The 245,888-nt window shown below is 40.6% G+C and overlaps 13 protein-coding genes across 20 annotated transcripts; 7 read left to right on the forward strand and 6 right to left on the reverse strand.

Annotated features, from left to right (window-relative positions):
• Nucleotides 1–4,202: 4,202 nt before the first annotated feature.
• LOC110967769 (uncharacterized) lies at nt 4,203–11,492 on the reverse strand. The gene is made up of 10 exons (XM_051944121.1): nt 9,252–11,492; nt 8,431–8,558; nt 8,188–8,325; nt 8,035–8,109; nt 7,790–7,960; nt 7,621–7,717; nt 7,331–7,539; nt 4,897–5,256; nt 4,687–4,807; nt 4,203–4,607 (listed from the first exon to the last, which is right to left on the reverse strand). Exons 1-10 carry the CDS (start codon nt 9,328–9,330, stop codon nt 4,339–4,341), a joined length of 1,647 nt encoding a protein of 548 aa, XP_051800081.1. The 5' UTR covers nt 9,331–11,492; the 3' UTR covers nt 4,203–4,338.
• A 1,564-nt stretch (nt 11,493–13,056) lies between these two features.
• LOC127532449 (uncharacterized) lies at nt 13,057–14,889 on the reverse strand. The gene is made up of 7 exons (XM_051944127.1): nt 14,752–14,889; nt 14,603–14,674; nt 14,344–14,514; nt 14,099–14,195; nt 13,801–14,006; nt 13,522–13,672; nt 13,057–13,454 (listed from the first exon to the last, which is right to left on the reverse strand). The coding sequence occupies exons 1-7, from the start codon at nt 14,755–14,757 to the stop codon at nt 13,246–13,248; spliced, it is 912 nt and encodes a 303-aa protein (XP_051800087.1). The 5' UTR covers nt 14,758–14,889; the 3' UTR covers nt 13,057–13,245.
• Nucleotides 14,890–15,928: 1,039 nt separating this feature from the next.
• Nucleotides 15,929–26,086, reverse strand: LOC127532492 (uncharacterized). Its single transcript, XM_051944235.1, has 15 exons — nt 26,076–26,086; nt 25,236–25,288; nt 24,243–24,332; nt 24,009–24,130; nt 23,774–23,917; nt 22,715–22,765; nt 22,429–22,599; nt 21,073–21,163; nt 20,754–20,971; nt 20,402–20,555; nt 19,219–19,445; nt 18,912–19,142; nt 17,965–18,079; nt 16,915–17,084; nt 15,929–16,834 (listed from the first exon to the last, which is right to left on the reverse strand). The coding sequence occupies exons 1-15, from the start codon at nt 26,084–26,086 to the stop codon at nt 16,733–16,735; spliced, it is 1,950 nt and encodes a 649-aa protein (XP_051800195.1). The 3' UTR covers nt 15,929–16,732.
• Nucleotides 26,087–28,888: 2,802 nt separating this feature from the next.
• On the forward strand, nt 28,889–30,963 carry sst5 (somatostatin 5). Its single transcript, XM_051944129.1, has 2 exons — nt 28,889–29,411; nt 30,590–30,963. Exons 1-2 carry the CDS (start codon nt 29,295–29,297, stop codon nt 30,773–30,775), a joined length of 303 nt encoding a protein of 100 aa, XP_051800089.1. The 5' UTR covers nt 28,889–29,294; the 3' UTR covers nt 30,776–30,963.
• A 934-nt stretch (nt 30,964–31,897) lies between these two features.
• Nucleotides 31,898–41,881, reverse strand: trip6 (thyroid hormone receptor interactor 6). 3 transcript variants are annotated; one of them, XM_051944122.1, is made up of 11 exons: nt 41,752–41,881; nt 41,236–41,282; nt 38,780–38,990; nt 37,515–37,618; nt 37,260–37,373; nt 36,558–37,148; nt 35,690–35,783; nt 35,420–35,589; nt 34,358–34,536; nt 34,127–34,247; nt 31,898–33,694 (listed from the first exon to the last, which is right to left on the reverse strand). In XM_051944122.1, the coding sequence occupies exons 3-11, from the start codon at nt 38,979–38,981 to the stop codon at nt 33,563–33,565; spliced, it is 1,707 nt and encodes a 568-aa protein (XP_051800082.1). In that variant the 5' UTR covers nt 38,982–38,990; nt 41,236–41,282; nt 41,752–41,881; the 3' UTR covers nt 31,898–33,562. The 3 variants fall into 3 exon arrangements, with proteins under 3 accessions (XP_051800082.1, XP_022073164.1, XP_051800083.1); XM_022217472.2 differs by having other exon boundaries at nt 35,690–35,786; nt 41,752–41,880; XM_051944123.1 differs by lacking the exons at nt 41,236–41,282; nt 41,752–41,881 and having other exon boundaries at nt 35,690–35,786; nt 37,515–37,641; nt 38,780–38,902.
• Nucleotides 41,882–46,454: 4,573 nt separating this feature from the next.
• Nucleotides 46,455–52,065, forward strand: bcl6b (BCL6B transcription repressor). Of its 2 annotated transcripts, none has more exons than XM_022217473.2 (12): nt 46,455–46,592; nt 46,962–47,039; nt 47,527–47,741; nt 47,955–48,203; nt 48,324–48,458; nt 48,652–48,838; nt 48,930–49,141; nt 49,238–49,344; nt 49,444–49,542; nt 49,635–49,765; nt 50,783–50,920; nt 51,007–52,065. In XM_022217473.2, the coding sequence occupies exons 3-12, from the start codon at nt 47,533–47,535 to the stop codon at nt 51,145–51,147; spliced, it is 1,608 nt and encodes a 535-aa protein (XP_022073165.2). In that variant the 5' UTR covers nt 46,455–46,592; nt 46,962–47,039; nt 47,527–47,532; the 3' UTR covers nt 51,148–52,065. The 2 variants fall into 2 exon arrangements, with proteins under 2 accessions (XP_022073165.2, XP_022073166.2); XM_022217474.2 differs by having other exon boundaries at nt 49,447–49,542.
• Nucleotides 52,066–58,796: 6,731 nt separating this feature from the next.
• slc16a13 (solute carrier family 16 member 13) lies at nt 58,797–71,248 on the forward strand. 2 transcript variants are annotated; one of them, XM_022217470.2, is made up of 7 exons: nt 58,797–58,928; nt 60,876–60,931; nt 65,416–65,646; nt 66,344–66,487; nt 67,642–67,898; nt 68,190–68,721; nt 69,725–71,248. In XM_022217470.2, exons 3-7 carry the CDS (start codon nt 65,418–65,420, stop codon nt 69,949–69,951), a joined length of 1,389 nt encoding a protein of 462 aa, XP_022073162.2. In that variant the 5' UTR covers nt 58,797–58,928; nt 60,876–60,931; nt 65,416–65,417; the 3' UTR covers nt 69,952–71,248. The 2 variants fall into 2 exon arrangements, with proteins under 2 accessions (XP_022073162.2, XP_022073163.2); XM_022217471.2 differs by lacking the exons at nt 58,797–58,928; nt 60,876–60,931 and having other exon boundaries at nt 64,937–65,646.
• Nucleotides 71,249–71,813: 565 nt separating this feature from the next.
• acap1 (ArfGAP with coiled-coil, ankyrin repeat and PH domains 1) lies at nt 71,814–98,635 on the reverse strand. 2 transcript variants are annotated; one of them, XR_007939893.1, is made up of 23 exons: nt 98,114–98,635; nt 91,240–91,297; nt 88,548–88,667; nt 88,278–88,331; nt 88,130–88,188; nt 86,119–86,302; nt 85,770–85,814; nt 85,552–85,647; nt 83,042–83,116; nt 82,646–82,758; nt 82,372–82,423; nt 82,168–82,268; nt 81,680–81,791; nt 81,322–81,533; nt 81,174–81,243; nt 80,936–81,030; nt 79,099–79,292; nt 78,813–78,863; nt 77,197–77,372; nt 74,964–75,073; nt 74,744–74,854; nt 73,562–74,666; nt 71,814–72,534 (listed from the first exon to the last, which is right to left on the reverse strand). XR_007939893.1 is itself a non-coding variant. In XM_022217469.2 (23 exons), exons 1-23 carry the CDS (start codon nt 98,164–98,166, stop codon nt 72,437–72,439), a joined length of 2,301 nt encoding a protein of 766 aa, XP_022073161.1. In that variant the 5' UTR covers nt 98,167–98,635; the 3' UTR covers nt 71,814–72,436. The 2 variants fall into 2 exon arrangements, 1 of the variants encoding a protein (XP_022073161.1); XM_022217469.2 differs by having other exon boundaries at nt 74,605–74,666.
• A 5,836-nt stretch (nt 98,636–104,471) lies between these two features.
• agfg2 (ArfGAP with FG repeats 2) lies at nt 104,472–125,820 on the forward strand. 3 transcript variants are annotated; one of them, XM_051944126.1, is made up of 15 exons: nt 104,686–104,835; nt 105,189–105,215; nt 107,098–107,191; nt 109,180–109,295; nt 110,289–110,433; nt 110,811–110,931; nt 111,019–111,123; nt 114,708–114,740; nt 117,169–117,444; nt 118,711–118,783; nt 118,899–118,942; nt 119,157–119,243; nt 121,189–121,308; nt 124,513–124,583; nt 124,737–125,820. In XM_051944126.1, coding segments are annotated over exons 2-15 (1,335 nt in total). In that variant the 5' UTR covers nt 104,686–104,835; nt 105,189–105,213; the 3' UTR covers nt 124,785–125,820. The 3 variants fall into 3 exon arrangements, with proteins under 3 accessions (XP_051800084.1, XP_051800085.1, XP_051800086.1); XM_051944124.1 differs by lacking the exon at nt 105,189–105,215 and having other exon boundaries at nt 104,472–104,835; XM_051944125.1 differs by lacking the exons at nt 105,189–105,215; nt 114,708–114,740 and having other exon boundaries at nt 104,472–104,835.
• A 3,153-nt stretch (nt 125,821–128,973) lies between these two features.
• Nucleotides 128,974–191,955, forward strand: si:ch73-335l21.1 (insulin receptor substrate 1-B). Its single transcript, XM_051943957.1, has 4 exons — nt 128,974–129,882; nt 147,700–148,001; nt 149,164–152,353; nt 188,585–191,955. Exons 1-4 carry the CDS (start codon nt 129,534–129,536, stop codon nt 188,590–188,592), a joined length of 3,849 nt encoding a protein of 1,282 aa, XP_051799917.1. The 5' UTR covers nt 128,974–129,533; the 3' UTR covers nt 188,593–191,955.
• A 13,951-nt stretch (nt 191,956–205,906) lies between these two features.
• Nucleotides 205,907–208,475, reverse strand: si:ch73-335l21.4 (E3 ubiquitin-protein ligase-like). The gene is made up of 2 exons (XM_051944080.1): nt 207,927–208,475; nt 205,907–206,390 (listed from the first exon to the last, which is right to left on the reverse strand). The coding sequence occupies exons 1-2, from the start codon at nt 208,447–208,449 to the stop codon at nt 206,332–206,334; spliced, it is 582 nt and encodes a 193-aa protein (XP_051800040.1). The 5' UTR covers nt 208,450–208,475; the 3' UTR covers nt 205,907–206,331.
• Nucleotides 208,476–217,897: 9,422 nt separating this feature from the next.
• si:ch73-335l21.2 (RING finger domain-containing protein) lies at nt 217,898–219,032 on the forward strand. Its single transcript, XM_022213448.2, has one exon. It carries the CDS (start codon nt 217,972–217,974, stop codon nt 218,614–218,616), a length of 645 nt encoding a protein of 214 aa, XP_022069140.1. The 5' UTR covers nt 217,898–217,971; the 3' UTR covers nt 218,617–219,032.
• Nucleotides 219,033–223,912: 4,880 nt separating this feature from the next.
• dvl2 (dishevelled segment polarity protein 2) lies at nt 223,913–242,635 on the forward strand. The gene is made up of 15 exons (XM_022213443.2): nt 223,913–224,427; nt 228,775–228,844; nt 232,608–232,762; nt 235,897–236,006; nt 236,227–236,356; nt 237,371–237,461; nt 237,615–237,684; nt 237,815–237,954; nt 238,106–238,182; nt 238,295–238,362; nt 238,458–238,592; nt 238,927–239,058; nt 239,761–239,937; nt 240,408–240,632; nt 240,922–242,635. The coding sequence occupies exons 1-15, from the start codon at nt 224,267–224,269 to the stop codon at nt 241,482–241,484; spliced, it is 2,304 nt and encodes a 767-aa protein (XP_022069135.1). The 5' UTR covers nt 223,913–224,266; the 3' UTR covers nt 241,485–242,635.
• The last annotated feature ends 3,253 nt before the right edge of the window (nt 242,636–245,888 follow it).

Genomic DNA, 245,888 nt, shown 5'->3' on the forward strand with positions numbered 1-245,888 from the left:
TCACTTTGCAAAAGTGAACCAAATACACACCAAGCAATACTCAGTGAGTATCTGCACAATTTGAGAATGGGTTTTGAAGGCCTATTTAAAGGCCACCATTGTTAGTCCAGTGAACAGCATCATGCCGCGTCTATCACATGAACAACGTCTCCGGGCACTGGGTATGGTGGAGGCCGGTTTGAGCTACAGTGATGTAGCCAGGCGTATGGGCTGTTCCCAACCCACAATCAGAAGCCTGGTCCAAAGCATGCGCCGACGGATTGCTGCCTGCATCGAAGCAAATGGAGGCCATACTCGGTATTGACTGTTGTGACTTTGTGTTTGGCAGGTGCCGTTTTCTTTAGTGAAATTCTTTATTTCGAAATCATTCTTGAAACTTTAGATTTTTGTTTCTGTATGCCAATATGCTAAACAAATGATTCATATGAAGAAAATCCAGTTTCGGGCTTCAAAATAAAAATTATGTTGAAAAATATGGTCTCAAAGTTTTTAATGACTGTCAGTGTACAAACGGTGACAAAATAAGTTCATATTAACAAATGTACAGTAGTTAAACACTCAGATGGTGTTTTCCACTTCCACAAATTTATTCAAGATGTAAGCACACAAATAAGAGTAGATATTCAGAAGAAATATTTAGAGGGAATGCTAGAAAAATAAAGGAGAGCATTTAAGTTTAAACAAAAACATGTAAATGAACTAAAACAAGAGCAGATGGAAGTAAAATAAGATTAAAAACCATTAAAGGCCTTCTATGAAAATACAATCAAGTGTAAAGTGAAAGCTGCTGACGTAACTGGGTCAGACTCCTGATAAACGTTATCAAACTAGTACAGCAAAAGGATTGAACAAGCCCTCATCTTTGGTGGAACAGAAGCTGATGTGTGACCACAGATAGCTTTCCCAGCTGTCCTGTCTGATGAGGGTACTTGTGTAAAAACGTAAAATATTTTGTAAGAGTTACAGATCCATTATTGTTAGGATGTAAAACAGATTTTGCTTCACCACCCGTACTCAAACCTTCAAAGGTTTTCATGTTTTAGGTGTGATTCACTTCCTCAATCACTTCAGCCGGATCTGAAGTCAGCAGAAGTGAATGAGACATATAATTGCCTAATAAAAGTATACGCTGGCTGACCTTTGAAGTTCTTTTTGCTGTTGAATTACTGGGCAATATAATAGAAAATTGTTGACAATATATATGTTTTTTCATTTTAAAAATGCAAAGGACTTCTAACTGCATTTATTTTATCCTCTACCTTTACAAAACTTCCACTGACTGCTGCTATAAAGCATCTCCACATCATGATGCTGCCACCACCATGCTTCATAGTGGGGATGTGTGTTTGGTGCTCACCATGCATAGTGTCAAGTCTTATTGACAAACACTCCATTTTGGTCTCATCAGACCAACAAATTTTATCCTGACTGACTTCAGAGTCTTAACATACGGTCTGGTGAACTCGAGTGGAAAAATTTTTTTCTTGTCCCTCTCATGACGCTTTGAGTTTTTAAAAATAATCTCCAAGGTGTTGAATACCCTTTACGTTCAAACCTGCTAAGTCCCAGCTCGGCTACTGTACATTTGTGAAAAATTTTCTAAGCCTGGCCCAGCTTCCAGGCAGTGGAAAAAGTGCCTCAGTTTAATCAAATCAAAGGTTCAAAGAAAACAACCCAGATAACCGCCATAAAACAAGTTCAAATATACACCTGCCCAGACTAACAAGTTATTAGTTCTATGATTTAATTCACTACACATTTTATTGGAACAATGAACTGGACAGCAGTCCAACCAGAAAAACAGCAGGGAGAAGCTCAATGGTCAATCATCCAGGATGTGGAGAATGAGGAAATGTGAAGGATGTGGTAATGGCAGCTTTTCCACCATTGCAACAGTTCAGGGAGTGTTAGCTTTAGTTAGCACCCTTTGCATGTCAACACTGGATAGGTGTTGTGTAATTTTCTACAGTTTCATTCTGCATACTCTTTAATCCAAACATCTAAGAGTAGATAAAACTCAAGCAAGGATCTGGTCAGAAGAAAACAACCTGGAAAAGTCATCAAATAAGTTGAAGAACCACAAAGAAGAGTCCAGCTATCAACCGCTCCTGTTGTGGTTCTGTCAGGAGCCTTTTGTTGGCTGAGTAGTGAGCGGGAAGGAGTGTCGACCTGAATATGAGAGATGTCATTCTACTTTTGAATCCAAGTGTCAGAGTTTTGAATTTTATACTTTCAGCAACTGGAAGCCAGTGAAATGACCTGAACAGCAGGATGACATGCTGTTTTTGGCTGGTTGAACACCAGACGTGGCAGATGTGATCCTAAAAACTAATGCAACACAATCGGCTATATTCATTTGTTAGTTTCTTTAGACCATCATAGTTTGGCACACCTATTATTTCTAACTTCATTTGAGGCTGCCAGATGACATCCAGTAGACTGCGCTAATGACTGATCTTTCTTCTGAAAGATGATTGTTTTTTCAGATTGTGAATATTTCATCCCTATTAGCAGTTAGTTGCTCTTATAAACTTTCCTGAATACTGAACTGAAGAAATTGTTACAATTACTAAAATGTTTTTGCCAGAGAACTGCATCTGCCAGGAGAGATGAGTCAGTTGCAGCCAAGATGGAAATTGTTAACCAGAGCCCTGAAAATGTTTTGTTCAAGGGCTCTGTGCAGTCTCTGGGTGCCAATAAAGACGGTGGACAACAAATGCTACAAAAAAAAAAAAAAAGACATTATATAAATGGTCAAAAAAAAAAAATCTTGTTCAGAGCAGAAACAAAATTTCAGGTATCCTTACTTGTAGGGAATGTTCACTTTTAGCTGTACTCTTGACTATCATGATCAAGGCTTAAACTTCAACTGTCAAATGATAAAAGGTGGAGCCACTTTGAACATAGATTTGTTTGGTTTACTTTAAACAAACTCTTATCCCAATTAGTATTTAGCTGCCAGATAGTGGAAGAAAAATAGGTTACCTCTGTGCAGATTAAGTGTCTCCAATACCATTTGTTTGTGTAATAGTGTTGATAAGGTTATGCGACACAAATATAACAATTTTAAGAATCAGCTTTATTAAATTCCATTTTTTTACCTAATTCAAAAATGTTGCTTTTGGACCCTGTTCGTTTTAGCTTGTGAGAATCTTTCCGGGCCTGTGAAGAGATGTACATAAAAAAATAAATTAAAAAAAATTAAAAAAAAAAAAAAAAGAGAGAAAGTAAAAAGTGAGACCTTACATCTTGAATATGAACTTTAAATTCTTTAACCCTCACCTGGTCCAAAGCCCCTGGGAAAATTATGCATCCTGGAAATTTTGATGTAACGAGCAGGCGGGTGGACGGCAGGTTTGAATGAGACAGGGTCTCTGGACTGGCCTTCAGTAGCGGGTATGGTCTGAAGTGCTGCAGTAGGCTTGATAGTGGGACTTTGCAGACCTAGAGGAAGAATTTCCTGCTCAAAATTCATTATGACGAGGGATAATTGGTTGTATGTAGTAGGTGACGAACCAGCTGTACCTGTTGTGAACTGTGTGGTGTGGACGATGCTGCCAACACCGGCTGTGTCGGACTCAAATCTGAACAGTGAGAAGAGGCGATGGAGACTAGCCAAAGGATATGTACACCGCACTACCATGCTGCAAGACAACGACAGCTTCATTACTGTGGATCAACTGAATAAATACTTAACAGAACATATAGATTGGTAGCTGAGAGAAAAGAGGGTAGAGATACATACATCTCGGTAGCATCATCAGAATCTTGCTTGTTGTAGAGAATTGCATTTTGATAGGTCACGCTTTCCTTCCCAAGCTGAGTGGAAAGATGCAAATAGTGACAAGTTATTTGTCTTCAGTCATTAAATATGATTGTAGGTAGCACAAGAACAAGATGAGAATTAATATTTTAAACTTTTACCAGCCGTACCTTTATGATAGATCCACAGCTATTAAGGGGATAAGAGAAGAGAGCTCTGGTGTCATCTGTCTCTTTGGGCCCACACTTGTTGTCTTTAAGGCTGGTTCTTCCTGGGCTACCTCCACTTGGGATGGCCAGAGACAAGTCAACCACCACCGTCATCGTACCATCAGTGGAACACACTACAGAAAGATTATTTCTACCACGTGTCAACTAAACAAGGCTGCATCTAATCTTAGAGTTAAAATGGAAGTTCTTACTGATGAGTTCATTGGAGATGAATGGACATGTCTTCACAGCAGTCTGGACCTCTGATGTTTCATGATTCCTCACAAGGATTTCAAAAAGAGCAAAGAATCCCTTCAAAGTAACATTCTACAAATACATATTAGTCAATTACTATCCGAAGCATTGTTACGGAACATTAAACCTGCCAGAAGAGGAGTTAATGTCTGTAAAGGAATTTCCACATCTTACATTGTATTGATACCCATGAGTAAAGAGTGGCACATTGAGCAGCAGACTCTGGCTATCATTGCTCAAGATGTAGCCATACTGGGCTGCCAGCTCTGATGTCAGCAGGTCTGTCCCAACACTGATCTCCCACAGGTAGTCGAAAGGCCGGTGGTCCAGCTTGAAACTGATCCCAGACTCAGAACAGGCTGCATCGAAGGCTGGAGCAGCTGTCAAGTACAGCATTGTGAACAACTCTGCTCAAAGTTAACGCAAAGGCTGTGCACATATCAAAAATTAATGACTTACAGACATCTGTGGACAAAGCCACAATGGAAGCCAAGTGGTAATAAGGTTCATTTAAAAACTCAACAAGCAGTGTGTAATTGATGTCCAGCCTGTAATGAATTCCTGCATCTTCTTTGGAAACCTAGGAGACGGGAAATACAAATTCTGCTAAAGTAAAGCTGGATGAAGCCGCCATGTTGCCACTCAGACATATAATTCAAAGTCTTTTACCTGCTGTATGACAATGGGATCATCAAAGGGGACCTTCAGAGTGTAGCTGTGGGTGTTGTTAGGTTGAACAGCTTGTATAATAGTGTAGCTGCTTGTATTTAGAAATGGCAACTGGAAGTCTTGTCCATTCAGCTGGACAGAAGCCAACACAATGTCTTCAGGGACATTTCCAAGGTAGACGGTGAAAACTCGATCTCCAAGAACAGTTTTGTTGTCAGTGAAAAGCAGGCAGGGCAGCAGGGGAGTGACTAGAGTCCTGTGAATTCGGAGTACTGTCTCTACATGATCATCATCCACGAAGATTTGCTCAAAGTACAGGTGGAAGATGTAAAACTCGTAGAGGCCTCCCGTGACAAAACTCTGAAACAAATACAGGTTTTACTTACAAGCAGATATGCTGCTGGTCTGATTAAAGTATCGATGCGTTTTGCCTTTTATAAAAAGGTCAGGCTTAAAAATAATTCCTGCTTCATCAAATTGACAACCAATATCATTTCTATAGTATAGATTTGGGCAAAAATCAAAAATTTTGACCTTTGAGGTAGACATGATGTGGGAAACTTTTAGTTGACCAATATATGGGGCCTCAATGTTTTGGACAAGAGTTTGCTTTAGATTCAAAAAGCAAGATATACAGTGATGGAAAAAAGTTTTCAGACACACCCAAGCGCAATTTCTTTTAGTACAGTTTCAGTCAAAACACCAAACTCCTAAAAAAAGCCATTAAAAAATTATTGGTTCTATAAAAACATGAGAAATTTGGTGCATTGGGCCATTTTGGTACCAGTGATCCACTAATGAAGGTCATGCTTTTTATTGAGACAATTTTTGTTGCCATGCTTCCTGTCTATATAAAGCCAGCACATTTGAAAGTTCTTAAGAGCCAAAAACAGCTAAAACAAGGAACCTAAAGCAAGAAACACGCCTGAAGACGCAGTTTCTCAGCCAGGAAGGATACAGCTGCCACTAGATAGCTAGGAAGTTCAGATGCAGTCCTTCAGCAGTTGGATTCACTCTACAGAAATACAGATGAATCAAAAGCTTGGAAGACAAATGAATGATGGGTGTCCAAGGGTTTCTTCAGCAAGGAATGACTGCATCCAGATCTGCATGTGCAGGAAAACCACTGAATGACAACACGGGAGCTTCAGCAGCAGTGGTCAAACCAAACTGATGTCCAGTGTTCCACCTACACTGTACATGGCTGACTTAGATCATGGCTTAAGGTCCTACAAAGCTGTCAAGAAGCCCTGATCAATGAGAGAGAGAGGTTAGCCCAGCGTTAGCCCGGGCGGTACAAGAACTGGACAGACAGGCACTGGAGGAAGATTCTATGGTCAGAGGAGTCCAGTTTCCAGCTTTATCTTCCTCCTGCTAATGTGAGGTTACGCAGAAGGCCAGGAGGAGCATTATCTCCAGCATGCACAGTCCCTACCGTCAAGCATGGTGGAAGCAGTATCATGGTTTGGGGATGCAGGAGTGCTACTGCTGTTGGTGGTCATCTGTCTGTGATGCCACATTAAACTCTGTCAAGTATTGTTCCATTCTCCAAACCCACATGCTCCTTTCGCGACATGCACTGTTCAGTCAAGGTCAAAACTTGATGTAAATGGTTAAAATGGTAAATGGTTGTATTTATATAGCGCTTTTATCCAAAGCGCTTTACATGATACATCACATTCACCCATTCACACACACTGATGACGGAAGCTACCATGTAAGACGCTAACCATGACCCACCAGGAGCAATTAGGGGTTCGGTGTCTTGCTCAGGGAGACCTCGACGGGTCGAGGATCGAACCGGCAACCTTCCAGTTACAAGACTGGCCACTCCACCCACTGATCCATGCCGCCCCCAGGAAGTTTTAAGATAATGTCCCTTAAACACATCCAGGGCCAGTAGAACTCGGCTGCAGGAGCTCAGTATCCAGGTCGAGTGGCCAACTCAATCCCCAGACATGAACCCCATTGAAAATCGATGGTGGATCATCAAAAGGTCCGTCTCAAAGTGTAAACCAAAGAACTAGTAATTCAAGAAGAATGGGACAAGATTACCCCTCAACAGTGTGGAAGGTTTGTGGGGAATATGCCAGTCAAGACTCAAGCTCTACTGTGCTAATGGCAGGACTACTAAATATTAATTTGATGATGTGGTGGTTTAATTTTTTGTTCAGTTTTGAACACATTCTATTTGTTGACTTTGATACCAAGAATGTTGAGAACTCAGAAGAATTCAGTTTTGTTCATTTTTTTGTAAATAAACCAAAAATATAATCTGCATGTGTGTCTAATGCAGCCACATGTTTTGAAACACAAGAAAGGACTTTTTCATAAATACTACATGGTAATATTAGAGATTTTTTTTTAAGGGTGTCTGAAAACTTTTTTCGACCTCCGTATGTTGAAGATATGGACTTGTTATGCGTGTTCCCACCTTCCTGTATCCTCCTTCAGCATTATAAGGGATGCTGATGTGGACTGTGCCGTTGTCTCTTTCCACAATGTAGCCTTTCTCCTCTGAAACTGACCGCTCATCACGTTCACCACTGAGTCCAACAATGATCTGTGTGCTGTTGACGCTGGGGTACAGCAACTCTGGAGTCTTCCACATTACAAAACCGCTATCGTCATATGAGCCTTCATCTGCACAGAAGACAACCAAGATTATACATTGGTCTGTTTACAAGTGAAAAATGAGTTCTTATAAAAGTAACTAATGCTCACACATGGAACAAGCAGCCACCAGATCAACCATGATGACCGTCCAGTGTTGTCTGGAGAACACAGTAGCATGCACCATCTCTATTGGAACCCCATTCACCTGGAGAGAGTCTCTGCTTAAATCCTGACTTACTCATGCTTTACAAGCACACGTCCTATATCAGTGGTTTACCTCAGTTCTAAATGACTCTGGTTGCCCATACGGTGCACGAAACACAAGCCTTCCATTTGTCAAGTCGAAAGCATAGCCCTGTTTCCGAGCCCGAGACAGTTTCATAGGCGCCATTTGCTCCCCTGCTCTTTGAAACATCACCTGCCAGTCTGAGGTGGTGGAGCTGTGTGCCTGGTTCAAAAATGTAAAATCTTAGAAACATGTTTACTTTTAAGAATTAAAGGCATTTTAGATTTGCCACATACTAGCACAGGTTTGACAGCACTCCAGTCATCCTTCTTTGTTCCAGAGGTGCAGGTAATTTTACCCCTCACGGACACCTACAGAGAAATATCTCAGTGACGGTAACACATGACGCCATTGTGCGAGTAAAATTCAACAACAAAAACCAAGCTTACTTCCATGTAGTTAATCTCACATGTAACCTCTCTGGGAGACCAGGGGAGAGAGGGAGAACAGGTCTTGTTCAATGCGTGGGTGACCTTTTTTCCCTCGTGGTGTGCATTCAGATTGAAATGGAAAGTAAACACATCATCCTGAAAGACCCTCAAGAAAATGTCATTGGATTAAAAACAAGGAGGGCTGTCAAAGCTCTATTCTCATTTGGGTGCAGAAAGCCTCCAATTTGGATTTGTACATACTTTGTTGTCAGTGTGACAGCTGAAGTAAGATGCTCTGAGCTCCATCAGACCCAGGAGAGGATGAACACCAACACTGTAGCCACACTTTGCTGCATACTGCTCAGTGATGGTGTACACGCCTGTCTGGTCTGAGAAAGAATACATACAATCATTAGGTAGCTTAATAGGACTCCAAATCCATTTTCACAAAATTAGTGTAAACCTTTGTTAAAGCTCACCATTTCAAATGTAGCACCTCATTTTTACCATTTTAAGTGATTCAACTGACTATATCATTCATTGTATTAGAGCCAGTGTTATAATATGAGGAATGCTTTACCGAACAATCTCAATCATTAAGTCCATTGTGGTAGACAGTCGGTGGTAATTAACACTCTGGATGCCAAACACACTGGCATGTTTTGGAAAAAAAAGCATATCAGAGCCAAAAGAAGACAGGAAGAAATACAGATTTTCAACTTTCCATCATAAAAATTTACTCAACCTAAACTGAAAATTGTGATCTTTTACCGGAAATACTTCATACGTAAACCATTTCCAGTAATCAGCTTTCTATATGACACACACACAAACAAAAGTCTGCACTTCCCAGCACAACTGTGAAGCAGTGACAGTCATTTTGGCTGAGCTACAGGCTATGTTTGCATAGAGCAGAGAGGAAACAAATATGAAGACAATTTCAAAATGTTAGAAGCAAAAGATCTACAATGTGAAAAAGTTTTTCCCCCCCTCAGTATTGGGAAGATCTATCCAGATTTTCTTTTAAATTTAAGAGGGGAAAAAAATTCCCAGAAACAGTAAAATTTTTCTGGAGGACTCACCGATAGCGTCAAAGCTAGGCTCCATTCCAACGAAGGACAGATCAACAGCTATCATGAGGTAACGCTCATGACACTCCATATGAAGAACTCCTGCTGAAACAAACAAGTTCTAAACACAAATCACTTGTAAATTATCACAGGTGTATAAACTGACATTTGTTTACCTTCTGGAATTTGATCACTTCTTGCCATTGACCACACAGACAAGAGCAAGGCCATACTGGAATGTAAAGGATTATGGCAAAACATTGGATTTAAAATGAGTCTTTATATGTTGCAAGTTGCCGCTGAAAACACTCACCAAGCGCTAAAGTCAAAAGCCATAGCCAGCGATGTGTCGGCAGTGTCTAAAGCCAGCAGAGCTGCTAGCAAACTACCCCTGCTGACCAACACAAGCTAAAGTGAAGCACTTGTTTGGTGTATCCTCGCTGAACTTCAGTAACACATGGCCCCCAACACCAGTGGTTAGTCCATTTTTTGAATGAAGAAGCTAAAAGGAAGCTTAACTCTACCAACTCAGCTGCAAGTGGTTCAATGATCTGATTGCTAATAGGTAACACCTGTGAATGCAGTTCCTGAGAGCATCTGGTTGGTTGTTTCTCTGTCCTCCCTTCACCCCAACAGGTCGAGGCAAATTTATCGAAAGACTCCAAGTACATGTGGTTAAATAATTCTTTATATTTTTCTTATTTACCCAGATTCATCACAGTAGACTTTGTGAAGCATCTGAACACTGAGCTGCCATGTCAGTAAAGATATTAACATGATGTCACATCTTTCTCAGGTGGATATAAGCTAGTATACCAACTGGAACAGCTTTAATGTTTAAAAGTCAATAGCTGACCAGCAAAAAGCTCACTAGATATAGATTAGTAAGTGCCAAAGGTAGACTACAATCATTCAAAAAAGAAAGACAGATAGACAGATATTTGTAAAAGACAGATAAACAAGTGGTCATGGTTGAATGTCAGTGTTTTATCATCTGCAGTGGTGTAGATATTTGGGTAATCAGCTGACTTGCACCACTACACAAGCAGTTTGACTTTCAAAGTTGGCTGCAAATTTGAATATGTTTCCCTGCAGGCTGCTTCAATAGTTATTGCAGAACAGCTTTTACGATATGCCCATTTTGGCCCCGTTTGACCATTATATAGAGAGCATTGCATCAAGCAGTTCCAACAGCATTGCCACAGAACATCTTTACAAAATCTAAAGCAATTCCTACACTTGATTTGTACCCATTCCACTGGAGTATAGTTACTCTTGAAGAATAATGGTGGAAGAGAACATTTAAGTAAGTCTGAAAGTTCCTGTCTGTGATTACTGACAAATTGAAAATGAAGCAGCATAAACTACATGTGAGATTGTATTTGCATGTTTTTGTATTGTACTTGTTAAAGGGGTTTAAAAAAAAAAAAGTTCTGAAGCCTGAATCTAAGCTTGTAATTTTCAGCTCCACAGGACCTACACTGCGGAGAACTATCCCTATTACTTCTATTGATTACAGCCTAGACTAATTTGGTCTGAGCAGGAATCATCTTCAAACCCATATTATTGCGTGTACAGGTAAAACAGTTTTAATCACATAATTGGGGGTTCATTCATCCGTTTTGTCTCATCTGGCAGCAGCAGCAGGCTAAGCATTCAAAAGAGGCCAAAAGAGATAAGTAATCCCTACAGCGAGTTCTAGGTCCCTCCTGGCTCTTCTTCTAGTCAGATGTGATGGAAAACCTCGAGACAAAGGAGTCAACCACAACCTTTTCTTGGATGCCTGAGCCACCACAGCTAGCTTGTTTCAACATTAAGAAGCAACTTCATTCCTATACAGGAAACTCATTTTGGATAAATTTTGAGATTTTTCTGACAATGTAGGATCCATTCCTTTACATCCTAGACTGCCTCAAAGTTGAAGCTAATGGTGTAATATGTATTCAATTTTGTATAAATTGCAATTTGTCTTGGAAAACCTATTTGACGTGTTTAGTTGTACTGGTTGCTATACTGCGCTTCTTTCACATCCTTCAGTTTAAAGGGATCTTTTGAGATCTTTAACAAGTAATCAAATTGATCTCCTCAGTTACTGTTGAAAAGGAGACTGTTGCTAAATGGGCAATGTTCAACGACATTCACCCATTGAGCTTGGTTCAATAATTCTTTCGTATTTAGATGTAAAAATAAACTTAAAAAATGTGTTTAAGTACTGTAGTACAAATATGAACTTGCGCTGCAGAGTGGAGGAAAAAAAAAAAAAAAAAAAAAAAATCAATATTCAAAGTTGGTTGGAGTCGCCAATGACAAGTCAAGAGCTTTTAAGACAAATTTATTGAATTTAAAATACATGTAGTCACAATCTGTATTATGATGGCACTGGTCCTGTGAAGAGTTTAACAAAGTTGTCAAATACGATATCTTATGATTGTTTTTCCCAAATATGAAAATAAAAGCAACCAACCTTTCTTTGACAGGCTCTTCAGAAAACGGGATAATTTAAAATACTGGGCAGGAGGGTGGTAAGCAGGTCGTAGTGAGACAGGTCTTGTGGTGCGTCTAGTAGTGGGCATCGTAGTGAGTTCAGTTGTGGGACTCTGTTGATCTACAAGTACAGGATGAGATCTTCAGTAAGTGATATTGAGGGATGTGATTTAAGCTGTTGAATTACACACCTACCTTCAGAGAAGTGCTCAGGATGCACAATACGGCCAACGCCAATTGTGTCGGACTCAAATTTATACATCGAGAAGAGACGATGAAGCCCAGCCACGGAGTATGTACACTGCAATTTGATCCTGAAGGGCAAGAGGACCACGTCTGCTGTCATGGTAGTTACAGAAAGGGGTAAAAAAAAAAAAAAGCTGAAATGTTTCAAGTTGAAGATTTTTACCCTTCATCATGACTCAATACTGTATTTTTCTTAAAGGGCAGCTTCTGGCTGAAGAAAATCTCATTTTCATATGTCACATACGCCTCAGCCAGCTACAGAAACAAAGCATTTCAAAGTTAGGTGCTAGTACCGAACAGAGAATATAACACAACCACTCATTTGCACTACCTTGATGATAGATCCACAGTTATTAATAGGAAAAGAGAACAGAGCTCTGGTGTCATCGGTCTCTTTGGGGCCACACTTATTGTCTAGAAGGCTGGTTCTTCCTGGGCTACCTCCACTTGGGAGGGCCAGAGACAAGTCAACCACCACCGTCATTGTACCATCAGTGGAACACACTACAGAGAAACGTATTTAAGCACATGTCTGAACTATATTCACAACTCTACCTCCGCAAGTTAAACAGAAAGTTCTTACTAATGAGCTCAGTAGCAGGGAATGGACACGTCTTGACAGTGGAGCTCTGGACTGCTGAGGTTTCACGATCCCTCATAAGGATCTCAAAAGTGGCGAAGAATCCCTTCAAAGTAACATTCTACAAACACACACCCTAATCATGGTGTGTTCAAGATGATGTGACACATTAAACTTGAATAACAAGAGTCAATGTCCATTTAATAACTTCCACATCTTACATTGTATTGATATCCATGAGTAAAGAGTGGCACATTGAGCAGCAGACTCTGGCTGTCATTGCTCAAGATGTAGCCATGCTGGGCTGCCAGCTCTGATGTCAGCAGGTCTGTTCCAAAGCTTATCTCCCACAGGTAGTCGAAAGGCCGGTGGTCCAGTTTGAAGCTGATCCCAGACTCATAACACTGGCCATAAAAGGCTGGAGGAGCTGTCAAATGAAGCATTGTGAATAATTCTGCTCAAAATGTGAGAAGAACTGACCAAACATAGGTTTAAGACTTACAGATATCCATTAATGTCATAACTGATGCTACATGGTAAATAGAGTTACTTTCAGGCTCAACAGTCAGTGTATAATTGATATCCAGCCTGTACAGCAATGTTGCATTTTCTTTGCAGAACTAGAAGATAGAAAATTAATTAATTATACAAGGTGTATGACCAGTCAGACATCTGGATTTGCTGATGGAGACAGAATTAAAGTCTTTTTACCTGTTGTGTCACAACAGGATCATCAAAAGGCACCTTCAGAGTGTAGCCATGGGTGTTGTTGGGTTGAACAACTTTCACAATGGTGTGGACACTCGCGTTTGTCAGGTGTCCGTTCACATGAACGGCAGCCAACTTGACGTCTTCAGGGACATCTCCGAGGTACACTGTGAATGTACGATCCTCAAGAACTGTTCCTGAAACAAAAAGAAATTAAGTTTATGGATGCATTAACCTAATAAAAAAGGTCTTCAGTGGACTTACTATTTTCAGTAAAAACTGGGTGCAGAAGGAGGGGAGTGACAAGTGTCCCATGAAAACGAAGTCTAGTGTCGATATGGTCCTTTTTCTGTGAGGTTTGCTCCACATACAGATGCAAGATGTAGTACTCGTAGAGTTCTCCAGACACAAGGCTCTGTCAAAGATCAGCATGTTAGATGTGAGAACACTTGTCCAAGTGAAAACTGCAAATTTGCTTAATGTGCAAAGAATCACAGTCTGACTGCCTGCTCTACATCCTAGTTTTACAATGTGCTTTTTCACCTTCCTGTATCCTCCATCAGCATTATAAGGAATGCTGATGTGGACTGTGGTGTTGCGGTTGTCCACAATGTAGCCTCTCTTCTCAGCAACTGACTGCATCATCAGTTCCCCATTGAGTCCAACACTGATCTGTGCGCTGTCGAGCCTCGGATACAGCGCCTGTGGAGTCTCCCACGTTATGTAGCCACTGTCATACAGTCCTTCATCTGTGAGCAGAACATTAGTTTTTGCTTTAATATGAATAGTCAGATAATGAAAAAGAAGGCAAAACTACAGCAGACAAGACCGTAATACTAACGCATGGAGCAAGCAGCCACCAGGTCAACCATGAAGACCAACCAGCCCTGTCTGGAGAGCAGAGTCGCATGGACGAGCTCTACTGGAACACCATTCACCTATGGAGAGAGTCATGATAAAAAAATGAGCATTCTAATAAATGACAAGATCAGCACTGAGTAGTTAGTAATATCGCTATCTCTATTTGGAAATACCATTGGTAAGGCAATTCATTTTTACTGTACTTGCAAATTTAGATACGTTTACCTTGACGCTGAATGACTCAGGTTGTCCATATGCTGTACGCAATACAACCCTTCTATCTGTAAGCTTAATAACGTAGCCTTGCTTACGAGCTTCCGAGAGGTTCATGGGTGATAACAAGTCCCCATCTCTCTGGAACATCACCTGCCACTGTGAGGGGACTGGGGAATACGCCTGGAAGTAGTAGAGCTTTTGTTATTTCAGGCATATATAACACATGGCAAAAATCCAACTCCATCATAATACTTAAGTTGAAACATACACGTTTCAAAGTGACATTCCAGACATCCCCGTTTGTTTCAGGTACACAAGCAACTTCCCTCTGCACAGACACCTATGAAGAATCCGGGATTAGCAAACATCTCAAGCATGTTCCCTGAATGAACCAACACAAGATCAATCCGAGCTTACTTCCATGTAGTTCACCTCACAGATAACCTCTCTGGGAGACCAGCGAAGAGCAGGAGAGCAGGTCTTGTTTAAAGCATGGATGACCTGCTTTCCTTCAAGGTTTACCAACAAGTTGAAGTTGAATGTGAAGAGCTCATCACCCTGAAAGCCAGAAGATGTTGAATGGTGTCAGGGCTACAGAAAGCTGGAGCTGCTGCTGCTTTCTGAGTTTCTACATACTTTGTTGTCAGTGTGACAGCTGAAGTAAGAGGCTCTGAGCTCCACATGGCCCAGCAGAGGCAGAACCATGAGACTGTAGCCACACTCTGCTGCATACTGTTCAGTAATGGTGTACGCACCTGTTCTGTCTGAAGGACAATCACAGTATTTATGCATTTTAACCTGCCTCTACAACATGGCATCTAACAAGGAGTTCAGTTTGTGAATAAAGCTGTGCAGGACTCACCAACAGCCTCAAAGTGAGGTTCATTTCCAGCAAAGGAGTGATCAACGGCTATCATGAAGTAACGATCACGACATTCCATACGAACTCCTGCATACATACGTAAAAAGTTTGAAATTGTGAACTAATTTGTCAGTTGTTCTGCATAAAAGCAAACATTTAAAGCTTACCACTGGGAGCATGATCACATTTTGAAGTTGCCCACACAGACAGGAGTAATGTCACACTGAAAGATAAAGGGATATGTATGCATCAAATGCATTTATGCAAACAAACATTTCCTAAATTGCTGTGCAAAGGCCTCACCCGAGGTAAAAACCAAAACCCATGGCCACTGATGTGTTAGCAGTGTCTAAAGCTAGCCTGAGTGCTAGCAAACTACACCTGCTAACCAACACAAGCTAAGCTGAACCACTTGCTTTATTTATCCTGACCACACCGGCATCATGTGGAAATACCTCCTGCACCAGCTTTAATTCGTCCAGGTCCTCACCAATCAACCAGCTGCTACACCCACATGTGTAGCCTGTTAGGAATCAAGTATCTTTCAATCAGTGGATCTTTTGCAGAGCACACATTCTGACTTGTGACAGCACAAGTGTTGATAAAAACATCATTAATGGCGTGCCACTTAATCAGCATCTTCAATGCAAAAGCCTAAAATTTAGACACAAAAATGCAAAGTAAACATTCATAAGGCAATAAATCCACATATATTGTGCATTGATGCCTCAATGTGTCAGAAATCAACTCTGCTTTCTTTCCATATCAGTAGTAGTAATAACAATAACACTACTTATGAACCATGATTGTGTATGTAAAGCATAAGTAGACAAGGTTTACCAGCAGTCTTTAATACTTTAAACGCCTCTTTACAAAAAACAGCACGAACCTTTCACTGATTATCACACACATTATTGGACAAACAAAAAAGATAAATAAAGAATTTCACACAAATACAACAAACGATAAAAGAACGTTCACTTATTTACAGGTCCGGTAGCAGCATGAAAAAAAGAGTCCACGTCATCTACAGGAAATAATAGAAAAGAGGAGGGCATTAATATGTTGATAAACATGGATGTAATAATTATCTTTGACATATTTGACACTACAAATATGTTAAAAAATGCTTCAGTACAATTAACTGCACATTTAGCACAGAGTTGCTGATAATTTGAATACAGTTTAAATAAAGTTTTACAGCAGCACTACCTTAACACCGTAAACGTTAATGACCTAAATTCACCCTCCATTGTCCTTGACCTGAATGAGGTAAATTTTCATACATAAGTATTGCAAATCAAAAAGCAGATCAAAATTATTTTAAAAATGCAAGTCACACTTTCAACACACACCTGTGTTGGCAGTTTCCCTGTGTGTGGCGAATGACTGGTCCAGAGATGGATTCAAATGAGGATAGACAGCAAAAGTAGTCGTATCGTTCACTGGGTAGCGGCACTGGATCGTCAGCCTAAAACACACTTCTTTAATACTAGTTTGATTTTCTAAAACCAGAATTGGTCCAGTGTACATTTCTCACCTATATGGAGAATCTCTGCGTATGACCGGATCAAGGAAAGACAGAGCGCCTTTAGAGTAACTGATCTGGTTTTCATAAACAAGATAGTTTCCCTCAGTCTGAAGAGATATGAAGAAGAAAGATCAGGGGGTGGAAGGCACATTTTCTCTATGAAGTTTATATAAGTGAAGATCCTCACAGTCACAGTTGTCCCACAGGAGTTGAGGCTGAAGCTAAACAGAGCTCTAGCACTGTCCGTCTCCAATGGAACGCAGCTGGGATCTAACAGAGTGGTCCGGTTGGGAAGGGTGGGTGGGATGGTGTGGGTGGTGTCAACTATAGCCACCATCCTCCCTTCAGGCAAACACACTATCAGAGACACAGTGTGAGTGGCAAGCTGAAATACACTACTGTTCAAAAGTTTGGGCTCACCCAGGCAAATTCATGTTTTCCACGAAAACTCACACTTTTGCTCATGTGCTAACATAACTGCACAAGGGTTTTCTAATCATTAATCAGCCTTTCAGCACCATTAGCTAACACAATGTAGCATTAGAACACAGGAGTGATGGTTGCTGGAAATGTTTCTCTGTACTCCTACGTAAATATTCCATTAAAAAATCATAAATTTCTGGCTAGAATAATCATTTAGCACATTAACAATGTCTACACTGGATTTCTGATTCATTTAATATTATCTATATTGAAAAAATGCTTCTTTTTCAACAATAAGGACATTTCTAAGTGACCCTGAACTGTAGTGTATATAAACAGTGATAAATTTAGAGGTGTTACTCTACCTAGAAGTTCTCGGACAGGAAAGCTACATTTATGGACAAGGCTATCCTGTTCTTTCAGAGTTTCTGCTTCCACAACAAAAACTCTGACTCCAGCAACAAGACCCCGCAAGGTCAGCTTCTAGATGCAAAAAGAGAGAGAAGACATGTTCAAGATCGCTGCAAAAAATGGGATATAGTGGCAATGTAAATGTGGTTGAATCAGAGTGTAAATAGGCACAGACACGAGGTCTTTCATAGGCTTGATTTGAAGGATCCATTAGGTGTTAAAAAAACCACTCTCTGCACTGAGATGGCCTATGTAAAGGAATAATAAGACAAAACAAAACATCCATAAATAGGAGACATCAGATTAAAATAAATAGCTCTGATTACTTCATAGTTCATCACAGGGCTGTAGAAGGGGATCTTCACGGTCAAGTAGTCCTTTTCTGCCTCCACTACAAATCCACCCATCTCCATCAGGTCCCAATCCAGCCTGTGGGTTCCAACAAAGAGCTCCCACTGCAGTTCATCCAGAGCTCCATAGTGCAGCAGCACCAGCAGGCTGCTCTCTGTGCACTTCCCCTCCAGCCAGGGTGAACCTGGATCTACACCAGGATACAGTTGTAAAGACCATGTATATCATGGCAGTCTTTGTTTTTCAGTAACTCCTACAACTCTTCATTTTCTGTGATGGAACGATTGAAACATGTCCATCTTTGTCACAAATGTGTCACGACCGACAAGGAAGTAAAATCAACCATCCACTGAGGCAGAGGGTGGCCACTCTAACCATTGATCCTCTAATAAAGAAACCTGAGATCAGGGGTGTCAAACATGCGGCCCACGGGCCAAAACCAGGCCACCAAAGGGTCCAATCCAGCCCAGAGGATGACTTTGTAAAGTGTAAAAATTACAGAGAAGACATTAACTGCAATTTGTAAAACTATGAATTTTAAATATTTTCTAGACCATGACGGGTTGTGATCATAAAGTAAAATACTACATAATAGATATTGTGTCTCATTTTTGTAATATTTTGTCTTGTTTTTGTCTTTTTCTGTCTTTTATCATCTGTCTCCCATTTTTGTTTTGTGTTCCTTTTTGTTTTGTTTGTTCTTGTCTCATTTTTGCCATTTTGTTTTCCTTTCTTCATTGCTTTGGGTATCGTTTTTGTTGTTTTGTTTCTTGCTTTTGTCATTTTTTGTCTTGTTTGTGTCCATTTTTGTCACTTTGTAACATTTTTGTCAGATTTTTTGGTCTCCTTTTTATCGTTTCATGTCATTTGTCGCTTTTGTCATTATGCGTCTCATTTTTGTAATATTTTGTCTTGTTTTTTGTCCTTTTTTTAAAAAACTGAAATACCATATCGTTCAGTTCCGGATACCCGTCTCTAAATGTTTTGTGCCTTTGTAGACACTCTGTGATCTGGAAGTTGTAATGTATAAATGATAAACTGAGGCATAATGTTCAAATGAACCCAAAAACATAGACGGCATTTCAAAACGGCTGGCAGCAAACTACACTCACCTTCATATTCAACACTGTGCTCTACAGTGGCTTGATGGTAAAAGACCTCTTCAGTGGGTGAGATGGAAAGAGTAAAGATGAAAGTGAGGCCAAACACCTTATACCCGCCACCTATATGCTGGGATCAGACAGCAGCTGTTTCAGACACAGTGATATTATGTAAATGTTTCAACCAGTTAGTGAGTCAATCTCACCTCTGGGATAATCTTTGGATGTGACATCGGGAGGCGGAGCTGGTAGGAGGAGCTCCTGTTGGAGTGGGTAAGCCTGGACACCACAAAGTCTTTGTCGCTCTGTCGTTGAGGATTTTTGGACCAGGTTAAAAGGTTACCGCCACCGTCTACTGTCACTCTCTTGAGGTGCACGTGAGGTGAGAAGTGGCCTAAAGTGACTGAAAGGAATCCCCTGGGTGAGACTTTATCTGGAAAAGAAAAAAATCGTTTCATAATGTGGCATTCTGCTTGTTTTCCAAATCACAATTACCTAATGCGATGCTGTCAAACTCATTTTAGTTCAGGGCCCACATTCAGCCCAATTTGAGTGGGCCAGACCAGTAGCATCATAACATAATAACCTATAAATCCAAAATTTTCCCTCTGATTTAGTGCAAAAAAGTGCATTCTGGAAACATTCACATGAATGAATTATCTTTTCACAAAACATTATGAAGAAACTGAATCTTGTAAAGAAAAACAAAAGCAATTTCAACAATATTACGCCTCATTTTATCATTTACACATTACAACTTCCAGATCACAGAGTGTCTACAAAACAACAACACATTTCATCACAGGTATCTGGAACTGAACGATTTACTATTTTACTTTAAGAAACAAGAAAAAATACTACAACAATGAGACACATAATGGCAAAAGCGAGAAACAAAATGACAAAATTGAGACAAACGACACGAAACAATCAAAAAGACACAAAAAAATCTGACTAAAAAGTTACGAAGTGACAAAAAAATGGACATAAACGAGACAAAAAAAAAAATGACAAAAGCGAGAAACAACATGACAAAACAATACCTAAAACAATGCATAAAGCAAAACACAAAAAGGCAAAAATTAGACAAAAAAACACAAGCTGGACAAAAAGGAACACAAAACGACAAAAACGCGAGACAGAAAAAACCACAAAAACATACAAAATATTACAAATAAGAGACACAAAATGACAAAAGAGCAAAGTAGTATTTTACTTTACGATCAAAACAACTTGTCACGTACTAGAAGATATTTTAAATTTATAGTTTCACAAATTTACAGGGCATGTTTGACGCCCCTGACCTAATGAGATTCTATTACTGTGACACAACACCACTGAATATTTACATCAATTACACAAAAATAAAACGAACCAAGGAAGCCTTACCTTTGGTCAAGACCAGGGTTTGTGGGATGAGAGGAGTCTTAAGGAGCCTGAAAGAGCGATGCTGTGTGAGAGGCCAGCGCTGGTCCTCCCACTGACTCATGAACATCAGATCCACTGACATGGACTGACTGTACTGTCCTCTAACAGCACCGCTCTGGGAATATTGCAGCAGACGTAATGAAAGATCAAACCAATTCCAGTCTCATAATTATTTTGCAAACTGTAGAAATGATTTCCTATTCCTTTCTTTCTATATTTTAGTTGCATTATATATTCTCATATGGAAGATTAGCCCCAAAAATTGGATTTATCTTAGGACACCAGGTTAGCCACCACTATCCCATCTACATACCTGAATATGTACACCCTGGGCTCCTGCAGGAATCCTGACCTCCACTCGCCCCTCCTGCAGAGTAACCTTGTAACCCCTCTCTTCCATGTCAGATTCACTCAGAGAATGGCCATTCAAATCGATCCTTATGCCTCTGTCCCTGAACTGTCCATGAACGAGAGGAGAAACGACATAAGGGACGGTCCACAGCAGGTCAGAGCCGTCTGCCGTGGCCTCACCTGACGGCGAACAAGAGAGGGGGTTATATGTCAGAAGCTGCATTTTTCAGTCTGCTGAGCTGCACTGCATGAATAATGTGACGCTAATGAACTGTACGAACTCAGAACACAGGCAATAGAGATGTTGACAGCCAGGAAGGCAGCTCTGTACAAGATGACGGAGCTGACCACCTCTAAATCCAGCCCTTTTTCCTGGAGAACGTAAAAACAAAACACAAAAGCATCCATAAGATTCAGAAGCTGACACGAGGAGCAAAATTTTAGAGCAATTCATTTTAGTTCAGGGGTCACATTCAGCCCAGTTAATCTCAAGTGGGCCAGACCAGTAAAATCACAGCATAATAACCAATAAATAACAACAACTCCCAATTTTTCTCGTTTTCATGCAAAAAAGTACATTCTGAAAACGCTCACATTTAAGGAATTGTCTTTTCTACAAAACATTATGAAGAAACTGAAATTTGTTAAGAAGTCACAGGTATCTGGAACTGAACGATAGTGTTTTACTTTAAAAAAGACAAAACACAACAAGAACAAGACAAAATATTACAAAAATGAGACAAACGACGACAAAAGCGAGAAACAAAATGATTTAAAAAATGAGACAAACGACACAAAATAAAACAAAAAGGGACAAAAAATTAGAAAACAGTTATAAAGTGACAAAAAAAGGCAAACGACACAAATGAGACCAAAAAAATGACAAAAGCACGGAACGAAACAACAAAACAATGAATAAAGTAAAACAAAAAATGACTAATGAGACAAAAACACAAGCGAGACAAAAAGAACAAATGACAAAAACGTGACGACAAAAATGTGAGACAAATGATAAAAGTCAGACATAAAAAGACAAAAATCAACAAGAACAAGACAAAACAAAAATGAGACGCACAACGACAAAAGCGAGAAACAAAACGGCAAAAAAAAAACAGACAAACACGAAACAAAAAAGTGACAAAAAAGTTATACAAGTGACAAAAAATGGGCAAACAACACAAAAGAAAAAATAGAGAAAAAAACAAAAGCGTGAAACAAAACAACAAAACAGTGAATAAAAGAAAACAAAAATGACTAAAATGAGACAAAAAAAACAACCGAGACAAAAAGAAATGACAAAAACGTGAGATAAACGATAAAAGTCAGACAGAAAACAACAAAAAACAAGACAAAATATTACAAAAATGAGACACAAAATTACAAAAGAGCCATATAGTATTTCACTTTATGATCAAAACAACTTTTCATAGTCTAGGAATCCTTTAAAGTTTATAGTTTTACTAATTTAGAAACTGCAGTTAATGTCGTCTCTATAATTTTTACGCTTTACAAAGTCGTCCTACGGGCCGGACTGGACCCTCTAGTGGGCCGCTTTTGGCCCGCGGGCCGCATGTTTGACGCCCCTGGCTTAGAGTAAGTGAACCATGCAGATTAATCCCCAGTAAATCATACGGTACCTTGATGAAGTATGACAGCGGGGAGGAATAGGGACAGCGGAGGATTAGGCGTGAAGTGCTCAGAGAGATGTAGTAGCCGAGAGCAGAAGCCTCTCTTAGAGACAACATGGCTTCCTCTGACCCAGCTTCACCTCTGCTGAACATAACAGCCACATCTGCCTCACCAAGTTCCTGTTTAGTAAAAAGAGGCATCTAATCAGAGAACAGAAGCCGCTAGCCCTTCGTACGGGAGACAACTTTTGATAGTTTTCCTTATATTTGGAATCCTGTGTCGTAATTTACTTACATCCTTTTTATTTTTGGTCGTAGCAGGGAGTATAGGTTGCTGGATGGAGACCTAGAAGGAAAACCACAAGGTCCGACACGCCCTCACACGTTCCACAAAAGGACAGTATCAAATGAGACTTTCAAATTAAAATACATGATGTAAAGCTAAGCTGTTGGCAAAATCAGTATTACACACCAATTCGAAGCAAAATATCCCAGAGGAAATGGAGGAGCTGCTCAAACATGGAAGAAATTTAAAAGGTCTTGGACTCTTAGAAACAACAATAAGTATTAAATGCAGATGCACGAGTGACTGGACCCTACACTCTTCCATAAGTGGGCCAAAAATAATGAGAATCAATGTGTTTTCATAGCATTTTTTTCCATTTTGGTTAAGAATAATCATTTGTATTATTGTTTGCATTATATTTTAGCGCACACAAGAATGATTCCATGTTTGAAATGTGTTTATTTTTTACTTCATAACAGATTTTGAACGTTTTGATAATTAAAAAAATAAGAATACTACACAGAACAGTAATAGAAGAACATCAACATCCATTTTGCTGACATTTTTCCACGCCTTTTCTCCAGCTGTTGCTGTACTGCATCACCTCTTATATGATATTATCTGTGATAAAGAGCTTGGGATAGTCATACAAATATTACAACTTCTTTAAAAGTGTAAAAAGTGCCTTAAAATTTTAAATGGAATGATGTCAAATACATGTTTGTTGAGAAATGCCTGAAATATGAAATGGTTAAAACTTTTCATTGCAAAGATATTGCAAGAAAATGGCCTCAGGGCATCATTTTTTACCCAATTAGTGCATCAAAGGGTTAAATAGTACACTTCATCTTTTGAATAAATGTCCTACTGTTTTCATAATTACCAAAGGAAGTCAAATCAAGTTCCTGATTCAACAATCTGAGGTTTAAATTTTGATAAACTTGCATTAAAGTTCTCATTGCTCTGACCTTGCGCATAGAAACTAAAAGGAAACTATAACCAGTGCCAAGAGCCAGAGAATGTGCAAGTATGAATGTGATAGCATAATAATACAGGCTAGTAATTCACCTCCATGTAGTTTTCCTCACAGGTTATCTCTCTCGTGCTCCACTGGCCCTGCAGTGAGCAGTGAAGCTGAAAGGGGAACGCTGTCATTTTGCCATCAACCTGCCAATTTACAAACCAGAGACGTAGACGATACTCTGTTCCTGCCTGCGGAGGAGAGACACAAAAACAGCAGCTTCAAGTGAAGGCCATTAATAATCCTGCAGCACATCGAAGCATCAAACTGAACTGCATCTACCTGACTGACATGACAGGCCAGGAATGAGGCACGAAACACAACGTCTCCAACATCATTGATTAGGATGGTGTAGCCACACAGTGTGGCCTCCCGAGAAGACAGGAAGTGCGATCCAGACTGGTCTGGTGACAACAGACGTTTATAGTGAAATGATTAGCAACATTTATGTCTTGTATACCAGCAAAAACTGTTTTCCCGAGTGACTTCACGTGAGGATTGGGACACATACTGTACCTTCAAAGTAAAATCGAATCGTCGGGGTGAGGAAGCTGGACTTGACAGAAAGCCAGAAGTGACGCTCGAGACATCTGGTTCGAAATACTCCTGAAAATACAGAGTGGCACCAATACTCATCTGAGATATAAGATAATGTCATTGAAACTGAAAATGCATCAAATTGTAGATGTAATTCGGGTGTTTCGGCCTTTAGTGTCTGTCTGTCTTTCTATATCTATCATCTATCTGTCCTATATTCCATAAAGGTTTTCACACAAATGTCTTTTTCTTAGAGTTTCTACAGCTACAACGATATAGTAATATACTTCAAAAAAGACAAAAACAAGACAAAATATTACAAAGACACAATGACAAAAGCGAGAAACAAAAATCACGAAGAATTTGACAAACAACCCAATAAAAAACAGACAAAAATTAGACAAAAAAATGACAAAGCAACAAAATAATGTACACAAACGAAACAAAAAAAATGACAAAAGCGTGAAACAAAATGGCAAAAGCGATACCCAAAACAATGAATAAAGCAAAACACAAATGACTAAAATGAGACAAAAAGCACAAGTAAGGCAAAAAGGAACACAAAAACGTGAGACAAACAATAAAAGCCAAACAGAAAAAGACAAAAAAAAAAGACAAAATATTACAAAAATGAGACACAAAATGACAAAAGAGCAATATAGTATTTTACTATCTGATCGAAACAATCGGCCATGGTCTAGGAATTATTTTAAATTTATAGCTTTACAAATTTACAAACTGTAGTTTATGTCATTCTCTGTAATTTTTACACCTTTCAGGCATCCTGTGGACCGGATTGGACTTTCTGGTGGGCCGGTTTTTGCCCGCGGGCCGTATGTTTGACACTGATATGCCTTCAGTAACATCCACAGCGCAGCCTCCTAAAGGAACCCTGGAGTTCACTGGTACTTTCTCATTATTGTGTGACTTCGTGAAGCAGACATTTTGGTTCTGTTACTAGACTTTTCTTACCTTCTTCCACTGAACTGGGAACACTGGGAGGTAAAACCAGGAACAACACCACACTGAAACAGATACACGTCTTCAGTAAAAGGGCGACACTGAAATGACGCTAACTCCGACTCTCCACTTTGACACTTACCCGCAAAAAGCACTGAAAAATAAACATATTGCTGTCATTCTTAGAGCACATTTAAAAGTAGTCGGCTGTCAGTATTATTTACCTTTAGGTGACGACATTTGGCCACCTGCTAATTGAAAAGCTAATTAGCACGCTACCTTTGCTCTTCTTCTTCTTCTTCTTCTTCTTCTTCTTCTTCTTCTTCTGGAGTTTTACGGCAGCTGGCATCCTGTAGCTCCGAGTTCTTGACCGTCTTCTTCATAAACACAGGTGACCAATATCACAATTAATCTCTAAGTATTTTTTTAAATAACACATAAGCGTTTGTCTTCGGGTAGTTGTGTAAATCTTTGTGTTTGACATGAAAACTTAAATAACTGAGGCGCAGAATGACAATCCTACAGTGACACCTAGTGGTCAGAGTGTGACTTGCCCCTGAGTAAATAGAGCAGCCTTGGCTAAGTTTTCTAGTTTAATGTGATTTATAGCTCTCTGTAGCAAAACACTGAACATGACAGAAAAATATTTGGACTTTAGTAATCAGATCACACTTTTATAAACAGTAAATGAATATCCTATTGTTGGTGCAGCTTTACATCAGGGTTTTTTCCTCCTTTGAAGTCAACAATGAACATGAAAATGCCAACACTTCTAACATCAGCGGGGATTTTCTTTGTGCCTACACTAACAGATTAAAGCATACACTTGTTTGACATCGGTTATGATCTCACCATGCAGGCATCATACATAGTGTGTTTCTCCATGACTTTTTCAGCTCCGTTTTTAGTAAGTCAGCTGACTACTGTGCAACCTTAAGGGTGTCATCTGACTGTACAAAATGATCCTGCAGACCAGGTAAATATCGCTGCAGCATTACGCAGTCAGTAAGGCCTTCTTTTGTTCTAATAGAGTTTTAATGAGCAGCTTTCTTAACAGTTTACTAGCACTGACTCGGTCGTTTCAAGCCAAAGAAATGCAGTGTGTCTGTTGTTGTTTTACGCCGAAAATTCTTATATTCTTTTAAATTGTGCCTGACATTCTTAACTAGTATGATACTGTGAAATATTGCAATTAATTATGGGTTGCCAAATTTAGAATTAAATTATTAAGTGAGTAAATAAGTGAGATATCAATGTTTGACAAAATACAACTTTTAAACAAGAGAGTCCCTCGGCTATAGTGTTAATTATAAGTCTGACTATAATTCACATTATTGCCGCTTTTGTGACAACATTATTAGTAAATATGGCTTGGTAGAGAAATGTCCATCATGATTCTGTTTTATATGTAAATCAGCAGGAGAAACCACTGGCTGATTAACTGTAGATGAAAAAGCTCGTTAATCGTGACAAACGGCTGACACATGACACCATTTTCATAAAGTAGCAGCGGCTGTGGAGGCAGTGGAGCTGTGTTTTGTGTTTTCATCGCAGTGCCGAGTTCCTCTCCTTTGCCAGAGCGGCACAGCTGGAATCCTGTGTGTCACCACATCTCCAACTACTTGGAAAATGTTACTTTGAATCCAGTCGTGTTGTGATACGAGGCTGAGTAACAGGACTTATTAACGAGAGTCCTGTGGAGTGGACAGAGAAATGTCAGAGGAGAACGCAGTCATAGCAAAGGTCACTTTCTATTTAAAGCATGAAACGTGAAACTGATGATTTGTTCACTGTCTGACGCAGTGTTCCATCACTGTTGATGACATTGTTGCTTGGTTACTTCAGGGTGAGAAAAAGTCATGAACAGCGTAATGCTTTCTTTTTCATGTATAACATTTCAAATTTTCATATTTTGACATTTAATGTGCACTGTCCCTATCGAATAAATTAAAAAAAGTAAGAAGGACCTAGATGTCAAAGGTACCTCAGTGGTTCCTTTTTATGTTCTTTAGCAGAAGAATTTGTCATTTTGCAAGTGCCATTTTGGTCTTCGAAAACCAAACAATTAAAATGAATGAAACAATTGAACAATCTGACTGAGAACTTGGGGATATAAGGTATGGTAATACAGCAGTGGCCTGTTAATCACAAGGTAAAACATACCCTGCATTATCAGTTTTATTCTATAGGGAGGCAAAATTTACAAAACAAGCATCTCCATTCAGAAAGTCTTGAAAATAGCAACTGACATCATTAACACTTTAGAAAAATGTTCACTAAGATAACAGTGAAAAGGGAAGTCATCTTCTTATAGATGTTTATATGATCTGTCCCTTTTTTTGCAAGTGGAGGAGTCACCAAGTTATATCTGTGTTGGCCTCACTTTTCAGACTCTGGGGCTATGTCATTTTTTTAATGTAAGATCTACAGAAAAGCTCGGGAAGTAACTTTTTGGATTATTCAGCCACAATCCTGTAAAGAGCATTTGACGTGTAAAATCTCTGCTTGCTCAAAAGTAAACTTTGGATTTGTTGGGTTTAAAATGTGCAAGGCCTCACTGTGTGAAATGCTATGAGATGACACTGATGTAAATTGGTGCTGCACCATCCATCCATCCATCCTCTATACACCGCTTTATCCTCACTAGGGTCGCAGGGGGTGCTGGAGTCTATCCCAGCTGACTCGGGCGAAGGCAGGGGACACCCTGGACAGGTCACCAGTCTGTCTCAGGGCTACATATACAGACAAGCAATCACACTCACATTCACACCTACGGGCAATTTAGAGTCATCAATTAACCTCAGCATATTTTTGGACTGTGGGAGGAAGCCGGAGTACCTGGAGAAGACCCACGCATGCACAGGGAGAACATGCAAACTTCATGCAGAAAGATCCCAGGCCCAGGCTGGGATTTGACTATTCAGAAGTTTGGGTCACCTAGAAATGTCATTTTTTCCCAATGTAGAAAACATTAAATAATCAGAAATCCAGTCTAGACATTGTTAATGTGGTAAATGACTATTCTAGCTGGATTTTTAATGGAATATCTCCATAGGGGTACAGAGGAACATTTCTATCAACCATCACTCCTGTGTTCTAATGCTACATTGTGTTAGCTAATGGTGTTGAAAGGCTGATTGATGATTAGTAAACCTTTGTTGAATTGTTTGAACATGAATCAAAGTGTGAGTTATCATGGAAGACATGAAAATGTCTGGGTGATCCCCAACTTTTGAACGGTAGTGTATGTGTCTTAATAGCCCCTGATATCACTTTCCACTCTTTTTGAATCATATTTTGAGGCTTACAGCATAAATTTATGCTCAAAACCAAAGGTGATAATAGTTACAAGCGGAACAGGATTTTCTCCTCTTGAACAAAGCCGCTTTGTTGTCATTTATGCAAAGAGCAAAACACTTGCCTCAAGTGTTTTGTTTTCAGTGTGACATTTAGATGTTATTTCTCGTTGATTTTTCACTGACTCAAAGTGATGGCATGAAGGGTGGGCGGGCAGGTGTTGGACTAGTTAGCAATGTCCAGGCAGCCTCATTAACATTTGAGTCACATTAGTGTCATTAACAGCGCCGCACCACCAGCAGACCTCATGCTGTGCTTTGGACCCCTACAAGGCTGGTGTGGTTAATTATGACTGACAGTACGTCGTGTTACCTTTAAATATTAATGCATAGTTGTTGTTTTCATTGGAACATTAAGAATCAAAAAGTGAGTTCTTTGTCGCTTTTTCTGGGTGTGTTTTGGGATTTGCTCTGTCCACGCCGTCACGGCTAATTAGGACCTTCTCCTGTCCAGTGACACTTCTGCTCACAACATCCACCACGCACCTCCTCCACCAATCACATCCTTTTGTCAGCCTGAGGATGAGGAGGATCGGAAGATGAAGAGGCCTATTTATCAGCTCACTGCATCTTACCTTAACAGTGATATCACTCAGCTCTTCCACCACCTACATCCTTGGACGTTTTTGGATATTTGCAGTCGAACCACCAGTGCTATAAAAAAAACAAAAATCAGGACAGAGTGGGATCCGTCCGGTTGTGGTTTAAGGTGGAGATGCTTCGCCCTCAGGTGCAGGTTCTTCTGGTGGCTTTGTGTTCATCTGTGCTGCTGCTGCGGGTCAACAGTGCTCCACACTGGGACATACAGAGGGCCGAAGTCACAAATGACAAGGTGAGTTACTGATTCACTAAATAAGGCTTAAATAGCTTAGATGAACCCTGTAAAACCCACTGTTGCAAAAATATGTCAGCTCTCTCTCTCTCTCTTTATATATATATATATATATATATGTGTGTGTGTGTGTGTGTGTGTGTGTGTGTGTGTGTATAGGCAATTTTATTTTCTATATTTAAGTTTATAGGGTTATGTCGATAACACATAAATAGGTTGTTTCTACTAATATTTCTATGTGATTTAACAAGAAATGTGCAAATGTGACATATCTCATGCCTGAACACTTGATCTGAATGATTTGAGACAAAGAACACTGAAAAATAAAAACAAAAACAACTTTTTAAGCTGAATATACATTAAAAATAGATTGTTTCTACCAATATTACTTAATAATTTTTTAAAAATGGGCAAATGTGACATATCTCAGGCCCAAAAACAATGTAAAATTAAGTCCTTAAAGGAAAACAACAGCAAAAAAAAAAGTTTTTCAGTTGATTATACATAAAATATTGTTTCTACTAATATTTCTAGGTAATTTAAAGAGAAATGTGCAAATGTGACATATCTCATGCCTGAACACTGGATCTGAATCATTTGAGACAAAGAACACTGAAAAATAAAAACAGAAACAACTTTTTAAAGCTGAATATAGATTAAAAAATAGGTTGTTTCTAATAATATTATTCTGTAATTTTAAAAAAAAGGGCAAATGTGACACGTCAGGATCAACAACAGTGAAAAATTAAGTCTTTAAAAAGGAAAATAAATACAAAATAAAGGTTTTCAGTTGATTATACATAAAATATTGATTGCTTCTACTAATATTTCTACGTAATTTAAAAAGAAATGTGCAAATCTGACTCATCTCAGGCCCAAATAATGCTGAAAAATGAAGTCCGTAATGCATCACATTTGCACGTTTCTTTTTAAATTAAGTTGAAATATTCGTAGAAACAACCTATTTATGTATAATCGATGTTACCCTCTGAAACCCAAATACAGAAAAACTGAGCAAATATATATATATATATATAAAATAAAAATAAATAAGATTGATGTTGTATTTTTGCAACAGTGGGTTTCACAGGGTGAAGGAAGTGTCCATTAGGCGGTGAAAGAAAAAAATGTGTGCTTGACGTTCATCCTCTTGTTTTTCTTTTTCGGTCCTCCTTTAGGATCTGACTCGCATGCTCTTGCTGAAGTTCATGTCTGAACTGGTGGCGGCGAGAGGAGACGAGATGCTTCGTGAGCTGGAGGCGGGAGGCAGGGAGGAGGTGATGAGGCGACACGTTCCCCTCTCCCAAAGAGAGCGCAAGGCGGGCTGCCGCAACTTCTTCTGGAAGACGTTCACCTCGTGTTAATGGAAGAAGAGGGCCGCTCAAGCCAGAGTGTGTCAGTTTTGAAACCATACATTTGCTCACTTTGTAGCAACTGCATCATTTACTGCAAGATAACAAATATGCAGATCTCTTAAAATTTGCAACAAGTAGCAAGTTTTAAGGACGAGCTGGGATGTACGCGGTGTCAAAAATAAAATGTTCTGATGTAACATGTTATGGGTGTCAGACTGTATCATAATTTGTCTCTTCTGTGAAGCTTAATCCCAGCTTTTTAGAATTTATACATATGAACAAGAAATGCTAAAGGAGCAGAGATTCTCTTTTTGTTTAGAAAAAGCATCCAAGCTCTAGATCCTTTATTACCTACAATACCGTACACGAAACAATACGGGTTTGAAGCGGATTCCTGCTCAGGCAAAATGAGTCTTTAGGCTGTAATCAATGAAAGTAATAAGGATTCAGGACTTTGCTGCACTTTGAAAAATAAAAGTTTGACAAAGAGCAGCAGAACCTCAAGTATGTGGCTCGATTAGATGCGTTTTGTGGGATCTGGATGTAGGGATTGGGTGCGTTATCGCCATTAAGCAGTAAATGCACACTACTGTTCAAAAGTTACACGTAGAAATGCTCTTATTCTTGAAAGAAAAGCAGTTGTTTTCAATGAAGATGGCATTAAATGAATCAGAAATACAGTCTAGACATTGTTAATGTAGTAAATGACTATTCTAGGTGGAAACAGCTGATTTTTAATGGAATATCTCCATAGGGGGACAGAGGAGCATTTCCAGCAACCATCACTCCTGTGTTCTAATGCTACATTGTGTTAGCTAATGGTGTTAAAAGGCTGATTGATGATTAGAAAACCCTTGTGCTCTTATGTTAGCACGTGAATAAAAGTGTAAGTTTTCATGGAAAACTTGAAATTGCCTCGGTGGTAGTGTATATGTAACTCAAACATATGTTCGTCTTTTCACTGCACAGATAATGACGGGTTCTAGCTTTTATACTTAAGACTTAACCTTTAAGTTTTGAACATCAGAGTGTTGACGTTTTAATAATTGGTTACGTTTCTACAAAATCCATCTTTGGATCCAAAAGCTGAGCCACCGAACACATTTTTTTAGTACAAAATGGCCTCTGAAGTGAAGTTTGCTGCAGCATTGTGGACGACTTTAATCTTCAAGCTCCAATTCACAGCATTTTAAAAAGACACACAATAGGGATGATAACGGATGACTGCAACAGAAACAAAACTACGCGATTTAAGGAGTATGACACAAGCGTTGGCATGACTCAGGATATTAAATTGACATCTGAGTAATAATGAAATGCTTGGTGCTAAAAAGCAGTATATACATCACGAGATAAATTAACAAGAGATGTTTTAGCATGATCAATGTCCGTCACAAAATAAGCAGAATTCACAGACAAAACCCAGTTTCAAAGGGATCATTATGAAACCGAATGACATCCTTGAGGTAAGGCTTTCAAATTTCTAGCCCTTTAAACACGTACAAAATGCGGACGGAAAGACAGAGGTTAAACACAATCGCAACAAATACTGTAGCTCCAAATGTCTCGGAGTGTCACACACGAGTGCAAAGACGAACAAAATTAGCTTCACAAGTGAAGAGTTGTAATATATAACAAAGAACCATTTTAAGGGGAAAGTCTGTTATCGGGTTAAATTCAACATTCATCATCCCGAACATAAATTCATGAGTTCTTTACCCTTTTAAACTAGAAATAGATTTATAGAAGCAAGTGCTACTATTTCCCCGAATGGCAAACATACAAACTCTTCACATGAGGCTCAAGCTTTACACAACAGGATGCTCCATAAATGACCGACACCCTGTTTTCCATTAGGCAAAAAGATAACGTTTGACTTCATTGCACCATCTTCTTCAACGTAACAGTCAAGTATCGACCAAAGCAACGAATATTAAACAATACCGAAAGCAAGACTGTGTTTTGTAGACATTCAACGATGGCAAAAATCCTGTTATTACTAAAAAAAACAACAACAACAACAAAATGCGATGCCGTAGTGTTTGGATGATCCGAGCTAGCAAGTACAGTCCTAGCATTTAGCAAAAGCTAAAGAAAATAAACATCTTGCTTGTCGAGTTAACTACACATTCCTTTCGTCTACATTTCTTGTTCTACTAGGCTACTTCACTGCAAGTTTCACTGCACTAAAGGCTACATGCGTTCCAAAACTTCCATCCTGTTATCGACAGTTGTAGCTGTATTGTGTGCTTTAAATATGCTCGTTGTGAAACAGTTTAGCACGTTGATATCATCCTATTTATCATCCGCAAAAAGTCTCATCTTCAGTCTTTAATCTGTGGTATCCTTCACTCCCTCCATCGTCTGTGACAGTGACGGTCCAAGTGTTGATAATGTGCAAGCTAATATGTGAGCAGTACCGCTGTGGATTCATGGTAAGTGGAGCCCAAGCTGCCTGCAGGTCAGGCCACTGTCGTACTGAAACTGAGCTAAACGTGAGAAATAATGTACCAAAAAAAGTAGGGAAATTCCAATGAAAACACACTAGTGATGCAGTTACACCAACACAACTCTAATATCTGAATCAGTAACATTAATAAAGAAAATTGCATCTGCAGACCAACAGAGGGAACTACAGTAATGTCGGCTGGCTTGTGACCAGAGCAACCATGGGGGGAAAAAAGTAGCTCACGAGTCTGAACAAAGCAGGGGCGTTTCCTGTCTTAATGAGTCGACCGAGCGTGGGTTTGTGACGAAGAAAAGGCTGTAATGGTCGAGCAGATTCAGGAGATTTTGTTAGCAGTCAGTGGAGATTTTGGCCGACAGGTCCTGGATGCGCCGAGCGCTGCAGCTCTTACACAAGATGTGGCCGTCCAGCGGGTAGCAGCCTCGACCCTCGCCTTCAGACGACAGCAGGAGGCCGCATTCCTAATGAACACACACAGTCACTTCAACTTAACAGTCTCACATGGACTGAAACTGGTCATTTATTCCGAAATTTACAAGGAAATTTGGCATTTTTTGTGAGAAATCTTTAAGTCTAAAACTAAATCTGGTGAGGCTAACAGGAGTAAAATGAAGTTGAATGGTTGTTTGTAGTGATAAAGTGAAGAACTAGTAAAGTGCAAGGGATTACTATGTATTTAGCTAGACCACAAGTGAAACTATAATAGCCCACATGTCAATAAAGGGAGTCAGAAACTTAGATTCTGAGGTCACAGTGATTGATTAATGTCGACTGGTCTTGCTCTACCTAAAACTATAGAGGTAAGAAACTACATGATTATGTTCCTTCTCTCCTCTAAAAAGTTGAAATCAACACATTCTGTTCACTCACTTCAATTAAAAAAGTGAACTCACCTCACAAACGTAACAGTTGACATGAAAGCTGCGGTCCAGAGCTACAATCCTGACAGTCTCCTCCTGCCCTGGTTCAGGCATGATGGGCTCACCGCAGACTGAGCAGCGAGGGGCGTACTTCCTGTCAGGGACAAAGCATCAAAACTCCATTATAAGAAATCACCGACAATTCTGTCGAAGCTTTGGTCATTCACGTCAAAATGTTGGTATAGTGTGTGAATCGGTGCATACCTGTGAAAGTCCTCTATGCAGTGTATCTGAGACGTGGCATCCACTGTGAAGGGCACCCCGTCCAAGCAGCAGTTACACACCACGCAGGTGAAACAGCGAGGATGGTAGGCTTTTCCCATGGCCCGCAAGATGCGATCCAGAATGGGTTTGCAGCACTTTGAACAACGCTCTAGTGTGCTCTAAAAAAACAAAGACGGATACAACAGTCTGCATCAGAGCAGGAATGACACAGTACCAATGTAAGACAAAATGCAACATACAAGTATATCCCTGTTTATCGGGATTATACAATAGACAACAATTATTACAATATAAACTACACAGAGTGCACAGTGCTCGCCCGAGGCTGCTCATTCCCCCATATGGCACTGTCAGAAATGCAGCATTTGTTTATTAGTTATTAATGATCAGAAATCATGGCAACATAGAGTGTGGTCATTTAATATAGATGTATGCACAAACAAAATGACTTTGCACTGATCACAGGCGTGTGTTACGCATGTATATGTTACATACGGATACTGAATTGTGTGACCTACATATGTAGAGGGCGGTGGGAATTGATGGGACTCGGAAACACCCCCCAAAATTTAATCAATTGTTCCTTCTATCATTTCCGACAGATACGTCCCGATAAGCTCACAGCGGTTGACTTGTAGTAGGATCACAAACACGTGATTGTCAGCAGGTAACTGATGTTGTGTTCACTTGTTGTCATAGCTACAGTGACATCGTGACGCTATCTTGCAATGATACAGAAATCTTTAACAGATCTATAACTACACGCCGCATCACAGCCAAAATCTAATCAGGTGGTCCTTGTGTCGTTTCTGACCTTCCTTGAAAATTTCATCCAAATCCGTTAGTCTAATTCTGAGTAATGTTGCTAACAGACAGACAGACAGACAGACAGACAAACCAGCATCGGTCGTCACGCAAACATTATGCATTTACAAGACACTTAGTCATCACACTGTGCCACAATACCACCCAAAACAAAACGACAAAAACTGTTAATAAGACAAGCCTGGCTATTTCTTGCACCGTGGTTCACATACTTACAATGTAACAGCTCTCGCAGTAACTCTTTTTGTCAAGAGCGTAGAAGGGTTGCCCTCGGAGACGTGCGTGGCAAGTGATGCACGTGAAACACTCCACGTGGAACACTTGCTCCATGGCAATGCAGCCGCTGCCATCACCGACCACGTTGTCGCCACAGCGGGCACAGCGGCCTGGTTGGCACAGAAATTCACAGGAAAAGCGTTACACAGCTGCGTTTCTTGCGTCTTCTATAATGTCGCAGTGCTTGTTTAGAGGTGCCGTTAAAAGTACCAAAATAGTCCTCTGCAGGAGGGTGGTTCATGTCGTACACCAGCTTCTTGGTGAGTCGATCCAGCTCTTCCTCAGGCCTCGAAGCTGGCATCCCCTGCTAGAGAAAAGTAGATAAAAGAATCGCGCATGAAACCAAAAAAGTCAAAGCTATTAACTGTAAGGTTGTTTTCATTTTCATAACATATCAAGAGTGAAATGCGCCCACAGCAGATGTCAGAAATCGCCAAATAATAGAAGGTGATTTACAATATTCATTGTATTGAACCCTCGTGTTGTCCTGCGGGTCAAAACTGACCCGTTTTAAAATTTGAAAATGTGGGGGGAAAAAAAATAAAAAATTCACAGTGAAACTTCTGATGTCCACATTTTCAACATTTTTGGGAAATCTTTGAACATTTTTTGGCTGGAAACAAAACAAACGTTCAAATTTTTTTCTTAAGAACATTCACAAAAAAATCAAACAAAATCCAGCGAAAGTCGCTGGATTTTGGTTGATTTTTTTGTGAATGTTCATAAAGAAAATATTAGGTGTTTCACTGATATATACGCAATCACTTTGGATATTTTTAGGATTTTTTGTGGAAGATTTTTACTCATTTCTTAGAAATATTTACAAGAATTTTCTTGCCACATTTGGGGATTTTTTTTCCAAATAAAACTTTTAAGGGAAACTTTTATGGAATTATCGGAATTTTCTTCCTGAAGGTTTTGCAAATTTTCTGAAATTTGGTGAATTATTTTTTTTGCTGAAGTTTCGGATTTTTTCAGACAAGGAAACAATATTTTTTGTTGCCTGTAAATGAGCGCAACAGGAGGGTTAATTAACTATAAATCAAATTGACTATTTTTTCAGTGATTTGTGTCCTACCTTGCTGGACTGATAAGCAGGACTCTGTGCAGATCCAGACCCCGGCCGATTATTTTCCATCCCTCTCTTGGACACTGGAGCCTGGTTAACCCTTCCTCCAGACCCTGAGCTGCTCCCTTTGTACCCCCCATCAGAGTGCATCTCCTGAACTGGCGAGCTGGGATGCGGCGGGTACCAGCCTTGTGGAGCCGTCTGAGTCTGGGGTGGAGGCCGTGACACATGCTGGCGAGGAGGAGGCGGGGTGTAGGCCTGTTCAGCCTGCCTCCCTGTCTGAGAATAGGTGACAGGCTGTGCTGTCTTGACCTGGACGCTGAACCTGGGCCCGGTGGGAGTTGAGGCAGTGGTATAGGACGCTGGAACGGGCTGAGGGTAAGGTTTAGGGCTTGAAGAGGAGTAGTAGTCCTGCTGGTGGGAAGTGGAGTACTGAGGTGTCTGGTGCTCGCTGGGGTAGAGAGGAGCCGGGTGGTACTGGCTCTGTGGATGAAGGTTGTAGCCCATGGATGGCCGGCTCTGAGGAGGGGCTGCGCTCTGGTGTGCAGGCTTATAGTGATCCCCTGAGAGGTATTTGTTGTAAGGCACATTGTCGTAGAGCTGTGGGGAGGCAGAATATTAGCGAATTAAATACACAATTAACCCAGTGATGATGGAGCCAAACTTAACCCATCATTTATTTTTCAATCATTCTAAAGCGTATTTTCATACTTGCGTGCTGGAGTCCTGTGGGTGGCTGTCCAGGTCAGCCAGCATACTGGTGAGGGAGTCAATATCGGCATCGATTTTGGAGTGATAGCTTGCCGGCTTTTCAGGGCCACGATGCTAACATAAAAGAACAGCATCGGAAACGCGTCAGAACGCCGCAAACTCTTTTTCAGCATTTGCCCAATTTCACCCAGTAGCTTGGAATTCCGTGTTAAGTATTTAAAGGAGCGCAAAACTCAAAACAGAAAATGCACCCACCATCAGTTCGTAGCTGTCCATGTGAGGGCTCCAGTTGCGGTCTTCTTTGGGACCATGGGGAGGAGAGTAGTAGTGATCGCCAGGCGAGTGATGAATAGGGCCACCTATTGTTTTTGGAGAAGAGAAACTGGAAACATTTGTCCAAGACTCTTCAAGAATGTTATCCTTAGACAGACACATTTTTTAAGTAAAGAAAAACAGCAGAAAGCAGATGGCATATCCTCTGTTAAATGAGAGGTTCACAATCTGACATCATGACTGTGTTGTATTAATGGTCACTGATCATTCCTCCTATTTCTGCTATTTGTTAAGAGATTTATGCCTGACATGCTTCTCATGTGCACTATTATTCAAAAAAAATTGGGGTCACGTAGAATTAGCATTAGCATTTTTTCCAATGAAGATAGCATCAAACGAATCAGAAATACAGTGTAGACATTGTTAATGTGGTAAATGACTATTCTAGCTGGAAATGGGTGCTTTTTAATGGAATATCTCCATAGAGGTACATAGGAACATTTCCAGCAACCATCACTCCTGTGTTCTAATGCTACATTGTGCTAGCTAATGGTGTTGAAAGGCTAACTGATGATTAGAAAACTCTTGTGCAGTTATGCTAGCACATGAATAAAAGTGTGAGTTTTCATGGAAAACATGAAATAGCCTGGGTGAGCCCAAACTTTTGAACAGCAGTGTAAGTAATGAGGACAAAATCCATGGTCCTATTTCTTATAGTAGTAAAATTAAACACTGCAGATCAGCCTGATGTAGTGTCAAACTTCTAGCTAGCCAGACCACATGGGTGTTTTTTGACGTTAATATTTCTGTCTTTGTAACATTGTCCTTTCAACATAGCTCGACAAGAAACCTCTGTCTGTGAAAATGCAAAGTGGTCAATTCAGGCAAATGTAAGACTTTGAAAGACGCAAACATGAATTGTCCAGCTCAAACTGCTCAAGTCTCATTGTTTACAATGAAACTGATTGACAAGAATCTTGTCCTGTATGACTAGGAGGAATTATTATTAATCAAAAATATTTACAGAACATCATTATTTTACTGTTCCCTTAGAGTAACAATGTCTTCCTGTTTCAGCCTAACTGTGTGCCTTTGTGCATGGTTCCTCTCTGCTGTCGCTATCAAAAGATCAGTGGGCAGAGTTAGAGTTATTGATGTTGGTGCCAGGGGGGCATTCCTGCACAGAAATGTTTCTTAGAAATGGCCCCAAATCCCTCACTACAGTTTGTGATCAGTGCTCCTCTTACCTGTGTGTTCAGTCGCCATGTACCTGTTGGTCATTCCTTCTCCTCCATTCTGGTCATAGGGACCGTATTTTGGCCTAAAGTCAGACGTGCCCTTCTTGTTGGGGGCTCGGTAGATCGCTGCCCCGGCAGAGTGGGACATCTGGGGGACGGCTCGCTCTGGGCTATCCAGAGTCCTCGGGGGCAGCCAAGTGGGACCAGACATGGCAGGCTTCTGAGATCGAATGACAAAGGAAAGCATGTGTCATGTTGTTTCGTTATTAAATTTTATGTTGTAATATAACTGAAGTGTACGTGACAATTGGTAATAACACAAAAGAATCTTTAAGGCAAATCAGCGTGATCCGTTTTGCCTGATAATTATTTCGTGAATGTGCACATTTTCTGCGTCCAGCCATAATTTGTCTATTAAACACTACTGTGACTGTTGTGTGCGTTTATATTGCAGGTAACCAATGGAAACTAAAGGATGCTTCAGATTTAGTTTCCTATGGCAACGGGACACACACACTGAACAATAGACTCGCAGTTGAAGAGCAGGAAGAGAGAAGCTATTCTAAAAGGCTCGGGGATTTCCAGCTGGCAAGCACATGCCCCGAAACATGTTCGAGTGTGTTTCTGTGTACTTCGAGACACAGTCACACAAAAACGTCTCCAACACCCACATATGCACATGATGCATACAGACACACAAACAGGTGCAAATCTGTGGCTGCCCCTAGTCCGCTATCAACCACAATAGTTATTGTCCGAGGATGTTTACACACCAGTATCATTTTTTTCCCATATGAAGTTGAAACAAAAACAGGGCAGGAAATGTTGTGTCATGATATGTGCCTGTATACACGTGAACACCTGGCTCATAACAATATATTATGTATTCTCAGTGGGACAAATAACAACACTGGCAACACTCGCAGCTGAGCTGTCAAAGTGCTGACTTCCACCTGAGGTCTTGCATGAGAAGAAGTTCAGTTTAAAAACATCGTAATATTTCAAAGCAGGGCTGCACACATCTGATCCAGTGTCCTCCTTGTGTGATTGTCCACATGTGGTAACACTCCATTAAATTTTTTAAATCTGTTACAAAGCCAATATTAAACTCAAGCAGAATAAAAAATATAATATCACAAGTTAATCCCAATTTATAGAAGTGTCAGAAATTACTCAAAGAGCCTTTTAAAGCTACAATGTCAGAGAACGAATCCATTTTTGATATTTAATTTGCAATTTTAAACATTTTCTTGAGGAAAACCTAACATACATTGTTCTTGACAGCTGCATAACATTACCATATACTTTGAATTCAGGCAGGCTACCTTTTACAAACTAATCATTTTAGAACGTACAACATTTTAGAATGTGTAAATGATATAAGAATTTCTCAATTGTGATTAATATTCAGTGCACAAAGTAAACAAAAGCATGCACTACTGCTTTAACTTTCTAGGAAAGCCACTGTGAGACGGACACAAAGCCCAAATAGATTGAAAGCACTCACATAAGCCACAGCAAATTAAATTCAAGTATCGTCAGGATGGAGAAATGAATAGCCCACTCAGACTGATTGTATGTGGGTCATGTGGCCTTCATAAGTCCGTGATGGTAAGAGGATTATAATGATGTATGACAGGATGATGCACACATACAGAAAACACTTACTGTTTATTTCTTCGCTTTAGCTATTTTAAGTTTAGCTATTTACAGGGTTGTTGTTGCTACCATTAGACCAAGCAGCGTCAGCATGGACTTCAGTGACATTACACGCTGACCACGTGGAGGAAAGAGGGACCACCACCTCCACCTCCACTGTCGACCTGATTTAAGCCCCTGTCTGAATACGGATGAGGACACACTCAAATCCGAGGATGGCTGGGCCAGGAAATTAATCTCAACAGCTTTATCGCTCTGAGTTTCAAAGCCAATTGTTGTGTTTTTCTGTGATTTAAAAAAAAGCTCGTGGATTTGTGTATTATCACGGCTGGGCTTCTAACTGAGGGTCAAAGATGCGCATCGACTCTCCAAATGTCAATTGATGACAGTGACCAGAGTCATGCTACCGGGAAAACACAAAGACTAGATCCGGTATGCTGGAAAATCAAAATAATTCCACTGTAAGCGTCTCTGCAACACACAACGTTTACATAAATTAACAAACAAATAATAATTTAAAGGTACCGAATACAAACCGTATCGGGGCTATCACCATCACTTTAACACGCTGCTCTTGTTATTCTGTAGCATTTTCAGCTATTATTTTGAAGCCACAGGGCTATGGTTAGCTTAACATGTTTGACACACTGCAGCTTAATGTAGTGATTTCTGATAGATAGTTTAACTAATATAAGAGACAAACAGCGCGATTCGAGTCAAAACATGTCAGGAAACGGGGTTTAAACTACATCCGTAAATGCGAGTGTACAATTAAGTGATATTAGCAACATATTAGCGTTTCCTACCTTTTACAGCACCGTTACAGTGATTCTCTTCTTTCCTTCGGTCTCATCTAGGAATCCAGAACAACATGAAATCGGTGAAAGGGAAAAGAAAAACACATGAAAGCCACATCAGCAACATTTTCTCGCTTTAACAGCAGCGTCCCGGACAGCAACATTATCTCATATGAATGACAAACTGTCCAGCTGTTCGTCCAAATCTGTCCTCTGTGCGTCACATATGAGAAAAACATACCACTTAAGTGATACAATCGCCCAAAATGAGGGATAATTAGCAAGAATTAACTTTAATAACAGGCTTGTTGACTTGTTTGCTAGCCTGTTTTGAACTCCAGCAAAGCTCGTGCCTTGCCTCCAGGCTAACTTCAGCACAGCCGAGAAGGAAACAATGAACCAGCCGACAGCTACCGCCTGAACGGAGCCACACAAACACGACCTGCTCCTCAGTCTAACCCTTCAAAGGTCAGTGAAAGTTATCCCGAAAAAAACTTTCTTTTCGCTTCGGCGTCGTTAACCTACTTTGTCACGGATACCGAGAGGCCTTTAGCAGCAGCGGCAGCTCCGCACTGCATTCCCCATGTGTGACGTAGTTGCGGGGCGCGTGCGCGTCCGCGTGCACACAGAGGAAAGATAATTTTGTTGCAAATTTAGCCAAATAAAAATACAAAACTCGTCCAGTAAATATCTTAAATGTTACTTTGTTACACCTTATAGTAAAATTCTAAATGCATATGACTATGGAATACTTCGGACTGAATAAAACGTCATTGCATATATAAAGGGGGTAAGAACCTCCCTGTCCCATAATTCCCTAGCCAGTTTTAATTCCATGTCTTCTCTTGGATGATAACGTTCTGAAGTATGATGACATATCATTTTGACAGGACAAACTAGACTCGTGTGGGCTCTTATTATCAGGATAAATTCACCCTTTTCCTTTATTCTTTACAAATTCATATAAAGGATTATCCATGACTTTGAACAGAAAATGCCATATTTTTGTAATATGTAAAGGTGTAAATGTAAGACTTTTGAGGAAAGCTTAATATTTTCATGTCACTAATTTAAATATCATTGAGCAATTGTGTCACAAATCATCAGTTCTAAATTTATTTCACAGTACCCTGACAGTTTAAAAACATTCAAAAGTTTGGGGCCACTTAGGAATGTCCTTATTTTTGAAAGAAAAACATTTTTTTTCAATGGAGATAACATTAAATGAATCAGAAATACAGTCTAGACATTGTTTATGTGGTAAATGACTATTCTAGCTGGATTTTTAATGGAATATCTACATAGACAAATGATAAATAGACAAAAAAATATCCTACACACAAAAATAAAAGAAAAATATTTAATGTATTTAATGGAATCATTGGAAGACAGCTGATGTTAATCTCAGAGCATGAAGATTACTGAACGTATAATTATTTGTTCATATTTATGTCTGCTAATTGCGATCAAGGTTTGATTAATCTTTATTATATTGACATTAGGGTTCTTTTACTCTGGGTTTGAATTGTAATTCGTCATAGCTTTCAATTGAGCTTAAATCCCTTGTTGTTAATTTATGTGTTTTCCATAAAAACCCAGTTGTTTTCCATTCCACAAGCAGCAGTTAATATGGAGGTCAAATGCTTGCTTCATTATTTTACAGTTCATTAGATTTGGGTCAACTGTCCCTCTCCCATTTCCCTCCCACCCTGTTTTTTCTTCCCCTTCCTCCCACTTCACCCAGTACAATGCTGGAGCCCCACTTCATTCCCCAAGGCACTTCTTCAAAGGAAGAGTTTCATAAGCTTGTCATTTATTTTTTATTTCCCGGTCTGTCTCAGCCAATAAATGGACAAACAACCAGAGCAGCTTTCTGGGATCTCCCCACTTCCTCCTTGCACTCCTCCTCCCAGTAGCTCTGTGCTGTTTGCCCTTATATGTCCAGAGAGCTCTGCAGTCACAGGAAGAGGTAGTTTAAGCAGATCTGTGTGTTTGTTGCAGGGGCCATCAACACTTTGGCACCAGCTCGAGGGTTTGAAGTCAAAGCATGGCTTCAGTCCATGCAATATCAGATGAGCAATATAGTTTTATCCAGGCAATGAAGAAACCACAAAACAAGGTGGAGCCCTTCATCTGAGAATGCAAAGGGTTCATGTGATGGTGAATAGTAACAGCTCTGCATTTTTGCACAGTGTGTCGCTGATGGGCATTGACAGATGGGTTAAGATGCAGGAAGTTGCAGTGAGCGTTGCCCAGCCTCACCAACGGGACGGACTCAATGGCTTCCGGCCATTGGTAAACCTGTTTAGTAATGTTCTCACTTTTCCTCAACCGCCCCCCTCATCCGTTCTTCTCACAATGCCTGGAAGTCGCCTAGACCCACATCTCCCTCTCTGTTTTCTTAATCGTTGTTTTCCTTTATGGTTTTTCCTTGTTTTTTTCTTTCATAAAGCACACAATTGATCCAACCTCTATCCAAACAAACAGAAGCACAAGGACACGCACAAGCACTCCACATCCCAGGCAAACATTTTGACTTCCGATTCGCATTTTCAAAGGATTTATATCCAAACATGGGTGTTAGATTTTTAAAATATGTTTGACTCAAAAGGGAGTTTGCCTTTTCAAAAAGAATTATTGCTCAAGATGCAGCTCAAAATTACCTGGAGGCAGTTATACCTGCTAAAAATAAGTTGTTGTGCAACCCAATCATGAGCATTGGTAGATCTGTCTGTGCCTACTGTTTTCAGCAATCACTTAATCCAAATAAAGCAAAAGCAATTTAGTGCACACACTGTTATATACTAGAGAAAAAATATTGAAATTTTAGGTAAAAATGATGAAATTCCACAATTTTTCTTTTGCATTTTAGACAAGAAAAGCACTCAGAGAGCGCAGTACTCCTCCAAGGCTGTTCATCCCCCCGTATGGCATTGTCAGAAATGCAGCTTTTTCTTTTTTTTTTTAGAAATGCTGCATTTATTTATTAGTTATTGATGATCAGAAATCACCATAGAATGTAGCCATTTAATATAGATGTATCCACAAACAAAATGACCTTGCACTGAGCACAGGAGTGTTTTATGCATGTGTACGTTATGTACGGATACCAAATCGCGGGACCTAAATATGTAGCGGACGGTAGGAATTGATGGGAATCAGAAACACCCCCACAATTTATTCAATTGTTCCTTGCATCGTTTTCCACGGATTAGTCCCAGTAAGTTTGCATTGGTCAATATGTAGAGGTATCACAATCATGTGATCGTCACAGGCAGCTGACGTAGTGTTCACTTGTTGTCATAGTTACAGTGACGCCGTGACTCACAATGATACAGAAATCTTTAACAAATCTGTGGATCCAAACTATAAGCCGTATCACTGCCCAAATCTAATCACTTGGTCTTTGTGTCATTTCTGACCTTCCCTGAACATTTCAATCCAAATCCATTTTTGAGTAATGTTGCTAACAGATAGACAAGCAGACAGATAAACTAACGCCGATCGTCACATAACTCCGCTGTGTTCCTTGGCAGTGTAATGAATTAGGTCCAATCATGTCAGTGAAAATAAAAATAATCTTCTCTTACTCAACCCTCCTGTTGTCTTCATCTACAGGCACCAAAAAATATTGTTTCCTTGTCTGGAAAAAATCCAGCAAAAAAATTCCCCAAATTTCTGAAACTTTGCAAAACCTTCAGGAAGAAGATTCCAATATTTCTTTAAAAGTTTCCCTTAGAAGTTTTTTTTTTTTAAATCCCCCAAATTTGGCAAGAAAATTATTGTAAATATTTTCAAAAAACTGTAAAAATCTTACAAAAAATCCTGAAAATATCTGAAGTGATTACATGTATATCAATAAAACGTCTAATATTTTCTTTAAGAACAGTCACAATTTTTTTTTTGTGACTGTTCGTAGAAAAATTTGAATGTTTCTTTTTTCCAGTCAAAAAATGTTCAAAGATTTCCCAAAAATGTTGAAAATGTAGACATCAGAAGTTTCACTGTTAAAATTTTTTTTTTTTTTCCAAATTTTCAAACTTTAAACCGGGTCAGGACAACATGAGAGTTAATCAGCATAACCCTAGCATCTTGCATCTCGTAAACCTAGCTTTTGGTGCAAGCATCACTCATCTTCCCCGAGTCAACCTTGAAGATTTCTCTTCTTTCTTCAAGGTCTCTTTCTGTGAAATACTTTCATGTGGAGGAAACAGAGTTCATAGTTCATTTTTTGCTGTGCCTCAATGAACTGTCCTGCGTCTGATTCTCTGCAAAGCCAAGGCTGCACTGAGGATGAAGTCACTTTCCGCTTATTTTTCAGTTCTTCATGACCTCTGAGCCCTCGTCCCCTCACTCCGTTACCCCCCAATTCGCCATCTCTCCTCCCTTGTCGCCTGCCCGCTTTATTATTGACGGATGTCCTGCGCGGGCGTTTTCATTCATGTCTCTGAGCAGCTTAGCAGGATGCATTCATGTGTGTGTGGATGGAAGTTCCTGCACATCTGTCGACTGCATTTCTCTCGGTCAGGGCGGGGTAAAGGTTGTTTTTCAGCACCAGGAGTAGGTGTCTTCCATCTAGAATGATCAGTTTTTTTCTTGCTTCCTTCCTTTTGGTCCTCATAACACGTCCCTTCTGCTCAGAAGGTTCCGGACAATTCTATGGAGCACTTATCAATAATGAGCTTCAGACTGAATTAGCCAGTTTAGCAAGTTTCCCTTTGAATACCATGACTTATTATATGCAAATAATATCACGGGATATTTTGAGAAATTGTGCAGCAAAATACAGGTGAAACTTGTATGAAAAACTCCCATAACTAAATGTAATTGATGAGGGTATGGCTTGTTTATCCAAATACAAGTTAGTGTTCCAGTTTCCTTTCAAACAGTTTCCTCTGTCCTGGTGAAGGAAAGCGTTGGTGGGGGATGTTCTGAGGCTTACCCCTGGACAGCCAGCCACGTACCGCATCTCCCCAAGGGTCCACATATATATTTTTTTAACGTGGCACAAAAACACACTTTGCTTTCCTGCCATTAGTTTGCGTCGAGCTATGGGGGTTTAGAAAAACTAATAGCCCACTAAAAATACTTAGAGCCCGGAGCCTGGGCCAGGGCTTTTCCTGAGTTGCTTCCAGTGTACGCGTGGGCCATTGAGGAAAGAGGAAACGAGCAGCTTTGGTTGTAAGGGGGCTTCCTGCGCAACATTATAAAGAGCTCCCTCCCTCTAGTCTCCCTCACAGTGCTGCTCAGAGCCAGTGGAGGCTGTGGGGGATCCCTGCTCCACGTCTTTGACTGCAGACTGAACACTGAGCCCAGTGGGTTGACGTCAGTGCAGCACACGGTAGTTCTCGTCCCTGCTGGTCGGGGTGAGTTGGAACTTTTCACCATATTGAAATATTTTGTCTCATGTGTCTAATCCTTGTTGGCTAGGGTTGATTTTTTGCTTTTATGTCGAGATGTTAAAAATCCTTTCCTCATTTTTCGTTAATCTTGTAATGTAACTTTTATGGTAAATTTCTGAAGAGAGTAATGATAAATTGCTAGATTTTGTTCGAGAAAAATGCAGGGTCGTTATCAATATGTGGTAAATGTGGGATTTATTGTATTATTTTTTTCTCTCAAAGCACAGAATTTCATTTTACTTCATATTCATTAACTTTTGAAAACTGTCTAGCAGTGTACAACTGTAAAATACATACAGGATCTTGTGTTTATTTCGTATTTTCTGCATGCAGGTACGAGTAGGGAGCTGGTCTCACCTAACAGATGTGTCTGGGACACTCCAATATATTTATTCTATCCGTTACATACAGGTAAGTTACTGTTATGAGTCATTCTAACAATCAAAATTTCAGCTCGAATGTTGTGAATGTAAAATACACTACCGTTCAAAAGTTTGGGGTCACTTAGAAATGTCCCTTTTTTGAAAAAAAAAGCAGGTTTATTTCAATGAAGATAACATTAAATGAATCAGAAATACAGGCTAGACATTGTTAATGTGGTAAATGACTATTCTAGCTGGAAACAGCTGATTTTTAATGGAATATCTCCATAGAGGTACAGAGGAACATTTCCAGCAACCATCACTCCTGTGTTCTAATGCTACATTGTGTTAGCTAACGGTGTTGAAAGGCTCACTGATGATCAGAAGACTCTTGTGCTGTTGTGTTAGCACATGAACAAAAGTGTGAGCATTCATGGAAAACATGTAATTGCCTGGGTGACCCCAAACTTTTCAGCAGTAGTGTATGTGCACTGCTTCATATGTCATTTCCCTTATTTAAAATATCTTTTCTCCAGACCCAAATGATGGAAGTGTTGGAAGGACACAGAGCGGACAGAGGGCAGGCGATGAGGGCCCCAGCTGATGGATACGTGAAGGAATTCACTCGCCACTCCAACGATGTGCTGCTGAACCTGAATGAACTCCGGCATCGAAGCATCCTGACTGACACCACCCTGGTTATCGGCAACGTGCATCTGCAGGCGCATTGTGCCGTGCTCGTGGCTTGCAGGTTGGTGCATGGCTCAAAGCAACACATACGACAGTTTCTCTGTCTTCTACGGCAAGCAGGAGCGAGACTGCTTTTGAAGGGAGAACTCGAATGAAACAAGCGTATATATAGTTGTTTTGTCCTTCTACTTTTATCTGGCCCAGTCAACTAAACTGCATAGCACAGCTCACCTGAATTTACCCTACGTATTTCTGTCCTCCTCTCTTCCCTCAGTGGGTTCTTCTACTCGCTGTACTCCCACCGTGTGATGCTTCAGGGGCGTGGTGGCGGCAGGGAGCAGCTCATAACCGTGTCTCTTCCCAGTACCTTGGATCCATCCAGCGTCTCCCTGCTGCTCGACTTCATGTACACCTCCCGCCTCCCTCTGACACCCAGTGTTGTCTCCGGAGTGCTGGCTGTTGCCACCTACTTGCAGATGGACCACGTGGCCGATACCTGCCGGGACTTCATGCAGCTGCACAGGTGAGGGCCTGGAAGGAACATCTGTTGTCTGATCACGTCTTGTGGATGAAGAATGTAGGAAATGATTTGACGCACAAAGCTGGTACATGAACTCAAAAAACATTTTTGTTTCATTTCCAGCATGAATAGCATGAGTGCGAGACACCCTCAGCTGGAGCTGGACTCCAGGGTGTCTGTAGCCTCTGTAGCCCCCAAAGAAGGGGACCTGTATAATCCAGGACCCCAGAGATCACTCCCAACAGGTGGGATGACCAGGTAAGAGAATTAAGTTTGTCATTAATTATTATTAAGTGGCTAAAACTCCTCTCTTTGTGTGACTGATTTCTTACATGTTTGTCGCTTTGACTTTTTGTTTATACATTGTAGGAATTACAGCTGCTGTAGTTTATGCGCCTTTGTCTGTTGACAGGTTTAGCTCATTACAGCACTTCCTTTGTTTTTCCTGCAGGATCCCTGCGATGGCTGGGGACTCTTTCAAGCCAGGGGCTTTCCTGACCTGCCAGCCCAGGTCAAAAGAGCTAAAAGGAGAGCCTGAGTCACCCACCATGGGCACTTCATCTCCAAACAGCCCCGCCCGCTCAAGCTGCCAACCGAACTCTCCCGCTGAGTCCAACACCTGCAACAAAAACCTTGTGGTACATCTCATGAAAATTGGAAATGTGCTTGATTTTAATGAAAATTTTCATTTACAGTTAAATTAAAGTTGTGTTTTCTTCAATTCTCCAGAATGACACCAAAGCCACACCAGACCCAAAGGCCTGCAACTGGAAGAAATACAAGTACATTGTTCTCAATCCTCTCTGTGCTGCCACTACGGTGAAAGAAGAGGAAGGGGAGGAACCCCAAAGTCGAGCATCACCCACTGCAGACAGCATGGGCTCGATCCCAAAAGCACCAACAGAGGCGTGGTCTGGAGAAGTGCCTGGTCAGATTGATAGGTAAACTGGAATAATGAGAATAATGACATCACAGAGACTAAAACAGAAAAGTTTATATATGTGTATAAAATGTGTATAAAAACCTTTTTTCTTCAGACAGGGGCAGGCCTCCTGCTACGAGGGTTCTGGCCGAGCCCCTCCCCTCGGGCCACCTCCCTCTGTGGACCAGCCAACAGTGCCTCCCTCCTACAAGGAAGGGCCAGGTAGGCAAAAGCCAAAACCCTGTTATATAGCAAAAATGATACACAAATCTATCAAAAACAGTGCATTGGTGTAACTAAAATTGCCCCCTTTTGGTCCAGAAGCTGCTAACCACAACCAAAATCCAATCAAGCGTGAGAACTACTATGTGCCCTACTGTTATTCTGGAAACCTGCAAGGAACCAAGTCTGTCTGCTCAGGTAAAGCCATAAAAAAATCTCTGTTCAGTTCACTTTATTTGATTCAGATGTTCAGAATAAATTTGTACAACCAGTGACTTTTGCCTGAGCAGGTGACAAACCGTACCGCTGTAACGTGTGTGGAGCTCAGTTCAACCGACCCGCCAACCTGAAGACTCACTCCCGCATTCACTCTGGAGAGAAACCTTACCGCTGTGACACCTGTGGAGCGCGATTTGTTCAGGTGAGGGCTCCAAGTGTGTGCATGACTACAAAAGTGGATGTTAGCAATGCTAAGCTACATAATGCTTTGTAATTGGTCACACATATTCATTTTGGTCTCGTATCCCATAATTAACTTTAAAATTTAAAAATGATTCAGTCTGTATCACATGAGAAAGACAAACTTCATGCCAAAAGATCATTTGCAAGCATGTTTTATTTAAAAAAGACATGAAAACTTTGGAAATAGTCAACTGGAGTTGCAATAGGACACTCCAGGAAATTTTGAGCGTCAATTATTCACCAGTTTGCATTTTTTCTGCGTCAGTTTATGGCAAAAATGTCTGTATTGGTAGCACTAAATTCTAATACCAATAAAATTCTTAGGAATTCTGTGTTGCTTTGACATATCTGTTTTCCTTTTCCTTTTGTCATTTAATTTTTTTTTTTGTCTGAATCAACACACATACACTGCCGTTCAAAAGTTTGGAGTCACAAAGACAATTTCATGTTTTCCATGAAAACTCACACTTTTATTCATGTGCTAACATAATTGCACGAGGATTTTCTAATCATCAATGAGCCTTTCAACACCATTAGCTAACACAATGTAGCATTAGAACACAGGAGTGATGGTTGCTGGAAATGTTCCTCTGTTCCCCGACGTAGAAATTCCAATAAAAATCATCCGTTTCCAGCTAGAATAGTCATTTATCACATTAACAATGTCAACACTGTACTTCTGTTTCATTTTATGTTATCTTCATTGAAAAAAAGCTGCTTTAAAACCATTTCTGACCCTAAATATTTGACCTGTAGTGCATAGTGGTTCGTCAAAATACAAGTGATTTACTTCATCTCATATTTTGCTCATAATTTGTTAAATGTTTCATTAGCTCTGGTGCATGATACTGAAACTTTGAAACTGTAGAGTGAACGTGTCAACAGCTAAAACCCCTATATCTCCTTGCTTCTTGCCTTATCTAGTTTTAGGTGGTTTCTGCTACACCCTTCAACCTGTTTGTGCGCTTTGTGTTAGGTTGCCCACCTGAGGGCCCACGTTTTGATCCATACAGGGGAAAAACCTTATCCCTGCCACACCTGTGGAACCCGGTTCCGCCACCTGCAGACCCTGAAGAGCCATTTGCGCATCCACACCGGAGAGAAGCCTTACACTGTAAGTCCCACAAAGAACACCACAGACCACCCTTTTCATTGCTGTGGTGTCTGACATAACGTCTAATCTGACTGCTTGCTTTGCAGTGTGAGAAGTGTGACCTGCATTTCCGACACAAGAGTCAGCTGCGTCTACATCTGCGCCAGAAACACGGAGCGGTCACCAACACCAAAATCTGCTACAAGGTGCTGACTGAGCCCTACCAGCCTATCCTGCAGGTCTGCTGAAGAAGAAGACTTTTGTTTAGTAATCACACCTGGCCCATTGTTCAGTGTGTTGTCTGAATATTACCTAAATCTGTGAATTTTTGTGAGTTAATTCATTTGCAATACAGTTCTGCTTGCATGAGGAGAAGCAGTTTTAAATTATTAGCACTTGGTTTGTTCATGAAGGTGGTATTTTATGACTTTTAAACACACTGATTAAAGGGACAGAGTTTGATATTAAACCAAAAGTTAAAATAGATTACATTTGAAGAAAGAAAGGCATTTTCATGTAACTCATAGTGTATTGTTGGATGAGATTTGGGCCTTGATGTGAAGATACCAAAAGACTGCATTATTAGTATGAATTTTACAGGTTAATTAGAAATCCTCTGGTGGATTGTCTGAGATGGAGATAAAAGTTGATTCAAGAAAGTGTTTTTGAAGGTTTGTGAAGGGACATAAAGAAGGTGATAGGGCATGGAAAAATACAGTTTGTGTACAATGAATGTGGAAGTAATGTGAGCATGTGAACAGTCTGAAAGAAAGAAAAAGCAGGTTTTATGAAGGGGAAGTGGTAAAGTTTGAGGTGAATAAAAAATAACATGGATTTTAAGTCTGGCAAAGCACTTCGTTAGTGTTAAATTTTGGGAATTTTCTTCTTAAACGCGTATTTAACTCAGATTTATCTTAACTTTATGGCCCGGTGCCTGTGTGTGTTTTTTGCAGTAATATCTGCTTTAACAGTCCAAGCAGGAAAAGGACTTAGATGTCTTGTTCTAAATATAAAATGTAGAAATCAAATAGTGTTTATAACAAAAGACATATAAAGAAGACAACTGAAATCAATTGAAAGGGTGATGTGAAATTTGTATGTGTATGAGTTAATTTGCTGGACAAAGATGGTTTTGTACAATTTAAATTAAATCATTTTTAAATCAATTGGACTTTTGGTGTTTGGTGTTTTGTTTACTTACCATATTGTCACTTAGAAATGTCCTTAATTTTGAAAGAAAAGCGATTTTTCAAAGAAGATAACATTACATGAAACGGAAATCCAGTCTCGATATTGCTGCTCAGTATTTATGTCAAGCTAACAGTTAGCTAATGGCATTGAAAGGCTAATTGATGACTAGAAAACCCTCATTGCAATTATGCTAGCACATGAATAAAAGTGTGAGTTTTCATGGAAAACATGAAATTGTCTGGTGACGGTAGTGTATGTATTGCTATATATGATGGAAAACAAATGAATATCAAAACAACAAGCAGGAAAAGTTGAAAAGTTGTCAATACCCCTTTTAGCCTTTCTCCCCTCACGGCTTCCTTTTTCTCATTAGCAAACTCTTTCTGCCCATGAATCACATCTTCTGTTAAGTCACATCTGTGCTGTCCTTCTCTGGATTCTGTGTTTTTTTTCTTGGTGCGGGTGTGAAAACAATAAAGCCGTTGGCACCTGTTTCCTCCAGGGCCATAATATTCCACGCTCACACGACTAGCCGACAACACGTGTGCGAGCTCGCTGGTGCTTCCTGAAGGTGAGGGGGTGACCGTGGAGGGGCCACAGACTCCTGCTGAACTCTCCCACCTTTTGTAATCCTCGCTTCCTGCTTCTTGATGAGTTGTGGCTAGCTGAACTCATTGTCTGAGCTCTGCAGACAAACATTGGAAGTTTGACGGGACTTTCCAACTTTCAACCCTACCCCCCCCTCAAATTGAGAAACAATTTAAAACCGATGAGATGTTGTTTTTTCCCCTTCATCAATTGGTGGCCAATCATGCATTGTCAGGGGTCTCCCCAAATATCACTTGGAAAAGTCACACAGAGTATGTCAGAAAAAAGGACTTCTGTGTACAAACATTTCAGGAAGTGAATGCGAAATAAAAAAAACTTTGTGCTGTACTTTGTTTCAAGAAGTAAGTATTGCTGGAAACCTTGTGGTGGTTTTATTAAAAATTCAAAACAAATGAGAGTGACCTTCATTAATAAAATGAAAATTTCCCATCTTATGAAACCCAAATGAAGAAAAATCCTCCCACTATTCATATAGATGAACAATTTCACCTGCTTGTGTGTCTGTTAAGAGAAAACTCAGACAGTGAACAGAGAAAGATGCAATAGATACGACATCAGTGGTGGACAAAGTATTGAGATCCTTTGACTTGAGTAAAGCAATTTAAAAATACTCCGTTACAAGCAACAAAAGCACTCAGAGAGCACAGTACTCCGCCAAGGCTGCTCAGTCGTTGCATCATTTTTGACGGATAAAATCTTTCAAAAAAATTTGTAGTCCACAGCGGTGGATTTGAAGTCGGATAGCAGTCATGTGATCGTCAGCAGGCAGAAGATGTAATGTTCACTTGTTGTCATGGTTACAGTGACACCGTACCACTGTCTCGCAATGACACAGAAATATTTAGCAAATCTGTGGATCCAGGCTATGAGCTCCATTACTGCCAAAATCTAATCACTTGGTCCTTGAATCATTTCTGACCTTCCCTGAAAATTTCATGCAAATCCATTATTTGGTTTTTGAGTAATGTTGCTAACAGTCAGACAAACCAACACTGACTGTCACATAACTCTGCTGCATTTTTTTGGCGGAGTAATAAAAGTTCTGCATAAGAAATCCTACTTCAGTGAAAGTACATTAGTAGCAACAACAAAATGTAGTTAAAGTAATAAAGTAAAAGCACTGATTTTTTTCCCCCCTGACTGGTAGATTTGGTTGATCAGTGTTTAAGCAGCATGTTTCTGTTGTAGCTGCTGCAAGTAGAGCCACATTGAACTTTATATATGATCTTATATATAGGTGCCGCAGATAAATCAGAGAAGTTTAGAGAGAAAAATACAATTTGGTGGAGCTCAACATCAGGAACATGAGCCCACACTGCTTTTTGTATGCTGTAAGTGACCAAAAGATGGCTGGAAACCATCGGTTTTAATCTGCAACAATGGGTTGTATTGTAAGAACTTGATTTATTATTTGTTGTGGAGCTACACGTAATACAAGAGTCAAGGCCCAGCTTTGTTGGTTTCTGACCTGGCAGTTTACTAAAGATGCATCCATCCATTATCTCTACACCGCTTTATCCTCATTAGGGTTGTGGGGAGGCTGGAGTTTATCCCAGCTGACTTAGGGGACAGCCTGGATACGTCACCAGTCTGTCACAGGACTACACATACAGACAAACAATCACACTCATAGACAATCTAGAGCTACCCATTAACATGAGCATGTTTGTGGACTGTGGGAGGAAGCCTAAGAACCTGGTGAAAACCTACGCATGCACAGGGAGAACATGCACACTCCACGCAGAAAGATTCCAGGAAGGACAGGATGAAAACAGCCACTGTGCAGCCTATTAAAGACACAATGATAATTAATTAATTGGTTTGTGTAATAAGTCAAACTGTTGTGATTGGAGGTTCTAAAATTTTAACATTCCACTATAACAATAAACAGAATACCTCTGGTTTGTGAACAAAACAAGACATTTGGGGAAGTCATCTTGGGACTTTGGATGATAGATGCTTTTTGAGATTGTTACCACATTTTATAGAGATAATCATTTGCTCCAGCTCTTCCACATATACAACATCAAATTAACAAATACACACATCAACATGCATGTTTGTGTGAATAACCAGATAAACACACATAAAACATAACCCACTGGTAAATCTACATGAATCAGGTAAAGAACAAAGTAAATGGGTCATGGCAATGTGACAGAGGAGCAGCACAAACAATACCAGGACCCTGAACTAGCTTCATGGGATTCCACCATCTGTGACATATTAAAATCTTTTATTTAAAAGAACCCTGTAGTTTAGGGACATTATTGAGTCATTACACTGAACAACATGGATTCTTAATGTCATGTTTTGATTGATCCATAAAATAATCCTCACAGGAAAAGACCAATAAAGTAAAAGTTTGGACTCTGGATGTTCAGGGCTCTGACTGTCATGGCCGTAGCCAGGTATGAGGTCAGCGAGGTCCGGACCTCACCTATTCTTTCCGAGTTTTTTTTTTTTTCGCCAAATATGCCCAACTGAATAAAACATAAACTCATAAAAACTTGAAACCTCTCTGTGAAACGTGCTTGTAAATTTTAAATTGTGGTAAACATCCATGGGCTTTGTGTTCTGTTTGTGCCTGTGTGCGTGTTGCGGTGAAAAGCTGTTTGATCAGCTGATGCACGTACCCGCAAATGCGCCCTGTGACGCGCTTGGCAGCGGGCCAAACCCCGTTCAAAAACTAGTGTTTTTATTATTAGCACTTTGTAGACAACATCCCCGCCCATCTACACCAAGGTGACCACAATATATTTTTTTAGATAATTCGGCACTAGTTCGGCCTGTCAGATCATCTGATCAAAGAGTTTAATTACTTTTATCCACAGCGGAGAGCGCATCCGGCGCTTTTTTATTATTATTATTATTATTTTTTTTTTTGATGAGCGCCTGGCTCATCAGACAACATACAATGTATGTTGAAGATATTTCTAACCTTTCCAGTGACGACTTGTGCCTGTGAGAGGTCATTCTCAGCCATGCGAAGACTTAAGACATGGCTTAGATCTACCATGTCCAACGACAGACTGACAGGCCTGGCGATGATGCATGTGCATCAGAAAGTGGAGGTGAACCGGGAGAATATCTTTCGACGGTGGGATGCCTCTGGTCACAGGAGGATTCAGCTAGCCTTTGATGTAAAAAGTTGATTTGTTTTTTTGAAAAAATATACATTTTTGTTTGGAAAATGCTGATTAAAAGATATTTAAACAACAAACATCTTGTGTGACTTGTTGCCTAAAAAATATATATAAAAATAAATATTTTTAAAAAACATTGAAAAATTTTCGGGCGGGCTTTGCGCGCGCATCATGGATCTCACCTATTCCAAAATCCTGGCTACGGCCCTGCTGACTGTCAGCACTGCTTAGTTGGAACAGAACAAAAGAAAAACAAATTTAAAACCTTGTTGTTGCCTCCCTCTAGTGTTCATTTCCTGAACACCCATGGGGCAGTTTTCTATCACATCACACCGGGAACACTTTTCAGCTGTGAATCATTTCTCATCTTGCTTCTGCAGGACAAGTTAATCGAGTCATGGGCTTTCTAAAATCAGCAGCAAATGGCCGAAGATAGTGTTTTCTCTATTCACACACAGTATAGTTCAAACGTTTGGGGTCACTTAGAAATGTCCTTATTTTTGAAGGAAAACTTTTTATTTCAATGAAGATAACATTAAATGAATCAGAAATATAGTCTAGACATTGTTAATGTGGTAAATGACAATTCTAGCTGGAAAAAGCTGATTTTTAATGAAATATCTCCATAGGGGTACAGAGGAACATTTCCAGCAACCATCACTCCTGTGTTCTAATGCTACATTGTGTTAACTAGTGGTGATGAAAGGCTAATTGATGGTTAGAAAACCCTTGTGCAGTTATGTTAGCACATGAATAAAAGTGTGAGTTTTCATAGAAAACATGAAATTGTCTTTGTGACCCCAAACGTTTGAACAGTAGTGTAATAGTCGAAGTCAAAAAATGCTTGATGCAGTTGAGAAACTAGTTTCTTGTGTATTTTCATGGGTGTGACTTCAGTGTCAGTATCATGGTAAGAAGCTATTAAGTGAGCCAAACCTTCAGCAAGGCAAAGCCTCAGGAGCCAGGAGGAGTCACAGTGGAGCTGAAAAAGCAGGATAAAAGAAAAGATTACTAGGAAAACCACGACCTGTTGGTTGAGTTTTTACTTTCTACCACACCCTTGTTGTGGCAAACTGTGCTAGCAACAAACTGCCACATCTCAAAGAATAGAGATACACTGGCAAGAAGTCGTAATTGCATGAAAATTTGGACTTTTGCTAAAAAAAGAAAACATACCAGTTTTCCTGTGCACCAGTTCAATGCACTACACTCCAGAATCACTGGTTGCCTAAACAAGCCAACAATCAAGAGGTGTGATTCCTGCTGATGATATTTGACCTAGACCTGTACTGTTATCTTCAGAATAGCTCAATAACAAGCAGAAAAGGCAATCAAGAGGAGACCACAAGTACTTTGGTACCCATGTAGTAGAAGATCTACTATCTAGCGTCTGCAGAACCATGCTGCCGATGCTTTATCACTTGGTGGGGGTCAGTGCCATTGTCCATCCTGTACGGCAGTAGGGTAAAGAACAGACCCAAGAACCCGATCAGAAAATCAGGCTCTGTCCTGGAAGTGAAGTCGGAATCTTTGGCGGTGGTGTCAAAGTAGAGAATGCTGAGGAAACTACTCAGTATTTTGGACAATGCGGACACTGATGCTTATTGCTGGATCGATCTGATCTTCTCATGGCTTTTTCAACAAGTAGAAACATAGTTCTGCAGAATGATCTTACGCTGGAGACCTATTACACCGTAAGCCTGGATAAATTGTACTAAACTTTGAAAAAAACTTCAGCTAAATGTTTGAATGGCCAGTAGCATCTGCAGCAGAGTCGACTGCCTGTTCCAGTAGGACCACATTTCTAGGGCCTTTGTTCTTCATGACAATGCCGCCTACTGAATTGAACAGCTAATTGAGTAGCATGCATTGGTTCAAACTTGTCCCACAGCTGCCAGACATTGGATCCACTGAAAATGTGATTTCTTAATAACGAAATTGAAATATCTACAATACAACAACATATTGTTTATGGTTGTGTTGTCAGTAAAAGCAAACAGATTAAACAACCAAATATGCACTATACTGGAAATAATAACATGCAGATCAAGGGTGGGGTCTTGAAGTCAAGAAGTGTCTGTTCATTACATTTTTGAAGTTGAACAGATACCTACAAACAGAAGAATGTCCTTTCTGAGTTTTATTGGACACACTCGTGCAAGTGGACCCAGTCAGTCACTGAGCAGCGTCTGTGGCTGAATGAATGCCTCAACTCATTCAACAAACATCCTCATGCATTACTGAAGGAACTAATTACATTATCGTCACCTAGTTCCTGATTCTCCAAAGAACACTAGCTTTATGTACTTAATACTTTTCACTGGGTCATGTCTGTGTCATATACTAGTCTATTTATGGTCAGGAGGTCAGGTTTGTGATGTTTGTCGCCCACTAAACAAAGTTGTCTCCTGTACACATGAGTTCTTATGATAGCGTGTGTTTTTACTGCTTATGCATAACTAATTAACTGTTGTTTGTCCAACAAGGTGTCAGAAAATGATTAAAAATGTCTCTCAAAGCCTAAGATGATGTCCTCGTGTGTTCTGTTTTGTTGACAACTCAAAGATATTCAGTTCAAATAGTTGTCAAGTAATTTCATTGGTACCAACGAGTTCAGTAAATTATTATTGCATATCTGCTTGTAGGTTTTTTCTCTATTTTGCAGTAAAATACCTCCCAACAAGTTATAAACTGCAATTAAGCAATTAAGCAAAACTTTTACTTAACTGAAGAGAAAATGGTGACATATCATGCCAGAAATTCATATCGGAAGAGATGCTGGAATTGGTCAAATAAAAAATATAGGGCCACTTCAGACTCAAGTCCACAGATGTTTAGACCACACAGGGGTAAGCTGGTATATTTAGGTGTCTGAGTTATTACCCTGAACTTGTGACATTTTAATGTCCAGTCAGGGCCTCCCCGGTGTAGACTGCTTATGCGCAGGCGCACCAGCTGTGTGGCGGCCGGTGAAGTTTCCTCAACGGCTGTACAGTAGTGCCTTATGTCAGTATGTTATTTACCACCGTGAGACCGAACACTGACGATCATGTGCTGCTCCAGAGACAGGTGACACACCGGAGGTGAGTAGTGGCAAACAAGTGAAGCCTTTTCCAAGGCTGTCAAGCGTTTAAAATTGCTGCAAATGCGTAATATCTTATTTAGTCAGCCGGGTTTATATTGTCATGAAATGGTTAATTTCGCGATGTAAAAGAAACCGTATCACAACCTCGTTAACCGCTGTAACACAGACCTCACTAGCAACTGCTGAGAAAACGGTTATAAAATCTTCTCACGTGCATTTGCATGTGCAAAATATGTCTGCTTACGTTGAGTGTTTCTGAACGCTTTGTGGTATTTTTTTCTGTGTAAAGCAGTACCGTGTGACATCGATTGCGCAAGCGCAGTGACAGTCGTACGTCGTGTACATGTGGTTGGAGACGATGCACGTGCGTTGTCCAGTCCAGGTTCATCTACCTGTTCATGGCAGTAATTAACCAGGAGTCACTGATTGACTGGAGCAGAGGCAGCACCAGCAGTATCTGCAGGGGTGTGTGAACAACCCACATGTTTATGATTATTCAGTCCAACATACTAATATTAAGTGACACAGATTTTTTTTTATTATATATTTTTTTCAACTTTTTTTCTGCAGGAGATTTTAGCTCTGGCACCTTTTACTATTGAATCTGTTACTCTTTTGTTTACCAGAAAGTAATAATACTTACATTAGTCAGGTAAAGTTGTATTTTATGCAATATTGTAGGGCCTTGACCTTAACATTGAAATTAATTAGGTGCATTTTTCGAATGTACCTTATTATTTAGTATTTAAATAGTTATGCAGGACTTTAAGCTTAATATATACATTAATCAAATGCATTTATATATTCAAGATTCAAGACCTTTATTTATCACAAACACAATTATTCATAGTATAGTGCGCAGTGAAATGTATTGTGGACTTGTTCCAGACCGAAATGTGTACTATTGTTAAATTTGATAATGTGCTTATGAATCAGCTTTTAAAATACCCCTCTTCATCTGTGTGCTGTTTTTAAATACATTTTATATATATACACTGCCGTTCAAATTTTTGGGACACTTAGAAATGTCCTTATTTTTGAAAGAAAATCAGTCTCTCAATTTTGCTGTAAATGGTCAGCTAAAGGATGCTGCTAGCTGGGCCTTTGGTCTCTTTGTCATACCTGTCATGTCTGTTTACTTTTAACAGTTATAATTATCCTTTATTTTTGCAAAAAAATAAGGTAATTAAAAGTAGTCAGGGAAAAGAGAAACAACAAAAAGATGAACGAATGGGAACAAGCCTTGCACTTTGGGCATAGCCGGGCTTGGGGTTTCTTTAAATGCTAAGCTAAGCTAAACACCTCCATGCTTCAGCTTGGTAGTTGGGCATATTTTGCAGCATTAACCCCTAAAAAATATATGTTTGTTATAATGTTTAAGTACAACTCAGACATTGTTAATGTGGTAAATGATCATTCTAGCTGGAAACAGCTGATTTTTAATGGATTATCTCCATAGAGGTACAGAGGAACATTTCCAGCAACCATCACTCCTGTGTTCTAATGCTACATTGTGTTACCTAATTGTGTTGAAAGGCTAATTGATGATTAGACAACCCTTGTGCGGTTACGTTAGCACATGAACAAAAGTGTGAGATTTCATGGAAAACATAAAATTGTTTGGGGTGACCCTAAACCTTTGAACAGAAGTGTATGTGTACTTTTTCAGAAAGTGTCCAAAATTTTCACCTCGTATTAGTCCCACAGATTGCTTGAACAGATGCTGTGTTGTGTTTGTTCTCAGCCATGCCAAATATGTGATTATTTTATTTTAAGCTAAATAAATAAAACCTACTTGATTAGACATAGCCATCACTATAAATGCTATAATGAAGACAGGAATAAAATTTCCCGTGGTATAAAATCATATCGGATCAATCCAAACACTTTGCAACAAACAGTCACGGCACTTGATGTTGATGTTAAATTGTCTGTTGTCCTGCAGCTTTTGCTTCCCTGGAATCTGGTGCCTGTAATCCCTTTGAACCTCTGCTTCTTCAGGTGAGTTCATCTCAATTTTGTGACACACACTGAAGTACTCCTACAAAAAGTAGTGAAACGAAGATAAAGTTTGAAGATTTGCTGAAGTTTTCATCTTACCACCGGTTTTGCTGATTGATTGTTTTTCACTGCAAGTGAGTTTTAGAGTGTGTTGACTGCAAATTCCTTTCATTCCTTGAGCTAAGCAGTGAGTGAGTCGCATTAGGTTAGAAACGGCTCAAGTGACTTTACTGCTTGTTGTTCTGACTCAAAATTAATTTGCTACTTATTATAGTGAACAACGCTAAATGGAGAACACTGCTTAAGCAAATAGTTTGAATTACTCCTTTACATATTACCTAACTGTTCCATTCCTTAAGAATTGTTTGACTTATATACAATGGTATCCTTTTCAATTTTGGTTACCCACAAATTGTTGTCATGTAACTTTTTCTCAGTGCAAATGAGCTGATCAGTTACATGACAGAGGAGGTATAACAGAATAGCAGTAATACAATAACCAATGCAAAAATGTGGGAAATCCGTGTCTAAGCAGATTTTGAGTCATTCAGGTCATGGTGTTTCCAAGTGCTTCAGTATAAATCAACCCACTTTTCTGTTTTTGGTTCTTTGAGACATTTCAGCTCTCATACAAGAGGTTCAGTTCTGCATGACTGGTGGGAAGTTCCAGTTATATTTTCTCACACATAAATCACATGGCCCTTGACCTGTTAACAACAAGGTCTGTGTAATTTTGAGGTGAGAATAAACTCCTAGGACTGCCTGGTAGTTATTTAGGAATGAGGAAGCCTCTTGAAAGAAAGGTAAAACATCTTCAATAACCAGTAAAGGAAGTTGAGTTGTCTTCCATTGAAGTGGTTTGGTTGGAAATTCCGTTGTACATTCTGGTAGTAGCAGATCATACAAGGTCAGTAATGGCATCATGACTGCTGCAGCAGCTAAAAGAGGAACTTTGTCACCATTGTCCTTTGTTTCTGCTAGTCGCTGAAAATGTATCTGTTAAACACCATTTCTATTAGAAATAAATTCAGTGTCAAGACTGTGGCATTTCCGACGCATTAAATCTTGAAAAAATTTGTGGTAGAAATCATAGCACTATAGAATGTGGCCATTTAATATAGATGTACCCATAAATAAAACGACCTTGTGTTGAGCACAGATGTGTGTTATGTGTATGTACGTTATGTACGGGTACCGAATCGTGTCACCTAAATATGTAGCGGGTGGTGGGAGCTGATGGGACTCGGAAACATCCTAAAATTTTATCAATTGTATCATTGTATCATTTCCAACAGATTTAAGTCCCAATAAGCCCACAGCGGTCGATCTGTAGTAGAATCACAATCATGCGATCCTCAGTAGGCAGCTGATGTAGTGTTTACTTGTTGTCATAGTTACAGTGACACCATGCTGCTGCCTCACATCAATCCATCCATCCATCCATTCTCCGCTTTACCCTCATTAGGGTCGCGGGGGGTGCTGGAGCCTATCCCAGCTGACTCGGGCGAAGGCAGGGGACACCCTGGACAGGTCGCCAGTCTGTCACAGGGTTACATATACAGACAAACAATCACACTCATATTCACACCTACGGACAATTTAGAATAACCAATTAACCTCAGCATATTTTTGGACTGTGGGAGGAAGCCGGAGTACCCGGAGAAAACCCACGCATGCACAGGGAGAACATGCAAACTCGATGCAGAAAGATCCCAGGCCCAGGCCGAGATTTGAACCGGGGATCTTCTTGCTGCAAGGCGAAAGTGCTAACCACTACTCCACTGTGCAGCCCTGTTATCTCACAATGATACAGAAATCTTTAACAAATCCATGAATCCAGACTGTAAGCCACATCACTGCCAAAATCTAATCACTTGGTCCTTGTGTCATTTCTGACCTTCCCTGAAAATTTCCTCCAAATCCGTGTGTCCATTTTTGAGTAATGTTGCTAACAGACAGACAAACAGATGGACAGACAAACACACGGTGATCGTTACATAACTCATAATGCCGTTCCTTGGCAGAGTAATGAACTCTTCAAAACATTACTCTTTTTTTTTCTTTTTTTTTTTTTACAAATTTTGGAATCTGTAAAAAAGCATTAACTGCGTTATGAGATCATTTTTAACGGTGGTGCAGTACATTAAAGCCAGCAACATTGCAATATAGAAAGCCCTGGTTAGGAAAAACACACAGAGCTACATCTGACTGTGAGTTATTCATTTACACAAATGGGCTCAAACTTGCCAGATCCTAAAGGAAATGTATGTGCATTTATATTGTAGTCTGTGTGTGATCACAAGAGATTAATATCTTAAGCAGTGCTGTAATGGAAACAAATCTGTAATTTTAGAAAGACAATAATTTGAAAGGTTCACTGAAAACGCATAGAAAATAACTACACACGTGGACAAAATTGTTGGTACCCCTCAGTTAAAGAAGGAAAAACCCACAATTCTCACTGAAATCACTTGAAACTCACAAAAGTAACAATAAAGAAAAATTTATTGAAAATTAAATAATCAAAAACAGCCATTACTTTTGAATTGTTGATTAACATAATTATTTAAAAAAACAAACTAATGAAACAGGCCTGGACAAAAATGATGATACCCATAACTTAATAGTTTGTTGCACAACCTTTTGAGGCAATCACTGCAGTTAAACGATTTCTGTATTTGTCAATGAGCGTTCTGCAGCTGTCAACAGGTATTTTGGCCCACTCCTCATGAGCAAACAGCTCCAGTTGTCTCAGGTTTGATGGGTGTCTTCTCCAAATGGCATGTTTCAGCTCCTTCCACATATGTTCAATGGGATTCAGATCTGGGCTCATAGAAGGCCACTTTAGAATAGTCCAACGCTTTTCTCTCAGCCATTCTTGGGTGTTTTTGGCTGTGTGTTTTGGATCGTTGTCCTGTTGGAAGACCCATGACCTGCGACTGAGACCAAGCTTTCTGACACGAGGCAGCACATTTCTCTCCAGAATGCCTTGATAGTCTTCAGATTTCATCGTACCTTGCACACTTTCAAGACACCCTGTGCCAGATGCAGCAAAGCAGCCCCAAAACATTACTGAGCCTCCTCCATGTTTCACCGTAGGGACAGTGTTCTTTTCTTCGTATGCTTGGTTTTTGAGTCTATGAACATAGAGTTGATGTGCCTTACCAAAAAGCTCCAGTTTGGTCTCATCTGTCCAAAGGACATTCTCCCAGAAGCTTTGTGGCTTGTCAACATGCATTTTTGCAAATTCCAGTCTGGCTTTTTTATGAGTTTTTTTCAGCAGTGGTGTCCTCCTTGGTCGTCTCCCATGAAGTCCACTTTGGCTCAAACAACGACGAATGGTGCGATCTGACACTGATGTACCTTGGCCTTGGAGTTCACCTTTAATTTCTTTGGAGGTTGCTCTGGGCTCTTTGGATACAATTCCAACGATCCGTCTCTTCAATTTGTCATCAATTTTCCTCTTGCGGCCACGTCCAGGGAGGTTGGCTACTGTCCCGTGGGTCTTGAACTTCTGAATAATATGAGCCACTGTTGTCACAGGAACTTCAAGCTGTTTAGAGATGGTCTTATAGCCTTTACCTTTAAGATGTTTGTCTAGAATTTTTTTTCGGATGTCCTGGGACAATTCTCTCCTTCGCTTTCTGTTGTCCATGTTCAGTGTGGTACACACCTTTTCACCAAACAGCAGGGTGACTACTTGTCTCCCTTTAAATAGGCAGACTGACTGATTATGAGTTTGGAAACACCTGTGATGTCAATTAAATGACACACCTGAGTTAATCATGTCACTCTGGTCAAATAGTTTTCAATCTTTTATAGAGGTACCATCATTTTTGTCCAGGCCTGTTTCATTAGTTTGTTTTTTTAAATAATTATGTTAATCAACAATTCAAAAGTAATGGCTGTTTTTGATTATTTAATTTTCAATAAATTTTTATTTATTGTTACTTTTGTGAGTTTCAAGTGTTTTCAGTGAGAATTGTGGGTTTTTCCTTCTTTAACTGAGGGGTACCAACAATTTTGTCCATGTGTGTAATTGTTAAACGCTAACCAAATGCAGTGACCAACCTTCTTTTGTTTTCTCTCAGTTCTGCAGACTGCTGTGTGTATAGTAACACTAAAATATTAACAAACGTGAAATTGAAACTGGACAAAGAAAATTTCTTATTACTAAACATGAAACCTAAATCACAGCCGATTGTCAGCAGTCACTGTCAGAGCTCACCTCTTACCCACATGTTGTCAAATAAAGGCCAACCTGTTAAACAGCCTAGTCACACATACAAGGCACAACCAGGGAATTTATTGGTTTGTGGGAAGTTAATCATTATGGCACTGAGGGGATCAGACTAGTTCGGTTACATTTCCCGAGGCGTCTACCTTCATGTCTTCTGTGGTTTCTTAATACCATTCCCTGCTCATTCTGCTTTTATGTTAGCCTGCATTTTTCTTTCATTGTTGGCACACCTCTCTTTTCTTAGACATGACCAAGGTAAAGTCCAATTCGGAGAGCCGGAGCGAGGACGTCGAGGGCCCGGATGGAGGCTGGGGCTGGGTGCTGCTGGCTGCTTTGTTTGTCAGCACGAGCCTCGTGTTCGGCCTGATGCGGAGCCTGGGCGTCTTCTTTGTCGAGTTTGTCCAGTACTTTGAGGAAAGCAGTCAGGCTGTCTCCTGGATCTCATCCACCGGCTTAGCAGCACAGCAGTTCTTCAGTGAGTCCCTAATGCTTTGAATGTGCTGGTTGTAGTGGTGCAGCTATTGACTGCGTTCATTATCCATTCATTTGCTACTCATCTTTACCATGATTCTAATCAGACACTAAATAAAATCTAAATCAAGCATGAAAAATTTAGTCAAATATCTTGAAATTCTCAAAAAAAACTGTATACGTTTAAAAAAAACAGCAAATCTTCACTTTTAAGGAAGCGGATCCATTGCATGTCGCTTGACAAATTACCTACATGAATGATCCACGAAGCGTTTCAGCTTTTTTTTTTTTTTTACAATTTTTCTTGTTCTACCAATGCTATCGCACAGGAAGTACACAAATTATTGGTGCATTCTTGCTGCTGCTACATAATACTCCTTACCAAATCCCCAATAGAGTCCCCCATTACAAACTCAGCAACCATGCATATTTAAAACGTTATTTACAGTTGCAGTAGAGGTTACCCCAAAGGTTTCAAAGATATGAACTACGTCAGACTGAATATTAGAGGAATATGTGTGAAATTAAGCAGAAGACATCCAGTAATTGTTGTTTGATTGAATGACGTAGCCAGATAAAACATTTGGTAATAAGCACATAAATGTGATGGTGTTTGGAATGGGTTGATTTTGACAAGCTTAAAGCTGCTCTGAGAGAGAAAGATCACCTTGTTGAGATGTCTGTGTGGGTTTGTTTTCCAGGTCCACTGGGTGCAGCGCTGTGTAACGCGTATAATGCCAGGCTGGTGGTGATGACGGGGGGCTTTCTCGCTGGACTCGGTCTCATTCTGGCCTCGCAAGCCACCTGCCTTGCTCACCTGTACCTCACGATGGGTGTAATTTCAGGTAATGTGTCTGACAGTGTGGTCTGGTGTTGGCTCAAGACAATATCTGTCTAACAAATCTGATATATATAGAGAGTATGCCAAGTTGGAAATGTTTCTTTACAATAGAGCCCAAAGTTTTCAGTTTGGCCTTGCAGTTGAGGAGCTGTTTCTGAATTTATGGGTGTTTTTTAGGCGTAAATTCCAAAAATTTGACAAAGGCTTAAGCCTAATCCTAGCTGTTTAACCCTCCGAACCTCAATAATTCTAATCATTTTTCACTGCTCTATGAAGGCCTTCCACATACATTCCCTGAGATTTTGTTGTGTGTCTATTGCTTTTAGCTGAGTGCAGATGTTTTCCTTTTTTTTCCCCTCGTGTTGTCCTGCTGGTCAAATTGAAAATATATTTTCACAGTGAAAGCTTCAACATTTTCAACATTTTTGGGATATTTTTGAACATTTTTTGGTGCAAAAAAAGAAATGTTAAAAAAAGTTATAAAAAACATTCAGAAAAAATCAACTAAAATCAAGAGAATTTTGCTGGATTTAAGTTTATTTTTTCTAAATGTTCCTAAAGAAAATATTAGAAGTTTTACTGAAATATATATGGAATCACTTTAGATATTTTTGGATTTTTTTGGAAGATTTTTATTCATTTTTTCTAAAATATTTACGATTTTTAATTGTTTTATTTTTTTGCATTATTATTTTTTGCCAAATTGTTTTTTTAAATAAAACTTTTAAGGGAAACTTTTAAAGAATTTTAAAAATTTTCTTCCTGAAGATTTTGCAAATTTTTATAAATATGGAAATTTATTTTGCTTAATTTTTTTTTATTTTTTTCAGACCAAGAAACAATATTTTTTGGTGCCTGTAAATGAGGACAACAGGAGGGTTAACACAATCTGTTTAGAACAAGTGAGTTATTTTGGGATGTTTTCTTTAAAAAAAATGAGGCACGTAGAATAAAATGATTTTGACAAAATATCACAAATTAAAGTCTTAAAGTGGTTAATTTTCCCAACAGAACAAAATATCACACACAAGTTGTTCAAAGACATTGGAAACTACAAAATCTCATAATGGCTGGCGTTTTGGGGTTCAGATGGTTAAATAATGAACTGCTGACGATCTCTGACCTCTCACGGTTTCACTTTACTTCACTGTCCTCCAGGTTTGGGCTGGGGGTTGGTCTTTACGCCCATGGTGGCCACAGTCATGGCTAACTTTACCCGCCGACGCACCTTGGCTTTGGGACTGGCTTTCTCCAGCATTGGCCTGTCTTCATTTGCCTTTAACCCACTCTTCCAGCTGCTGGTGGAGATGTACACCTGGCGAGGAGCCCTGCTAATTCTGGGAGGCCTCAGCTTCAACATCGTAGCCTGCGGGGCGCTCATACGTCCAAAGAAGCGCTCTGAAGCCCCAGCAAAGGTAAACTGGATATAAGAACGTTAAAGTTGTTCAGCCTGCAGGAGATAAAAGCATGCATCAGTCTGACTGTGTCACTCAGAGAGAAATGGCAACACTTGCGCTTTTTTTGAGGTACTAATCATCTTTAAAAGATCATCAGTAAGTCCAGTGTCATCAGTTACAGCAAACAATGACACATCCACTGTTTAGTAGAGTTTTAGGAGGGCTTAACGCTTGTCGAACCTGTCTGCTAAAGAAAAAACAGGGGCATTGGGTGACAGCTCAGCGTTTCCTTATTTCCCTTATCTGCAGGTGGATCCAGACAGCAGGTCGTCATGTGTTGCCCAGCTGCAGCGAGTCTCCTCCTACCTGGAGCTGTCACTGCTCTGTGAGAGGCCTTATGTCACCTACACCTTAGCTATTTCTCTTTTAAACGCCGGCTACTTCGTGCCATATTTCCATCTGGTGGCCCATAGCCGCCAAGCTGGCTTCTCTGAGTACCAAGCCGCTTTCGTCATGTCGGCCGCAGGAGCTACGGACATTTTGGGCCGCGTAGTGTCGGGCTGGTTCGCTGACCTGCGCCACTTTCGGTTGATTCATCTGCTAAGCTTCTGGACAGCCCTGGCAGGTGTGTTCATCATGCTGCTGCCTGTGAGCTCCTTGTCTGGGTCCTACGTGGCGCTGGTGGCGATCAGTCTCCTGTATGGATTCTGCTCCGGGGCTTTGACCTCTCTGGCGTTTGCGGTGGTGCCTCTGATCGTGGGCGTGGAGCGCATGATGGGGGCCCTCGGGCTGCTGCAGCTCATCGAAAGCGGTGCAGGTCTGCTGGGGACTCCTCTGTCAGGTATGACAGTCTGTTTTTACATAGATAACACCACCTGCATATCTTTAATTTGCAGGTCAGGTTGCCCTGTGTGTGATTTTATCTGGCAGTGTAGGTCACTGCACCCACTTTGATGTTATCTACAGTGATCCGGGTCAGTCCATAAACACAGGTTCACGCAGGGAAGCTTAAAGTAGTGAAACATTAAGTGGAATAATAGAGGTCACTCAGTTCTCACGCTCCTTACTCAGGAACGTAGTATAGCCAATGCACACAAACTGCAAAATAAACACTGCTTTCTCAGGTAAGTTCTGCTGGTATGTGGCCACTCAGAAAGGTATGATTATATTTGTGCTAGTTTTGTGGTGTGTTTCAACATTATGAAATGCAGTGCAGATGAATTAAATTCAGTAGTAGGATTTTCTATAATCAAAAATGACGTGTCAGTAATTTATATCTGGATTATTAATTCAGTAGAAAGAGTCTGTGCAGCACTTTGCATGTAGTGTTGCTTTACGTGTAAATCTTCTGACGCTAACTGTAGCAGCTGCGAGGCATGATGGGCCTTCTGGTCAAAACAAATCAAATGCACTTTTCCACTCGTGATAGTATGACAGAGCAGGGAACGCACAGATACATTTAATATCAATTACAGTGACACCTGCTGTGGAAAAAGTTCAGTTTAATTCAAACTTCTCGCCTCATTGATCTTGGCCAAATAAAAAAGTAGCAAACTGCACAGCTAGATTGTGGAAATTGTTGTGTTTAGTTTTGAAAAAGGTTTACTTAAAAAGTGTCTTTATTCAATTTTTTTTTTTAATAGTTAAACACGTTATTTGGCAGGAACCCAAATCATTTTTAGAGTAAAGCCACAATTTTCTTATGTAAACTGCAGTGAATGTTTCTCTTACCCAGCATGAAACCAATCTTTACACAGTTAGACTGGATGGTAACATCTTTATGCCATTTTTCCTTTAATGATCTGCCTTTCAATGTGAGTTTTTCCCCCTCTCTGTGTCCAAAGGGTTGCTCAAGGACATCACAGGCAACTACATGGCCTCCTTCATGGTAGTAGGCTCTTTCCCCATTCTTGGTACCTTGACCATGGCCACTCTGCCTCACTTTTTCTCCTGCACCGACCCTCCGCCTCCTCAGAGACGTTCCCTTGACGACAAAGATAAGGGTTTGAATTCAGAGCTGGAACAGATGAACAGTTTGCCCTCTGACACAAGTAGTAGAAGTGCTGAGTGATCTGACGGGTGAGAAAACAAGTTTCGGTAAGCCTCAATACTGTGTCAAGGTAAGGCTTCAGGAATAACGGCAAATTTCTGAAGACGCCTTCAACATGGTGCTGTTGCTCATGTGTATGAATGGTGGTGCATTATATACCTCAGAGACTGTGAGCCAAAGTGAACAGTGAAGCTTCCTGGTTGGCTCTGTTACATATCATCACTTTGGTTTAATGTTGAAGCCAGTAGATACTGCCTGAAAGGAAACAATTTCAGTATTTAATTACAGCTCATAAACCTTTGATTAAGATCGGATATGTGAGGAAAAATTCTATTTGTTTTTCAGTTGTTACCACAACATTCTAATAGCACTTTTAGCTTACTTGACTAAGAAACACAAAATCTTGAAATCGATCTTTGAGACTGTGAATCTGATTCTGCTGCTGAAAGACTGACGAGCATATTTAAATTTTGCACAGACATGATTTAACTTGAATTTCACAGTCTTCATTTAAACTATATTCTGACAATTAACACTGTGGATACTGTTCATCAGAGAGACTGGATTCCGTCACTGTGGGGCCATCTTTTTTTGTTTCCTGCTGTTATCTCCAAATACATAATAAATACAATCTTCAGGTACATGACGAGAATTTCATGATCAAAAACTAACAACTAAATGTTGATATAGGGTACCTTTTATAGGATACAGTCTTTTTATTATGAAGCACAACTTATGCAAATCACGTGGCACACCTTAAGCTAGCCTTCCCAACACTGGTCTTATTTTTTTATTTGATGACATAGGGCATTAGTGAATCCCAGAGATGACTGTTTTTTATACTACTATGTGATTTTTGTGTGAAGATATATTGTTAAAAAAAAAAACTCACAGTGCTGTTCACTGAGCCCAGTAAAGCTGCTGATATCAACTCTTAGACTCAGGAATTTCTCTTTCCACCAGTGCACCGTAATTCTTGGCAGGAGCACAAAACCATGTTTTTCCAAGTGCTTTTTTTTTGATGATACATTCAGCTTGTTTGCATAAGCACTTTGTACTTTTGTAAACCATAAGCAAACACTGGCTTTGTAGAGCAGTAGCGTCTGGCTTTGATAACAGCTGGATGAACACCATGTTTTGAGCAGAAGCACGGTGAAACGCTGGTACCTGTTCATCAGAAATCTTTTTACTTACAGACTGTCATGCAATACTGTGGTCCTTTAATCCTAAAACCGCCGCTCAAACTACCTGCAAAATGTCACTGATGTGTTAAAATGTAATGTTTTGTGCTTGATTAAATTCATTGTGTTTTGTTTTACTGTCTTGTCTTTCACTAGTCTTGGTTCAATTTTGAGTGTATTAGGCAGGTCTTCTGTTATAATGTCACTTTAAATGTCAACCATTTGCCTAAAAGCTCCATCGCAGAATGACGGCGCCCTCTGCTGGGGTTGCAACGGCAAAACAGACCGTTTTAAGTTTAGATTGAAGAACGATCCATCCATTATCTCATTAGGGTCTCGGGGGCGCTGGAGTCTATCCGAGCTGACTTAGAGTGAAGACGGAGACACTCTGGACAGGTCACCAGAGACAAACGATCACACTCACATTCATACCTGCAGACAATTTGGAATCACCAGTTAACCTCAGCATGTTTTTGGACTGTGGGAGGAAGCTAAAGAACCCGGAGAAAACCCACGTATGCACAGGGAGAACATGCAAACTCCCATGAAGGCGGGGAAACAAATTGGGCATCTTCTAGCTGCAAGTTGAAAGTGCTAACCTACAAGCCACTGTGCAGCCCCATATTTAAAAGCTAGACGCTGTAAAAATTGTCTCATTCCAAATATACAGTTTAAACACCAACATTAAAACACACTTAAACATAAGTTTGTATTGTGTTTTATTTGATCTTAATACAAATTTGAAGTACCTCATAATTTAGACAAAATAGACATGAAAATTGTCTAAAAATGTAAAAAGCTGCAACTGCTACAATTTGTCGAAAGACTGTTGAAATAAAAGTTCACTTCTTCTTGCAGCATTTATGTACATGTCCAACAAACGTTTTCACTTTATTTTCATGTAACAAGTCAGTAAAAACACTAAAACAACCCTTTTTTTGTTATAAAGAGGAAAAAAAAACAGATTTACTGGTTTTAATTAGGAAATCTTGGCAGAGTGTCGGTGTTACCCCTGCTAGACATGAAGACACCTCATGCTGGTCTCATAAAACTGTTGCAGTGTTTCCACTTGGACGCAATTGTTCTGCTCTGACGTGTTCACACAAAGAATTCACTGTTGGGAACGTTTGTCCCCTCTGAAGTCAACACCAGCTGAGCTGTGACTGAACATGTGGCAGGTAGCCAGGAAGAGCGTGTGTGTGTTTGTGTGTGTGCCTGTGGGCTGAATCTTTTCTGCATGTGTGATGTGAAAGTATGTTAAGCTGAGGTGTGAAATGTGGCATTGTACAGTGGGGTGAGGAGGAGGAGGAGGAGGCAGCAGCTGGTTAAGTTCTGGGGTCTGCACTGCGGCGTTTGAGCTTCTCGGGATTGTTGGAGGCCATGTGTGAAAAGTCTCTAAAAATGTCCTGGTAGGTTTCATCACCTAGAAAAAAAACAGAGAAGAAGTGAGACTTCAAATTCAAAGTTTACAAGAATATTTAACAAATAAAAGCTTGAAAGTTTAAGAATTAATACTGAAATTGATGGCATCTATTCATTTGTGTCTCTCACTATTTTAATGAAATGCAGCTGTTTGAGTCATGACATGAGTCATTTCACAATTGGAGGACATTTTATGCCCCGCCCATCAGATTTCATATAATCCATGTACAAATGCTAAAACATGCAGTTGTTTTGTAAAACTGCTTGTCCTGAGACCAAATCTAAAAAACTAGGAGAAAAGAATGTTTGAAAGTATTTTTTAAAATACCAAGTAAATCTGGAGTCCCCCCTAAAATATAATTTTTCTCTTGTCCCACCCCCCTGATGGCTAAATTGAATCTCAAATACAAAGCATTAAAATGAAACTTTAACTTCCTTTTTTTGTATCTATTTTTTTTTTAACTTTGATGTCTCCTGTAAATGTGGAAACATTTATCTTTTACTGTTACTTTTTTTTGACATTTTTCCATCAGTAAGTTTGTCCTCTTGGTCAGCAGTAACAGCTAGCTAAATGTCTAGCTTCTACTGCTGAGAAAAAGCTAACATTAGCATGGATTAGCAACCCTGTTACTGTGATTAGAGTAGGGTTAGCAAACAACAAATAAAACATGGAATAAAAATGGTAGCATTGATGTGTGCGCTGAGTCAATCAAGCCTTTGACAGTTTTTTGTCTATCATTGATGAAATAGGTTTCTTTTTCAAAAAATTTCAAGCCCAAATGTTCTCCAATTCTTGAATTAATACTGAGATTAATGGCTTTACTCATTTGTGTCTCTCTCACTATTTTAATAAGATGCAGCTGTTTGAGTCATGACATTTTTCATCAAAAGCTACATAACTTTGGAGAGGACACATTCAGTTTTAATGGCAACTATTTCCTGAACATGTTAGGAGCTGTAGCCCTAAAGCAAGACGCATGCAACTGAACAAGTAAACACACGTGTAAGGGCATGCACATGCACTTTACCTCTTAGTTTTTGCTGTAGGTGGCACACTGCACAAGCAGTTGAGACCAGCCGGACGTCTCAGTGGGCAGAAGGCAATGAGTGCACACAACAGAGACAGACAATGACAAAGCACAGCACGTCAAATACTGACCAGCAGTCGTTTCAAGCGGACAAACGCATCACGTTTCCATTCCTTCACGACTGAGGACTGGATTCAACTCACTCTCTATGGAACAAGAGCCTTGATCTAGATCAGTCATGAAGGAATGGACTTTGCAGCTTAAAAAAGAGCCAGGTGACAAACAAAACCCACTGTTAACCGTAAGCTCACAGGCTATAGCACAGAGCTCTTGGGCCTAGCTGACAGCAAAATAAATATAAACATAACAGTGTAAAAGCTTCAACTGAGTCACTATTCACAGAATAGTGTGAGAAAATTGTCACTGAGAACCAAACCCAACGCTGAATTTAGCTTACATAACTGGAATGAAAGGACAGCTCAACACACAACCAGATACACCATAAAGACTATCTAAGAGTCAGCACAATGTACATACTGGATAGAAAAATATCCAAAATATACTGAGAACAGGCCTGGTATAGGTCTATTATATATACATGTTCTTAAAGCTCAGTTATACAACAGTGAGACATTGAAAACACCCACATATAGCGCTGTCTCCTGACAGGGGATTTAGATAGTTTGTGGGTTTCAAAGTGCAGGAAGATGTGCATTTGTAATTCAAAGTGCATGCAGATTCCTAAGTAGAATGTTTCAATGTTCGTCCTGTGTTCATAAACCTGTTTCCATCTGTGTTCTTGCTTTTATTCTCGTCGTACCCTGTGTTCTTTTGGATTTTACTCATTCACAATGTCGCTTTTTTCCTCCTCTGTAACTAAAAGCTGATGATGCATGCCTCATTGTATCCCTGTTAATCATTTTGCCCCCCTAGAGCCCAGCCGCTTATGTGGTTCTTTATAGCCTGGAGACTCTTCCTGGTGTGGGCCAGCCCACCTCCTGTCCCGCCCAATAACCCTCCAGATCCCTGCCCCCCTGAATGACCTGATTGGCCAAACGCTCCGTCCATCTCCCGCATCTCCTTGTTCATTTTGGCAATCCGCAACCTGAAACACAGAAGCTCAGTTAGAAGAGTTGCCGTTGCTAACTGCCTTACGTGTCTCACTTTGACTCAAACACTCACAAAGTGACGATGTCTGCGTTTGCGTTGTCCACGGCGATACTTATGGGGTCTTTTTGGTTCTTGTCTCTGGCGTTGTAGTCAGCTCCTCGTTTCAAGAAGAGACAAACCAACCTGGGAATGCGAGCAGAGCAGGCGTGAGAGCGCTCGGTGTAGTCACTTGGTTGGAATTATGTGTTATGTAAGTTGCTCTGTTGAAAATGTGAGAGTGTGTTCGTCCTACCCTGTGTGACCCAAGATGGTGGCGTGGTGCAGCGGGCCTCTCCCGTTGCTATCTGCCTGGTTGACATTGGCGCCATTCTGCAGCAGGAACTCACAGGCCGCCAGAGCATTCTGGTCAAAACAGAAGGAAGTCAAATGTTGATATCTACTCTGAACCTCCCCCCATTATCACATTGTCTAAGCAGGTTCACTCAACTGGACTAAAATGATAAAACCCTGCAGGTGGCACCTAATGTCTGCCGACAGATTAACAGCTTTGCTATACTTATGCTAGTTTTGAGGATAAAAATGCTGCAGTTATCCTCAGGGTTTGCCCCCTGGTTACATAAATGTGCTTTGAAAACTTCATGCCAGTGCATTTTGAGGGTGGTACATCTTTAAAGCTCAACTGAAGGTCATCAGAATGAGTCATAAAAATCATCATTCAACCTCAATATTCACAAAAAATTTGATGGCAGTGAATTGAATGGGGGCTGCACAGTGGCTTGGTGGTTAGCACTTTTGCCTTGCAGATAAAAGATCCCCGGTTTAAGGCCACGAACACAATGGTACCACATCAATGCTACCATTTTTATTCCATGTTTTATTTGTTGTTTGCTGACCCTACTCTAATCACAGTAACAGGGTTGCTAATCCATGCTAATGTTAGCTTTTTCTCAGGAGTAGAAGCTAGATATTTAGCTAGCTGTTACTGCTAACCAAGAGGACAAACGTACTGAGGGAAAAAAGTCAAGAAAAAAGTAACATTTTTTCCCCATAAATACAAGAGACATCAATTGAAAAAAAAACAAACAAAAAAGGAAGTTAAAGTTTCATTTTAATGTTTTGTATTTGAGATTCAATTTAGTCATCAAGGGGGTAGGATCGGAGAAAAGTGGCTTTTTAGGAGGAACTCCAGACTTATTTGGTATTTTAAAAAATCTTTTCGAACATTCTTTTCTCCGAGTTGTTTTTTTTTTTTTTTTTTTTTTAGATTTGTCCATGTCCTTTCTGCATGGAGTTTGCAGAGATGGGGACTTGAGACTTGATGACTTGGACTCAAGTCAACTCGAGTCACTGTTTTAATGACTTGTGACTTGACTTGAAAAAAAATAAAATACTTGCGACTTGACTTGGACTTGGAAGTTAAAGACTCGGGACTTGACTTGACTTCAGACATGATGACTTGAATGACTTGAGTGTTATTATTCACATCATGTTTTCATTTTGAATGATGTTGTTGATATGTAAAATGCTGGATAGTCGAACATAAGCTTTTAATTTGAAATCGTATCAATCAGCCCCGCCCTCCCTACGTTGGCTACCTTAGCAGGCCTCCACGGCAGCGCCCACCGCCGAATATCAACATGTCAGCCGTACCCAAGGTAATCATCACCTTCGGGTATCAGGATTTCTATCAAGACGGTAAACGACGAACAGCAGTTTGCAAGACGTGCAACGTGAAAATCACAGACAGTCAGATGACAACGTCAAATTTCGTCCGACATTTGAAGACCCATTCGGCCCAGTAAGTGCTTGTCAATTTGTTTTTAATATCAGAGCCTGTTTACACTGTCTGGTTAGTTAGCATTTTAGCTAATGTTAGCTTAATAGAACAGTAAGGTGTTGGGGGATTAGTTGCTGCCTTGGGTAAAGTGCGCCGTCACACAATCAATAATACTAAAAAAAATGTTATTCTCTTCATAAGTGCTTGTCAATTTGTTATTAATATCAGAGCCCGTTTACATTGTCTTTTTAACATGTTGGGCACATTAGCCAGTGATGTTTACTGGTAGTTACTTATATCTTGTCTTTTCACTTTATTAAGATCATATTCTGCAGGTAAAATAACAATAATGTGACTTGACTTGGACTTGACTTGCCCAAGACAAAAATACTTGGGACTTACTTGAGACTTGAAGGTTAAGACTCGAGACTTACTTGAGACTTGCACAAGTGTGACTTGGTCCCATCTCTGGGAGTTTGCATGTTCTGCCTGTGCATGCGTGCGTTTTCTACAGGTTCTTCAGCTTCCTCCCACAGTCCAAAAACATGCTGAGGTTAACCGATGATTCTAAATTGTCCACAGGTGTGAATGTGAGTGTGATTGCTTGTCTCAGTGTGTAACCCTGTGATAGACTGATGGCCTGCCCAGAGAGTCCAATGCTTTCACCCTAAGTCAGCTGGGATAGACTCCAGCCCCCTGTGACCCTAATGAGGATTAGATAATGGATGGATGGATTGAATGTTCTCACCACTGAGACAGCCTGTATCAGCGGTGTGCTCGACTCCTCAGCCACATTGACCCAGTTGACGTCAGCTCCGTGGGCCAGAGCGTCAGCCATGACGGGGAAGTTCTGCAGGGCTGCCGAGCGGTACAGCAGCGCCCCGGGATGGAGACCGCTGAGATCCTCCTCTTCCTCTTCAACTTCTGATTAATCATTTTTTAAAAGAGGAGACACCACAGGTGAATAAGGTAAAGCGTTTAATGAAAAGATATCACATTACATGACAGGTTTTCTGAAAATGCATGTTTAAATATGAAAATTAGCTACTATATATGTAAAAATTTGCCTTTGTGTCCAGAACAGAAATCAGAGCACTGGAGAAAGCCAGCTTTTTGTTGACTTGTTAGAGTTCAGGGTTTTTACAGAAGGTATAAGAGATATCTTTACCACTCAACATTTTTATAAATAAAATGTTATATAAATCCGGTTATGAATGAAATACAAACAAACCATTTCCCCATTAAAGCCTTCAGGATATACACTACTGTTCCAAAGTTTGGGGTCACCAAAGGCACTTTTCCACGAGCACCTACATGGCTTGACTCGGCTTGACTGTACTCGATTCGGTTTAGGTCATTTCCCATAGTACCACCTCATCGCGATTGGAGTTGTCATAGCACGGGGCCCGGAAGTCCCTTAACGTAATTTGTGTGTGACACAAACGTAACACAATAATCGAGGCGATGGTATACCTACTGCTCGGTCTATGGCTTTTTGTCAGCAAGTTTTTTTCAAAATGGCGAGTTTGGTTTTCGTGAAAGAGTCGCTCTTGTGTGTCATCACTCCCTGTCTAATGATTGGCCTGAACTCTGTAGACGTCACATTATCGGCTCGATTCAGCTCGCTTGTACCTCCGGCTGAGTAGGTACTAAAATAGTACCTGGTACCAGGTAGTAGTCCTAATGGAAAACCTCACAAACCGAGTAGAGTCAAGATGAGTAGGTGCTGGTGGAAAAATGCCATTAGAAATGTCCTGATTTTTGAAAGAAAAGCAGTTTTCCTCAATGAAGATAACATTAAATGAATCAGAAATACAGTCTAGACATTGTTAATGTGGTAAATGACTATTCTAGGTGGAAACGGCTGATTTTTAATGGAATATCTCCATAGGGGTACAGAGGAACATTTCCAGCAACCATCACTCCTGTGTTCTAATGCTACATTGTGTAAGCTAATGGTGTTGAAAGGCTCATTGATGATTAGAAAATAAATGTGTGAGTTTTCATGGAAGACATGAAATTGTGTGGGTGACCCCAAACTTTTGAACAGTAGCGTAGATGGGAACAATATTGTAAAGTTTGGTATACATAAATGCTACTGAATTGGACATTCCTGGCTTAAAAGTCTCTAATCTAATCTAATCTTTAAGTGAAATATTACAACTGAAATCTGTAGATGCAAATTGACATAATGGTAAAATAGACACCTAAATGTGTATTCTAAATTTTGCCAAACTTAAAATCTCAGAGGCTTGGTTTAATAGATTTAAGACACTTTCAAAAGGTTTGACAGTTCACGTAGACAGTCAAACACACAACTTGTTTCTGTCTAGTCGGATGACGCATCTCTGTTTTTGATCTCACCTTTGTGAAAGCTTGTGTTGTTCTTTTGGACGATGTCACTGGGGCTCAGCCCTAAGGAGTGAAAGAGAGTCATGATTACTGGTTTCATTCTGCAAACTGCCACAACAATAACACACACGGATAAAATACAGCAGAATAGGCACATAGGATTATCAACTTTTTGCTGGGTCACCAAGTTTGGGGATTTGTAGGTGTGCGTTTCTGTTTTGCTAACATCAGCAGGAGTTAGTAAGTGATGAAGATGACGAGAACAAAGCAACCAGATGAGTTATTTCTCATTTTTTACCTGTGAGCCGCGGCAGAGTGGCTCGGTTCGGTTTGGGTTTTAAAGCCGGTTTCTGTACGGTCCGATCCTGCGTGGTCGCTCGGTTTCTCCTGGCGCTGGACCGCCTCAGTGGGGGGTTCCTGCCAGTCTCTGGCAACTTTTGGATAAACTTCTTTTCAACGTACTTTGAACGGATCCAGGATTCCTTGTCTCCTCTTGGGGATAGAAATAATAGATCAGAGAAGAAGAAAGAGAAGGCAGCAAGCTTTTATGAGGCGATGTAAAAATATGAAGAAGCCTACATGCAGGCTTGTGTTTGTCAGTATGTTTGTGGTTTCAGTTCATCTCAGTTTCAGTCCACAACTTGTGCTGTGAATCAACAACACGCGATTATGACGCACTGATTTTCCTTTAATGAAGTGATAGATTCATCTTAAAGAGGTCTTAATGCTCACCTTTTCTCTAATATTTAATGATATGCCAAACTTAAGCTATACAATTCAGGAAAAATAATCACATAGGGCATTAATTTGAAAGTTTGCACATAAAAAAGACCAAATTAATGATATAATACACCACCAGTCAAACATGTAGATACACCTTCTCATTCAATGCTTCTTATTTATTTGTATTACTTTCTACATTGAAGATTAACGCTTGTTTTCGACATAATTCCATGTGCATTCTTTTATAGTTTTGATGTCTTCAGTATTAATCTACATTGTATAAAATAATTAAAACCATTGAATGAGAAGGTGTGTCCAAACTTTTGACTGCTAGTGTAAGTCTGGACAAGAATGGAAGCTCATTCTGCGCAAAGCATGCAGCCTCACAACAAGTTTCCGGATGTCACAACATTAACCATCTGCATGATATACCTGCGGCACTTCCTGTCTGCTGCGGCACAACACAGGAGAGAGAAGAGGAAGTCACGTCTAAAATGAGTGGTAGGTTGCTGATAAACTTATCTGTAAACTACAGAGAGCACATCTTTCTAAGTCAGCCGCTAAGGCCGCTGATCGTCTCAACAAACAGCTATTTTGTGAAGAGCTGGAGCTAATCCGGTCATACTCAGTCAATCAGTGTAAAACAATTAAAAATAAAAAGGCTGAATTATATGTTCATGTAATGTCATCAAGATGTCAGCAGGAGGAGATGAAGAGTGTGTTTTTGCAGCTGCACCAACAAAGATATTTTATCAGTTAATTACTAAATAATGACAGAAAAAAGATCCTTAAAAAAGAGAATTGCAGTTCTGTAAGTGTAATATAGTCTCATCTGGAGGACCAAACATGATGTACAACCAGTATTTCAGCATACAGAAGATCAAATGTGGCTGAAATGAGGCACTGTAACATGATTCAGATACTGCAATTTAAACACACCTCAACAACAAACTCATAATTAATCTTTAACATGTTATTTATAGCGATAGAAAATAAATGAAGTCACACCGTTGTGGAAACAAAAACGCTTTGAGCATTTTTTTTGTTTCTTTCTCTTCTTTCTGTTATGTTTAAATAGCTTTATCTATTCATATTTCAGAACCCTTCCCGTGGGCGCTACAGAAACTTAGCATTGCAATTCCACAAAGTTTAAAGACTTGGAAATGACAGGAATAATTCAAACTGAAGCAAAAGAGGCACAGATATTGTGGCGTTCCCTCCATAGCCCTCATGTCTAATTAATTTCCTGTTATTATTGTTTAAACTGAAGCAGAAGCACGATAACTCTGATGTCTTAGTGCTCCTCCACAGCAGAATTGTTTTAATGATCCTTTGACAAGCAAACTGGACTGTAGATGTGAAATCTGAGAAATTACGTTTTAATGTCTTTACACTGAGATGAATTATTTTACCTGGGACTGGCCGGGTGGGGCTTCTTGATGGTGATCTCATCGATCCGAGCCTCATAGATCCTGTTGATTACTGTGTTTCCTAATTCACACATCAACTAAAGAAAGCGGCAAAACAAGAAAAAGTATTTCAGTTTTAAAAAAAGAAACTTATGCAACACATTGCTTATTGATCATTCCCACTGGAACTCTGCTGCTAACACAGAAAAGTGTTAAATAATGAGTTAAATGGTTCACTTACCTTAACAAGCTCAGGCTCCCAGGAGTCGAGAGTGAGGGAGCGTACTTTGGAGAAATGGACTCCCAAGCTCCTGTTGGGGAAGAAAAACATTAAATAACAGGCTTCAAGATGTGTGTGTGTGTGTGCCTGTGTATATGTGTGTGTGTACCTGTGTATTCCTGAGCAGACGATACACAGTGTGATGCCGAGGTTGATGGAGGCCCAATCAGGACCGGGCTCTCCGCAGTCGCAGCACTGCCGGTTCCCTGGAATGGCCTGAACCTCGTCCAGCGCCTTGTAGCCCTCGTCTTCCTGATCCCCGCCTCCCCCGCCTCCTCCCCCTATCAAATGGCTTGCTGACATCGAGCTGCAACGCTGTCTCTGGTAACACGAAAGCACAGGATTGACGAGACGCACGAAGGCGCAGCACTTCCTCTGCAGATTAAACTCCCGTCGCAAAACACAGATGGAAACGATAGTGTGCGTGCTGTCTGTCCGAGCGTGTGAGTGGAGGTGTGTATACTCACTGGGCTGTGTGTGTCTTCCCTGCGCTCCTGGAAGGCTGAAGCGATGCTGTTTTGGACGGCGCTGATCCATGCTTGCTGCTGCCTCTCTGAGTCCGCCTGCAACAAGCAGCACCTGCATGCACACACATAAAATCACACATCAACACACACACGCACACACATGGCGTCAGGGTAGCTCAGCTGGTTGAGCAGGTTACCCATAAAGAGTGATATAGTCTAGAAGCCATACTTTCCTTATTTGGTTGTCGGTTTAAAAGTAACGCTATTCTATACTAAGAAATGACAAAATGAACATAATCCAACTAGACAGAAAAGCAGACGGACAGACGTACACCTATCATCACATAACTCCCCCACATTCCTTGGCGGAATAACTAACAGCAACATGCTTTAATCCACACACTTGCTGCTGCTGATGAAAATTCACCACCATGGCTCAAATACACGTATGCATGAATGCAAGAAGCTGTTCACCCACGCAAACTCACTTTGACGGGGAGACCACTTCAAAGCAGAACCGTCTCTCGTTTTCAGAGCTGGGCTTGACTGTGCAAAGACGCAAGTCTTCCACCACAACTGTAGGCTGGTCCTGCAAGAGACGAGGACAGGAAAAGCATGCAGGTCAAACAGCGCATGTACTCGTGTGTTCTCATACAGCTCTGAATAAAATGAGGTATTCATCTGAAACGTACCTTGAATTTTTTTTGATACACCAGCTGATTCTTCTGAATTGAAAACCAGCGCCTAAGGTGGAGGAAGAGTATAAAAGATGACAATGGAGTCTGTGATTCAGCTATTTCACTTTCTGTTAAACAAGAGACAAATGGTGGGCATATGCAGCTCAGTTTAGAAACTAGCATGAAACCCAGTGAACATCTGAGTCCTTTTAGTGAGGCCTACGGAAAGAACAGGCACACAGACCAGTGCAGCTGTTCTGTGTTAAGTATTGGTGGTAAAACGGCGTACCTGCTCCAGGTCTTGAAGGCGTTGCTGGCTCTCTTATAGAGGTAGCCCTCCATTGCAATCCCATTAGCTGCGTCCGCATTGAAGTCCATAATGGAGTCATCATAGGACATGTCCTTGAAATGTTAGAGTCATTTGTGTTACTGAAGTTACTTTGTCGGGAGTTGAGAGCTGTAGCTGCTGCATTGTTAATCTAGTTCAAGGCATATTCTCAGAGTTTGTTTTTTTTTTACAGTGATTTAGAAAAAGTCTGATTTAGCATTACAGATTCTAAATGTGGAACCTTCGTTACCTAAAATGCAACACAGCCACAAACATACAGCTAGTACTCCCAACATCTAAACAGACTTTGATGTGGCATTAGTGGTGTACCCCTTTAAATGGTGAATCTGTATTTACCTTTTGCTTGATTGCTGCATGCCTTTGCTCCATGTCCCTCTTCTCCCTGGCAGCGTTTAGAACAAACTGGGTGTTCTGTCAGAAAGGAAACGGAGACACACATTCTTTAGATTCTTCAGAATATTATATTATACGTTATTACACTCTTGTCACGCATTTCACTCAATAGTGCTTTCTTCAAGATGCTGACATGAAGAGTTTTAAGAAATTCTAGTCTTACTAAGAAGTCTGATTTGCACTTTTATTCGGGTCAGTGTGGAACTAGTACAGATTTAGTGTCTTGCCAAAAGACACACTAGTAGTAAATATAGATGTAGAACTGTTAATAACTGCTATGATCACCATTTGAATGATGGAAAGCTGCTAAGAAACTCACGAGAATCTATAATTGTATGTATTAATAAGGGACTTCACAGTGACTTGGTGGTTAGCACCATCGCCTTGCAGCTAGAAGATCCTTGGTTCACGCCCCTGGGATCTTTTTGCATGGAGTTTGCATGTTGTCTGTTTTCTTTGGGTTCTCTGGCTTCCTCCCACAGTCCAGAAACATGCTGAGGCTAACTAATGACTCTAACTTGCCTCTATGTGTAGCTCTGCGATAGACTGGTGACCTGCCCAGAGTGTCCCCTGCTTTCACCCTAAGTCAGCTGGGACAAACTCCTTTATGAGGATTAAGTGGTGTCTAGATAAAGGATGATGGATGGATGGATGTATTCATAAAAAACCTCCATGGACTTTTTTGTCCATCTATCTATACTTTAGTTTCTGTTTAATGTACTGTAATGACAATCTTTTCCCTCCTTATTCTTCCCTCTCTAACAAATCTGCCTCTGTGTAAGACAGAAATGTAGTGAGATCCACAGGTTTGAGGCGAGTTATCACCCCTGTAGACTCTTCTGGAAACAGGAATAAGGAAGTGTTGAACTTTTTTTGTGCATCAAGCGCCAAACCAAAGAACAACACCGGTGGTTTCTCTTGTAAAGAGTCTGTTTAGTGTATCATTCCAGCGTCTTTCCATTTCTCTGTCTCATCTGCTTTTTCTTGTTCCTATCATTTCCTGTTGAAACAGGAAGAAGGCTTCATGTGGTTTGATTCCGACATCGAACTTTTTCACAATTCATTTCCTGATGCCGTTTCTTTTTGAACAAAAACATTTTCACAGCGATACCGCTGCTGTTCAAGGTTGACAGTGCAGAAAAGATTTTCCAGTTTCCTCAGTCAAAGTGCAGGAGCTAACACACGCACACACACACACACACACACACACACACACACACACACACACACACACACACACACACACACACACGGACACATGGACATGTGAAATATTTCCTGTTGTTGATCTCTTTTTCCTGTCACGATGAAAATGTAATGTCATCTTGTGACTACTCTGCCCCACCACAGAAAGATGCCAAGACCAACAACTTTTGGGTCATTTCACTAAATCTGCCAAACCTTTTGAATTTGTATCCTGCGTCATAAATCATCTGCAAAAATATGTTTTAGAGTGTTTGTTTCCTGGCGAGTGAGACACATGGGCTGACACTTTTATTGCCGCTATATGTCAAAGTGCAGTATATTAAGCAGTTCTTCCAAATAATTGTTGAAGACTCTCAGAAAGATTCATACGAATACCTGTCAGAGGCCAGAGGATGCATGCAAACAAATCTTGCACAAGAACAAAGTTAAGGTTTTGAGAAAATTCCAGAACCTTGTCTTTTTTCATTTATCCAATAATGTGCATCATATCATCCCCTAAAGCGTCTGTCTATCAACAGCTAGCTAAACACCTAGCTTCTACTCCTGAGAAAAAAGCTAACATTAGCATGGATTAGCAACACTGTTACTGTGATTAGAGTAGGGTCAGCAAACAACAAATAAAACATGGAATAAAAATGGTACCATTGATGTGTAAACTGAGCCAATCAAGCCTTTGATAGTTTATTACCTATTATTGATGAAAATGGAGCATAAATTTGTAAAACAGAAGGTTTAGTTTTCAAAAGCTTTGAAACCAAATGTCCTCCAGTTTTGGAATGACCCTTAAGTCTGTATTGGTAACTACCAAGCTGAAACCTGGAGGTGATTAGCATAGCCTAGCATAACAAAAAAGAAACACTTAGCCTGATTATGCCCTAAGTACAAGGCTCATTCTTTGTCTTTACTTTGATTCTCTTTTCCCTAAGGTAAGCTCATTGCTTCTTCTTCTTTTTCTTTTTTTTGCAGAAAGAAAGCATCATTATAACTGTTAAAAAGTACACAGACATGACAGGTATGACAAAGAGACCAAAGGCCCAGCTGGCAGCGTCCTTTAGCTGACTATTTGCAGCAAAATTGAATTTCTATTCTTTCTATTCTGCACTTTTATACGCACATAATACACGTTTATTGTCAAGTTAAGTGTCTCTTTTATGACCTGAGCAAAGCTAGATTCAGTCATAGAATTTAATGACGACATCTCAAACAACAGCTGTATGATCTGCAGTTGTAACAAAGGAAATGATTACCTCTTCATTCAGTTTATGACGATATTGATCGAGTTCTGACAGAGACTGGTGGCCTTGTTGGAAGAGCTGGGCTTGGGCCTCCATCAGCGACAACATCTAACAGGAATAATTTAGACAGACAGGTATCCTAAATTTTTACAGTAATAAAATAGCCTGATCAATATGAACATTACAGTGCAGATTTTTCAACAACTTAAAATAGGTCAGAATGAACTCACTGCCATGAGAATGTCTGTCTTCTTCTTGGCCTCAATGACATTTATCTGAAATAAAAGGAAGTCATAGTTAAAGAGATTCATTTTCCCAGGACCAAAAAACTCACTGGTCAGCCGGAAGCCACAACCACAAGCCTGGAGAGAAGCCCTGAGGCAAACCTGTTATCATTCACAACACAACTAGAATCAGACGGGCTCTTTTCTGTCTGATCCAGGCTGTTGTTGGAACCTGGCTGATCATTAGCAGTGAACCCTGTACAGGCGTGATTCTCTGCAGACAGGTTAATAACTAAAGGGCTCAAAGCAAAAGAGGGAAAAATCGTTTTCATGACTTTAAATATTTTTTTCTCACCTGCAAAACATAGTCCAAGGCCTCCGACCGAAAGGTTTTACGTGCATTGAGCAGAGCGTTACTGGCCTCCTCCACTTCGTGCTGCTTTCCTCGTGGAGCCTGAGCGTTTCTGGCCAGCGCCCCCTCCAGGGCTTCACTGCTGCGCTCAAACTCTTTTCTCACATCCTTGAACCGGCGAACATCTCTGAAGGACAGGAGGTGAAGAAGAGAGGCAAACAGGCTTTAATCATCCTGGTTTTGTGACTATTTAGCCTCTGCTTGACACATAAACTAATTACTGCGCCAAGGAACGTGACTGAGTTATGTGACGATCGGCGTTGGTTTGTCTGTCTGTTCACGACGTTACTCAAAAACGGATTTGGATGAAATTGTCAAGGAAGGTCAGAAATGACACAAGGACCAAGTGATTAGATTTTGGCAGTGATGCAGCTTATAGTCTGGATCTACGAATTTGTTAAAGATATCATCCAGACTTTTCTCGTCATATGTCTTCCTGTCATATTCTTACACAGTTTATTGTACTGTAAGCATGTTAGCTCTGTGACTTCCATTAAACGTTGACAGACTGTGCAGGTGGGGACTGGTGGTAAATGGAATTAAGTCTTGTATTACTCATGCAGTGTTGTGTGTATTATACTGGAGGGCGGTGTAGTGGTTAGTATTACCGCTCACAGCTAGAAGGTTCTGGATTTTGGTAGTCTATGGATATGCATGGAAGGTTAACTGACAATTCTAAATTCAAAATAACTCATGGATTAAATCTCATCAAGTTTATTCTTAGTGCATCTTGTTGAAACATGACAAGCAACGACAAAAGTATTTGGAGAAAAACAAGACAGAAAACAGGACAACACTTGTAAAATTAAGAAACCTAAAACACCAAAGAACACGACAAACAGGATAATATTTTGCATGAGCAATTACTAAAATGGTGTTTAAATCAACAAGACGACATGGTCATCAATATCCCCCGCCACATGTGATGTCTATGACTCTATATCCAAAATAGTGATCAAGGGCCATAACTCTGTTAAATATTATCGCACAGGTCTCATTTTCGAACTTGATCAAGGTGTCCATGGTGTGAAGCTACACACTAAATTGCGTAATCCTAGCTGTAATAGTTTCCGAAAAAAGCTGTCCCCTTAATCTCGGACGGACGGACGGACGGACGGACGGACGGACGGAGGCCAAACCTATATTCCCCTTTTCCACTTCGTGGAGGCGGGGGATAATAAAGCTGACTTAACCCTCGTGTTGTCTTGCGGGTCAAAACTGACCTGTTTTAAAGTTTGAAAATGTGGGCAAAAAAAATTACTTTCAAAGCGAAAACTTCCGCATTTTTGACATTTTTGGGGAATTTTTTAAACATTTTTTGGTGGAAAAAAAAAAAAGTTTCTTCAAGAACATTCAGAAAAAGATTTTTTCCCGAATGTTCTTAAAGAAAATATTAGAACTTTTACTGATATATATGGAATCACTTTAGAAATTTTAAGATTTTTGTGGGGAAGATTATTCATTTTTTGAAAATATTTACAATTTTTATTTATTTATTTATTTTAATTTTCATTCCTTGCCAAATTTGGGGATTTTTTTTTTAAATAAAACTTTCAAGGGAAACTTTGAAGGAATTTTCTTCCTGAAGATTTTGTAAAATCTTTATAAATTTGGGGAATTTTTTGCAGACTTTTTGGATTTTTTTTTCAGATAAGAGAACAATATTTTTTGGTGCCGTAAATGAGGACAACAGGAGGGTTATGGAAAATCATATTAGTCAGTGGGTAAAAATGCAGCAAATGACTGCTCACATGCTCCTGACGTCCGCCGTTATCTAATCTAAGTACGATTCCCACTAACAGAAGCAGACTGAAGTATGAGGAGAAGGAGAGTGAAGGATCAGAAGTTAATGGTTGGCAGTGATTCTGTGTGTGAATTACACTGTTGCAGGTGGGAGAGAGGCACAGATACCGAAAGCATTACATGAAACTGACAGGGAAAGCAGTTCACTCACTCTTTCACAAAGTTCTGCAGCTTCGTCTTGACTGAGTTCTGTGTGGTCTCAATGACCTCCTAAAAAAAGACAAACTGTCAAAAAAAAACAAAAAAAAGTCCATTCATGGAGAAGCTAAAGGCTGGAACAGATTGACAGACGGACTCACCCCCTGTAACTCCAAGATGACAGACAGCTTTTTGGAAAATTTGTCCAAGCAGTCCTGCAGGGCAGACATTTCAAACCTTAATTTAGCATCTTTCATGTGTTACAAACATTTCTATTCAGTGCAATTTGCAATCCAAATCCCATTTAGCGCGACTATTTTGAATTTAAACACTTCCTTTGAGTAAATGTGACACCCTCTGAGTGGAAACGGAGATAGCAGGAGTGTATAAATAACTCCTCGATGGCTGGTATGTCGGTGTTCTCCTCTCACCTCCATCATTTTGTCCTCAGAGCAGTGGTGTCCCAGCTCCCGGAGGCCGTTCACAAAGCTCTTGCTGGTCTGGCAGTAGGTTCTGCCTGCCTCCAGCATGGCATGGCATTGCTTCACGAGCTGGGTGACACAAATACGCCAAGCCACAGTCAAATACAAAAATGAACACACTGACGACAGATACCTGGAGCAACGAATGTCAGAATCAGTCTGTGTAATCAACAGATGAATTTATTTCAGAAATCGCAACACTAAAGCAGCGATCAAGCTGAATATAACTTCCTGCTTCCGACTGTTCTGAACTCATTAAACCATTCTGACCATTGATAAAGCTGCAATGATTGATTCATTAAAATAACTGTCAACTACTTCGATCCCTGATAAATTAGAGATGGATTAATCTGTCATTTTTTATTTCCACCTTGTTAAATTTTAATATTTCCTGGTTTCTTTACTCTTCCATGTGAATAAACTGCTCATTTGAGGGCATCATCTTGGGCTTTAGAATGCATTGACTAACTGAGAAAACAGCCTTGTTCATAGAGTCGATTGTAGATTGAGTTTGAATGTTAGATCTTATTTATATTAATTGAGTCGCATAACAACATACACTACCATTCAAAAGTTTGGGGTCATTTAGTCTATTCCATGAAAAGTCACATTTTCATTCATGTGCTAGCATAACTGCACAAGGGTTTTCTAATCATCAATTAGCCTTTCAACAGCATTAGCTAACACAATGTAGCATTAGAACACAGGAGTGATGGTTGCTGGAAATGTTCCTCTGTACCCCTATGGAGATATTCCATTAAAAATCATTCGTTTCCAGCTAGAATAGTCATTTACCACATAATAATGTCTAGATTGTATTTCTGATCCATTTAATGTTATATTCATTGAAAAAAAAAATCATTTTCTTTCACAAATAATGACATTTAAATTTCGTTGTACTGGCTACAATGACAATAAAAGACTATTCTAAGATTCTAAGATTTCTAAGTGACCCCAAACTTTTGAATGGTAGTGCACCCTTTTCTGTAAATAACCACAACTACCCATCCATCCGTCATCTATACACCACTTTGTTCTCATTAGGGTCATGAGGGCTGGAGCCTATCCCAGCTGACTCAGGGTGAAGGCAGGGGACACCATGGACAGGTCACCAATCTATCACAGGACCACTCATAGACAAACAATCACACTCATATTCACATCTATCCGCAATTTAGAATCACCAATTAACCTCAGCATGGTTTCACATGGCTGCACGGGTGGTTAGCACTTTCGCCTCGCAGCTAGAAGATCCCTGGTTGGCGTCCCAGCCTGGGATCTGTCCACATGGAGTTTGCATGTTCTCCCTGTGCATGCGTGGGTTTTCTCCAGGTATTCCAGCTTCCTCCCACAATCAGTTGAGCTCATGGAAAATGCTCTAAAGGCTTCATTCACTGCCATTGTTCTGTGGTAGCAGAACGATTCTCTAAAGGCAGTAGTGAAATGCTACTAAATTCTCCACCTTGGCACGGTGTAGAGGTATTATTTATGCTACTTCTTGGTTTATTTATTTATTTTAATGCTTATTTGGCAGGGACAATAGATACAACATTGCCACAAAAAAGGGAAAATGTGATGCATATAAGATATCTAGCTTCAGCTAATTTGCAGTCTTTGTCCCCTATAGCTCTACTTCACTCTACTTTTTGAAAGTTTTACTACTTACTTGGCAAATTACAACTTTACATACAAAGCACACATTTGTCTTATATAGCTGCCAACTCTTTGTACTTATTTGTACCTGCATCCAATAAAAGAACTCTATGTAGTCAACATAACTGTTGGCCTGAACATTCTGAAAACAGATCTAACTGCTTCTTCTGCTGGAGTCTAAAGTTGTAGGGGATTTTTGGTGACTTCTTCTAAAAATAACGGACACAAAAGGACTTCCAAAAGTCCTTTTATATCTGTCTGTAAGATCAGACATGTTGCAGCATGATATGATAAAGAATGGGAACAGAAAACAAATATCTGCATCACTTCTTTAATCGAATTTCATGAGAAAACACGCCACACAAGCTGGGAACTTTCATTTTTTTGTTGCTTTCTTTGGAAATAAAGCTGGCTACAACTGAGGAAACACTGACACTGCTGTGGTGTTCCCCCAAGGGTTCTTACACAGAGCAGATGAACCCAGTTAGTCCAGTTTTTGTCATCACGACACGCCGCTGTAGCCAAACATAAATCAATCACCTGCATGATTGCTTGCAGGTACAGTGCAGCAGGTGCTTTGTGTATTGATGAAATGTGCAAAAGGTGAAAACCTGGAGCCACGAACAGCATAGCAGGGTTTTGATTATTCAGTAGGGAACAGAAACACAGCATGGGGCTGATGACTGTCAAATGAATAGACCTGAAAGTGTGACATGTATGAACACTTATGAGCAACAGAGAATATTGGTCGTCTCATCAAAGCAGAACAAAGGCTTGTTCTCTAGCAGGACAATATGATGGGGAAGCGGCACCTGCTGCTACTTCCTGCTTATTGTCAGGTGAAAACACCTCAACCACTGATGGCCGCCTCTCACTTCACTGTCCCTTCTGATACCTGTGAATGTCTGTGTGCTTGTTTGCGTACGGCTAAAGTAGAGAACTGACTCAGTATGGTTTTGGAGAAGCTTCTGTAGGAGCAGCATCTTACCTTTTCCAGCCGTGTCTCAAGTTCACTCACATCGCTTTGGACTACCTCGATGTCAGCTCTGAAAAACACAGACACACAAAAATGCAGTCATGCGCAATATTGCAATATGGCTATAAATGTACTTAAAATTCCTGATTTATCCATCTAAAATGTGGTTGGACTGGAAATAACCGTAGTCATCACTTGAGAGTAGACAACGGTTCTTTGTCAATCCGTCAATTTATCATTCAATTGCAGCAAACATTCACCTCCAAAATTCTTTTTGTTTTTGTTTTACATCACTGCTGTTTGGATAAAATGTTTACCTGATATGTTGTAGCCTAATTCAGGGTTCCCTGCGAGATGACTTTGCAGAGTGTAAAAAGTGACGGAGATGACATTAACTGCAGTTTTTTACATAAATATGACTGCTATTTCATGTGTCCTTTGCCTTTGTAGATACACTATCATCTGCGAGTTGAAATGTATAAATGAACGTGGCGGAGTTACATGACAGTCGGCATGGGTTTGTCCATCTGTCTGTCTGTTAGCAACATTACTCAATAACGGACCAACGGATTTCGATGAAATTTTCAGGGAAGGTCGGAAATGACACAAGGACCAAGTGATTAGATTTTGGCATTGATGCAGCTTGTAGTCTGGATCCACGGATTTGTTAAAGATTTCTTTATCATTACAAGATAGTGGCATGGCGTCACTGTAACTATGACTAAATGCTACGTCAGCTGCCTGCTAATGATCACATGATTGCAATCCTACTACAAATCGACCGTTGCAGACTTATCCGCCGGAAATGATATAAAGAACAATTGATTAAATTGTGGGAGAGTCCCATGAATTCCCACCGCCTGCTATATATTTAGGTCACACAATACGGTATCCATACATAACATACACATGCATAACACATGCCTGTGCTTAGCACAAGGTCATTTTGTGATCCAAATTACATTTGGCGCAAATATTCTGAATTTAAACACTTCCTTTGAGTAAATGCTCTAAATACGCTCTGAGTGGGAAAATGACACACGAGGTAACAGGAGTGTATAAATAAGTCCCTGATGGTTCATATGTCAGTGTTCTCCTCTCACAAAACGTTTTTGGGTACATCTATATAACCTATATCTCATCATCAATAACTAATAAACAATTGCTGCATTTCTGACAATGCCATATGGGGGAATGAGCAGCCTTGGCAGAGTACTGTACGCTTTGAGTGCTTTTCTTGTTCAAATTGCGCTGATATTTCTGAAGAAATTCCAGGTTTTTCATTAATGTCTTGTAAAAATATATGTGAACATTTTCAGAATGTACTATTTTGCACCAAGACTAAGGGAAAATTTGGAGTAGTCATCATTTCTAGGTTATTATGTTATGATTTTACCGGTTGGCCACCCTGAACTAAAAAGAATTTGACACCTCTGGTTTAAATGTCTTGTTTAGTGCATAATTCTAATCACATTTTCTTGCTGAGTATAATACTGTAGGTAATACTACACACTTCTGTGCTGCATGTTGCATATTGAGGTCATGTATGATATTATCACAGGCAGTAACTTATCACTGAGTGCTTGTAGATTAGCTCAAAAGCTATAATATTCAATTCCTTTTCAAGCCTTAAGGATAAGCCTGGTGCATTTACAGAAACTACTGTAAATAGTTTCGCATTCAGAGCAGGTTTATAGAAAACATCTATCTATGATGCTGGAAAAAAAGAACAAAACTTACATATCAAGAAGTGAAAGAAGTGTATTTGAACTGAAGATTCAAAATAAAAAATACTTTTCATAGACTTATTTGCAATTTAGTTGTACTAATAAACGTTTATGATAATTATCTGCAGCTTAACATTGAATCTTAAATGTTTTCTTTGTCAATGGACAGCCCGATCTCACGAGGATTCGTGAAACTGTCACGTAAGTTTTAGTTTCGGTTTCGTGCGCACCAACACGATTTCGTCATGTTTTCCGTGCCGCTCACCACGAAATGCACACCAATGTATTTTAAACGGCGGGCTTTTCGTGCCACTCAGAACGTATTTCAAAAGAATGTGTATATTATATTTTTAATGTAAAACCGCGGCGAATCCAACGCTATATTTTGCATGACATCGTTCCTAAACATAACCCTAACCATAATCCTAACCATAACCTAACCATAACCTAACCATAAGCCGGTGGTACACTTACCAATTTGCATAGGAATTTCAAGAATGTCCGGCGGCCGGCGGCCACAAACGCGATCACACAAGCAGTATACGCCGATGGACAGCTTAGATCGTCATGAATCCGCCGGTATAAACCACTTTCAGATGTGATTACCACAGCGAAAAACATTTCGTGGTGAGCGGCACGAAAAACATGACGAAATCGTGTTGGTGCGCACGAAACCAAAACTAAAACTTACGTGACAGTTTCACGAATCCCCGTGAGACCGGGTTGCAATGGAAGAAAATTAGATTTTTTTTTTCATACATACATACACAACACTGGCTATTTTGTTGTTTTAGTGTTTAGCATCACGGCTGCTGCTATTTCAAGTCCCGGGAAATCTTTTTATACGAGTTTCTCTGTAATTTAGTGTGATGTATTGGGTATTTTTAGAAACTGTGTGACCTTCAGCACAATTGAAAATACATTCCTGTGGGTTTGAACCAATCTTAGTGGACACTAGTCGTCGGGAGTTTGTGTAGGCCTGAATGATTGCAAAAACAAACAGCCAGTCTTGAAAACTGCTTGATGTTTTTGTTTTTGAGTACAAAATGTGACCTTTTTAAACATCCCTCACACATGCACGACCGCTTAGAAGTTTGGGTCATTTAGAAATGTCCTTAATTTTGAAAGAAAAGCAGTCAATGAAGATAATATTAAATTTATCATAAATACAGGATAAGCAGGGGTGTCAAACTCATTTTAGTTCAGGGGCCACATTCAGCCCAATTTGATCTCAAGCGAGCCGGAGCAATGAAATCATAACATAATAATCTATAAATAACAACAACTCAAAATTTTTCCCTTTGTTTTCGTGCAAAAAAGTACATTCTGATAATGTTGATATATAAGGAACCATCTTTTTACAAAACATTATTGACACAATAAAATTTGTTAAGAAAAATATAGTAAATTTCCACAGTATTATGCATCAGTTCATCATTTACACATTACAACTTACAGATCACAGAGTGTCTACAAAGGAACAAAACATTCAGTCATAGATATCTGGAACTGAATGATATAGTGTTTTACTTTTAAAAAAAAGACAAAATATGACAAAAATAAGACACATAACAACAAAAATGAGAAAAATGACAATAAATGAGACAAATCACACGAAACAATAAAAAAGACACAAAAATTTTGACAAAAAAGGTTCAAAGTGACCAAAAATGGACACAGAGACAAAAAATGACAAAAGTAAGAAACAAAACAACAAAAACGACACCCAAACCAATGAATAAAGCAAAACACAAAATGACAAAATAAGACAAAAAACACAAGCAAGACAAAAAGGAAACACAAAATGAGAAACAAAATGACAAAAACACGAGACAAAAAACAACAAAAACAAGAAAAAATATTACAAAAATGAGACACAAAAAGGCAAAAGACCAATAAACAACCTAATATTTTACTTTATGATCAAAACAACTTGTCATTGTCTAGAAATTATTTTAAATTTATAGTTTTACAAATTTACAAAATGCAGTTAATGTCTTCTCTTTAATTTTTACACTTTACAAAGTCGTCCTGCGGGCCGGATTGGACCCTCTAGTGGGCTTTTGGCCCGTGGGCCGCATGTTTGACACCCCTGGTCTAGACATTGTTAATGTGGTAAATGACTATTCTAATTATTGATTTATTGTGTATGACTACATGTTGATAGCCCTTCTTGATATCAACATCTAGTCCTACACAAGTTAGCTAGCTAGAAACGGCTGATTTTTAATGGAATATCTCCATAGGGGTACAGAGGAACATTTCCAGCAACCATCACTCCTGTGTTCTAATGCTACATTGTGTTAGCTAATGATGTTGAAAGGATAACTGATGGTTAGAAACCCCTTGTGCAATTATTTTAGCACATGAACAAAAGTGTGAGTCTTCATGGAAAGTATGAAATTGTCCAGGTGACCATAAACCTTTGAACAGTAGCGTAAACACGAAACTCTGTAAGAGGTCCCGGCTAGTTTATTGCTTCTCTGTATCTCTTTCTGCTTGCCGCCTTCTTCTCATACCAATAGCTCAACCATGTGGTTTCCGCTGCCTTCCACCAACAGTACAGAGATACAGAGAGACAGAGGAAGAAAAAAAAGAGGCGAGTCTGAGTGAAGAGAAGAGAGGAGGGCCTGGACAGACAGTAACTGTCTGTGTTTGTTAGTGTGGGGAGGTTTGAATCAAAGTCTGAGGTCATGTCCTCTTGAAATACGACCAAATGACATGTCAGCTCAGGACAGAAGGAAAGGAAAGAGAGGACAGGATTAAAACAAGCTGAAAAGGAGACCACTGTGAGGAGGAGTGAAGGATTCATTCAATAAAGAGGACCATCCTTTTCACTTGTCCCTGCATGAGACAACGCAGAGTAAGAAAGCAAATTAAGATGGTGCTAAAGCTGAGTTTCCGCCGCGGTTCTCCCCACAGAAAACACACTTCCTGTCTCCTGTTGATCACCTCAGCACATCTCGCCTCTCTTCCTGTTGCCCTCCCACCCCGTGGTTACTTAGCAACAGGAGGTAGCACATTTAAACTGCTGTCCAAAGCCGTACAGTTTTTCTCCTCCCTCGTTTTGCTCCTTTGTTTTCCTTCACTTTCCTTATGAATTAGTTTGACTGACTGCTTGACAACCTCCCTCTCCCTCCTTTCCTTCCCTTTCCCTCCTCGGCTCTCACCCCGACACGAGACCTCACCACGGCAGCTGCCACAGCTCAAACTTTCCACCACTGTGCAAGTCCCATAAATTCAAGACGGGCAACGGAGAGAGGGTGGAGATGGAGAGACTGAGGACTGAAATGAGCCAGATCAGCTGTGAGCTACAACCCCGGCCACTGTGGCTCAGGCGAGGTGCCAGAAACGATCAGGGCACGCCCAAGCTGTGCCAAGCTCTCTTTTTGAGCCGCTTGCAAAAGCAACTTACTGACACTTCCCTTTTGATTACACCACATTGATGCTGGTGTTGAAAGAAAATTAATTGCAGTCTGTTGCTGACATTCAGCACAATGACAGCTAAATTATCTAATAGCTCGGAATTAGGTCTTTGCATGAGTAAGAAAGTTTGTGATTTTGACATACACTACTGTTCAAAAGTTTGAGGTTGCTTAGAAATGTCCTTATTTTTGAAAAAGGAAGGCAGTTTTTTCAATGAAGATAACATTAAATGAATCAGAAATACAGTCCAGACATTGTTTATGTGGTAAATGACTATTCTAGCTGATTTTGCAACCATCACTCCTGTGTTCTAATGCTACATTGTGTTAGCTAATGGTGCTGAAAGGCTAGCTGATGATTAGAAAACTACTGTGCACTTATGTTAGCACATGAATAAAAGTGGAAAACAAGAAAATGTCACAAACTTCTGAACGACATCATTCCATGTCCTGAAGTTTCACACTATAGGGGTAACCCATGCAAGAGTCATGTTTTCGTTGAGTTTCTTTGCCTTGCTAAATCACATTCACATAATTCTACTGGTCTGAGGAATTCAAAAGAAGTGATTTTGAAGTATATTGATATAACATTTTGACAGTACATGATAAATCTATGTGTCTTAAATTAGAGAATACATCCACAAACTCCTTTTTGCTGTTTACACCAGATACCAGTATATGATATCAGCACACCATATGATGGATTATCCATGAGTTTGAACAAAATATAAGAAACACTTTGTATCTTGTGAAAGAGTTTTGAGGGAAGATACAACCCTTGAAACACACTATCATTCAAAAGTTTGGGGCACTTTGAAATGTACTTATTTGTGAAAGAAAAGCAGCTCATTAAATGAATCAGTAAATGATCATTCTAGCTGGAAACGGCTGATTTTTAATGGAATATCTCCATAGGGGTACAGAGGAACATTTCCAGCAACCATCACTCCTGTGCTCTAATGCTACATTGTGTTAGCTAATGGTGTTGAAAGGCTAATTGATGGTTAGAAAACCCTTGCGCAATTTTGTTAACATATTATTTATTTATTTATTATTAACCTTTAGTTAACCAGGGGAAATGTCTTTGAGATTAAGAACCTCTTTTGCAAGGGAGTCCCGGCCAAGATAGTTAAAACACTATTAAGACACTAGCAAAAAAAAAAAAAAGTAGGAATAAAACTACATTTACAAGCAGTCTCAGTTTGGATTTAAAAGTGCTCAATGAGAATAACTTGGTTAGTTTTCAGAATAGAATTCAGAATAGAACAGAAAGCAATAAATGATCTTATGAACGGAGAGAGTGAAGATCAGAGTTTTGTGTGAGTTTTCATGGAAAACATGAAACTGTCTGGGCCATCCCAAACTTTTGAACAGTAGTGTACATCGGGAATGTCACCACTATAATCTGATGTTACTGACATTTTAAAATGTAAGGTTTTGAATGGATGCCATCGACTTTTCAGGGCAGATAGAAGCTTCCTGTGGCTCAAAGATACAACTCAGAGCAGCAGTGACAGCTTTCAGATCAGGGTTTACAGCCTGCAGGCCTGCATGTAGGGTCTCATTGCTTCTAGTGGCATGACAGCTCAAACTCCCTGAAAATAAAGCTTTTGGTGTCTGAAAAGTAACACTGACGCCAAAATAGTTCAGTTTAGTAGCTTTTCCTGCCAGGTTTCCATTTTTTCCCACTGCCTGCATCAGCATGGGTAATAAACGCACAGGTGGAACTCTTACCTGAAACGTGGAGAGTCTTTCAGACACTCCTCAAAGTCCAGCTTGACTGTCATCCTCGCCTTTTTAACTGCAGATCACAAAAGCCTTTCTGTATTTATCTGAACCGCCACTTAGAGCTAGAGATAATGGACAGGAAGAAAAAGCAGCTCCTCTCGGTCTTAACGCTCCACAGCCGGACTCATTCTTCTGGGTTGGTTTTGTTTTCCTGCAGATCAGATCGTCCTCTTCTGTCCTCCGATCACAGCTGATTCCGAACACGACCTGTCACCACTTATGAATGGACGGAGGGGATGGTAGCAGCTGCGTTGTTACCATGTTATCCGGGAAATTAAAAAAAAAAGAAGCGAGACAGATGGAGAAGATGCTGCAGAGAGCGGGGCGCAAAGTTTCCTCGAGTGAGCGATTCGGGTCGATATCCCTAAATGCGTTAATCAGAAGGCAGCCCGCGTTTTAGATATTAGTTATGGACTTCCCGGCGTGCCGACTACAGTACTCTCTGTCTTTCACGCACACATGCGCGCGCGCACGAGGTCCAACCCCCCCCCCCCCCCATGGCACCACTTCCGGGTTTCTTACTCATGGCAAATTGTGGCTTGCAAGTAGGAAACTACTCAAAATGAGAGGTTACACTACAAAGTCAGTGTTTTCTTGACTAACTTCAGCATGTTGCCTCACATGAAATGACAGATAATCTGATATTTTTATGTATTTTTAGATATATAACTGCATACAGGTGGTGTGGTATGTCTCTCCTCCTGCTGCTGTATTTCTTAGTTTCGCATAGACTGGGTGTGTATTCTTGTCTGGCAACCTTGTCTGTTTTGTTTTTGTTCTGGTGTAAAGAAACACCTACCTGCTCTAAAAGACTTCCACTGACTGTGAACCCATGCTATGGAAGCACATGTGTGCCAAGAAAAAAACACACACTATGGTAAGTAATGTATGGTAAAAATAAGAATTCTTATGGTAAAATGATATGATGTGATAAGGAATCAAATTAATATACTGCAAATCATATAAATCGATAGTTAAATTTTTTAAAATATCAAGTATAGTAAAGGGCCTAAAATAGAACTCTGGGGGACCCCGCAGGAAAGAGAGGTGAAATGAAACTATGAGGAAAGAATGCAAATATGATTAAGTATGTACAAATAATTAAGGGGTTATTTAAAATTATGTCATGTCGATGAAATATTAAAAGAAAAAAACAATTCTAGGACCAAATCAAAACTGTGAGATTCTGACTTATTGAAGTAAACTATGGCATAATAAGTCCAAAAACAGTTTTCTTGTGTTCCGAAAAATATACGATACTCCTTTAAAACTGACTTACAAAAAACAAAAAGTTTGGATACTAGGTCAAAACTGAGACTTGCGATGTCCAAAATATGACACATAATGTTGAAAACCGACTAAGTAAATTCTATAATACATGTTATCAAAAATATGAGTCAATAACATAAAACTACTTGGAATTATGAAGTGAAAATGGAAGCAGAACATCAGAAATATGCAACAGCAATTAAAACTGCTAAAATACTAAGGCAAAGTGTTACTAATCTATCTGATTTAGGATGTGCATAGAAGTTATGAAATGGTAAAACAAAATTATGCAATCCAATATAGACTTGAATTTTAAAGTAAAAAATATAACAATGATTAAAAATGTTGAAATACTAAGTCAACAAGTAAAGTAAGTAAAAAAGTAGGACTAAATAAGGCAAAAAGTTATTAGATACTACTTAGTATGTAGAAAGTACAAGATTCTATTAGCCTAGCCGCGCTAGACAACCCACGGCAACGAATTTAATTCTCTGCCAGGGTGGGTCTAGTTACCCTCCATAAGGCTTGAGGTTGAATGCTCCTAAAACTGGCCGGACGAATCACCATGAAGTGTAGAGTCAGAAGGCGGGCGTAACTAAGTGATGACAGAGGCGCGACGACTCTGACAGAAACAACCGGTGCACAATAAACAGTTATCTTTAGACTCAGCTTTGGCCACAGCCCTTAAAGATTTGAAGCTAAAATTCAACTTGAAAGATAAACAAAGGACGGCACTGAAGTGTTTCATTGAAAAGAAAGACATATTTGGACTTATGCCGACGGGATATGGCAAATCCTTAATATACCAGTTGGCTCCGCTGGTTGGGAAGCTAATGGGACTTAGCCACAATCCGGCGCTCTAGGAACTACATCAGCCTATTCGTTGCGCTGATTGGTTGTATACCTACCCAGTTGCTGCAGAGTGATTTGAAAGACAACCTTTTAGCCCGCCTCCCTCCCTGTCGAGCGTTCCTAGACCCTTGTGTCTTAAGAGCTGGGTCTATCGCGGCTAGGCTAAGATTCTATCATATTTAGAACTAAAATCAAAACTATAAGGTAATAGTTCGAAACTATGACTTACTATATCAAAATATGATGTATATTCTAGGTTAAAACTATGCAAAACTACTTGACAACTATGACTCAGCAAGAATAAAATCAGCAACACTAGTTTAACTTTTACTCAACGAAAGACATTTTAAAACAGACATAACATAATGCATCTAAATCCTGACTTATTTTGTCAAAAATGACCAACTAAAGATTAATACCAAATGTTAGACTCGCTAATTGAAAAATATGACCAATAAGTTACAACTACTTAGGCTTACTAAGTGCAAATGACAGAGTTATTACTCTACCAAGGAATGTGGCAAAGTTATGTGATATTGCCATTTGTCTGTCTGTCCGTTATCAATATTACTCAAAAACGACCTAACGGATTTGGATGAAATTTTCAGAGAAGGTCAGAAATGACACAGATACCAAGCGATTAGATTTTGGCAGTGATACAGCTTATAGTCTGGATTCATGGATTTCTTAATGATTTCTATATCATTGCGAGATAGCAGCATAGCGTCATTGTAACTATGACAACAAGTGAACACTACGTCTGCTGCTTGCTGACGATCGCGATTGAAATCCTACGACAAATTGACCACTGCGGACTTATCAGGATTTATCCATTGGAAATGATACAAGAAACAACTGATTAAATTGGTTGGATGTTTCTGAGTCCCATCAATTCCCAAAGGCTGCTACATATTTAGGTCACATGATTCAGTATCCGTACATAATGTACACATGCATAACACACGCCTGTGTTCAGGGCAAGGTCATTTTGTTTGTACATCTATATAAAATGGACACATTCTATGTTGCCATGATTTCTGATCAGAATTAAGAAACAAATGCTGTATTTCTGACAATGCCATATGGGGGAATGAACAACCTTGGTGGAGTACTGGTTAAAAAAAAAAGTAAAATCACTGAGTTACAATTCCAAGATACCAAGTCAGACCTTTAATGTAAGTCAAATATTTTCAATTTAAATGATTTTCCCCCCCTTAATTTTATGCTAAGTTTGATATAAATTTTAAACATCCTTAACCGTTCATGTTTTTCTCCTGGAGTAAATGAGGCTTCCATAATTCCCATGTCTCAGGAAAAGACAAAACAAGCCATTCCAATGTGTTGGGCAAGGTTACATACGCAATCTGCACTTTGTTATCGTCATGGAGTCAGACACTGAAACCCGTGGTTGACTCCTGAGCAGAGAAGTGTAATTACAGCAGCTCAGCAGGCTTAACTGTCTGTGTTATCTATCTATCTATCTATCTATCTATCTATCTATCTATCTATCTATCTATCTATCTATCTATCTATCTATCTATCTATCTATCTATCTATCTATCTATCTATCGCCCCCTGCTGATCACAGACAGACACTGCGGCTCATCTGACAGCAGTGTCACAGTTGTGTTGTTTTTGCGTTGCTTGTTGATTCATTGATCAGTTTTTCTTTTTCTGTAGATGTCTGCATGTCAGAGTCTCGGGTGTCGCGATCCTTTCACTGTCTTCCTCTCTGGTTCGAGTGTTTTTATAGGAAACACTGAAATTCACAGACGTCATAAAAAGGGCGTAGGTATGTCGGTTGTTGCTACTTCATCAAAAATAAATAAATAAAAGTAATCCAGTGATGATCTCTCAAAACAAAGAGGGTTATGTATGGAATGGTGCCATTAACCGCAGTTCTGTGGCAACATTAATTCTGTAAAAAGCAGGAATTGAAGAAACAAACTCGGACTCTCTTTATGTTTTTTAATACAATGATAAATGCTTTACTATCTCTCTCCTTCCCCTGATGTGTCAGCATCTGGACTCTTAAAAATAATCTGTATCCTTTCCAGAGCGCGCAGGAGCGTCAGAAGTGCAGCGCTGCGCCAATAACATAACATGGGGGCGTGTGCGTAAATGGCGCACACAGAAAGCGCAGCGCAGACAGTCCCTCTGGACAGACCGTCAGTTCGGAGGAAGAAATAAAACGGTTGTCGTACCAAGTAAAACTTGGCTACTCGACAGGTTCTTGTTTGTCTTTGACAGGAGATCCCCTACGCATCTGTCCAAGTACCAAGCGACACGGATTAAACTTTAAAACATCCGGCAAGGATTTCAAAGTAAAAGCCTGACTGGCCTGAAACTCCAGTGAACTAGTTGACAACGATGCATACATTGAAATACAATATAGAAGGGTCATTCCAGAATTGGAGGACATTTTGCGTCCCACCCATCAAATTTCAAATAAACCACGTACAAAATACTAAAACTTGCAGTTGTTGTGTTAATGGAGCAAATCCAAAACAAACTAGGGGAAAAGAATGTTTGAAAAAAGCGAAAATTGTTACTGTGATTAGAGTAGGGTTAGCAAACAACAAATAAAACACGGAATAAAAATGGTAGCATTGTTGTATAAGCTGAGCCAGTCAAGCCTTTGATAGTTTATTACCTATTATTGATGAATATGGAGCAGAAAAGTGTACAAGAGAAGGTTTCTTTTTCAAAAATTTTGAAAAATACATCCTCCAACCCTGGAATGACCCCTAACTAGTATCACAGCTGCAAATAGCCTTTAAGGCCTCATGTAGCTACTTCAGATAAAACAAATAACACCAGTATATCAACTGCATCACACAAGGCTGGATCAATCAGGGAGGAAATCCTTCATAATACATGTGTGAAGACATTTGTTCTGACTCAGAGTATTCATCACAGTGCTGAGTCACAGTGCTGGATTCTCTTTGGACTCAGACAAAGCAGACATTAATAAGAAGGGTTAATATTATTTTATCTTTATTGAATGCAAAGTTGTTACACAAGACAAGGGCAACATGATTGGGTAAAACTGCAGAAGTGTCCTTAGTACGGACAGCCAGCGGCCTTCAACACTAAATCCATTTTCTAAGCCTGTTTTTTATTTGAGAAAACTGCAGTTTTGTATTATGCCCCATGGGAATGAAAAAGGAAACACCTTGATGTATTATTTACATAGATGACGATCCTAGGCTGCACAAATGCAACTCTTGTGCCATCCTTCCTAATGAATAAGGCTGAGCATAAAAATCATAATGAAAAATGATCAGAAATATTAAAAATCAGGCTAAATGATTAGGAAAAAAAGTCCAATCCTACTCCGTAATTTGCATAATCTGTTATATTTGAACTAGTTTCATTTCATTATTCCTTGTTTACTAGATTTAAAACATGTGATGGAGCTTTCATTACAACATAAGATAGCATCAAAATATGAACTTATCTGTATTCAAATGCAAAGATGAGAACAGTTATCAAAAAGTAGTGACTGTGTTATGTTAAACAAGTAAAATAATAATAATAAATCCAATAGGAAAATAGTCAGACCTTTCTGTAAACAGTCTGACATTGAAACAGGTCGGTCATTCATGGCTCAGGAACAGCATCTAATCTAATCTAATCATAATAAAAGCAAACTTTGAGTCAGACATGCTGTATCGTGTGTTATAAATTGCAGCTTTTTTAATTTGCAAGTTGCATTTTTCATGTAGCAGTATTGACTCAAAATCTGTTAATTGTTCAGTCTTTTTTTAGAAGAATATGAACCTCTTTCTTATTTTATTTTATTTTTTCCACTTCTTGGCACCCAGTTACAAGCTTCAGATCACCTTTGTGGTCAGACTGGCTTATCAGCTATTATTTACAACTGCTATTTTTAACAGAAAACTTGAATTTAGAGGAAAACTTTCCTGAAACTGTCACACATTTCATTTTTCTCTTAGTGTCTTTACGCCAAAGTCATCTGAAAATAGCTGATTCACTGGGCACACACAGAATAACTGGAAAATACCTTGACCTACAAACAGGTTTGATGAGGTAACCAGTGGTTACATCGGAACAGATTTTTAAAGAAACAGGCAACCAAGAAGTAAAAATGTGACTGACATCCGAAGCGTCACCTGTTAGCTGCTTCTTATTTTGAAGGAAAGCTGCGGTATTTCCGGTGCGTTCGCTGCTTTTTCTGCGTAGCTTGACGCGCCTCTCCTCCGCGTCGCTTTGCATTGGGGTGAAGCCGCATAAAAAGGGTTTCCATAATGCGGGCGTGAAGTGCGCCGTGCGGTTAACGGAGGGGATCCGGGAGGACAGCGGAGGGGCTACCGGGGGCACACTGAGCCTCGCCTGTCGGGCACCGGCCAGGATAAAATGTCGAACCGAAAGCACCGGGACAACCAAGAGATCTGCGCCCGCAAGGTCCGGGAGCTGGCCCAGTCCGGAGTAAACAAACACTGCTTCGAGTGCAACCAACCCGGGGTGACTTACACGGACATCACGGTGGGCAGCTTCGTGTGCACGTCGTGCTCCGGAATGCTGTGAGTAGAAAGCTTCATTTAGCATCAGTGTGAGGACAGAGAGTTAAAGTACCAGGCCTGAGATTGCACCACGCACCACCCAGAGACAAACCTACAGTGTGTTATGTTATTTCCCCCCACGTTAACAGGGGCTGTTATTGTGGAGGATGTGTCCGCTGGTTCATTTACGCACTGTCTGTCTCTCTCTTTCTCTCATGCGTGTCTTCCAACAGCCTCATAACCGACAGACCGCTAGTTGGTCATTTTCCAGCTCTGAGTTACGTTTCATTTCGTCATGGTGCAGGTTTGACACTACCTCTCTCTCTCTCTCTCTCTCTCTCTCTCTCTCTCTCTCTCTCTCTCTCTCTCTCCAGGCTCCTCTCCGGTGTGGGCGTGTGAATGTGTGTCACATTTTGTTCTGCATGTTCAGCCTCTAGTCCAGGGGTGTCAAACGTACGGCCCGCGGCCCAAAACCGGCCCCTCAGAGGGTCCAATCCGCCCCGCGGGAAGACTTTGTAAAGTGTAGAAATTACAGACAAGACATTAAATGTAATTTGCAAATTTGTAGAACTGTAAAGTTAAACAATTCCTAGACAATACAAGTTGTTTTGATTGTAAAGTAAAATACTATATTGCTCATGACTCCACCAGTTGATTTGTCTGTCTGTCTGTCTGTTACCAACATTACTGAAAAACGGGCTGACAGATTTGGATGAAATTTTCAGGGAAGGTCAGAAATGACGCAAAGACCAAGTGATTAGATTTTCACAGCGATGCAGCTTATAGTCTGTACCCACGGATTTGTTCAAGATTTCTTTTATCATTGTGAGATAGCAGCACAGCATCACTGTAACTATGACAAGTCAGCACTACGTCAGCTGCCTGCTGATGATCACATGATTGTGACTCTACTATAAATTCACAGCTGCGGACTTATCGGGACTTACCTGTCAGAAATGATACAAGGAACGATTGATTAAATTGTGGGGATGTTTCCGAGTCCCATCAGTTCTCGCCATACGCTACATATTTAGGTGATGCAATACGGTATCCATGCATAACATACACATGTATAACACACGCCTGTGCTCAGCGCAAAGTCATTTTGTTTGTGGGTACATCTATATTAAATGACGACATTCTATAGTGCCGGGATTTCATCTGTCAGAAATGATACGACTGGGCAGCTTTGGCAGAATCGTGCGTTCTCTGAGTGCTTTTCTTGCTTCTGTAATATTTTGTTTTGTTTTTGTTGTTTTTTTGTCTCACATTTTTGTCGTTTCGTTTCTCTTTTTTGTCATTGTTTGTCTCGCTTGTGTTTTTTGTCTCATCTTTGTCATTTTGGGTTTCACTTTATTCACTGTTTTTTGGTTTTTGTCATTTTGTTTCGCACTTTTGTCATTTTTTTGTCTCGTTTGTCCATTTTTTTTGTCGCTTTGTAACTTTTCTGTCTAATTTTTTCCCTTTTATTTCTTTTGCTACATGTCATTTGTCTCTTTTTTTGCCATTTTGTTTCTCGCTTTTGTCGTTTTGTGTCTCATTTTTGCAATATTTTGTCTTGTTTTTGTTGTTTTTTTGTCTTTTTTAAAGTAAAACACTATATCGTTCAGTTCCAGATACCTGTGACTAAATGTTTTGTGCCTTTGTAGACACCCTGTGATCTGGAAGTTGTAATGTGTAAATGATAAACTGAGGTGTAATATTGTTGAAATTGAGCATTTTTCCTGAACAAATTTCAGTTTGTTCATACTGTTTTGCAAAAAAGATAATTCCTTAAATGTCAATATTTCCAGAAGGTGCTTTTATGCGCTACAACAAAACAAAAATTTGGAGTTGTCGTTTTTTATTGGTTATTATGTTCTGATTTTTGTGGTCCGGCCCACTTGAGATCAAACTGGACTGAATGTGCCCTCTGAACTAGGATGAGTTTGACACCCCTGCTCTAGTCCCAGCTCTCCTCAGGAAGACGGTTTCAGCACTTAAGCGAGCGTTATTCCGCAATCTTGCACAGTGTCCCACTTTGTATCCCCAGCATGGAGAAAATAGGAGGCTCTGGTTACTGAAAGCATTTGTTTCTCTGTCACAAGGGTGTGTGTGGCACCTTTCTCCACAACAGATCTGTTCGTAAATTCACACAGCACATGTCAGATAATTCCTCTCCCACCTGCTCTGTCCCTCTGTGCCGTCTAGACGTGAGGACTGACTGCAGATCTTCACATTTTGCTTCCACCCTCTATTTTCTTTGCTTCAATATCCTCCCTCCGTGTCTCCTCTGTGTCCCAGGAGAGGCCTCAACCCTCCCCACAGAGTCAAGTCTATCTCCATGACAACTTTCTCCCAACAGGAAGTGGAATTCCTGCAAAACCACGGCAATGAGGTGAGTGACGTGGCACCAGGTGGGCTTTCTGCACCCGTTTCTCACTTTGGTGCGTTTCTTCTTGTATTATTGACATCTTGAAGACATCTGAGGTTCTTAGTCGCTGTTTGTTTGTGTATTTTGTGCAAGTTCAGTCTGATATTGAATATAAAAACGCCTCTTAAAGCTACCAGTCGAACCAGTCTTTGTGGTCTGGCGTTTTTTTGGGGGCGTGGAGGGAAGAATGCTGCTGCTGGGCTCACAGTGTGCCAAGAAACAAAAGGAGCAGCCATTTCTGTCCCACAAAAACCATGATCTATTTCCTTCTTGTGTGTGTGTGTGTGTGTGTGTGTGTGTGTGTGTGTGTGTGTGTGTGTGTGTTAGCGAGTGCTGGACACTGATACTCAAACTTTATTTAAACCAATCTGCTCCTTCATAGAGATTCTTAACTCTAAAATGATCCCATGAGTGCATATTTTGACCTAAAAACTAATATAAGGGCTCATTTTTATAAGTGATTCATATTTTTGATGTTGAAATATTCCTAAAGCATAAGATACCGTCATCGTGTTGCTTTTTTTGTCCAATAAACAGCCTGAAACCAAGAAATATTCAAGTTGCGATCAACAAAAAACAGCTAAACCCTCAATGTTCAGAGAAAGAATACCCTCATGAATAATCAGTCATCAGTTAATTCATTTTCTGTTGATTAACAAAGAGATATATCTTTGTTATATGTTTGTAATTACACAGCTACGGAATGCAGCGGAGTTATGTGATGATCGGCATATGTCTGTCTGTCTGTGTGCGACATTGCTCAAAAGCAGACTAACAGATTTGGATGAAATTTTCAGGGAAGATCAGAAATGACACAAAGACCAAGTAGGGCTGCACCCGAATATCCAAATATTCGGTCGATACGATATTTATTTTGAGATCCAAATATTTGGATTTCAACCGCTGTGGACCACAAATTTACTGTCTTGTGCTCTCTGAGTGTTTTTCTTGTTAGATTGTGTTTCTAATTTTGGTAATTAGTCGGGGTGTAACAAAATTTCGTGCCACAAAATTTTGCGGAATAAAAAATGACAAAAAAAAGTCAAAGGCGCACGAAATAAAAAACGCGAAGGGGCTCCGTGCACCACTGAGACTGATGATTTTTGACCCTCCTCGCCTACCGTAGCAAAACACTCGCTTCAAATTGGAGGAAGATGAGGTTGAAGAATTAGCTGATGCTCCTTCGTCAAATAAATCGGTTGTGTGGACCTATTTTGGCTTCCTATGTAAACGACGAGAGAACGGTGATATTTTTTGTATGTCTGCATAAGGAAGAAAATAAAGAAAATGAGATTTTTGCATAACTTCCTACTGTTGGGGATTTTCTTTAATCTTTATTTCATATTGTGATTATTTCGTATCATGAGGCCTGTTTCGTGTTTCGTTTTGTGAGTTGACCGTTTCGTTACACCCCTAGTAATTAGCCGTGAATTTATCAGATTGAAAATTTACATTAAATATCAGACTATGTAGTTTCACCTTTTTCTATGTTAAAATGCTATTAAAATCGTCCGGTAAAAATGAAAATGAGCCACCACACAGCACCCACTCTGGGAACCACTGGTGTAGGCAGCATTCGCTCTGGAGCCTACATCACATGGATAAACGGTGAAGTGTTTCAGGCTATCAGGATGAGTGCTTGCTGTTTTTTTATTAGTTTGTCGTTGGCCAGGTAGTGAGTGCATCAAGTATAATGTGCACAGAGGCAGAGGTGTGTATCGTCCAGCTTTTCCCTTCTAATCATCCCCTGAGGAGTGATCCGGCCAGTCATGATTCACTGGCAGTAATACTTGCTGCACTCTGACTCTTGTTCCGGAGATGAATCATGGATGAGATCTGTTTTTGAGAGATTCTCTGAGGTTAAAAGTTGATTCGATGCTCCAGCAATTAGATCAATCGAGGTTTTATCTGCATGGTTTCATTTTTTCCCCTGCAATAATGTGTGTGTTCAGGTTGGGAGAAGGACCTGGTTATGTGTGTTTGACCCGAAGGCGGACGGCTGCTCTGACATGAAGGACTCTCAGAAGTTCAAAGAGTTCCTTCAGGATAAATATGAGAAGAAAAAATGGTGAGAATTTGGCCTCAAATTTATCGAAACACACTGATGTAACCACAGAGAAGCAAAGGCTTCAAGGCGAATAGGGCTGCCTTGAAATATTTTTGATTGTTTATACATCATTGTGTGGGTTCATGTCTTTTTTTTCCATCAGCTAATTATTCGATACAGAAAATTTGTGAAAAAAATGATCAATCAAGCCCTAATGTCATAATATTAGAAGAAAACTAGCAAATTACAAATTTTTGGGGGGTTTATTTGTATTGTTATGATTTCTTATCTTATCAAATAGCAGCATTATCACATCCAAACATACATATTTTTCCAAACTTCATTTCCATCAGCTTCTTTTATGCTAGTCATGCTAATTAGCAATGACTAGTAAATACATACCTGCCAAGCAACAGCATGCTAACACTGTCAGAGATTTAAAAACAGATGTAAAGCAATTTGAGCTGCACTGTATGCATAAAAGTCATTGTACAAATAAAGTTTACTATTATTATTCTAATTGTTATCATTAGCATGTTAGTGTTAGCATTTAGGTAACTACACCAATGTGCCACACATTGGTACAGATTTCTAGAGCTGCTAACATGACTGTAGAATCTTGTTTTTGCATTTTTATATCTGAAATAAATATATTTTGAGGGTTAGTTAAGTGCAAAAATTGCGCAAAAAATGAGATTTACTTTGTGATGGACTAATTTTCAGTGGGTCAATGGTATAAAAGGGCAAAATTAGATCCAGACAACAGCTAATGAAGTTTGTTCCAAAATTAGGCATTCTTTCTTTGAAATGGAGATGCCTTTTTTGAAAAATTTGCTCAAGAATAAAAGCTGCTTTGTGGTGGAAATTAAAGGGAGACAAAAAGTAATTGTTAAACTCCAAATTCTAGAAATGTCCTTGATGTTTGGTAATAAGATAACTAGGTAAAGACTTTAGTTGTGCTTCTTCTGAGGACAGTTGATGACACAGACTCAGTTTTTGTTCTATCTGTTGCAGGCATTTTTCCAAAAGTAAGAACCGGAGGGATGTAGAGGGTCCTTGGAGTCCAGGGGTCCAGGCCGTGCCCCCTTCCCATGGTCCCTTAGCAAACCAGGGCCCTTCCCATAATTTACCACCTAATGCCAGATCCACAAGGCCACTGGTAAGAGGCTAAATGTGTCCTAACTGCGCATTAATAATGGAGATTCAGTGAGGCGAGTCAAAGTAAGAGGATGAGGATTCAGGAGGGAAACTGGGTGGGTGTGGTAGAAAAAGAGGAAGTGAAAGAGACGAGTTTTTCAGAGGGTGCCAAAAAAGAGAATAGAAGGTGAAGGAACGACCTGAATTCACTTTCACACTGCGGCGCAGAGACTGAGACTGATGGGTCAGGCAGTCGGAGGGCCAGGTACCTTCCACATCAAAGCCTTTGCTTATGCATTATTGAGAAAAGATGAAAGAGACTCGCTTGGTCTGCCTTTGTGTCTCTCTTTCTGCCTCCCATCTGCTACTTTTTCTCTCCTCATATCTCATGTCCTGTAGTCTCAGTCCCAGCTGCCTCCGTGGGATCGAGCTCCTGCCATCTCGCCTGCCGACATGCGGACGGACGTGTTCACCGCTCGGCCATCGCGCTCCCAAAGCTTCAGAGACCCCCCTCTGAAAGGTCGGAGGTTGATCTTTATTGGAAGGAATAAGCATTCTTGGCATGAGTCTGATCAGTTGTTCGAGCAGTTCTTTCTCACCGTTACAGATCCAACCTTGTGTGGGATTGAGAGACAGCGGCCAGGCTCCCTGTCGTCAGCACTGGGAGCTCAGAGCCACGGCCCCTCATTTCCTGCCCTTCCACGGCCCTCAGGTTCATCCCCTTTGTTTTATTCGTGCTTTGGAAAATTGAAACTATATCTTTTGTGACCTGTTTTTAAAGATTAGCGCTTGGGTTTGTGCTGAGTGTTAAAGCACTAGCCCAAGGGGAAAGTCCAAAAGTATTGAGCCACATTGTTGGTTTTGCTCTCTAAGTGAGGTTTGTTTACTAAAAGAAAATGGCAGAATAAAGCTTTTTTGTTATCTACCTGAGTAATTCCAGAATTGGAGGACATTTTGCATCAAAATTCCTCAAAAATGAACCTTCTCTTTTACAATTTTCTGCTACATTTTCATCAATAATAGCAAACAGCAAATAAAATATGGAATAAAAATGGTAGCATTGATGTGTAAGCCAATCAAGCCTTTGATAGTTTTTCTAGTTTTTCTAGTTTTTCTGATCACAATAACAGGGTTGCTAATCTATGCTAATGTTAGCTTTTTCTCAGGAGTAGGAGCTAGATATTTAGCTAGGTGTTACTGCTGACCAAGAGGACAAACTTACTGATGGAAAACAGTCAAAAGAATTTGTCTGATCCTGATAATATGAGGTAAAGTGAGACATTCAGTGAAGGCTGACAATGTGATGAAAATATGAAAAATAGAAGAGAGGACATAGCTCTACCTATTGTTTAGAAGAACTGTTTGATGATGTTAATTCCAGCGTACCATGTGATACAGCTAAAAGGTTATACTAACAGGGTTGTTGTGGTTCCATGCATAATAATTATTATTTCAAATATTATGTTGATTAAAAAATTTTCCCACAATTACAAGAAACATCAATGAAAAAATAATACCAAAAAAGCAAGTTTAAATTTAATTTTAACAGTTTTATTGGACATTCAATTTGGTCCTCGGGGGGGATGGGACAAGAGAAAAATGGCATTTCAGGGGGAACTCTAGACTTATTCTTTTTCGTTTCTCCTATTTTTTTTTTTTTTTTAGATTTGGTCTCAGGACAAGTACATTTAGACAACAACTGCTTGTTTTAATATTTTGTACGTGGATTATTTGAAATTTGTTGGGTGGGACGTAAAATGTGCTCCAATTCTGGAATGACTCACCTATTGGTGGAAAGAGTTTTGCCACTTTACTACTGATTAGAAATACAAATTCTGTGTGCCACTGTTTCCTTTTCTGGCTGAGAGAAAAAGTTAAAATTTGTATTGCTATGAGTGAAAAAAGGTTAAATTCATCCAATTCTGACCCAAATCCTTTTGAGCCGTTCAACGACTGGCAAATTGTTGACTTAATCCACACCCTAGTCCAGTGTGTCTGACAGTGCAATGATCAGTTAGCATGACTAGTACACAGACAGTCCTTTGACCAGTTGCTACGAAAAGCAACCTTAAAATGCAGCATTATTTAAATAACACCATTACAAGACAAAGAAAAATATGGGCTGTTTGCATGTTGAATGCTAGCCGGTCAGTTCGAGCTGTAACCAGGAACTTGAATACCCACAACTCCATCAAAAACTTTTTCAGACAGCATGATGAGACAGATTATCGACCACAAGACCAGAGACCATGTGTCACCACCCGGGCCAATTATCAGCACATGCAGTTTGTCCATTTGCAAAATCCTTTACGATTGGCTGTAGAGACTGCTGATGAAATTGTTGGTATGCACACCAGAGAATATCTGCTCAAACTGCGAGGGATCGCCTCAGGGATGATGGGTTGTGATCTCATCGCCCACACCAAGGCCTTTATCTAACTGCATCACGTTGTCCTTGTAAGGCAGCAGCTGAAAATGTTCCAGTCCTCCCATGTCCCATATACTCTCCAGACATGTCACCTATCTATGTGTCCAGATCCTGTTCAACCCAAATATTCACCAACTTCTTCAAGCCCTTCAGGAAGAACTGCACAACACTAAACCCGTAACTCTTTACTGACTTGTGACTTCTGTTTTTTTTATAACCCCATTCCATTATCATTTCTAATACAGTGTATGCTTTTTGCCATGAGTTAGTACAGATAATACATGTTCCCCTATCCTGAAAATGAATAGGTAAAATTTAATATATTGTTACATGTTGTATTTATGTTCAGTATAGATCAAGAGTCTTTTCCAAACTGTTGCCCAGTCTTTGCTCAAAGAGGAATTGTTGGGTTTGTCTCTTTAACACTATAACGTGTCCTTAACCTTAAACATGTGCGTGTAAAGTCCTCTAAGATTATTTATTACTTAGTGATGTTTAAATACTGCAGTGTAAATTCTATTGAATATCCTGATAGGTTTTATTGGGCCTGGATGATATTGCATAAAACTAAAAATATTTTCAGCTATGTACACTACCGCTCAAAAGTTTGGGGTCACCCAGAAATGTCTTTATTTTTGAAAGAAAAGCAGTTTTTTCGCTGAAGATAGCATTAAATGAATCAAAAATACAGTCCAGACATTGCTAATGTTAGCATGCTAACACTGTCAGAGATTTAAAAGCTGATAAAAGCAACTTGAGCTGCACTGTATGTATGAAAGTTGCTGTACAAGTAAAGATTATTGTTATTTTTTATTCTGTTATTGTTAGCATACTAGTGTTAGCATTTAGCTAATTGCACCAATGTGCCACAGCTTCTTGTTACAAATACACTACCATCCAAAAGTTTGGGGTCACTGAGAAACGTCAATATTTTGGAAAGAAAAGCATTTTTTTAGTGAAGATAATATGAAATGAATCAGAAATACAGTGTAGACATTGCTAATGTGGTAAATTACTATTCTAGCTACAAACAGCTAACTAGATGACTAGACTAGATGTTGATATCCCTTCTTGATATCAACATCTAGTCCTACACAAGTTAGCTAGCTAGAAACGGCTGATTTTTAATTGAATATCTACATAGGGGTACAGAGGAACATTTCCAGCAACCATCACTCCTGTGTTCTAATGCTACATTGTGTTAGCTAATGGTGTTGAAAGGCTCATTGATGATTAGAAAACCCTTGTGCAATTACGTTAGCACATGAATAAAAATGTGAGTTTTCATGGAAAGCATGAAATTGTCTGGGTGACCTTAAACGTTTGGAAAGCAGTGTCGGTATGGCCTACACTGTGGTAGCCTCTGCCTTCTGTATACTGAGGACCAGTTAGTCAATGTTATATTTGAGAGGCCAATCCCTCTTCCCACATGATCTAAGGAAAGACTTGTTGTGGCATGGATTTTGCTTGTCCTTTCCCGTTCTGTTCTGTAGGCCTGTAGCTAGAACATTTAGTGGTGCACAGTGCCATCGTGTTTTTCAACATTGAATTATTTCACTGATGACACTCTGTGCACATCACTGTTGGCTCTAAGGGTCACTCTGAAAATCACAGAGAGAGAGAAGTACTGAGGCTGCAGTCATGTTTTCAGCTGGTCATTGTTTCCTTTTTAGAACGCCACATTGGCTAAAAATGCCTCCATGTCATCAACTTGCCACACTTGGTTACTTTTCATGAATAGTAAAATTCAACAACAGTTTAGTGTGACGTCAGTGACGCTCTCTTTTCTCTCTTCTCCACTCATATCCCTACCTCTTTTCTGTCTCTGTCTATCCTGTCGGACTTCCCTCTTTTCTCCAACCTCGTAGCCAGTAGCTCTTTCAAAAACCACTTCACTTTAGGTAAGACACAGCGCCAACTGATGCTTTTGAATGTGTGCTGCTGAATGGCTGAAATCAATAAGCTCTTCTATGCTGTATCATTTATAATAGATGGCCAGTCTGCGGGGCGTGCTGGCGCTGCCCATGCCTCACATGCATGTGAATTTATCTGAGGGCGGTTTGAGAAAAGACACAGCGCTTTATTTCCATTTAGCCGTCAAGGTCACGACTGGCCAGTGTCACATACTGCAATTGGGGTCAATGTTTTTCTTCATCAGTCAGGTTTCCCACTTCAAAGCATGGATCTGAAGGCTGTGAGGGTCAAGGAGGTACACACACACACACTGTTCCCTCAGAGGGAAAAGAACAAGTTTAAAGTTATTTTTAGGCCGTCACTGCTGCTACTGCTGCCCTCGTCAGCAGCAGGCCGCTGATATTTCGCACCACGTTGGCGTTGAAGCACTTAAAAACTATGTAGGGCACAGCTGTAATCCCACGGTGCACATCCACATCCCAAACACGTATTCGAAGAAGTTCAGGTATGTTCACAAAGATAGGTGCTATCTCTATCTCTACAGCGTATATGATCATATCCCAAAAACATGCAGGCTGACTTTTGCATGCTTTCTATCAGTCTGTATCAGACCGAGTGTGGTCTGGTCTTCATTTCTGACTCCCCATGCTAAAAGCTTACTGGCTGATACTAGCATGCTTTGTGGTTAACATTTGCTTGCAGTGATGTTAAATGTAACTTCCTGTCTTTGTTGCATCAAACAGTCGTGTCCAAGAACTTCTTGGCTTCCTGCTGTGCCTTTTTTGTATGCTTAGACGCTATGACATTACATGGTGCATTTGGTACGTGCCAAGCTAATCCCGCCTTTGATAAGCCTCATACCATGGAAGTGTTAGCCTAGCATGTTAGATATTTGTTAGATAGTCTGTGAGGGGTCTTACTCAGTGTTTTCAATATATCTTTCTCTTTAAATAGTAATATAGTTAAAATTAGACCAGAATAGACCATAATTTTACATGATAAAGCACTTTATACATTAATTAAATATTATTAGGGTCAATATATAATTGTGGGACCTTTTGTAATGTAGTGACAGGTATCATAGTTGACATTTTTGCGGTCTTCCTAAAATCAACATGGCTGCCTATAACCAAACACCACATGGCATTTTTACAGAAACATTCTTCTAAATATATATGCAATTGAGTAAAATTGAAAAAAATTGATAAAGATATTGCAGTAAACCTGATGACATGTCATAAATCCACTTTTGACTCGCACACTACTTTATATTAAATAACTCAGAAAGCCTTGGAGTCTGGCCAGTCTTTTCTTCAGGAGGAAATGACATCATGTGGAGCGGGTCATGTAATCTGGAATTAACACACTTCCTTGTGTTGTATTTTGTTATGGGTAGCTTAGCTGAAAGTGATTTCTTAGATACGGATACAATTTGTTATTTTCCATATAAAATTTGGTATATTGCCAAAAAAGAAATATCTGTCACGATTACCTCAACTTAACAAAAAGAACACAATCAAAACAATTTTTGAATAAGCTCATTTTATTATTTTTTAGCTAATTAGAAGCTGGTTGTTAATAAATTTGGGCAGTTATGTAGTCGACATTTTAGCGATTTGATTTCCAGTCATTTTTTTGCTAATAAGTGATTGTTTCCATAATAAATAATTGTGGAATTTGTAAAGATATGATCATAATGAACATAAAAAACATTACTGGTTTTACTTTTAATAAAAAAATATATGCAAAATATATCCTATGGAATTCAAAAGTCCCTCAATTATGTATTGACACATTCATTTTTTTTCAGACTTTTGACTAAACAGTCTCGCCTTCAGATCCATTTAGGAGCTTTCAGTCATTTTGCATGATCTTCAGCAGCAGATAGGGGACTTAAGGGGATTTAAGGACTTCTTGTTGACATCGGCGTGATGTGAGCATAGAAGTGAGATTGTTTTGTGAAGTGCTCTTTGCAGAAATTCATTTTTGCAATCTGTTTCAATCGCTTTTACATTTGAACAGCTTCATTTTGGATTTGCAACACACAGTAACTTTATATTGCGATATTAATGCACCATTTTATGTGTGTTATGGATAAGAGACTGATGGCGAAAACGAAATGGATGTGCAATGTATATGTGTGTGCCTAAATTGTCTGTTTGTGTACAAATCTCAAATAGAAATCTTGAATAAGTATTAATAAATTATGACCCAGACCTCTACTCATGTCGAGTGTTTACAATCATGATATATAGATTTTTTTTTTTTTATTGGCAATTACTGAAAAATCACACGGTGTTGGCTCTGCCTGTTTGAAAGCTCCAAAATGTAAACTGTACTTGAATGCATCACTGGAGCCTCTCTCTTTTATGTCTCTCTTCATACTGACTGTCAGACTTATTTTCTTTCCCTCAGGACGGACGGTGTCGGCCTCGGGGGCCACAGGTCCTTTCAGGGCCTTTCCTAAGTCGCTCAGCGTGGACTTTGGAGGTCTGAACCAGCCTCAGCCGCTGCCACAGTCTCTGTCCCAGCCACAGCAGCAGCAGCAACAACAGCAGCAGCAGCAACTGCAGCAGCCGCCTGCAAATGTCGGCCAGACAACACCGCCGGTCAGCAGCTCCAGCGCCCAGGACAGGTACGCTGCTGTGTCACATCTGGACAGCGTCTTCTCTGACACATCATCGGCCCCAGGTAAGACATTATTGTGAGCCAGTGCTTTTAATGTCAAGTTTTTCTTGCATGTTTTTTAATAATTTGTTGGGAATTCAGAAGTAGCAAAGCAGCTAAGTACATTTTCTCAAGCACTGTGCAAAAGTAAAATTGTGTGGCTTTTATGCCACTACTTTAACTCAGGAAAAAAAAAGGCTGTTCATGTGTGGCCCTTCCCAGGATCTTTCTGTTTGGAGTTTGCATGTTCTCCCTGTGCATGTGTGGGTTTTCTCTGGGTACTCTGGCTTCCTCTCACAGTCCAAAAACATGCTGAGGTTAAGTAGTGATTCCAAATTGTCTGTAGGTGTGAATGTGAGTGTGATTGTTTGTCTCTCGTGTAGCCCTGTGATAGACTGGTGACCTGTCCAGCTGGGATAGACTCCAGCCCCCGAGACCCTAATGAGGATTAAGCGGTGCATCAGATCATATCATAAACCCTAAAAATTCAGCATATGGCCCATGAGATTAGACAACCACTGGACTACATGGCCCTACTCTAAACTAAACAGTTCCAACTAGCTTCTCTCCTACTAGCCACATCCGTGAAAAGCTACATGTGCATTCAGTCTTATAAGGTCATGTGTAATAATATATCAGTCGCACGCTGTGTTTTTGCATTGTTGTGTTGATGCTTTGACTTCAATAAGGACTCGAGTACTTCTTCCACCACCGTGTGGCGGATAACTAGCGAGGCAGGGGGAGAGTTTGAGTGTGCGTGTGATCCAGATTGTCACGGCCAGCTCAGCTAGGTTGCATAACATCCTTACTCCAAATGCCAAGGCTTTTAGCAGCTGAATTATGCTCATTGTGTTTGCCCCAGATCGTGCACAGTCTGATTGAAAGGGCCCTGTTGATACGTTTTCAAATCAGCTATATTTGTCTAATAACCGAGCAGGCCGGTTTAATGCATAGGACTCATGTGAGGAGCCCTCAAGCTTTCTACAAGAAGCTTTGCTGTTTTTACACCTTCATCACAGCCTCCCCTGCCTGGCAGAGTGAGGAGGTTATTGATTTTCTGCCCCGGCTCACTTTGATTCATATCAAACTGAACACAAAGGCAATATTTTATTCTGGGTATTTGTAATTCCTTTGTTCTTCGACGACTTACATGCCTAAGATCAACACTTTGAACTCTGTGAGGTGTTTTACTCGCATTTCAAGATAATAGCAGCGCTTGATCTCTTCATTTAAGGCTCATTACAGGCCTGGGGTCATGTTGTGGTGTGTTTGTGAACTGCTTGTTTGCAGCTCCACCTGGTGGCCCTCCGCAGTACAGCACCATCTTCGGCAGCAGGCTCTCATCCAGCTCCACTCCTGCCAGGTTGGGGAAAAAAAATCAGCTTTTTGCTTAACGTGTCATGATTTGTAACATGTACAGCCCTTTAAAGGTCATATTCTGATCGATCCTCTTTTTTTTTCTCCAACGTTTCCCCCAGTTCCCCCGGTGTCGATACTGTCTCCAGCTCCCAAACCTTTGCAAGTAGGTACCAAGCACGAACGGCATTGATCCCTCTTGCTAACTTATTTTAATTCAGTCGCTTTACCTTCAAAGCCGCCCAACAGCCCTAATTACGCTGCATCTGTGAGACTAAAAGCTGTTGGTTTGAATAGGCAGGAATGTACCCTGTTAACCCCACACACTGTGAATTATCTCCCTGTCTCTTCTCCCCCCCGTGTCTCCCTGTGTGTCTCAGATTTCCCCAACCCATTCAGCTCCAGCTCGGCTTCCCAGCAGCCTGTTGCCCTCTCCCCCAGTAACCCCTTCAGCAACGCCTCAGGAGGTGAGCCTTGTGTTCAAACACATACTGTAACTGTATATACTTCCACTTTATTCAGATGTTCAATGGCTAGTTTCATATGTAATTGCTTTACCATTACCGTATTGATTTTATGCACAATTTTTTATAAGATAATCAAAAAATCTTTGTGTATGTGGGATTATGTTGCAGAATAATCCAGAATCTACAGGTGGAAAGTCTTTGGTTATCCTTCTAAAAGTGCAGAATCACTGTCAAATTAGTTACACAAAGTGAATTACTTGACTCTGAAGAGAGATTCTGAGGATTTAAAATAGTCAAAAAAGATTAAATATGTTTGTGTACAGAATAAAGGTGCAGTCCGTCATATTTGAACTTAACAGCAGCACAAAGACATACACTACCATTCAAAAGTTTGGGGTCACCCAGACAATTTCATGTTTTCCATTAAAATTCACACTTGTTATTCATGTGCTAACGTAATTGTACAAGGGTTATCTAATCATCAGTTAGCGTTTCAACACCATTAGCTAACAAAATGTAGCATTAGAACACAGGAGTGATGGTTGCTGGAAATGTTCCTCTGTAACCCTATGGAGATATTCCATTAGAACTGTTCCACCTAGAACAGTCATTTACCACATTAACAATGTCTAGACTGTATTTCTGATTCATTTAATGTTATCCTCACTGAAATAAACTGCTTTTCTTTCAAAAATAAGGACAGTTCTAAATGACTTAAATGCTAACACTAACATGCTAACAATAACAGTTAGAGTAATAATAACAAATTTTATTTGCATAGCGACTTTTATGCATACAGTGCAGCTCAAATGGCTTTACGTTGTTGTTTTTTTAAGTTTTTAAATCTCTGACAGTGTTAGCATTCTGTTGCTTAGCAGGTATGTATTTAATGTGTTAGCATGCTAACACTCATTGTTAGAGGCTAATGGAAATGAAGTTCGGAAAAGTATGCATTTTTGGACATGATCATGCTGCTACTTGAAAAGATAAGGAGTAAAATGAAAATAAATGAATTAAAGTTGCTCTATATTAGCTAAAGTTGCTGTAAAATTAGTTAAATTTGCTCTATATTCATTAAAGCTGTTCTGAAATTAGTTACAATTGCTCTATATTCATTAACGTTGCTCTAAAATGAGTTAAACTTGCTCTATATTTATTAAAGTTGCTCTAAAATGAGTTAAAGTTGCTCTATATTAGCTAAAGTTGCTGTAAAATGAGTTAAATTTGCCCTATATTCATTAAAGTTGCTGTGAAATGAGTTAAAGTTGCTCTATATTCATTAAAGTTGCTCTAAAACGAGTTAAAGTTGCTCTAGATTCATTGAAGTTGCCCTAAAATGAGTTAAAGTTGCTCTAGATTCATTAAAGTTGCTCTAAAATAAGTTGAAATTTGTTCTAGATTTGTTTAAGTTGATCTAAAATCAGTTGAAGTTGCTTTATATTCATTGAAGTTGCTCTAAAATGAGTTAAAGTTGCTCTAGATTCGTTGGAGTTGCTCCTTATTAGTAAAAGTTGCTCTAAATGAGTTAAAGTTGACCTACGGACAATAAAACATACAAAAGAAATCCAAATATTCCAATACATATCGCAAAAAAGATAGAAGCAATCGGTAATGAACTGTGACAAAATTAAACATTCTCGCGCTCGTTCTTTTTTTTTTGCTTTATTTTGTGAACCAAAGCCCCATTTTTGCACATCTGAGCTCCGTGTCTTTCAGCAGCTCTATTTTAATTAATTAAACAGCCGTGTTATGAATTCATGTACTCAGTTCTACCTTTGACAGCTCACATAGCTCATTACTTCTTTATGTCTCCTGTGGGTTCTCTATAAAGGAGATGTAGAAGCTAACATAAAAAAAGCAATTGTCTGCCACTTACTTTTCATTTGCTACCTGTTTTCTCCACAGACTCATGGCTTCACTGTATGTGGGTGTTTCTTTTCTCCAGGTGACTCCAGTGCGTTCGTCACTTCGCCCACCTCAGTTTTTCCTCCGTCCACCTCCTTCCCATTGCCCGCCACTCAGAATGCATTTCCTCATGAGTCAGCCACTAATCAGGAAGCCAACGGTAGGATTTTAAAAGTCTCTTATTTGTCATCGTCCCACATGCAATGTGCCAGGGCTGGTGCTTTTAGTCAGAACTGTCGATTCATTTTATGTTGTCTGACCAAACACTCACTCTGATTGTCCTTAATAATTCAGAATAGAAATGATTCATTCAACAAATTGATCAACAAAGAACTTAGTAAAAAATAGTTATCAATTGTTATTATTTTAGGATAGTCACTTGTGAAGGAAAAATGTCATATATTGGTTGATTTTAGCTTCTTAAATAGAATTACTTGACATTTTTATGTGTTTTATGTTAAAGTGAACATTTTTCAGGTGTGGACAGCTGATTTGTAATGAAAGAGATAATGACAAATGTATCAATAATGAAACTAATCACTAAGTGTGTTGCAGATCTCATCTATTAATCGAAAAAAAAGTACAGATGAGTCAACAATGAAACCAATCAGCATTTGCAGCCCTAATAGTCAACAAGCCATGTTTTCTTATACTGTCTTTTAATCCATTAGTGCTAAACCACATGAACGTACACTACCAGTCAAAAGTTTGCACACACCTTCTCATTTAATGTTTTTTCTTTTTTCTTGACTATCAATCTCTATAAAAGATTGAAAACTATTTGACCAGAGTGACATGATTAACTCAGGTGTGTCATTTAATTGACATCACAGGTGTTTCCAAAATCATAATCAGTCAGTCTGCCTATTTAAAGGGAGACAAGTAGTCACCCTGCTGTTTGGTGAAAAGGTGTGTACCACACTGAACATGGACAACAGAAAGCGAAGGAGAGAATTGTCCCAGGACATCCGAAAAAAAATTATAGACAAACATCTTAAAGGTAAAGGCTATAAGACCATCTCTAAACAGCTTGAAGTTCCCGTGACAACAGTGGCTGATATTATTCAGAAGTTCAAGACCCACGGGACAGTAGCCAACCTCCCTGGACGTGGCCGCAAGAGGAAAATTGATGACAAATTGAAGAGACGGATCGTTAGAATTGTATCCAAAGAGCCCAGAGCAACCTCCAAAGAAATTAAAGGTGAACTCCAAGGCCAAGGTACATCAGTGTCAGATCGCACCATTCGTCGTTGTTTGAGCCAAAGTGGACTTCATGAGAGACGACCAAGGAGGACACCACTGCTGAAAAAAACTCATAAAAAAGCCAGACTGGAATTTGCAAAAATGCATGTTGACAAGCCACAAAGCTTCTGGAAGAATGTCCTTTGGACAGATGAGACCAAACTGGAGCTTTTTGGTAAGGCACATCAACTCTATGTTCATAGACTCAAAAACCAAGCATACGAAGAAAAGAACACTGTCCCTACGGTGAAACATGGAGGAGGCTCAGTAATGTTTTGGGGCTGCTTTGCTGCATCTGGCACAGGGTGTCTTGAAAGTGTGCAAGGTACGATGAAATCTGAAGACTATCAAGGCATTCTGGAGAGAAATGTGCTGCCTAGTGTCAGAAAGCTTGGTCTCAGTCGCAGGTCATGGGTCTTCCAACAGGACAACGATCCAAAACACACAGCCAAAAGCACCCAAGAATGGCTGAGAGAAAAGCGTTGGACTATTCTAAAGTGGCCTTCTATGAGCCCAGATCTGAATCCCATTGAACATATGTGGAAGGAGCTGAAACATGCCATTTGGAGAAGACACCCATCAAACCTGAGACAACTGGAGCTGTTTGCTCATGAGGAGTGGGCCAAAATACCTGTTGACAGCTGCAGAACGCTCATTGACAAATACAGAAATCGTTTAATTGCAGTGATTGCCTCAAAAGGTTGTGCAACAAAATATTAAGTTATGGGTACCATCATTTTTGTCCAGCCCTATTTCATTAGTTTGTTTTTTTAAATAATTATGTTAATCAACAATTCAAAAGTGATGGCTGATTTTGATTATTTAATTTTCAATAAATTTTTATTTATTGTTACTTTTGTGAGTTTCAAGTGATTTCAGTGAGAATTGTGGGTTTTTCCTTCTTTAACTGAGGGGTACCAACAATTTTGTCCACGTGTGTACATTGTAGATTCTCACTGAAGGCATCAAAAGTATGAATGAACACAGATGGAATCATGTGGTAAACGGAAAAGTTTGAAATAAGTCAAAACATATATATTTATATTTTACATTCTTCAAAATAGCCACCCTTTGCTTTGATGACAGCTTTGCACACTCTCGGCATTCTCTCCATGCCATGAGCTTCATGAGGTAGAACCTGAAATAGTTTTCACTTCACAGGTGTTCCTTGTCAAGGTTCATTTGTGGAATTTCTTGCCTTCTCAACCCTCGTGTTGCCCTTACCAAAAAACGTTGTTGCCTTGTCTGAAAAAAGTCCAAACATTCATAAAAAAATGTCCCCAAATTTATAAAAAAATTGCAAAATCTTCAGGAAGAAAATTCCTGAAAAGTTTTCCTCAAAAGTTTTATTTTTTTTAATAAAAAAAATCCCCAAATTTGACAGTGAAATTCACTGGATTTTTGGTTGATTTTTTTTCTGAATATTCTTAAACATTTTTTTTATTTTTTTTTTCCACCAAAAAATATTCAAAAATTTTTAGGAAATTTTTGAAAATGTTGAAGTTTTTACTGTGAATTTTTTTTTTTTTCCCCCACATTTTGAAAACGGGGCAATTTGACCCGCAGGACGACATGAGGGTTAATGGGGTTGGGACCATCAGTTGTGTTGTGCAGAAGTCAAGTTGGTTCACAGTTGACAGCCCTATTTGACAACTGTTAGAATCCGTATTATTGCAAGAACCAATCAGCTAAGAAAAGATAAACAGCAGTCCATCATTACTTTAAGAACTGAAAGTCAGTCAGCTACATAATTCCATATGTGTTCATTCAAAGTTTTGATGCCTTCAGTGAGAATCTACAATGAAAATGAAGGAAATCATTGAATGAGAAGGCATGTCCAAACTTGTGGTTTACATTGGTGTAGAAATCAAACATGAACAGTACCAATAGTAGAATAGCACAGAGCAGAACAGAGTTGTCTGTAACATGTGTTATATGTGCAGGGTTACAGATGAAGCACTGAGGCAAATGTTTCATTATTTCAAGAGTTGACCACCAGCAACAGCGCTACAGGAATACCAAGTGTACCCAGTATAGCCCTGCTGACTTTGCGGTTTCTGGTTTCACAGCTATCTTCACATCACCGAACGTGTTTTAATTTCTGTCATGTTATGTGTCGCAGGTTTCGCCTCTTTCCCTGCGTCCGACTCTCAGTCCAAAATCCCCCGACCCATGTCAGTGAACCCGTTTACGGTGAGTACCCCTTCACTGCCTGGCAAGCGAGTGGCGCCGAGTGCACTTCACACGGGATGAAAAGGGAAGCTAATTGGTAGTTTTCGCAAGCTTCTTTAGAAGGCGTAGTAAGTCCTTGCTGCTGTTTCTCACCCTGCCTCTCTTGTCTTACAGGGGAATGTTTACCCCAGTCGGGGGACGTCAAAAAATCCTTTCATCTGACCCCTCCTCACTTCACCCAACCATCCTTCTCTGGGAACCGAGGGAGAAGTGAACTTGAGGAGTTGCTGCCATTTCAATGCCTCTGGAGTATTTTCGCCCTGTCGGGGGAGGGTTGGATGTCCTCCCTCCCCCGACTCCCCTCCGCTCTCCCCTATCTGTCTGTGTTTACGTGTTTGTGAAGGAACAAAACAAAAAAAATGCGCGAATGTAATTGCGAAATCCATGTTTGTACGTATGAGAGTTGTCGGCCTGCTGTATTCGTACCACGAAGTCAAAAAAGGTGTTAGTGTGCCAGTAGACGCCACCTCAGGGCTCTGTGGGAGTCACGAGTAAACGACGCCTCGGTGATTTTTTTTTTTAAATTTTTTTTTGGCAGAAATGCACACTTACACGCACACATATTACACACACATGTTGCTGCTGCTATTTTGCTTTCATCTCCTGCTTAGAAGTGCAAAAAAAAGTGAAAAAAAACCCCAGCCCCACCCGTAGTAAATACATTGTCTTCTGCTTTCAAACTTTTCAGTCTCTCAGTGGTCCATAGGAGAAGCCAGCGGAGAGCCCAACCCTGCATCACGAGATCCTACACATGGTCTTAACAGCCTTAACAGCCTCCTGATGCATGTGAATTAGCGTTGAAAGATAAGACAGGCTTGTTTCTGTAGTGTGTGTGTGTGTGTGTGTGTGTGTGTGTGTGTGTGGAACATGTCAGCATATGTCACCTTATTTTTTCCTTTTTCTTTTTATTTCCTTGGAAGAAGAATCTACGTTTTTTCCACTCTCAGGCTGCATGCGCTTAGAGGGCTAAAAGGAGATGCTACTGAATGTAAAAGCAATTTCAGAATAACTAAATGTGTATAAAAACTTCTCGTACCTGACCAAAATGTTTTCTCGCTTTTTTTTTTTTTTTGGATGAGGCGAAGTTTGATTCCCTTATTTTGCCAAAAAAAAGAAGAAGAGAAGAGATTCATGTAACAACGTCTTTGTAATGACAAGTATTCATGTTCATAAAATCAGTTTGTTGCTTCTTAAAACAGCTTGGCTCCTTTTCTGTGTCTGTTTTATCCCTCGTGTCGTCAAGTTGACCCGTTTTAAGGTTTGAAAATGTGGAAAGAAATGTGTATTTTCACAGTGAAAGCTTACACATTTTTAACATTTTTGGGAGATTTTTTTGGTGGGAAAAAAATAGATGTTAAAAAAAATGTTTCTTTGAGAACATTCGGATTTTTTTCCCGGAATATTCTTAAAGAAAATATTAGGAATTTTACTGACAAATATATGTAATCACTTGAGATATTTTCAGGATTTTTTGCAAGATTTTTAGTCATTTTTTTGGAAAATGTTTACAATTTTATTTTTTAAATTTGGGAAAAAAATACATTTTCACAGTGAAAAATTCCACATTTTTAACATTTTTGGGACATTTTTGAATATTTTTTGGTGGGGAAAAAAGGAAATGTTAAAAAAATGTTTCTTTAAGAACACTGTCACTCACTGCTGTACTAGTAGGCTAGAACATGGTGCATTTGCGGACATCACCCGAGCTGCGAAAACACACCTTTCAACCAACGTTTTTGAATAAAAATGAATAAAAATCTTTAAAAAAAATCTTAAAAATATATATATATATATATATATATATATATTTTTTAAGATTTTTTTAAAGATTTATATATATATATACATATGTAATCAGTAAATTAAAAAATCAACCAAAATCCATCAAATTTCTGAAAGAATATATCAAAAGTTTTGGTGATATATATATATATATGTTATAATTTTAGATATTTTTAAGATTTTTTATAAGATTTTTATTCATTTTTGAAAATATTCACATTTTTTTAAATGTGAAAAAAATATTCACAGTGAAAACTTCCACATTTTCAACAGTTTTGGGAAATGTTTGGATATTTTTGGTGGGAAAAAAAATGCTACAAAGAATATTTCTTTAAGAACATTCAGGGGGGAAAAAATCAACCAAACTCCAGCGAAATTTGCTGGATTTTGGTTGATTTTTTAATTTACTGATATATATATATATATATATATATATATATATATATATATATATATATATATGTAGTCACTTTAGATATTTTTAGGATTTTTTTGGAAGATTTTTATTCATTTTTTGAAAATATTCACAATTTTTTTTTTTTTTATTTCTTGCCAAATTTGGGGATTTTTTTTAAATAAAACTTTTAAGGGAAACTTTTAAGGAATTTTATTGATGAAGATTTTGCAATTTTTTTTTTATAAATTTGCTGAATTTTTGGATCTTTTTCAGACAAGGGAGCGATATTTTTGGTGCCGTAAATGAGGACTGCAGGATGGTTGATGTGTGTAAATAACCTCACAACCAAAATTGAAGCAGAAAAACATTAAACGAGCTCGTTCCTGAGGGCTGCAGTGACCTTTTGGAGCAGCAGGGGGCGTGTGGTGTTCAGTTTTGTCTGACCTCCTGCACAAGGTTACCTTTGGATGCATATTGCGTAACAACATACATACTGCATAAGCATACAGCACAAAGATAGAAGCCCCTGAGAGCCACCAGAATGACTGGAATAGCAGCTTTTAAAATATTTACCGGAATTTTATATTCAGAGAAAGTTTGAATCTGCAACGTGCCCTTTATTAATCTGTTAAATGTGGTTTTTGGTTTGATTCAGTGAAGCAGCCAGACAGTGAAGACACATAAAAACACCGAGCTCAGAAATAGTATGTCTACAAATAATGTATCTATCCAAATGTAACAGCTTAATATTTCCAGAAAATAGGAGCCATTAATCTGCATGGAAATCAAAGTATTCCCAAACCATTAAAGAGTGACACTTGATTTCTGCTGTTTTAATGCAACCTTCTGCAGGATTTTTGAATATTTTTGAGGAATAAATGCTCATTATGCTGAACTGCTGCGACCAATGTGTTCACATTTCAATAGAAGGCAGTGGGGGGATTTTCTTCTACGGTAAATAGGGCAGGATGGAGTCTTGGAAGCACCAAATATTTTTACTCCACAGACAGACTGGAAGCGTTGCTGCCTTCAGGGGCGGTGGGAAATTCTGCAAGTTGGTTGAGACTACCTCAGATAACCCTACTATGCTCTAAAAAAAAAAGTGCTGAATGCTTATATCAGCAGCAAAAGGAAAGGAAAAATAAACAGAAAATCATTTCAAATAAAAAAATATCTAAAGTGATGAAATGGTAAAGCTACCTTGTTTATTGTTATTTTCATTTTTTAAAAAACCTTTCTTTCAAAAATAACGACATTTCTAAGTGACTCCTTCTATGCTTTTTATTGCACAGATTACAATAAACTGCAGGTGTAAAGTATATATGCACAAATGTCTAGTCCAATTATACAACTCCGATGGCTTTACTAAATAGTAAAGAAGAAAAAGAAAAAGGAAGTAAAAAGTAGAGAGGATTTAGTTGTAGACATGTGAGGTGATCAGAACTGTAAAGAAGTTATATTTCAGTGTCCTAACTAACCACTAATGAGTGATTGGACCCTACACTCTTCCATAAGTGGGTCAAAAATGATGAGAATCAATGGGTTTTTATGCCGTTTTGGCATTTTGGTTAAGAGTAGTAATTTGTATTATTGTTTGTGTGATATTTTTGCACTAACAAGAACGATTTCATGATTGAAATATGTTCATTTTTTTAGTTGATAGTGGATTTTGAACATTTTGATAATTGAAAATTATTTATTATTACACAAAACAGCAACATATTTTCACTCTTTTCTTCCGGCTGTTGCTAAGATTTAATTTGGTCGTTAGGGGGATGAGACAAGAGAAAAATGGTATTTTAGGGGAAACTCCAGACTTTTTTGGTATTTTTAAAAACATTTCCAAACTTTATTTTCTCTAATTTTTATTTCTTTTTTTTAGATTTAGTCTCAGGACAAATACATTTGCACAACAACTGTATGTTTTGGTATTTAGTACGTGGATAATTTAAAATTTAATGGGCAGGATGTAAAATGTCCACCATTTCCGGAATAACCAGATTAATATTTTCATGATTTATCTTTTTTGTGTGTGTTTAATTTGCTGCTGCAGTTTCCTATACGTTCTGTCCGTATTTATCCTTAAATCTAACCGGAGAGACCTGACATGTGAGGGGTGAAAAAAAACGTTGGTTGAAAGGTGTGTTTTCGCAGCTCGGGTGACGTCCGCGAACGCACCGTGTTACAGCGTACTAGTACAGCGGTGAGTGACAGTGGTGCTCCACGGTAGCCACTCCACTCCACGGTACACCACGAGAACAGAGCCGAGCAGGGCTAGGGGTGGGGGGACAGACAGACAGGCGGACAGATGCAGCAGGACGGGCTGTGTGCTCTGAGATGTGCCGTAAATGGGATTAAATCGCTCGGAAACACTCGCTCTGGTAATAGTAGTAGTAGTAGTGGAGAGTAGGGGGAGCTGCGCCGCGTGCGCTCGTCAGTGTGCGCGTGGAAAACTTGCCCTGGTCCGTCCGCAGAAGAGCGTAAAAACACCCTAAAGAAGAAGAAAACTAGCGACACTTGCAGTTATCAGCAAACCCTCGTTCAGCTTTTTTGACCTGCGGTGCTGTGAGGAGCAGCGCCGACCTCCGTCTCCTCTCACATGCCTGCGTTGATGGGGGAGACAGGGAGGGGAGCGGAGCCGGGGGATGTTTGAAGCTCCACTCTAAACTTGCAGAAATACTACGAGAGAAATTCAGAAGTGTTTGTTTTTGTTGGGACGCACGGGAGTGGTCATGGAGAGCCAGGTGAGCGAGCAGCACAGCTCCGAGGACGTGCGGCGGAGCGGCTACCTCCGCAAGCAGAAGTCCATGCACCGGCGCTACTTCGTGCTCCGCGCCGCCTCGGAGCGCGGTCCGGCCCGGCTGGAGTACTACGAGAGCGAGAAGAAATTCCGCGGCAAGGCCCCCGTCCCGAAGAAAGTGGTGGCGCTGGAGACGTGCTTCAACATCAACAAGCGGGCCGACTCCAAGAACAAGCACATGATCGTGCTGTACACCCGGGCCGAGAGTTTCGCCATCGCCGCGGAGAACGAGACGGACCAAGACGAGTGGTACCAGGCCATGGTGGAGCTGCAGTGCAAAAGTAAGCACCAAAAAAAAAAAAGTCACTCACACACGCAAGCATGCATGCATACACGCGTGCACACACCGCATGAGAGGAGAAACGTGGCAGTGTGTTGCAGAAGCGCACTGCAGATCAGGACATGTTCCATTCCGGTGTTTTGGAGAACATGCGGGGATTATTTTAAAACCATTAAGAGGAGTTTACATAGGCCGGTTTGTTTTTGCAGCCTGGGTGCCTACCTGCTTCTCAAGTGTTTAGAATTTGAGGCAGTGTCGTGCTCATTTTTTGCACACTTTAAAGGCAGTTTGGAGCTGTTTGCTGATGGCGTCTTGACTGGAGTTTGCCTCTGAGCTGCACGGTGGGGCTGATTCTCTGCACCGCTTCTTATCACGCTGGTGTCAGGCTCGATATTTGCTCCCACTTGTCCCCCTCCAGACTTGTCGGGTTTGTCTCCGTGGGCCTCAGCTGTGTGCTCTCTGTCCCAAGTCAGCTGTTCTCAAACACACCTCTGGCCTCTTGTTTGCTTTGCCTGTTTTTTTTTTTTTTAAATTCATTCGCTGACACTGCAGTATTACATCAAAAGAGCAGGAAAAATCAACCAAAAGCAGCTCCTGACCGCTGCGATCCATTCATTGAGTTTTAAACTGTGTTTCCTGATTGATAAATGACATGCTGACAGCTTAGAGCAGGGGTGTCACAATCATTTTAGTTCAGAGGCCACATTGAGAACAATTTGATCTCAAGTGGGCCAGTAAAGTCACAACATAAGATAAATGACCACAACTCCAAAAACCCTTTGTTTTAGTGCAAAAAAAGTACATTCTGACAATAATCGCATTTAATGAGCAATCTTTTTACAGAATATTATCAACAACCATGAGATTTCATAAGAAAAATAAGTGAAATTTTAACAATATTATGCCTCAGTTTATCATTTGTGTATCACAACGTCTGGAGTGTGTCTACAAAGGCACAAAACATTTAGTCACAGGTATCTGGAACTGACCACTCTATTCATTTTCTTTAAGATGAAAATGACAAAAATCAGACAAAAGAAAGACAAAATGAGACAAAAAATAAGCAAATGACACAATTGAGATTAAAACATACACAAATTGGCAAAAATAAGACAAAAAACAACGAAACGAAACACAATAATAAGCGAGACAAAAAGGACACACACAATGACAAAAATGAGAAACAATATGACAAAAGTCAGACAAAAAAAAGACAAAATATTACAAAAATGAGACCCTGAGCAACAAAAAATAAGACAAAAAGTACAAGCGAGACACAAAGGAAACGCAAAATGACAAAGACGAGAAGCAAAATTACAAAAACATGACACAAACAACAAAAGTCAGACAAAAACCAACAAAAACAAGGCAAAATATTACAAAAACGAGGCACAAAGCGACAAACAAAGACACGAAACGACAATGATGAGAAACAAACAAGGAATACAGCAAAGCAGAAAATGACAAAAATAAGAGAAAAAACAAAAGCGAGACGAGAAGGAAGCGCAGAACGACAAAAACCAGAAACAAAATGACAAAAAGCAAGACAAAATATTTCAAAAATGAGACAGAAAATGACAAAAGAACAATGAACAATCTAGCATTTTCCTTTATGATCGAAACAGCTTGTCAAGGTCTACAAATTGTTTTAAATTTCCATTCATTTTCACGTTGGTGCAGTAATCCTGACCACCACGTCACAGAAACTAAAGTGTTAACTATTAAGGAAGAAGGTTCAGTTTTCTCCCTGCCTTGTAAATGTAAAACATTTCTTCATAAAAATGCCTAAAAGTTGTGGCAGTGCATCAAAAATAGGGTTCAACCAAACCAAACTCTGTCACACTGAAGCTGCTGACTCATTTAATATCGCACAATGTTCAGTGCCTTTAAATATTTTCAGAGTAAATATTCATTTTCACCTCTGTAATTGTTACACTTTGCGGGCCGTTGGACCCCCCCGGCTTCGTCTGTCACATTTCTCCTGCTGTACATTTTGTTGCCTGACTGTGCAAATGGCTTGAAACTGCCCCCAAAAATCACCCACATGGATTTTTTCCTCAAACGGTGTGTGTATCAGCCGCCTGTGTAAACACAGCTGTCGGGAGTCGTCGCGTCGAGCACAGCAACTCCAGGTCACCTGTTCAGCCGTCCTACCTCTCGATGCGAGAGGCCAGACAGGCCACAAGGGACGCGTGACGCAATCCTGGCGAACGACGGTACGAGTTCAAGGTGCTTCTTACACATGACCTGCTGCTGTGTTACATAAAGCAGCTGATTAGTGGTGAAGGGAAAAAAAGCACCTGAGAAGAGATAACAAGGCCCAACTTGAAATGTTACACTACCGTTCAGTAGTTTAGGGTCACGTACAAATGTCCGGATTTTTTTGAAAGAAAAGTGGGGTTTTTTTTCAGTGAAGATAACATTAAATAAATCAGACATACAGTCTAGAGCAGGGGTGTCAAACTCATTTTAGTCCACATTCAGCACAATTTGATCTCAAGTGGGCCGGAGCAGGAAAATGACAGCATAATAGAGAAACAGAATGACAAAAAATGAGACAAATCGCACAAAAAAGTGAAAAAATGGACAAAAAAATCACACAAACGAGAGAAAAATGACAAAAAAAGAAACCAAATGACAAAAACATGAGACAGACACAAAATATTACAACAATAAGGTAGAAAAAGACAAAATCAAGAAATAAAATGACCAAAAAATGAGGCAAATGGCGCAAAACAAAACGAGAAAGAGGCAAAAAATGTCATTAAAAACTTGCAAAGCGACAAGAAAGTGAACAAAAACGACACAAAATTGCACGAGTGAGACAAAATGAAATGAAGCAAAACACAAATTGAAAACAAAAACACAACAAAAAACACAAGCGAGACAAAAAGGAAACAGAACGACAAAAATGAGAAACAAAAACATGAGACAAACGCCAAAAGTCTGACTAAAAAAAACAACGAAAACAAGACAAAATATTACAGACATGAGACACAAAAGAACAATGAGCAATCTGGTATTTTACTTTCTGATCAAAACAGCTTGTCATGGTCTAGAAATTATTTTAAATGTGTAGCTTTACTAATTTAAAATCTGCACTTAGTGTCTTTTCTGAAATTTTTGCACTTTACAAAGTCGTCCTGCGGGCTGCTTTTGGCCCACGGTCCGCATGTTTGACACCGCTGATATAGAGACCTGTGTGTTCTCTCTTGTAGCCTGCAGCAGGACATTTGGTATTCTTTGCTTGTGTTGAAATGGTGCTGAAAGGCTAATTGATGTTTAGAAGATCCTTGTGCAATTATGTTAACACGTGAATAAAAGTGGGAGCGTTCACAGAAAACATGAAATAGTCGGGAATCCTATCAGCGCTGTGTGTGTGTTTGGCCGTTTTCACACGTACGACTGACTGTGAATCTGCATCTCCCCCTCTCTTGCAAAACTCTCGCTGCACAAGCCCGTGATCGTGCATCCATGTGCGTGTGGCCTCATTTTTCGCCGAACAGAAACCGTGTACGGGCTGCAGCGCATACCACAAAAAAAATGCCTGCCAGCGTTGGAGTTTACACTGCAGCCAGCCGCAGCCCTTTGTCACTGTCAGCGAGGGTGATTTACACAAGAAACCCAACACTTGGAACAACAAAGGAAGGAGACGAGGAGCCCTCAGCGCAGTGCAGTGCCGCACACTGGACCTGTAATTTCAAAGACGACTCATGGCGGCGACGGCATGATGATGCTCGTTGTCTCGTTCCCTTGGAAGGCCGAGAGCGCTCACCTGCTGAGCTCCAGCCTATAAAACAGGGATTTCTGCACATGTGACCTTTACACACAATCAGGTGTATTTGTAGTTTGGGGGTGTTTTTGGTTTGCATAAAAAGGGAGGTCAGGTTCTTAGTATCACCCAGACTTGAATCCCCACTCCAACTGTTCTCTTTACTGTCTCACGAACACTTGTTAAATCCTTGGGAGGAGTGGGCTGGAACGCTCCTCAACACCCGGAGGAGGAGGAGGGGATTCTCCTGCAACTAATTATTGGAGCTTATTAATCAGCCAAATCTGTCTTTCACTTGATCCTCTGGCATACATATATTATAGTTCAAAAGATAATTTCGTGTTTTTCATGAAACTCACACTTTTATTCATGTGCTAATTGCACCGGTGTTTTCGAATCATCAATCAGCCTTTCAACACCATTAGCTAACACAATGTAGCATTAGAACACAGGAGTGATGGTTGCTGGAAATGTTCCTCTGTACCCCTATGGAGATATTCCATTAAAAATCAGCTGTCTCCAGCTAGAAGTCATTCACCACATTAACAATGTCGAGACCGTATTTCTGATTCATTTAATGTTATCTTCATTGAAGTAAATCCCCCAGAAATGTGAATTGAAATTATTTAAAGTTGCTCTATACTAGCTGAAGTTGCCCTAAAATGAGTAAAAGTTGCTCTAGATTCATCAAAATTGCTCTAAAATGAGTTGAAATTTGCTCTAGATTCATTAAAGTTGCTCTGAAAGGAATTAAAGTTGCTCTGAAATTAGTTAAAGTTACTCTAAAATGACTAAAAGTTGCTTTAGATTCATTAAAGTTGCCCTTAAATGAGATAAAAGTTGCTCTAGATTAATCAAAGTTGCTCTAAAATGAGTTGAAATTTGCTCTAGATTCGTTAAAAGTTGCTCTGAAATGAATTAAAGTTGCTCTGGATTCATCAAAGTTGGCCTAAAATAAGTTGAAATTTGCTCTAGATTCATTAAACTTGCTCTGAAATGAGTTAAAGTTGCTCTATATTTGTTAAAGTTGCTCTGAAATGAGTTGAAATTTGCTCTAGATTCGTTAAAAGTTGCTCTGAAATGAATTGAAGTTGCTCTGAAATGAGTTAAAGTTACTCTAAAATGACTAAAAGTTGCTTTAGATTCATTAAAGTTGTCCTAAAATGAGATAAAAGTTGCTCTAGATTCATCAAAGTTGCTCTAAAATAAGATGAAATTTGCTCTAGATTTGTTAAAGTTGCTCTGAAATGAATTAAAGTTGCTCTGGATTCATCAAAGTTGGCCTAAAATAAGTTGAAATTTGCTCTAGATTCATTAAACTTGCTCTGAAATGAGTTAAAGTTGCTCTATATTTGTTAAAGTTGCTCTATATTCATTAAAATTGCTCACACCATTAGCTAACACAATGTAGCATTAGAACACAGGAGTGATGGTTGCTGGAAATGTTCCTCTGTACCCCTATGGAGACATTCCATTAAAAATCAGTCGTTTGCAGCTAGAATAGTCATTTACCACATTAATAATGTCTAGACTGTTCTCTTCATTGAAAAAACAAACAAACAAAGTTATTCTTTCAAAAATAAGGACATTTCTAAGTGGCCCCAAGCTTTTGGACGGTATGTGCAACTCCTACAGTTTCGAGTCGTCGGTGTGCGAGTGTCGATTGAAATCCTCATACCGCACACTCTGCTACTGCCAGTACAGGCAAGTATCTGTCCCCCTATTTGTCCCAGTGGGCAGACAGAAGAATTCACAGCCTGTCGACAGCAAACGGGGTGAAGCTGAGCGGCGCAGAGCCAGGAGATGCTGCACTGTCTGTCTCGCATAGTTTCCAGAAGACCACTCCCTCAATTTGATACCTGCACCGCTGCTCATATTGCCTATTTAACCCTCCTATTACCTTGAAATTTACTAACATCTTTTATCCTTGGGGTCAATTTGACTCCAGATAATAACTTGTCCTCATTAAATTAGGAAAAGAATTAGATATGAAGAAAAAATTTGTCAGTCATTTATTTAGTGACGTAAAACATCGAATGGGTTCAAACTGACCCTAAAGATAATAGAAAGGTTAAAACTTTGCCGCATGGGTTAAATTCTCTGCTGTACACCTCAGCTGGAGGTAGACCCACAGTCCTGGGTTGATGTTTGGATTACTTTTTCATCAGTACAGTAGTAGTAGAGGTATATGATGTCATATAGAGCTTCACACTGTGCTTTAGGCCTGGGAACATCACCTAAAGTGGCCTAGAATCCGTCCGGCATCACACAGGCTCCCCTCGAGCCGGTAATTAAACACGAGCCAGCTGCCGTGCAGGACGGGATCTCAGTTATTTATTCGGCTGAATCCAGTAAGACCCTTTCAGGCAGCGAGTACAGTATCAGGCTTGAGGGCAGCTATTTGCTCATCTATTAGGAGGCAGTCGAGTGTGTAAAGGTTTAACCTCGACGAGACGGGCGGCAGCGCGGCCCTGCAGTCATTGTGTGCCAGGAAGTCGTTCCCGCAGCACCTCAGGAGTTTGTGTTGACTTCAATAAAACAATGTGATGGAGTTAAACTTTGGAGCCAGTAGCATTAAATAAGAGAGAAATACAAATACACCCACGCATTCACAAACATGCCAAAACATACACAGCTAAAAGAAGATAGAGGCTGACAGCAGCACAGCTACTGATGTAACACGATAACTGACTTCCCCTGCTGCTAGCACTCTATCGTTTTGGGTTTTTTAATGGTAGATACTGATATATAGAGCACTGTAGCTCATAGCAGATATGTAATGCCAACATTAGGACTGAAATACATAGTTAATGATGCATTGTTTTGGTTGTTCAGCATTCTGCACTCAGGTTCAAATGAATGAGGGGACACTAGTCTGAACTAAATACGCAACTTTTGCTGAGTCTAATTCTAAATTGGGGGAATTTGTTGTTTTTTTTTCTACCATATGTAATACAATGGCAGTTTTTAAACAATTTTCTGACATTTTCAAAGCACAATGAACCAGAAAAGCACTCAGAGAGCGCAGTACTCCACCAAGGCTGCTCATATCCCCCATATGGCATTGTCAGAAATGCAGCTTTGTTTTTCTTTTTTAGAAATGCAGCATTTGTTTATTATTAGTTATTGATGAGTAGCAATCGCAACAACGTAGAATATGGCCATTTAATATAGATATACCAACAAACAAAATGACCTTGTGCTGAACACAGGTGTGTTATGCATGTGTACATTATGTATGGAAACTGAATCGTGTGACCTAAATATGTAGTGAGCGGGAATTGATGGGACTCAGAAACACTCCCACAATTTAATCAATGGTTCTTTGTATCATTTCCAACGGATAAGTCCCGATAAGTCTGCAGCGGTCAATTTGTAGTAGGATCGCAGTCATGTGATCATTAGCTGGCAGCTGATGTAGTGTTCACTTGTTGTCACCTGGTGAGAATCACGGTTCTCACCAGAATTTTTTTACAGCGTAACGGCAGGTCGGGACGGCCCGACACTATGCGCATGCGCAATAGCCTTCATTAAATCTCGCGAGCGGCCGGCCCAGATGTGAGCCAATGAGCGTCACGCAGATGCTCCAAATGCTCGTGATTTAGGTCACTATTAACCATACATGGCATCACGGAAACAACCGAGACATGCTAATTGTAACCCTAAAATTGGAAGCGACTCTTAATTTTAGATGGGAACTGGTCAATCGACAGGAAAGTACGGCTGAGGTTGGGAGACATAAATTAACCTAGATAGGCACCCAGTCGATAAAAACAAACGCACATGGCGTTATCTGTCAAAATAACTCTCTTTCACAGCGCCAACTGCCCCAATAAAGAAGTTTTCTCACATAAATATGGAAATATTACGCAAGCAAATGTGCTCAAAACACAATACCACAACTTGAAAGGCAGCGTAGCGGCCCTAATCACAGCATAATCTTTCAAACTGACAGCGTAACGGCCCGTTACACTGAAATGTGCTGGCGAGAACCCTGGTGACGTCGTGCCACTATCTTCTAATGATTCAGAAATCTTTAACAAATCTATGGATCCAGACTATAAGCTGCATCACTGCTAAAATCTAATGACTTGGTCCTCGCGTTATTTCTGACCTCCCTGAAAATTCCATCCAAATCCATTGGTCTGTTTTTGAGTACTGTTGCTAACAGACACACAAACAGACGGACAAACCAACGCCAATCGTCACATAACTCTGCCACGTTCCTTGGCGGGGTAATAAGCTATAATTCAATTTAATCATGCAGTAATAAAAATAATGTTGATTTCTTCTAACCAACAGCTGTCTATCCATTTACATGGTTTTGTTTTGATCTTCAGAGGTTTGTTGACATCGGTGGAGAACACGAAATCTCTGTGGAATTTAGTTTTCCGTGTTCAAAGCTCCAACAAAAAAATACATTTTAAACAGAGGAGCAACATCTGTTTCCAAATGTAATCATATGGCTATTCATGCTGATCCACAGACTAGTTCCACTCCAAACCTGCTCCTGATTAGGCCTGTGGATTATCGTCATGTCAAAAAATTCCAGAGAAGACATTACAAGACAATACAATGACTTTATTAATCCCCGAAGGGAAATTCAATAGTTAATAATAATAATTAACCGACAATTTTAAATTTGTAAAACTGTAAATTTAAAATAATTTCGTTTGTGCCTCATTTTTGTAAAAATTTGTCTTGTTTTTGTTGTTTTTTGTCTTGCTTTTTGTCTGGCTTGTCATTTGTTTCATGTTTTTGTCGCTCTTTGTTTCCTTTTTCTCAGTTGTGTTTTTGTCTTATTTTTGTCATTTTGCGTTTCACTTTACTCATTGTTTTTAGTCTCGTTTTGTGTAATTTTGTTTGTCTCGCTTGAGTTTTTTGTCGCTTTGTGTCTCGTTTTTGTAATATTTTGTTGTTGTTTTTTAGTCTGACTTACCTGAGACTCAATGTTTTGTTCCTTTGTAGACACAATGTGATCTGTAAGTTGTCATGTGCAAAAGATAAACTGAGTCATAATGTTTTTGAAATTGAACAAGTTCAACTTGTTCAGGATGTTTTGTAAAAGATAGTTCCTTAAATGTGAAAATTTTCAAAATGTACTTTTTTTGCATTAAAACAAAGGGAAACATTTGGAGTTGTTGTTATTTCTAGGTTATTATGTTCTGATTTTACTGGTCTGAGATCAAATTGGGCTGAATGTGGCCGCTGAACTAAAACGAGTTCACCTCTGCTCTAAAGTGTTGCTGTCCTGAAGTGTTGTTTGGCTGCTCTGGCCCATGAGATCTGGATCTCACCATTGGCTCGCTGAGCTGGCCGATTAAATGTTAAGCCATGCATAAGCACTGCTCATCTCCCTAATTAGGCAGTAATTATTGTCTCGAGGGTCAGCCGCTGGTATCACAGTAGAGGCTGTGTGCTAACGAAGTCAGAGATGGGTGGTTACTGTTGAAACTTTTTCAAGTGCCACCGTGTCTGCGTTTTCCGCTGATCGACAGCTGGAGTGGAGCTCAACTAGAGCTCTATTAGAGCCTCAATCCAAGCTGAAGAGCGTTTAACTGCCACTGGCTATTCCTCTGCATAAAGAGTTTGTGCACATTAACACCCTGTAATTTGATTTAGCACAACAAGCCGGCCTGCCAGGCTTCAGCATGGCCAGCTCCGGCTTGTTGTGATGCAGCTGCTCATTGCGTTGGGTTTACAGTGAAGAAATTGTGAGTTAGAAATGGCCCTGAGCACTTCTGCTGCTGAGCATTGGGGTCGGCTAAGCGGTGAAGCAGCCCTGTCAATTAAGTGCTCTGGTTTGATTGACAGCAATGCAAGGCCAGGGGCAACATAATCCATTTAGTCAATGGGTGCCAATATGTTGAGCACGATAGAGCCATGGGGCTTTAAATGCATAGTAACCTTTTATAGCAGTCCGTATCGATCGCTGCTGGTTGATACTAGCCCATTACCGCTGTCATAGTGGAGGGCAGGAAGTTCATGGGATGGTATTTATCAGTCTTACAGTGAATGCATTAGAAACAAGGACAGAAATGAGGGAAAAACCCACCTCATTATCTGCAGGCTGTCTGTCTGGGGGTATTCTTTCAAACAGTGTTCCCAACGTATCTACAATAGTTAACCAACAGAAACAACCACACAAACTTAGTATCCAGTGAGTTTATGAAGAAATGTTACAAAAGCAACTCTTAGATATTTTGTTATAACACCAGCCTATAGGACAAGATTAGAGGTGCCAATCTATGAAAATTTCAAATCTTCTGTTGGCCAATTTTAGGGTTGAAGTTCATGTCAAAAATAAGAGGAACTCTTATACATTGCTTTTGGGAATGAAGTCCCATCAAAGGAATTCCTCTCAGCATGCACACCTCTCACAAATATCACTGATAAAATGGTATTATTATCAGGTTGATTGCTACATATATGTGTACTCTTATAAAGTATTGTTAAGTCCATATGCTTAAGAAAATCAGTTTTTCCTGGCTCAGAATGACTATTGTAGTGTCTTTGGCATAAACAATAATCTGTTGGTTCAGAGAGTCTGTGTAACTTTATTTGACAACAATCTGTGTGTTTTTCTTTTTTTTCTTCCCTTAATCTCCACCGACTTTATTCTGTCTTTCATGCTTGTTTTTGGAATAACATTTTTTTCTTACTTAAACATCTGGGGTCTTGGTCACTGCCTCTTCCTGTATAAAATATAAATCCAGTCCTGCATGATACAATCAAATAACTGCGATATTTTTCAGGACTTCCTGGTTGTAATGCGATGTGATATGACAGATAATAAAACCATGTAGGTGTGTCTGGATACTTAAGACTTGTAGCCCAAGGGCTCAAGTAACAAAAGAATTAATTACAGGATTAAAACTGTAAGCTGGACTTACAAGACGAGGATATTATTCTGTAAATGTTGCTGTTCAACAATGACACAATAGTGGTGCTTAGAGGATATGAAGATATAAAGCGCGAGCACTTCTGCAATGTCTTGTTTTATGAATTGAAGCTGGGCAGTGAGGCACCAGATACTAGCTGGAGCAACTTTCTTGTGCTACACTTTTGATTCCAACTGAGTTTTTCCAAACCCGTCCACTTGACATCCAATTTTCATACCTTTGTTTGGTCTTATGTCATAACCGTTAGCTACTGCTGCCATTATGCAATTATATTAATCCGTGCTGGGCCCATTATTATTCACTATTTACATCAATAATCTCGGCCAGAATATATCAGTATTTTCAACCTGCGTTTGATAGAGTGCAGGAACAACTTGTTCTTCTGAAACCAGACAAAATGTATGCTCTTTACGATTGCAAAAACTGATCAGCACTGTCTGGAAAAAAAATAAGGAATGATCAACAAATTTGGTTTGAGTTGGTGTCTACTTTTAAATATCTAGGATTTTGAATTGATGATCATTTGTCATCTAAGGAGCACATTCAGTATATTGTTAAAAAAAACGTATGATTTTATTATGGAAACAAGTTTTGCTTTTCTTTTTGTGTGAAACAGAAATGAGTGGAAACAGCCTTTTTGCCTGTTATTGACTATGGAGATGTATTGTATATGAAGGCTTCTGCTAATCATCTTAGCATGCTGGATAGTGTGTACCATGGGGCACTGAGATTTATGATCAAATGTTGGTTTGACACTTAACTGAGTGTCTTTAAGTGCCTGATGTCTCAGTTATTGGTATGTGTTTATTTATAGAACTATTCTGGGTATTCTTCCTTCCTATTTGTCTTGTCTTTTAGCAAGGAAACATGGAAGTCACAATCTCTGATCTATGGATACTCTGTAGTTTGTCATGCTCAAAGTCTTTAGGTTTTCAGCATCTAAATGCTTGGAATAAATTACAATCTAAACTACAATTTTAAGCCCTTGTTACCCTGAATGAGTTTAAGGCTCTGGTGAAATCATTACAGTCTACCTTTTCTGTGTGCAAATCTTATAGGTGAGCAAGTTTTACTGTTAATTTTATCTGTTATTTACTCGTTATAATGTGACTATGCTGCTGCCCTCTTGGCCAGATCTCCCTTGTAAAGTAATCTCCGATATCAATAGGATTAACCTGGTTAAATAAATGCTAAATAAAATAAATAGAAAGTGTGTGTACCTGGAATTTCAATTAAGATTTATTTATATCAAAATACAATTTATCTACTTCGAAAAATCTAAAACAAAAACTCAACATTTTCTAAAATATGAGCTCAGTTTGGACTAAAACTGATCCTAAACACAGCTACACTGTTTGTTCTAAAGAGTTTCCAAGAATGTTTAGTAACTGAACCAGACTAACCGGCCGTGGCCAAAATGACTCCAAGTTTGGTGAGCTGGTTTTCAGAGAGCTTCAGCTGATTTTCACTGATTTTTTTTGTATCTTGTCAGGGGACAAACCTTGAATGCGTCGCCAATAACTTTGTGTGTGTGTGTGTGTGTGTGTGTGTGTGTGTGTGTGTGTGTGTGTGTGTGTGTGTGTGTGTGTGTGTGTGTGTGTGTGTGTGTGTGTGTGTGTGTGTGTGTGTGTGTGTGTGTGTGTGTGTGTGTGTGTGTGTGTGTGCGCGCGCGCTTCTGGCTAACGCAAACCATATGTGAAATTAGCCTCCGGCAGATGCTGGTGTTGGGCAAGCATTGTGTCCCCGAGTGTGGGCCCAGATAGGGGGATTACAGATGGTAGGGATGGATGAAGAGCTAGGAAGTGGAGGAGTTGAAAAAGAGTGAAACGGGTCCACATGGCAGCCAGAGATTAGACCAACTGTTTTCACTGCTGGGTGGCTCGCTTCTCTCTCAAATATGTGCAAGGATAAAAAGTACACAGCTGTCTCCTATCTGTCTGCACTGGTAAGCTGGCAGGGCAGTCGGGGTTGGGGGGTATTGGGGGCGCAGTGGCAGAGATAGAGGGTAGAAAATGGGATTTGACCCTCAGAAGTGTCTTTGCAGTGTTAAGGCACAGCTCAGCGTGTTAGGGCAGTGAGGTCAGAAACTTGAATCAGAACCCAGCCATTCATCGCCAGAGTAGTTTTCCCTGATTTACAAGCTGCATTAGCTAACCAAGAAGAAGTCGTGCTATAAAATTGAGTCATTTAACTTTCCTGCAAATAGTTTTTATGGAATCATATTACTGAAAGGTTGGTCCTAGATTTTTTTACTTAACCCTCTGAACTGAAGCAATTTCTTGGGACTTTTTCTTCTTGCCCCAAGAAAGTGGGACATCTTTGCTAACTGTGGGACACTTTTTCACTGCAAACTAAAGTCCTATACCTCTATAAACAACAATGACGACTCTACGTGCTAAAGATTTCACTTCTTACATTTTAAATTTGTTTTAATGCTTGTGTCCTGGTTGCGTTGGGTAAGCAGTTCAGCTCAAAAGTCCCTAAATTTTTGCGACGGGACTGTTGGTCACAGTCGAACGGCTTCACAGCTTTTCTGTAGACTACATAATTTTATCTTTTACAGATTCTTGTTCGTGCAAACCGTTCATTCTTGCCGAATTTAAAATCAGACATGTTAAGTGAAGTGGGCTGCACAGTGGCTTGGTGGTTAGCACTTTTCCTTCCCAGGATTTTTCTGCATGTTCTCCCTGTGCATGTGTGGGTTTTCTCCAGCTTCCTCCCACAGTCCAAAAACATGCTGAGGTTAATTGGTGATTCTAAATTGAGAGTGTGAGTGAGATTTTTTGTCTCTATGTGTAGCCCTGTTACCGCTTTTCAACCAAAAGAACCAGGTGCTAGTTCGGTGCTAGTTTGGTGCTGGTGCTTAGTTTGTTCAAATCTCATAGGGTGTTTGAGAAATAAAATTTACCAGGATCAGGATCGGTGGTCTGCACGGCGGACTCGTCGTGCATCACCTCCAGCATAACTGGCATTCAAGGCCCCGGTTGGAGTCACAGAATGCAGCAGGCCAAAATGGGGGCTCTATTTCTGACCACTGCTGCGTCCCAGCTCCTTTTTCTGGTTCGTGTAGTCATTTTTGAGCTTTTTAAGTTTATTGAGGAGTTAGTCGAGGCTTCGCTCATACTCAGCTGCAGCCATATTCTGCTGGATCTTTTCTAACACCGACTTGGCCCGCGAGGCTCCCTCTAACTTCGACTGAATTTCATATGAAGACCACAGTGCCAGGAAGCACTGAGTCTCCCCCTTAGACCACTGCTGCTTGGATTTGGCGTCCATTACCGGTTTTGAAAATGCTGACACTGAACACTACTACTACTGCCACTGTTGGCTAGGTTGTTTAAAAATGGTGGTTCTGTGTTTTCACCATTGATTGACGGTCACCTTAACCACCCTCTCAGCCCATGACGTACTCATTTCTTAACTCTGGCCCAGGAAAGAGATGGTGCCTGAAAAGCACCAGTTCTTGGAGCCTGGAGCTGGTGCTTAGTTGGTGGAAACACAATAAATTGGTGCTCAGTCAGGCACTGGCTCCGAACTAGCACTGGAACCAGCTTGGTTGAAAAGAGGCTGTCGATAGACTGGTGATCTGTCCAGTGTGTCCCCTGCCTTCACCCTAGGTCAGCTGGGATAGACTCCAGCCCCCCCCCCCCCCCCCCCCCCCCCCCCCCCCGCGTCCCTAATTGGGATTAAGCGATGTATAGATAATGGATGGATGGATAGATGTTAAGTGAAGTGATTTTGATTTTTGTTGAAGATGCGATGCCTTTCAAATCTTTTGACGGGTTTTGGGATTCAGAGAAACTTACCTCGAATTGTGCCAGTGGAAATTACAATTGCCTAAGACCTACTTTCTTAGGATGTGTGTGATAATCATAACAATATCAGCTTGTCACTGACAGGGGAGCTGTCGATATCCCAGCAGGGATCTGGCAGTCTTGGGGTTAAGTATGATTCCCTATATAAAATCACAACCGTCTCCCTTATAGCATAATGGCAGTTGAAAACTGTGGGAGACACCACCACCTCCCCCTTCAGCACCAATAACTCATCTCATATTTAAAATTGCAGTTGAGAAAATTAGGTTACATTGCGGCCTCTTTATATGCAGCCTGTGATGTTGAGGGAGACAGCTCAAGCATAGCAAGTAAATCACCATGAATGGACACCAGTGTTGCTCATGTAGGTTGCAATGCTCAAGCCACATGTCGGACTGCAAGTTTCATGTGCGGTCATGGCGAAAGTGAAGCAAACAACTTTTTGCGTGAATAAGCCACTGTGAGTTGTTTTCAGATTTGCTAAAACCCTGAAATAAACACGTTCGCCTTGTGTGAACTCTCGGACCCGAGATGGACCACGCTCCCTCCAAGGTTGCATCAAGGTTGGCTGGATGTTTTCCAGCACGCATTGCCCTTATTCAGCCAGCAAGCTTTAAGCAGATGCTTCATTACCTCCAGGTGTATTTTGCTTTCATGTGCATCCGGCGTTGGCGCTTAGATTGATCTCCGGCTGAGGGCCATTCTGTGTGCGTGTTTTTCTGTGGGCTCATTATGTTGGATAGGGGTGGCGTTGTGCTGCACGGAAGCTGACCGACCGATAACCTCCCAATGCGAAATGAAAAAAAGATGTACTGATTCTCAACAGCCCTCTCCGGTGAGCACCGCGCTGCTATTAGGATTCCCCAGCGGACGCACGGGGGAAGTTTTTATTTGATGCTGTTTGTGAAGAATCAAGCCCAGCTTTAGGCAACCATGACCAAAAATCTGTGATGTTTGATAGGGCCAAATCAGTCTGCACCAATGTTGGATTCCAGCAAAGCCTTTTAAATGTTTTCGCTGATTTTGAGAGTGTGCCGAGCCAGAGTGGCCCTGAGATCAAGGGTGCACTGTACTCATAACAAACAACACACTTGTGCTCTCCTCAAAACATATTAATTGGGCTCTTGAAAAGGAAAGGGTACTCTTTGAGGAACATGCTGCACTGCTATCCAAGTCAATCTCAACAAGCAGTGGGCTAAAAAAAATGATTTTAAAATAAGCCCGTAATCAGATGCTTTCAACCCAAGTAATCCTAAAATAAACCTCTCCATTTTCCCTCCTTTAAGATTCTGTTAAAAGGCTCTTTATTCCCTGCTTAATGGCTCTCTGATATCTCATTGCAATCTCCTGCAGTCCCTTATTTTCCTTGGTCCCCTCTGAAAAGTCCCAAACCTTCGCTTCCTGTTGTAAATCTAAATCGAGGAAGCAAACAGGGCTTCTTGCAATGAGGTCCTCGCACACAGAGAAAAGTAATACATGACACACAGCCATGCGTGGCCTTGAATGAGTCATCTAATGCAGGGGGAGGGCCTGCACACACACAGCCACGAAGCCGCAGCCTCGCTGGCTTTCAACAAAACATCTATTCTAGGTCTCTTTCAAGTTGTGAGCGTTCCTCCAGTTTTGGGGAAGCATACTGAGAGAAGACACAGGGAGGCACAGAAGACTTCTCCCTGTTTTGCAATCGCAACTAAAAATGTTTTCGGATGAGGATCTGGGGAAATGTTTGTCATAACGGAAGCTCTCTTAATATGGCGTCCACTGCATGCTGAGGCTTCTTGTCTACATATGGTTGTCATTGTAAGATCTGCAGCAGGAGCATGGGAAAGGAAGAACAAACACATGCAGAAATGAAACAATATATTTGTAATGCTGCGGTCGGGGTCAATCATGATTGGGCCACTATCGCTGCTGAAAGTAGAATGCAACACAGACTTTGTGAGAGTAGCACTTTTCATTCAGTTAGCTGTCAAAAAGATCACTTTTCCCCGTCAATAGTTCAGTATGTCACATGTCCTAATGAGACAGGTGTTCCAGTTCATTCATTAATGCACAAAGAACATCCTGTTCCATGAAGCAACCAGGTGAGCCATTTTGTCGACATCTTGTTTCTTCAGTCTGGTCATGGAGTTGATTGATTCTATGTTATAGATACTGATCATGTTTAGACATATCCATCCTGGCAGTATGACAGGAAAATGAGAACCGTTGTACATGGGAGGATTGAAGCCATGTTTAATGTACTTTCTTGGAGGATTACTTAAAGAAGAATTAGAACCCACCCTAAACATGTTTCACAAAATCCTTGAAATCCTTTATACTCAACAGATGTGAGGCCTTTTGTGAGTGGAAATAATGAGCCTCGAGGTAAATCTGTAATACAGCCGAAACATCGTCTCTAGCTGCTCACAATTCATTTGTAAAAAGCACAATTATGGTCATTATGCACAAATAAAAATACATTTATGAACGTTATATTCTCTGTATGCTAATAGTTCTCCCTAAATCCTACTCGTTGCTCCTCTAAGTAGTCACATTAGTTTCCCTCCTTAGTTTGTCCTTTACTAGTCTAGGATCAAATTCCACCAAGACCTTTCTCTCCTGTGTTTCATTGCCTCAGTAATTCCTTATTGTCGGAATACAGCACAGTTAACACAAAGGGTGAATGACCTGCCTGTACTGCTGCTTAAAGACACTACAATTTATTAGTTTACAGAGCCAGTTTGTCAGTTGAGCAACTCCAGAAAATGGCTTTTGAGGAGCTTTTTGAGTGTGTGCCCTCAGGGTTCTGCCCATCAGCTAGCATTATTTGCTTTGGTTTTGGAGGAGATTCGATTGTTAAGCACTTTCCAAGGTGGTTGACCTAGGTTTTTCCACAATTGTTTTTTAAAAATTTTCTTTCATAGTCATCATTCTTGTGTTGCGCTTCAATTGTCAACAGTTTAATTTTTCCAAAGTGGTGTTATGTGTGCCTTTGCGTGTGTCAGGATACCTGGAAATCGTTGACAAATGAGACCTCAGGTACAGTTCCTTCAGGTACAGTGAGCCAGTCCCACAAGCTGGTGCACGCTCCTTTTGAACTCAGATCTGGTGTAAAAATCAATGAAAAGCTCAGTATCAGCACAGCTACAAAATAAAGGTAGCTTGCCCTCCAGATAGTCACGGATGCCTGAAGATCATGTCCATGCATTGTTGCAGCACTTGTACTTTTTAATGTTCTTTGTAGAATTTCCTCAGTAACATTTTAAATACCTCTGTTTATTTTCTATCTAGTCACAACCCCCCTAGCAACCTTTTAATCTTCTTCTATCTCTGTTCTGTCTTCGAAGGTAAGAATCCCACCGACAGTGGAGCTGCGGGGGACTATGGAGTACCTAATCCTGGACCTGCTTTCAAAGAGGTGTGGCAGGTGAAGGTGTGGCCCAAAGGCCTGGGTCAGGCAAAAAACTTGGTTGGTATCTACCGCCTTTGCCTGACTGACAAGACAGTCAACTTTGTGAAGCTCAACTCTGACGCTGCTGCCGTGGTGCTGCAGCTCATGAACGTGAGACGCTGTGGCCATTCAGAAAACTTCTTTTTTGTCGAGGTGGGACGCTCTGCCGTGACAGGCCCGGGCGAGTTCTGGATGCAGGTGAGCCTGTAATCTGCCTCCCGTTTACCGTAATTTCCGGACTATAAGCCGCTACTTTTTTCTCACGCTTTGGACCCTGCGGCTTATACATCGATGCGGCTAATGTATAGATTTTTATGTGTGAGCTTCATACCATCATTGAGTTTAGCCTCACATCAGATCAATAAAATTACCAAACAGGTCACAGTGGAGCATTGACACTGTTCGAATTAAATCAAACACGCACTAAATTCTTCAGATCAGTCATTTTGCGCTTCATGCACACAACCTCATCATTGAAAACACATGAAGAAATGCATATGATGCAGCTGTTGCAGTCCAAGCCTGCTCTCCTTTAACCTAGGCAGGTTACGGTGTGTGTGGGAGAGAGTATGTGTTTGTGTGTGAGTGTGACATGGGGAGGAGCGCTGCAGCTGTGTGTGTGTTGCAGAAACGAGTGTGGAAATGGAGGCAGAGCGAAATGTACCATGATATACAATACAATAAAAAACACTAAGTATTTAATGACAAGTTAAAAAGAAAATCTTTCTGTGTAAATATCTGATGTTACAATGTGGACACCTGCGGCTTATAGTCAGGTGAGGCTTATATATGTACAAAACTTTTTTCTTTTTAAATTTAGTGGGTGCGGCTTCTATTCAGGTGCGCTCAATAGTCCGGAAATTACGGTATGTTGACAGTTTCTTTCACCCTTCAGTGTCACATATACTCAAAAAGCCAATTATCAACAAAGTGAAATAACCAGCAAAGTCAAGGTTTATTTAAAACTGCATTATGACCTCTGGTTTAGCAAATGCAGCAAATAGTTCCAGACGGATTTAGCGTTCTAAGTAAAAGAAAAAGACAAGGTTTTACACGACTATCCTAAATTTAAATATCAAAAAAATATTCAGTTGAAATGCTCACCAATTTCAGGGTTTTATGTCAATGTGTTGTCCACAGATTAGAAGCAAGAAATTTGTCTTTTGTCTCAGAAAGGTACAATGATTCTATTATGTGATGGTCGTCATTGTGAGCAGCTTGTGGCTCTGCCTTGGATATATTATGGACTTCTAGGCTCATTTGCTGTGATTTGTCACATAGAGTTCATTTCAAAAAATCTGAAATGCTGTACAGTTTAAGTTTGACTTCAGTGTTTTGAAAATTTGTTGTTATGTTGTAGGTGGATGATTCAGTGGTGGCCCAGAACATGCATGAAACCTTACTAGAGGCCATGAAAGCACTAAGTGAGGAGTTTCGCCAGCGCAGCAAGTCTCAGTCAAACTCTGGCCCTGGAGGAGGTGCCACTGCTTCCAACCCCATTAGCGTTCCCTCACGCCGCCACCACCCAAACCCTCCTCCCAGTCAGGTCGGCTTCACCCGCCGGCCAAGAACTGAGCCTCCTGCAGGAGCGAACAGTGGAGCAGCAGTCAGCAATGCCAATGCTTCTCCCACCCCCCGGCATAGCTTTCCAAGATCTCGCACTGCTAGTGATGGGGGGAAAGGTGAGGATGGGATAGCAGGGACCACACTGCTACATAGCATGAATTCCAGCCCCTCCACCAATGGCTCTTGTTCCACCACCCCAATCCTCAGATCGAAGTCCGCCCGTTCAGCGCCCAACACGACTACTAAAACTCCTCTTGGGTTGATGCGCTCCATTTCCACCCCAGCGCCCTCTCCAGCCCCAAGTCTCTCCTCTGGCTCTGGGCATGGCTCTGAGTTTGGAGGTGTAACATCTTCTGCTGGTGCTGGTCCTGGGTCTGGTGCCTACAGTCGGCTGCCCTCTCACCGAGCCTCTGTCTCAGGTTCACCCAGCGACTATGGCTCATCAGACGAGTACGGTTCTAGTCCTGGGGATCACACGCTCCTCCCCTCCCCAAGCCTCCCTGGAAGCTCTGTTGGTAGTGCCGGCAGCCAGTCCCTTGGTGATGATGGAGCCAACTATATCCTAATGGGCCAGCGTAGTGGTGGTGGCAACAGTAATCAAGGAAGCGTGACGTCCAGCTCCTTACCCGCACCAGGAACACCAACCTCTAGCTCCCAACCGCAGACCAGGAGAGTGCTCCGTCGCTCTTCCAGCCGTGAATGTGAAGCTGAACGGAGGCTGTTGAGTAAGCGGGCTTCTTTACCTCCTATGGCTTTGGAAAGGCTGGCACCACGACAACGCAGAGCTGAGGAGCCAACAGAGGAAGATTCTGCTGATTATGCCATCATGTCGAGGAGCACCAGCCGAGAGTCTTTCACGTCCACTTGCTCTTCTACACACAGGGAATCTGGCATGGGTGCTGGGTCAGCAGGGGCAGGAGGAGGGTACTTGGATGTCGCAGTGGAGTTCAAAGCTGAGGGCGGTGGAGGAGCAGGTGGTAACGTAGATTTAGGGGTGGACAATGGGTACATGTCCATGCTGCCTGGAGTCACTCAGCCTCCAGTATCCCTTTCCCAGTCAATGGCCGTCTCTGTCCCTGACTCAGATTCCAAACCTGCTGATGATTACATGGCCATGACTCCTAACAACAGCGTGTCTCCTCCACAGCAGATCCGACCTCCACCAACTGCTGATGGCTATATGATAATGTCTCCCAATAGCAGCTGCTCCCCTGACCAGCGTGGAGGTCTTTCTGGAGGGGCTTGGGTGGGCAGTGGCAGTGCAGACAGCAGAGCAGGCAGTGACTATATGAACATGTCTCCAATTAGCGCTCGTTCTGTAAATGGCAGCCCCCCACCTCCTGAGCATACCGGCCATTTGGAGACCAATTCCCAACAACAAGCACCCAAAATGGTGTATTCTTACTATTCCCTTCCCCGGTCATACAAACATAACCCCTCAGCTGGACACTTTGATGATGGGCCTGGACGAGGCAGAAGACCCAATGGGAGTTGTAGCAGGGGAGTAGGTGGAGGTAGAACTATGGGAGGGCATCAGGAGCAACCAGCAGCTGGTAATTCTGTGGTTGGACGCCACCTGTCACTCTCCTCTTCCTCATATTCTTCCAGCTCAGCCAGCAGCGAGAGCCTCGGGGAGAGTGAGGACCGGACTACTCAGACACTGAGTAACATGACTGGTGGAACTCAGTCCAAAGATGTATGCTCTGGTAAGCTCCAGCAGAGACGGGGATCTGGTGGGTTATCCAAGCAGGGTAGCCATACCAGAAGCAGACCAGTGAGCCTCTTTGTCGATGTATCCAAGGCTAACACCCTTCCTAGGGTCCGTGAGAACCCTCTGCCTCCAGAACCTAAGAGCCCTGGGGAGTACGTAAGCATAGAGTTTAAGGGGGAGAAGTGCAGCCAGACTGGGGTTGGAGGAGGACGTGGTAGAGGTCTTAGGCATGGCCTATCATTGCCTCATGGCTCAAGCAACCAGCATCCTCAGCACAGACCAAACTCTTGCTTAGGTAACTTCATACCCCTCTCCCGTAGTCCCTCCGCCCCTATCACTCCCCCAGCTGCCTCCGAATATGTCAACATGGACCTGGGCCCTTCACCCTCCCCTTCACCCCTCTCTCTTACCCCACTAGTTTTCCCTTCTTTCCACACCCCTCCCACGCCGCCAACTCTTGCCCATGCCCCTAAAGCATCTAATGAGGATGCTACTGGCCCTCATGAAGAGGAGGCTGAAGTGGCTGACGCCTCACTTAGAAAAAGCAGAGAGAACGTTCCATCCGTGACTGAATCTGAGTCCCCTACATCCTGTGGTGACTACACTGAGATGGCCTTCAGCTTGAATAGCAACACTGTCTCTCGATCAACATCTAGTGTTTCCCCCAAAGTCCCGTCTCCCAGCAGTACCGATCCCTCTGTTCCAGTGTTGTCACGGGGTCTAGACTTCCCCCTAGCCAAATCAGGACCCAATCCAGACCAGGGGGCTAAAGTTATCCGGGCTGACCCACAAGGACGCAGACGACACTGCTCAGAAACCTTCCTTGCCTCACCTTCCCTCCCCACCTCTACCTCTACTTCGTCTTCGACTGCCTCCCTCTTTCCAGAACACACCCAAGCTGTGGCCCGCCGGCTAGGGTTTGATAGCATGCTGTGGGGGAATGGTGCTGTGACTGATCCTCCCACCCAATTTCCCCTTCCTGGACAGCAGTTGGTTCCCACAAACACTCAGACCTCATCCACAGAACAAGGCCTTAACTACATAGACTTGGACTTGGCCAACAAAGAGAGCCCTCATCTGGGTCTGGATGGACCCTCTGGAAGTCAGGCGCCGTCTCGCCTCTTTTCTGTACTGGGTGCAGGTTCTGGGGTCGTGGGAGTGGGTGCAGCAGTCAGCAGCAGCAACAGCTCCAGCCTAAACACGTACGCCAGCATCGACTTCTACAAATCAGAGGAGTTGCGGACACATCAAAATGGAAATAAGGAAGGAACAGGTAAGGCCTAGTTTTTTCCTTTGAGAACACATTTGTTTGTATATAGCATCAAATCTTTAGCTGTCTCTTCGCATAAACAGTCGGCAATCTCTTTATCACTGTTTTCTTTCTCCCCTTTTCTTCCTACATTACCTGTGCTGAGAAGAATATGTTTTTCAAGGAAATCCAGTGGAACACAGTGACCCTTTTCATCCGTGCTTGTAATCAAACTTTACCTGGCGCCAGATTAAATTGCAGACACTTGCTTGATTTGTATGACTGTCACAGTATGAGATCCAAATTGGTTGCTCTGACGATCCTTACATTGATTTCCTCGTCTGTGGCTTGGTACACACACACTTATTACGCAACATCATTATGTAATGTGCTAAAGGCCAGACAACCTATTGGAATATCAATGATATCGATACTCTGGAAATGGCTATTGATCCTCTTGAGGCTTCTTGAATGTTGTGTAAGCATTCTCAGCGCTACAAGATCAATTCAGTTTTTTGCTTCAGTGTTTGGGTGCTGATTTGTTCCTGTTTGTTACACATATATGACAAGCGTCAGACTTATTCTGCTCTGGTTGAGCCATTGTTTTTTAAAGAGGAGTGCTGTCACAGACATCTCACTGCAGTGCTACTCTTTGCAAAGACATCCATTCAGACTTACCATTGAAGCGTTTTACTCCAAGTTCACTAAATTTGAACTCTGACCCTGCTTTTCGTTGACTTGTTCAAAAGACAATCATCTAGAAGAAAGCTTTGGAGGATAAAAACTAACTGCTTCATAAATCACATTTCAGATTTAGTTATTTTATGAGTTTCTAGCAACTTACAACCTTTTGAAGGAATGTAAGCAGCAAATTTGGTTGCTAAATTTATAGATTTGACTATGAAAGTATTGCTCGCTCTGATTACTTCATTAAAGCAGAAAATTCTGAGTGTTTACTTCAGCCCATTAGGTTGTTTAAAATGATTACCATTTTTTCCTGTAGTGTCATGCACTCAGTGTGTAGGGTTCCTGCTATAATTAAAGATGGTTTTATTTGTTCACATTAAAGTTGTGCAGTGACTGCCGTGCTAAAAGCTGGGGCCAGATTATGAATTTTCACTTTATTTACGTTTTTTCCCACTGTTTGGAGCAATTTTCTGACTGTGGAGGACCCCCACAGCTAAACAATGGCTCAACTAACTCACTGTGAGATGTTTCCTCACAGAAAAAACATTCTCTTTGAACCACTGTCTGCACTAAATTGGCCTGTTAAGAAGCAGACGCCTGCAGTTTAAGCAGATAGAGTGGCATTTAAATGGAGATGTGGATTTATATGCATCAGGGAAACACTCAGTAGTCTTGCTTAAGCTTCCACAGTAGGGCTCTTGTGATGAATGCGTCCTGCCAAGCCTTGTTGTTTATGCAGCCCTGCTAGCTTCCACATGATTTGCACTGTAGGGTTGTGCTAGACTTACACCTCTAGGGTTTTTGTGGTAAACATTTCATAGCTCGGCTCCACGGTCAGATTTAATGAAGAATCTAAGGCATTAGCAGAAATTCATCATGGGATCTTGCGGTGAGTGCTGCACGGCTGAGCTCAACAGTTGGTTTTCATAGATTCCACAGATGGAAATGAACCATCAGCCTGCATCCATACGTCGCTGTGGTGGTTTTATTGGGAAATGGAGGTCGTGTTGGTGGAAGCAGGGGCTGTTTTGGGTGGATTTTAAATAGAAATGCTAGCAGGCTACCACAGTGGGACCATATGGGTTCTGGCCGCTGAGAACGTCAGCAGGGCAGCGTGGGGGAGAATGTTACACATTGGCTGTGAATGTTGAGATGGGGCCAGTGTTTCACTCACACAGCTCTCAAATGCCTCTGTACAGTGTTCCCCCTCCTTTCATCCCTTCATTCGGCCTCCCCCTCTTTCCTCCTCCAATAAATGATCCTTTTGTTCGAGTGTTTTTGCCGCGGTGGGCTGGCGGGCCTCAGCAGGGCCAAGCCCGAGGACTCGTGGACGCTCCTGAAATTCTTCTTTTTCTTGCACTCTATAATTTGAGTCTCTTCTATCTGGCTTTCGTGATTGTTTTCTTATATCCCTCTGTATCTCCGTCTTTGTATCTTTGTTTTTCTATTTGACTGCTTGTCCTTATTCATTCTTAACTGTGTTTGTCCTCGTCTGACATCTAGGCTGATGGATTTTTTAAATTCCTTCCCTCCCTTCTGTTCTACACATACTATTGTTCAACATTTTTCATGAAAAACTCTTTTGTCTTTATGCTTTTCGTCCTCCTCCCCTTTTACATTGTGTTTCAGTCCATCCTTGCAGACGCTCACAGAGATATTCAGAAACTGATTTTTGTCTTGAGCTGAGACTTTTTAGCTGTAACAATCAGAGAAAGAGACAGACAAAAACAAAACTGAAAAGTGAACATAGTGAGATGGTACATAACAACCAATCTATCTACACAGAAAAATGCAGGTTAGAAACGATTAATTATCTTGTCTGTGTGGATCCTGTGTGTGTGTGTGTGTTTTAAGAGTTCAGATCTGCTGTAATTACAGGGTGTTTTTTCACAAAGAGGCACTGACTTGTATAGGAAAAGACTGAGTGTATGTCTCAGGGGTGCGCTTTTTTGGCAGTGAGGGCCAAAGGCTAAAATTGAACAGCAGTAGTGGGACGTGTGCCAGAAACATTCCTATTGGACAGCGGTTATGTAATATGTAGTGTGTAAAAATAACCTCATGATTTAGATAATTAGGAAAAGCAGGGTGAGCTCTTTCACTCCAAATTATATCTTTTAGAGGAAAAATCAAGTTAACGACAACAACTACGAAGCGCCTTTTTGCTTTTTGTAGTGCCGTGGCCTCAAGCTGGACACAGTGCAATGTGTAGTTTATGAAGTGGAGAAGATTTTTGGGGCAAATGTCGGCTTAAAATAAATCAGCCTCTGCTCCACAATCTTCCACAAGAAACATGTGAGAGAATTTTGTTATTGTTGCCATCCAGTTGTCCCTCACCAGACAATTGCTGTTTTTTAGCCATCTGGAGGGGAATCTTTATGCCAGTCTCAAAATAACCTGCAAAATTCCTTCCCTTGGACACACCACTTCCCTCCATTAGGATAAAGTTTCCCATGGGAAGATCCATGTATCTTTAGTATAGAATTTAGAATGGATACATAGTAAAATGTAAAGTTGTTGAAATAAAGCACATGTCTGACTGGATGAACAGTATTAATCTACAGCGTTTAAAATAATTTAATAAAAACCATTGAATGAGAAGGTGTGTCCTTACTTTTGACTGGCATTGTATAAATGTCCATTTTCTGTAATCCATAATAAATAATTACCTGGCCAAAAAAAGATAACCCAACTCATTGATACAAGACTCCTGCTAGGATATATGAATTATTAATGCCCCTAAAACAAATATATAGTGTAACTCCCTTCTGCCATCGGTGTAGCAACCAGAAAAATCTGCATGCAAATGAAACAAATCTGACTTCTAGTGGCATGTAGCTTTTATTGGTACCGTTGCTGGATCTCTTGGTGCAGTATGCAGCTGTTTGGCACTCCGCCTGTTCCTCAAAGTCTCAGGTCATGTGTGCCCAGAAGAAGCAAACATACACACGTGGACAAAATTGTTGGTACCCCTCAGTTAAAGAAGGAAAAACCCACAATTCTCACTGAAATCACTTGAAACTCACAAAAGTAACAATAAATAAAAATTTATTGAAAATTACATAATCAAAAACAGCCATTACTTTTGAATTGTTGATTAACATAATTATTTAAAAAAACAAACTAATGAAACAGGCCTGGACAAAAATGATGGTACCTCTATAAAAGATTGAAAACTATTTGACCAGAGTGACATGATTAACTCAGGTGTGTCATTTAATTGACATCACAGGTGTTTCCAAACTCATAATCAGTCAGTCTGCCTATTTAAAGGGAGACAAGTAGTCACCCTGCTGTTTGGTGAAAAGGTGTGTACCACACTGAACATGGACAACAGAAAGCGAAGGAGAGAATTGTCCCAGGACAGCCGAAAAAAAATTATAGACAAACATCTTAAAGGTAAAGGCTATAAGACCATCTCTAAACAGCTTGAAGTTCCTGTGACAACAGTGGCTCATATTATTCAGAAGTTCAAGACCCACGGGACAGTAGCCAACCTCCCTGGATGTGGCCGCAAGAGGAAAATTGATGACAAATTGAAGAGACGGATCGTTCGAATTGTATCCAAAGAGCCCAGAGCAACCTCCAAAGAAATTAAAGGTGAACTCCAAGGCCAAGGTACATCAGTGTCAGATCGCACCATTCGTCGTTGTTTGAGCCAAAGTGGACTTCATGGGAGACGACCAAGGAGGACACCACTGCTGAAAAAAACTCATAAAAAAGCCAGACTGGAATTTGCAAAAATGCATGTTGACAAGCCACAAAGCTTCTGGGAGAATGTCCTTTGGACAGATGAGACCAAACTGGAGCTTTTTGGTAAGGCACATCAACTCTATGTTCATAGACTCAAAAACCAAGCATACGAAGAAAAGAACACTGTCCCTACGGTGAAACATGGAGGAGGCTCAGTAATGTTTTGGGGCTGCTTTGCTGCATCTGGCACAGGGTGTCTTGAAAGTGTGCAAGGTACGATGAAATCTGAAGACTATCAAGGCATTCTGGAGAGAAATGTGCTGCCTAGTGTCAGAAAGCTTGGTCTCAGTCGCAGCTCATGGGTCTTCCAACAGGACAACGATCCAAAACACACAGCCAAAAACACCCAAGAATGGCTGAGAGAAAAGCGTTGGACTATTCTAAAGTGGCCTTCTATGAGCCCAGATCTGAATCCCATTGAACATATGTGGAAGGAGCTGAAACATGCCATTTGGAGAAGACACCCATCAAACCTGAGACAACTGGAGCTGTTTGCTCATGAGGAGTGGGCCAAAATACCTGTTGACAGCTGCAGAACGCTCATTGACAAATACAGAAATCGTTTAATTGCAGTGATTGCCTCAAAAGGTTGTGCAACAAAATATTAAGTTATGGGTACCATCATTTTTGTCCAGCCCTATTTCATTAGTTTGTTTTTTTAAATAATTATGTTAATCAACAATTCAAAAGTGATGGCTGATTTTGATTATTTAATTTTCAAAAATTTTTTATTTATTGTTACTTTTGTGAGTTTCAAGTGATTTCAGTGAGAATTGTGGGTTTTTCCTTCTTTAACTGAGGGGTACCAACAATTTTGTCCACGTGTGTAGTTAAAGTCAGTGAAGCGACCAGGAGTATACTCACACAGCCGAGTGCTTCTAGTAACCGAATCGTGCTCACTGTAGACCGTTAGAAGAGATGTTAAATTCGCTCCAGTTCTTCTCTTACCTGTGCCTCTGAGAACGTTGGAAAGATGCTGTCTTTGTGAAGGGTATTGGCAGTTATCGACACCAGGCACTGAGAATGCAAAAATGAAATTAAAGGAGACTTTGGAATGGTTATAAATTGTGATCACTTCTTTCAATTGAGACAAAACTATACTCACCTGAGACGTCCATGAGCAGCCAGGCGAGCAGACAAATTGCAACAATGTCACATTCTGTAAATTCCTTCATTTGAAGGGAAGCCTGAACAAACAATTTGGGTAATAATTTTGCCGTTAATATTTTTTCTGAATGAAATCTTTAAAGAATTTGCTGTCCGCAGCGGTTGCTTTGTAGTAGCATCGCAGTCATGTGATCGTCGGCAGGCAGCTGACGTAGTGTTCACTTGTTGTCATAGTTACAGTGACGCTGTGTCGCTATCTCACAATGATACAGAATTCTTTATCAAATCTGTGGATCCAGACTATAAGCTGCATCACTGCCAAAATCTAATCACTTGGTCCTTGTGTCATTTCTGACCTTTCCTGAAAATTTCATCCAAATCCGTTGGTCTGTTTCTGAGTAATGTTGCTAACAGACAGACGGACAGACAGACAGACAGACAAACCACAATAATCATCGCATAACTCTACCTAGTTCCTCCAGAGTAATAACATCTATTCTTGAGATTGACGTATGGCTATTCCACTGTTTTAGCTCACCTTAAGACTCAAATTTCTATACATTTGTGACATCACAACTACTTCAGAGGAACTTACGGCCCGATATGCGACTTTGCAAAGTGTAATATTGCCATTTAAACTTGTATATTTATACATTCTGGATTTTTCTAATGTGGAGATTACAAATGCATCTTGGTGGTCATGTTCTCTTATAAATCAATCGCTCGGAGGGGAGGGGGGGGGGAATTGCGCTATCATCCAACTGCTCACATTTCTTGCTCTGACGATTTTTTTCCCCGCATGTTCATGTCTTAGCAAGTTCACTTGGTGAACAGACCCAATAAAAGGTCATAAGCATTGTAATGAGCTGAGCACTGTTCTGTTCTGCATATACATTAAAAACAGCAGTTTTCCTATATTAGACAGGCTTATCTTGCTGGGTGTGTAATCCAGGCCAGCACTAGGTTAGACTGACAGCGCTAGTGTTATGTAAAACACTACCACGTGGATGGGACATGACCCCCAGAGTGGGTGAGGCTAAGTTTGGTGTATGTGTATTCACTTTTATCTGTTTATCTGCTGTGATTTTGGCTTTACGCTGGAGGCACACCGAGCTCCCGCCTGCTCTGCACAGTTAGGATCTCAGCACAGTGACACACGGCTCCACTCATTTTTATGCACAGTCTAAGTGCACACAGATGTAGAGTCAAAGCAGTGCGTCTAAACATGTGGAGGCTAAATCCGAGGTTCATCTGTGACGTTTTAAGCTCCTGCATTTCTTGGCAGGTAATTAGGCTGGTTTGAGGACTTTGAATGCTAATTCGTTATTATCTGCAGCCTTATTTTCCATTAAATTAGCATGTGTTTATTGAGTGTGCCCGTTTGAGATCAAGAGGGACCCATCTCAATGCATTTAGTAACAGCAATTTCATAATATCAGATTTTAAGGGCTAATTAGCCTCAGAGATTTTCTTCTTTTTGTATTCAGCTGTTGTATAATCGACTGTATGGATATGAAAAACAGGACTAGGTGGGAGGTACAATCCTGCATCTTATGATTGCATAATCCATATTAAGCTTGAATTTCTCCACATTGCAAACCCAACTTTCCTCCACGAGCCTAATTACAGCATTACACAACTGATTTGGCCCCACAGGAAGATTCAGAAAAGCACAGCAGAGAGGCCTGAATCCATTTCCTCTGAAGCCTAAGTAAACAAAGACATATTTCAATGTTTATTTGATATTAAGTCATTTATTTGGATTTCTTTGGAATATACCGCACAGCATAGACACCAAGGATCTTTTTTTGGGCGGGTGCAGTTTGTTTTTCTCAAAGGCAAGGATGTGTCCTTCTCTGAAGTCCGGCCTGCTTTGTTTGGGTGGTCTGTTCAGGGAGTCACCAAATTCACACCACACTTAGCAACAACTCCCTTCTGTTTGGGTTTTGGAGGAGTGTTGAAGGTTGTGCATGGCTGTGTGTCCGTCCTACCGCACGTGTACACTACCGTTCAAAAGCTTAGGGTCACTTAGAAATATTTTTGAAAGAAAAGCAGGTTTTTTTCGCTGAAGATATTTGTTTGAAGACATTATTAATGTGGTAAATGAGTATTGTAGCTGCAAACTACTGATTTTTAATTGAATATCTCCATAGGGGTACAGAGGAACATTTCCAGCAGCCATCACTCCTGTGTTCTAATGCTACATTGTGTTAGCTAATGGTGTTGAAAGGCTAACTGATGATTAGAAAACCCTTGTGCAGTTATGTTAGCACATGAATCAAAGTGTGAGTTTTCATGAAAAACTTTTGAACTGTGGTGTACATCTAGCTCACCACCTCTCTTTCCTCTCCCTCCAATTAATCATCACTCGCACTTATTCCATCTCCATGTCTCTTTTTCATCCTGTCTTGTCAATGTCAGTCCTCCTTTTCATTCTTTGCTTTAGAAAAATGCCAGAAAAGCATCCTGTCTGTGAAGTGATTGCCAGCCTTTCCCGCTTCAATGCAGTGTAGCAGTAAGAATAGTACAAAAGCAAACATGTCGGAGTGATGGTAAATGCTATGCATGTATATACGCCATCTGCAAATGTTCCGGCAGCTATAGTTACAATACAACTCACAGTCATTCGTTATGTAGCTCAGTGGAGGCAAGAGAAGGGTGTATGACAGTTCAACAAGTGCGCAGGGAGAGAGACGCAGATGCACAAAATCCAACACACACAGCAGAGATTTAGTCTCTATTCATTGTGCAGAACCAAATCCTCCCATTTCCTCTTCTGCCTCACACTGCACTCAATGGAAGATTAGTCCGTGGCAGCGTGGACCTCAGGCAACATCTGAAACAACACACACACACACACACACACACACACACACACACACACACACACACACACACACACACACACACACACACACACACACACACACACACACACACACACACACATGTTTGTACTTCTATCTTAGTGAGGACATCCATAGGCGTAATGCATTTCCTAGAGCCTTACCCTAACCTTAACCATCACAACTGATTGCCTAACCCTAATCCTTACCCTAACCCTAACCAAACCTCAATTCATACCTGTTCTCTAAAAACAAGTCTTCACCCTCAAACATGGCTGTTTCAAAGTGAGGACCGGCCAAAATGTCCTCACTTTGTAAAAATGTCCTCACTTTGATAGTTAAATGCAGAAAATGGTTCTCACAATGTAGCAAGTACAAGAACACACACACACACACACACACACACACACACACACACACACACACACACATGCCGGCAAGTCCTAACAACTCTTCCCTATGAGGGCAGATGTCAGTAAGTACTTTTTAGTGAAGCAGCACCTTAAATTTTATTGTATTTTAACAGTTCCTTTAGTATTTTACCACTTGTAGCAGATCCTTGGGATTAGAAGAAGTCTAACACTACCCCAGGGCAGTGTCATGATTGATATTTGCAGTGTGTGGAAAAATGCAGCCTCCTTATTCATTCCAGTGAGTTGGCACAGCAAGATGTATACAAATTGGGTGTAATGAGTAAGAGTGTAGACACTACAGTCCTATTATCAGCTTGTTTTATGGCTCTTATCCAGGTTGTTTTCTCCTGACTAGATCCTTGCTTGTGTTGTATCTACTCCAGGAGACTACGCATACTCATACAATAGCCAATCATAGAATAACCCTAATCGTCTCTAATCATGCATGCGGTCCCTTATTTCCCAACATCAAACTCTCCGCTGCAACCTGTGGCTGCTTACGGCCAAGTTGAGAGCTTGTCTGTACTTTCAGAGTCATGTTGTTGAAGTCGCTCTGCTGACTGTCGGTGGCTTTTACCGTGTTTGCGCTGAATTCCGCTTCGTGCGCAGCGGTGTGTGTGGCAGCTTGATCAGCCGTCACGAAGCTGTTTGTGTGTGTGTTTGCAATCAACTCGGATTGCTCTCCCATCCCTCGGATTCGCCTAATTGGATGGAGGCGAAGGGCTGTAATGAGACAATATTGTTGCCGCGGCGCACACGGATGACCTCACCACACGGTCTGTGCTCGAAGTTGCAGAGTCCGCCAACATACACTAGATTTCTGATTTGTTTCATGTTATCTTCGTTGAATAAAAATAGCTTTTCTTTCAAAAATAAGGACATTTCTAAGCACACAGATGGGAATCAAGTTAGCATAAGATGAAAAACAGTCATAATACAATAAAAAAGCGGCTTGTTTGCGGGGGTTTTTTTTGTTGTTTTTTTTGCGGTGACCGAAGAAGAAATTTCATTCACTGCTTGTCTCCCTTCTATACCGACATGTTCTTCTTCCTTTTCCCAAGACCTTGACCAGTTGACAATGCTCATCTCACATGCCTGACTCCTGCTCAGCGTGATCTTGCTGATAGAGGCAAAAAAAAGAAAAGGGATGCTTGTGTGTTATAAATGACTGTGACTTTGACAGTATATTCACGAGGTCAGGGTGAGACCAGCAAACCGGAGTGGCTTCATTCTTGAGCTCATCACATGAAGCTCAAGAGGGATAGATTAGCTGATAGAACAAGGTGTGTGAAAGTGTGTGCAATTCCAGTAGTTCCACATGCCCAGTAGGGGTCATATTTAGTTTCAGGGTCCTAGTGTAACATTCATCGTTTGCTGCACTTCACGTGTATCACTGACACGCTCACATATGCACCACTCTTATCAATTAATCCAGGCTTTTTCACGTGCTGGATTCACACTAACAGATGCACTTCCTGTCACAGATCAATATGTTCAGGATATATGAAAGGGAGCATTTGAGAACAAGGTGTTCATGAAGTCATTGGAATGGTAGCAGAAAATCAGAAGGAATGTGGTGGCCTGAAAGATACTAGAGCGGCAACAAATTATTCTTTTAATTGTTGATTTTTTTTCAGAATTTTTTTTTCCCCAAAAGCCCAAAATGACGTCCTCAAGTCTGGTTTTAATGACAAACCAAAGATATAACTCCAAGTTTTTCCCTCTGTGCAAAAAAAGTACAGAAAATGTTCAGATTTAAGGAGCTATCTTTTTATGAAACATTATGAACAACCTGAAATTACCTAAGAAAAATAAGTTCAATATTAACAATGTTAAGCCTCAGTTTATCATTTGTGGATCACAACTTCCAGATCGCAGTGTGTCTACAAAGGCACAAAACATTTATCCACAGGTACCTGGAACAGAACAATCTAGTATTTTACAACTTGTCAAGGTCTAGAAATGATTTTAAATTTACATTTATTTCCACATCTGTGTAGTAATCCTGGCCACCTGCACTAACAAACCACACAGAGTAAATGGGAACTATTCAAGAAGAAGATTAAGTTATCCTCCTGCCTTGTAAATGTAGAAAATTTACACATAAAAAATGCATAAAAGTTGTGGCAGTGCATCAACAATGGAGTTCAACCAAACCAAACTCAGTCGTGCCAAAGCTGCTGAGTCATATTGCACAATGTTCAGTGTTTTTAAATGTTTCCACAGTAAATATCATTTTTACCTTTCGTTAGACTTTGCAAAGTCATCCTGCATTCTGGATTGAACCCTCTGGCCTTATGTTTGACAAGCCTGCTCTAAAAGATCCCGTATCAGTATAAGAAGCTAGGGTTGGGTCCAAAAACCCAACATTAAACTGTTCAAAAGTGTAGTTACATTTCTGGAATCAATATCGAAAATGTTTCTCACTACAAGTGCAGAAAAATGATCCATATGTCTGATCATCCATCAAGAGTTCATCACATACAGGTGGAGAAATGCTCGTGTCTCATTAACCCAGGTATGTTATGCATGCTAGTCGCTTGTAGCCCTCACGTGGAGTTACCTAATTATGCAAGCATGGGTTAATGACTAAAATTAGCCACCAGCCAGCAGGTTGTGTAGCTTTAACTGTGTTCATAAATTCAAACTGGAGCTCTCAGAGTATCATCTGACCTCTCGTTTCCAGAGCGCTCAAAGCAGCGGGGGGACATATTGATTTAGAGGCTGCAGGCAAACTGTCTTTCTTTATGTTCACCCTGTCGAAGTAAATGTTGCTGCTGACTGGCAGAAGACGTGTTTGAACTGTTTTCTGAAGAAAATGTCCTGCATTCTATTTTTCACTTAAAAATGAAGCGTGAAAGAGAGGAAATGTTAAAAAGTGAGACAACAGAGCTATGATAATTCGGCTCTATATTAGAAAATGATAGAAAGGAACCACTAAGAGCACTCATTAAGCAGTACCAGTAAGACAGAGCTGCTTTTGGAAGCATCCTCTATCAGATTTCTTACCAACCGGACTGAAAGATTTGGAAGAAAAGATTGATTTGGAAAACTGTCGTCATCTGTAATCTTGTCTGTAAACGTTTTAACCCTCGTGTCGTCCTGCAGGTCAAATCAACCCATTTTAAAGTTTGAAAATGTGTAAAAAACACTTATTTTCAGAGTGAAGCTTCTGATGTCCACATTTTCAACATTTTGGGGAACTTTTTGAACATTTTTTGGTGGAAAAAAATGTTTGCTTAAGAACATTCACAAAAAATCAAACAAAATCCAGCGAAATTCGATGGATTTTGGTTGCTATTTTTGTGAATCCTCTTCAAGAAAACATCATAAATTTTACTGATATATATGTAGCCACTTTAGATATTTTTTGGATTTTTTGTGAAGATTTTTCTCATTTTTTGAAAATATTTACAAGAATGTTCTTGCAAAATTTGGAGGATTTTTTTTAAAAATAAAACTTTAAAGGGAACCTTTTAAGGAATTACTGGAATTTTCTGAAGGTTTTGCAAATTTTCAGAAATTTGGGGAATTTTTTGCTGAATTTTTGTATTTTTTCAGACAAGCAAACAATATTTTGTGGTGCCTGTAAATGAAGACAAAGGGAGGGTTAAGAGAAATAAGTTGGTCTTTCCTTCAGCTTAATGAAATGTTCAAAACTGGAGAAACTTTGTGATGTATTTCTTTTATTAAGTTTTTATTTAGTATTTTTTTTAATTTCAGCAATGAATCCCTTCGTTTCAACCACAGAATGACCCAGCTGGGGGTTAAATGACTTGCTCAAGGGCTCCTTGACAGGACCTCGGTTACGGCCTTTTTGTTTCGTGTGTGTGTTGCTGGTGAGCTGCCCAGCTGAGCGAATGGTAATTAGGTAGTAAAACCTCGACTAATGGCTCAGTACTCTGGTCATGTTTTGACTGACTAGTGCCTTATTCACATGCATTTGGCACACACACGTACGAGAACATAGAGGCAGGGGAGTGAATTGTATTGGCAGCTTGGTCAGTCAAAGAGGCGCCGCTGGACAGACGAAGTGTGTGTGAGTGTGTGTGTGTGTGTGTGTGTGTGTGTGTGTGTGTGTGTGTGTGTGTGTGTGAGGACTGTCGCCATTGAACTTGTCATTGGATTTGACAGAAGACTGTTTGATTGCCACACCTGCCCATTTTTGCTTTTTACTTCAAAGCTCTTGAGTTACGTCCAAATGTCTTGGGTTGTGTGGTTTACTCACATGCATGAAAAATGCACGGCTAAATTGCATTTACGCACACACACACACACACACACACACACACACACACACACACACACACACACAGGTCTTAAGGCTGCCTTGCTCTTAATAGCAAAAGCTCAAAACAAATCATCTGAGCCAATCACCTTTCAGGAAGCAGGGATCAGCCAAAAGCTTCTCAACTAATGGCCAAAGCAACCTTCACTGACCTGGCTGTGGTCCTCAAAACACACACACACACACACACACACACACACACACACACACACACACCCTTTCTCTTTTGTCAATACTGTTTTACTCATTCTGTTTTGAACAAAGCCCCTCTGCCTCGCCATTCCTCCCTCCTCTGCTCTCCAAACCTCTTTCTTCTCCTCCTCTTCCTGTCTTTTCTCTCCCTCTCTTTCTCTCTCCCAGAGGACTTTTTGTTTGCTCTCTCCATTTATTTTCACCCCCAGACTTCTTCTTGTTCTTTCTCACAATCATGCCGAGTTTTCACTTGGGCGTGTGAGCGGCGTTTGTGTGCAAAGTGTTTGAACGGTTGAATGAAAGCACCTCTTGTAGCGTCGCCGTGGGACCGAGGCCATCCGTCGGATGGGAATACAGCACATGATTTAGTTTGCTGAGATCTGAGGAAAGATTTCTGATAACTTGCGGAGCAGGTCTGGTTTAATAAATCCTGGCCAAGCAGTTTGCTTTATTTTCTTTTTTTTTAAGCGGGTGACTTCAAGCTGTCAAGCATCTGCCTACTGACCTGCAGCATTTGCTTTTTTTTTTCCATTTTGATTGACATGTCGGCATCTATGGCTATACGCTAAAACAGAGGTGTCAAACAGGAGGCGTGCGGGCTAAAACTGGCCCACTTGAGGTTCCCATCTGGCCCGTGAGATGACATTGCAAATTCCAGACACAACATTAGCTGAAATTTTTCAATAAAAGTAACTGCTGTTTTAAATTTATCCACTGTACTGCCACAACTTTAATGTATTTTTTATGTACAAATTTAGGCAAGTCGAGGCAGCTGTATTGGAATAGCACATTTCAAACGCAAGGGCAACACAATGCGCTTTATAAGAAAACATTAAAAACATTGGAAACATTCAGACAAACATAAAAAGCACAATTGAAATGATAAATATAATAAAACATAGAAAAAAACAGGAAAATTAGAAATATATTAAAAAAATAAAATTACAATTTGCATTTACAGCAATTTAAAATAGGCTATAATAGGAAACAGAAAAATTCTGAGCTGTGATTTCAAAGAAGTGAGAGCTGGTATGTATAAATTAAATGCATTTACAAGGCAGGGGGACAACTTCTTCTGTAATAGTTTCCACTTTAGTTTGTGTGATGTGGTGCTCAGGATCACTACACAGATGTGTAACTCAATGCAAATTTAAAATAATTTCGAGCTCTTGACAAGTTGTTTTGATCATGCAGTTAAATTCTATGTCGTTCATTTCCAGACACCTGTGACTGAATGTTTTGTGCCTTTGTAGATTCTCTGTGAGCTGTAATTTGTAATGTGTAAATGATAAACTGAGGCATAGTGTTGTTGGAAATGCACTGATTTTTCTGAAGACATTTCAATTTGTTCATAATGTTTTGTCAAAAAGACAGTTCATTGAATGTTTCCAGTTGTACTTTTTGCACTAAAACAAAAGGAAACATTGTGAATTGTGGTTATGTTGTGATTTTACTGGTTCGTCTGAATGTGGCGCCTGAACTAAGAGGAGTTTGACTCCGCTGCACTAAAGCAACAAGTCTGATTCCTTGTATGTTACCTGTTTCTGATTTTTGGAAAACTGTTAAAAGCAGTCATCACTGCTCTCTCATCTCCTGATCTTCCTCCTCAGTTTTTTAAGGTTATGTTGGCGTCTTCTGTGTGTGTGTTTCCATCTCTACACACGTGGACAAAATTGTTGGTACCCCTCAGTTAAAGAAGGAAAAACCCACAATTCTCACTGAAATCACTTGAAACTCACAAAAGTAACAATAAATAAAAATTTATTGAAAATTAAATCATCAAAATCAGCCATCACTTTTGAATTGTTGATTAACATAATTATTTAAAAAAACAAACTAATGAAATAGGGCTGGACAAAAATGATGGTACCCATAACTTAATATTTTGTTGCACAACCTTTTGAGGCAATCACTGCAATTAAACGATTTCTGTATTTGTCAATGAGCGTTCTGCAGCTGTCAACAGGTATTTTGGCCCACTCCTCATGAGCAAACAGCTCCAGTTGTCTCAGGTTTGATGGGTGTCTTCTCCAAATGGCATGTTTCAGCTCCTTCCACATATGTTCAATGGGATTCAGATCTGGGCTCATAGAAGGCCACTTTAGAATAGTCCAACGCTTTTCTCTCAGCCATTCTTGGGTGTTTTTGGCTGTGTGTTTTGGATCGTTGTCCTGTTGGAAGACCCATGACCTGCGACTGAGACCAAGCTTTCTGACACTCGGCAGCACATTTCTCTCCAGAATGCCTTGATAGTCTTCAGATTTCATCGTACCTTGCACACTTTCAAGACACCCTGTGCCAGATGCAGCAAAGCAGCCCCAAAACATTACTGAGCCTCCTCCATGTTTCACCGTAGGGACAGTGTTCTTTTCTTCGTATGCTTGGTTTTTGAGTCTATGAACATAGAGTTGATGTGCCTTACCAAAAAGCTCCAGTTTGGTCTCATCTGTCCAAAGGACATTCTCCCAGAAGCTTTGTGGCTTGTCAACATGCATTTTTGCAAATTCCAGTCTGGCTTTTTTATGAGTTTTTTTCAGCAGTGATGTCCTCCTTGGTCGTCTCCCATGAAGTCCACTTTGGCTCAAACAACGACGAATGGTGCGATCTGACACTGATGTACCTTGGCCTTGGAGTTCACCTTTAATTTCTTTGGAGGTTGCTCTGGGCTCTTTGGATACAATTCCAACGATCCGTCTCTTCAATTTGTCATCAATTTTCCTCTTGCGGCCACGTCCAGGGAGGTTGGCTACTGTCCCGTGGGTCTTGAACTTCTGAATAATATGAGCCACTGTTGTCACAGGAACTTCAAGCTGTTTAGAGATGGTCTTATAGCCTTTACCTTTAAGATGTTTGTCTATAATTTTTTTTCGGATGTCCTGGGACAATTCTCTCCTTCGCTTTCTGTTGTCCATGTTCAGTGTGGTACACACCTTTTCACCAAACAGCAGGGTGACTACTTGTCTCCCTTTAAATAGGCAGACTGACTGATTATGAGTTTGGAAACACCTGTGATGTCAATTAAATGACACACCTGAGTTAATCATGTCACTCTGGTCAAATAGTTTTCAATCTTTTATAGAGGTACCATCATTTTTGTCCAGGCCTGTTTCATTAGTTTGTTTTTTTAAATAATTATGTTAATCAACAATTCAAAAGTAATGGCTGTTTTTGATTATTTAATTTTCAATAAATTTTTATTTATTGTTACTTTTGTGAGTTTCAAGTGATTTCAGTGAGAATTGTGGGTTTTTCCTTCTTTAACTGAGGGATACCAACAATTTTGTCCACGTGTGTTTATGCGCATACCTCCGTGTGAGTGTGTGTGTTTGCTTGACAGCATGCCAGCTCCCTGTACAAGCGTGATCCCGGCTACAGAGCGCTGATTGTGGTATGGGATGTATGCCGGGCTTGGAGTAGCGTCGGGCGCTGCCTAAAAAGAAACGCAGCCACCCACCAACCGACCAGGGTTACTGAGTGCAACACGAGGAGGAGGAGGAAGGAGGGAGTGTTTCCCTCTTTTCACACACTCATTCTTATTTGTCTCCCTCCCTCCCTGTGCACTCTCCCAGGAAAGCCTTCAAGCTTTCCTTTATCCTTTTATTTGTGTGCCATTTTCTGCGTTCTTCTCACTCTGACTTTGTTTCCCGGTCTCTTTTGTGTTCGCCGTCTGTCTCCTTCTGGTACATAAATTTCCTTTTCCCCCCTCCACAGACACACATCTCTCGTCTGTCGCAGGTGATTGTGTTGATGTCCGCACCGCCACGGTGTTTCTCTCCACGACTCCACCATGATCTGTGCGAGTCCAACTGTGTGTCTCGACGGATTCGGGGGCCGTGGCATCGCTCAGCTGCTGCTTCTCTAACTGGTTTTGTCTGTAAAGAGCTTAGAGCCGGTGGGCGTTGTAGAGCGCTAAGCTGATTACCGTCTACTAACGAGCCACTTTTCAAATGGAGGCCGTGTGTGTGTGTGTGTGTGTACCTCTGTCTGGCTATAATGCTGTTTATTTACGCAGTTGTGTGTGGTTTTAGTACATATTTGTGGGGGGGTGTTGTGACTTTAGCTGTGCCGTGGACGGATGGATCAGGGGGAGGCGGTTCAGAGGATGAGGGGAGGTTAAAGTTGATCCCGGGGTCAGGTGAAGTGCTGATGGTGACAACACGGTGAGAATCCAGTTAAGACTCAAGCAGTGGGGGTCAAGTTATTCTCAGTGAGTCGCCATGAAATCCTTTTTCCCCACTCGCTCGGGCTTTGCCAGTAAAGCTTTGCTCTGACTAGACTGTTTGACTTGGGTCCAATTAAGCCATTTTTGACGAGGTGACGGCTTTTGAGTAACTGCTTCCAACCATTCTGGAAAAGAAAGATGATCAAATGCTGCCTGATTTTTTTTTCATTGATTTCAGAACTATGAATGCAGCAGCGGTTCGAGTCCACAACATGTTTCACCGCTGCTAAACTTCCACGATCTGTCAACAGAAGTCTTACAGTGGTGAATATCCAGGTCAACAAATGTCAAACTCTTTCTCCATAAAGATCTGACCTGACTTCAGTCCAGCAGCTAAACCACCAGTTCTCTCGATCAGATTACTGGTTTCTCCAAATCCATGCATTCCTCTTTGATATTGATTGGAATGTTTGAGAATTAGCCTCTAGTGAGCTCATGGGAATGTGTGAACACAGATTGGCTGTAAGCCCTAAGAACACCACTGCTAGGATGGTTGTCTGATCGTTGTCTTTAAAGGTCCCACAGGATGAAGATCCATTTTTAATGTGTTTTGTGGTTGTTGTAATCTTGGTGGTGTAAAGTAAGAGCTGTTACATGAATATGTTTACCTCTGCTTCTCCTCAAGTCCCCTCCCAAGCACAGCATTGTAGGAGATAACTAAGCTTGATGCACAAATGAAAACTTCATGATGTAAGTTTTTAAAGTGTTTGCAAAGACACACCTCAAAAAAACACAGATGTTAACAGTAACACCACAATTTGTGGATGAGTCAAAATTATGCATATATAACATTTAGAAAAGTAACCGTTACAGGTTAAGTGTTCGAATCCCAAATGACCGCAGAAATGTGTTGTAACCAAAGGTGACCAAAGGAAAAAGAGTCTGGTCTCAAAACTGCTGACTTTTATTTACAGTAAAAGCAGAAGCTGTGTGCTGCAGTTGTTCATAACAATGTGTCAGGGTCAGAGTAGTTGAAAGATTTTAGTTTACAACAGTGATAACCTGAAACCAACATGCAGATTTTTCTTCTGTTTTTTTCAAAAACTATAAGTTAAGAGGTGAAAATGCCAATTTTTATGTGTGGTTTTCGCTCCCTGCTGCTGCCACAGGGAGGCTGAAAAACCTTCTGCAAAGCAGAAGCTGAGTTTGGAAACTGGATGTTTCAAATTAGAAACCGAGAACTGAGGATCACAGGACCAGTTGGGCCATGTTTCAACTTCATATGGATTGCTCAACTCTGACTGCCTGGAGGGAAACTATAGGCTAAACACACACAGCCTGCACTTCAGTTACCTAATCCTGGGTCAGCATACTCTGTGGCTCAGATGAACGTGATCTCAGAGAATCAACCAGCGCAACTTCTATTTTCCAACTGTGACACGTGAACAGTGAGTTTTAGATTTACTCACAGTGTGTGAATGTTCCCTTCGCACACATTTCATCCACTGATCACACTGCGATTTATCTGCACATATATATGAATGAAACTCATGCAGGCCGTCATATCAACACTTTTCTGAACCTAGATCATTCACTTTTTCTATTGGGTAACTGTGAGAAGGAACAAATGGTACCTCGACCTACCTTATGTAACTCATCAGTGCAGAGCGAATGAGAGAGCAGAGATGTTTGCTCATTGCTGCCATTATCGGCTTGAGAACAGTCGTTAACCTTTAGAGTGCTGCCTCACCTCGACGTCACCTCGGCATCAGCGCCATAACCGGGCCTCGGTGGTAGAACTAACAGTTTCCTGTGCTTTGCAGGGTATTTTTTAATTAAATTGCCCAAATTACCGTGGGGAACAGGGTCTGTGTGTGTTTGTGTGGGCTGTCGAGGCAGTCAGTCACATGGGTTTTCTGACTGGAGTTAATTTCTCTCATTTGGGCTCAGGTTGTGTCTTGTAATGCTGAACCATTAACTCATCAGTAGTTAATGAATTCACATACATCCCTTATTTAAGTTTAAGTGATATGTATGAAGAAAATTCATTTGAAAGTTAGAATATTACAATTTTAAATTTTATATTATTACTGCCAAGGAACGTCGGAGTTATGTGACGATTGCCATATGTTTGTCTGTCTGTCTGTCTGTTAGCAACAATACTCAAAAACAGATTAACGGATTTGGATGAAATTTTCAGGGAAGGTCAGAAATGACACAAGGACCAATTAATTAGATTTTGACAGTGATACGGCTTATAGTCTGGATTCACGGATTTGTTAAAGACTTCTGTATCATTTCGAAACAGCGACACAGCATCACTGTAACTATGACAACAAGTGAACACAATATCAGCTGCCTGCTGACGATCACATGATTGTGATCCTACTACAAATCAATCACTGCAGAGATCAGAATCAGAAATTATACAAGGAACAGTTGATTTGATTGTGGGGGTGTTCCCAAGTCCCATCAATTCCCGCCGCTCGCCACATATTTAGGTCACACGATTCTGTATCCGTACATAAAGTACACATGAGTAACACACGCCTGTGCTCAGTGCAAGGTCATTTTGTTTGTGGATACATCTATATTGAATGGCCACATTCTATGTTGTAGAGTAGTTTTCAAGATTTCATCCGTCAGAAATGATACGACTGAGCAGCCTTGGCGGAGTACTGCGCTCTCTGAGTGCTTTTCTTGTTAATTCTATTTTGGTTTTGACCTTTGTTTTATTAGGTGGACAAAACTACAAAACGGCAGTAAAATAAAAATATCCTGACATCTGTGATGAAGCTCATGATTTGTCCTGAGAAAGGCTGTGTAACCTGTGACATTGTGTGCGACAGTTCACCTGTCTACAGTGAAGAAAAGTACACAGTGTGACTTCATGTTAGATCCTGACCTGGACTGATGTGGCTTTTGTGTTGGGAATAAGTAATTAATAAAGTTACTGGTGCAGCTCTTCTGTGGTTCCATGCACATAAATGTGTACAACTTTCTTCCTTTGAGGACTCTCATCTGAATCGTGCTGCTGTTTGAGGATAGAAGTCTTAAATACTCTCAGTGTAAAGACTCTTACAAACAGCTGGAAGCAACAGACTCTGCCTCCTGTTAATGTTTTCTCAACAACCAAACAAAAAAAGTCCTTCATTTTTGGTTAGTGCCATTTGCAAGAGCTGTTTTTATGGACACTTCACTTTGTGATAGATGTGAAATTGTTCAGCAAACTGTCGTAAAAGCGCTGGGTGCCTATTTCAACATGAAGCCAACATGTTCACAAGCTGTCAGTATGATGGAAAAGAGTGTCTGAGAGGGGTTTAAATGTCACAAGGAATGTATGTAGTTTAGATTGCAAAGTAGTGTTCACTTTTCAACCTCTGAAGCATCAGTTGTTGAACGTCTGTCTGTGCACAGTGAGAGTACAGATTGCATGACCTGGCGTTCATGTTTTAACCATCAGACTGGTAAGCTTTTCATCTATTAAAGCTGTTTCTAACTGAGCCTCCCAAATCTAACTGCAGATCATGAAGCATCTTCACACACATTTCACACTACCTGTTAAAAGTTTGGGGTCGCCCAGACAATTTCATGTTTTCCATCAAGCTCACTCTTTTATTCATGTGCTAGCATAACTGCACAAGGGTTTTCTAATCATCTGTTAGCCTTTCAACAACATTAGCTAACACAATGTAGCATTAGAACACAGGAGTGATGGTTGCTGGAAATGTTCCTCTGTACCGCTATGGAGATATTCCATTATAAATCAGCCGTTTCCAGCTAGAATAGTCATTTACCATGTCTTATCTTCATTGAAAAAACAGTTTTCCTTGTGACCCCAAACTTTGAACGGTTGTGTACATACTGGTGGAAACCCTGGGTAAGCTAATACTGAAACATCTCTAGCTGATCAAGCAGACAGGCAGCTAACTCAAAACAAGGACAAACATGAGTGTATTCCAGTCTTTGGCTGAAACATCACCCGCCACAATCTACAAAAGGCCAAGCATTGCTCCTATTACAGACCCATCTAAGATTTTGTGGTGTGCAGAGAAATCTGAAGCTCGACAGGCCTGCTGTGACTTGTCACTGTTGCTAGGCAGTGATTGGACAAGTTAGTGAGCATTCAGTTGACAAGTAAATTAATTGTTTGCCAGCTTTTCATCACTTTTTTTTATAGATGCATTAAAACCAGTCAATTACAGGCATAAATCAAATCTCCGTGTCGCCTCAGAATCACAGCTCGTAAATTGTAACTTGTATGACAACGGACGAGACAAGAGACGAGGATGGATGTGATGGATGTGTGTGCTGGTCTAAAGAACTGCTTCCACTGAGTGCAGATGAACTTGTGATGAGGATGAGTGTATAAAGCATAATAAGCCTTTGTCTCTCTTTGTATTTAATTATCATTAAAGCTTCTTTCTTCTAGGTGTTGGCAGTGAACATCCAAAGTTATCTGAATTCAGCGGCTCTAGTCCTTATGTTTGCCACTTGAGCAGCATGTGCCATACATTATTTCATGTGCCAGTTTTAACCGGTGTGTAAACCACACCCATCCGGCACGGGCAGGCCTTGTGTCAGTCGGACTCTGAAGGTTTCTGTTTGTAAATGTCTACGTGTATGCTCACATTTCTCTGCACATTTAAATGAGCGTGCGTTTCCGGTGTAAAGAATGAAGCCGTGTATGTGCTGCTGCTTTGCGTTTGTGTGTCTGACAACGTGGTCCGCATGAGCACATTGTGTTTCCTAAATGTTTATGTCTTTTTACATTTCAAGGAGACTTGATGTTCTGTTTCGGTCGGCCACTCGGAGACCGTCTCTGGACTCTCCAATTACAATCCACTCCCCACGCCTCTCCACAGCCGTTAACACAATGTTCTTCTCTCCGCTGCAGGCGTCACAGCACCTAACTAGAGCACTGAACGCCTCAAATCATGGCAGTGGAGAGGAAATGAGATGCGCTTTAACTCTCCTGTTTACTCATTAGTCATACCTGGTCAAGAACAAACAAGTAGAAATAGCACACGGAAGAGATGGACGGTCTGGAGCAAAGTGATGGGAGGAGGAATGATTGAGAGGCAGCACATGCTCTATATGTGCATGCACACTCTGTGTTTACTGCTTATGCTGCTGCTGAATTTCATTTGCGAGTAATGAAATTGTTTGTATTCATGACCAGTTGTCATCCAGGGGAGCTGAATGAAACGTGACGTGAGCTTTTCTTTCCACGTGTGCCCCGCTGTACATGGCTTGTTGACTGTGTTTGTTCGCATGTAAGGACGCTCGTCATCAGGACTTGTCTGCTCGCTGAATGAGGTGGTGACGTCGTGTTGCTTTCCGCTGTTAGCTGATGATGGAGGAGCTCAAGGCTTTATGGAGTTCATCACAATCTGAATATGAATCATCACCTCCTGTCCAAAACAAGTCATGGACACACACTCAGAGCTTGATGCTGCTCATCTGCATGACATGGGGACATCACGTCATTGATCTCCCTTTATGCATGTGTGACAGAGAGAATGTGGTTACAGTTAAAACAAGAAAAGCATTCAGAGCACAGTACTCCACCAAGGTTGTTCATTCTCCTATATGATATTGTCAGAAATGCAGCTTTTATTTAGAAAGGCAGCATTTGTTTATTTGTTAGTTATTGATGATCAGAAATCACAGCACTATAGAATGTGGCCGTTTAATATAGACGTACCCACAGACAAAATCACCTTATGCTGAGTACAGGCGTGTGTTCTGAATGTGTACGTTATGTACGGATACTGAATCGTGTGACCTAGATATGGAGCGGGCAGCAGGTATTGTTGAGACTCAGAAACACCCCACAAGTGTTCCTTGTATCATTTTCGATGAGTAAGTCCACAGTGGTTGATTTGTAGCAGGATTACAGTCATATAGCAGCAGACGTAGTGTTCACTTGTTGTCATAGTTACAGTGACGCTGTTCCACTGTCTGACAATGATACAGAAATCTTTAACAAATCCGTGGATCCAGATTATACACCGCATCACTGTCAAAATCTAATCACTTGGTCCTTCTGTCATTTCTGTCTTTCCCTGAAAATTTCATCCAAATCCATTAATCCGTTTTTGAGTAATGTTGCTAACAGACAGACAGACAGACAGACAAACCAACGCCGATCGTCATATAACCCCGCCGCGTTCCTTGGCAGAGTAAATATTGCTGTAAATCATAACTGTCGCTGATTGTTGATCGGAAAGTAGCATGCATGCAACGAAAACCACTTTTTCTTCCCGCAGTAGAATTTTTGAGGGCATTGTGTGGTAGATAATTGTAGACACTTAGATAAAAAAGCAGTGTGCTATATATTGTATCAAGTGTACTGTATCAGACACAGTCCATGTTGTTTTTATGATGTGTCTTCATTCGCCTGCTGTGTGTGTGTGTTTCTTGTCCAGTTGGAGGCCGTAGTAATGCACTCCTACAGCCGTGACCCAAGCCAGCCACCACAGTTGCCTTGCTGCCCAGCTCTACTACACACACACACACACACACACACACACACACACACAGCGACACATACTCATTTCCCAACGGCTTGCGGTCTATTGACTCATACATTACACACACGACCAGCGTGTCCTGTTATTGTGTCATCTGACACTTACGTCCAAGTCGCCATTTAAGTCACTTAAACTGCTGTTCTTTTTTCCTGACATGTTTTCCTTGTTTTTTCAACCATCCACACATAGCGGACTCCTCAGAGGACCATACCAGTGGTTTTGCATGCTGTACTCTTTCACTGCAAATCACATATACTTTACGATACAGCTAGGCATTTTGCAAACAAGGCTGGTGTGATAACACTCTGCGTTTGAATGCTATAGTTGTATTTGACCTTTTTTCCCTTTTGGCTCTATAAAGGTGCACATTGGAACTGAAGTTAAATGACTATGAAGCTGGGGATTTCAGGTTTAATTTTAGGGTGTTTGCATTCATTATGGTTCAGAAGTGCACAAGCCCTGTTATTGTCTTTCTGCAGCGCTCAAATATGGCAGAAAATGACTCCTGCTGTAATCATTGTTAAACAGCAGTGAAGTTGATTTCTTTAAGTAGCCCAGTGCAGAAGCACTCCAGAACAAGCACACTAACACACTAGCCCTGTATTGTCTAAGTGCAAGGTATACTAAATGTGCAAAACTTTGAGAAGAGGAGAGATTAAATAGGGCGAGGAGGCCAAATCCGAGATGGAGATGGAGAGTAGAAGGGGGGAATTCTTTTATGAATTTTTTTCCTCCTGTGGCGACGAGGAGAAAGCGAGAGGTGTCACTAGTGGAGCCTCCAGAGGGTTCGTAGATAAATATTTGCTGTTCATGCTGGCTAAATCTGCTGCCAACCCACAGGCAGACACCCACACAGGCAGTCACCCACCCCAAGGTTCATACATGCATGCCTGCACAGTCAATCATGCTTTTCAGCGTTAACACACATGCACAGATACAGTCACACTCCATCCTATCCCCCAATGCACCACCCTCAATAAAGCAACATGTAGAAACTTAAAACCAACAGGGGCTGTTGCAGTGCGCAGGGGCAAGGGTGTCTCTATTAATAATTACACAATTCATCATCAGACTGGTGCAGAGGCCAGGAGCTGTCACGTGAACGCACACACAGTGGCACTGTGAGACACAGATTGGCATCGGTTCCTAAACACACGGGGCAGGATTTCCAAATGCTGCGCAGATTCCACACCGTCCACCCCCACCTTGTTATTTTAATGTTTCAAAAGTTTGAGCATTGTTCTGACACCACCAAACAGTCCCAGACAAACAGCAGAGTTATTTCAGTTTAGCAGGTAAGTGAGGAACACATTATTTAAAGTCGCATCGCAGTAGAAGAAGGAAGCTTTCAGGAAGTCTCGTGAAATTTTTTTTCTCGTCGTCATCGGATGATAAAGGCCAGAAGTTGAGCTTATTGAAACATTCGTGTTTAAATTTGAGCAGAAGTTTCTTAAAATAATATACAGAACATAAAAGATGGAATGGATGGCCATGAACATACCCTGCTTTATCAACTGTTTACTCTAAATGGGAGCAGAATTTGCATGCTCCTTGAAACTAGCAATTTAGAGCAGAAATGTATTGGGCCATTTTCCAGCAGACTTCTGTACATTTTAGTCTTTGGGTCATTCTAGAAATGGAGGACATTTGGGCTTCAAAATGTTTGAAACAATTACAATTTTCTGCTTCATATTCATCAATAATAGGTAATAAACTATCAAAGGCTTGATTGGCTCAGGTTACACCTCAATGCTGCCATTTTTATTCCATGTTTTATGTGTTGTTTGCTAACCCTACTCTAATCACAGTAACAGGGTTGCTAATCCATGCTAACGTTAGCTTTTTCTCAGCAGTAGAAGCTAGATATTTAGCTAGCTGTTACTGCTGACCAAGAGGACAAACTTACTGATGGAAAAAAAAAAGTAAAAATATTTTGTCTTATCCTGATAATATGAGGTAGAGTGAGATATTTAATGAAGGCTGACAATGTTGTAAAAATATGAAAAATAGAAGAGAGGACATAGCTTTGCTCTACCGATTCTTTTGGAAAACTGTTCAATGATGTTAATTCCAGCATCGCATGTGACTCACAGTTTTCTTTTTCTTCTAACAGCTAATAAGGTTATGCTAACAGGGTTTTTGTGGGACACACGTTCCATGCATAATAATTGTTATTTAAAATATTATGTTTATTAAAAAATGTCGCCACAATAACAAGAGACATCAATGAAAAAAAATACAAAAAAGGAGGTTTCAATTTAATTTTAAATGTTTTTTTAAAAGATTCAATTTGGTCATCAGGGAGTGAGACAAAAGAAAAATGGCATTTTAGAGGGAACTCTAGACTTATTTAGTATTTTAAAATATTTCCAAATGTTCTTTTCTACTAATGTTTTTTAGATTTGGTCTCAGGACAAATACATTTATACAACAACTGCATGGATTATTTGAAATTTAATGGGTGGGTTGTAAAATGTGCTCCAATTCTGAAATGACTCCTTCATGAACAACCCCTCAAATTATCCAAAGTAGTTAAATCAATCCACTGGACTTTAAGAAAATTTCTTGAAGACATTTGAAATGTCTTCAAGGAATTTTCTTAAAGTCCAGTGGATTGATTTAACTACTTTGGATAACCATGACCTGGATGAATGAGAACCTACACAGACAACCCCTGAGATTCATCCACTGATAAAAGCTGTTGATCAGTGCAGCTTTAAGGTTTGTTTTACCTGTGTGAACATGTTGCACACAGTGGAACTTTCTTCAGTACTTTGAACATCAACTGATCAATAATAATTTTGCACACTTCTGTCATATTGTGACTAACATCGAAAAACATTCTAGCGTCATAGTTGTAATTTTAGCCATGCCGTCAACTTTATTTAGCATTTAGGGACTTCTCAGGCATGGATTGTTGCTGATGGTGACAAATCATTGTGTTGAGAAATGACCTAAATCTAGGGATTTCAAGACTTCTCTCGCTTAAACTAAAAAATTTCCATCAAGTTTAAACATGTCTCAAAAGAATCCAGACAGTAACGCATGCAATTATCCTTCAGGCTGAATAATAATGTTGTTTTCATACTGTGAAGCAAGAAAAGAAGCAAATGATTCAACAGCAGCTCCACCACTCAGCTGCCTTTCTTAAATATGGCAGAACAGCTTCTTGTGTTTCATTTCGTTTGTCCGTCTACGTCAGAGAGCTGGAGCAGGCTGGCCAGCGGCATTCTGGGAAAAGCTTTACTCAGAAGCGAGGACCCCACCTGCTCGTGCTATCACTCCATATATCACTTTACTGGAGACACCACCTCCATGTGTGTGTTTGTGTGGGAATGTTCTGCGGGGCCGTCAGCATTCGCAGAAAGCGGCAAAACGGGTGGAACGACACGATGCAGAGAAATCGCTGGTCTGAATCAGCAAACGGCAAAGCCGCATGTCTGTGTGTGTTAGGCAGAGGCTGAGAATGAATGAGAGAGCATTCCCCATAACCCTTTATTCATATTGGCTCTAGCTGTGTGTGTTCTGTCCAGGGACACGATGTCCCATGTCAGATTTCAGTACAGTAGCCAGATACTGTTACACAAGAACCTTTACAACCACTGAATGAAGTTTCTGCTTAAACCAGCTTCAGTGTTTACATCAAGAACTGTTTTAAAGTAGCTCACTCCAGAATGAATGTATATCCCTTATTCTGTTGACTTCTGGATCTACAGTGAAATCATTGTGCTACAAGCAGCATGGATTGATTTGAGAAATTACTGGCAGCAGAGAACTATTGCTTTTTATATTTGGAAATGCGGTCAAAGGTTAAGTTGCAACTTGTGCAGGCAGTGACTCAGGATCTTGCTGCAATTTCAACTAACACAGTCTGATTAATATACGTGTACTGATATATAAAATATGACTGTAGCTGGTGGTTCTTTTATCACTGATTGATTAGTTTCCTGAGCATTTATCAACTATCTTTGCTATAATATCCCATCACACTTTCCCAGAGTTCAAGGTGATGTCATCTCTGGGTGTTTTGTTCTGAAAAACAGCCCCAAACCCAAAGACATTTGATCTGTAATAATTTAAAATGAAGAAATATGGCACATCTTAAATTACAGAAGCTCAAACCACTGTGTACTCTGCCTTACTAACTCAGAGAGCGCAGTACTCCGCCAAGGCTGCTCATTCCCCCATATAGCATTGTCAGAAATGCAGCATTTGTTTATTAGTTATTGATGATCAGAAATCACGGCAACATAGAATGTAGCCATTCAGCCTTGCTCTGAGCACAGGTGTGTGTTAAGCATGTGTACGTTATGTACGGATACTGAATTGCATGATCTAAATATGTAGCAGGCAGTGGGAATTGATGGGACTCGGTAACACCCCCACAATTTAATCAATTGTTCCTTGTATCGTTTCTGATTGATAAGTCCCGTTAAGTCCGCAGCGGTAGATTTATAGTAGGATCGCAAGCATGTGATCGTCCGCAGGCAGCTGACGTAGTGTTCACTTGTTGTCATAGTTACAGTGACGCCGTGACGCCATCTTGCAATGATACAGAAATCTTCAACAAATCCTTGGATCCAGACTAAAAGCCGTGTCACAGCAAAAGTATCATCACTTGATCTTTGTGTCATTTCTGACCTTCCTTGAAAATTTCATCCTAATTGGTTGGTCCGTTTTTGAGTAATGTTGCTAACAGACAGAAAAACCAACGGCAAGCGTCACATAACTCCACCGTGCTACAACAAGAACATCATGAGGTTCACATCGTTCTCTAGAAGCCCCTTTTTTATATTTTGAAGGGTGCTGAAGTCTTAAACTCCCACCGTTTACAACCTGTTGAAGGTCTTGTAGGTAAATGCTGTCATATTTGACAGGACAAAGAAGTGGTTGCTTCAGTATTATTCATAGAGGATCTAAAAATCCTTGAAAGTGAAGCTGGACATGGGACAGTAGATGTGGTTTTCCCACAAATGTGCTGCCCTTCACCCTTTTTCCCGCCGACTCTGCAGTGCTGCTCTTCCTGTCCCCACACATTCCAGCTTCTCTCTGACACACCCACTCAAGCTTTACCACTGTGTTGCCGCATAACGACAGCTATCAGAGCCTCTTGATTTTTTTTTTTGTGTAATGTTTTTTTATTTTGTTTTTTTACTTGGCTCATTACACACTCATAAAAAAATATGACACAATGCTGGCAAATTACAACCTATAATGACGTTTAAAACTTTTAATATGTCATATAAAAAGCCTTTCAGGTTTGCATCTTGACTGTGATTTGCACATGTGTGTGAGAATCCTCAGTCCATCTGTTATATACCATGTAAGCCTAGCAACTCCTGCGTACATCATGATGTGTACATACAGGTTACACACTCATACACATGGTTAAATAGCTGCTTTCTGCATAGCTGTTGTAGCCGCTGCAAGTGTGATTGACAGAGGCAGAGTTTAAAGAGGGAATAGAGTGGGTGTGAAAGGGTAATAGACGCGCACACTGCTTGTCTTTCAACACCACGCAGTCTGCCTTCTGCTGCCAACTGCACTGTGTAATGTATGGAAATTTACAGCTCAACATAAAAGGAGAGTGAGCTGCATTCACTGTTATGATAATGGGGATGTTTAAAATGATAGAAAGCTTCCTCTAGTCGTGTGGTCATCAACTCCATTTCTTATTAAGCCCCACAGTTTTAAAGTAGTTGTGTTTATGTCCTGCAATCACTTGTCAGTCAAGCAATGATGGCGTAACAGCAGGGCCTTTTTAAAGTAATTTTTTAATGTTCTTTGCCATTAGTATAGTGCACAGTGGAGACAGAGACAGGAAACGTGGGGAGAAGAGTTGGGGAATGCTGGAACATGGCCATGGTCAAACCCATGACCGCTGCGTCAGGGAGTATAGCCTCTGTTTATGGGTCACAGGGGCACAACAGCAGGACCTTCTTTGGATTATCTGTGGCTGTGTTTGGTAACAGGGTAATGGGCTCGAGTTGACCTTTATGGATCCCCACCTTTAAGCACTCGTGTGAACCACGGATTTATTGCAAAGTATCATGAATCCATCCATTATCTATAAACCGCTTAATCCTCATTAGGGTCGCAGAGGGTGAGAGCCTATCCTGGCTGTTTTAGGGGGAAGGCAGGGGTCACAGGGCTACATATAGAGACAAACACTCACATTCACACCTATGGACAATTTAGGATTATCAATTAACGGACCCGTATTCAGGGCCTATAGTTCACGATGCAGCGGCTTTGGTTTGATTCCAGCTCATGGCCCTTTGCTGCAGGTCTTCCTTCCATTCTTCTCCCTAATTTCCTGTCTGCCTCTCTAGTAACCTGTCTAGCAAAGCCAACATAAGGCCAAAGAAAATAGCTTAATAAAAGAATGATCAGTTAATCTCAGCATGTTTTTGAACTGTGGGAGGAAGCTGGAGAAAACCCACGAATGCAAACTCCACACAGAAAGATTCCAGACCCAGGAAACCAGGGTGCTACCCACTGAACCACAGTGCAGCCCTGCAAAATATCACGCATTCGCAAAATTAATGATGCCGTTTTCCTGCTGCAGTTACTTTCTAAAGTAGCTAGAACCGTACTCTAAGTGCTGTCCTCCACCAAGGCTAATCACCATTATCCTGCCATTTTAACTAAAGATCCACACCTGGTAGTTTTTTTGTAATCCCACTTTCAAATAGGGATTACTAAAATATTCTAAATGTATCCCTACACTTTGATGGAGGGTTTAAAGACAAGATCGAAAGCAGTTGTGCGTTCATTTAAACAAGGCATGCTAAATGCAGTTGACTGTTTGTGTGTTAAATTTTGTAGAACTGTCCTCAGACCTGTTAGATTTGTATTATCTTTGGGATTTCAGAGGTACGATGCTTTCTGTTGTTCAGTGTCCAGTAGAGCTGCAGCAGTTAATCACCAACTGTTGTGATAATCAGTTCATCACTTTGAGGAAAACACAGTTGAACACATTTTGTGATTCTTTACTGGTGGTAATGTTGTGGTCAAAACCAAGCATTTTAGAATGTCCTCTGAGGCCCAAGAACTTAATGGTTATGAGAGTATAAAGAGACAGATTAATGACCAATGTGAATAAGACCTGATATGCAGTGTAAACACTCCACCCGAAGTCTATTATTTGTTCTCTGTATGCTTGAAAGGTGCTTGTGTTCAGATTAGAGTAACAAATGTCTTGCTTTGACCCTTAAACTGTGGCTGTATGTAAGACTCTTAAGCACTCTTGCCTTTAGGCATTTTCGCATCATGTGACCTAGTTCATTTTGCGTACGCTGACCCTTAGCCTCCCTTTGTCCCATTACTGATTTGGATTTTATGTGTTCCAAGCACTTGAAGACTACTGGCGGGAGGGGGGGGTTACATGAAGATTCACGCATACACTTAAATGCTTCCAATGGGAACTAATAGTTCTGGCAGAAATGTGACATTTCCAAAATGATGAGCTCCATGTTCAAACAATGCAAGGGGTCATGAAACTGGGTCGCCATTGGAAGCCATTGTTACCATTGTGTAACCAAGCGGAGTGCAGCTGACGCCCTTCATAAAGAAGCAATTTTCATCCTTGTTACCAGCACCTTTGAAGCCCACAGAGGCAAGTGTTTGATACTCAGATAGATATTGGGTGGAGTATCACTTCAACCAAATTGTCGTGCACAGATGTGCCAGATTCATGACTAACAAGCACTGTGAAATCAGAAACTGTGGTCAGAGTGCAAACATTATATCTTCATTACTGACAGACTTTCTGGCGTCACTGGAAGAAATTAAATGAGGTGACACCGGAGCTATCGTGCCTGTTCAGTCTGCCAGCGATCGGTCCGTGTTTCTGCAGCTGTCTTGACGCTGGATCCCAGTTCATGTTGCACTGTTGTACCTCTTACCCTCTTGCCGGCTTGCAGGACAGATGATTTAATGGAATCAAGTTTAATAACAGTACTGGAGGATTGCGTAGCTCAAGTCACTGGCAAAAGAAGTTGCTGCCATTGTGGAAAAAGTTTGTGGAGATTTTCTCATCCTTAATTCTTAAATGATCTCCAGAAGAAAATTCTTTGTTTCCCATAATGTGGAGGTCAGAGGGTCGCTGTTGGCTGCTATTGGAGTTGAAGGAATTTGTGCACAAGGACATCACTGCAGGTTGGAACCACGTAATCTGTTGCTTGAAAGCGCAAATTGGCGTATCCGAGGAGAGGTACATTTTCTGCCACTGGAGAGGCTTGTGAAAAAAAATACAGTGATAAGCTCTTTGGGGATTTCTAGTCATTCTCATTAATCTTTTCCCCTCTGAAGTTCTTCACCATGGCATGTAGTGATATCCAACATTACAGGTGTTTTTTTGTTTTTTTTTGTAGTTTTCATTTATTGTAAGCATATGATGGAATCTAATAACTCTAGTGTGGGTCTGCCCAATCCCCTTCTAAGTAAAACATGATTTAACCCAAACTGACTGACCGGTGGACTCAGTGACTCGCATAATGTTGCTCAGAACAGCCCCGTGCCTTGAGGGAGTCTGGGCGGCATGAAAATGACAGACTGACGCACTCGATTTACGACCGGCGAACAGGGTGGCTTTCAATTTTAGGCAGCCCTCGATTAAGACATCACACAGACCCAGACCCTCGTAATTGCAAACATATACACACACACGTACACAAGCAGCCGGAGAAGAGTTAGTCCTGTCTAACCTCTTGATTTAAACAGTCTGGGAGAGACAGGCGACGAGAAAGACACATACACTCAGACACTACCATCAGTCATTATTACATCGATTTGCCCACTGATGGAGAAGCGATGCAAGGAAATGAATGAGATCGATATGCAAAACACAAAGGAAGACCAATGAATGAGGTAGCTGGGAGGACATAAGAAGGCCATATCTGACTGGTGTGTGCAGGAGAGGAAGCATCTCAGGTGTAAATACGAGGATGTATGTGAATCAGTGCATTAGGCTGAAGCAGTGGACAGTTTTTTTTCTGAGTCTGTGAGGGAGAAAGGTCATTATTAAGTGAATGTCATCCATATAATTACAGCGTCTTCCTCCGCTTTGCTGTGTGTGGCTGCTTTCAGTGTGTCTGTATCCATGGCAGAGCATCGGTGCGCGTCCAGCCCAGCTCCTCTGGATGCTTCGCTCGGACGGCTTGCTTTTGTTGCCATTTTTCGAGCTGCGTGGCTGAACGAGGGAGCTGCTCCGTTCCGCTTTAGGCCGTCGCGGCTTGGCCGGCTGGCGGGCACCGTCTGTGCTGAGGGGGGACTAAATATAGCTCACTGCACCAGGAAGAAGACAAACTGGGAAGAGAGGGAGGGGCGTAAATATAGAGTACCCTCGAGCAATTAGAGAGTCGAGCAGCGGCTGGGAAATTTTAGGGAAAGAGACAGGGAACTCTCTGTGAGGCTGTTCAGTGTGCCAGCGTAACAGACAGCAACCTGAGTTTATTGTGAATCTCCACTTTTGGCATAGAGTAAGTCATTTATGAACCTTTATAATCTTAATCGTGATCCTGCTTTTAGTCCAAATTAAGTCGCTCTTTTAGAATTTTTCACTCACTCTTTCATTAAAAAATTGTATCACACAAACCTCATAGTTCTATTCTGTGCACTAATTATGCTCAGCAATACATTCATCTGAACATCTGGTTTAAAGGCTGCTATGCACTACTGTATCACCTCAATCTTGAAGGTTAATTGCACGTCACACTGGGTTAGTATCTGTCAGAGTGCACAGCATTGAGTCAAGTGGTGCATTCTGCTTCATTTCAATCCATATTTTGTAGGGCTGTCAACAGTACCATTTTGGGGATTAAATCTTCAGTGAGAATTTTCCACAAATGTTTGGAGTCTTAGCTCATTAGCAGTTGCACCATGGCGAAGACCTCACTTACAGTTTTCAGGTAGTTTTCCAAACTCATAGATTAGACCAGCCTTTTGTAATCTTAAGAATATCTTGGAATTTGGAAACTATTCAACACTACAGACTGTATCTGGAAATTTCACCAACACCACTATGTTCCAGCACTAGAGACTTTATCAACAGGAGTAGAAAAATTGCTTGGTGGAATGTTTTGATAGTTTCACTTAAATGCATGAGATGTAAACTGTCATGAAAGAACAGAACAAAAAGGAAAAGTTGAGTCCCATGGACAAAGCTAAGCATGCTCCCACCCTGGCCCATAACGGCCAATCTTACCTTGAAAACAGAGCCAGAACTGCATCAGTCCTTCCCATGTCTTCAATTCAGGGCCTTGTTGCCTCCATGTGTTCCCCCAACCGTCCCTGCAACCAGAGGAAACTGGCGCCATGGTTATCTAGAAAAGTATTTACACACTATTAGCAGTATGTTCAGACAACTGCTGAAAAAGCAGCTGGCTCAGCTATTTTCAATGGAAGCCTTCCACATGAAGTTAAACTGATGCTTGACGTTTGCGCGGCGTGGTGAGGCATCGAGTCACATTATTGTTTCACCATTTCCACTTTCTTATTCTTCTTATATTCTTGCCGTTAACCAGTTTGCTGTTCTATTTAACTCTACCCTGCGACACTAACAACAGCAACGAGTGATTGAGCAGCACTTCAGCAGCAACTCCGTTACAATGCCACGGGCGAGTGTCGGCCATTTTGTAACTTTGTTGCCCGTAATGTAAACCTAAAAGTCATCATATCTTGCTCTATTGACACTTTGTCTTTGTTTGGGTCAGGTAGCGGTCTTCTAACCTGTCCGTATACATCTATGGTGTTGAATCGTGTTCCTTAAATATTGGTGCAATCTGCTGTCCTCATTTTGAGTTACCAACTGGGGCTGGGCGATATGGCCAAAAAATAAAATCTCAATTTTTTTTTTTTTTTTTTTTTTTTTTTTTTAGTCATCTTGGACGATTACGATTTTAATCGATTTTTGTTGTTTCTTTGCGATCTGTTTGCTATGGCTAGTGCTAGCCATGCCGCACTCCAGTAGCTGCGAGCACTGTTCCCATTCTGTAGGGTGCCTCTGCCGGAGGTGCTGAAAGAGATTAGTTGTGCTGCTACTTTTCGTTTTCACAGTACTTTTGCAAACCTTGCATATGACTGTAGTTTGCTCTGTGTCAGTCTTGTCAAAGCCGAACCGCTTCCATATAATCGATGTAACATGAAGCCGTTTTTTCACGACCAACTCTTCGTCTGCTGTTGTGCCCACCATGACGGGGGTGTGAGTGTTTTGGCGGAAGGAGATGAGAGGCGGAAGCAAACGGCAGTGCACAAGTCATGAAAGGCAGAAGAAGAATCTGTATTGTTATATATTTAAGCTCGCCTCGATTTTACGACTTGGCAAATTTTCAAATCGTCAGGTTTTAAAAAGGCGAATTAATCAGATTAATTCGATTTATCGCCCAGCCATATTTCAAACTAAAGATTATGCAGTGCTTCTTTCAGAACTGTCTCAGCCTTTAAACTATGCTCAAAATAAAACTGTTTTTACAGTGTGTTTTCTGGGTACATCTGCATTAGGAGAGCATGCTTGTCAGACTGTAATCTTCAGAAAGCTGCAAAAATGATCGATGCAGCCCTCCTGCGCTCTGTCGCTCAGTTATCCAACCAGTACTTTGTTTAAAGTATGCCGGCCCCTTAAACCACCTCTCAGTGTCTCACAGCATGATCTACAGCCACCATTTCACAGTTTCGGACTGACAACCAAAGATTTGACCAGAAAGGCCGAAAATAGCGCTTCATATAGGGAACGTAATGCGGGCAGATGGCTGCATGACACCATGGGATTCTACACCGGAGCAGAATTACCATCAATTCTGCATCTGCTTATCCCATCAACTGTGCAAACAATGCTGGGAAAGACCTGACATTTTGAATTATTACAATCGTGGCAGTTCCTTACAGACATCCCAACATGATGGGATGCTTCGAAAATGCGAGAAAACGTGACACATATGCAGATCTCTGTTTCCACATGCTGGCACACATATTTGACTCTGTGCCTGTAGCGGTAGGTGTCCTCACTTTCTCCCTTCCTGTTGTTCCTTTTATCACTTCCTGTCTGCATCTTTTTCCAGCCTGTTTAGTGGTATTGTATATTTCTGTTGTTGCTTTTAGGGTCACTGCGTTCCCGGTCCGATAAGCAGCACTACATTTTATAATTACCATGATAAGAAAGAGGTCACTGTATAAACATGTCATAATATTTATTTCGTCACCATATCACAGGGAGTGTTTATTCCGCATACAACAATATAATTTCCCCTTTCTCTGTGTGTATCTTTCTTTCCAGAGTGCTGATGTCAGTGCGTCGTCCTTGGGGAAACAATCTGGTACCACTCAGGGCTTCGAAGCTCCGCCTGTTCCTATTGTGACAGCCAATCACGTCCAGAGAGCAGCTGGATTGGACGCACCCCTGAAGCACTTTGACAGAGAATGATGGATTTTTTAAATTTTGTTTTTCTTCTCTTCGCTTTCATCTACTTGGTTGTGGAAACCAACAGGGATGTGTGCCAAATGACATTCTTCTAAAGCTATTTGCTGCTCTCATTCCTCGAGTGAAAGCCAATCAGAGAAGGGTACAAAAATGGAGAACAGTGTTTTGGTTGTTTTGTTGATTTTATTTTTCCTAATTGAAAAAGTGAAATCGCTAAAGAGTACAATGGTGGGTGACTAGTGTGTGAAAAAGAAGATATACAGAATTATATATCTGCTCAAAAAGTGCCTCATTTTCAGATTGTAGCCATTTTACAAAGAACTGCAACGTAGCGTCGACTAACTATAGCTTTGGGTTGTCATTTTCGTGCTTGATTTAATGTAGTTTCCAAAAAAATGCAACAGAAAATACTGGTAAGTGGGGCTTTTTCTGCGTTCATGTTATATGGGGTGGATGTTAGGAAAGCAAAGACAGCAGCAATGAAAACATGAAGTTTGAGCTTCTAGAGTATACAGCAGAAGTCAGTAAATAACAGTGCAAAATCCCCCAAAAAAATATTTCAAAAAGACAGTTATAGGTAGCATCATGAATGCTGTGGATGTACCAAACCATTGGCTGACAAGATGACTCCCAGTCTGCAGAAGCTTTGCAGAAGAGGAATATTCCAGCAGTATAATCATGCCAAGCACAGTTCCAAGATGGCACAAGAGTTTTAACGGAGAGTATAGTGTTGCCTGACTTGAATCCAACAAGAGTCCTTTGGGGTGTTTTAAAGAGAAAGTCAGATCCGCAACACCCCTCCAGCAAAAAAACAACAATGTATCTGAAGAATTGGCAGATCGTCTGTCCAGATACAATCAATCTGAACTATTAGGTTATAGCTTTACATAAGTGCAACTTGGAAGTAATGCAGTTATTGTAAGGTGATACTATTTTATATCATTGGACATTTAATTGATTTTGCACTGACGTGCACTCACATGTCTTGTCTACTGTGTATTTATTTGGACAAAAGTGCTACAATAGATATAGCTTTTCCTAACTTTTATGTTGCCATAAACCCTATGTAGAAGACAGAAACCTGGAATCACAAGAAATCCAGTATGACATGAACGCAGCATTTTATTAATAATAATAATGGTACTAGCAATCTGCTAGCCTCCCTTTCTACTGTGAGAAATATCAGCATAGCTGCTGTTAGCTAACTGCTCATTAGTGTGTCGCGTTTCTTCTTTAAATCCTTGTTTTCTTTTTCTCCTGACTTCTCTTACTGCTTAGGTTTCTTGAGCCATAAATGAAAGTATTGAATACAAAGGCTTGAAATAAAAAATACTTGTAGCAGGGAATATAGTAGCTTGCTTGCTAGTTAAAGCCAGGTAGATCAGATTAACATATTAGCATCGTGCCAGGATGTAAATTCAGGGTCCTGCTGACTACAGCTCAGGGTTAGATCCCTGATATAGAGCCAAGCAATCCCATTAGTGCTATTAGTTCCAGACACTTGTGTCTCACTTAATCCCCTTCATCTCAGGATGCTAAATAACATACAGTACATACAGCTTAGGACAGAGACCCTATCAATAGCCATTCTAATGCTAGCTTTGTAGCCGTCAGCACACTGCGTATAGCACTTGAAAAGGGGTCAGTTCTCATTTTACTTATGTGAATATAAAATCAATCATGTGTTCTCAGTTATTTTATACACTACCAAACAGTTTTATTTTAGTATTTTTTCTTTACATTTTTTTCTTTTAAACTGGTTGAATTGAAAGTGCTTTGGCCCCAAATCCTTCTTTAAGACTCTGTTTCTATCACCTTCTCCCTCCCTCCTCTTTTGCTTACTTTAATCTTTGCTATGCATTCGCACTTAAGTGCCTGTCTGTCCTATTTGTCAGTCTTTCTCTACTCCACTTTAGCAACTAGCACTACTACAGTTGTCCTAGCAGAATATATCAAGACTATTTTTGTGGCTATTTTTGTCTCTTTTGATGTACAGTTCTCCTAAATTGTTTGTTCGTGTGTTCGGAATGGCACCGATCTATGAAATGACTTGACTGACAGCCATTGCCCTAATCCGAGGAGTTTTCAACTGTTTCTCTTTGCCAATAATGGAGGACTTAATCGTTGGGGGGCCGTCAGTGCCAAATACAACAACAACAATAAAAACTAAGCATCTCTGACAGAACCTCAAGAAGCAACTTTTGGCTCTAAAGTCTGGACACATTGCTTTGTCTTGTTTTAAAAGTGTAACCTTTCATGTTTCCTCGTCGTTTTCTTTCGCAGCGTGGTAAAGAACTGTGACATATTGCCTCGCAGTCTGCTGACGTGACTCTCTGAGATAAAGGTCATTGTGACGACTGCTTGGACCCGATTATAAAAGAATCTACGAAGAGGAAGAAATGGCCGCCACTGAAAACAACAAAATCATAATGTTAAATACATGTGTATTTGTGTAGCTCCAAGTATTACTCCTGTTTGTCTGCCTGCCTTCAGAAGTTCATGAACTTTCTCATTCTGGTCACGTGACTTTCAGGGCCTAGAGCATAACAATGCAGCTTTATTGTGAGCAGATTGGGAACCACTGTTGGAATTGTCCCTAATCATGGTTACTAATTCAGAAGTGGAAGAAAACCACATTCGACACGTAAATCCAAGACTTTCCAGCAGACTTGCAGGCAAACACACGTTGATAAATTCAAATGTTTCTAATGTATTTTGGAGATGTTCTCATGTAACTCAGCCAAAACACAAATGCTTGAAGGTACCTGTAGCTTAGAAAGAAAGCGCACAAACAGACTTTCAATCCTAACAAGCAGACATCGTTATCCTACCATTTGCCCCTTCAAGCTCTGAGCATCTCATGAACTTTTGGTATTTTGCTTTGTCAAACTGCCTGCAGTCTTCTTCTTCTTTGGCTGCCCGTGGTGGTCGCCGCCGCATATCGTGAGTCAAGATTCTTTCGGAGAACTCAGGCAAACAGGGGGTTCAGCAGTTTTAAGTGGCTGTATGATATCATTCATTGCATTGTTACCGAATTTAGTCGTGTTCATAAAATGTGCAGAAAAGTGCTGCTGCTGTTCTGAATTGTTTTATCTATTCCTCCTGTTCCCCTGAGGATGGTACTGAATGGGGATATTGTGAGGTTTGCCATTGATGTAGACAGTTTTACTTATGTTGCTTGAGGAAAAAAAAATCTGACTAAATGGAAAAAAAGTCATACAACAAAAGCACTTGTGGTTTCTTTTATTTCTGAGGCTGCTCACTGAGCTTTGAGTGATGTCATGGGGATAATTGGTAAAAAGTGGCAGAAAAACAACAGAGCTACTGAACTAGGGGGTCTGGGGGCTGCGGAAGACGCTAAATTTTTACTGTCGAAGGGGAGTGTGAACATCTGCATGCAATGCCACAGGCGGCTCATGCCCCGCTCACAGTCTTTGACTCACAAACACTCAAACAGCCACAGCGCAGATGTCACACTGTAATGTGGAAAAGAAAACAGCCTGATTGTTATCCACCAAAGCCTTTTCGTCACATTCACCACTCCCATTGATAAGATCATTTGCACTCGAGATTGGCAGCTCGCCAGCAGAGTTAATCACTCATCTTACCGGGAATCTGACCGACATGGTGTTTGCTGGGCGAGCTCAAATACCTCCCTGTGTCTTATATGATACTACCCTCTCACTCAGCACTCGCTTTGATTAAAAAAAAGCCTCTTTTGGCATGATAAATCTGTGCCTCTCTTTCTCCTCATTGTTAAAACGCGTGGGATCTTGTATCATCCTCGTCCACAGATGGCCAAGTAACTCAACCCAAACCGGGTGTGATTGTGTGCTGACTGGCACCGCAGGAATTAATAGAAATGAGAGCCTACACAGACCAGGCCTGCACCTGCACAGCCTCTTACTGTCCTCACTGAAAAATACAGCATGTAGACAATAAAAAGCCCAGCGACACCTGTGCAACAGAAGATGCCCCCACACCCGAAGGATGCTGAAACCTGTGCTGTTGCCTCACTGCCCCATTAATTCTCTTTATGGCTTTTGTTCTCTTAACTTTTGTTCACATACACTGCCGTTCAAAAGTTTGTTGTCACCTGAAAATATCCTAATTTTTGAAAGAAGAGCTGTTTTTTTTTTCAATATAGATAACATTAAATTAATCAGAAATACAGTCTAGACAATATTAATGTGGTAAATGACTATTCTAGCTGGACATTTTTAATAGAATATCCCCCTAGGTGCACAGAGGAACATTTCCAGCAAACATCACTCCTGTGTTCTAATGCTACATTGTGTTAGCTAATCGAGTCGAAAGGCTAATTGATGATTAGAAAACCCTTGTGCAGTTATGTTAGCACATGAATCAAAGTGTGAGTTTTCATGAAAAACACAAAATAGCCTGGGTGACGGCAAACTTTTGAACAGCAGCGTACATCTTAAAGTGAGCCCCGGGGGGGATTTCAAGCCCTACTTTTTAAGATTGGATAGTTTGCAGCAGACATTTCTCTTTGTACTCGCGAGAAAAGCTACTGATTCAGTGGCTGACTTTAAACGCGCTTGATACTTTTCCTCAAAGGTTTAATTAAGGATCTTGTTTTTGATGCACCGGGCAAAAAAAAAGTACAGCTACTTTTCCCTACGTTGGTGATGTGAAAAAGGCTGACATACTGTAGCTTGACCCACATTCTCATTCCTATTGATGCCTCTATGGACAGACGGAAATTCAGAGCGCTATCAGTACTTTTCTCAGATAAGGAGAGACTGTGCACAGCTGCCATCTGGTTGTCGTGGAGACGGTCAGCGACAGTGCCGGTCTCAGCTGTGGTGGCAATATCTCCGGTCAAAGAAAGGAGTGAAAGAGAGCAGAGGAGGGACGCTGGATGAGAGCCAAGGCAGGAGGACACAGAGTTCAATAGCCGAGGTGTTCTGGGCAGAGTCCAGCAGGTAAACCTGTTGTGTCTGATCTGGCAGAGGATCAGCTCCTCATTGTTTCTGTGTGTCTGTAATACTGTATCCTTGTATCTCAGCTCAGATGTAGATAGTGCAAACACACCTTCATACACCTGTGCAGCAGAAATCGACTCAGTATCCATATTTGTTAAACCCTCGTGGCCTGTTTTAAAGTTTGAAAATGTGGGGAAAAGCAGTATTTTCACAGTGAAACTTCTAATGTCCACATTTTCAGCTTTTGTCCAAAATTTTCGAACATTATTTTGGTGGAAAAAAAAGAAATATTGAAACTATTTCTTTAAGAACATTCACCAAAAAAATCAACCAAAATCCAGCGAAATTCGCTGGATTTTGGTTGATTTTTTTGGTGAATGTTCTTAAAGAAAATATTAGAAGCTTTACTCATATATATGTAATCACTTTAGATATTTTTTTAATTTTTTTCAGAAAGATTTTTTTAAAAATTTAAAATATTTACAGGAATTTCCTTGCCAAGTTTTGAGGATTTTTTAAAAATAAAACTTTAAGGTAAATGTTTAAGGAAATATTGGAATATTGCTCTTAAGTGTTTGCAAATTTTCCAAAAAATTTGGGGAATTTTTTATTTTTTTTGCTGAATTTTGGGATTTTTTTTCAGACACCTAAACAATGTTTTTGGTGCCCGTAAATGAGGATAACAGGAGGGTTAAACACTGCAGGGATAAGTGTACAGTCTCATGTGAATTAATCCAATACCATAACCACAAAGCCCACGGTATGTAGTACCTCTTCTGGAGCTTTTGATCATATGGCTTAATCTTCATTTGTGGATACAGTTCCCAGAGCTGTCAGCTTAGAAGTGCTTAACAGAGTTGTGAAGTGGCTGTCCGTGATGTTAACGGCAACATTATCAGCCGATGAAATGTGCACTTTAAACATCAATATTTGCTCAGTTTTGTATAGATTGTCATTTTAAAACTGCAGTTACTTATATTTTAAAGTTATTTTGCAGAAATAAAAGGCTCCAAGACTACCTATATGAATCAAAAAGTAAACCGGGGTGTAACATCTCCATCAAAGTAGTCTAAGTATGCAGTAATACACTACCCCTTTTGCTCCTGTAAGGCTTATAATGTTCCATGGAAGCCTTTTTGTGCTGGATCCTCTTCCTCAGACACCTTAAGATGCTACAGTAGAGCTCTGTCTTGACAGTCCAACCCCTGGGGGAGAATTCCTGATGGAACCTGAATGTTGAAGAAAACAGCTAGCATGCTCCTGGTGCACTCCTGACTTGATGTACCTCATCTGGTCATCTGAAACCGCAGGCCGCTCCGCTGGAAAAATGGTTGTTTCTTGTCTCGGTTGTAGCCGCAGATTCGCCTGTCATCGCCAGTGATGATCCTCGAAAACAGAGGTTGGATCATCCCGGCTGCTGACGGACACAGAATGTGAAGTTTTCTTCAGACTGTCACAGCAATCACAGCGCTCTGTATACACTACCGTTGAAAAGTTTTGGGTCGCTTAGAAATGCCCTTATTTTTGAAAGAAAATCATTTTTTTCAATGACAATAACATTAAATGAATCAGAAATACAGTCTAGACATTAATGTGGAAAATGACTATTCTAGCTGAAAGTGGCTGATTTTTAACCCTTTGATGTGCAGTGCGGATCATCAGATACCCATTTTCCATTGGATTTGGGTCACTTTTGACTCATGTTGCGTATCAAATGGGTAATGGAATATCTCCATAGGGGAACAGAGGAACATTTCCAGCAACCATCACTCCTGTGTTCTAATGCTACATTGTGTTAGCTAATGGTGCTGAAAGGCTAATTGATGATTAGAAAACCCTTGTGCAGTTATGCTAGCGCATGAATAAAAGTGTGAATTTTTATGGAAAACATGAAATTGTCTGGTTGACCCCAAACTTTTGAACTGTACTGTAAATGCTAGGACAAAAAAAGTTGGGCGTTCTTTAACATAAGGCAACAATTCACCCAACTTTTGCCCTCATGATTGATTCATTTGAGCATTAAAGACGATCTGTTTAAAGGTTTACTGCCATTGCATGCTGTCTTAGATGAAGTTTCCTATTTAGTCTGGTTAATTTTATAAGACACAAGGCAAAGTTATTGAACCTCCTTGAGATACATTGATTGAATCCCTGAATATTCATAACAAGTATCAGATCCCCTTCAGAGCCTTTACACCTCTTCTTCTAAGTGCAGTGAAAACATGTCCCAAAGCCGTGCAACCAACTGGTATAAAGGAGCGGCATAAATTCCCCGCCACATCTATGTATCGGCCTCTTTGATGGGGCTCAGAGTGCTATTTTTGTGGTTTTACATCACTGGTCCCTGGCCTTTCAGATCATGTACGGTTCATACCGCTGCATGTTGGCAACGATGCAGGAAGTCTTCCTGTCTTTATGACTTCCTCCATGGCGCGGGCCACGGGAAGCTCGCTGGATGTAGGACACGGATGTAGCTTTTTTTCCCATAGCAGATGTGGGAATGTTAACGTCGGCACTATTCCATGCTCCTAAATGACTTCCTTCTTGCCATTTGCACTCACGCCGGAATGTAGTGGAGGTTTTGTGTCCCGAAACTTACAGAAAGTGTATCTATAGCGATTGAGAGCGATTTAAGGCCAGGTTTTGTGTTTTCTTCATCACAATTTTCCAATATTAAAGCCCTTGATTACAGTTTTGACATTGGAAGCTGCTTCTGCTAATCCTCCCAACTTTCTTTCTTCTCCATGCCTTAAACCTTCCATATAGGCTTTTGGGCAAAATCATCCACTGTAAAGTAGTAAAGTTAGTTTATGTACACAGTCATGGTCAAACTGAATGGATCTGATGCTCGGGTTGAAGTCATCCGAGCCACAAACGCCACAGCCGACGCAACCATTTTCTAATGTATTTCCAGCTCCCCTTTCCTCGCCGCCCCCACTTTCACATAGTGTACTTAGCCAAACAAAAAGCCTTTCTCTGTCTTTCCCTCCCTCCCCTCCAACCAACTAACGCTCTCTCTCTCCCTCTCTTTCCCTCTGCCTCTGATGATGATCATGGATTTGTCTGTGCTACAGGACCAAATTAGCTCGGTCACTCCGTAGCTGCTTGGCTGGTCATTGTGACAAAAAAAACGGAGGTTGAAACTGCACGGGGAAAAAAATGCCAGATGGAGTGAGAAAACAAGAAGGGGAACAACAAGAAGAAGAAGAAGGAGGGAGGAGGGAGGTGAGGGTGTTTTGGGGGAGTGGTGGTGGTGGTGGTGGGGACTGAGAGGCCTCTGTGCTTTATTTTCCTTGAAAGCTCCCTGAAAACCGCAGACACATGGTACAGAATTCCCCTCACAGTAGGAGGGGGGGGGGGGGGGGGGGGGGCAGCTTTTGCAAGAGAACACCACGCCGTCTGTGATCAACACACACACACACATTCAGGGAATAATATAGACACACACTTGGAAAAGGAGGGATTTTGTGAATCTGACACACTCAGATGCACAAAAGGCAGAGAGGAACTTTGAAGGAGCCGGCAGGCCGACGCCTTGACATGCCACCACACGGGAACCTCGTAGCAGAACATCAAACAATCGTATCACCTTAATGCCCCTCAGCTCTATGGGAAAGTAGATGGCCCCGCTTTCCACGGGTATTTATAGGGTGGCAGTGGTGGTGGTGGGGGAGTTAATCCAATGTACAATGTGTTTAAGTTTGACTGGCAGATCCCGTCAAAAAGAACTCTCCCACCTTCCGTTGGCGTTGGGGCCCCTTCCAGCTTCTAGATTGAGGAGGAGAGCTGGTATTTAGGTGGAGGTGGAGGTCAGGTGGTGTGAATGGACCTGCGAGGAGCTGGGATCTGGGTTCAGTGTGGACCCAGTGCCCCTGAAACTGAACACTTGATCCCCTGACTGAAAGAAATTGTTCAGTTTTTTTAAGCTTAAGATGACTAAAGATGAAAATATCTCTAGTTTAACTTTATTTTGTGAATTTCCCTTTTTTGCTTTTAAGTTACCGTTTGCGTCATGCATGGCGTATTAAAATGGATGAGTCACGCCATCTAGTGGAACATCTATGATTTTCTCAAACTGTACATCAGGTCACTATAGCAGGGGTGTCAAATCATTTTAGTTCAGGGGCCACATTCATCCCAGTTTGATCCCAAGTGTGTCGGACCAGTAAAATCACAGCATAATAACCTATAAATAACAATAACTTAGAAGGTTTTCCTTTGTTTTAGTGGGAAAAAAGTACATTATTCACATTAAAGGGACTATCTTTTACACAACATTATGAAACACATGAAATCTGTTATGGAAAAAAAGATAATTTTCAGATTACCACCCACAAATGACAACCAAAACATTTAGTCACAGGTATCTGGAACTGAAAAATATAGTATTGTACTTTAAAAAAGACAAAAGACAAAAAAAACAAGATAAAATGAGACATGGTGAGAAACTAAATTCCAAAAAATGAGGCGAATGACACAAAACAAACAAAAAGGAGGCAAAAAAAATTAGACAAAATAGTTACAAAGCGACAAAAAAACCCAGCAAACAACACAAAGGAGATGAAATATTACAAAAGCGGGAAACAAAACGACAAAAACGATACGCAAGACAATGAATAAAGGGAAACGCAAAATGAGAAAGATGAGAGAACAAAACAACAAAAACAAGACAAAATATTGCAAAAATGAGACACAAAATGACAACAGCGAGAAACAAAATTACAAAAAATGAGACGAACGAGACAAAACAAGACAAAAAGAGACAAAAAAATTAGACAAAAAATGGACAAACGAGACAAAAATGACAGAAGTGTGAAACTAAATGACAAAACAATGAATAAAGCAAAACAGAAAATGACAAAGATGAGACAAATAAACACAAGCAAGACAATAAGGAAGCACAAAATGACAAACAATAAAAGTCACAAGAAAAGACAAAAAAACGACAAAATATTACAAAAAAGACACAAAATGACAAAAGAGCAATATAGTATTTTATTATGTGATCAAAGCAACTTGTCATGGTCTAGAATATTTTTTAAATTTACAGTTCTACAAATTTGCACATTGCAGTTAATGTCTTCTCTGTAATTCTTACACTTTATAAAATCCTCCAGATTGGACCCTCTGGTGGGCCAGTTTTGGCCCGCGGGCCGCATGTTTGCCACCGCAGCACTATAGGTAACATCCACAGCAAATTCAGTTACCCTGAACAAGACAGATAAGATTAGCAACATAATGAAAAGCACATCCTTATGTCTACACCTAATAAACAGATTTCTTTCTAATCTATATTTCTATACCTGGGGTTTTTGCTTCAGTTATACTGTGTGTACTTATCAAAGGCTTTCTCAGAAGGAGAGGAAGATCAAGTTTTTCCACCTCGTAGCACGCTAGCCCTGAGACCAGCAGGCTGAAACCGTGCTTGTAAGCTTGAAAGACGAGATGGAAAATCTGTGTCAGCACACTGAATAGCCACTGTCTGCATGGGAAAGAGGACACAAGGAATGGGAATACAGAGAATTTATAAAAAGCTACAAGGATGACCTTGTCTCATTTTTCCTTTTTATTCTTGACGTTTTACTGTGCAAATCATTTGCCGAAGGAGGCAGATGTTTCATCCAGAAAGTCACGTTTTCTGCTCAACTTTCAATCCCCTCCAGTAAGGACCTGAGGTCAGAGCGAGAGGGCATCATTTAGTGAAAATACTGCATCACCAGACATGATTTAAAGCAAAAAGTATTTCCAAATAATCCTCAGTATTCCGGTAAACTGCTTATCATGGCTGAGGATTGTCTTTAACCACATGAAACAATGGGAATGCCAGGAAGCTGAGGCAGAAACTAAACGCAAAAACTTTTTTTTCATGCACAAGTTTACAAATAATGGAGAGAAAACATCTACAAGATTTTCAGGTGTTCACTTACAACGCTGTGTCTAATTTCGTCGACAGATTTCAATTATGATACATATCATGTTTTTTTTTTCCTACACTGAACCAGATATCTCCACTTCACCACAGTGAGAGACATTATCCACACATGGAGAAAACGTGCAATAGTGGGGAACCTTCCCAGGAGTGGATCGAATACAAACATTTCTCCAAGAGCACATCAACATCTGTTCGAGAAGATTACGCAAGATCAAAGACAAACATCAAAGTATCTGCAGACCTCACTGGTCTCAATTTGGATTTGTCTACATGATTCCACAATAAGGAAGAACCTGAGCAAAAATGTCATCCATGGGAGAGTTGCAAGGATCAAACCGCTGCTGACCAATAAGAAAATAAAGGATCATCTGGTATTTGCAAAAAAAAAAAATCCATATGAACTCGAAGACTTTTGGGATAACATGCTGTGGACTGATGAGTCAAAGGTGGAAGTTTTTGGAAGACATGTGTGTTGCAAGAACATGATACCAGAAGTGAAACATGATGGTGATAGTGTGATGGTTGGAGGACCTATGCGACTTGTCATCATTGATAGAGCCGTAAACTCTGCTCTCTATCAGAAAATCTTCCTGTAGAAAATCCACCATCGTTTCATGACCTAAAACTCACAAGTCAGTCCACTTCTGAGTGGCTCAAAAAGAACAGTCCAATTGAGATGCTGTGGCAAGACCTTCAAAGGGCAGTCCATGCTTGAAAACCATCTGTGATCGAACTAAAACTATTCTGCAGAGATGAGCGGGCCACAATTCCTCCATGGTGATGTAAAAGACTGATCTCAATCTGTAACAAACATTTCACTGCAGTTGTTGCTGCCAAGTGTGGAAACTAGCTGTTAGGTACAGGGGGCAATTACTTCTCACAGGGGTGATATAGGGTTTCAGTGAATCAAATTTAAAAGCTGCACCATGTCTTTGAAGAATTTACTCATAACAAACCTTATGAGGAGCCCATGTAATAGATGTTGTGTTTGCAGAAGAGCAACTTAGCAGATTAGGAGTATAGACACTTAAATTTAAATACTTAGAACAGTGAGGGAGTCAGCCATCTTCCAAGTGTCAGCTTCATGACATTTCCACCACCTTGATATTGTGTCTTTACTGGCATTCGTCTTAATAGACACACTCAGCCAGATTATGGGAACAAGGTTTTTCTTGGCTCAGAATGGGCCTTTGGGAGGGTGACTGTGCATGACTGGTCTGTGCACAGTAAATACAATGAGTCTGTGTTGCTTCATTTGACAGAAATCTACACGCCTTCTTATGTCTGCTCATTTGATAAATCTTTGCTCTTGGCTAAAAGCTCTTTGTGGGTGCCACAAATTGTTATCCAGTGTTAGTGTTGAGGGATCAGCTTAATATCTTAGGTAATGTCAATGTTTGTTTTCTTGGAAAGATTAATATCACTCTGTAGCATGACGACAGCCAGCAGCTAATTATCTTAGACAGCCACGTAGAAGCTAATCAAAGGGAAACATCTCACTTAACCCTCTTCAAAGCTAATACACCACACCTATCAGCACCTCAAAAGCTCACTAATTAACACATAACATGCCTTTTGATTTCTACAAAAACATGAGTGGAAAGTGTATTGCCAATGCCAGATGTTTTCTCGCTCAGGACCAGTTTCCAGGCAACCAGAGGAACAACATATTATGTTCTCTCCATAAACCAATTACAACCTCAAAGGAGTTATTTATTGGCGAAAGCGCTATGAGACAGATTTGGACAATGTTCCAAAGCAAAAAAAAAAGAAGAATAGGCTTTTCTGACAAAAACATCTTTTAATTGTCTGCACAAGATCAAAATCACAAGTTACTTTATTGCTATTGCTCCAGCTGTAGAACTCTTCATCACATTTCTATTGCTTATCTGGATGAGAAAGTTTCATCGACTTGAAGGAGACGTTCGCAGTGGATGTTCGTAGGTAATCTAGCTCTGACAAATCTTCATCAAGCGCCAGACTTCCTACATCAGACACATTAAAACCTCCACTTCCACTCCCTTCATTATTTGGTAAAAAATCAGCTGCATTGTTGGCTTTTTTGCCGACGCTACTGAAGTCTTCTTTCTCATCTTCATCTTCAGGACTTTTGCTCGTGTTTTTCACACCATGGACATCATCAGGAGGCTTTAAAGTCCTTTGACCCACCGTTGCTTGTTGCCTGGTTGTAGCTGTCGTGTTTGGAAAATTCCCATCATCAAGTGGCGTTGTTGGTGTCTGGTTTGTAGCCCTGACACCACTGAACGAAGCACTTCCAAGAATATCGGCATATGTGAAGGCTTTGACACCGGCGGGGCGCTTGGGCAGCCTGACTATGACCGCATTTCCGGTGTTGTAAGTGAAATTAGACTCATTCAGCTCTGTGCTGTTCTTGTATTTTACCCTCACGAGTCTGCCTCTCACAGTGCTGCTGGTGGAGGAGTTGAGCAGGATCGCCTTCATTGCAGCAAGTTTGTTTTTGTTGGCCGCTCTTGGCTCTGAAGTTGGACCGGGTGCAAGTTTGAGGCCTCCTACAGATCTGAGATGAGCTGAAGAGATAAAAGGAAGATTTTGCTCGGTGTCTTTCCTGTATATTTTGTTGTGAGTCTGCTCAGCTCTTTTTTTAACAGACTGAAGTCCTACAAAAGGGTGGGTTCTGCTGTCAGGTGTAAATCTGGTGACAGGTTCAGCGCTTCCTGCAGTCTTTTGAAGGACTTTAACATCTTTCCTGCTTAGCTCATTTTGCTTTACTGTGGATACATTTATAGTACCTGGCTCTGCTTTACTTGTTCGATTGTACCCCCTGATGATTTTTGGTTTCCAGGTCTGTGATTTCTTCAGTTTAAAGTTTCGAAAACCTTGATGGAGAGTGGCAGACTCATTTATTTCACCAAGTAAAGTTTTGGCTCCCTCCAGTGGTCGACTGCCAAATCCTTCCAGACCGTACTTTCTCTTGTAGATTGTGAATTGTCTGTGGTTGGGGTTTCTGTCCACGCTAGCATCACGTTGAGGGAGAAGATGCTGAATGTCCTGAAAGCCTGATGTGAACGGCCTGGTTGTAGGAACCGCTGTTATTTGAATTCCATCTAAGATACCAGGAGAAGGTGAAGAATGCCCTGTGGGTGTTTGTTTAGGTTTTACTGGTGTTGGAGTTGTAGTAGTTGCTCTTCTCTGGCCAAAGCTATACTTTGGTGACAAAGAGGGGAATTTGTTTGCAATTTTAAACCCATAGCTCTTTCCTTTATCAAAACTGTACTGCTGAGAGTTGATTTTTCCTTTGGCAGAATGGCCCGGTGGATGTTCAAACCCCCTGAAGCCATAAATGCTTTTTGTGGACCACCCTGGTTTGTGCACAGACTCTCTTGCAGTTGTGTTCATTCCTCCTGGAGCAGATTTCTCACTGCTGGAGGCATCCGAGGAATGTGCATTAAGTGTCGAAGCAAAGCTTTGCATAAACGGGCCCTTTAAAGAAGCAGGATATGTGAAGACTTGAGTGGGAGACTGTGCTCTGACGTGTAGGGGAGCATAGATGCTAGAAACTGGTTGATAGTTAGTAAATCTTCGTGTCTGACCACCATACTGAGCCACATCGATGTTCGGATACAATAAATTGACATTATCTTGCTTGGTTGGGTCTTTTCTGTGTGGATCTTTGAAATTTGAGCTAAATCTGCTGTAAATATGTGACCCAGAAGGCCTTAGCCTCATTATGGTGGTGTTACTCAGTCCCTTTAAAACATCTCCCGTCCCTGAGTTGTGGTAGTCCTTGAGGAGATATGACTGGACCTTTTTGTGCCTTAGTGTCTCGCTGCTGCTCACCGAGTCCAGCCCCCGGGAGGAATCTGTGATGGATGGTGCCATTTTTCCCAGCCTTGGGTTTCTTTTAATAACAGAGGCGTCCGAGCTTTTGATGATTGATGCTGCATGAGGGGCTGTGCGACTTGCGAAGCTGAGAAATTTGCTTGATTGAATCCCATTTGATGTACTCTGTGGCCCCACTGCAAGAAGCTCATTTGTCTTTTTGTAGACACCGTAATGCACTCTTGGTGGTAGAGCCCTCCTGTATCCACCAGTCTGGGATGGAAAAGGAGAAGAATCAAAGAATTTGCCAACAGATGTATTTTCATCCATCCTTGGAGAGTCACTTCTAGCTTCTTTTGCTCCACCGTGAGATTTCCGAGTGTATTTGTCTTCCCGAATGTGTGAAAAAGCTGAACTTGGAGATGGTTGTCTAATAATCACATAGTATGAATTATAAGAATTTGCACCTTTAGCTACTCTCTGAGAGACCGTGTAGTCGTCCTCTGTGGACTGCCGTGTGTCAAAGCCTCCGTGGTGAACGTGACTAGTGAAAATGCTGCTGGCTGGCATCACTCCACCTGCTCTGTGACCTCTCTGCACTTTGGTTACTCTCGTTCCAGACCGGCTCTTATCTGGGTCGTTTTGATTGGAATCAAAGCTACCTTGTGTAAACAGTAAAGAGTTTGATTGATGGTCAATAATTGACAGGGCGTCTCTGCCATTCCGGCTTGTCCCAGTTACTCTGTTCATGCCAGTTTCTGCTGACAGCAGACCAGTAGAAGGGGGCTGATGATGTTTGCGTGTCGCATGCAGTCGTCTCAGGACATTGTGCTTCACTCCATTGTGCTCTTTAGTTATTATGGGACTGGCTGCACAGAAACAAGAAAGAAAGTATGATGAAATGCTGGCAAAAATAATTTAACATTGTTAACAGTTTCTTTATAAAGATACCAGATTTTTTTAAAAAGAGACATTTTTAAAATCAATGTCTTTTTGATTCATAGTGCTGATTCATAACCTACACTATCAAAAGGACTGTCTCAAGATTAAATAAATTTGCTTTAACCTCTTTCAAATAAGAACACATCTAAATTGGCAAAAGGAAGCATAACTCTGGGTTGCCAAGTTAACCCTTAGATGCTGATTGGACCCTACACTCCTCCATAAGTGGGTTAAAAATGAACTGTACAAGAATCAATGTGTTTTTATGTCATTTTGGTGAAGAAAAATCACTGTTTAGATTTTATTTTTGTCCACACAGGAATGATTCCATTTTTGAAACATGTTCATTTTCCCCTTCTCAACAGATTTTGAATGCTTTGACAATTGAAAAAGAGGAATATTGCACTGAACAGCAATGGAAGAATGTCAGTGTCAATTTTGTTGACATTTATCCACTCTTTTCCTCCAGCTATTGCAGCTCTCCCTCACTCCATCACCTCTTGTATGATGTCATCAGTGATAAAGAGCTTGGGGTAGTACTACAAATATCACAATTTCTTTAAAAGTATTAAAGGCAACTTAAAAATTCACATGGATTGATATCAAAAGCATGGTTTTTGGGGAATAGCTGGAATATATTGCAAGATATTGCAAGAAAATGACCTCACCGAGTTATTTTTGAACCACTTATGCGTCTAAGGGTTAAAGACATGCCAGAAAAAAATGCAACCAGCTGCAGCTTCATAAACACAAACATGTCATTCTCCACTGAACACAATCAGCCCATACACGCCTCCTGACATTTGTCAGTCCGCCATTAAGTAGAGCTTTAGCAGTACTGGCCTGGCAGATACCGCCCTGCATGCGCTCACCTCTTGCAGCATCCAAACGCATCATAAACAACATGACAGCTGCACACATAAGCACAAAGACAAAGAGTCTGCAGAGAGAAACACACCCAGGAGCGCTGTGTTAACGTATGGTGGCACAAATAATTACCACTGTGTTTCAGATTTTTAGAACGAAGTGTGCAAAGTGCTCCAAAAATCTGATATTTACCTTGTGTAGAGAGCAAAGCTGCCTAGCATGACTGATAGTGTCTGCCTGGCTGTCAATAACACACTTTAAAATATGTTTTTTCTGCTTTACTTGAGCCACACACGAGCTCTCTGCTGTGCTGCTGCTGCTGCTTGTGGATCTAATTGGAGGCAATGCTGTCCACCTGGCCTCAGGTAATCTACTTCCTGGCGCACTCTGTGAGGATTGGAATTCTGTTTCAACCCATTTGACTTATTCCTGGGGCTGCACAGTGGCTTGTTGGTTCGCACTTTCACCTTGCAGCTAGAAGCTCCCAGCTTTCCTGAGATCTTTCTGCGTGTTCTCCCTGCAGCCCTAATGAAGATTAAGAGGTGTGTAAATAATGGATGGACACTTTATCTTTAATTTTCTTTTATTTCAGCATCACCCTGCTTGAATTTTTTACCAAAGGTTGCTTTAAATAAGATACAGTGTCAGTTTAACTGCATTTCGTGTACATAAAAGCCAGAGCTACGCTGCTGTTTTCAATTTTTTTAATGCACACACATATCAAAAATTTCAGCACAGCTTCGAAGTGAGTACAAAAAAAAGAACATTTATTTTCTTCCAGCTTATATCAGAAGTTTCAAAATAAATACATTCATTAAAAAAATAAATAACTAATACAAAACACCTTTTTCATAGGCTTAAAATGCATTTTCTTATTTTTTGCTTTCTCATTTGAATGCAACAGCTACATCCATCATCATTTAAATGATTGCAAAACTGAAAAAAAAAGTCATTTAAATGTGGATTGTGTCCACGTGTCTTGCCAACAAGACTGTGTACCAATGTAACAAAACTGGAATGTAAAAAAAATAAAAAATCAGTCCATGTTGGAAGGGTGAACCATTGAAAATAAATACAGTGTCACATTATGTAGGGCATTTGGGACTGGATGGTTCTCAAAACAAGCTGGACATTATGGCGAGGCTGGAGTAGTCCTCACTGGTCAAACAGCCAACTGAAAGAAAAGAGAACACATTAGAGATAAAGTTTATTTTTCTTTTTAAATCTGAAGTCTTGTACTAATCTTGGGCACTGTAGTAGATAAATTCAAGCTATGCTGGATGTGTTCAGCTGCTTGGTGGAAATTAGGATGACTACACCGTGGATGTGGGTGCATTAGATGTTTAGATTCTCTTACTGATATCAATTGAATTTAGTTAGCATCCTAAGTAAGTACACTACTGTTCAAAAGTTTGGGGTCAATTTCATGCTTTCCATGAAAACTCACACTTTTATTCATGTTCTAACATAATTGCACAAGGGTTTTCTAATCATCAATTAGCCTTTCAACACCATTAGCTAACACAATGTAGCATTAGAACACAGGAGTGATGGTTGCTGGAAATGTTCCTCTGTACCCCTATGGAGATATTCCATTAAAAATCCAGCTATAGTAGTCATTTACCACATTAACAATGTCTGGACTGAATTTCGGATTATCTTCATTGGAAAAAAAATGCTTTTCTTTCAAAAATAAGGACATTTCTAAGTAAGCCTAAACTTTGTTTTATGGTAGCTTGTCATTTTTATGAAGGGGGAATCTTAAGTGATGACCTCATTCTACCTGAAACAATGTTTAACTGAATAAGAATGAAACTTTTTGGTATTTAGATACTGTTAGTCAGATTTTTTTAAAAAAAATCTCAATCCATCATATAGTGATTGATCTTGTGCATGTTGTTATGTCATCTGTAATCAGTGTTACTAGTTGCAGGACCATATGTGTGTGTGTGACTGTATTTCTGATTGTTACTTTCATTGAAAAAAAATGCTTTTCTTTCAAATAATAAGAACATTTCTAAGTGATCCCAAACTTTTGAACGGCAGTGTACCTTAAATACTACAAAGGATATCGAAGCAAATGGTGGTCACACCAAATGTTGATTTGATTTAGTTTTTTTTTTTTCATATTTGCTGCACTTTGTATGAAAAGTACTGATCAGCATCACTGAAGGCATTACTTTTGTAAACACTTTACTTTTAGTGAGTAAAACTTGGACAGTAGGTTACTGTATATGACAAATAAGTTTAGGCAGGAAATGTGGGACAGTTTACAGAGAAAAATCACTTTAATCTTCTTAAATTTGTTCTCGTTTTCGAAATATATTGACTCTCTGCCTCTTTTCAAATCCAGACTCAAAACTCATCTGTTCAGGACTATTAATTCTTCATAACTGCCTCTTTCTTTATGTGTGCTTTTTATCTTTATGTTTTTTTTTAAAAATCTTTTTATATTTTTTTATCTGTTCTGTTGTATTTGTTTTTCCTGTAAACCGACCTTGGGTGTCAAGAAAGGCGCTTACAAATAAAATGTATTGTTATTATTATTATTATTATTATTATTATTATTATTATAGCAAAGATAAAAGTAAAAGCTTTGGTTAGGGGGACAGAACTGTTACCGTTCTCATGCTGTGTCCCATTCTGTCTCTCTGACCAACAACTTGTAGAACTTGTTGTGAACCTCTTTCACACACTACAGCTGACTTACGTTCTGCTTCCCCGTCTCCGTCTTTCCCAATGATCATCTGCCAAACTCTCTTCCAGGTCCGGCGGAAACGCCCCCTTCTGGAGCCGGCGGCGGAGCCACTCTCCCGGCCTGAGCTGCGGGGCAGAGCCGCTTCCTCCTCCTCTTCAGTTTGGCCGCTCTCCTCCTCCGGATCATCGTCCTCCTCTTGATCCAAGACCCCCGCTTCTACCAGCCGCTCCAGGGCGCACTCATCCACCCTCAGCTCCTCTCTCAGCCTCCTCTCCCCGGAGATGGACGTGGTGTGTCGGCACAACGGGCAGAGGATCGACCTGTCGGCTCCCGGATCCCCCTCGGCGGGTGTCGGGGGTCGGGAGAGAGCCAGGAGGCAGCTCTCACAGAAGGTGTGTTTACAGTGGAGCTCCCGGGGACACCGGCGGCCCGTGTTGTAGGTCCGGTAACAAACCCCGCAGTCGATCTCTGAGTACATGCTGCTTTCTGGTGGGCGACTATCTGCGTTTGAATGGAGCCGCTGGGATTTATTCATCAGGGTGTGGGGAGGTTCACTGGAAGAGGAGGGACTCTGATAGCCTGCCAACAGATCTGAGTCACATAAACACAAGCTGTGAGTCACCAAACTGAAACAACATGTGATGCAGTGAAACCCAAGAGACCGTGACATGTCGCTCACGTCCACACACACACACACACACACACACACACACACTGGTCTCCAACACACACATAAACACACATGGTCCCACAACTAGCAACACTGCTTACAGGTAACAGCAACACACGTTCACTTTGAAGATCAATCAGTTTATGATGGTTTGAGATTTTTTTTCTCTTTTTTTCTTTTTAAATTTCAATAACAATATTAAAAATATCAAAAAGTTTCTTTCTTATTCAGTTAAATGTTGTCTCAGGTAGAATCAGGTGATACCTTTGTATGATTCCCCCACCATAAAAATAACATACACTACTGTTAAAAAGTTAGAAATGTCTTTATTTTTTTAAACAAAAGCTTTTTTTTTCAATTAAGATAACATTAAATGAATCAGAAGTACAGTCTAGACATTGTTAATGTGGTAAATGACTATTCTAGCTGGAAACGTCTGATTTTTAATGGAATATCTCCATAGGGGTACAGAGGAACATTTCCAGCAACCAACACTCGTGTTCTAATGCTACATTGTGTTAGCTAATGGTGTTGAAAGGCTAACTGATGATTAGAAAACCCTTGTGCAGTTATGCTAGCACATGAATAAAAGTGTGAGTTTTCATGGAAAACATGAAATTGCCTGGGTGACCCCAAACTTTTGAAAGGTAATGTATTTAACAAATATTTACAAATGTTATTTTTTCCGTATTTGTGTGCTACACGGAAGTATCTTTACAAAAAATACAGAATTTACATGCTGATGTAAATAGCAATACAAATATGTAACTATGAATAACCCTAGTAGTTTTAAAAATAAGAAAATTGACCTTTTTTTGACAGAAAAAGACTGTTAAAATACAAATGTATTGCCATTTTACAAATATTTCCTTCTCAATTAATACATGAAACTGTTAAACTCAAGCTGAACACTATAAAGATACTTCTAATAGATACAATTAGAGACAAATAATGGATCTTACAGTTATAGGTCATTTCATTGATTTTACACATGTAAATATCCTTCATCAAACACTGAAAAGGGATTTTTTTATATATTATTTTACACTTTTCCAGCTGCCTCTTTTGCTCTACATTTTCTTTCTGTGTAACTTTATCTCAGATGTCCTACCCCTCCCTGCCTACACTGACACTCTGGGTGAGTGTTTGTGTATTCAAGTGACGCCAGCTCTTCCTTAGTAATCCCCACAAAACCCTCCTCCTTTTATCAGTTGTTCCAGCTCGAACTCCTTTCATGGTTATTTCCGCTGGAAACTAAGCCAACAATCATAAACTCACAAATGATTTCTCTCTCTTTCTATCTCTCCCTACTTTTCTCGTAGTACAGTCTTTTGTTTTTCTGTTTGGGCCTTCCTGCTTTTGTCCCATGCGTCAAACTTACCGTAAGGGTGCTGTTGAAGGGATTTACCCAAAGTCCTCATGCGAAGCTTGCTGTAGTGGTGTGTTTGTTAGTATGTTGATGTGTGGTCTTACTAACACAGAGCATGAGTCTGTGACAGTAAACTCACCCAGAACACAGAGTAAAACCTTTTATACAGTTGGGAGCTGGCAGTATGTAAATAAAGAAAACAATAGTGGTCAGTTTGCATGTGGTTGCTAATTAATGACAAATGGTGACGGAGCCAGTGGGTCTGCTAGACAACAAAAAGCTCGAGGCGGGGTTGTGGCAGACAGTAGGAGAAAATAAAACGTGAGAGAATTGTGAATAACAATGGGTGATGGAATGAAAGAGTGATACAAGAAGGTGTCTGTAACCAAAAGATGTGCTAATGCCTTCATCAATCCACATTTCAACAAAAAAAGTTACTGTTTTTACACAGAAAAAGTTAAAAAGAGTGCAAAACAATGCAGGACTTAAACTTAAAGTTGAAGTCCAGCTCAGGCTTACAGCATAACTTTTATAGCCCTGGGGAAAAAGTTGGGGTGTGTGTTGTCTGACCTGATCTTCTCGGCTCTGTTTCTCACTCCAGTGATCAACATGTGTTGGGTCCTTGTTTTTCCTGAAGCCAGTTCCTTTCTAGCTGTAAATTTCTGTATATATTGTGTTATATTTAGCTTTATTACTACCATTGTTTCCCCTCTCTATTCTTCTTTCTATAGTTTCTTCATTTTTTGTTATTCTCTTCCACATTAGGGTGACACCAACGGTCCAAACTAACTTCCTTGTATGTTGTGTACGTACTTGTCCATTAAAGTTGATTCTGATTCTGACATGCTCCTTTGTCTTGTTGGTGTTGATGACATTGCAGTTTTTAGGGGTTGGGCTGTCTTTTTCTGTCCAGCTACCAAATTGGCCAGCTGGAGGTATGTTTTACTTGATGGTTGTGGCTGGTTTCGCTCATTGTGAACTGCAAAGTCACATTTGTGACGTCAGCGACTCCTTCAGCCACATGTAGGATTTTATATTGCTGCATGTGGCGCTGTAATTCTGTTGGAGGCGTTCTGCATCTTCTTTTGTGTCTGTGCTGCTCCTCTGTAGACAAAGCTCCATTAAGCCCAGTATTGTAGATCTCCACAGGTGATGAGGACGAGGACCCCTGTAGTGATGAGCTCTCCTGCTGATCTTTAGTGGAAGTGGAGAAGCTGCCCTCCTGAAGTCGTCTATGTTCAAGTGTGTTCTTTCACACTTGATGCCGTGTTGCTGGTGAGAAGGATGTTGTGTGGTTTGGACTAGCAGAAGTTCAGATTTTCTTCCAGTGGAAAGAAAATGCAAAATTCTTACCAAAATAAAAGTCAAATGAAGAAACTACAGCATTTAATATGTAGGGTACACTATGTGATCAATACTGCAGAACCAACAACTATTTACATATTTACTTGTTCTCTTCCTCATTAGTGCTCTCTTGTGTGAGGGCAACATCTTCAGAAGAAACAAGATCAGTCATTGGTTTGTCCAGATAGCAATGGTTTTACCTCCTGCTTGGGGACAGATTCTCATCAGCACATGTAACTCAACTATTTGGGTGGAGATGTAGGGTGCCACTTTGAATAATGTGGAAAATAACACAAATTGTGTACCCTGTCTACGGCACTCCATTTTCTCTACAAGCGACACCAGAGTAGAAAATTAAATCTGGGTTAGTACGGTCAGAATGTCATCTAGATGTACATGCAATGATATACACCCCCTGTCAAAAGTTTTAGGACACTTTCTCATTCAAATAAAGTAGAACCTGTCCTACAACTTTTGACAGGGGGTCTATCTACCAAAATTGGTACACATATGCAGCACATCAGGCTGAACAAAAAAGTCAGTGTCAGCCACATTCCAAACCCAACAGGAAGTGAGCTATTTTGCGTTTAATGTCAGATTTTGCCCATTTTTTTCTAGAGCGAACTCTTCCTAGGGGGGAAACTCCAATTCACCTCAAATTTGGCCAGTACATACAGGAGGCCTTAATGATCCAGAGTTATTAAAATCTTTTTCCTAAGTCAAAGGGCGTGTCCGTGGCGGCCTCTGGAATTTTGATCCTTCGCCATGAAATTTCAAATGCTGTGTAAATGCCCTGAACATGCTCCAATCTGCCTGAAACTTTACAAGTATGATCAGAGTCCTGCTCTGATCACACCCATATGATGAAATACACCCCCTCTCAAAAGTTGTAGGACAGGTTCTACTTTATTTGAATGAGAAAGTGTCCTAAAACTTTTGACGGGGTGTAAAGAAGAGTTAGGAAGATGTGAAACTTGGCATGCTCTCAGTGAAAGGACCTACAGCTAAAAAAGGATCAGAGACAAGTTAGCAAACAGGAACGTGAGCTATGTTTAGACCGTCGTGAGACAGGTTAGTCTTCAACCCACGCAGCTGTTAGTTTCCTTGATATTTTACCAGAAATAGTTCTTTATTCATCTTTGCCAATTGAAATAGTGGTGCTTAAATCACACGTGTTTCAGTTGGGTTTCTGTCCTAGCAGCTCTACAGATTGTCCTGTGGAGGTCGTTGGTTTTCCCTCTGACTAATTAATGGGGGAGCCATATGCGGGGTTAGCTGGTCATTTTCTTGGGCAGTTTCTTACCCATGGATTTGGATTACCACAATAATCGCAGTCCTCAAAGCCTTTGTTTGAGAAGGGTGGCTTTGCCTGTGGTTTGAGATCTCAGCAGAGGCCTCATGTCCTTCTCTGAAGACTCCTCTACAACTTTGTCTTTAGCTTTACCTCCCCTGTGTAGTGAGACACTCAGACAAGCATTACCATCTAAATTTATACATTTCATATTGTCTTCATTGACAGAACAGTGAAAACATTAAATGTCATCGAACAACAGGCAAACACTCATACAATGGAAATTCTGTACAAAACCCATGAATGAGATTTGATCATTTGAATTTAAATTTTTTTTATTTAATCATTTCCGTTTACCGTAGTTCTTCCAGAGGACTTGTCTTTGCGCTGCGCTATATTGTTGAAATTGTGCTAACTTTACTCTGTGTTTTGGTATTTGCTCTTGAGCAGTACCACTGTGGCAGAAGGAAAGTGCAGGTGGGACTAAAACCACTAGAAATGAAATGTCAGCAGAGTTTGGCTAATGATACTACCACAGAAACAGGCACAACAATCTGCCAAGAAAAGGAGTAAAAGTATTCCAGGAGGTGACTAGTTGATGATTGTCAGGTTTCTCAGGTAATAGCCTGTGAAGAGGAACATGCGATGCCCACCCACAGATCACATGCAGAGACATACTGAGGGCAAACAAGGACAAAAAAAGAAACAGAAGGGAGAGGGAAAAAAGTGTAGAAACAGGGAATGTGGAACAGAAACGTTCGTACTATATACCCATACTCTTCAGCTCTTCAGAGGTCATAGTGACTTTTGACTTTTGACCACCAGCTTGTAAAAGTTCATCCTGGAGTCCATGTTTGTGCCAAAGATGAAGAAATATTGTAATTATAGAATGGGACTGTTAGAAGAATCATGCTTATTTTGCTTAAAATCCTTACAATAGAATATGTATGCTTAGATTATCATTGATTGACTGTGAAACGTATGTGCCTTTTGTACCATGACTCTGTATGTATTTTAAACCATTCTACTAGGGCTGGACCCGAATATCCGAATATTCGTTCGCTACGACGGTATCCAGATATTAATTTTGGTATCCGAATATTCTCCCCCCTCCACCCCGGTCGGACGTTACCAGGCAGAAAGAATATGCGGTGTTACTGTCTTCCCTCCGCTTTCGGCCCAAATCAGCTCATATCGGCTCATCCCGTCATGTGATCACATAAACACATACCCAAATGTCTATGGCACATACACACGTCTATGTGATCAACCCTTCCTCCCCCCAGACGAAAATATTCGGAGCTCGTCTCTTCCGTTCGCCTTCGGCCCACTTCGGCTCATCCCGCTGCCCGCTGTGTTCGGCTCATCTTGGCTCATCCATTCGTGTTTGTTACCCCCACCTAAATGGCTGGATGGCTGCCGACTCTGACGTCACGCTTCACTTTGTTGCATAAACACAAGACAAGATGCTGAAGACCTCCGCTGTTTGGGAATTCTTTAGTTGAACTAAAGACAAAATGAAGGCAAAATTTGGACCCGGGAGACCAGACAAATGGATCCGAATATTCGGGCTGTCTCCGTCACAAGCAGGGATGGAAGTACATAGGTGCATATATTTACTGACACACTTTTTCAGAGAAGTTTAAATGAGAGATCTTTTGGTAACAGGCTTCTTTTTTTTCAAAGAAAACGTTGGACGTAGAAGACATTTGGTCATGAGACAGTAGGACAGAGCAAAAAAACCAACCTCAAAACACCTCTTAAGAGCCATTAAATTCTCAGTATGGTTGAGTACACCCAACTACAATCATGGGAAAGACTGCTGACTTGACAGCTGTCCAGAAGATAATCATTGACACTCAAAAGTGCCTTGTTGAAATTCCTGGCTGTTCACAGAGTGCTGTATCAAAGCATATTTACAGTAAGTTAACTGGAGGGGAAAAGTGTGGTAGGAAAAGGTGCACAAGCCAAAGGGATGACCGCAGACTTGAGAGGACGATCACGAAAAGCGGATTCAGGAATGCGGGAGAGATTCACAAGCAGTGGACTGAGGCTGGAGCCAGAACATCCAGAACCATCAAGGACAGTCATGTCCAGGAAATGGGATAGAAACGTAAAATTCCTGTAGTCAAGACAGACGCACAGACAAACAGACCAACAAACATACGCTGATTGTCACAGAACTCCACCTTGGCGGACAATAAAATGATCTTGATTACATATCACAATTTTAAGCTTAATTGGTTAAATGACCATATGAAAGATGAATGTCCAAGCATTCTTTCTGTTTTCATAGTTTCTTCCTCTGATAAATTATGTCCCTTTGGTGCTTTCTAATAAAGACAACATGCCTTTCAATCCCATCAGTGAGTTTTGGGGTTGAGAGTGTTTGTGGCTACTCCAAATTTGAGCATTTTCTCCACCCATCAAGAAAAACAAATCCCTTTAATACTTCTTTGTGGAGAAAGTCAAATTTTCTTGTTGGTTTGTCTCATGAGACTATGTATCCAGCACAGGACAAACTGTGACTTCTTCACCTCTCAATAATTCGTTCATCCTGCTCTGAATGGACACTTATTAAGTGTTTTGTTATTTTCTACGACACACCCACCTAAAATGTTAATTTAACAGACCTTTTCACACCCCCAACTTTAAACAAAGACAAATGTAAGGACGTTAATAATTACACGCTACCCTTTACTCACATTTGCTATTGCACAGCTCCAACATGCTGATTGTGAGGAATCCTAACAACATAATATGCAAGTAGATAGCTGTAAGTCACGATCAAGAGGCTCTAATCTGTCATTTTCTGTCTTGTGTGTCCTGGTTACCATCACATCACCAAGGGTTTAATTACTGCTGAGCAAACCACAGAGATGCCTCATGGGGGAACTTGACAGGGAAGACTAGGACGAGTAAAATCAGGTAAGACGCACCGTACAACAGGGGGGTTGCCGGTAAACCAAGCTCAGACACGTATACAGATACAGATAAGAAACTTCAGGGGTTAATGTGCCCACAGAAGACGGAATTAGACAACCTGCCAGGAACAGATCTGTACCAACATGAGAAGAACTGTGTGTAAGTGGGTTCAGGAAAGCACCGAGGTCGAAAGTGTACTCTGATCAAAGGGCTGTGCAGCCGGTAAGTGGCTCTTGTATCTGCTTTACGGTGTGTAATGATGGAGTGCTGCCATATTCTTTCCTTATAATCACAGTGATATCTCTGGCCTACAAAAAAGTTCTTTAATTTGCACAGTGTTGGCTCCAACATGTTTTCTTCAGAACTACAAACATTTCATACACTGCATTTTTTAATGAAACAAAAATGCTTATTATAAATTGTACATTAAGTGCTATTTTTGTCCGGATTGCATAAATATGTTGTTGACTTACGGGAAAAAAAAGGTTTTAGGCTATATGTTGCCACGAAGGAGGCCCCATCTGCTAAGCAACACTTCCCCCATGAGTGAGCATGCAGTTGTCCCATGTGAGCAGCTTACAGTGTCAGTAAAAGCAAATTTAACGCTTTGTTTTATGAATCAGATCATCCACAAACTTTTACATGCTGATGTTGTGCCCCAAGTGAAAATCTAGCGGAACTGGGGTTGATTAGAGGGTTTTTACACCTCAAATAGTTTGACAGTTTAAGAAATAAACTAATATTTTGTTTTCCTACAGAGATTTAGAAAGAAGATTGATATAATAGTTATGGAAAATAACTAAGTTAATCTGACAAGAACTACACTTAACCTTTAGATGCATGACTGATTGGACCCCACACTTTTTTGTAAGTGGGTAAAAAATGATGAGAATCGATGTGTTTTTATATCACTTTTGTCATTTTGGTCAAGAATCATCATTTGTTTTATTGTTTCTATTACATTTTTGTCCACAAAAGAATGACTTCATGTGTGAAACATGTTTATTGTTCACTTTATAACTGATTTTGAACATTCTGATAATGGAAAAAGAAGAATATTCCACAGAGCAGCAATAGAAGAATGTCAACATCCATTTTGTTGACATTTTTCTTCCAGCTGTTGCTGCTCTCTGTCCCTCCAAGTTTATGTTCTGCATCACCTCTGTATCATATTATCAGTGACAATGAGCTTGGGGTAGTAATAGCAGTATTAAAAGGTGACTTAATAATTTGAATGGAATGATATCGTAAACGTATTTTTGAGAAATAAGTGGAATATGAATAGACAAAAACTTTCCATTACAAAAATATTGCAAGAAAACAACCTCATTGGGTCATTTTTGACCCACTTACGCATGTCAGGGTTAAGTACTGTTATAAGGTACTTGTAGTTTAGTGAAGTATTTCCAATTTATACTCCTTTATACTTTCACTCCACTACATTTCAGAATGGGGTGATACTCTCTACTATGCTACGTTTGTTTGACAGCTTTAGTTACGTTTAAGATTCTTTTACATAATAAAGGAGAGATGCAGAGGCACACTTGGTCATCTTGTTATTATTATACTACTTTCTAGTCTGCTTGGAAAACTGAGTTCTATAGAAGTCCTAGTACACAATAGTGCCCTGGTAGCGTAGTATCTGCACAGACACAAAGTGGGACTGCATATAGAAGTCAGCAGAAGCTCCTCATCAACTCAGGAACTCTGCACGACCTCACAGGAAACAAATGTTAAGGCAGAACAGTCGAATCTATTCTGACTTTTACTCTCAACGATGGTTCAACCAGTCCACACGCTGAATCCTGAATTTCCCATTATGCAATTAAGTACTGACTTTTGTCTCACCTCATTTTGCAACACAAGCCCTCCTCTCAGAGACACCAAAGGAGCGACTGCTGATACAGTTACACAATGCTTTCATAAAATCAGTGAAATCAGTGGAGTACCGCTTATTTGCATGAAATAAAAGAAGTCTGAGAGGAGAAAAGTGGACGTGCTCAAACACACACAGGAACATTTGGGGAAAGTTCTACAATGAGTGATTACTTCCTTAATGGCTGTTCATTTTTTTTCTTTATTTCTTTCTTTTTGGATCCCCCCCCCAACTTTCTAGACATGCTTTGGGTTTGTGTCATGCAGTCCAGCCCTCTCTACACTGAGCTGAGGTGGTTGTGAGGGCATCAGGGGGGTGGATGTCTGACTGGTTAAATGGATGAATGCTATGACTCATGAGCTCTGGAATCTGTTCATAAAACTCAGAAGAAACAAAGTAGCATCCCTGGGAGAGCAAACCATGGTGTAAAAAAGCAATTTAAGCCTCTGGAGTTGTTTTAGTCTTACAGAATTAGACCTGAAGCTGTTTTCTCTTTACAGATCTCACCATCTGTTGGTAAAGACTTGTCCACAACTTGCCTCTTCCCATCACTGAGTTCACAATTCGTCCCACCTTTCCAACATGACGGAAGATGTTGCCCCAGCTCCCCAGCAGGGGGACCCAGCTGCTGCAGCGCCCAGCCCCAGCAACGGCCCTGGGGAGCCCATGGATGTGGAGTGTCCCATCTGCTACCAGGAGTACAACCAGTACAACAAATGCCCGCGGATGCTGGAGTGCCTCCATGTTTTTTGCACCGAATGCCTCCAGAGGATCCAGCTCTGCCCCTGCGAGCCCCCTGACACCCACAGCCCACCAGCCATCCCCTGCCCCCTCTGTCGCCACTTAACCCCACTGGAGGCCGGGGACGCCCTCACCTTACCCTGCAACTCCCGCATCCTGGCCAGGCTGCCCCCCATGGCCTTCCGCCTGCCTGTGACCACCCGTCTGTCCGCGGTCACCCAGGGAGTGGTGCTGTCCCTAGAGGGCAGCAGCAGGGACACACGCTTCATCATCCTGCCCACCGTCAGCTTGCGGGTGCAGCAGATGCACCCAGACAGGTCGTACGGCACTGCGCCAGGACTGGTGGGGGAGGAGGAAGTCATCCAGCAGAGCAAGGGGACGCTGCTCTGCGTGCAGCTTCTGGCAGTCATCTTCTGGGTGCTGTTTGTGATCATCTGCGTGGTCGGAGTAGTGTTCGGACCACATTTCTTCAACAGGAATCTTTAATGCAGAACAGGATTTATCTCCTCTTTATGGCACTCTTTGTATAAAATCATGATATACTCTGCAGGAAAACACTATAACAAAAAAAAAAAAGAAGCCAGACATACAGTTTTATAGAATATAAAACACATTTTTTAAAAATCATGTTTTCATGAAAGTACTTCTGACTAATGTAGCTGATATTTACCCACTAGTTAAGTTTAATTCTGCTTTTATATGTAATGGAATAACACAACTGTCCTCACTGTGCTGCATATTTACTGCTATTTCATCAGCTGTACGCTGATGAAGAGGTCCCTCTAGTGGTTTGTTTTGAAACAGGTGAACTGTACTCAGATTTGTAATTTTTATAACTGTTTAGAGTTGTCCTTGAGGTTTCATTTATCATTAGTGTGTATGTTGTTTGTCTCAATGCCAGCTTGAATGCTCCAATGCTTGATCGTGTTATACAGCTGACGACTGTTCTGCCAATGAATAAATCGAATGAAATTGGCTTTCGTAACACATTTACACTGTGTCAGGTGTGCATGTGTTGAGGAAAACCCAGAATATGGTAAATAATTGTGCCTGTGAGAGAGTGTGAGTGTATTTAAACTGCACTAACTTCTCTAATTTGCCCCCCAAACACACGTTACTCATTGAATCTTATCTGAGCTCCAGGATTTCCATAATAAGCGATGTCATTTTCTGATCCGAGACACTGTTTTTTGGATAAGAAATACAATTACCTTCAGAAATCAGCATTAAATTTTAAAAGCCTGTCATTATGAATCTTTTAATTGGCCAGAAAAACTAATTTACTACCTTTAATGATGGCATTTATACTGATTTTCCTCAAGTGATTCTTTGTGTGTGTGTGTGTGTGTGGGTGTGCTGTGTGGATCTTTTTTGGTCTTGTTCAAGGTGATGCATTCTTATATATTTAACAGTGCTCATGTACTCTAGTGCCCCATGTTAGATACATTCACTGAAACATACTAAATAAGATTCAATAGGTGCTGAACAAATGCAAATGTGAACAACTGTGCAGTTTGAATTTAAATATAGAGGTTGGAAATAAAAGTATATGCATTAATTTCATTGTCTTTTACCCTAGAGATTGATGAGCCTTGGACAAAAGTGTATTTATTTATTAACCACACCTGACATGTACGTCAGCAGGGCTACTGCATTCGCTTCGGTATCTGGCTGGCTGGGTAAGTATGTGTGTATGTCCGTTCAGATATCTCTGCAAGTGCTGAAGTCAGGATAATCGAACTTGGCACTGAAGATCAGTCTAAGGTCCCCTGTTGAGTTGTGGAGTTAGAGGTCAGCAGATCAAGGTCACAGGGGTCACTTAGCACATTTCTTGCATATTGCATCATTTGTATAGGAAGAGATATACGTAGGATGATCAAAATTGATACAGAGTATCATGCATGGGCGTGGTTCTGCCATCTACTGAGGGCTTGTCTCGTTCCCTTTATTTGATCAGGGACCGTACATAACATAGAACACATTTGATGTATTACATACAGGGTATTAAGCATTAAGCTAATTTTCAACTTTATTTTCACTCAGAAGCAAGACCAACAAGACATGTGATTATACACTACCGTTCAAAAGTTTGGGCTCACCCAGACAATTTTATGCTTTCCATGAAACTCACACTTTTATTCATGTGCTAGCATAACTGCACAAGGGTTTTCCAGTCATCAGTCAGCCTTTCAACACCATTAGCTAACACAATGTAGCATTAGAACACAGGAGTGATGGTTGCTGGAAATGTTCCTCTGTACCTCGATGGAGATATTCCATCAAAAACCAGCCATTTCCAGCCACATTAACAATGTCTAGACTGTATTTCTGATTCATTTAATGTTATCTACATTGGGGAAAAAAACTTCTTTTGTATCAAAAATGAGGACATTTCTAAGTGACCCCAAACTTTTGAATGGTAGTGTAAACCCTGCCTCAATACATTTGCAATCCATACCATCATGGTAGTTTGTATTGTCAAGGGTAGAGTTTCACTTAATTCATCCATACATAAATGTCAGTCACAGTGCTCCCACCCTAATCAACCACCACTGATCAAACGTTTTACAGATGTGTTGGAATTTGGACTGATGACAAGCTGACATTTACTTTTTATGCATCCAAACAAATGTTTTTTGTTTGTTTTGTTTTTTTTACAGTGAATAATGATTTCTTCTGCACCTTCTTATGACCCTTATTTAGACAACTTCCTCTATTTGTGTTGAATTTTCAGGACATTTTACACATGCATGCATCAGCTGTGACTCCTGAGCCCTTGAACACTGTTATCATTCTGCCTTATTACCAGTAATAAATATAACAACTGTGAGCTTTATGCTAAGATTTGGTGGTCCTCTAAGACATTATAGACATTAAAATGGGTTTATTTCTTTCTAAGTACATTACTGTTTTTATTAAAAATCCCTATACAGTATTTCATTGCATTCTCCTACTGTGTGCTTTTAATCTACTTTTAATGGTTGAATTACTTTTCAGGTGCCTGTTGTTTGTACTCAACTTAAAAAATCCATTTGTACTCACTAAAGCAAGTCAGGTTTCTAATTTTATCTTAGTTCATTTGATTGATTTGCTTTAAATTCTGAATGCTCTTATTAATATTTTTGAAAACTGTTTTCTAGCTTTGCCTTTCAATATTTTTTTTCATTATTGTTATCCAAGATGTTTCTCCTTCGTGTTTCTACGTCTTTTATTTTCTTTTTTTGGCTACATTGTAAATGAAGCCTCCATACCTTGTTGTATTTGAAGTCAGATGAATGAATGAAGGAATGATCACATAACATGGTCATCAAAAAAAAATGTAGATAAAAACAATGAAGTTGTTCAAAAAAAGAGTTCAAACAAAAGCACATAAAGCGGTGAGGTGTATGAATTAGGTTTAGGTATAGATGCTCTGTTGTTTATTTGAGTGTTGATCAGTTGTCTGATTTTGCTCAGTTTTCTCTTTGATTTTACAGTTTATACTATAAAACTAAAGAGATGTGTATTCAGTCAAAAATTTGGACACAGCTTCTCATTTAATGATTTTTCTTTATTTTCATGACCATTTACACACGTGGACAAAATTGTTGGTACCCCTCAGTTAAAGAAGGAAAAACCCACAATTCTCACTGAAATCACTTGAAACTCACAAAAGTAACAATAAATAAAAATTTATTGAAAATTAAATAATCAAAAACAGCCATTACTTTTGAATTGTTGATTAACATAATTATTTAAAAAAACAAACTAATGAAACAGGCCTGGACAAAAATGATGGTACCTCTATAAAAGACTGAAAACTATTTGACCAGAGTGACATGATTAACTCAGGTGTGTCATTTAATTGACATCACAGGTGTTTCCAAACTCATAATCAGTCAGTCTGCCTATTTAAAGGGAGACAAGTAGTCACTCTGCTGTTTGGTGAAAAGGTGTGTACCACACTGAACATGGACAACAGAAAGCGAAGGAGAGAATTGTCCCAGGACATCCGAAAAAAAATTATAGACAAACATCTTAAAGGTAAAGGCTATAAGACCATCTCTAAACAGCTTGAAGTTCCTGTGACAACAGTGGCTCATATTATTCAGAAATTCAAGACCCACGGGACAGTAGCCAACCTCCCTGGACGTGGCCGCAAGAGGAAAATTGATGACAAATTGAAGAGACGGATCGTTGGAATTGTATCCAAAGAGCCCAGAGCAACCTCCAAAGAAATTAAAGGTGAGCTCCAAGGCCAAGGTACATCAGTGTCAGATCGCACCATTCGTCGTTGTTTGAGCCAAAGTGGACTTCATGGGAGACGACCAAGGAGGACACCACTGCTGAAAAAAACTCATGAAAAAGCGAGACTGGAATTTGCAAAAATGCATGTTGACAAGCCACAAAGCTTCTGGGAGAATGTCCTTTGGACAGATGAGACCAAACTGGAGCTTTTTGGTAAGGCACATCAACTCTATGTTCATAGACTCAAAAACCAAGCATACGAAGAAAAGAACACTGTCCCTACGGTGAAACATGGAGGAGGCTCAGTAATGTTTTGGGGCTGCTTTGCTGCGTCTGGCACAGGGTGTCTTGAAAGTGTGCAAGGTACGATGAAATCTGAAGACTATCAAGGCATTCTGGAGAGAAATGTGCTGCCTAGTGTCAGAAAGCTTGGTCTCAGTCGCAGGTCATGGGTCTTCCAACAGGACAACGATCCAAAACACACAGCCAAAAACACCCAAGAATGGCTGAGAGAAAAGCATTGGACTATTCTAAAGTGGCCTTCTATGAGCCCAGATCTGAATCCCATTGAACATATGTGGAAGGAGCTGAAACATGCCATTTGGAGAAGACACCCATCAAACCTGAGACAACTGGAGCTGTTTGCTCATGAGGAGTGGGCCAAAATACCTGTTGACAGCTGCAGAACGCTCATTGACAAATACAGAAATTGTTTAATTGCAGTGATTGCCTCAAAAGGTTGTGCAACAAAATATTAAGTTATGGGTACCATCATTTTTGTCCAGCCCTATTTCATTAGTTTGTTTTTTTAAATAATTATGTTAATCAACAATTCAAAAGTGATGGCTGATTTTGATTATTTAATTTTCAATAAATTTTTATTTATTGTTACTTTTGTGAGTTTCAAGTGATTTCAGTGAGAATTGTGGGTTTTTCCTTCTTTAACTGAGGGGTACCAACAATTTTGTCCACGTGTGTACATGGTAGATTCCCACTGAAGGCATCAAAACTATGAATGAACACATATGGAATTATGTTGTAAAGAAAATGTGTGAAATAAGTCAAAATACATTTTATATTTTAGATTGTAGGGTCTTAACTTTAATTTTAAAATTAGTGATGCATTTTCTCGGCGTATATAGTATTGCAGCTTCTTTAACATTTAGGTCAGTCAGGTTAATTTGGATTTTATATAATATTCTAAGCAACTTCTTAACTATTGTATTTAAATTAGTTATAATCATAATTATCATTGTAGAGTCTTCACCTCAATATCTAATTTAGTCAGGTAAATTTGTATTGTATCTAATTTTGTGTGAATACATAAATTACTCAGGTTGTCTCACATAATAAAACTGTAGGGTCTTAACCTTAATATTTAAAGTTGTGACGTAAATCGGAACGCTAATGGAACACACTTTGGATAAACGACTGTAAAAAGCAAAAACTTGACGTTCACAAAAATGATTTATGTGTGTAATAAAAATGCTGGGGGCTGAGGGGGCATAAAGGACGTAAAGAAGAAGGGGGTACGTAATTACGTCACACGCCGCGTTGGCTCGCAACAAGTGGTGAAAAGTTTCAGACCCCCTCCCCTGAATGTTTTTGTTGGGGGAAAAGTTGTTGGTAGTTAGGTCGTGTGAATGTAGCGTGTCCGTCGTTTTTTTCACCCCTCGGTAGCAGGGGGAATGCGAGTTTTTAGCCTTCGTACAGTCGAAGAACGAACTTTTAAGCAGGGTTTTAACGCTTTACGTCCTCCGGCTCGGACTGAAAATCTCAGTGGCCATCATCGTTTCACCTCTGCCGTCTCGTTAGCCTCCTAGCTCTGCTAGCTAACTACCCAACAAAGTTAACGCTACCTCGCCTCATAGTGTGTTTCTTTTCAGGTTGAGCAAAAGCAAACGTAGAGATGGCGGAAACCAAAATAATTTATCATATAGACGAAGAGGAGACGCCGTATTTGGTGAAGATACCCATTGCTGCCGAAAATATAACTTTGCTGGATTTTAAACAGGTCTTGAACAAACCAAACTACAAATTCTTCTTCAAGTCTATGGACCAAGACTTCGGGTGAGCTGCAGTGTTTTTTTTTCCTTCAGCAGAAGAGAGCTGTGTGGTTTGCATGCAAAATAAGAAGTCACAAAAAGCTGAAACAGTAAGACTAAAACCTCATGCAATATACACGCTGGGGGCATAAGATAAAAGGCAAACCAAAGCACTTATTTTCTGAGTACAAGAGCGGTATCTTAGCATAACGTTACCATTAAAAATGCCTGGTTGATTTGCAGAAAGAGGCGTCTTTAGTGAAACGACTGACTGCATGCGTGTCCAAAACTCGTACAATCCTATCTTGTGACCTGGTTGTGGTATATTTGTCACGGGGAATAACTTGTGGCAGAGGGAGAATAAACATGAATGAAGCCAGCCAGGTCGCCATTCAAACAGCACACCCCTGATCTGAAACTGCAGCGTTATAATGACTGCTGATGAATATCCAAGTGGTTCTAGAAATACTAAGGCTATGTAGGCTGGGACATTTCTCAGAAAACATCATCATTACAATGGGAGGCATTCCCTGTCCCTGCTGCTTTTCTTTGCCCTAATCCTCATGCCTCCCTCCCTCCTTCAGTCCATCATCTGGTGAAATCCTCGCCTTTTCTTTCTTTCGGGACTGAAGCCAGGGTTTTGTCTCCCCTCTTTAACACTTTGGCCTGCCAGCCATCCTTTCATTCCCTGGCTTCCTCCCTTCCTCTCCCCTTTCTCCCAACCCCTCTCCTCTAGAAAGAGCTGTCTCCTCTCCTTCTCTATCAATTAATCTTTTTTTTTTCTCGGTGCGGCTGCTGTGCGTTTTCCTGCAGAGGAATGCATGTTTGTGGTTGATTCACTGAGTGAGACCCTTAGGGCTTCTGTTAAATGCATTGTAGTCTTGGATGAGTATTAAGACTGGGCTATTTGCCTCATTTCCTTGTTGGATGGCACCATCAGAATCTGTGCCAAGCGAGCCACAATATCAACCCAGGCACATGACATGGATGAGATGGCTTTTCATTGGTTCCTGACAGAGCTGCCCAAGAGATGCAGATAATTTGAATATTAATAGCAGCAAAATCAGTAGCTGGTTTGTAGAGATAGTTCTTTGGAGTAATCTGTGGAAGGGACATTTAAGACTTGTTGTGTAATCTAGTCAGTACGTTGACAAGAAGCGTGTTCTATTGTCAGTTTGATTGTTTGAAAAAAACATTGATAGTTGTTCTAAATAATGTCACCTGCAGAAATTGGCTATTTCAAGTTCACAGAGCCTAAAGGGATATTTTTAAATATCTTGTTTTGTTCATTCAACAGTGCAGATATTAAATTTAAAATGATGCCAAACAGAAATGGATTCCACAGTGAAAAAGCCATGGAGAGATCAAAGTAGTTTTTGATTGAATTATTATTTTCTTAAGACCCAATGACATTTCAATGGAGGGTCTCTAATGCCAAAACCAACACACTGCAGCCTCTAAAGTGAGCATAAAGTTTTAGCGCAAGCTGCAAATGATCAACTTTACACTCTGTGTTAGACTGCATTAGTTTAATTTAGATGTAGCTAATAAACTGCTGAATGCAAAAAGCTATTATCCTGCATTTGTCATGCCAACAGATCACTAGAGGTATTTTTACAGCTTTGCCGTCTCCCTCAATTATTTTAACTTGACTAGACTTAGCCCAATCTTGTCGTTTTCAAGCTGGCTGTCAAATTAAGAGCTTGTCCCCGTTTAACCAAACACGAGATGATTGCATTTAAAATTTCAAAAAGTCCTCATTTCAGACAAGCCACTCACACAAAACTCTCTCTCTTTCAAAGATCGTTCGGCCAGGAACAACCCTGTCCTTTAGTTAAATGCCACTGCCTGGGATCACACTCTCTCATCTGAATATCTCCAACTGAGTTCAGATGAAAAATTTCAAACATAGCTCTGAGTCAGCTGTCCAATCAAAGCAGGGACATTTTCTCTCTCCCCCCCCCTCCGACCCAGGAGAGGAGTGTGTAATAGTGTGTGTTTTCATTTGCCCTGGTACGAGGCCAGCTGTCGACCAGAGCTGTGTGTGTGGCGGAGGGGGAGATCCACGCAGCAGAGCAGGCCAGGGCCGGTGCTGGGAACCTAGGGCTGGACGGGGGCCATTTGCTGGGTGTCTGGGGTATCTACAGGGAGAAGAAAGGGAAGAAAGAACAGTGTGGCGCTCTCAAAGAGTCACTGGATATTCTGCTGTGTACATGTGCGCTTAGAGGGGATCAGGGAGCTGTTTCAGTAAGATTAATTGTTCGAAAAGTGATGCTGTGCCGAGTGTGAGGAATTTAATGGCAGCAGGGGACTTGAAGAAAGGAAGTGGAAGGGGGGGAGGCTTAAGGTTTTAGTAAATACAACAGGACTCAACATATTTCAGGGTTGTTTGTGCTTTATTCCAGGCATTTTCGAGTGTGTGTGAAATGAGTGTGGTCACTTGTTTGTTTAGAGGGCAGAGGAATGGAGGCAATTACAGTCTAAGGATGGGGTTGTTGCATCTGTTCATCTGCTGTCTAGATGCAGCTTCTCGCAGCGTGTGAGCAGGGAAAAGGTCAAATAAATCGGATGGAGGAAGTTTGTTTGCTAACCCGCAGCAGTCAGCGGCCCTGGGAAGCTAAGACTTCCCACTACAGATCTTCACCAGTGCCCACAACAATCTGGCTTTCTGCTAACACTCGCCCACAAAACCAGCTCTCAGCAGCTGCTTACAAAAGCCCAGTGGAGCCTGACCAAATCTAACACGCATACGAAGTGGCACACTGGCAAACGAAACTGGAAAGAGCAACTTTTGAAGGAGCTGGAGTAGTCAAGTGTCCTCTGTGTAGCACTTGTGCCCGGGCCTGTCTTGTAAAACTGCTTTACGAATGTAGCGGGGGGGAGATGCATAGCTGAGACCAAATGTTTACCTTTCTGACAAACATGGAAGATGAGTATAGAGGAGGGAAGAAATACCAGACGGCTGTGACTGAAGTAGCTGCTGTTGTGTATATTGGATTTGTAAGCATATTAAGTTGGCCAGGTTGTGTAATTTGCACGGAGGCACAAAAGCAAAAAGAGTATGTGTGGTTTAGCTCATTGTTGTGACTGCCACGAATTCCGTAGTGTCTCTCACTTGGTAGAGGTAGCAAATTAGTTTTGTTTGTCGCTGTTGGGCAGAATCCAAATCTTGAATTCCCCTTGGGATTAATAAAGTATCTGTCTATCAATAGTTGGGTTTCCATTACAGTTTTTCGCAAAATGAAAGCGATATTTCTAAAATTCCGACAAAGTATATTTGCTCTTTGAACGTGTTTCCATTGAAGGTTGTTCTGGGCAGAAGCATCGTAACTCTCGTAAAATATCATCCCGCGAGATTTCACTGCAGGAAGATGCCCAAAACCTGCTTCTGTCTCCTTATAACACTCTGCATTCCTCTGCTGTTTGCTGTCTAGTATGGCAGTGATGTTTTTCTCAAGAATAATGTCAAGAAAAGTCTCGGTCTCCTCTTCTGTCCACACGTACCGCGCCACTCCGAGAGAACTGGTCATGTGACCAGGTACGTCACGTCCGGTGACGTATAATTGCGGAAAAAGTGTTTCCATTGCGCTTTTGCGATATTTTTCAATATCGAAACGTCTGAAAAACCACCTCATGAGAGCGTAAAAACTTTTTAGCGATATTTTAGTCCTTTTTCGAAATTCAGGTATTTCCATTACCAGTTTTTTTTATTGCGCTATTTACATTTTGCGCATATCTAAGGGTAATGGAAACGCAGCTGCTTATGTTGCAATTCAATGAGCAGGAATGTTTGATGAAGTTTTACATTAGATGTGATGAATTTCCTTGATTTTATCTACGGCCAGCCTTCTGATAGATTTGTTTGAATATTCTGCTTCACTTGCATGCTTTCTTACTTCTGCATGCAAAAGCTTACAAAGGTGAAAATGCTAGCTGAGCACCATCAGTTTAACATTACTTTCTGGTGAAGCAAATGTTAGATTTGTTGTTTTGATGCTCTTCAAGCTGCTGAACTCAGTTCTGCTGAGCCACACACTGCTCTACCTGGTAACACCCAAAAGAACTATGGAAAGTGAACAAGACAGCTTGTCCAAACATATTTTAGGATTATGTCGTAGATTTAGACACATGATTTGATTTAGTTCTGCTATGTTATTATCATAGCCTCGTATATTCTCTGTAATGTGTCACTAATGTAAACTATTTCATTCCCCTACACTTTCACTTTTTTCTTTATGGTTTCACTAAGGCCTTGATATAGTTTTCATTCCTCCTCTGGCTGGGTGAAACAGATAGCATATATTGTGGCATAATGTTATGGAAGCAGGACAATTTATACCTTCTAAACTGTACTGTGTCTCCTTTTTTTCAGGGTGGTGAAGGAGGAAATTTCCGATGATAGCGCCAAGCTGCCATGCTTCAACGGCAGAGTGGTGTCATGGGTAAGAAATAAAACTGGCATATTTGTAGCGGAAGCAGCGGTGGTAGCTCCCCACATTTATCTAGTGGCCATTGTTCTAAATCTGTAAATGACCTGATTTTAGCAATTTCCGCCCGAGGTTTGTCTGAAAATGTCCAGATTTGGCTTTTATCTCAAAAGTCAGCCAGAGGGGGTTTTCAGAAACCACTTTTCCTTTTCCTGTGCATTCCTCCAGACCTTCATCAGATTGATGAGCTTGTCTAACGAGCAGTAATAAAACGAAGCAATTAAATTTGTATTATTGTGTGTCAAACTGCAACATCGCAGACTTTGCAGGTCTTGTTTCGGCTTGTTCCTCGCTGTTTGGTTTAAAAAAAAAAATGTATCCAGTAAAATGTGGGAGAAGTGGGAAACCAGACGAACTGTCCTGTCAGGTTGAACGGGAGGAAACAGACTCGGCACATGTATGAGAAAAATATTCTTGGAGCTCTGTCAACAGCCAGCAGCGTGTGTTTGACTATAAAATGTTAATCTCAGCCTTTATTCAGTCTCGTGTGTTTTTTTTCTCCTTCATATCTTTCTTTGGTGTTTTGTTTGCCTTTATTGCAACATTTAAAAGATTTTTTTTTTGCAAAAGTAAGAAAAAATACACTAATCATTGAGACCTGAGAGCGACTTAGGTTACAAGTTACTTACTTAAAAGTCAAAATATCTGAGTTGTCTTATCTTAAATTTACCCGGACACAGATAAGATAACGTCCTTGTTGACTGCACAAAAACTTCTCCCAGTGCCGTTAAAGTTGGTCAAAAATAATGGTAGATTATTCCTTTTAAAATATCACCTTTTATTCGTAGCATTCAAATATCTAATACTCATTTGGGCTTATATTTTGGAGATGTGCTCTCGGTTTCCTTCTACTGAAATGTGACTCTAACTGTAGATTAAGTAGCTCGTATGCAGTTTTCTAACTTTCCACAGTTGCAGATCAAAATTAGTCACATTATTGGCCTTTTTAGATTGCTCAGATCACTCACTCTGCAGCAGAACTGGGTTGTGAACACTGTCTCATCACTACCACATTTTATTTTCGATCAGTTAAAGTAGCGGTGGGTCACGCCTGCCCTTCATGCAGTGCATTCAGTACAGAAGCTTTTTGCTAAAATAGAACTTGTGAGGCAAACGGCCACCAGGGTAGTGCTGCATTTTTCCCCACAAAGAACTAATAATAACTTCCTGTCTGTCTGTTTTTTTTCACAAATTGATTAAATAATCATATTTGAAATCTTTGTTAATCTCTGTTTTGCATCCATTGTTAGTTAATACATTCTGCAGGCAAGGGATCATGCAAGGCCCGCAATGCAATCAAATTATTAAAGGCAAAATACACTCAAAATGCAATCCATAACAATTGGTTTGGTTGTAAATTCAGTATAGCCTCCATGTTTTAACGTGGAAGTTATAGCTATTGGTAGCCTAGCCGCGCTAGACCCATGCTCTGAAGTCACAAGGGTCTAGGCACGCTGGACAGGGAGGGAGGCGGGCTAAAAGGTTGTCTATCAAATCACTCTGCAGCAATTGGGTAGGTATACAACCAATCAGCGCAACAAATAGGCTCACAGAGCGCCGGAAATCAGAGGATGCGGGAGTTCGGTGAAGCCTTATTTATACAGTCAATGGGTGAAGCTCAAGTATATTACAGACATGTTAACAGAAAGATTATTCAGAGTCGGTGCTAATGGAGCTCAATAATGTTGTTTTGTTGTCGACCCTGGCAGAGAATTAAATTCGTTGCCGTGTGTTGTCTAGCGCGGCTAGGCTAGTTGTTTCCGGTTGTTTCTGTCAGAATCGTCACGCCTCTGTCGTCACTTCGTTACGCCCGCCTTCTGACTCTACACTTCATGGTGATTCGTCCGGCCAGTTTTAGTAGCATCCAACCTCGAGCCTTATGGAGGGTAACTAGACCCACCCTGGCAGAGAATTAAATTTGTTGCCGTGGGTTGTCTAGCGCGGCTAGGCTAAGCTAGTGGTAACATTATTCCAAACACCCTGCATTACATTCAAAGGTTTTTCAAAAATTATGCTGTCCCCTGTGTTGTAAATGGAGAAGCCAAAAAGTCACCTTAATTTACACTCGGTTGCCTATTTGAGGTAAACCATAGCTAAAATTCATGCAATCTTTAAGTGTGCCCACACTTCCCGTTCTCTTGTTCTTGACAGAAGTAGAAGTGATACATTTTACTTCTGGTACACTTGGAGTTAGCGTTAGCACTTTGTAACATCAAGAAAATGAAGGAAAAAGGTCACAGCCAGATTGGAAGCTTTAATGATGTCAGAAGTTTTATGAAATGTAAATGTTTAATTAAGCAATAAAGGCTTAAAATAGAAGCTATAGCTACTAGTAGAGGAGCTCAAAAAATTACAACAATTTGAAAAAGTTAAATGTCTTCCATCAGCTTTTTAAGACGGTGAAAATGTTGCATTGCAGGCAATTGCAAAAATATTGACATTGCAAACCTACACATTGTAATGAAATGTGATGAAACATGTAGAGCCTAAAAGGGCTTTCAGTTTGCTGAACAAATCGTGAAGAAGGCACGTTTCCCTCATCGTGTTAATCGATACTCAAGGTGACACACAGCACGACTTGTTAGCAGCTACAGTTCAGCGAGCTGCCAGGTACAGTTTTCATACTTTCCATTTTCTCCTGAAGAAAGCCCAGTCGTTGCACCCCACCCTGCAGTTTACGTTTCAATAAAGACAAAACATCATGACTTGGCCCAGATAAGCAGGTTTGAGGCTGAAGCATCTGTTAAGTACATAAGAACGAAAGAAGGCATTAAAGAGAGGGGGAACAAAGCTGAGAGACCAGAGGGACTGATATGCGATCTGCACGCCAAGATGGATGGATCCCAGAAGAGTTTCATAGCCACATAAGCCATTAGCGGGGAGGGAAGAGCAGGGAGGGACTCTAGAAAGAGGGTGAATGTCTGCTGTGGATGATCGACTCCATTTGTTGAGTTATTTTGACGGTGAATGCAAACTTTATTTATCTGAACTCACTCAATGCACCAAACTTCCCAAAAAAAACCCCGCTGAACCGATAAAGAGTATGTGATATAAAAATGTATGTGTGGGCATTTCCAAGTCTCTGCTGTGATGTTTAAATGCTCCGATTTGAATATTTCTAGCTTTGAAATCTCATTTTACGCTCATATTTTTCTGTCTCACTCCCTTTCTGTGTGTGTTTTTATGGTTCATGTAATCAGAAGCTGTATGGCATTTATCCTGTGTGTGTGTGTGTGTGTGTGTGTGTGTGTGTGTGTGTGTGTGTGTGTGTGTGTGTGTGTGTGTGTGTGTGTGTGTGTGTGTGTGTGTGTGTGTGTGTGTGTGTGTGTGTGTGTGTGTGTGTGTGTGTACGTGTGTGTACGTGTGTGTACGTGTACTTTTGTTGTATAATGGAGAGAGACAGGTTAAGTGTAGGATAGCGTTTCACTTTGCCCTTGAGACGTCCATCTGAAAAGAGTGCAGTGTTTGTGTGTCAAAGTAATTGACATCTTACCCGTTTTTCCTCCCTCTACTTTCTACTCCTCCTTTCATTCCTTTTATTTCTCACCCTCTCTTCCCTGCCCTCTTTCTCAATTTGTACCACTTGTTTGGTGCAAGTTTCTCCCCACGTATTCACCCTTTTTTTTTTTTTTTTTGTCTGCCATTGTACATCCAGACTTAACCTTCAACTCGTCTCTTTTTGTCTCTAAATCTCTTCTTTTTTCTTCCTTTTTACCAGCTGGTATCTTCAGACACTCCAGCAGCAGAGCCTCCGGTGGCAGTGGTGCCCCCTGTGGAAGCGACTACCCAGCCGTCACCTCCTCCGCCGCCTCTACCGCCCCCACCTGCAGAGAGGACCGGGGGCATCGGGGACTCCCGGCCGCCCTCCTTCCAGTGAGTAAAGCTCACAAACGCACTCACTGAACTGTGTCTGAATAGAGACAGCACAAACATGTTCTCAAATCTGCACACTTAACACCTTAATAGTGAACACTCACTTGTAATTTCCTCATGGTTTTATTGTAAAAACTGTGTCTTTTCTGAATATCTCACACACCCGGTGTCAGCTTCCTGCAAGAATAGCAGTAGCACAAATACTACGGCTGCTCTGAAACTGATCTTTGTTTTGTTATCGCTGTATTAAACTCATATTGCAAATGTGTTGGTTGATTTACCCATTCAGCAGACTCAGAGCAACATGAGCATTCATTTGTGTTGAACATTCACTCTTTCTTTATCTCTGTCTTGGTCTCCACCAACCCCTGATGGGAACATCTGGATCTTTAACTTTATATTGTTTGGTGTTGGGTGCTGGACAGGGATTGTGCAATGATTGTCTCAGAGCTGTCATAGTCTGAAATAGCCAGTGCTGTCTACTCAGCTCTAGAGGATGAGTATCATTCTAATATAGGGGAACTAAACACTCTGGCTTGTTTGTATTTGTTGAACACAATCACAGTCTTTGGCTGCACCCAGGATGCTGTATTCTTGCGGAATGTTTATGGGAAGGAAATGTTTTGGTGAAACATTTGCCTGCCTTGTTGCACAATCCAAATCTCTGTCAAAACGTAGCATTTTCAGCCTGTAGGTTGGTGCTTGAATGTTGTTGTTGTGGTTTTGTTTTAGTGAAGATGGTCGCATTCAGATAGCAGAAGGTCGCCATGCAAGTTGTGCAGCGAAAAAGGCAAACTTTTACCTGCTTCTGGACTGAGCTGAAAGAGTAAAGTTGATATAAATGGGGGGTTAAGACCATTTTAAAGAGCATGAAAAGCATTCACTTTGAGAGTGATCTAACAAATGATTCATCCTTTCTTCAGTTTTGATGTCTTTGTTGGTGATTTTGGAATCCAACTTAAATGAAGCAATGTCTATTTAACTTTACTAAATGTGCAGTTTACAGTCAGTGAGTGGAGAAAAAAATACGGTATTTGAAGCTGGATCAACAGCATTGGTCACACTGGAATACTGAAACTTAAGTTTTCTGAGACTGCTAAATGCAGAAGGGTCGTCATTTGTTGGTTTGTTGTGTTCGGTTTTTAGTTTCTTATCGGGTAATATTATGTTATTGCAGATCATTGTATGTAGTGGCCTGATAAGAACGAAGAAATTACTATATAGAAATCCCATACAAGGTCTAAAGTATTCTACAAAATAGTGTCCCACTAGTTTATTCACAAGTGAGCACAGGAAAATGTATTTTTCAGCTGTAAAATGTCAATTTTACTATATAATAATAATAAACTGTTGTCACAAATTCAGTATTAGTCGGGGTGTAGTAATAGTTTATTGATTGGCTCTGGAAAGTGCATTTCTGCACAAGAAGAGACTTTAAATATTTCCTAAATTTGGCTTTGTTTTGGATTTGTTGCACTTAAGTTTTGTTTTTTTTTACTAAGAACTATTCGTAAAGTAAAACACGTAATCATTGATAGTGGCGTCTAGTTCAGGCTGAGGGGTGACTTTTATGCAAGGTGCTTTTGATGTGAGTTTTAAGTGTTAAGTTTTTGTCATGTTGATTTTATATATGTTTAAAAAAATGATAGATTCAGGTGACAGTTGAGCTATTGACACTACAATGAGTGAGTCAGATGTGCTTCCCTTATATCCTCACATTAAGTGGTTTTGGGCTTCCCAGTCATCAAAATGAAACTGCCCACAGGTCTTTTGTTATCACATCCACTCTAAAGATTTAAGTACGGCCACAGTAGATGAAATATTAAGATTCTGGATTCAATGTAGTGTGAGATGATGAAAAGTTATTGGATCAGTTACTTGTCGAACAAAACTGATCAACAAATGTGCTGTAAACAAAAAGAGATGTTCAGAAAGTGTTCATTTTGCGCAAAGGCCACTTCACAGCTCATCTTAAACCCTTTTTAACCCAAAAAGTTACCTGTAAAAAAGGTGATGATAGCACAGATAACAGTTTAAAGCCTGACTAAAACATTTAATAGACTGATATAGTGTGTTTCTTGCTTTTTTTGGCTAATAGCTCATCTAGTAACAAGAGATGTGTGTGCAAAAATTACAGTAAGACACATTTCAGATCATTCAGCAGTAGTATGTCCATTACTAGTTTGTCTACCAGAGAACACTAACAGGCTTTGTTTTTGTCTATTTGTCCTACTCAGTAAATGCTCTTGTCAAAGCTACTTAGAAAACTGATTAAGTGAGCTATATTGATCAAGTCTGATTCCTAATTTCATCACGTACGAAACTCTCAATTAAGTTAGTTAGGTGACTGGTGGCACTGACTTATTTCGGTTGATTTGTTTGTGGAAAAAAAATGTATTAAAAAAAACTGTGTGTAAGAAAAGTGCTAGTGACAAATTGGCATTTTCCCTTGACTTGCTAAGTTACTCCAAAGTGCATAAGATACTTTTGAACTTGAAAACATCCAATTAAAGCATTTTTTATTATATTAAAAAGGAGATGCCTAACGAATTCAGCCACCTAAAGTCAGTCACTACGTGAAGCTAAAGGACAAAATACGATACAGGTTGAGGAATATTCTCCTTCAAAAGCATCAATTTCAACAGTGGAGTTTTCTTTTTAAGGTCTTGTTGACAAATATGTCAGGCGAACATTTGCAGTCCATTGGGCCTGAGATGGATATCACTTGAACATTTGCTCAAAGCATTTTCACATTCTTTAGTGAAAAAACGTAAGCTACAAATGTTTGGGTTTTTTTGGCTTTTCCAGGACTATTTACCTAGATTTAAAATGATGAAAATATGCCGGATGTTTTACTTTCATCAGCAGTCACTGGCCAGGTTGCTGGTCTACATAAAAACTGACATACATAACAGACAAATCCACATCAAAGCACACAATGATTGTCAGCGTACGACTGTTACAGCCTGCTAAAGTGCATACAGACATGATGTTTAAAAATATTCACTTGTACCTGAAAATGCCCTCGTCATAAGCTGCATTTTTTTCTAGATTATTGCAGAGCACCACAATTAGATTGAATTTTAAAATCCCGTCATGCTCCAGTTCCATCTATAATTGTGCTTTCTTTGCAGTCCCAATGCTACTGGCAGCGTAGAGACGTTGGACGACCAGACTGAAACGGAGTCGGTAGTTTCCTTCAGGAGAGAGAGACCTCGGCACAGGGAGAGCATGGAACAGCACGGTGAGAAGCGGCAGATCATAGTGCTGATGAAACACTCCTTTTATTACGGTGTTATGTCAAGATCTGGCATGCCTCCGTCCTCCAAACTCTGAATGGAAGATGATATAATCAAGGAATGCTGAGAAGTGAGGAATGTTTGTAATCTATAGGAAAATAGGTGAACATGAAAAATCACGTTGAGTGTTTTCTCTTGTCTCCGGGGCTTCTTCTGTGGTGCCAGGGCCTCGTATGAATGGACAGAGTCGTCTGGAGCGCCACCTGGCAGGATATGAGAGCTCCAGCACAGTGATGAGCAGCGAGCTGGAAACCACCAGCTTCTGCGACTCTGAGGATGACGACACCATGAGCAGGTGAGATACTGATAGAAGAGAGAAGGGATCCTGAAACTAAATAGGGATTAGATATGTTTGCGTATCAGAACATCAGATTTAAACAAACTGAGAACAATGGCAACTGTAGCGACGAGCCATTGATAAAGTTTGTGGTTGCCTCCTTATTTAACTTAAATCATTACTCCGCCACGGAATGCAGTGGAGTAATGACGATTGGCTTTGGTTTGTCTCTCTGTCTGTCTGACAGAGAGACAAACCAAATGATGCAAGGAACAATTGATTCAACTGTGGGGGTGTTTCTGAGTCCCATCAATTCCCATCGACCGCTACACATTTAGGTCACACGATTCGGTATCCGTACAGAACGTACACATGCATAACCTGTAGTGTGGTGATTTTGTTTGTGGGTACATCTACCGGTACATTAAAAGGCCACATTCTATGTTGCTGTGATTTGTAGGGCTGGACCTGAATATTTGGTCGTTGTGGGGGTATCTGAATATTAATTTTGAGATTTAAATACACATTTTAATTGCCCCCTGGGAACAAATAAAATTTTCTGAATCTCCGACACTCCCTCCCCTGTCACCACCACTGAGTAGCAGCTTTAAGCCATTAAGCATTGATCAATCACAGTCTTATGGACTGCAGTGACCTCTGAGGTCAGTGTTACTTTTGATTGGCCAGTGGCTGGCTATATCATGCACACCTGCCAACGCTTCACTTGGCCCGTGTTTTTAAACAGAAGACATGATGTCGAAGAAGGAGATATCCATGCTAATGCTAACGCTGTCGGACTCCGACGATGTATTTTGTGTTCTCTCCATGCATTTATACCCCAAACCAAAATAAATGGATTTGGATTTCAGAAGCAATTATTATTATTTGATCATTTTGATTGTCTGTTATTGGCTCCCCCCTTATTTTTCTTGGTTATAAAGTCAACAAGCAGCACAAATGAAGAGACGGAATATGAGAGAGGTTATTTTTTTTTTCTTCTTCCTTGACTTTTGTTGACCATTGCACTTGTAGGTTCAGCAGTGCAACAGAGCAGAGCACAGCCTCGAGGCTTCTTAAGCGGCACCGTCGACGGAGGAAACAGCGCCCCCCACGCCTGGAGAGGGTACATACACACCACTCTGACAACTTTTTTTGTGCAAACTTTGTTGCTTTACCTTTTCTTAAGGTTCTTTTTTCTCTAGTTACTCATGTGTTTACATAAGCACTCAGGTCAGCGTGTGTAACCTGTTTTAATAACGATGTTTGATGGTTTCAGGCCTCCTCCTTCAGCAGCGTGACCGATTCAACAATGTCCCTGAACATCATCACCGTCACGCTCAACATGGGTTTGTACACTCAGAATGTGTTTTTGGTTTTGAGCTTCACTCTGTATGCGAATAACAAATGAAACTATATTGCTATTAGACTTTATTGTACCAAATGTTTGCTTCGTTTTCACATTTTTCAACCATACAGAGAAGTACAACTTTCTGGGAATCAGCATTGTGGGACAGAGCAATGAAAGGGGCGATGGAGGCATCTACATTGGCTCCATCATGAAAGGAGGCGCTGTGGCTGCAGATGGACGCATCGAACCTGGTGACATGCTGTTGCAGGTGAGGAGGGAGGACGGACTAAATGCGATGTCTTTGTTTTTCCAGATGTTGAGGCGGCTGTTTCTTTAGCTGAAAACTGCAAGCGTCGTGTCGTTGAAACGAATCTCTTACTGACATAAAATCTTTTTCTTGTGCTTCGTTACTCTCCAAGGTGAATGACATAAACTTTGAGAATATGAGCAATGACGATGCAGTGCGGGTGCTGAGAGAGATTGTACACAAGCCAGGGTGAGCTGTCGTTTTCTCATGTTGGATTTTATCAGTCAACAATTTTCAAATTCTGTCTAATCAAGTGGTAATTGGTGATTATGATTATTTCTTCTTCTGTTGGTGTTTCCAGGCCAATCATCCTCACAGTGGCCAAGTGTTGGGACCCGTCTCCTCAGGGCTACTTCACTCTGCCTCGCAGTAAGTACCCCCCCTCACGCTGACTGTTAGGGCAGCTTTTCTGTGGTTGATGATGTCACTAACACTTTGCTAATCTTCTTTTTTCACCTGTGTAGATGAACCGATCCGACCCATCGACCCAGCAGCATGGGTCAGTCACTCTGTGGCTATGACTGGGGCTTACCCTCCCTACCCAGGCAGCTCCTCCCTCAGCACCATCACCTCCTCCTCCTCCGTCACCGAGACTGAACGTGAGAGTCATTCACAACGTCTCCATTATCTGTGTGCTGTAATTAAGCCTCTCCTCTTTCTTCTCAGCTCTGTCATATCTGGATAATCTTCTCCTAAAACTGCTTTCTCTACTTTTAAACCTTGCCTGTTTTCTTTGTCAGACTGATGATATTCAAGATGTTATCTTTGTAAAGTATCTTTCTGCTTTTGTCGCAGCCGTTATGTGATGTGATAAATGATGTCTGCTGCCTTCCTGCCTTTGATCCCTTCAAAGCTCCGGTTCTTCCTGATTTCATCCGTCAGTTCTTCCTCCTGAGCTTCCCTAAAATGATCTTCTTTGTTTTGTTTTTTTAGGTTTTGATGACTTTAATTTATCGCTGCATTCTGATATGGCATCCGTTGCCAAGGCGATGGCCTCACCAGAGTCGGGCCTTGAGGTCAGGGACCGCATGTGGCTTAAAATCACCATCCCCAACGCTTTCCTCGGTGAGGCAGAAAGTGGAAACGAGCCAAAAAAGACTGCATGACCTTTGTGTGCCTCAGATGGCTTTACAGGGCCGGCATTATGTTCACAGAATTAAAACCGTGTGACTCGAGCGAAGGGGGGAAAATCCCCCCAAAGTTTAGACGTGAATGCCTGTTTTGAATGAAAACACGTGTTAAATTGGAATCACCTGCAATGAATCACAGGGAATGATCACGTAAACTACGTGTTTGTTTGTGCCTTTTGGAATGAAAATTTGGGGTTGTAATAAATTTTTTTTATTTTATTTTTCCAGACTTAGCTGAAGTTATTGTACTAAAGATCCAACAGATTAGAATGAAATTCCAACTTAACATAGCAGTAGATGATCTGATCTTAGATTCTCTGCTTTCTTTAGTTGTGCTTTATTACTTCTCGATGAAAACACTTTGGATTTAGTCCTTCTTTCTATGTTTAGCTGTGTGACATCATATATGCTGTTACTGGATGCTTATAGGATTGTAATTTGCAGCAATTGTAGGTCTTTTTTACAGTGTTTGCAATCCAATTAAAACAAACAATTAGTATGCAATATATACACTATAAACAGGGTACATTTCTTTTAAATGTAAAAATATACTGAGAGTGTTTGGCAGGAAGCATTCTTTTGGGATGAGTGAAACTCGGCCTGGTCTTACCCTCTTTGTTGCTTCGCCCATCGGCAGGCTCAGACGTAGTGGAGTGGCTGTTCCACCACATCGAAGGCTTCCAGGACCGCCGTGAAGCCAGGAAGTACGCCAGCAACCTGCTGAAGGCCGGCTTCATTCGACACACTGTCAACAAGATCACCTTTTCCGAACAGTGCTACTACGTCTTCGGAGACTTGAGCGACTGTGAGAATTGTGAGTTGCTGGAAAACACCAACATCAAAGGCCGGTCTTACATCGGTCTGCTCAATGTTACGCTTAATCACATTCTGCACACAGGCCTTTTGCGGACAAACTGGCGGTTGTAAGGGTAAAACGTGACATTTCAGCTAAGGAAGGATTGCTTTAATGTCCTGCCAGCCCTAAGTTTAGCATGTCCAGAAAGCATGGAATAACAAGCACAGAGAACCAACACACTGTCCATAAGCTGCAGCTGTTATTACAGCTTAACTATGTTCATGGGTGCAGTCTGGACTGGATCCTAATACATGCAAAACAGTCTATTCATGTCCAGTGGTGACATTTGAAGACGGATGTAATGCAATTATGACCATTATTTTGTGGGAGTTGTGCGTTTTTTTTTTAAGCAATCTTTTGTAACTGCAGTTTGGTTAAATTCATCCTTTGCTTCACTGTTAATCTTGTCTCCATTATCTTCCACTCAGACATGGCAAATCTTTCTCTAAATGACAACGATGGCTCCAGTGGAGCCTCAGACCAGGACACCTTGGCCCCGCTGCCTCTCCCTGGGGCCTCGCCATGGCCCATGATGCACACCTTCCCCTATCAGCCCTACCCAACACATCCCTACTCGAGCCAGCCACCTCCGTACCACGAGCTCACCAGCTACAGCTATGCGCCTGGCAGCACCGGCAGCCAGCACAGTGAAGGTGAGCGTGAACGGTGACAAAATCTAATCACTTGGTCCTTGTGTCATTTCTGACCTTCCCTGAAAATTTCATCTTAATCAAGATGAAATTTGCTAACAGACAGACAAACCAACACTAATCATCACATAACTCCACATACAAATAGTAAACCATTCATATGGAACTGTTGTACGAGGCTGGTTTCCTTCCTCTTTAGTCTTGTATGTTTGACTGATAAGGATACAGCTTCTGGACATTGAATTCAGCCTGACCGGCGAGACTTGTTTACAGTTTATCTTTCTTCCCCCAGGGAGCCGAAGCAGTGGATCGACGAGAAGTGAGGGCGAGCGACGTCGCAGCAGTAAAGGCCCTGGCAGCACCGTCGGTGGAGGGGAGAAATCCCCCTCTGGAGGAGGCGGAGAAGGCGGCGGGGCGGACTCGCGTTCCGGTAGCGGCAGTGAATCAGAATACTCCACCCGCAGCAGCCTGAGGCGTGGCCACGGGTCGGCCGCCCCCAGCGAACACAGCCACGCCTCCTCCCAGCGCTCACATCACCACCGCATGCCCCAGCCGCCCCACATGTCTCCCTACCCGCCAGGAATCCTCCCGTACAACCCCATGATGGTGATGATGGTACCCCAGCACCCGCATCCGGCCATGGCAACCGCTCACGCTCTCCCACACGCACAGCAGCTATCGACAGCTCCCATGCACCCAGCGTTACCCCCGCCGCCCTCCTCCACTCCAGGGGGGCCTCCCGGTGCCCCGCCCACTCGTGACCTAGGCTCCGTACCCCCAGAGCTGACCGCATCGCGCCAGTCGTTCCACCTCGCCATGGGCAACCCCAGCGAGTTCTTTGTGGATGTCATGTAGTTTTGCTGTCTTGGTGTCGAGTGACCATTCATGTGAAGTTAGTGTACGGTTCCCACTTCTTTTGATGAGGATCTGGTGGTAGCTTGTTGACCTCACAGGTGCCTATTGGATTGAAGGCACTTGTTACAAATTTGGTGAAACAGGGTTTTAAAATGACAAAGAAAGATGAGACAGAATTCGTAGATAATTGATGTGGGACACAGTCTGACCAGATGTGTCTACAAGGTCTAGTTTTGGCTTTACAGATTCACTAAATAAGTCAGTTTATTTTGTCAATAACCCAAAAAGAGTGGTTGTACTTCCTTCTGTCAGTTGTAAAGTTGTTTGTTTTCTTCAAAAAAACAAACTCAGTACAGTATTTGCAGGGCCTCTGGTTACTGCAGTCATCAGAATAGATCTGTACTATTAATGCAGGGGAACCACGTTCCCAAATTGGTCTCAGAGCTGCTCATCCAGGAAACACACACCACAAATTAACACTAGAGGGTGCCAGGTACACCGTGTACTTGAAAAGGATACAGTCCTGAATATATGTCGGGATTTTCATGCCAGATGTATTGGCAGGTGTATATCGAGTGCCTTACTTTTTCCATTTTTAGACATTTTCACACTCCAGGTACATAAAATATTTCACTTTATTCCAGCATTGTCTGACAATGAAAGTCTTTGTATATATCTACTCCTTCTATGTAAATGAAACCGTACGGAACAGCAGGCTCTAATGTGAAAAGAAAATAGGTCCAAAAACGTCAGAGGAACTTGAGTTTAGTAATCACTGTCTAGGCCTAGTTATCGAATCGCTCCTGGTTTGAGGAGTATCGTGGTTTTTGGTAGAGGCTTGATGGTCCTTGTGGTACTAGTCGGTGAGAAGAGGCTGAAAGCGGTACTTTTTGATTACATGGAGTGTATATCTTCAGTAACTGACCCACATGCCCCAGCTCTCCGTGCTTTTTTTTTATGTTACTGACTCGCATTATTCACCCATTTCATTTTGTATGAGTGACTATATAAATCATGTATAACCCAACTGTTAAGGTGCTAAATGAAGAGTCAACATTTCAGAAAAGATTGACGCTGACAATGTCACTTTGTTTGATTTCATATTGCCACCTTTGCTTGTGTATTTGAGAATAAATTTGATACATACTTACTGTTCAGACTGTTTTTTTTCTCCAGGGGATTCTAAAGTACACACGTGGACAAAATTGTTGGTACCCCTCAGTTAAAGAAGGAAAAACCCACAATTCTCACTGAAATCACTTGAAACTCACAAAAGTAACAATAAATAAAAATTTATTGAAAATTAAATCATCAAAAACAGCCATTACTTTTGAATTGTTGATTAACATAATTATTTAAAAAAACAAACTAATGAAACAGGCCTGGACAAAAATGATGGTACCTCTATAAAAGATTGAAAACTATTTGACCAGAGTGACATGATTAACTCAGGTGTGTCATTTAATTGACATCACAGGTGTTTCCAAACTCATAATCAGTCAGTCTGCCTATTTAAAGGGAGACAAGTAGTCACCCTGCTGTTTGGTGAAAAGGTGTGTACCACACTGAACATGGACAACAGAAAGCGAAGGAGAGAATTGTCCCAGGACATCCGAAAAAAAATGATAGACAAACATCTTAAAGGTAAAGGCTATAAGACCATCTCTAAACAGCTTGAAGTTCCTGTGACAACAGTGGCTCATATTATTCAGAAGTTCAAGACCCACGGGACAGTAGCCAACCTCCCTGGACGTGGCCGCAAGAGGAAAATTGATGACAAATTGAAGAGACGGATCGTTGGAATTGTATCCAAAGAGCCCAGAGCAACCTCCAAAGAAATCAAAGGTGAACTCCAAGGCCAAGGTACATCAGTGTCAGATCGCACCATTCGTCGTTGTTTGAGCCAAAGTGGACTTCATGGGAGACGACCAAGGAGGACACCACTGCTGAAAAAAACTCATAAAAAAGCCAGACTGGAATTTGCAAAAATGCATGTTGACAAGCCACAAAGCTTCTGGGAGAATGTCCTTTGGACAGATGAGACCAAACTGGAGCTTTTTGGTAAGGCACATCAACTCTATGTTCATAGACTCAAAAACCAAGCATACGAAGAAAAGAACACTGTCCCTACGGTGAAACATGGAGGAGGCTCAGTAATGTTTTGGGGCTGCTTTGCTGCATCTGGCACAGGGTGTCTTGAAAGTGTGCAAGGTACGATGAAATCTGAAGACTAGCAAGGCATTCTGGAGAGAAATGTGCTGCCTAGTGTCAGAAAGCTTGGTCTCAGTCGCAGGTCATGGGTCTTCCAACAGGACAACGATCCAAAACACACAGCCAAAAACACCCAAGAATGGCTGAGAGAAAAGCGTTGGACTATTCTAAAGTGGCCTTCTATGAGCCCAGATCTGAATCCCATTGAACATATGTGGAAGGAGCTGAAACATGCCATTTGGAGAAGACACCCATCAAACCTGAGACAACTGGAGCTGTTTGCTCATGAGGAGTGGGCCAAAATACCTGTTGACAGCTGCAGAACGCTCATTGACAAATACAGAAATCGTTTAATTGCAGTGATTGCCTCAAAAGGTTGTGCAACAAAATATTAAGTTATGGGTACCATCATTTTTGTCCAGCCCTATTTCATTAGTTTGTTTTTTTAAATAATTATGTTAATCAACAATTCAAAAGTGATGGCTGATTTTGATTATTTAATTTTCAATAAATTTTTATTTATTGTTACTTTTGTGAGTTTCAAGTGATTTCAGTGAGAATTGTGGGTTTTCCTTCTTTAACTGAGGGGTACCAACAATTTTGTCCACGTGTGTAATTGGTTTGTGAACAGAAACTTTGTCACAGTCAGCTGATTATTAACATTGGTTCTCGACATGTTCCACCTTAGATTTTAGTGGTCATTTTGCACAAACTGTATGCTGTAAGCGACTCATATTTTGATCAGTATGATTAAAAAATGATTTTGCCAGCTGAGTTATATAAACAAGGGATGTTTCTATGTACTGGGTCTTATTGTGCATGACCTATCACCATTTCAAATATATTTATTGAAGACACAAACAATCCCTGCCAGTTTGATCATTCATATTGTCGCTGACAGTGGCTGTTCTGGCCATAATGAAAGCACTGCGAGTAAGCATTGCTAATATACAGACAGGAAGCTGTGTCTTGTGGCATGTTGTTTCAAAACAAAAATCTGAATGAAAAAATTTGGCTTCTTTCCTTAATTTGATAAGTTGTTTAAGTGAACTTCTGGGGCTATTTGTATGATCTGGTCAAGTTTTAGAATACCCATATTTTTCATTTTTTTAAAATGGTAAATTACGCGTGTTAATGGCTCATTGTACTCTGAAATGAAAGCATAGAACAAATAAATGAGGCTTAAAAAAATCTAATTAGAAATCAAAATGTATTCTAAACTTTGGACTCATCAAAGTAGCCTCCTTTGGCAGATATAACAGCTGAAAACACTTGTGGCATTCTTTCCACAATAGAAATCAAATATTCTTCAGAAACCCAACTCTGTTGCAGAAGTTCCCATAAATGTGTGTTACTTGTAGGTTCTTTGCTTTCACTCCTTTGTCCAGTTCATCCCAAACCAACTCCATGAGGTTTAAGTCTGGACACTGTGCTCCCACTCCATGTTTTCAAGCTTACCATCTTGTTCTTTTTCCCTAAGGTAGTTCTGGCATAGCTTGGACTGATGTTGTGAGTCATTATCTTGCTGTAGGATGAACCTCTGACCAACTAGGAACATACCAGAGGGTACTGCATGGTGCTGCAGAACGCTGTGGTAGACGTTTTGGTTCAGGGTTCCTCTCACTCTGTACAAGTCATCGACCCTTGATCCAAAAAAAAACAGCCCCAGACCATCATACTTCCTCCTCCATGTTTGACAGTTGATGTCACACACTGAGGAATCATCATTTTTCCTACTCAACGGCATAGAAAAATCCTGCATGATGAATCAAAGATTTCAAATTTGGATTCATTATAGCATAACACCTTCTTCCAGTCTTCAGTAGTCCATTGGTGGTGTTTCATGACCCAGACAAGCCTCGTTTTCTTATTCTGACATCTTAGCAATGACTTTCTTGCTGCCACTCCACCTGTCAAACCTGCAACTTCTCTTCACTGTTTCAACTGAGACTTCTTACTAAGACCACTATTAAGTTGTGCTTGAAGCTGTTGTCCTGTGAGTTGCATATCACCAAGCTGTTGATTCTCAGAAACTTATCTTCTGATTCTGTTGTGGCTTTAGGTATTCCAAAAATCTTCCTGTCAGAGTTTCCCCCAGTTTCTGAGTGTCTTTTGATGGGGAAGAAAACTGTTCTGACTGACACCTTGACTTTCTGCAATTTCTCTTTAGGAAAGAGCTACATTTTTAAGTGT

The sequence above is a fragment of the Acanthochromis polyacanthus genome, chromosome 23 (assembly GCF_021347895.1).
Source record: "Acanthochromis polyacanthus isolate Apoly-LR-REF ecotype Palm Island chromosome 23, KAUST_Apoly_ChrSc, whole genome shotgun sequence".
NCBI lineage: Eukaryota > Metazoa > Chordata > Actinopteri > Pomacentridae > Acanthochromis > Acanthochromis polyacanthus.

What these genes read in the sequence shown, in the direction of transcription:
- bcl6b (XM_022217473.2), top strand. Translation starts at nt 47,533, where the DNA reads ATGATGGAAGTGTTGGAAGGACACAGAGCGGACAGAGGGCAGGCGATG. An exon ending in GTGCCTGGTCAGATTGATAG is followed by an intron (nt 49,142 to 49,237) that starts GTAAACTGGAAT and finishes TTTTTTCTTCAG; the next exon opens with ACAGGGGCAGGCCTCCTGCT. An exon ending in AACCAAGTCTGTCTGCTCAG is followed by an intron (nt 49,543 to 49,634) that starts GTAAAGCCATAA and finishes TTGCCTGAGCAG; the next exon opens with GTGACAAACCGTACCGCTGT.
- LOC110967769 (XM_051944121.1), bottom strand. Translation starts at nt 9,330, where the DNA reads ATGGAGTGTCATGAGCGTTACCTCATGATAGCTGTTGATCTGTCCTTC. An exon ending in ATCCCATTGTCATACAGCAG is followed by an intron (nt 4,808 to 4,896) that starts GTAAAAGACTTT and finishes CCCGTCTCCTAG; the next exon opens with GTTTCCAAAGAAGATGCAGG. An exon ending in GGCTTTGTCCACAGATGTCT is followed by an intron (nt 4,608 to 4,686) that starts GTAAGTCATTAA and finishes TGTACTTGACAG; the next exon opens with CTGCTCCAGCCTTCGATGCA.
- si:ch73-335l21.2 (XM_022213448.2), top strand. Translation starts at nt 217,972, where the DNA reads ATGACGGAAGATGTTGCCCCAGCTCCCCAGCAGGGGGACCCAGCTGCT.
- slc16a13 (XM_022217470.2), top strand. Translation starts at nt 65,418, where the DNA reads ATGACCAAGGTAAAGTCCAATTCGGAGAGCCGGAGCGAGGACGTCGAG. An exon ending in GCTCTGAAGCCCCAGCAAAG is followed by an intron (nt 67,899 to 68,189) that starts GTAAACTGGATA and finishes CCTTATCTGCAG; the next exon opens with GTGGATCCAGACAGCAGGTC. An exon ending in GCTGGGGACTCCTCTGTCAG is followed by an intron (nt 68,722 to 69,724) that starts GTATGACAGTCT and finishes CTGTGTCCAAAG; the next exon opens with GGTTGCTCAAGGACATCACA.
- sst5 (XM_051944129.1), top strand. Translation starts at nt 29,295, where the DNA reads ATGCTTCGCCCTCAGGTGCAGGTTCTTCTGGTGGCTTTGTGTTCATCT. An exon ending in CCGAAGTCACAAATGACAAG is followed by an intron (nt 29,412 to 30,589) that starts GTGAGTTACTGA and finishes GTCCTCCTTTAG; the next exon opens with GATCTGACTCGCATGCTCTT.
- si:ch73-335l21.1 (XM_051943957.1), top strand. Translation starts at nt 129,534, where the DNA reads ATGGAGAGCCAGGTGAGCGAGCAGCACAGCTCCGAGGACGTGCGGCGG. An exon ending in GGTGGAGCTGCAGTGCAAAA is followed by an intron (nt 129,883 to 147,699) that starts GTAAGCACCAAA and finishes CTGTCTTCGAAG; the next exon opens with GTAAGAATCCCACCGACAGT. An exon ending in CGGGCGAGTTCTGGATGCAG is followed by an intron (nt 148,002 to 149,163) that starts GTGAGCCTGTAA and finishes GTTATGTTGTAG; the next exon opens with GTGGATGATTCAGTGGTGGC.
- agfg2 (XM_051944124.1), top strand. Translation starts at nt 104,669, where the DNA reads ATGTCGAACCGAAAGCACCGGGACAACCAAGAGATCTGCGCCCGCAAG. An exon ending in CACTAATCAGGAAGCCAACG is followed by an intron (nt 121,309 to 124,512) that starts GTAGGATTTTAA and finishes TATGTGTCGCAG; the next exon opens with GTTTCGCCTCTTTCCCTGCG. An exon ending in TGTCAGTGAACCCGTTTACG is followed by an intron (nt 124,584 to 124,736) that starts GTGAGTACCCCT and finishes CTTGTCTTACAG; the next exon opens with GGGAATGTTTACCCCAGTCG.
- LOC127532449 (XM_051944127.1), bottom strand. An exon ending in GGTGGCTGCTTGCTCCATGC is followed by an intron (nt 14,007 to 14,098) that starts GTTAGTATTACG and finishes TTCTGCTCACAG; the next exon opens with ATGAAGGACTGTATGACAGT. An exon ending in CTGATGGAGGATACAGGAAG is followed by an intron (nt 13,673 to 13,800) that starts GTGAAAAAGCAC and finishes GATCTTTGACAG; the next exon opens with AGCCTTGTGTCTGGAGAACT.
- si:ch73-335l21.4 (XM_051944080.1), bottom strand. Translation starts at nt 208,449, where the DNA reads ATGAATAAATCCCAGCGGCTCCATTCAAACGCAGATAGTCGCCCACCA. An exon ending in CGGAGACGGGGAAGCAGAAC is followed by an intron (nt 206,391 to 207,926) that starts GTAAGTCAGCTG and finishes CTTTTCTTTCAG; the next exon opens with TTGGCTGTTTGACCAGTGAG.
- LOC127532492 (XM_051944235.1), bottom strand. An exon ending in CTCTATTGCCTGTGTTCTGA is followed by an intron (nt 20,972 to 21,072) that starts GTTCGTACAGTT and finishes GTTCGCCGTCAG; the next exon opens with GTGAGGCCACGGCAGACGGC. An exon ending in TTGGGACCTGATGGAGATGG is followed by an intron (nt 17,085 to 17,964) that starts GTGGATTTGTAG and finishes TGTCTCTGATAG; the next exon opens with TGTGTTTGCCTGAAGGGAGG.
- acap1 (XM_022217469.2), bottom strand. Translation starts at nt 98,166, where the DNA reads ATGACAGTCAAGCTGGACTTTGAGGAGTGTCTGAAAGACTCTCCACGT. An exon ending in GCCTTCAAGACCTGGAGCAG is followed by an intron (nt 82,424 to 82,645) that starts GTACGCCGTTTT and finishes CCTCCACCTTAG; the next exon opens with GCGCTGGTTTTCAATTCAGA. An exon ending in TGTATCAAAAAAAATTCAAG is followed by an intron (nt 82,269 to 82,371) that starts GTACGTTTCAGA and finishes CGTCTCTTGCAG; the next exon opens with GACCAGCCTACAGTTGTGGT.
- dvl2 (XM_022213443.2), top strand. Translation starts at nt 224,267, where the DNA reads ATGGCGGAAACCAAAATAATTTATCATATAGACGAAGAGGAGACGCCG. An exon ending in GCCCCCCACGCCTGGAGAGG is followed by an intron (nt 237,462 to 237,614) that starts GTACATACACAC and finishes TGATGGTTTCAG; the next exon opens with GCCTCCTCCTTCAGCAGCGT. An exon ending in GAGATTGTACACAAGCCAGG is followed by an intron (nt 238,183 to 238,294) that starts GTGAGCTGTCGT and finishes TGGTGTTTCCAG; the next exon opens with GCCAATCATCCTCACAGTGG.
- trip6 (XM_022217472.2), bottom strand. Translation starts at nt 38,981, where the DNA reads ATGTCTGGTCCCACTTGGCTGCCCCCGAGGACTCTGGATAGCCCAGAG. An exon ending in ACTGCGAGAGCTGTTACATT is followed by an intron (nt 34,537 to 35,419) that starts GTAAGTATGTGA and finishes TTGTTTTTTTAG; the next exon opens with AGCACACTAGAGCGTTGTTC. An exon ending in TCAACTGTTACGTTTGTGAG is followed by an intron (nt 33,695 to 34,126) that starts GTGAGTTCACTT and finishes TGTGTTCATTAG; the next exon opens with GAATGCGGCCTCCTGCTGTC.